General features: G+C 45.9%; 3 protein-coding genes across 6 annotated transcripts in view; all 3 read left to right on the top strand.

Annotated features, from left to right (window-relative positions):
- Positions 1-3,051: 3,051 nt before the first annotated feature.
- Positions 3,052-49,548, top strand: LOC309569446 (interferon-induced very large GTPase 1-like). Its single transcript, XM_082275280.1, has 3 exons — positions 3,052-3,178; positions 30,249-30,315; positions 42,148-49,548. Exons 1-3 carry the CDS (start codon positions 3,086-3,088, stop codon positions 49,458-49,460), a joined length of 7,473 nt encoding a protein of 2,490 aa, XP_082131406.1. The 5' UTR covers positions 3,052-3,085; the 3' UTR covers positions 49,461-49,548.
- A 35,082-nt stretch (positions 49,549-84,630) lies between these two features.
- STON2 (stonin 2) lies at positions 84,631-218,253 on the top strand. 4 transcript variants are annotated; one of them, XM_082275281.1, is made up of 7 exons: positions 84,631-84,724; positions 135,064-135,171; positions 136,132-136,338; positions 142,242-142,412; positions 208,191-210,008; positions 212,511-212,713; positions 217,611-218,253. In XM_082275281.1, the coding sequence occupies exons 2-7, from the start codon at positions 135,105-135,107 to the stop codon at positions 217,692-217,694; spliced, it is 2,550 nt and encodes an 849-aa protein (XP_082131407.1). In that variant the 5' UTR covers positions 84,631-84,724; positions 135,064-135,104; the 3' UTR covers positions 217,695-218,253. The 4 variants fall into 4 exon arrangements, with proteins under 4 accessions (XP_082131407.1, XP_082131408.1, XP_082131409.1 ...); XM_082275282.1 differs by lacking the exon at positions 84,631-84,724 and adding an exon at positions 90,454-90,590; XM_082275283.1 differs by lacking the exon at positions 84,631-84,724 and adding an exon at positions 113,740-113,839.
- A 37,001-nt stretch (positions 218,254-255,254) lies between these two features.
- Positions 255,255-288,358, top strand: part of GTF2A1 (general transcription factor IIA subunit 1) — a 61,302-nt gene continuing 28,198 nt past the window's right edge. Inside the window, exons 1-3 of the mRNA XM_082275292.1 lie at positions 255,255-255,390; positions 274,732-274,833; positions 287,008-287,197. Of these exons, the coding sequence (XP_082131418.1) occupies positions 255,361-255,390; positions 274,732-274,833; positions 287,008-287,197 (322 nt within the window). The 5' untranslated portion in view covers positions 255,255-255,360. The remainder of the gene's footprint in view (positions 255,391-274,731; positions 274,834-287,007; positions 287,198-288,358) is intronic.

The following is a 288,358-nucleotide window of genomic DNA, read 5'->3' as shown; positions in this document are numbered from 1 at the left end:
TTAGTACTTCTACTCAAGTCACTTTTTGATCGAGCACTTGTACTTTTACTCAAGTATGGGTTTTGAGTACTTTATACAACTCTGCCACTACTTCCATTCAATCATCCATTAATCCCTCTATCCAGCCATCCCTTCTTCCCTTTCTCCAACAATCTCCATAAAGCTGACCCAACACTAAAAAAAATCAGATTGGACATTCTCCTTTATATTTTCCAAAGCCATGTCATTGTAGCACTGCCCCCTTGAGGGCTGCTGGTTGATGGGTGTTCCTCAGCACTCCTGTTACCTTGTGAACTGTCCAACCCACCTGACACTCTAGGTTCCGACATTATATATATACCTTTAATAACACACTGGCACAAGATAAATTAGGTTTTGCTGTTTACTTAACCACTTCCCGTCCGTCATATAGCAAAATGACAGCCAGAAAGTGGTTGCTCCATCCTAACTGGCCGTCATATGATGTCCAGCAGGATAGGCCGCTCTGTAGAGCGGCGGTCGGTGGTGCGGTGTATCACTCTGACACACTGAATCTCCGATCCCGGTATAGAGCCTAATGAGGTAGGCTCTTTACCATATGACCAGCTGTGTCCAATCACACCTGGTCACACAGTAAATAGGAAGTGCCTTTGATCGGCTTTCCTCAGTTCGTGCCTGACAGTCGCGAGTAGAGGAGAGTCGATCAGCGGCTCTCCTGATGGGGGGGGGGGGGTGTCTGTGCTAGTAATCAGAGCATTTATTACCAGTGCAGACCCTTGGGGGATGCCACTAGAGTCACCAGGGATTGCCCACCCATCGCCACCAGGGATGCCAATCAGGGCTCAGGGACCCTTTCAGTGCCCTCCCCATCAGTGCTGCCCATCACTGCCATCTATCAGTGCCACCCACCAGTGCCCATTATTGCCCATCTGTGCTGCATATCAGTGCCCATCAGTGCCACCTATCAGTGCCCACCAATGCTGCATATCAGTGCTACCTATCAGTGCCACATATCAGTGCCCATCAGTGCTGCATATCAGTGCCGCCTATCAGTGCCCATCAGTGCTGCATATCAGTGCCGCCTATCAGTGCCCATCAGTGCTGCATATTAGTGCCTCATCATCAGTGCCACCCCATCAGTGCCTCCTTATCAGTGCCTGTCAGTGCGGCATCATCAGTGCAGGAAGAAATGTATCTATTTACAAAATTTTATAACCTAAACAAAACTTTTTTTTTTTTTTTAACTTTTTGGTATTTTTTTATTTGTGTGTAGCAAAAAAGAAAAAACCTTGCGGTGATCAAATGCCACCAAAAGAAAGCTCTATTTGTGGGGAAAAAAATGACATAAATATGGTTTAGGTACAGTGTTGCATGACCGTGCAATTGTCATTCAAAAATGCAACAGCGCTAAAAGGTGAAAATTGGCATGGTCAGGAAGGGGGTGAAAGTGCCCGGTATTGAAGTGGTTAAAGGATAAACAAGCATAACTCTATCAGTCAGCCAAATCCCACCTAAGCCAGCAGGGTTCAAGGAGACTCATATAAAGAAATGACAAATAAAGAATTACAATATCAATGAACAGTGGTAGAACAATAGTCTAAGTTTTGAAATAGTGACTGATGACCTTTATAATAATGCTGTGATTGTTAGCTTAAAGGAAAACTTAGAGCTATCTTAGTGCTATTAATGTTCTAATTGGCAATGCTGTAAACAAATCAAGTGTGTCCCCCTTATGATGTAGCAGGTGTCGAAACCCCTCCCCTAGCAAGGCCTTGCTAAATCTTCACCGGCAGTTGGAGCTCTTATCACTGTCCAAAGTGACAATTTGTAATCCCAAGGGAGGTGATGTGTATAATAGTGTCTGCGGTCAGTGTGTTGATGGGAAAGGTTATACTTGTGGTCAGGATTCCACACAGGCATCCTCTCTCTCTCTCTCGGATGTCCATTCATGAGGGTCCTATAAGACAGGCAATGCGCTCTCCCACGGTCCGGCATCTGGGAGTGAGTGATTCTCTGCTTCCTCAGGCTGTCCTGGTCCTGGTCTTCACTCGCTTCCTCTTCAGCTATACTGTGTCAGCATCCACAGTGTAGCTATTAGGATCTGCTCCGCTGAGGACGAGCTCTGCATGCGGGTTAAGCCTCAGCAACCACCAGTCCTGTACGCACACAGGCTGATCCGCACTCAATGGGTCCCAGAAGCAAGTCAGCATTCACACAGCGGAGCAGATAGGTTTATAGTCTATCTCATGATCCTTCGCTTCCCAGTTGCTCCTTGGGAGAACAGTTCCCCCAGCAATCCAGATAACAGTTTGCGCTCGATTCAGAACTATATCTCCCACAATCCAATTCTTCCACTTCCTGTGAGAGGCCGATTTCCGCTGAAAGCAGTCTTAAAGGGGCACGCAGACAACTCCAACAGTAACGATAAGCATATAAATGTATATATATTTTAGTAGTCCGATCCCGGCTACATCCCCCCCCCCCACTTGAAAGACTTTGGTCCCCAAAGACGGCCTGTTTTTAGTTTTTTTTTTAAATTTGTCGGATTTTTCTGTTTATAGCACAAAAACCGCAGTGGTGATCAAATATCACCAAAAGAAAGCTCTATTTGTGGGGGGAAAAAAGGACATCAATTGTATTTGGGTACTGCTTCGCACGGCCACGCAATTGTCCTTTAAAGTAACACAATGCCATATCGCAAAAAATGGCCTGGTCACGAAGGGGGGGGGGGTAAATCTTCCTTAGCTGAAGTGGTTATTTATGGCATTAAAGTGAACCTGTCATGAGAAAAATACAGGGGCTGCCATTGCTAACCTTCTAAATATATGCTAGTTGCCTGGCTGTTCTGTTGCAAAATTTGGAACACGTAGCTTGGAGCCTGGCACTGGCATACAATGGTCTCATAGTTTTTTTTACATTTCTGTCATTTTTGTTATGAATATAAATTCTGAGTGAGGTGTTTATGAAAACGCAATCAATGGCTGCTGGTCAGGAATGGGTTAATCATTAGCCTGACAGTCATACCGGGAAGTGTAGAAGATGGCGGTGGACAGTCAATGGGGAAATATTAGGTGCGGCCCCACTGTCAGCGCAAACTGGTGTGTGCATGGAAGAGAAAGTGAAAGAAATTTGTACAGAAACAATGCTGCAAGGGGGTACAGAAGAACAGGGAGACGGTCTGCAGGAACCTCTGACTAAGGTGGGTGCTCCCCCTTATTCCCTGCTGAAAAAGCTCTTCTTTCCATGCAGAGTATCTCTTTTCTCCATGCAGAATATCTCTCTTCCATGCAGAGTATCACTTCTTTCAATGCAAAGTATCTCTCGTCTCCATGCAGTGTATCTCTTTTTTCAAGGCAGAGTATCTCTTTTTCATACAGAATATCTCTCCTCTCCATGCAGAGTTTCTCTTTTCTCAATGCAGAGCATCTCTCCTATACATACAGAGTATCTCTCCTTTCCATGCAGAGTGTCTCTCCTCTCTTCTTCACACAAAGTATTTCTCTTCTCCACACAAAGTATCTCTCCTATCAATACAGAGTATTTCTCCTTTCCATGCAGAGTATCTCTAATTTTCATGAAGAATATCTCTCTTGTCCATGCAGAGTATCACTTCTTTCCATGCAAAGTATCTCTCCTCTCTATGCTGAGTATCCCTTTACTCAATGCATTGTATCTCTCTTTTCCATAGAGTTTCTCTCCTTTCCATGCAGAGTATCTCTCCTCAATGCAAAGTATTTCTCTTCTCAACACAAAGTATCTCTCCTATCCATACAGAGTATTTCTCCTTTCCATGCAGAGTATCTCTCATTTTCATGTAGAGTATCCCTTCTTTCCATGCAAAATATCTCTCCTCTCCATGCAGAGTATCTCTTTTCTCAATACAGAGTATCTCTCTTTTCCATACAAAGTATCTCTCCTTTCCATGCAGAGTATCTCTCCTCTCCATGCAGAGTATTTCTCTTCTCCACACAAAGTATCTCTCCTATCCATACAGAGTTTTTCTTCTTTCCATGCAGAGTATCTCTCTTTTACACGTAGAGTATCACTTCTTTCCATGCAAAATATCTTTCCTCTCCATACAGAGTATCTCTCATTTTCATGAAGAGTATAACTCCTCTCCATGCAGAGTATAACTCCTCTCCATGCAGAGTATCTCCCCTCTCCGTGCAGAGTATCTCTCATGTTTCTTTTATTACTTTCACCTACAGCGTTTCTCTCTCTCTCTCTCTCTCTCTCTCTCTCTGCAGACTATCACTTTCCCTCTGCAGAATATCTCTCCCCCCTGGCTCTGTTACACATGAGAAGTATTTTTCCTCTCTGTGTTGCGATTTCCTGAGCGCCATACTTCTACTATAAACCATGGCGGTAGTTTTTGGAGCGCTTTGGACTACAGCTGACCATAGATGGATGGAAATGTGTCTGGTCCCTGCTGAACTGGCGGAATTTCAATCCATTTCTGTCTGCTCCCACACTAAGGGTCCTTTCATACTGGTGGTCCCCTCTGCAGACTGCACTCTGCCCAGCGGGGGATCACTCTGCTGAGCAGGCGGATGACCGGTCCCTCTCCGCTCACTGTGCAGAATGGAGACGGACAGAGTCCTGCTCTCCCCTATGGGGAAATCAAGTGAAAGTGGACCGCCTGTACGTTTTCACCCGATCTTATCCGATCCACCAGACAGATGGAAAATAGTGTCACCATCCGTCCGGATTTGGCAGACAGGATCGGATCGGATAGCGGCAGTAGGGTTGCCACCTCATCCCTTTAATCCAGGACATACATTAATTACAGAGGTTCTGTGGCTGATTAAGGTGGTAATTAAACTCACTTGGTGCCTTATGTGCATTATATCAGCCTCAGAACCTGTGTAAATAATATGTGTCCTGGATTAAAGGGATTAAAATAGGATTGTAGTGTAGCGCTTACACCTGAAGGAGCCGCTGTTTCTTCAGGTCCCCATTAGAGATACTGTAGGCTCTTGTTTGAGTTTGGATGTGCCCGATCCCTTCAGGAAGCGGACACTACACTCAGTGGTGTATTTTGGTTTTGTGCTGCCCTAGGCAAGACTAAAAATCCTATGTAAATTTGCCCCACTCCTTTTTTAACGGATGTGGCTCCCTCCAAAATTGAAGGACTACAAGTCCCAGCATTAACCCCTGAGATCTCACGAGAGGGGGGGGGGGTGAGTGAGAGAGAGGGGGGATAAGAGAGAGAGAGAGGAGGGGTGAGAGTGAGAGAGAGAGAAAGAGGAGGGATGAGAGAGAGAGGGGGGGGGGATAAGAGAGAGAGAGAGGAGGTGTGAGAGTGAGAGAGAGAGAGAGAGAGAGAGAGGGGAGTGAGTGAGAGAGAGAGAGAGAGAGAGGGGGGGATAAGAGAGAGAGGGGGGAGTGAGTGAGAGAGAGGGGGGATAAGAGTGAGAGAGAGAGGAGGGGTGAGAGTGAGAGAGAGAGAGAGAGGAGGGGTGAGAGTGAGAGAGAAAGAGGAGGGGTGTGAGAGAGAGAGAGGGGGAGTGAGTGAGAGAGAGAGGGGGGATGAGCGAGAGAGAGGAGGGGTGAGTGAGAGAGAGAGAAAGAGGAGGGGTGAGAGAGAGCGAGAGAGGGTGGTGTGAGAGAGAAGGGGGATGAGAGCGAGAGAGAGGGGGGAATGAGAGAGGCGGCTCTAGCAACCAGTGGCCAGAGAGAGAGAGAGAGGGGGGTGAGAGAGATGAGGCTGAAAAAGAGAGAGAGGAGGGGTGAGAGAGAGAGAGGGGGGGTGAGAGAGAGGGTGGATGAGAGCAAGAGAGAGGGGGGTGAGAGAGAGGGGGGAATGAGAGAGGCGGCTCTAGCAACCAGTGGCCAGAGAGAGAGAGGGGGGTGAGAGAGAGAGAGGAGGGGTGAGAGAGAGAGAGGAGGCTGAAAGAGAGGGAGAGGAGGGGTGAGAGAGAGAGGGAGGATGAGAGCAAGAGAGAGGGGGTCGAGAGAGAGAGAGGGGAATGAGAGAGGCGGCTCTAGCAACCAGTGGCCAATAGAGTCTCAGGTGGAGAGGGGCGGCATTTTTGCTGCCCCACTGCAAAGTGCCGCCCTAGGCCTGGGCCTTGTTGGCCTAGGCCAAAATACAGCACTGACTGCACTCCGCTAATCACAGGCACTGAGACATTTCCCAATCTGTGCATCTGAGGATTAGGAAATCTCTTACTGCCTGTGCTTAGCGGAGTGCAGTGTCGGCTTCCTGGTGGGATCGGGCACGTCCATACTCAAACAAGAGCCCATGACTAGTCCCCATGACTCGGCAGGCAGCTCGGCGCTACTTGACACCCCCAGGCTGAAGAGGGGATGTTTTTTGTTACATTATATATATTGTGCCAGTACTATGCTTTGGCACAGTGTAAAGAGAGTTTATAACCCATAATTCTCATCCAGGCAGGTTGAAGGGCTCCATGGAGCTTGTGCCATTCAGAGGAAACTGGTTTCCCCATAGGGTTGGTAAAATCCGGTTTGGGACCTGGAGACCGGAGATTTTGTACAGATATGGGAGGGATGAAACCTCCAATCCTGGGGCTGTGCTTTGAGAATAACTGGCAAACTGATTGGGAAGATGTGTGCTTGGCATTCAGAGGAGATCTGACGGAGTCAGGAAGGCGCCACCTAGGAGAGAGGTGGGAGAACAAGCAGAAAGGGGCTGCAAGATTTGAGTTTGTGAGAAAATTATCTGGAGGACACAGGCAGACAAGGGACCAAAGGTTAAGGCCAGAGGAATAGTTCTGAATGTGTAAGCCAGTCATTTGTGTTTTTTTTTTTCTTTTTTTAATGGAAGCGCAATGCTAAAAAGCATAGTTCCCAACCCCCCCTGATTTGGAGGGACTGTCCCTGATTCCCTGCACACTGCCCTACATCCTACTGACCTCTGTACAATGCTCTACATCAGGGATATGCAAACTGTGGCCCTCCAGATGTTGCAGATCTACAAGTCCCATGAGCCATAGCAAGACTGAAAGCCACAAGCATGACACCCAGAGGCAGAAGCGTGATGGGACTTGTAGTTTTGCAACAGCTGGAGGGCCACAGTTTCCATATCCCTGCTCTACATATTGCTGAACCCTGTACACTGCTCTACATATTGCTGAACCCTGTACACTGCTCTACATACTACTGACCTCTGTACACTGCCCTACATACTACTGACATCTGTACACTGCTCTACATACTACTGACCTCTGTACACTGCCCTACATACTACTGACATCTGTACACTGCTCTACATACTACTGACCTCTGTACACTGCCCTACATACTACTGACCTCTGTACACTGCCCTACATACTACTGACATCTGTACACTGCTCTACATACTACTGACCTCTGTACACTGCTCTACATACTACTGACCTCTGTACACTGCCCTACATACTACTGACATCTGTACACTGCTCTACATACTACTGACCTCTGTACACTGCCCTACATACTACTGACCTCTGTACACTGCCCTACCTACTACTGACATCTGTACACTGCTCTACATACTCCTGACCTCTGTACACTGCTCTACATACTACTGACCTCTGTACACTGCTCTACATCCTTCTGACCTCTGTACACTGCTCTACATACTACTGACCTCTGTACACTGCTCTACATCCTTCTGACCTCTGTACACTGCTCTACATACTACTGACCTCTGTACACTGCTCTACATACTCCTGACCTCTGTACACTGCTCTACATACTACTGACCTCTGTACACTGCTCTACATACTCCTGACCTCTGTACACTGCTCTACATACTACTGACCTCTGTACACTGCTCTACATACTACTGACCTCTGTACACTGCTCTACATACTACTGACCTATGTACACTGCCCTACATACTACTGACCTCTGTACACTGCTCTACATATTACTGACCTCTGTACACTGCTCTACATACTCCTGACCTCTGTACACTGCTCTACATACACCTGACCTCTGTACACTGCCCTACATACACCTGACCTCTGTACACTGCCCTACATACACCTGACCTCTGTACACTGCCCTACATACACCTGACCTCTGTACACTGCCCTACATACTCCTGACCTCTGTACACTGCCCTACATACTACTGACCTCTGTACACTGCTCTACATACTACTGACCTCTGTACACTGCCCTACATACTCCTGACCTCTGTACACTGCCCTACATACACCTGACCTCTGTACACTGCCCTACATACTCCTGACCTCTGTACACTGCTCTACATACTCCTGACCTCTGTACACTGCTCTACATACTACTGACCTCTGTACACTGCTCTACATACTCCTGACCTCTGTAGACTGCCCTACATACTCCTGACCTCTGTACACCGCTCTACATACTCCTGACCTCTGTACACTGCTCTACATACTACTGACCTCTGTAAACTGCTCTACATACTCCTGACCTCTGTAGACTGCCCTACATACTCCTGACCTCTGTACACCGCTCTACATACTACTGACCTCTGTACACTGCTCTACATACTACTGACCTCTGCACACTGCCCTACATACTCCTGACCTCTGTACACTGCTCTACATACTCCTGACCTCTGTACACTGCCCTACATACTACTGACCTCTGTACACTTCTCTACACACTACTGACCTCTGTACACTGCCCTACATACTCCTGACCTCTGTACACTGCTCTACATACTACTGACCTCTGTACACTGCTCTACATACTCCTCACCTCTGTACACTGCTCTACATACTCCTCACCTCTGTACACTGCCCTACATACTACTGACCTCTGTACACTGCTCTACACACTACTGACCTCTATACACTGCCCTACATACTCCTGACCTCTGTACACTGCTCTACATACTCCTGACCTCTGTACACTGCTCTACATACTACTGACCTCTGTACACTGCTCTACATACTCCTCACCTCTGTACACTGCTCTACATACTCCTCACCTCTGTACACTGCTCTACATACTCCTGACCTCTGTACACTGCCCTACATACTACTGACCTCTGTACACTGCTCTACATCCTTCTGACCTCTGTACACTGCTCTACATACTACTGACCTCTGTACACTGCTCTACATACTACTGACCTCTGTACACTGCTCTACATACTCCTGACCTCTGTACACTGCCCTACATACTACTGACCTCTGTACACTGCCCTACATACTCTTGACCTCTGTACACTGCCCTACATACTACTGACCTCTGTACACTGCCCTACATACTACTGACCTCTGTACACTGCTCTACATACTACTGACCTCTGTACACTGCCCTACATACTCCTGACCTCTGTACACTGCTCTACATACTACTGACCTCTGTACACTGCTCTACATCCTTCTGACCTCTGTACACTGCTCTACATCCTTCTGACCCCTGTACACTGCCCTACATACTACTGACCTCTGTACACTGCCCTACATACTCCTGACCTCTGTACACTGCTCTACATACTACTGACCTCTGTACACTGCTCTACATACTACTGACCTCTGTACACTGCTCTACATCCTTCTGACCTCTGTACACTGCCCTACATACTCCTGACCTCTGTACACTGCCCTACATACTACTGACCTCTGTACACTGCTCTACACACTACTGACCTCTGTACACTGCCCTACATACTCCTGACCTCTGTACACTGCTCTACATACTACTGACCTCTGTACACTGCTCTACATACTCCTCACCTCTGTACACTGCTCTACATACTCCTCACCTCTGTACACTGCCCTACATACTACTGACCTCTGTACACTGCTCTACACACTACTGACCTCTGTACACTGCCCTACATACTCCTGACCTCTGTACACTGCTCTACATACTCCTGACCTCTGTACACTGCCCTACATACTACTGACCTCTGTACACTGCCCTACATACTACTGACCTCTGTACACTGCTCTACATCCTTCTGACCTCTGTACACTGCTCTACATACTACTGACCTCTGTACACTGCTCTACATACTACTGACCTCTGTACACTGCTCTACATACTCCTGACCTCTGTACACTGCCCTACATACTACTGACCTATGTACACTGCCCTACATACTCTTGACCTCTGTACACTGCTCTACATACTACTGACCTCTGTACACTGCTCTACATCCTTCTGACCTCTGTACACTGCTCTACATCCTTCTGACCCCTGTACACTGCCCTACATACTACTGACCTCTGTACACTGCCCTACATACACCTGACCTCTGTACACTGCCCTACATACTCCTGACCTCTGTACACTGCTCTACATACTACTGACCTCTGTACACTGCTCTACATACTACTGACCTCTGTACACTGCTCTACATACTACTGACCTATGTACACTGCCCTACATACTACTGACCTCTGTACACTGCTCTACATATTACTGACCTCTGTACACTGCTCTACATACTCCTGACCTCTGTACACTGCTCTACATACACCTGACCTCTGTACACTGCCCTACATACACCTGACCTCTGTACACTGCCCTACATACACCTGACCTCTGTACACTGCCCTACATACACCTGACCTCTGTACACTGCCCTACATACTCCTGACCTCTGTACACTGCCCTACATACTACTGACCTCTGTACACTGCTCTACATACTACTGACCTCTGTACACTGCCCTACATACTCCTGACCTCTGTACACTGCCCTACATACACCTGACCTCTGTACACTGCCCTACATACTCCTGACCTCTGTACACTGCTCTACATACTCCTGACCTCTGTACACTGCTCTACATACTACTGACCTCTGTACACTGCTCTACATACTCCTGACCTCTGTAGACTGCCCTACATACTCCTGACCTCTGTACACCGCTCTACATACTCCTGACCTCTGTACACTGCTCTACATACTACTGACCTCTGTAAACTGCTCTACATACTCCTGACCTCTGTAGACTGCCCTACATACTCCTGACCTCTGTACACCGCTCTACATACTCCTGACCTCTGTACACCGCTCTACATACTACTGACCTCTGTACACTGCTCTACATACTACTGACCTCTGCACACTGCCCTACATACTCCTGACCTCTGTACACTGCTCTACATACTCCTGACCTCTGTACACTGCCCTACATACTACTGACCTCTGTACACTTCTCTACACACTACTGACCTCTGTACACTGCCCTACATACTCCTGACCTCTGTACACTGCTCTACATACTACTGACCTCTGTACACTGCTCTACATACTCCTCACCTCTGTACACTGCTCTACATACTCCTCACCTCTGTACACTGCTCTACATACTCCTCACCTCTGTACACTGCCCTACATACTACTGACCTCTGTACACTGCTCTACACACTACTGACCTCTATACACTGCCCTACATACTCCTGACCTCTGTACACTGCTCTACATACTCCTGACCTCTGTACACTGCTCTACATACTACTGACCTCTGTACACTGCTCTACATACTCCTCACCTCTGTACACTGCTCTACATACTCCTCACCTCTGTACACTGCTCTACATACTCCTGACCTCTGTACACTGCCCTACATACTACTGACCTCTGTACACTGCTCTACATCCTTCTGACCTCTGTACACTGCTCTACATACTACTGACCTCTGTACACTGCTCTACATACTACTGACCTCTGTACACTGCTCTACATACTTTCTGACCTCTGTACACTGCCCTACATACTACTGACCTCTGTACACTGCCCTACATACTCTTGACCTCTGTACACTGCCCTACATACTACTGACCTCTGTACACTGCCCTACATACTACTGACCTCTGTACACTGCTCTACATACTACTGACCTCTGTACACTGCCCTACATACTCCTGACCTCTGTACACTGCTCTACATACTACTGACCTCTGTACACTGCTCTACATCCTTCTGACCTCTGTACACTGCTCTACATCCTTCTGACCCCTGTACACTGCCCTACATACTACTGACCTCTGTACACTGCCCTACATACTCCTGACCTCTGTACACTGCTCTACATACTACTGACCTCTGTACACTGCTCTACATACTACTGACCTCTGTACACTGCTCTACATCCTTCTGACCTCTGTACACTGCCCTACATACTCCTGACCTCTGTACACTGCCCTACATACTACTGACCTCTGTACACTGCTCTACACACTACTGACCTCTGTACACTGCCCTACATACTCCTGACCTCTGTACACTGCTCTACATACTACTGACCTCTGTACACTGCTCTACATACTCCTCACCTCTGTACACTGCTCTACATACTCCTCACCTCTGTACACTGCCCTACATACTACTGACCTCTGTACACTGCTCTACACACTACTGACCTCTGTACACTGCCCTACATACTCCTGACCTCTGTACACTGCTCTACATACTCCTGACCTCTGTACACTGCCCTACATACTACTGACCTCTGTACACTGCCCTACCTACTACTGACCTCTGTACACTGCTCTACATCCTTCTGACCTCTGTACACTGCTCTACATACTACTGACCTCTGTACACTGCTCTACATACTACTGACCTCTGTACACTGCTCTACATACTCCTGACCTCTGTACACTGCCCTACATACTACTGACCTATGTACACTGCCCTACATACTCTTGACCTCTGTACACTGCTCTACATACTACTGACCTCTGTACACTGCTCTACATCCTTCTGACCTCTGTACACTGCTCTACATCCTTCTGACCCCTGTACACTGCCCTACATACTACTGACCTCTGTACACTGCCCTACATACACCTGACCTCTGTACACTGCCCTACATACTACTGACCTCTGTACACTGCTCTACATACTACTGACCTCTGTACACTGCTCTACATACTACTGACCTCTGTACACTGCTCTACATACTACTGACCTCTGTACACTGCTCTACATCCTTCTGACCTCTGTACACTGCCCTACATACTACTGACCTCTGTACACTGCCCTACATACTCCTGACCTCGGTACGATCTAAAACTATTATGTTTAAAATAACCAAAAATACATTATTTTCACATTCTAGCAATTACGTCAAATTCTAAGTTACATTTTAAGCGGGTTATTTATGAAAATGGTTAGCCGAATAAAAGCCTTCATGGGCCTCTGCTCTGGGCAGGAAAGGGTTAAATAATAACCTGACAGCCATATAAGGAAGAGGATGGGGGAAAACACATCAGTGAAAAAAAATGTTTGGTGGAGTCTCAATGTCAGCCAACCTTTGTTTCTGCAAGAAATAGAAAGTGAAAGCGATTTGTACAGAAATACCGCCACGAAGAGGAACAGAAAAACAGGGAGACGGTCTGCAGGAATCTCTGACTAAGGTGGGGCTTCCCCTTATTATTCCCTGCTGAGGATCTCCCTACTTTCTCAACCAGGGTTCCTCCGGAGGTTGCTAGGGGTTCCTTGAGCGATGGGCAATTTCTGCCTCTCAGATAAGTTTCCAATGACACCATTGTTCCTTTTAGCTCTCTGTAAGGGGGTCATTCTTCCCAATGATGACAAGAGTAAGGAGCATTCTTCCCACTGACTGTCACACTAATGTATCATGAGTTGTAGATTTTTTAGCAGGGGTTCCCCGAGACCAGAAATATATTTCAAGGGTTCTTCCGCGTTGAAAAGGTTGGGAAAGGCTGGTCTAGAGTATCTCTCCTTTCTCTGCAGAGTATCTCTCCTTTCCCTGCAGAGTATCTCTCCTCTCCATGCAGAGTGTCTCTCCTTTCCCTGCAGAGTATCTCTCCTCTCTATGTAAAATATCTCTCCTGCCCATGCAAAGTGTCTCTCCTTTCCCCGCAGAGTGCCTCTCCTCTCCCCGCAGAGTGCCTCTCCTCTCCCCGCAGAGTGCCTCTCCTTTTCCCGCAGAGTGCCTCTCCTCTCCCCGCAGAGTGCCTCTCCTTTTCCCGCAGAGTGCCTCTCCTTTTCCCGCAGAGTGCCTCTCCTCTCCCCACAGAGTGCCTCTCCTCTCCCCGCAGAGTGCCTCTCCTTTTCCCGCAGAGTGCCTCTCCTCTCCCCGCAGAGTGCCTCTCCTTTTCCCGCAGAGTGCCTCTCCTTTTCCCGCAGAGTGGCTCTCCTCTCCCCGCAGAGTGCCTCTCCTTTTCCCGCAGAGTGCCTCTCCTTTCCCCGCAAAGTGCCTCTCCTTTTCCCGCAGAGTGCCTCTCCTTTTCCCGCAGAGTGTCTCTCCTTTCACCGCAGAGTGCCTCTCCTCTCCCCGCAGAGTGCCTCTCCTTTTCCCGCAGAGTGCCTCTCCTTTTCCCGCAGAGTGCCTCTCCTTTTCCCACAGAGTGTCTCTCCTTTCCCCGCAAAGTGCCTCTCCCCGCAGAGTGCCTCTCCTTTTCCCGCAGAGTGCCTCTCCTTTTCCCGCAGAGTGCCTCTCCTTTTCCCGCAGAGTGTCTCTCCTTTCCCCGCAAAGTGCCTCTCCCCGCAGAGTGCCTCTCCTTTTCCCGCAGAGTGCCTCTCCTTTTCCCGCAGAGTGTCTCTCCTTTCCTCGCAGAGTGCCTCTCCTTTCCCCGCAGAGTGTCTCTCCTCTCCCTGCAGGCAAATTGTCTTTCCTTTCTCCTTTCCCCGCAGAGTGTCTCTCCTTTCCTCGCAGAGTGCCTCTCCCTTTCCCGCAGAGTGTTTCTCCTTTCCCCGCAGAGTGCCTCTCCTTTTCCCGCAGAGTGTTTCTCCTTTCCCCACAGAGTGCCTCTCCTTTTCCCGCAGAGTGTTTCTCCTTTCCTCGCAGAGTGTCTCTCCTTTTCCCGCAGAGTGTTTCTCCTTTCCCCGCAGAGTGCCTCTCCTTTTCCCGCAGAGTGTTTCTCCTTTCCCGGCAGAGTGCCTCTCCTTTCCCCGCAGAGTGCCTCTCCTTTTCCCGCAGAGTGTTTCTCCTTTCCTCGCAGAGTGCCTCTCCCTTTCCCACAGAGTGTTTCTCCTTTCCCCGCAGAGTGCCTCTCCTTTCCCCGCAGAGTGCCTCTCCTCTCCCCCTCAGAGTGCCTCTCCTTTTCCCGCAGAGTGCCTCTCCTCTCCCCGCAGAGTGCCTCTCCTTTTCCCGCAGAGTGCCTCTCCTTTTCCCGCAGAGTGCCTCTCCTCTCCCCGCAGAGTGCCTCTCCTTTTCCCGCAGAGTGCCTCTCCTCTCCCCGCAGAGTGCCTCTCCTTTTCCCGCAGAGTGCCTCTCCTTTTCCCGCAGAGTGCCTCTCCTCTCCCCGCAGAGTGCCTCTCCTTTTCCCGCAGAGTGCCTCTCCTTTCCCCGCAAAGTGCCTCTCCTTTTCCCGCAGAGTGCCTCTCCTTTTCCCGCAGAGTGTCTCTCCTTTCACCGCAGAGTGCCTCTCCTCTCCCCGCAGAGTGCCTCTCCTTTTCCCGCAGAGTGCCTCTCCTTTTCCCGCAGAGTGCCTCTCCTTTTCCCACAGAGTGTCTCTCCTTTCCCCGCAAAGTGCCTCTCCCCGCAGAGTGCCTCTCCTTTTCCCGCAGAGTGCCTCTCCTTTTCCCGCAGAGTGCCTCTCCTTTTCCCGCAGAGTGTCTCTCCTTTCCCCGCAAAGTGCCTCTCCCCGCAGAGTGCCTCTCCTTTTCCCGCAGAGTGCCTCTCCTTTTCCCGCAGAGTGTCTCTCCTTTCCTCGCAGAGTGCCTCTCCTTTCCCCGCAGAGTGTCTCTCCTCTCCCTGCAGGCAAATTGTCTTTCCTTTCTCCTTTCCCTGCAGAGTGTCTCTCCTTTCCTCGCAGAGTGCCTCTCCCTTTCCCGCAGAGTGTTTCTCCTTTCACCGCAGAGTGCCTCTCCTTTTCCCGCAGAGTGTTTCTCCTTTCCCCACAGAGTGCCTCTCCTTTTCCCGCAGAGTGTTTCTCCTTTCCTCGCAGAGTGTCTCTCCTTTTCCCGCAGAGTGTTTCTCCTTTCCCCGCAGAGTGCCTCTCCTTTTCCCGCAGAGTGTTTCTCCTTTCCCGGCAGAGTGCCTCTCCTTTCCCCGCAGAGTGCCTCTCCTTTTCCCGCAGAGTGTTTCTCCTTTCCTCGCAGAGTGCCTCTCCCTTTCCCACAGAGTGTTTCTCCTTTCCCCGCAGAGTGCCTCTCCTTTCCCCGCAGAGTGCCTCTCCTCTCCCCCTCAGAGTGCCTCTCCTTTTCCCGCAGAGTGTCTCTCCTCTCCCCGCAGAGTGCCTCTCCTCTCCCCGCAGAGTGCCTCTCCTTTTCCCGCAGAGTGCCTCTCCTTTTCCCGCAGAGTGCCTCTCCTTTTCCCGCAGAGTGTCTCTCCTTTCCCTGCAGAGTGCCTCTCCTTTCCCCGCAGAGTGTCTCATCTCTCCCTGCAGGCAGATTGTCTTTCCTTTCTCCTTTCCCCGCAGAGTGTCTCTCCTTTCCTCGCAGAGTGCCTCTCCCTTTCCCGCAGAGTGTTTCTCCTTTCCCCGCAGAGTGCTTCTCCTTTTCCCGCAGAGTGTTTCTCCTTTCCCCGCAGAGTGCCTCTCCTTTTCCCGCAGAGTGTTTCTCCTTTCCTCGCAGAGTGTCTCTCCTTTTCCCGCAGAGTGTTTCTCCTTTCCCCGCAGAGTGCCTCTCCCTTTCCCGCAGAGTGTTTCTCCTTTCCCCGCAGAGTGCCTCTCCTTTTCCCGCAGAGTGTTTCTCCTTTCCTCGCAGAGTGTCTCTCCTTTCCCCGCAGAGTGTCTCTCCTTTCCCCGCAGAGTGGCTTTCCTTTCCCCACAGAGTGCCTCTCCTTTTCCCGCAGAGTGTCTCTCCTTTCCCCGCAGAGTGTCTCTCCTTTCCCCGCAGAGTGCTTCTCCTTTCCCCGCAGAGTGCCTCTCCTTTCCCCGCAGAGTGCCTGTCATTTCCCCGCAGAGTGTCTCTCCTTTCCCCGCAGAGTGCCTCTCCTTTCCCCGCAGAGTGTCTCTCCTTTCCTCGCAGAGTGCCTCTCCCTTTCCCGCAGAGTGTTTCTCCTTTCCCCGCAGAGTGCCTCTCCTTTTCCCGCAGAGTGTTTCTCCTTTCCCCGCAGAGTGCCTCTCCTTTTCCCACAGAGTGTTTCTCCTTTCCCCGCAGAGTGCCTCTCCTTTTCCCGCAGAGTGTTTCTCCTTTCCTCGCAGAGTGTCTCTCCTTTTCCCGCAGAGTGTTTCTCCATTCCCTGCAGAGTGCCTCTCCTTTTCCCACAGAGTGTTTCTCCTTTCCTCGCAGAGTGTCTCTCCTTTCCCAGCAGAGTGCCTCTCCTTTTCCCGCAGAGTGTCTCTCCTTTCCTCGCAGAGTGTCTCTCCTTTCCTCGCAGAGTGTCTCTCCTTTCCCAGCAGAGTGCCTCTCCTTTTCCCGCAGAGTGTTTCTCCTTTCCTCGCAGAGTGTCTCTCCTTTTCCCGCAGAGTGTTTCTCCATTCCCCGCAGAGTGCCTCTCCTTTTCCCGCAGAGTGTTTCTCCTTTCCTCGCAGAGTGTCTCTCCTTTCCCCACAGAGTGCCTCTCCATTTCCCGCAGAGTGTCTCTCCTTTCCCCGCAGAGTGTCTCTCCTCTCTCTGCAGGCAGATTGTCTTTCCTTTCTCCTTTCCCCGCAGAGTGTCTCTCCTTTCCCCGCAGAGTGTCTCTCCTTTCCCCGCAGAGTGCTACTCCTTTCCCCGCAGAGTGCCTCTCATTTCCCCGCAGAGTGTCTCTCCTTTCCCCGCAGAGTGCCTCTCCTTTCCCCGCAGAGTGCCTGTCATTTCCCCGCAGAGTGTCTCTCCTTTCCCCGCAGAGGGCCTCTCCTCTCCCCGCAGAGTGCCTCTCCTTTTCCCGCAGAGTGCCTCTCCTTTCCCCGCAAAGTGCCTCTCCTTTTCCCGCAGAGTGCCTCTCCTTTTCCCGCAGAGTGCCTCTCCTTTTCCCGCAGAGTGCCTCTCCTTTTCCCGCAGAGTGCCTCTCCTTTTCCTGCAGAGTGCCTCTCCTTTTCCCGCAGAGTGTCTCTCCTTTCCCCGCAAAGTGCCTCTCCCCGCAGAGTGCCTCTCCTTTTCCCGCAGAGTGCCTCTCCTTTTCCCGCAGAGTGTCTCTCCTTTCCCCGCAGAGTGTCTCTCCTTTCCCTGCAGAGTGCCTCTCCTCTCCCCGCAGAGTGTCTCTCCTCTCCCCGCAGAGTGTCTCTCCTTTCCCCGCAGAGTGTCTCTCCTTTCCCCGCAGAGTGCCTCTCCTTTCCGCGCAGAGTGCCTCTCCTTTCCCCTCAGAGTGCCTCTCCTTTCCGCGCAGAGTGTCTCTCCTTTCCCCTCAGAGTGCCTCTCCTTTCCCCTCAGAGTGCCTCTCCTTTCCTCGCAGAGTGCCTCTCCTTTCCCCTCAGAGTGCCTCTCCTTTCCTCGCAGAGTGCCTCTCCTTTCCCCTCAGAGTGCCTCTCCTTTCCCCGCAGAGTGCCTCTCCTTTCCGCGCAGAGTGTCTCTCCTTTCCGCGCAGAGTGTCTCTCCTTTCCCCGCAGAGTGCCTCTCCTCTCCCCGCAGAGTGTCTCTCCTTTTCCCGCAGAGTGCCTCTCCTCTCCCCGCAGAGTGCCTCTCCTCTCCCCGCAGAGTGTCTCTCCTTTTCCCGCAGAGTGCCTCTCACCAGCCAAAGACCTTGTGCACATGTGCCCCTGGCTTTATATACTACACCCCACAATGCACCGAGACCGCAGTCTTGTGCCAATCACTGGGACTGTATCAAAGCCTGTGTGCCCATTGGTCAGGTTTCCTCCACTGCAATGTGCTTCCCCATTGCACCAGTGGGGACACTCCCTCAAACCACATGAATCACACACTGAACACATTGAGCAGACCTAACTCACAGATCCTGCTCTCTGTTAAGCAGAGAGAACATAGAATTTCCCTGCTGCTCCTCTGATAGGCAGACAGAGACAAAAAACTATACTCACTCTCTAGCACCTACCTAGGAGGGTGCTACACGATTATGCAGTAAAAAAAGTTACAAGTTTATTGGACTCCATTAGACAAAAATCTTGATATTTAACCGGTTCTGGAATGCCCGCTGCATTTTCACTGCATTTTTACTGCGGCAGGCTGGCCCTCCTGCGTGAAACGACGTAGACCTATGCCGGTCGTGTGCCTGCAGCTAGGAGGCGAGCCCGCGCCGCCAGCGGCACGCTCCTGCCCCCACTCAGCAGCAGGGACTCCGATTGCCGTCTGCCACCCGCGATCGCTCCCCGCTGAGAGAGAAGAATGGTTAGCTGTTGTAAACACAGCCGACTGTTCTTCTCCGTGGAATGATCACAGAGCGCCTGTGATCCTTCTAATATAGGAACACAGGTCTCTATGGTCATTTCACAAGCCACGCCCCCCCCCCACAGTCACTCCCCTAGCCTCACATTTAACCCACAGTGTTAACCCCTTCCCTGCCAGTGTCATTATTACAGTGACAGTGCATATTTTTAGCACAGATTGCTGTAGTAATGTCACTGGTCCCCCCAAAAGTGTCAAAAATGTCAGTTAGGGTTCCGATCTGTCCGCCGCAATGTCGCAGTCCCGCTAAAAATCGCAGATCGCCGCCATAACTAGTAAAAAAAAAATAATAAAAATGACATAAATCTTTCCCACAGTTAGTAGGCGCGATAAGTTTTGTGCAAACCAATCAATATACACTTATTGTGATTTTTTTTTTTTTTTACCAAAAATATGTAGCAGAAAACAAATTGGCCTAAAACTTTAAAAAAATTTGATTTTTACTTTTTTTTTTTTGTTATATAGCAGAAAGTGAAAATATTATTTTTTTTTTTTTTTTCAGAATCTTTTTTTTTTGTTTGTTTATAGCGCAAAAAATTTAAATCGCAGAGGTGACCACAAGAAAGCTCTATTTGTTGGGGAAAAAAAGGACATCAATTTTTTTTTTTTGGGTACAGCGTCACACGACCGCGCAATTGTCCGTTAAAGTAACACAGTGCCGAATCGCAAAATATGACCTGGTCATTAAGGGGGCAAATCTTCCGATCCAGAAGTGGTTAAGTAGCAACCCTACACTAAATACCAACGTTGTTATTAAATTAAAATCACACACACAGAAGCACAAAAAAGCATGAATGAGTTGAAGCTGTGCACTGTACAACAGGGGAAGTGAGAGCTCATTGGAGCGATTGCAGAAATCACCATATGATAATTAATAATCTGTTACATCCCCTGTGCACTGTGACAGCCTCATGCACCCCAAGACACCATAGGGGAGATGGGGGATCCTGAGCAATGGATAAGCCTGAGATTCAGGGATACTATGCAAGATAAACAAGTGGGATCATGGTGATGAGACTGTAACCGGGAGAAATGCTGAACTGAGATGAAGACAGTCAGTGATGAGATGGAGTGGGTGCGGTAGGAGCTAATAGGCTGTATTCAGACTTCTACACAGAGTCGGGATAGCGGAGACAGTCCATGGTTGGTGTCCGTGTTGAATCTATGATACAAGCCACTAGTGATGTCCAGTTCATGAACGAATCGTTCTTTTGAATCGATTCTTTTCAGTGAACTGGATGACTCGGATCATCGGACTGAACTGACTCATATGAAACAGTTCACTATTGACTCTATAGGACAGACAGGTCTGGTAATATGGTCCTAGAGTTAGAGAGCTCCGCCCCTCCCTGTAACCAATCAGCCGGCTCACACAGCACACTGACATGCTGGAAACAACCTATCACAGTTCCGAGTCAATCGTCACATATGAGTCAGTCTCGGTTAGAACCGAGTACACTGAAAGAATCATTCACCACCAGTAGAACAATACACCAAAGCAATGATCAGGTAGCAGCAGTGATAAGGCACAGACAGCGAGGACACAGATATCGGGGACACAGACAGCGAGGACACAGACAGCGGGGACACAGACAGCGGGGACACAGACAGCGGGGACACAGACAGCGGGGACACAGACAGCGAGTACACAGACAGCGGGGACACAGACAGCGGGGACACAGACAGCGGGGACACAGACAGCGGGGACACAGACAGCGGGGACACAGACAGCGAGGACATAGACAGCGAGGACACAGACAGCGGGGACACAGACAGCGAGGACACAGACAGCGGGGACACAGACAGCGGGGACACAGACAGCGAGGACACAGACAGTGGGGGACACAGACAGCGAGGACACAGACAGTGGGGACACAGACAACGGGGACATAGACAGCTGGGACACAGATAGCGAGGACACAGACAGCAGGGACACAGACAGCAGGGACACAGACAGCGAGGACACAGACAGCGGGGACACAGACAGCGAGGACACAGATAGCAAGGACACAGACAGCGGGGACACAGACAGCAGGGACACAGCAAGGACACAGACAGCGAGGACACAGACAGCGAGGACACAGACAGCGGGGACACAGACAGCAGGGACACAGCAAGGACACAGACAGCGAGGACACAGACAGCGAGGACACAGACAGCGGGGACACAGACAGCTCTCTAATATACAGAGAGGATACAGTATATAGAGTGTTAGCTCTGCAGGACACACATCTCTCTATATACTGTATCTGTACCTGCTTTGTATATTAGAGTTTCAGCTCTGTGGGTTAGTTCTCTGTATATGGTATACAGGGGTTGCTGTATGAAGTAAGGTTGAGTCAGAGCTTGAGACATGGATGAGCGAGTTTGGGGCGGAGGGACATGACTGGCCTGCAAAGAGTCCTGACCTCAACTCGATAGAACACCTTTGGGAAGAATTAGAGAAGGGACTGTGAGCCAGGTCTTTTCGTCTAACATTAGTGCCTGACCTCACAAATGTGCTTCTGAAAGAATGGTCAAGCATTCCAAAAGACACACTCCTAAACCTTGTGGACAGCCTTCCCAGAAGAGTTGAACCTGTTATAGCTGCAGAGGGTGGGCCAACTCAATATTGAGGCTGGGATGCTCTTAACCGGTTGCCGACCGCCGCACGACTATATACTGCGGCGGTCAGCCCCGGCCAGGCAGAGTGACGTATCGGTACGTCACTCGCCTGTCACTGACTTGCGAGCCTATCGTGGGCGGGCGCGCGCCCGCCGAGGCGCGCGCCCGCCGCGGCTCGTTCACAGGCAAGTCAGTGCGTGTGACCGGCGGACTCGATGTCCGCCAGTCACACTGCGATCGCTCCTGTGAAGGGAGAAAGACAGAGCAGCTTGTGTAAACAAGCTGCCTGTCAGTTCTCCCTGTGTAAAAGTGAAGATCTGTCCGTTCTACTATGTAGAACGGTTGATCTTTGCTTTTACACCAATAGGAATGTCCCTACACAGTAGAAAGCACGCCCCTAGGACACACTTAACCCCTCCCTGTCCAATAAAGTTAACCCCTTCCCTGCCAGTGTCATTTTTGCAGTAACAGTGCATATGTATAGCACTGATTACTGCAGTAATGTCACTGGTAACCCCAAAAGTGTCAAAAATGTCAGTCAAGGGTCCGATCTGTCCGCCGCAATGTCGCAGTACCGAAAAAAAAATCGCAGATCGCCGCCATTACGCGTTAAAAAAAAAAACACCAAAAATGACAAAAATCTTTCTCTTTGTTAGTAAACGCGTTAACTTTTGCGCAAACCAATCAAAATACGCTTTTTGCGATTTTTTTTACCAAACATAGGTAGCATAAAACAAATTGGCCGAAAAATGTTAAAAAATTTTGATTTTTACTTTTTTTTTTGGGGAATTTCATATAAAAAAATGTGAAAAATATTGTTATTTTTGCAAAATTTACGCTCTTTTTTTGTTTATAGCACGTGATCAAAAAATCGCACAGGTGATCAAATACCACCAAAAGAAAGCTCTGTTTGTGGGAAAAAAAGGACGTCAAATTCGTTTAGGTACAGCGTCGCACGACCGCGCAATTGTCCGTTAAAGTCACGCAGTAAAAAATCGCAAAAAAACCCCTGGTCCTTTAGCAGCCAAATCCTCCGGGGCTTAAGTGGTTAAAGTACATGTGTGTGTAAAGGCAGGCGTCCCAATACTTTTGACAATATAGTGTATTGCAGCTTATTATGGTGACTGCATTTGTTTCCTTTTTTTTATATACTTTTTTCCATTTATTTTCACCTGATAATCTTGGCAGCAACACACTTCCTATTCTAGGGTGACTCCTAAACCTTGTGGACAGCCTTCCCAGAAGTGTTGAAGCTTTATGAGCACATTGCACTTTTGAAATATATATATATATATATATATATATATATATATATATATATATATATATATACTGTATATGGACTTGTGATATATTTATATATAAGATATGTTTTTGTTTTCATCAGTTGTTGAGGTCTACCATTTGTTTATGAATTTGCATTTATTTTCACTTTCTATGCCATTTTTTGGTAGCGGGGCTCCTTTTGATTGTACATATTGGGGTTTAAAGGGAAAGGAACATACTTATTGTCCATTTATGAAATCACCAACCCCGAGGTTTTCCTGTAATAAATAGGGGGTATAGAAATTAACTTAAGGACCCTTTCACACTTGTGCGACTTGTCCTGCGATTTGGGAATGCAAAGTCGCATGACAAGTCGTACTCCATGATTTCCAATGAATACCGTTCATATCTGTATGACTTCAAGTCACAACGACTTCAAAGTAGTCCCTGCACTACTTTGGGATGATTTTAATGCGTTTTGAGATCCAAAGACATAGGCATTGCTTCAAGTCCAGTCAAAATCATGGTAAAATTGCGGTAAAATCGTGTGACTTTTAGGTCATATAAGTGTGAAATGGGCTTAAAAGTATCACTCACTGGGCAGCGCCAGATCCACGTATATTGCAGTTGGTTATCAGCCCACCTGTGGACTGGGCTTTAAGTGGAGGCAGCAGCACTTTTTCTTTAAAGCGGAGTTCCAGGCAAAAGTTCCGCTTTAAGGATTTCACACCCCCATACATTCCACATTTAGCATGTCACTTTTTTTTTTGGGGGGGGGGGTGGTACTGTAGTATATTAACACAGACCAGGCTGTACAGGTTGCTTCTTTATTCACTGCACATCAGCATGCAACTAACTTCAGCCACACCCAGCTCCCAGACATATACATAATTGTAACATTTTGCAGACAGCAACTTAACCCGTTGCTTACCATACTACATTCCCTCCTCTCTTTGAATAAAACATAACATGCACAACGTATTAATAAGATTAACAAAATGCATGGATGAACAACTAAAAATTCAAACTATAAACTCCTGACTATACACATAGTCCTTAAGGTAGGCCGGTGGATTTGTTGCTCGTTTTTCTCTTGGCCATTCCGATGTGGATGGTTGTGGATTGAAGTCTGGATCACTGGCAGTATTATCACTACTCTTTGCCTGTTCGCCATCTTCCGATACTTGACCTTCTGACTCAATAAATTTCTTCACAAATGAGGAATTACGCACTTTTGTGTGTCCATCTAAATCCTCTAAAACCACTTGAGTACCTCTTTTCTCCTTTACAACATAAGGCTCAGGTTCAAAGGACGGAGCCAGTTTGTTAAACCGATCATTTTGAAGCAACACCTTATCACCCTGTTGAAGGCCACTAGGTTGACAATGGCAGCGGTGGTTTGCATACTGTTCAGCCCGGATCTTCCTTTCCTCATCAATATGCCGCGGCTGTCTCTCCCCCTCAGGCTGTACGTTCGTCCAGGGGGGGGGGAACCTTTGTTTTTCCTCCATCAAGACTCACCTGGGTACGGGGTTTATACCCCCAAACGGGATTTTCCAGACGGAAGCAGCGGGGATTCAGTGTCACTCACTGGATGGTATTCCACTAGTACGCCCGGGGTCTGCTTGGTGGTGAGGGAGGCTACCTCTCTGAATGCACCCTGACGGTACGGGACTCGGCACCTTTCCTGGGCTCCTCGAGTGAGAGGTTTTTAGGGTTGATTTACCCTGATACCCTCGCCCGGTTGTATCCCTCCTGCATGTGGCCCTGTATGGTCTATAGCGCAGCCAGTATCTCCGGTCTATTGTTCAAGCACTTTACAGCACAAGTACCTTGTTAACCAAGGATCAACAAACGGTCTTCGATAAAGCGCCATTCTATGTTTATATCTGGTTATAAACAATGTCAATTGTACTGTTTTTGTCTTTCTATCAAATTTCATGTGTGGAGTTGGCTCCATTTTTACATTTATGAGTGTTAATCATTACAATAAAGTTTACACTTTTATTACATTGCTTGCTCTATTGCTGTTCACAGCGGTTTTGATGCTCCAAACTAGCTGGTTGTGACAGTCTCCTTACCATCCCTTTCTTTTGTCTAGAGGTACAGTGGGGTTTTTTTTCCCCCTCATGGGGTGGAGTCCCACTGTCCCTTCTTACTTTTGTTCCAATATGCCGAAAAGGTTTCTGACTTGTAGGAGGACCCCCAATGTCTGGCAATTTTGTCCTGAATTTGCGACCACAAAGAAGTTCCGCAGGACTAACGCCAGTGACAGTATGCGGAGTTGTGTGATAAGCCAAAAGAAAACGCCACAGTTCCTTTTTCCAGTCTCTTCTCTCTAAATGAGCAATCCGCAAAGCTTTCAGCAAGGTTCGATTCTGGCGTTCCACTTCCCCGTTAGCCTGTGGCCAGTATGGAGTTGTACGATGATGTTCAATAGCATTTGATTTCAGATAATCCTGAAATTCCTGAGAAGTAAATTGGGCACCATTATCACTCACAATCCGTTTAGGCCAACCCATGAGATGCAAAAATGCTCTCCAACCCCTCAATTACAGTTGATGATGTAGCTTTAGTGAGAACTACCACCTCTTGCCACCTTGAATAATAGTCCACAACAACTAAAAGATGGTGTTCAGATGGAATGTCTTGCAGATCAATGGCTAAATCTTCCCATGGTCCCTCAGGTAGAACAGTGTGAGTTACTGGTTCTGGTTTAGGTTTGCTGCCCACCAACTGACATGCTCGACATGAAGAAACCAAACGTTCCACATCCTTGTCAATTCCTGGCCACCAGACTTTCTCACGTAATCTTTGTTTGGTGCGTACAATGCCTTGATGGCCCTCATGGGCTAAATGTAATGTACGTTTCCGTAAGTCTTTAGGCATCACAATACGATTGCCACGTAGAACTAGTTGTCCTGCAATACTCAGCTCTTGTTTGATTCTGTGATAGCTTGGGTCACAATCCACCCAAACCCCTTGTCTTACACATTTTCTCAACCAAGCAATTTCCGGATCCACAGATGACAATTCTTCAACCTCCCGCGGTGTCAATGCCTGAGGCATGGCGTTAGTAGCCACAAAACTAATGTACTCTTCTGCCAGGTTATGAACAGGTGCAGAAGACTGAGGCAATCTGGAAAGTGCATCTGCCGCATTAGTCGGTCCAGGTCTGTACCGCACTGTAAAGCGATATGGTAACAATCTGAGAACCCATCTCTCAATTCTGGCGGATGGTTTTGAGCGTGGCGAATATATCACTTCCAGAGGCTTGTGGTCTGTGATGATTTCAAAATCAAGGCCGTAGAGATAGGTGTGAAACCTTTCACATCCCCAAACAACAGCCAAAGCTTCTTTCTCGGTCTGAGAATAACGTCTCTCTACACCAGTGAGGGATCTGCTTGCATACTGAATAGGCCTGTAATCGCCTGTGCATTGTCTCTGAACCAAGATGGCGCCTAACCCCACAGGGCTAGCATCGACAATAACTTGGGTGTGTGCAGTAGGATTGAAATAAGCCAAAGTTGTGGCGCAAGTCAGCCGCCTCTTAAGTTCATCAAATGCACCTTGTTCCAAAAAGCCCCACTTCCAAGGGACTGCTTTGCGAGTCAACACTCTCAAAGGTTCACTGACAGTCGCCATATCTGGAATAAACTTGGCACAGTAATTCACTAGCCCAAGAAAACTGCGTACTTCTGCAGGGTTTTCAGGATTTCTGGCATCAGACACAGCTTTAATTTTACAGTCCTCCGGACCAATGCCCCTGTCAGACAGCACATGGCCCATAAAAGTCATTTTATTCATTTGAAATGTGCACTTCTTCTCATTTAATGTTAACCCTTTCTCCTTCAAGCGATTTAGCACTGCACAGAGACGTTCATCGTGCTCCTGTGTGTTTGTTCCCCACACAATTATATCATCAGAAATGTTATGCGTGCCTTCACAACCATGTAGCACTTGCTGAATCACATGTTGATAGGCCTCCGGTGCGGACGATACGCCAAACATCAACCTCTTGTATCTAAAAAGACCTTTATGGCTTGCAAATGTAGTGATGACTCTAGATGCTGGGGTCAATTCAATCTGATGATAACCCCATTTCAAATCCAGTTTACTGAAGACACTTGCCCCATTCATTGCATGTAGAACATCTTCAATAGTGGGAATTGGATGTCTCTCTCTCTGCACAGCTTGGTTAGCACATCTCATGTCCACACAAATCCGAATATCTGTGCCCTTTGGTACAACAACTAACGGCGATACCCACGGAGTGGGTCCTTCCACAGGTTCAATAATGTCAAGGTCTAGCAGCTCTGCCAGTTTGTGCTCAACAGGTGATCTCAGGCTATAAGGAAGTCTGCGTACTGGCTGTGCAATAGGCTTTACATGTGGATCAATGTGAAGCTCCAACTGAAAATCCTTTAATTTTCCAAACCCAGAGAAGCAATCTTTAAATTCCTCTTTCAATGCAGAAATAGCAGGAGACACCATATTCACTCTTGCGCTGCCTACATCACGGCCAATCTTTAACACCCCTAGTGCCATTGCGGTTTGACGACTAAGCAGAGGCGACCCTGTGCCATCTACAACATAGAATTCGGTCTGCAATGAAGGACCAGTCTCATGTGTTTGAACAGAGGTATAAAATTTGCCTTTAAGTTGCAGTGGTGTACTGGAGCCATAAGTATAAATCTGTTTAGTGGTGTTACACAATTTAAGGTGATTTTCTCTGCCATTAAGACTGTGCCAAGAAGCCAAGTCCATAACATTGCATGTAGCTCTAGAGTCAATCAGCACTGACACATCTGTATTTCCAATCTTAATGGTTAATGTCCCGGCTTGCAGAGAACACAGGGAGAATATAAATGCACAGTCAGGAGCACTCTCTTTATCCTCAGCTATAACATTTACTTGTGCAGATTGTCCTTTGGTTTCGTTATCTCTGGTTGTACTTCTACACACAGCTGCAAAATGACCTGTCTTTCCACAAGCATAGCACATTTTATTCTGTACCACAGTGCAGTCCTGACTTGTGTGTCCCTCCCTGCCACATTTACTGCAGGTGATATGTAAAGTCCTCTTTGGAAAACTCTCTTTCCTACTCCAGATATTCCTATTATTATAGGTAGGTTTGGAGACTGTATTGACAGATGCAGTGTTCTTGGTTTCAATATGCAGAGCCTGGAGCTCAGACAGTTCAATGGCTCTTGCAATCTCCTGCAGACTAGTAAGTGTGAGACTAGGTTCTCTCAATAATCTCCTCCTGAGGTGCACAGATGTGCATTTCTCTATGACCTGATCTCTGATTATCTCCTCAGTTACAGTCCCAAAATCACAAGACTTTGCCAGATATTTCAGCCTAGTCACATAACTGTCTGTGGTTTCTCCCAGTTCTTGCACAGCCTGTCTAAACTTATATCTTTCATAGGGAATATTTTCCTTTGGCTCAAAGTACTCACTCAGTCTATTCATGGCTGTCTCATAGTCTGAATCTTCCCCTGTTGCTCCCAGGGTTTCAAAAATGTCCTGAACTTGAGGTCCAGCTAGATGCAGCAGCATGGCTCTCTTCTGAGCAGGTGCAGTCACTCCTGTGGCTATAACATAGAGCTGAAATCCCTTCTTCCACTTGTCCCAGCGCTGTGAGAGACTAGTGTGGTCTCCAGACACATCAAACCGTCCGATAGCCGGTAAATCCAGAAAGCTAGCCATCCTCGTCGCCAAAATGTAGTGTATTAACACGGACCAGGCTGTACAGGTTGCTTCTTTATTCACTGCACATCAGCATGCAACTAACTTCAGCCACACCCAGCTCCCAGACATATACATAATTGTAACATTTTGCAGACAGCAACTTAACCCGTTGCTTACCATACTACATTCACCTAGTTTTGATAGATACCCGCTCCCACGTTTGCTCAGGCCGCCTAGGCATCATGAGGGAAAGTTCTCTCCCCGTCCCTCCCTACAATCTTCTGGGACACGTCACAGGTCCCAGAAGATCGCCCGGCCATCGAGGCGGCGAGGCGGGACTCACGCATGCCCAGTGCGCACCCTGCTATGAAGCCGCAAGCTGTCACAGCCGGGTGCCCAGACTAGTGATGCCGGCGCCGCCAACAGGAGAGGGAGAGGAGCGACGCTTAGGGCAGTCGCATCGCTGGATGGCGGGACAGGTGAATGTGTGTTTATTAAGTGGCGGTTCACATTATTGTGGCTGCGGAGATCGCATGTAACTCAGAGCGCACTGCTCCTTCATTACATGCGATCTCATGTGCGGATGCAAATTCAGCCATACACTTTGTATGGTTGATTTCGCACCCGCACCAAAGACGCACAGGAGGCATTTTTTTCAGCCGCATCAGGATCGGATCGCACAGTGGCTCCCCTTGTGCGATCCGATCCTGTGCGAACTGTCAGATCGCACTGCGATATGCGATCAAACTGGGGGTGTCATTAACATTTAATTGACACCCCCTGCTTATCGCATATGGCAGTGTGAACTGCCAGATGTGCGGATGCGATGCGGGAACAGGCTGCGAATTCGCAGCCTTCCTGCATCGCACAAGTGTGAACCAAGCCTAAAAGTCAACAGCTACACTTTTTATAGCTGCCGACTTTCAATAAACACAAAAATGACTGGAACTCCGCTTAAAACTGTTTTTTTCCATAGCGCAGATTCTTTTTTAATTTAATTGTTGGCAAGATGGCTCCAGCCAAGAATCCACCCAACCCCTAGACATTTCATACCGCTCCTAGACAACACAACAAGAACTCCATCAGGATTAAATCTAATTCAACCCAACCCAATCAACTACCACATTCACCTCCCTGACTTGCAGCAAGAGAGCACCTGTCCTGCACACCAGTGCCTGACACCATGCAAAATATGGTGTCAGTGCCCTTCCCATCCCATTCACTGCATTGGGATGATTGGCAGCACAGTCATTGTAGGAATAAGTGATGGGAGCACAACCTTTCTTTTCCCGCTTCAGACTTACCAAGCTATAACGCTAAGGAAGCGGTCCGACTCCACCCACAGGAACAAAAACGCAAATTTCTCTGTAATTCCTGATAGAATAGAGACCCTTTAAAAAAAAAAAAAAAAAAAAAATAGGTTTCTCTGACAATAAACAAGCTGTCTATGAAATGATGATTTAGGATTTTTGTAAAAATATGGGTTACTATAAGATTTTTTTATAGAAAAATCCAGGAGGTTGGACTTGTTGATAATAAATACTCATACTAACTTTTCTTCTGCAGATTAGGAGAACCGCCTCGGTTGAGGACATCGGAATGGCGGACGAAGGGATGGACATGGAAGCTCCAGGTAATGGGACAGTTGTGGGATGGAGATTGGGACGGGTGATAGAAACGGGGAATAGGCCGGTAATGGGATAGGGATTGTGATGGTAATGGGATGGGGAAAAGGACAGGGATTAGGATGATAATGGGATGTTGATGGGAATGGCAATAGGACAAGAATTGGTATAGTAATGGGATGGCAAATGGGAATGTAATGGGACAGAGATGGTAATTGCAAATGAACAGGGACTGAAATGGTATTAGGGCAGAGCACGGGGCCATGATGGGATGGGGAATAGGATGGTAATGAGACTTTAATGGGACAGAGAATGGGAAAGCAATGGAATGGGGATTGGGATCATAATTATGGGATGGTAATGGGACATGGTTTGGAATGGCAATAGGAAAAGGATTGGTATAGTAATGGGATGGTAATGGAATGAGGATTAGAATGGTAATAGGACACGGATTGGGATAGTAATTGGACAGTGATTGAGATAGCAATGTGACAAAGAATAGGACCGTAAAGGGATGGGGAATGGGATGGAATGGGATGGGTAATGGGATGGTTGTGGGACTGTAATGGGATGGGGAATGGGAAGGTAATGGAATGGGAACTAAAATTGCAATGGGACATGTATTGGGATGGTAATTGGGCAGGGACTGGGATGCTAATAGGCCAGGGATTGGGAAAGCGATTGGGTGGGGAATGGATGGGATAGTAATGGGTTGGGCAATGAGACATTGAGACACAGATTGGGATGGGATTGGGGATGGCAGTAGACCAGCAGACAAAGATTGGTCTAGTAATGGGATGGTAATGGGACAGGGATTGTAATAGAACATAAATAGGATTTGGTATGGTAACAAGACAGGGAATGGGAGCATAAAGTTACTGGGAATGCCATGGGGAATGGGACAATAATGGGACATTGATATCGTAATCGGACACAGATTGTGATTGTAATGGGGCAGGGATTGAGGTGGTAATAGGGAGGAGATTAGAGCAGTAATATTACAGACACTGGGATAGCAATATTACATAAATTGGGATGGCAATGGGGCAGGATTGAGATGTTGATGTTACAGGGATTGGGATGGTAGTTGGATAGGGATTAGAATGATAATGGGATGGGGGTTAGGCCAGGAATTGGCATGGATTTTAGGTGAGGGCTGTGAATACAAGAGGGAGAAGCAGCACAAGGAACCCATCGGTTGTACTGAGCACTCGTGCTAACAAGAGGCATACAGATAGGAGGAGAGAGCAGAGGGACAGAGATATGAGCTCATCAGTCTGCTATTTTTCCTCTCATTTTCCAATAATAGATTGAGGGGGGGAGGGGGGCAAGACCTGTAAGCATCAGAAGTTTGTACCTTTTCAGTTGAATAAATAATTGTATAGGCTTCAACATTTTTTTTTTCTTTACATTTGATTTTGTACAAACAGTTAGACCGTTCAAATCTTCAGACCTGTGTATGAAGTGGCTCTCCTACCTCCTGGCAAAGCGAACTGTTCCTTTTGTATGTTGTAGAATGACTTGTTCTTGCAGTCGTAGTGAATGTAACATTCCCTAACATCTGATCCTAGGAGAAAATAGCCTTGAAGTAGAACTATAGGCAAGGATAGAGCAAGGGAGGGTTATAACCCCTATCGTCATCTGTGTGCCATTGCAGACATTTCCCTTCACTTCCTGTCCCATAGCCAAACAGGAAGTGAGGGGAAATCCCTGCAAATTAAGGGAATCCCTTGAGACACCCACGTCAACAGAACTAGCCTCCCCAGTGGAATATCTCCCATCTATTACTTTTCTAGGGACAACCCAAAATTTGGGATTTTTTTTTTACTTTCCTGAAGAGGAAATAATATGGAGGAAACCTCAGTGCTGTGTACTGTCTATAAAGATTCCTGTGCAAATTATCTAAATAATGGGTGTTTGACCAAGCAAACCTCCAGCTACAGTGAGAAGTGAAACATTTAGCATTATTATTTTAGTTACTGCTAAATGTGGAAGCTTCCTGCTTAGGGTTCAGGAACCAGCACTGGCTGGCATTCTAACAACCAGTGACTCACGCCTGCCCATCACGTTCATCTGTTAGCTTGGGATTCCAGCTTAACAGGTGAATGTAGACAAAGGGGCAGGGATAGTGTAAAAGAAAAAAAAAATGTCATGGGTTACTCCTCAAAATTCATACCAGCCCCTTCAGGTCTGGATTTTATGGGAACACCCACAAAAAAAGGCATTGGGTCCCCCCCAAATTCCATATCAGAGCATTAAAGACAAAAACAAGAGGAAAAAAAGCATAGGGTTCCCACCAAAATCTATACCAGACCCTTTTCCAAGCATGCAGCCAGAAGGGTAATACAATGATTGTATGCCTGCCCACTTCCTAACTATTCCAGGCCACATGCTCTCACTATGGGGAGGGGGGGGGGGGGGGGTTACCTTGTTAATGAGGAAAAGGGCCTTTTTTTTCCACAACCATGGGCTGTGGTTGTGGGGGTCTGCGGGCAAGGGCGCTTATCAGAATCTGGAAGCCCCCCTTTAACAAGGGGTCCCCAGACCCTGCCCCCCCCTCCTGTGTGAATGAGTATGGGGTACATTGTACCCCTTCTCAACCACCAAAAAAAATCTCAAACACAGTTTTTTGACAATTCCTTTATTAAAAATGTAGAAATAATGTCCACCGATGTAGATCCATCATCAATCTTGCTGCCCACCAGACTGCGGGACCCAATAAAAAAAGCTCAGCATTCATCAAAGGCTAGCTGCCTGCTCTTCCATCTGACAGTTCTTAAATAGGTAAGGGGCTGGGCCACCCGATGTCACCTGGTGAACCCATCCCCTTGTGACATTACCGCCCCAGCATGCACTGATAAAAAGCCCCCTGCCACAGCCCAGTCTTGTGGGGAAGAGGCCCTTGTCCCCATAAACATGAGGACAAGGTGCTTTGGGGTGGGAGGGTAGAGCCCCCCCTGCGCCAAAGCATCCCATGTTGAGGGCATGCAGCCTGTGGTTCGGGAGGGGGGGGGCTTGCTCGTCCCCTCCCTTTGCTGACCTGCCGGGCTGCATGCTCGGATAAGGGTCTGGTGTTGTTTTGGGGGGGGACCCCACACCATTCTTTTTTTTTTAAACATTTCTAAGTGACACTTTTGTTGGTAAATGAGTAGGGGTACAATGTACTCCATACACATTCACATGGGGGGGTGTAATGTTCTGGTACCTTTGGTACCCTAATTCCACTTTTCCTAAGTGTATGCGCCCCACCATTCTCTTTTGGTAAGGTGCGCATACACCTTTAAGACCGATGCTGTCATCACTGAGCGCCGCTGGAGCGGCTATTTCAACCTCCGGCGGTCTCACTCACATGTTCGTTCAACGCCGCATAATCTGCCTTGAAGCTCTCATGCTTGCAAGCATACCTCGCTATCGGAACCACGCTGCTGATCCCTGTATCCCGTTACCGGATCATCCGCTCTTGCCGAACCTCTCCTCTACTACATTGCTACTAGTGAGAAGTACCCCACAGGGGAAACCTCTATAACCTTCATACTAAAGCTTACACTATCTAGCTCTGCATACTAAGGACTATTACTACATCTGCATTAACTAAGATTGCTAGCTCTTGAGCCTAATACCATCTGCTCTTGCACTGGGTTGGTCTATCCTGTATGTTCACCTGCTACTCTATCATCTGCTACCATGCATGATTGCTTAACCTATCTGCATCCCATCTGCTACTATCTTACTTTCAAGAACATTCCTTTCAAGTGTCTGTCATCTACCATCTCTACCCAACCTGTCTCTTCAGCCTATCATCACTATATTACTATACATATAAGTCACTCTAGGAACATCTTATTGAGTGTGTGTATCTACTTGCTGAATTGAGACTATCCACACATGATGAGTCTTGGGAGTTGGGATTGGTGTCTCAGCGTTTCTCTACATGACTACTGAAGTGGAATATTTCTGCAGCTGTAAATCCACATTATACATAAAACGCAGGAGCGTTACAGATTGAACGAACCTCAAATGGATTCAGCAGAAATAACCACTCAGGTGACACAATTAAAACAGCAAGTAACTGCGTTAATACACGCACTTGCTGAATTAAGAGAAGAAAATCAGGCTCTGACGCAGCAGGTAACCAGACTGACACAACTTACCACTGCTCAGTCCCCTGAACCCAAAATAAATCCTCCTTTGGTATTTACAGGCGATCGCAAAGAATTTCGCGAATTTAAAAACGCATGTGAGTTACTTTTCTTGCTAAAACCCCGTACCTACCTTACTGATCACATTAAGGTTTGTACTATTATTTCTTACCTAACAGGCGATCCTCGGGCCTGGGCAGACTCTCTTTATGAGAAAAACGATCAGCTTCTCAAATCCTATGCCTTATTTCTAGCAGAACTTACTAGCCTATATGATGATCCCAATAGGCAGAGTACTGCCGATCTTCAATTAAGGTCCTTGAAACAAGGTAGGAGACCTGTGGAAGACTTTGTCGCAGAATTCAAGAGATGGACCCTTGATTCAGAATGGAATGATGCATCTCTGAAAACTCAATTTAGGCTTAGCCTATCAGAGGCCGTTAAAGACGAGCTCGCCCGAGCGGATCTGCCAAAAACCCTGGATGCATTGATACAACTCAGTATCACCATAGATAGAAGACTACGAGAAAGAAAGGCTGAAAAAATGGGAATGCCATTATCCAGTTCTTCTCGGATTTCGGCCGATGACCCCACTCCTATGGAGGTAGGAACCATACGCCCACCTCTATCAACTATGGAAAGAGCCTGAAGACGATCTGGTAATCTCTGCTTGTACTGTGCATCCCCGGATCACAAGATAAACGTCTGTCCCCTAGTTTACAAAAAGAAGGGAGAGTGTTCACATGTCCTCCTAGGGGGATTGACAACTTCAATTACTAACCCTTACCTTTTTGTTTGCTTAACATTACAGTGGGACCAGAACAGGATTACTACTAAGGCCATGATTGACACAGGATCTTGTGGAAATTATATTGACATACGTTTTGCTGCTTTAAATAAAGTCCCTATTATTTCTAAACCTAAACCTGTCTCAGTGAGTCTTATTAACGGTGTTCCTCTATCCTCTGGTCCGATCACTGATCAGACACAGGCACTCCTAGTCACTACTAACGGGTCTCATATGGAGACCACTACCTTCGATCTAATACCTTCACCCCACTTTCCCATTGTTTTGGGACTTCCCTGGTTACACACACATCAACCAACCATAGATTGGAATTAACGGACCCTGGCCTTCCTCTCTTGCTATTGCGAGGGTACGTGTAACCTCCCGTCTTCCGGGAAGATCCTGTCTGTGGTGACAGATGAGATTGCACCACTATGTTATCAGGATCTCTCTGAGGTTTTTCTTGAGAAAAATGCTCAAGCACTACCTCCCCATCGAGACTATGATTGTAGTATTGATCTACTCCCAAATAGCAAATTGCCGTTCGGTCATGTTTATCCTCTTTCACAGGATGAACTTTCCCATCTCAAAGAATATTTGGATGAGAATTTGAAAAAAGGTTTTATTAGACCTTCCACTTCTTCCACAGCAGCAGGACTTTTTTTTGTCCGCAATAAGGACTCAAGTCTCAGGCCTATCATCGACTATAGGCAATTGAATGCTATTACAATAAAAGATCGCTATCCTCTACCGCTTATCCCTGAGCTCATTGAGCAGGTGCGTGGAGCTACCTATTTTTCAAAATTGGACCTGAAAGGGGCATACAATCTCATTCGAATCCGTGATGGACACGAGTGGAAGACTGCATTCAGAACCAGATACGGATTGTTCGAATATCTTGTAATGCCATTCGGGCTATGCAACGCCCCTGCAGCCTTTCAACGATTTATAAACGATATTTTCAGAGACTTACTAGATGTCTGTGTTGTGGTATATCTGGACGATATACTTATATATTCACGATCCTTGTCTGAACACATAAGACATGTAAGACTAGTATTATCGAGATTGCTTGCACACAACCTATACGTGAAACTGAAAAAATGCTTGTTTCATAAAGAAGAGGTACTGTTTCTAGGCTACATCATATCCAAAACAGGAATCAAGATGGACATGAGTAAGATATCCTGCATTCAGGATTGGCCTACACCAACCACCCGCAAGGCGCTACAGCGATTCCTTGGATTTTCTAATTTCTACAGGAAATTCATCAGGAACTTCTCTGCCATTGTGAGACCCCTCACACAGCTCACTAGCATTAAGAGACCATTCAAATGGTCAGATGAAGCAAATAAAGCTTTTCACCTGTTAAAGACAAGGTTTACTTCTGTTCCCATACTACGCCATCCAGACCCATCCCTCCAATACATTCTGGAAGTAGATGCGTCAAACATGGCAGTAGGAGCAATACTCTCCCAACGACCAACTAACACTTCACCACTCCATCCAGTCGCCTTCTTTTCTAAATCCTTAAGCAGTCCAGAGGTAAATTACCCCGTGGGTGAAAAGGAACTGCTTGCTATAAAATTGGCTCTGGAGAATTGGCGACATCTACTCGAAGGCACCCGATTACCAATACTTATATACACGGACCATAAAAATCTTCAATATCTTCAGACTAACAAAACTCTCTCTCACCGACAGGTACGATGGTCACTATTCTTTCTGAGGTTTAACTTCCTAGTGACCTACACACCTGCAGATAAGAACAAAAAGGCGGATGCACTATCACGACTAACTGAAGAAAACTACTTCGAAATCCCTTCCGTTCCTATAATACCTCACAAGCGTATTATTGGAGTTGTCCGTTCTTTGAAGGAAGAGGTTTTGCATGGTATAAGTTTGGATTCACCCCCACCACAACTAAATACCGATGCAGAAGGCTTCCTCTACTACAACGACAAACTTTACATACCACCTACCATGTGCACCAAGATCTTGGAATTATCGCATGATGTGCCTATGGCAGGACATATGGGTATGACAAAGACTCTTAATCTGATTACCAGACAATTCTGGTGGCCTGACATGAAAACATCTATACAAAAATTCGTCTCTTCATGCAATGTCTGTGCCAGGTCAAAAATTGACACTACGAGACCATCCGGTCTACTATGCAGTCTACCAATACCCCAAACTCCATGGGAAGTTGTGTCCTTGGACTTTATAGTAGAACTACCTCCTTCCAAAGGATTTAATACCATCTTGGTGTCAGTGGACCATCTGACAAGGATGGCACATTTCATTGCTATTCGCAAGCAAACGGCAGAACTCCTGATGAAACATGTCTTTAAGTTACATGGTATCCCAAAAACTCTTCTGTCTGACCGTGGATCACAATTTATTTCCAAGTTCTGGCAAGAACTATGTCACATACTACGAATTGAGCGGAAGCTCACTTCTCCTTACCATCCGCAGACCAACGGACAGACTGAAAGAGTCAACCAATGCATCAAGCAATATTTACGTTGTTACACTTCTTACCAACAGGATGATTGGGTGGATCTTCTCCCTCTGGCAGAATTTGCCTACAACAACGCAACCCACAGTACGACCAAGCAGAGTCCGTTCTACTTGAACTATGGGTTTCATCCCTTTATTCTTCCACCACGCATCCTTCCTTCAAATAACCCAGTAGCCTCAGACTATCTTACCCAAATAAAGGACTCTCTGGGTTTGCTTAATACTACCATTGCACACGCTCATAGTCAACAAAAGAAGTACTATGATCTTCGCAGAAGACCTTCTCCTCAGTATGCTATTGGGGACCTCGTTTGGCTCTCAACAAAAAATTTAAGACTGAAAATCCCTAGCAAAAAGCATGGACCTCTCTTCTTAGGACCTTTCCCAATCAAGAAACTTATTGGAAAAGCTGCAGTACAGCTTACATTGCCAATAGACCTCAAAATACATCCCATTTTCCATGTGTCGCTACTGAAGCCCCATGTTCCTGACCAAGGAATAAGGCCTACTATCCCACTTCCTCCTCCTGTACAAGTTGAAGGTGGAGAAGAATATGAGATAAAAGAGATTCTGGATTCTCGTATCCACAGAAGAAAACTTCAATACTTAGTTCGATGGAAGAACTATGGGCCCCAAGACGACACCTGGCTAAACACCTCTGACATACATGCCCCTAGATTAATCCGCAACTTTCATGCGAAGTACCCAGACAAACCAGCTCCAGAGGCCTTCAGGAGCCGGCCTTAAGGGGGGGGGGGTACTGTAATGTTCTGGTACCTTTGGTACCCTAATTCCACTTTTCCTAAGTGTATGCGCCCCACCATTCTCTTTTGGTAAGGTGCGCATACACCTTTAAGACCGATGCTGTCATCACTGAGCGCCGCTGGAGCGGCTATTTCAACCTCCGGCGGTCTCACTCACATGTTCGTTCAACGCCGCATAATCTGCCTTGAAGCTCTCATGCTTGCAAGCATACCTCGCTATCGGAACCACGCTGCTGATCCCTGTATCCTGTTACCGGATCATCCGCTCTTGCCGAACCTCTCCTCTACTACATTGCTACTAGTGAGAAGTACCCCACAGGGGAAACCTCTATAACCTTCATACTAAAGCTTACACTATCTAGCTCTGCATACTAAGGACTATTACTACATCTGCATTAACTAAGATTGCTAGCTCTTGAGCCTAATACCATCTGCTCTTGCACTGGGTTGGTCTATCCTGTATGTTCACCTGCTACTCTATCATCTGCTACCATACATGATTGCTAAACCTATCTGCATCCCATCTACTACTATCTTACTTTCAAGAACATTCCTTTCAAGTGTCTGTCATCTACCATCTCTACCCAACCTGTCTCTTCAGCCTATCATCACTATATTACTATACATATAAGTCACTCTAGGAACATCTTATTGAGTGTGTGTATTTACTTGCTGAATTGAGACTATCCACACATGATGAGTCTTGGGAGTTGGGATTGGTGTCTCAGCGTTTCTCTACATGACTACTGAAGTGCAATATTTCTGCAGCTGTAAATCCACATTATACATAAAACGCAGGAGCGTTACAGGGGGGGGGGGGGCTAGGATCTGGGGACCCCCTTGTTAAAGGGGGCTTCTAGATTCTGATAAGCTCTTTGCCTGCAGACCCCCACAACCACAGCCCAGGGTTGTAGGGAAGAGGCCCTTGTCCCCATCAACATGTTGAGGACATGTGGCCTGGTATGGTTCAGGAGGTGGATGCTCGCTTGTCCCCTCTTTCCTGACTTGTCGGGCTGCATGCTCGGATAAGAGCCTGTTATGTATTTTGGAGGGTTCCCTCGCTGTTTTTTTTTCACAAATTTTTTCGCTGCCAATTTTTTTTTTTTTACATTCAGCGGTCATCGGAGAACCTCGCTGACAGCTGATGACTCATCAGTTGATAAGGACGCGGCAGCCGGCTTCCCGGTCCACTCCTTAGCAACCAGCTATATACAATGTTTTTAAATGAAAAACACAAAATGCATAAAAACTGCATGCAAAACGCGGGTTTAAAAACGCAAAACGTGCCTGAAAAACTCATCAACCTCAACTGCATAGATGTGAACCTAGACTTAGTCAGCAACATCATAAAAATCCCTCTCAACAACCAGTTCACATTTAGCAGTGGTAGTAATACAGTGACTAAATGTCTCATTTCCTACTGCAGCTTTAGGTTCACTTAGCAAAACTCCAATTTGTCTAGCTGTTTGCTCACGATTCACTTCATTGGCACATATCGTTTGTATTCCTTGCTGAGGCTTCCCTCTTATTATATTATTTCCTCTTCTGGTCGAATATTTTTAGCCTATAGTGTTAGGCTTGTAGGCAGGTGCAGTCTACTTTCTCCAAAGCAGATGGCACTCATCCACAGCTGCCTTGTTGCTGAAGAGGAAGTCAAGAGGAACATAGTTCCTCTATGGTTTCCTGGATCACCGGGGAAGCAGTGGATTCTACTGTCCCATGTAACTTTGGCAGCCATCTTGGGTCGGCAGAGTCTATTCAAGGCCCTGGCTCTAAGATTTGGCACGCTTTGTGGGTAGTGAAATGAAAGGTACCCTCGTCTAATAGGGACAGAGCTAGTGGTGAGGAAAGGTTGGTTGATGAGGAGGCAAAGCATTGGGGCACAACTCCTCTGGACATCTTTCCACTTGGGCATGAAACAGCCAGGCCCCATTCTACGCTCTTAGCAGACACTGTCAGTCCTGCAGAAACCTGCTCTATTCATGTTGCTGAAAACCGTGAATGTACCCGGTTGGGCAGCCTTCCCACAGAGTTTATTGTGAACTGTTGCTGCATTACTTCAATACAAGTCTTCTATTGCAGCTGTGTGAATTATTGCTCTTGCACCACGCTGCACCCCACCTTCAGGCTTTTTTCTCCATTGGTCACATTTCTTTGAAGCCTCTGGTTATACAGTATGTTCTCAAGGCTATTTTTTCTTAGGGTTGGATGTCTGGGAATTTTACATTTGCCAAATGACAATAAAAAGAACCTGACGCTACACACATTACAAACTATACAGGTATTATTTGTGACTTTGTTGCTGAGATATTCACAAAGCAAAAAAATTATACATAGTCCCCTAAGCAGTGAAGCTTTGTAATAGAAGTCTTTGGCTGCTGAAGAAATGCTCAGAACTTGGTGGCATGGTGTAAAGCACTTCATACTAGCACTGGCACTGAGAAACTAAAGTTTGGATTGCAAGGTACTCCACTCTTATACATGACTAATGTTGGATGAATGTTCGAAGTTGTGAGAAACTAGACATTAAGCCCGTTAAATTAATGGGCGCTAGAACATATGTGGTCAGAGTCCCCTTTAATAGTGTGGTCAGAGTCCCCTTTAATAGTGTGGTCAGAGTCCCCTTTAATAGTGTGGTCAGAGTCCCCTTTAATAATGTGGTCAGAGTCCCCTTTAATAGTGTGGTCAGAGTCCCCTTTAATAGTGTGGTCAGAGTCCCCTTTAATAGTGTGGTCAGGACTTCCCAAACTGTAGCTCGCGACCCATTGGGTCGTGAGCCGAATGTAGATGGGTTGCCGGCAGTCACTGCTTGTTATGGGCTGGCAGCAGTGACTGCCGGCAACTCACTCAGATGCGGCTCGCGACCCACTGGGTTGTGAGCAACAGGTTGGGAAGTCCTGCCCTAACAGACTGAAGTAGGGCGGGGCAAAGCCTCTGCGTCCCAACGGCTGTCCATGGGGCACATGCGCAGTAGCGCAATCCCACGGACACAGGGAAAGTGGACGCAGAGACACTTGCATTTTATTAATATAGATTTCTTGTCTCTTGAACTTAAACATCCAGATCAGACTACAGATACCAATCTGTCGTACCTTCTGTAGATTTCTAATATCAAATATGGTAGTTAGTACAATCACAAAAATTCCACTTTCAAGGGTGTTAATTAAACTATCGTTCACTGTATTTATTATTGGGTTGCGTACATTATGCATTTTCAAAGAAACAACTTTTATCACTTGACTTTAAGGCAGGCCTAATACTATGACATTTTCTTTCCTTCGACCCTTGGTTGAAGGAAAGAAAATTGCTTGGTTACATTCAGTGTTGATGGAGGAATCCCTCCTGCAGCGCTATTGTATTCTGCTGGCAGGGAGTGCGGGGAGTCTTCCTCACTGGCAGAATAAAATCATCACTGCTGGCAGCTATATCCACCAGCAGTGATCACAAGAAAAAAAAAACAACAGGCTGGTTGTACTGAAGTTGATCAATCGACTTCAGAACAACCAGCCTGCCCATAGATGGATCGAAATTAATCCAGTTCCTGCTGAACTGGTTGAATTTTGATCTGTCTATGACGACCAGCTTAAGTCTCACAGAGTTTTAAAGCATATTGTCTTTGTTTTGTAGCCCTGTCTGAAGAGCCTCAAGAAGCAGCAAGAGATGATGAGACTCCTGCAAAGATGGAGCTTGGCAAACAAGAAAAAGGAGTTGGACCCAAACCAGCAGAAACAGAGCTTGGCAAGAAGCTTAAAAAATTTGCGCTCAAACCAGAAAAATGGGTGCTGCATTTCCAACAACTCCTGGGAATAGAAAACACAGAGGCCTTGCAATATCTGGGTACCGAGGATTACTATAAGCTTGAAAAGAACACAGAACACCCTTGGGAAAAACTAGCTCTACAGAAGCTTTTGAATATAGAAGATCCTCAGATTACCAAGAAGAAATTACTGGATGGACAGGCCGCAAAGATGAAAGAAAACAAAGACAAAGCCAAGAGAGAACAAGAAGAAAACCAAGACAAAGCCAAGAAAGGACTAGAGGAAATTAAAAAAATGCGTAAAGAAGCCAAAACTTTGACCGATAACACTGCAAAGTCAGAAGCCGAGAGCCTCAAGAAGCACAAAGATAAATCTGTAAAATCCTCCAAACCACTAGAAGAAATGATTGAAAAATTGCACAAAGAGCTGACTGTAACAGGGGGATCATCTCCCAATGCTGCTAACCTGTCCGATGCAGATGTTCTATACCAGGCATCAGGTGGCCTTGCTTTGGAAGGAATTTACATGACAAAGAGGCAGGAGGATGTTCTACTGAAACGGGAAAGACTTCTCGATGTTCCAAGGGGCATTGCTCTTGCTGGTCCTCTGCAGCAACCTGTGCTTAAGCAGAAAGAGTTCTCATCCTCTGATGAAGAATCAATGTTCCAACAATCAATGGAGAAGTTGGGTTTCAGTATCACTACTGCAGCTAAAGGTGGCTTCTGGGGGTTCCAAGCTGAGGCCAGTTTTGGCTACAGCTCAACCCATATGTCAGAGAAAAAGAGAGAATCTCACACAGAACATGCCTATATCTCTACAACAAAATACAGCTACATTCCACTAGCCTCCTGCTATATTCCCAAAGAGAAGCTCCATCTCTCTCCAGCAGCCCTAGAAGAACTAAAATCAATTGAGGAACTTTTGGATTATTGTGATGAGGTAGAAAAACCTTCTGTGAAGGAACGATATAAAAAGTTCTTCAGCTGTTTTGGCTCTCATGCTAATCAAGGGCCACTTCATTTTGGAGGAATATACTGGTGGACGGCTTCATCCCGGGGGTTTAAACAGGAGATGCTGGAAAAAGTAAAAGAGGAAACTACAATGGCTGTGAATGCTTCAGTGCATGTAAGTTATTCTGGTCTATTTTCAGCATCAGCTGGTATTGATGTCACAAAAACTGACACAAACCAATCCCTTTCCAAACATGAGACCAAAAAGCTTGAGAAAAACATTGAACTGTCTGTAACAAAAACTGGAGGACCCCCAACAGTGGACTCTCTAAATGACTGGAAATCAGGTCTTCAAGCCAACAATAAGACCTGGAGTGTGATTGATCGCGGTATCCATCTCATTCCAGTCTGGGATATAATACTGTCTAGCCACAAAGAGGATTTTAAAAATGTGTATCAAGTAGCAAAAGATCTAAAAAACACATATGCATCTGCTACTGGTCTACACCACAGTTTGCCAATTGGTGAAAATGTTTCTTCTGCCGTTCATAAAGCCAATTTATTTTTATCACAACTGCAATCTTGGGAGGTTCAGCCAACACAGCAGCAATTAAAGAGATTGATTGATTTTAGACAGTATCTCAATGAAAAGACTGGGAACTACAATGTTTGGTTAAATGTTTGCCTCCCTCATGAGGAATTAAGAGGTTACTTAGGAAGGGTTCAAGAATTTTACAATCAAAGTTCCAGAGAAGATGAATCTGCTATTTGTTGCATGCTGAAATGTCTTCTTCAAAACATTGCGTGTTCAAGTGTCAATGAAGATTCATATGCACCTCTAATTTATTGGATTTACCAGTCTAAGAAAGAGCAGCACCTTCTTGATGTCTCTGATTTTTCAGCTCTAATTGAACTGATGTCCCAGGCTAAAGAAGACCTACAAGTTAATCCAACTGATGATGGTGAAGAGGACATTCAAGAAGCAACAACTAAACTTTCAGTTATTATCAATTCTTATCTTCAATCCTTCTTGAAAACATTGAGACGCATGGAACAAAAAGAAGAGGAGCTTTTGATTGTTTGTGCTGCAAGTTGTGTGGGATACTCATTGCAGAATCATTATTTCCAGCAGGGTCTTGGGTGGCAAGAAGTCACCTTCTTGGTTGAAAAGATGCAGTATTTAATCAAGGAATATAGGAATCTCAAAGACATCGAAGCATACAGAGGGCAAGCCTTTATACTGGCAGCAGGATTAACACTGGGTGACGAGGACAGTAGGCCGAAGTCTCCTGCACAAAAAAAAGAATTTCTCAAATTCATGTTGGAGAACATAGGAAGTACCCTTGAACCAGAAATAATGTCTGTTCTACAAAAGCATAGTGAACCTTTTGATCTGCAGTATTTAATTGCTGACTTGAACCATTTACGCATGGGTAGTTCTAAAGCCATTGGCAATAATACTACAGAAAGCCTTGTAAACACATTAAAAACAATAATTGTATCAACTACTGAATCTCAAGACCAACCAACCATTACCACTGTAGAAACTACTACTGAGAATGAAAATGTTCACAGTCTCATGGAAACGTTGGGCCTTGGGCAGTATTACCCTAAAGGATTAAATAGAAGAAACTTTCATGTAGTTCACAAATCTCTTCAGATTCTTCCAGAAAAGGAGATTGAGCTCCCCCGGAGATTTATGCAGATGCTGATGGGTTTAGATTATCACTTTAGGTACCTTGTATGCAAGAGCACTGATGTTGTTAACAATTCTGAAAATGTACAGAACCCTGAAGATGACATTAGCATGTTTGACACAGTTGATGACCTATTTGATTTCTGTTCCAAAGAAGAGACACATGTGGTTCAAACTGAGACAAAGGTAATACACCCCATGGACCTGTTGTTGGCCATTTTCCACTGTGCAGATGACATGACGAGGCAGTATATTTTTACCAAAATGTCCATGTGCCAGTTTGCACTGCCACTTATAGTTCCAAGGCCTTATGATTCCATGATTGAAATACCTCTGTGGGCTTTCAGACAGGTCTACAAGAGTATTTTGGACACTGATGTATCAGGCGCTGTGAAGCATAAAGACAAAATGATCTGTCAAAGTGATTTTCCAGTTGTCTGTTTTACTCGGTTTGGAACAGCTCCATTTTCTAAATCCCAGATTTTAAACAATCTGCTGAGTAAGCACAAACACGATGTATTCTTTCACAGGAACTGTGAAGGCAGTGTGAAAAATCGCATTTTAGTTGATGGACTTGCTGAGATCTTCTGGTTTTGCCCAAGTGGGAAGGACACAGATCAGTTTAAAAAATTCTCTGCCTTTGTTAACCTTCATGGTGATGCCTTGACATATGCCAAACAAGCTTCAATTTTACAAGAGATTTCTTCAGTAAATGTAATTCTTTTCTCAAGATCTGATAAAAAAGAACAAGGTAGTGAATTGTTACAAAAACTAAAACAGAAACCACTGATCATTCTCTCCCCGGACAAAGAGTCTTCTATGAATGTGTACACAGAATGCAAACAGGTGATAATTGGCCTAAAAAACCAAAATGAAGCAAAAGTCTTGAAGGAACTAAATGATTCTCTTTGTCGTTTGTTGGCTTTGTATTCTAAGCCTTGCAGCCTTGAACGTTGTGCTGAAATAGGTCGACAGCATGGGTTCCTAGTGGATGAAGACAGCAAGGAATGCACAGAGGGCAGATCCCAAGCTCAGAAGATTATGTCTCTTTTAAAACAAAAAGATCTTCTGGAGGCCAAGAATGAATTTTTACCCCTTTCAGGTCAGCTCTGGCATTCCTGGTGCAAAAAAGACAAAGAGCTGACTCGACTACAGAACAAGATGAACCAAAGCATTGAGCAGCACTCCAGCAATATTGAGATGGAGAAACAGTTAATCAGGAAGAAACAGATAGAAAACGCAAGTCACAATGAATTCATGAAAACCTTCATCTCTCAGTTGAGATCTTCCAAAACAACCAAAGTGTTCTTCCTACAGTGGCTAAAAATCTACATTGATGACCTGTCCTGTGACCGTGTGATGGATCTACGGAATGAATACAACAAACTATGGAGTCAACTTCAATCAGAACAAGTAGAGACCAAAGATTTGAAGAATGCAGTACAGGAAGCCTTGGAGTCTCTCTCTGATCAGATGAATGCCTGTATGTTTGGTCTTGAGCACGTCCTTAGAGAAGTTGGACAGACTTATGAAGCTCTCTGTGACTTGCAATATAAAGATGACTGCTTTTATGAGCTGCCTAAAATTGCTGCTGACATGATGATTGCTGGATACCCTATTGAGCTGATGGATGGTGATGCTTGCTATGTGCCCTTGAAATGGATAAAAGCTGTTCTAGGAGAATTAAACAAAATCATAGGAGATAAGAAATTATTTGTACTATCTGTACTTGGGGTTCAGAGTTCGGGTAAATCAACCTTGCTCAACACCATGTTTGGTCTACAGTTTGCAGTCAGTGCTGGGAGATGTACCCGAGGAGCTTTCATGCAGCTTGTTGAAATTGCAGATGATCTCAGAAAAGACTTGGGCATTGATTACATCCTGGTTATTGATACTGAAGGCCTGAGAGCCATGGAACTATCCAGCAAAGTAACTTTAAATCATGACAATGAACTAGCAACATTTGTTATAGGCGTGGGCAACATGACGTTGATCAACGTCTATGGTGAAAATCCTTCTGAGATCAAAGATATTCTCCAAATTGCTGTCCAGGCATTTCTGAGAATGAAACGGGTAAAGCTCTCCTCAAGCTGCCTCTTTGTTCACCAAAATGTTGGAGACCTAACTGCTAGAGATAAAAACATGGAAGGACGTCATAACCTTCAGATGGAATTAGACAAAATGACGGCACTTGCAGCTGAACAAGAACAGTGCAATATTCAGCGATTCAGTGAGGTCATCAAATTTGATGCAAAAACACACATTTATTATTTTGCTCATTTGTGGGAAGGAAACCCTCCAATGGCTCCACCCAACCCGTGCTATAGCGAGGATGCTCAAAAAGTAAAAGATATTATACTGAGTAAGCAAAAAGATCCCCATAGCATTCTGAACATCTCAGAGCTCATTGTACGTATAGAGGACCTTTGGTCAGCTTTGAGAAATGAGAACTTTGTGTTTAGTTTTAAAAACACTTTGGAGATTTCTGCCTACAGCAAGGTAGAACACAGATACAGAAATCTAACATGGCAGCTGAGACGCAGTTTTCTTGAACTCCAAACAAAACTGAACAACAAAATTAAGAAGGGTGATATAACCGCTGTCAGCCAAACTGCTGTGGAGGAAGAGGTGACAAAAACGTTTGACCTAGTTAAAGAAAAATTGGAAATATTTTTTAGTGAAGATAAGGACAAAGAGATACTGATCCAGTGGAAAGCCAACACTGAAAACAGACTAAAGTGTCTATATACAGAGCTCGTAGAAGAAACCAAAAGACAATCAATGGAACACATTAGTCTGAAAAGGAGTCAAAGAAAAGTGGAGCAGAGGCAGACAGGATATGAAGAAGAATTATTTAGGAAAAGTAAACAACTGGCACTTGATATTAAAAATGAAGGCCTAGATGAATCTCAACTAAGTGACCACTTCAACATGCTGTGGCAAGAATGGGTTACTGAAATAAACGCCACTACCCCACATACAGAAAAACCTAACATGATTGCTGAAGCAGAGGATGTCCTGTTGGGGTATTTCAGGTATGAACGTAGTATGAATTATAAACTTAAAACTTTCAGTAGATGGACGTCATTCTGCATTGACTTGCCCAATCATGCTGTCGGTAAAAAAAAATGGAGGGTAATGCAACACACACCAGATGAATCTGATAAGAAACAGATCGTCATTCTGTTCAATAACCTTGTTGTAGACATTTGTGATTATCTGGAAAAAAAAAGGAAAGAGAGGGTGGATTATAATCAAGTATACTTCCATGAGATAATTAATAAAGTATCTGAATCTGTTAACAGCATAAATTCGGATGCATCAAGGAAATTTACATTGACCAACTTATTCAAGTTTGAGGTGTCCTTGCATCTCTTTGGCTTGGCAGTTCCCAAGCTTCAATCCATGCATGAGGCATTTCAGAGAGCCAACAATCCTGTTGTAACTCTTGAGAACAACCGTAAAGATTTTTTTAATTGTTTCAAAATTTCCTGCCAAGGTGCTGCCTCCATCAAAACCTTTTCTGACTCCCTGTGTATGAAGATTGTGGAAGCTATGCTTCCAGCATTGTATGATAGAACAACTCTGGCGATTGTTGATGAGATGACATGTAACTTTCCAGCCTTTAGCGGTAACCGCTCCAAACTGGAAAATTACATTTTAATAGACTTAGCTAAGCAGGAAGACTTTGAACAATACAGAGAATATATTCACTTCCCAAGGAGATTTTTTAAAAGCTTTATTGAGAAATGCGTCAATGATTACTGTCTGGGCAAGAATTCTCCAAGAATGAAGATTTTCTTGCAGATCAGTCTTGATTATTTCCGCAAAAAAATTCTCGAGAGCATCATTGAATGCACCAAATTTAAGAATAAAAGCAGTGATATGTCTAACTGGCTTGATGTCTTCTATGAACGAATTGAGGATCTTGTGATTTTTTCAAGAGCAGATCTGAAGAGCATTGAGCACCAGGAGATCCAGGACATCCAGTTCTTTCAGCAAGTCATGTGTACTGCTTGGGATACTGCCATTGACAATTTTCAAAAAGGATTAGCAACAATTAATTTTGACTCTTTTGAGAAGAAGCCTCATGAAATACTTATTGAACAGCTCTGTGGTTGCTGGGAACAGTGCCCATTCTGTAAAGCAATATGTACCAACACAATTCCTGGCCATGATGGAGATCATTCTGTGGCTTTCCACCGTTCCCAGGCAATTAATGGCATGCCATGGGTGGACTCGGATGAATTTGTCACAGAGATATGTTCAAGCCTTGTTAGCTCAGATTCCTGCCTGGTTGTAGACAGCGGAACTCAAATTCCTTACAAACATTACAGAAAAATTGGCCCTAATTATGCCAACTGGAGCATCACCCCGGACACATCTTCTCAGCTGTACTGGAAGTGGTATGTGTGCAAATTCCGTACAAATTTGCAAGATGACTATGGCTTGAAGTTTGAACACAGAGGAGAAATTCCATGTCAGTGGGAAAGTATTACTAAAGAAGATGTGATTGCCAGCTTGATGGACCTTTAAAGTGTATCTAAAGCCAAAATTGTTTTGGATGGAGCAGATTATAATCAGAACCCCTGTCAATGTTATCTTTTTGCTATGAGTGTGTCCTGTTTGGGATATCCAGGTGTTCAGGAACATAACAGGAAGCAAGAGAAAATCTATCATGTTTTGGGGTGTCCCCTGTTGGACACCAAAACATACATCCCCATTGTAAGATTTCCCCTCTACTATTCTGGAAACATTTATAATGTTTTGGATCTCCCATCATTTCCTTTTATGGTGACAGGGGTTCTAACTGTCCTCTACCAAAACTAAAAACAATTATAGATAGACTTTAAAGGCTACTGTACCCATAATATGGACACCTGGTAATGCACAGTAATTATCTTCCCCCTCATTCCAGTTATCTTGTGTGATGAACATTGTGGCCCCTTTCCTTCCTAAGGGGGAGACGTACTCATGGTGGCCACCAGGATGACTCTCCCGTTGGATTGAATGAGGTTGCAATGCACATGCCCACTAACAAGAATACCCAATGGGTACTTTTTCTGAGGTTCACATGCTCGGCTGGACCACATAAATGGGCTACACTCAGGCGAGTGGACAGATTTATTGAAAAGCACCTTGTACTAAAGGTACAGTTGAACTACACCGAATCTACCAAAAGCCTAACTAAACCTGAGTGGATTTAATCAATCTCCAGATGATGCAGCTGTTCTGAAATGGACTGAAAAAGTCTCACAATCATTATCTATGGTGGAACTCCTCTCGGATGTAGAAGAAGCATTAAAGGGACACTAGCATTCCAAACATTTCTATCCCAGAAAAAAACATCTTCACCATAAAAAATCGAGTATTAAAATTTTGTAGATAACGAGCAAGTTCAACAGATGTGTGTCTACCTCATCTCACTTTCCTCTATATTGACTTTCGTTTACTGACTTAGCCATGCTTGCTACAATGCCATATCCTTCCCCCAAGGATGCTGCCTATATATTATATGATGCTAGATCACACCCCAAGCTCTCATAGCTCTTAGTGATTACATGGGGAAGGAGAACTCTAAGAAGCCTGATCTTGCTGTGAAATATAAAGAAATGAGACAAAATATTGTATTCTGACCCATTTGTCTTGGAAGATATATGCATGCAAACAATCTTAATAAAGCTATGCTAAAGATAATTTCGTGAAAATGCATTTTTTCCCCTAAAGCTTTTTTTGTTGTATACATTTATTAGTAAACCTGTGTATAGACACATTGGGGTTGATTTACTAAAACTGGAGAATGCGAAATCTGGTGCAGCTGTGCATGTTAGCCAATCAGCTCCAAACTTCAGCTTGTTCAATTAAGCTTTGACAAAACAAAAATGGAAGCTGATTTCTATACAGAGCGGCACCAGATGTTGCACTCTCCAGTTTTAGTAAATCAACCCCATTGGGTGGTAAGAGTCGGTTGACACTTCGGGGGCGACTAGTGAAGTCGCCGTGCACCGCGACTTCCGCGTGACTTGCACGGACTTCACATAATGAAAGTCAATGCAAGTCGCTCCGACTTCGGTCAAAAGTAGTGCAGGAACCTTTTTCTAAGTCGGAGCGACTTGAGTGGCTCCTAATAGAACGGTTCCCATAGCACAGAATGGAGCATGACTTGTCAGGCGACCAAGTCGCCTGACAAGTCGCGGTAGTGTGAACCGGCAGTAATTGTGAAAATGTCTGAATTATGGAAACTTGCTTCATGAAAACTATCAGAGAATGTTCCATGGAAAGTTGCACATGTATTTTGAGGTTCTGATAAATGGTTAGGTTATCTTTAACAATAATGATAGATATATTACATGTCTAGGTACATATGGGTTGCAGTATATCCACCAACCTAAAGGTGGCACTGTGCTGTTTCTTCAGGCTGGCAGGAGACCATTGAGGACTAAATGTCCCTTGCTATGGGCTCCAGGCAGCAACCTTTGGGGGGACTGCAATCCTATTGGATACCAAAGTCCTGTGAGATGTGGGCAGCCATCTTGACTCAGAATTCCTTAAATAACAGATTCTGCATCATTCAGTGTGGAAGTAAGATGGAACACAGGCCTGCTTGTTAGGGAGAGAGTGGGAACAGTATTGAGGAGAGGTACTTGTTGGGAATGGAAAAGGTAGGTGTCCCTTTCCAGGGTGTCTATTCTGTCAGCTTTATGGAATAGTCTCCCTCTGGCAGATATATGTAGGGACATTTGGGGATTGCAGTGTGACCAAACTATATCATAGTCCCTTCCTAGAGTGCTCCTCTGTCATTCTGTGGTATGTAAATGTTTGAATAATCACTATTGAAAATTACCTTAGATAAACAGTGTCCTCTTTTGCACTGCTCACTGACACAGGGGAGCCAGAGGGTGACAACACTCTGTCCCTGTCTCTAAACTGTACCCCTCGTTATCACCCTGTCACATGGGTTTCCTTTGAAGAAAACAAGTGGCCATTTCAACACACATTACACAGGCATGGTCCACTGTTGCCATCATCAGGTAACGTGCCCTAAGAAATGCCATGCAGCCATTGCTTTGTAATCACCTGGTAATCTCAAACCATGCAAAGCCTATTACTAATGTTCATATAAAAGAACATCTGGGTAGCAGTGAGTCTAACATGATTTCATTTAATGTAAGCTGTAAGCAACAAGCACATACAGGAAATAAAAAAACACCTAACTTTAGCAGAGCAAATTCTCCAAGCATGAGGGCTGCTCTCCAAGACTTAGACTGAGAGAGAATATTAGCATTGATGACCACAGAACAGAAATCGGAATTCTTTAAAAAGACTGTATGTAAACTCACTGCAAAGTTAAAGCTATTAATAATAAGAAAAAGTCTTAAAAAAAATATAAAAATGAAGGAACACTATCATCGTTCAAATGTTACAAGGGACATAACTGAATATAAAATACAAAAACGTGATGCGCCAGAAGTGCACTAAATAATACTATAGTGGTGATATTAAATAAAGAGTCCATATAAGTAATCCACTGTGATCGTGTTCAACTCCAATAAAAGGTGTATGAATGATGAAATCAAAAGTTCCAATCTTGTGAGAAATATGCACCCGTAGTGAGATCCCTCCACCAGAAAGATTGGCCTCTCACCTCAGTAGGGACCCAAATGGGTCAGCATACGCCTATATGAGGGTATAAGACTCCTGGGATGACTCTCCAGCCTCTCACCTCCGGAGGTCCCGGGACATGTAGTAAGATAATAAAGGCAAATCTAGTGCTCTCTGTATATAAACTGTTATAGGCTTTATTAGATAAAACATAGGCAACTCACATGTTCAAGGCACTCAGCCGTGCCTGCTAGTAAAATGAGTGATAGCGTTATCCACTGGGAGAAGATCGTCGTCGGCCACGCAAGCTCCGCCCACCCTATACGCGTTACGTCAGAGCGTAAGGCTCCGTTGACTTCCTTCTACCGAGGAAGTCAACGGTATTTAATATCACCACTATAGTATTATTTAGTGCACTTCTGGCGCATCACGTTTTTGTATTTTATGATTATTGTGAGGTGTGAACACGATTGGTGTATGCTGCCGGATCCTTGATGCACATTTGTTGATTCTGTTTGGTTGTACGAATTTATGCACTATTTAGCACATATTTCATGCACAGTGATTTATTTGGGTTACAGTGTTTGTACACCACAGATTAGGTTTGCGCTGATAGCTTTTTTTGTTTTTACATAACTTAATATGTAAAAAGGAAATCAAGGCCGCAGAAATTCAAAATTAACGTCAGATTGCAAACTATAGTAGGACCAACCCCCCCAAAATTTCCTCAAATATATTATTAGTAAAAAGGTTAGGTCTGAGCATGTAGGCCCTTTACAAAATAATCTGGATTGGGTGACTGAGGGCAAAGAGAAGGCGTATTTATTAGTACCTTCCTCAGTTTTTTATACAAAGGAGCATGGGGGAGCTCGTTCACAATGGGGATGGTTTTGACACAGCCCCAAATGATCCACAATGGCTCAAAATTTGTATGGTCCAGGAAATATTTAGACAAAATAAAGAATAAAACACCTGGACCAGATAGCATACACCCACAGACCCACAGATCCTAAAAAAAAAAGCTCTGTCATTTCAAAGCCATTGTTTCTAATTTTTATGTACTTCTTTAATGACTGGAGTAGTACCACTGGATTGGTGTAGGGCAAGGACGTGCGGTGAGGTCAATGGCTGGTGAGGCACTGGCTAGCATCAGAGCCAGATACACACACAGGTTACATATTCATAAGGTACGTATTCAATTCTCACTATTTAGGCGATTGCAGTTTTACTAGTGTAGCACCCTAGTCCTAAACAGGACTGCTTAATATATTTAGCTGTGCTAGGTGGTAGCTAGCCTGGCTAATTGTAGTCTCTGTGATCATTGGATTTTCCTCCTAAGCCTGGTTTAGCTGTGGTTTGTCCCTTTTGTCAATAGGTGGCACTGTTACCTTTGGCATTAGTGTGATGAATTACAGTGAGTCTGGGTTAAGGATATGTATATGTAACGGCTACCCAGGTGGTGAGAGGGTATCAGCCGTTGGAGACGTCCTCTTTCCCGGCAAGCCCCTGTGTAGTAATGGAGTAGTATAATCCCAACCATAAGATCCAAGAGGAGAGTCAGGTTCAGCTGTTGAACGACCAGGTAATAATGCAGTAAAATCCCCCTCCAGGAATGAGACACGGCTACGTTTTGAAGGGTCAAGAAAAACAACCCTTTATTGAAACAAGAATATAGGCTTTTATACACCTGGGGCGGATATCAGACACTACTTAAACAATGGCCCGACATCCACCCAGACAAAAAGGTAAGGTCATTACCACACTTAACAAAAGCTGCCTCAGCCCAAATCAACATAATGTAGACAAAAGCGCATCGTTAATCAGCAGACATTCCGTCTCTAGGCTGGCCATACCTTGACTTCATAGAATGTCCATATAAGGAGTCACTTCCTGGGGCTCACAGTGCAAAGAGAGATATGATAGCAGGGAGTGTAAATAACCGAATGGTTGCTGGGAAATCCTTCACACACATGAACCAGGTAAGCACAAATATTCTCTGTCAAAGGTAAGGTTCTGTTACAGTATACTTTTCTCAGCCAATCATACTGGTCACTGAGCATGCTGGGAGAAGGTATTTACTTAGAGGAAGTCAGAGTATTCTTTGTTCTTTCCACCCAGACTCCTGTCTGGGTGGGTATGTGAGGAACAGCTGCTGTTAGGTAGGCTTAAAGCTTGAGGCCTAGCCATGTGCTCAAGGCTTTGCAAGGGAAATCCTGCTCACTACCTGGAGGCATGAAAGAAAGGATGGAGACCTGGGATGAAGTACCAGAGGTTACTCTTGCATGGACCAGGGATCCATGGAGAGCCTAGGAAAGCTTCAAGATGGAATCGTTAACATAGTTCCTTCACCTTCTGTGAGTTGAATATTGTTCCTATAGGAGACAGCTTATACTATAAAGTACAGATTGCTGGTTCCAGCTTAAAGGATCTTTAGCTGTACTGCTGGCTGCCTTATTTACATTTTTGTCTAAGGAGTCTGCCAATCTGCAAGTCTGCTGCTGTTTTTGACCAAGGGTGTCCTGTGACCTACCCCTCTCTCCCACATTTTTCCTGTTGTGAGAAATAAACTTCTCTTTGTTCAAGCATAAAAGTGACTGGCGTCCATCTTTCTACCTTATACACCACCCACCATGCCTAGTAACCTGCAGCCTGAGGAGGAATGTTAGCCCTCCCTGTCTCTGGAGGTTGGGGGGTGGCGCTACATTTTGGCGCCCACTGTAGGGCTTGACGTTTTTGTTGCTGTGGTCACCCCTAGCAACGGACTGCAACTACACAGGAATTTCGTTTGGCTCTGTGGGAAAGTGGCAAGTACTATCTTTGTGCCTCAATGACTGTGCTTTTGTCCTTTTGAACCATGTGGGGAAGAGCCAAATTGTCTTTTTTGCACTTGGGAGTGTATCAGCCTGGTCGTTTGTCACTTTACGGCAGTGCTGAAGGGGTTAAAGCAGACTCCAGAAGAGTGTTGGCGCACTGCTGGAGGAAAGAGGCAGGCGCTGAAGTTTCTGCAGAGCAACCAGACCAATCGCAGTCGTATGCACAGCCATTTCTGCGACACGTGCTGCAAAATGGTTCTAGAAAGAAAGAGATGCTACCTGTGGAGAAAATGTCTGAATTCGAATTCATCCATCCCGCCTCGGCTAAGTCTGATCCAAAGGTCATCGCCAGTCTTTTCGTGTCCACCACTGCTGCTGCAGTGGAAGTGTTAGTCCCCACTGCCATCGTTCACTGTGAGTCTTCTGTCTTCTACAGCCATCACTAGCCCTGGTCAGTTGGTGCCCACAGCACCAGTCGTCCCGGAGGAAATCAGAGTGCCTCCATCATTATCCATCAGGCTAGGCATGCCCGTTCATCCTATGGTCATGGGAAGAGTTGATCCCGTGTCTTGCCACACCGATGTCTGAAGCTGGTAAGCTAAACTGGGATAGAGAATGTGAAGAAAAAGTGATAATCGTATATGTATCTTCTGAGATGTGCATTTTTGTGAAGGTATCTAAGTTTGCTAAGGTTACTGCCATTGTCAAATAGTGATGGCCGTGACACTTATTGCCAGTGGGAATTGCTGGTCCTGTCTTGAATAAAGTACCTGCTGCAATTATTGTTGCTGTTCCAGAAAGAAGAAAAGTTATGCATACCATGTTCAATCTGTGCTCGCAGCCCATGGCAGGGACTGAGAAGCCTATGGTCGCTATTACTGGGAGTCAGTGCTGTTTTTACTCCAATCATACTGCATCAAGAATTACTTCCCAGGTATGCTGAAAGCACTTTAACATCCTGCAAAACTTGGGATCACAGCCATTCTTGTGTCATTATTGGAAAACCTATTCAACTACCTGATCCACGTTACTACTGGTGATGCCACAAGCTGCTGAATCTTGCTTCCGAGTCAGTGTAGAAAACACAGCTACAGTATCTCACAAAAGTGAGTACACCCCTCGTATTTTTAAAATATTTTATTATATCTTTTCATGTGATAACACTGAAGAAATGACACTTTGCTACAATGTAAAGTAGTGAGTGTACAGCTTGTATAACAGTGTAAATTTGCTGTCCCCTCAAAATAACTCAACACACAGCCATTAATGTCTAAACCACAGGAAACAAAAGTGAGTATACCCCTAAGAGGAAATGTCCAAATTGGGCCCAAAGTGTCAGAATTTTGTGTGGCCACCATTATTTCTCAGCACTGCCTTAACCCTTTTGGGCATGGAGTTCACCAAAGCTTCACAGGTTGCCACTGGATTCCTCTTCCACTTCTCAATGACGACATCACAGAGCTGGTGAATGTTAAAAACCTTGCGCTCCTCCATCCTCCGTTTGAGGATGCCTCACAGATGCTCAATAGGGTTTAGGTCTGGAGACATGCTTGGCCAGTCCATTACCTTTACCCTTAGCTTCTTTAGCAAGGCAGTGGTCGTCTTGGAGGTGTGTTTGGGGTCGTTATCGGGTTGGAATACTGCCCTGAGGCCCAGTCTCCGAAGGGAGAGGATCATGCTCTGCTTCAGTATATCCCAGTACATGTTGGCATTCATGGTTCCCTCAATGAACTGTAGCTCCCCATTGCTGGACCAAAACACTCCCACCACCATGCTTGACTGTAGGCAAGACACACTTGTCTTTGTACTCCTCACCTGGTTGCTGCCACACACGCTTGACACCATCTGAACCAAATAGGTTTATCTTGGTCTCATCAGACCACAAGACATGGTTCCAGTAATCCATGTCCTTAGTCTGCTTGTCTTCAGCAAACTGTTTTCGGGCTTTCTTGTGCATCATCTTTGATGCAGTGTGCGGCGCATGATCTGAGCACTGACAGGCTGACCCCCCACCCCTTCAACTTCTACAGTAATGCTGGCAGCACTCATACGTCTATTTCCCAAAGACAACCTCTGGATATGACGCTGAGCACATGCATTTAACTTCTTTGGTCGACCATGGCGAGGCCTGTTCTGAGTGGAACCTGTCCTGTTAAACCACTGTATGGACATTGACACTCAGCAGTGTACTCACTTTTGTTACCAACGGTTTAGACATTAATGGCTGTGTGTTATGTTATTTTAAGGGGACAGCAAATTTACACTGTTATACAAGCTGTACACTCACTACTTTACATTGTAGCAAAGTGTCATTTCTTCAGTGTTGTCACATGAAAAGATATAATAAAATATTTACAAAAATGTGAGGGGTGTACTCACTTTTGTGTGACGCTGTACATTGCTCAGTTTGGCTGTGTTAGTTCCACAGGAAGTTGTCATTCACCCGGAAGATGTTGTCAAGGGGACACACCTGCCTGTGCTATGTGCTGCTGGGTTGTGCTCCTGATACCAGGAAGTACCATGCTGGCCTGTTGCTCTCGATTGCAAGCATGCCTTGTCATCCATGAGTGAGGAAAATAGCCTCAGTCTCTGCAAACGCTGAGTCATGTTTCAGGTTCTATGTGTTGCCTGTTTGAAAGACTGCAACACTACCGTTCAAGTCTTTAGTCCCTGGAAACCCGTGACTAAAGAAAACATATTGTTGACCCCTATTCTACATTATATAGGAACTTTATGTGTTGACAAGAATAACAAACTGTAGTTAGGTTGATAATCTGCTGGACTTTGGTGTGACAGAGCTAGTAAAACCAAGGAAAGCGCCTGTTGGACTTTGGTTTGACAGAGCCAGTAAAACCAAGGAAAGCGCCTGTTGGACTTTGGTTTGACAGAACAAACAAGGTTTGTGCCTACTGAACTCAGGATACAGAGGCAGTATGAATCTTTGGTTAGCCCTCGTTGGTTGGTGCATTTGATATCCGGACAAGAAAATAAAACAAAAATTAGGTTTGTGCCCATTGGACTGTGGGGTTACAGAGACAATGTGATATTCTAGTTAGGTAGTCAGGTAGGCTGTGCTTTTGTGCCTTGGGGCAAGTTTACATCTGAAACCTATACTTCATGGACCACAAAATGTTTCATGCAACGTTCTCTATCTTGCTGTCACCAGATTGCCTGAGCGTGCCAATCTGAGTGAGCAGTAAGTTCTTTATTTCATCGTAATATGGTGAGGAATTTAATGCTTTAGGTATACTGTCGTACATATACTTTTTGGAAGATCGTGTCACTCTCTAGGGAGTGGGGCCTCCTTCATAATGTTGGTATTCCTATGTACAGTTATTTGCTAAAAGAGGGAAGTATATTAACCTTCCTAGCGGTATTCCCGAGTGTGGCTCGGGGTTAAATTTCAGTGCCAAAAGCGGGAAGGTACCGCTAGGAAGATCGCTGGATCCTGTAAGAGAGGGTACTCACCTTGTCTCCGGGATCCAGCGATGTATCCCGACGGTGTGCGGCGGCCGGATCTTCCTCCCGATACTCTGGGCCCTGGCTTCCGTCTCCTGCGACGTGACACTCGCAGGGGGGGTGGAACCGGCGGCAAATTCAAACAGTAAAACACACCAAACACACTGATATATTACAAAATAAAATAAATTCACATTAGTTTGCCCCCCAGTGCCCTTTCCTGCAGTTTTACTGTACTTTTTTTGTATATATATATATATATATATATATATACGTATATATGTATATATATATATATACGTGTATATATATATATATATATATGTATACGTGTATATATATATATATATATGTATATATACAATATATATATATATATATATATATATATATATATATATATATATATATATATATATATATATATATATATATATATATATATATATATATATATATTGTGACAGGAAGTCAGGTAAATCTGTGGATGTAGTCACAGACAGGAGATACATTCCCACCTGGTTTGGAAAGTTCACCAATTACTATAGGGTGTCGGCTGCAGAGCTAGCCAGCAGGATGTTGAACAGACTTCAGCTGTTCAGAATGAGGAAATGAAGGCCTCTATAATTTGTCCAAAGGAAGTCTAAGGATTGCTGCCTCTTGTCGCTGTGTGAGCTGGGAAGAGGAGGACAGACAGACGTGTGCCTCCCGACGCCGTGTGGGCATGGGAGAAGGACTGCTGCCTCCGGAAGCTGTCTGTTGAAGCCGTGTGGGCTGGGAGTGGAGGACAGTCAGATGTGTGCCTCCCGACAAGCTGTGTGAGCATGGGAGAAGACCCCCTGAAGTGATGTGCGCTAAGGAGGGTAACCAGTTGTGAAGACTTCTCAAGGTGAGAAAACAAACTGTTTCTATGTGGAAGAAATAAAGGAATGTTTGCCATGTGAAGAGACAAGCAAGGGGACATTCTCAATGTGAAGAGTAAAGGGACATGTTTCATGGACATTTGTTGTGGGAAGATAAAACATGGACTATTGAGTATCCGCTGTAGGATAAGAAAGTCTGCCCAACAGTAGGTTGGAGACAGACTCTTAGGTAGGTTCCAGTGTGAGAAGGTAGCCGCCCACAGAAACAAGGATTTATTTTGGTGTTTTATTTTATTTTGCTGTTTTTGACGCTTGCAGTCTGGTGAAGAAAATTGCATTAATAAACCAAACTGTTGTTTGCAACCACTTCTCGGAGATCTTCTTGTGAAAACGCACCCCCCAAGGGGTCATCCACGCCCGCCACAGAACTAATCACTCACAATAAATATATATATATATATATATATATATATATATATATATACATACAAACGTACTTTAACTTATTTATATATTTATAGTTATTTATTATATTATAATTTATGATTTTGTGTTTCAAACTTTATCATACCCGAGATGTTATAAAGAAGAATGCACAGTAAAAAAAATCATATGTAAATAGTTGGTTTGGGCTGCTCATTCTTAAGAATTACATGCAAAATAATTGTACCGCTTTCAGCACCTACAATCGGAAAGAATCATACCGCCAGGGAGGTTAAGATATGCTAGTGTGTATTTACCTTATACATTTTCGTCTTCCTCAGCTGAGAGTAGGCAATGTTCTAAATATATATATATATATATATATATATATATATATATATATATATAAATATATATATATATATACATATATATATATATATATATATATATATATATGTGTTTTTTTTGTGAGTGAAACAGATAGTGACAATAATTGTCTTATTTGGCTGAGGATAGACAACAAATAAAACATATATATATATAAATGTTTATTTTGCATAGATATTGCTTTAATAGTAGATTATACTATAGTGTGTTGAAATATTCTTATATAACGCGTCTTCCTTGGCTGAGGAGAGACAGTGTCTCAAACTGGTATAATAACATTGCTTTACACTACCTGAGAGTATAGTACTAGTTAGATAGATAGTTAAGGATATAATGTAATTTGTCTATTGCATTATTTATCTGCTTTTGTGTGGAATGCCACACGTATTTGTAACTCAAAGTTTCTCCTTTCCTTTTACCTTCCCTATCCACCTTTTGCCAGGACATCCGCTCCCAGGCCTAAGAGCATATGTTTTTCGCAGACTCAGAGGCCGTTGTCTCCTTGGCAGGGTGAGAATAGGGAAAAAAGGGGGAAGCCTTTTTAGCCCCCCCCCCCCTTTACCTCATAGGATTTCGGCGTCGCAATATTAACTTTTTTATAGTTCATTTTAATGGGGCTTATCTTAATTGGTCAGTTAGGGTCATGTGACAAGAAGATTCTGGAAGGTCAGTGAGGTCAAGTAGGGATTGGTCATATAGGGTCAGGTGACCTATCAGAACCTTCTGGAAGGTTTTTTGGCCTATTTAAGGAGCCATTCTGACATTGTCAGGGTACTACCAGCATCCTGGCCAATCAGCGAATTCGCGCATTGGCGCGAATGCGCATGCGTGCTCAAATCCGGACAAACACAGTCGGGAATGTGCGTGCGCCAATGTGCATGCGTGTACGCTGTGCGTAATGACGCTTGGCGCCAAACGGCCTATTTAAAGCCAGCAGCCACAGTTACTAGCTGCTGGATGATCAACAGCCTCCTGTGTTCCCTGTGCCTTGTAAACCTGCCGATTTTGAACTCCTGTTGCGAACCGGACTGCTTGACCCTGCTTCTCTTGTACATGGTACATGGATTGCAGGAAAAAACTTAACAGGAAAGGTTAAAGGACCTTAACATGTATAGCTTGGAAGAAAGAAGAGACAGAGGGGATATGATAGAAACTTTTAAATACATAAAGGGAATCAACTCGGTAAAGGAGGAGAGCATATTTAAAAGAAGAAAAACTACCACAAGAGGACACAGTTTTAAATTAGAGGGGCAAAGGTTTAAAAGTAATATGAGGAAGTATTACTTTACTGAGAGAGTAGTGGATGCATGGAATAACCTTCCTGCAGAAGTGGTAGCTGCAAATACAGTGAAGGAGTTTAAGCATGCATGGGATAGGCATAAGGCTATCCTTCATATAAGATAGGGCCAGGGACTATTCATAGGATTCAGATATATTGGGCAGACTAGATGGGCCAAATGGTTCTTATCTGCCGACACATTCTATGTTTCTATGTTTCTATGTTTCCTGGCTCCTGACCTCTTGGCGTGCTCTTGGACTCCCGTTGCCTTCTCCAATACTTGACCTCGGCTTGGCTCCTGACTTTGCTTTCCTGCACTTCAGTGTTTATCCAGCTTGTTCCTGTTTCCGCCTTGAGACTGCCTGGCTTGCCAAAGTGTTCCAGACCTGCTTGGGACTTCACAACCAGTTTGTTCCTGCTTCCATCTGGTCATCCCAACCGGCAACCCGTGCTACTTCGGGCACAGCACTCCCTGTTCCACTCCCACGGGTGCTCTGCGCCTAGTCGCAAGGGGGAGCCCTCTCTACTCTCCGGCTTCGGATCAGGTAAGTGACAGACATTTTTGCAAGTCGCCAGGGAAGAGACAGCACAAGGAGCTCAAGGCAGAAGGGCCATCTTACTGTCGGCTCTGGGGGCTATCTCTGGTGACATGAAGACACCAGTGAGACAGTTATCGGAGAAAGCAGAGGCAAGGAATGGATCCGGAGATGCCTGGCATTACCTGTGGGTCAAAATATTGAAGATGTGGAGCAGCCCGGTGTAGAATTGGTGTCGGCATCGCGGAGAAGCGGCGATGAGGGAGCACAGCAGCGGCCATGTCGAGCAGAAGAAGAGGAAGATTTTCCGGAGGTCAGCAGGCAGGAAAGCGTCATCGAGGGAGTAGTAGAGGGGCAGAGAATGAGCAAGAGGAGATGCCAGCTCCACCTGCAGAAGATGTCAGAGGAAGAGCAAGGTCGGCCTCGGCAGCAGAGAGTCAGCGCACATGCACGGCTGTGACGAACATGCAAAGAGGTGGGAGGAGCTTGTCAAGAACGTCACCAGCAGTTATAGCATCGCCTAGGCAAAGCGGAATGCCCATTAGTAATCCGGGAGAGAGTAGCTGGAGCAGCCAGGAACAGGTTTCACGCCACAGACTAGGGCAGAGCAAGCCCTATTCCTGTGCGGTGGGCTTCACCCATGCCTCCTCCTGTGGTCAGCAATAATCCAGTAGATTTTGGTGAGTTTAACACATTGTATAATGAATAGTGTAGCGCAGTCTGTTCACAGTTAATATAATGCAATCATTGGGTAAAACACTTTAAACCAATAATAAATAAGTATTAAAACATATCTAAAAGGAAAAGAGTTCATGTATGAGGCGATAATAATCGGTTGAGATAAGAAAGTCCACTTGTGATTGGTGAAAAAACAACAGGTGTGACTCAAGTGCTCCAAATCCCTCCACCAAGCAATATCTGCCTCTCACCTCCAAACTAAGACCCCACAGAGTCAGAAAGCATGAACAATCTCCACGGTGTCAACACGTATTTCTCCAATACCAGTAAGACACAGGCTCCAGCACTTGTCAGCACAAATAGGATAACGCTGCTGCAGGTATAACTCACACTCGATTCCAAGTAATTCCCAGGATATATAATAAAAGAAGGGGAAATCTAGTGCTCTCTGTTTATACACTGAAAAGCTTTATTCAATCAGGATGTATTGCACTTACTTTGTGTCCGATCGTAATAGGCATAGTGATTGCAGAGCCTGCAGCATGCTGGATGGTGCCTGGTTGCTTCCTGGATAGTAGCCGTAGGACCGATTGACCAATCCCCCGTACGCGTTACGTCTGATGGGCGTAGACTTCTTCAGCGGGGATGGTGATAGGTCGAAGGTCCGGCTATTTATATCGCTAAGCTCCGCCCACTTCATCACGTCCGGCGTTTCACCATCGCCATGGAGACAAAACGTCTCACAGGACAGAGAGGAAGAGGGGCGGGCTACAATTAATGATATTCATTCGGCCTCATTTGGAGTTTCAATTGTCATTCTAGAGACATACACATGTCTCGAAGACCGGCCGAAAAATCATTTATAACAGCAGGCTAATGATATATTTCCTTCTTTACAGACAGAACCATATAAAAGCTGCTCTGGGTTTTTTAATATTCTCAAAAAACAAACTTATAATCAATCATTGATTTTATGCTATTGGTCTTGTAGATCATACGGCTATATCAGCAACCGGACACCAGGTGGCAGCACTTTTGCTCATATACATAGGAAGCAATGTTAAATACAATAATTTACATAAAACATATTGCATAAAAACATAATGTAACTATATAAAAACATATAAAATCATATACAGACCCAATAAAATAGTATAAATTTACTCAAAAGGTATTTTAAAATTTTAAAATCATAAAAAGAACCAATGACCATAAAAACTATCTATCTGTAATAAAACAATTCAGATCAAAGTCGACATTTAATCCGAGGGGCGTTAAGACTTTAGCCTCGTAAATCCAAAAGGATTCACGACGGCTTAATTGTCTAATGAAGTTACCGCCCCTCCAGTGGTAACTTACTTTTTCAATCCCCCAGAATTTTAAGGTGCTAGGATTTTTTTGATGGTAGTGTTTAAAGTGCCTAGATACACTGTGAGTGACCAGCCCCTTTCGTATGTTGTTAACATGTTCTCCAACCCGTACATGTAAAGCCCGCGAGGTGCGTCCAATGTATTGTAATCCACAGTCACACTCTAACATGTAAACCACACCTTGCGTGGCACATGTTATTAGATTTTTGATCTTGTAACTTTTTTGTGTGACCGTGGATGTAAATTCCTTGCGTTTTTTAATATTTTTTCTGCAACTTTTACAAGTAGCACACTTCCCACAGGCATTAAAACCTGCCAGGAAAGGGAATATGCCATTGTTCTTCACCTGGGGTAGGTTAACTACTCCCGGGGCAACTTTGTCTCTGAGGGATGGGGCTTTCCTGTAGACAAATTTGGGCTGCTCTGATAAAACAGGGCCCAATACCCTATCCTCTCTCAGGATGGCCCAATGTTTACGGATGATTTTTTTCACTTTTTTATGTTGGATATTATAGTCTAATACTATTCTGAACTGTGTATCCATTTCTCTAGATTTGGAGTTGTCCAAAAGACGATCCCGACTGGTATTTTTGACCCACTCAAGTTCATTTTTCACATCCTTTTTATCATATCCCTTTTCTAAAAATCTTCCAGTTAAAACCTCTGACTGTGTAATAAAATCCTCCTCAGTGGTACAGTTACGCTTTAACCGTGTAAACTGTCCACGAGGGATATTGCACAGCCACTGTCTATGATGGCAACTGTCGAGAGGGATAAAAGAATTTCTGTCTGTGGGTTTAAAATAGTTACGAGTTTTAAAAACACCATCTGCTTTATACACTTCCAAGTCTAAAAAGATTATACTTTCATGTTGTAAATTCCATGTGAGGACAATGTTTTTTTCATTGTTGTTTAGTCTGTCCATAAAGGCTTCTAGACTCACCATGTCCCCTTGCCATACCATGAATAAATCATCGATATAGCGACGGTAACATATGAGTTGTGGGGGCAAGTCTGCAAACACTGTTTCTTCCTCCCAGTGGGCCATGAAAAGATTGGCCACACTGGGAGCAAACTTAGCCCCCATCGCAACTCCTTTGACTTGTAAGTAGAAACTATGGTTATACCAAAAATAATTCTTCTCTAGACAAAACTTTAAGCTCCTCTGAAGAAACCTAATTTGCTTTCTAGGTAGCTGTGACTGTGATAAACCCCATTTGACAGCCCTCAGTGCATCCGAGTGATCAATAATGGTGTATAATGATCCAACATCCGCTGTAATCATTATACATTCAGTGGAGCTTGGTAATGTATTAAGTATTTGTATAATATGTTTAGTGTCTTTAAGAAATGATTTGGTTTTTTGTACAACCGGTTGGAGGAAAAAATCTATGTATTGACCCAACCTGGCCGTGATGGAATCAATCCCATTCACTATGGGGCGGCCAGGTGGGTCTATCAGCTGTTTGTGTATTTTTGGCAGAAAATATATTATTGGCCTCCTGCAGAATAAGGGGTCCAAATACTGGGCTTCTTTGTGGGTGAGAACCCCACTCTGTTCACCTTTTGTAGTTAGACCATGTAGTTCTTCTTTGAACTCTAGCATGGGGTCTTTAGACAAGGTCTGATATGTGGAGTGATCACTAAGGAGTCTCAACATCTCCTTTTTGTAATAACTCCCACTGAGTACCACAAGACCCCCCCCCCCCCTTTGTCCGCCGGACGTATAACGATATCACTCCTATTTTCCAGCGATGCTATACCTCTTTTGATACACAAAGGGTCATATGCTTTTTTGTACTTCAATTTATCAAGGTCACTAGACACCATGTGTTTAAACACATCTAGGTGTTTAGTATCCTGTCCAGGTGGATTAAAGGTTGATTTGTTTCTTAGGGAGGAGTGGTGGTATGTAGAGGAGGTCGAGTTGCGGGTAACAGGATTAGACAAAAAATATTTCTTAATGCTTAATTGTCTAGTAAATTTCTGTATATTAACATAAGCTTGAAATTTATTTAAATTCCTGATAGGGGCAAATTTATACAAATACTTAATACATTACCAAGCTCCACTGAATGTATAATGATTACAGCGGATGTTGGATCATTATACACCATTATTGATCACTCGGATGCACTGAGGGCTGTTAAATGGGGTTTATCACAGTCACAGCTACCTAGAAAGCAAATTAGGTTTCTTCAGAGGAGCTTAAAGTTTTGTCTAGAGAAGAATTATTTTTGGTATAACCATAGTTTCTACTTACAAGTCAAAGGAGTTGCGATGGGGGCTAAGTTTGCTCCCAGTGTGGCCAATCTTTTCATGGCCCACTGGGAGGAAGAAACAGTGTTTGCAGACTTGCCCCCACAACTCATATGTTACCGTCGCTATATCGATGATTTATTCATGGTATGGCAAGGGGACATGGTGAGTCTAGAAGCCTTTATGGACAGACTAAACAACAATGAAAAAAACATTGTCCTCACATGGAATTTACAACATGAAAGTATAATCTTTTTAGACTTGGAAGTGTATAAAGCAGATGGTGTTTTTAAAACTCGTAACTATTTTAAACTCACAGACAGAAATTCTTTTATCCCTCTCGACAGTTGCCATCATAGACAGTGGCTGTGCAATATCCCTCGTGGACAGTTTACACGATTAAGGCGTAACTGTACCACTGAGGAGGATTTTATTACACAGTCAGAGGTTTTAACAGGAAGATTTTTAGAAAAGGGATATGATAAAAAGGATGTGAAAAATGAACTTGAGTGGGTCAAAAATACCAGTCGGGATCGTCTTTTGGACAACTCCAAATCTAGAGAAATGGATACACAGTTCAGAATAGTATTAGACTATAATATCCAACATAAAAAAGTGGAAAAAATCATCCGTAAACATTGGGCCATCCTGAGAGAGGATAGGGTATTGGGCCCTGTCTTATCAGAGCAGCCCAAATTTGTCTACAGGAAAGCCCCATCCCTCAGAGACAAAGTTGCCCCGGGAGTAGTTAACCCACCCCAGGTGAAGAACAATGGCATATTCCCTTTCCTGGCAGGTTTTAATGCCTGTGGGAAGTGTGCTACTTGTAAAAGTTGCAGAAAAAATATTAAAAAACGCAAGGAATTTACATCCACGGTCACACAAAAAAGTTACAAGATCAAAAATCTAATAACATGTGCCACGCAAGGTGTGGTTTACATGTTAGAGTGTGACTGTGGATTACAATACATTGGACGCACCTCGCGGGCTTTACATGTACGGGTTGGAGAACATGTTAACAACATATGAAAGGGGCTGGTCACTCACAGTGTATCTAGGCACTTTAAACACTACCATCAAAAAAATCCTAGCACCTTAAAATTCTGGGGGATTGAAAAAGTAAGTTACCACTGGAGGGGCGGTAACTTCATTAGACAATTAAGCCGTCGTGAATCCTTTTGGATTTACGAGGCTAAAGTCTTAACACCCCTCGGATTAAATGTCGACTTTGATCTGAATTGTTTTATTACAGATAGATAGTTTTTATGGTCATTGGTTCTTTTTATGATTTTAAAATTTTAAAATACCTTTTGAGTAAATTTATACTATTTTATTGGGTCTGTATATGTTTTTATATAGTTACATTATGTTTTTATGCAATATGTTTTATGTAAATTATTGTATTTAACATTGTTTCCTATGTATATGAGCAAAAGTGCTGCCACCTGGTGTCCGGTTGCTGATATAGCCGTATGATCTACAAGACCAATAGCATAAAATCAATGATTGATTATAAGTTTGTTTTTTGAGAATATTAAAAAACCCAGAGCAGCTTTTATATGGTTCTGTCTGTAAAGAAGGATATATATCATTAGCCTGCTGTTATAAATGATTTTTCGGCCGGTCTTCGAGACATGTGTATGTCTCTAGAATGACAATTGAAACTCCAAATGAGGCCGAATGAATATCATTAATTGTAGCCCGCCCCTCTTCCTCTCTGTCCTGTGAGACGTTTTGTCTCCATGGCGATGGTGAAACGCCGGACGTGATGAAGTGGGCGGAGCTTAGCGATATAAATAGCCGGACCTTCGACCTATCACCATCCCCGCTGAAGAAGTCTACGCCCATCAGACGTAACGCGTACGGGGGATTGGTCAATCGGTCCTACGGCTACTATCCAGGAAGCAACCATGGAACCATCCAGCACGCTGCAGGCTCTGCAATCACTATGCCTATTACGATCGGACACAAAGTAAGTGCAATACATCCTGATTGAATAAAGCTTTTCAGTGTATAAACAGAGAGCACTAGATTTCCCCTTCTTTTATTATATATCCTGGAAATTACTTGGAATCGAGTGTGAGTTATACCTGCAGCAGCGTTATCCTATTTGTGCTGACAAGTGCTGGAGCCTGTGTCTTACTGGTATTGGAGAAATACGTGTTGACACCGTGGAGATTGTTCATGCTTTCTGACTCTGTGGGGTCTTAGTTTGGAGGTGAGAGGCAGATATTGCTTGGTGGAGGGATTTGGAGCACTTGAGTCACACCTGTTGTTTTTTCACCAATCACAAGTGGACTTTCTTATCTCAACCGATTATTATCGCCTCATACATGAACTCTTTTCCTTTTAGATATGTTTTAATACTTATTTATTATTGGTTTAAAGTGTTTTACCCAATGATTGCATTATATTAACTGTGAACAGACTGCGCTACACTATTCATTATACAATTTACTAAAGGAGTTGGATTGCCCTTGAGTGTCAGCTGCTGGTCTCATTGTAGGTTCATTTATTCAGCGCTGAATCTTACACACACACAATATACGAGTTTAACACATTGTCAAAACTCTCTGCTTTATCCTCATCTTTGGAGCAGCTTATCTGTGCTATGGGTGAGCAATCTGCGGTAAAATATAGCTCTTAGGGTGGATTTGAGAATGGTGCTGCAGGAGTATGGTCAGCAGTTTTACCGGAGTCCTGCAGTTAGCTTTCAACCTTCAGAATCCATTCAAGTTATGAATGTTCAAGATAAGGGTGCTAGAGAATGCATGCCTTGCGTACTTTCTCCTCTTAGTTTTCATTTAAATTCTGTTTTGAAAGAGAAGATATGGAATGGAGATTAAATAGATTTCAGTTTGATAATTACTCCTGTTATGGAATTTTCTCACAAATATGACAAAAAAGATGATAAGGATGATGACCGGAAACCGGTGGTAAAATCCTTTTACAGCTGGTTGCAAGCATTTTGCATTTATGCAAGTATATTGTGTGAAAGATTTCCAGAGAAAAAATAATTTCAACACATTGATATAATCCTCGAAGCATACAGGAGTTTTAGTGGTATATGGTGGTTAGCGTATGATGAGGCTTTTCGCCAAAAATTGGCAGTTCAACCATCACTTCAATTGGGGTCCAAGGACGTAAGTCTTTGGTTGCATCAATTTTTACCACAGAAGCAGCCTTTTGTGAGGTAAACCACTATTCCTAATGAAAACGCTTCAGGAAATACATAAAAAAAGGTTTGTGTTTTGCGTTTAATGACCATTACCAAATTTAGCCAGTGTAAATGGATGAGCGCATGCAAATATAAGCATGAATGTGCTTTTTGTTCCAGAGCTCACCCTGATCTCGAAATGCTTTCTAAAGTTACAAGCGGTACAAAAGGACACTTTCAACAAAAGCAGCAACACCGGTGAATTTTCAAAAAAATTCTCCTGTGGTTGCGAATTTATCCAAACCAGCAGATGACTACCCTTCTAATTAAAGGTTTTAATTTACCATCTTTTGAAGGTTCAAGTTGGTAATTTTAAATTCAGTTAAAGTGGAGTTCCGGCCTATTTTGCAACTTTAGTGATTCCTGGAGTGCTCGCTATGCTGATGAACAATTGGGCATTTTTTATTTTTTTCGGGGGTCCCTTACCTTATTTTCAGGGCATTTTTGATTGTACTTCCTCCTTCTCCCCCCTCTTTGGCCACGGCCACCGACATCACTTCCGTCTTTGCATTGCATCCTGGGAGCTGTTTGTCATCACTCCCAGGAGGCTGGAATCAGGAAGAACTCCCAGAACACTCCCTGGAATCAGGAAGAAGGACACAGCAGATTACACTGCGGCTTCAGATGCCCACATCCAAGATGGCCACGCCCAGACAGCGTTTTTAAAAGTAAGATTTTGACTAAAATACAATACTGTACACCTTGTAAGTATGAGAATAGCGGTTCTGTAAAGGGCGATGGATTAGTATTATAGGGGTATTTTCAGTTATAAAAGGTATTTGAGGCCAGAACTCCGCTTTAAGGAAATCCCAATTGTAGTAAGAGGGAAATTGCTTAAGGAAGTAGAGGCAGGTAGAATGGAGGGACAGTTTGATTTCCCTCTCCCTTTTGAGAATTTTAGAATTTCCCTGTTAGGTTTAGTTCCCAAAAAAGAACCGAACAAATTCTGTATCATTCACCACCTGTCGTTTGCCTTTGGCAATTCCTTGAATGATCAAATTGATCCAAATTTATCTACGGTGACATATGCTTCATTTGAGTCAGCAAGAAGAAAATTGGGTTTGTTAGGTCCGAATGCGGTATTAGCGAAGGCGGATATAATATTAGCTTTCCGGCTCCTTCCATTCAATCAAAAATGTTTTAATTTTTTAGGTATAATTTTTGATAATAAGTTCTATTTTGATAAATACCTGCCAATGTGATGCTGAGTTTCTTGCTTTTATTTTGAAGCATTCGCAACCTTCATAGAATGGGTAGTAAGTAAATTTGCTGACTCAATTTTTGATCCATTATATGGATGTTTTTTTTATTTATGGGTTCATCTGAATCTAACGATTGTCTTTATTTACTACGTTCGTTTTTTCTGGTTTGCAATTATTTTGGGATTCCTTTGGCGGAAGAGAAAACGGTTTTCCTGTCCACATTCATTGAATTTCTGGGGATAACGCTGGACACAGTCGCTGTGGAGGTTCGCCTGCCTAGTGATAAAATATAATGACTTATGCAGTTGTCATTATCATTTATCAGAAAGAGAAAGGTAACTTTAACCGCTTGCCGACCGCCGCACGACTATTTACGGCGGCAGTCAGCCCCCTACAGGCAAAACGTAGGGTTACGTCGCTCGCCCCGAGCCTCTAGGGGGCGAGCGCGCGCCGCCAGAGGCGAGCGCGCGCCGCCAGAGGCGAGCGCGCGCCGCCAGAGGCGCGCTCCCGCCCCCGCTCGTTCCGCTCGTTCCCGCTGGAGAGGGAGAAAGGCAGGCGGCTGATGTAAACAAAGCCGCCTGTCATTCTCCCTGGTGTAACAGCAGAGATCATACAATCCTGCTATGTAGGATCGTATGTCTCTGTGGTTACATAAAAAGCCACGCCCCTTTACAGTTAGAAGAACGCCCCTAGGAAAACACTTAACCCCTTGATCTCTAATAAAGTTAACCCCTTCCCTGCCAGTGTAATTTTTACAGTAACAGTGCATATTTATAGCACTGATTACTGTAGTAATGTCACTGGTACCCCCAAAAGTGTCAAAAATGTCAGTCAAGGGTCCGATCTGTCCGCCGCAATGCCGCAGTCTCGCAAAAAAATTTGCGGATCCCCGACTTACTAAAACAATAAAAATGACATAAATCTGTCCTGTAGTTAGTAGACGCAATAACTTTTGCCCAAACCAATCAAAATATGCTTATTGCGATTTTTTTTTACCAAACATATGTAGCAGAAAACAAATTGGCCTTAAATGTAAAAAAATTTAGATTTTTACATTTTTTTGGGGGGAATTTCATATAAAAAAATGTAAAAAATATTGTTATTTTTTCAAAATTTTCACTCTTTTTTTTTTTAGCGCAAAAAGTGAAAATCTCACAGGTGATCAAATACCACCAAAAGAAAGCTCTGTTTGTGGGGAAAAAAAGGACATCAATTTCATTTGGGTACAGAGTCGCACGATCGCGCAATTGTCCGGTCACGCAGTGCCGAATCGCAAAATAGGCCCTGGTCTTTGAGCAGCCAAATCCTCCGGGGCTTAAGTGGTTAAAAGAGATGCAATCTCTTTTAGGCCAATTAGCATTTGCATCTAGAGTGCTTCCGATGGGAAGAGTTTTCTCAAAGAGGCTGTATGTGTCAATTTTGGGTCTTAAGAATCCATTGGCGCACATTAGGATTACATCAGAAATTAGGGATGATCTGTAGGTTTGGTTCAATTTTTAGAGCATTTTGATGGTAAAATTTTATGGCAGCAGGACTTTGTGACAGATAGCAAATTCTGCCTGGCAACAGATGCACCTGGCTCGGTTGGATTTGGTTCAATTTGGAAAAATCATTGGTGCGCATCAACCTGGCCTTCAGGGTGGATCACCAGTGGTTTTTGTAAGAATAATATACTGTTGGAGCTGTGCCCTGTTATTGTTTCAATGGAGATATGGGGTTTTTATTTTTCTAATAGGAGATTATTAATTAGTACAGACAATAAAGGTGTGACATTTGCAGACAATTGTCTTTCATCCAAGTCTCCTCAGGTGGTTTCTTATTTACGTCATTTGGTTTTTCTTTGTCTGAAGTGGGATACCTGGATAAAGGCTAAGTATATCCCAGCTAAGAATAACATATTAGCTGATGCTCTCTCTCGCCTGCAGATGGACCGTTTTTTTCTCACTAATGCCAGATGCGGATCTAGTGGGGGCGCCTTGCCCTTCCCATATATGGGATCTGATCTAATTGCTAGGAACATTAAGCAATCAGGGGCAGAATCTACGTGGAGAAATTACACTTATGCATGGTTATTGTGGTCAACCTTTCTGTCTGCTTCTCAAACTGATGTTTCTTCATATTCAGAGCAATTTTTTTCTTCATTATTTAATGGAAAGGAAAAATTCATGGTCACATATCAGTAAAATTCTATCGGGTGTTTCTTTTTTCTTACGCCTTTATAGCCTGCCTGCATGTCAAAGTTTTTTCTCAGTAAGATAGGCTCTAAAGGCTTATAGAAAGCTCAACTTAAGGAAAGATAATAGGTCACCTATTACCCCTACCATTTTGGCGCAACTCTGTGTTGCAACATCTCTGATGTGCTCATCTAATTATGAAGCCATCCTTTTTAATGCCATTTTTAAATTTTTTTTTTTTTGGCGGCTTTTAGAATTTCAGAAATGTTGCCGCCATCAAAGTTCAAGCACATCAGGTATTCTATTATCGGATGTTATATTATGTGAAGAGGGTTTGAGGATTTTTCTGAAATCTAGCAAAACTGATGCTTTGGGTATAGGATTCTGGATAACATTGAGAAGGTGTCAGGATGAGAGTATTTGCCCAGTCAAAGCTTTGCAGACCTTTATTTGCATAAGACCAGATATGTCAAATTTGTTATTTATTCATAGTGAGGGTTCTCCATTGACTATTTATCAATTTTCTGTGCTGTTAAAGAAATGTATGGTGCATTTAAATCTGGGTCATTTAAAGATAACATCACAATATTTTCGAATCGGAGCAGCCACATAGGCTGCTAGAACTGGTTTAGAAGCTAGTTCAATTAAAAAGATAGGTAGATGGAGTTCTAATTCGTTTAAACAATATATTTGTCCTTATTAATTCAGTTTCAGGTTATCATCGTACAGTTTGGATATTGGGCCACTCTTATATTTTTTGGGCACAGAAAAGAGCAGCCGCTTGAATTTATTCTGAGAATTTGGGCATGGATCTCTCTTATTTTCGCATTCATTGGGATGGACGTAAGGGTATGGTTTTGGAAGACTTCATTTTTGAGTTGGGTAGGCTCTATGGCAGTTTTCCTGCACCGGTTATACTTATAGTTCACCTGGGAGGGAATGATATTGGTAGAGTGAAGACGTTTGAATTGATTACACTTATGAAAGATACTTTTAAGTTCTTAAAAATAGCTTCTCCAAATACAGTTTTAGTGTTTTCAGAGATTACAGTATACCTTGTTTAAAATGGTTAAAGTCTGTTATATTCAAGCCGTTTGAGAAGGTCGGTAAAAGGATAAATAGGGCGTTAGAAAAATTTCTGGTTCCAGATTTGGGAATTTAATTTCGCCATTACGAGCTTGAGGGCGGATTGCAAGGTTTGTAGAGACATGATGGAGTACACCTATCAGATGTAGGATTGGATATTTTTAACTTGGACATGCAAACATGCATAGAGACGGCCGCAGTTTGGTGGGTGTTGACAAGAGGGTTGTTGACCGTAGATCCATGGAGAGCCTGGGAAAGCATCAAGATGGAATCATCCAGAGAGTTATTGCACCTTCTGCGAGTTGAATATTGTTGCTATAGGAGACAGCTCATGCTACAAAGTACAGATTGCTGGTTCCAGCTCAAAGGCTCTTTATCTGTACTGCTGTCTATCTTTTCTACATTTTTGTCTAAGAAGTCTACCAATCTGAAAGTCTGTTGCTGTTTTTTGACTAAGGGTGTCCTGTTCCCTACCCCTCTCTCCCACATTTTTCCTGTTGCGAGAAATAAACTTCTCTTTGTTCAAGCATAAAAGTGACTGGCACCCATCTTTCTGCTTTGTAAACCACCCACCATGCCTAGTAACCTGCACCCTGAGTAGGAATGTCAGCCCTCCCTGTCTCTGGGGGTCACCACCAGGCCTCTTGGGGGGTCCTACACTAGTTATACTCATTTAACAAAAATATTTACAAACGCCGTCCCTTTAGGCTAAGTTCACATGTAGGCGTTTTGGGGAGTTTTTCTGCTCTAGGATCAGCTCAAAAAACGCCCAACAAGACAAATCCTATTCATTTCAATGGCCCCTGTTCACATCTGAGCGTTTTGACGTTTTAAGCAAAACGCCCAACGCTCAAAAAAGTACATGAGCTTCTTTTTGGGCAGATTACAGAAAAACGCCTGTAAAAATGCCTGTAAAATGCCTGAAAAAACACCTAAAAAACGCCTGTAAATAGCAACGTCAAGATGTGAACCTAGCCTTAAGATGTTTTTCACTCACCCTTTTTGTTGATGTTCGAAATGTAACCTAAAATAAATTTTAAAGGGTCGCCTATGGAAATTTTTAAGGACTAAAGTTTGGTGCCATTCCACAAGTGTGCGCATTTTTAAAGCGTGACATGATAGGTATCTATTTACTCGGCATAACATTATCTTTCACATTATACAAAAAATCGGGTAACTTTACTGTTTTTTTTAATAATGAAATAATTTTTTCCAAGAAAAACGCGTTTGAAAAATTGCTCCCATGTAATGTGCCCTGCTCCCATGTAATATGCACTGCTTTCATGTAATGTGCCCGGCTCCCATGTAAGGTGCCCTGCTCTCATTTAATGTACCCTGCTCTCATCTTATTTGTCCTGCTCCCATGTAAGGTGCACCCTGCTTCCATGTAATGTGCCCTGCTCCCATATAATGTGCCCTGCTCCCATGTAAGATGCCCTGCTCTCATCTAATTTGCCCTGCTCTCATCTAATTTGCCCTGCTCCCATGTAATGTGCCCTGCTCCCATGTAATGTGCACTGCTTTCATGTAATGTGCCCGGCTCCCTTGTAATGTGCCTGGCTCCCTTGTAATGTGCCCTGCTCTCATGTAATGTGCCCTGCTCTCATGTAATGTACCCTGCTCTCATGTAATGTACCCTGCTCCCATGTAATGTGCCCTGCTCCCATTTAATGTACCCTGCTCCCATGTAATGTGCACTGCTCCCATGAAATGTGCACTGCTCTCATTTAATGTACCCTGCTCTCATCTTATTTGCCCTGCTCCCTTGTAATGTGCACCCTACTCCCATGTAATGTGCCCTGCTCCCATGTAATGTGCCCTGCTCCCATGTAATGTGCACTACTCTCATGAAATGTACCCTGCTGTCATCTAATTTGCCCTGCTCCCATGTAATGTGCACCCTACTCCCATGTAATGTGCCATGTTCCCATGTAATGTACCCTGTTCCCATGTAATGTGCACTGCTCCCATGAAATGTGCACTGCTCTCATTTAATGTACCCTGCTCTCATCTTATTTGCCCTGCTCCCATGTAATGTGCCCTGCTCCCATGTAATGTGCACTACTCTCATGAAATGTACCCTGCTTTCATCTAATTTGCCCTGCTCCCATGTAATGTGCCCCCTACTCCCATGTAATGTGCCCTGCTCTCATTTAATGTACCCTGCTCTCATCTTATTTGTCCTGCTCCCATGTAATGTGCACCCTACTTCCATGTAATGTGCCCTGCTCTCATCTAATTTGCCCTGCTCCCGTGTAATGTGCACTGCTCCCATGTAATGTGCCCTGCTCCCATGTAATGTGCACTGCTCCCATGTAATGTGCCCTGCTCCCATGTAATGTGCACTACTCTCATGAAATGTACCCTGCTGTCATCTAATTTGCCCTGCTCCCATGTAATGTGCCCCCTACTCCCATGTAATGTGCCCTGCTCTCATTTAATGTACCCTGCTCTCATCTTATTTGTCCTGCTCCCATGTAATGTGCACCCTACTTCCATGTAATGTGCCCTGCTCCCATGTAAGATGGCCTGCTCCCATGTAATGTACCCTGCTCTCATCTAATTTGCCCTGCTCCCGTGTAATGTGCACTGCTCCCATGTAATGTGCCCTGCTCCCATGTAATGTGCACTGCTCCCATGTAATGTGCCCTGCTCTCATGTAATGTGCCCTGCTCCCATGTAATGTGCACTGCTCCCATGTAATGTGCCCTGCTCTCATGTAATGTGCCCTGCTCCCATGTAATGTGCACTGCTCTCATGTAATGTGCCCTGCTCTCATGTAATGTGCCCTGCTCCCATGTAATGTGCACTGCTCTCATGTAATGTGCCCTGCTCCCATGTAATGTGCACTGCTCCCATGTAATGTGCACTGCTCTCATGTAATGTGCACTGCTTCCATGTAATGTGCACTGCTTTCATGTAATGTGCCCGGCTCCCATATAATGTACACTGCTCTCATCTAAATTGCCCTGCTCCCATGTAATGTGCCCTTCTTCCATGTAATGTGCACCCTGCTCCCATGTAATGTGCCCTGTTCTCATCTAATTTGCCCTGCTCCCGTGTAATGTGCACTGCTCCCATGTAATGTGCCCTGCTCCCATGTAATGTGCCCTGCTCCCATGTAATGTGCCCTGCTCCCATGTAATGTGCCCTGCTCTCTTGTAATGTGCACTGCTCTCATGTAATGTGCCCTGCTCCCATGTAATGTGCACTGCTCCCATGTAATGTGCCCTGCTCTCATGTAATGTGCCCTGCTCCCATGTAATGTGCATTGCTCTCATCTAATTTGCCCTGCTCCCATGTAATGTGCCCTTCTCCCATGCAATGTGCACCCTGCTCCCATGTAATGTGCCCTGTTCTCATCTAATTTGCCCTGCTACCATGTAATGTGCCCTGCTCCCATGTAATGTGCCCTAGTTATGTAAACCTATATCCCCCCCCCCCCCAAAAAAAAACCAAACTGTTGCTGTACCCCGCTTAAAAAGTGTCAGCTGGAGTTCAGCTTTATTTGTAGGTCAAGCCCATCTAAATTTACTGGTCAATCTAAAGGCCCATACACACGATTAGAAAATCGGAAGTAAAATTTCATCCGACGAACGATCTGCCGACTCTCGGATCGTTCGTATAGTGCTTTCCAGAGCCGATTATGGATTTTCATATGACAACAACTGGATGTGCAGGCTATAAAATTTTTATCGTATGTGAACACAGCATCCAATTTTTGTTTAATTAGTACAGTTTTTGTCTGAAAAAAATCATAAGAGCAAGACTAGGCATGTTCAGAAACGAAAGAATACATACAAAACAATTCAACAAATGACATCACTTCTGAAGTTGAATTGTGTCGTATAAGAATTTTTGTATGAAAGTAACCTCTTCACTTTCCATATGAGACTAGCATGCAACAAAAAACTAAAGAAAATTTGTCTGATAATCTGATCGTCTGTACGAGGCTTAACACTACTCTCTCCACAGGCTGATAATGCAGCCGTCCAAAGGTAGTTATGTTGCTGTACCAAAGAGTGGAGCCATCCTAGAATAGGAAGTGTGTTACTGCCAAGATTATCAGTTGAAAATAAATGGAAAAAAGTATATATATAAAAAAAAAAGGAAACAAATGCAGTCACCATAATAAGCTGTAATACACTATATTGTCAAAAGTATTGGGACACCTGCCTTTACACGCACATGAATTTTAATGGCGTCCCAGCCTCAATACTGAGTTGGCCCACCCTTTGCAGCAATAACAGCTTCAACTCTTCTGGGGAGGCCGTCCACAAGGTTTAGGAGTGTGTCTATGGGAATGTTTGATCATTCTTCCAGAAGCGCATTTGTGAGGTCAGGCACTGAAGTTGGACGAGAAGACCTGGCTTGCTGTCTGCGCTCTAATGCATCCCAAAGGTGTTCTATCAGGTTGAGGTCAGGACTCTATGCAAACCAGTGAAGTTCCTCCTCCCCAAACTTGCTCATCCATGTATTTATGGACTTTGCTTTGTGCATTGGTCCAAATCATTTGGTGGAGGGAGGATTATGGTGTGGAGTTGTTTTTCTGCGGGTTGGGCTTGGCCTCTTAGTTCCAGTGAAGGGAATTCTTAAGGTGTCAGCATACCAAGGCATTTTGGACAATTTCATGCTTCTAATTTTGTGGGAACAGTTTGGGGATGGCCCCTTCCTGTTCCAACATGACTGCACACCAGTGCACAAAGAAAGGTCCATAAAGATATGGATGAGCACCTGGCTTGCATTCTCTGCTCTAATTCACCCCAAAGGTGTTCTATCGGGTTGAGGTCAGGACTCTGTGCAGGCCAGTCAAGTTCCTTCACCCCAAACTCCCTCATCTATATCTTTATGGACCTTGCTTTGTACACTGGTGCGCAGTCATGTTGGAACAGTAAGGGTCCATCCCCAAACTGTTCCCACAAAGTTGGGAGCATGAAATTGCCCACAATGTCTTGGTATGCAATGCCTTAAGAGTTCCCTTCACTGGAACTAAGGGGCCAAACCCAAGCCTTGAAAAACAACCCCACACCATAATCCCCCCTCCACAGTGCACAAAGCAAGATCCATAAAGACATGGATGAGCAAGTTTGGGGTGGAGGAACCTGACTGGTCTGCACAGAGTCCTGGCCTCCACCTGACAGAACACCTTTGGGGTGACTTACAGCACAGACTGCGAGCCAGGCCTTCTCATCCCACATTAGTGCCTGACCTTACAAATGCGCTTCTGTAAGAATGATCATACCATAGATACACTCATAAACCTTGTGGACAGCGTTCCCAGAAGAGCTGAAGCTGTTATAGCTGCAAAGGGTGGGCCAACTCAATATTGAACCCTACGGACTAAGACTGGAATGCCATTAAAGTTCATGGGCGAGTAAAGGCAGGTGTCCCAATACTTTTGACAATATAGTGTATATTGTTTTGTTACAGTTTAGAAATCTACCACTAGATGGCGGCATGTCACAGCACAAATTACTGCAGAAGTTGCAGATTTTAGTTTGAGTTCATTTTATGGCTTTTATCAGAGAAAGAGGAGATTGAAGATTGCAACACAATGGCAACCACAATGACTCCTCACACAGACACATAGACACTCTACAATGGGAAGTATTCCTCCCTCTATGATGTGACCTCCAGAGAAGGGCAGTGGGACCCCGGGGGACAGGGGGGGGGGGGGGGGGGTGATGTCTTACAGAAATGCAAAAAGGTGTCTGGTCTGAGTATTTCAAAAACTGCTGATCTACTGGGATATTCACACACAACCATCTCTCGGGATTACAGAGAATGGTGGGAAAAAGAGAAAATATCCAGTGAGCGGCAGTTGTGTGGAGGAAAATGCCTTGTGGATGTCAGAGGTCAGAGGAGAACAGGCAGACTGGTTCCAGATAATAGAAAGGCAACAGTAACTCAAATAACCACTCCTTACATCCAAGTAGAGCTGCATGATTCTGGATAAAATGAAAAATTACAATTTGTTTGCTTAGAATAAAGATCACAATTCTGAAGAACTTTCCCATTTTTACAACCATGGAACATTAAGTTATCAAACAAGATGGCAATAAAATAAGACATAATATTCTTTGCTTCCTTCACATTTAAAGAAATGTAATGAAAAATTGTGTAATGTGTAAAGAATAAAAAAATAACCATTAAATCAATTTTATTTATTTTTTTATTTTTTTAGTACTTACTGATACCTACCACAACTTTTATGTTTACTCTTTAGCTGTCAGCAATGTTACAAAGCATTGAAAAGTTACTTTACAATTAAAATACATTTATTTTTTACAATTTTGCACTTTTTTTTTTAATGTGAAACGTGTAAATATATGTTAAAGGTGTAAAAATATTAATGAGCAAAGCAAACAAAAAAAATGTTTTAATTATTAAAAGTTTATAAAGTAGAAGTAAATAAAAAAAATAAAAAATCAGCAGGAAAATATTTAAATGGAGACAGAGAATAGGGAGTTAATAAGGCTGATTAGAGAAAATGAAGGGTTAATAAGGGGTTAAACAGAGGAATTATTTAATAAAAACCAAAAAAAAAACAAAAAACATAATAAAATTTTTTTACTTGAAAAGGTTGCTTTACACTGACTTCATTCGCAGACCAAAGTTCATCCCTTTGATCTGTAAATGAATAAACAGGACAGATAAGAAGATACAATGTTTCTTTTTATCCTGTCTCTTTCAGCACTGAGCAATGTTGTTGATAAACATTGCTGGCTGATTTTTTTTGACAGCTGTGAGCCGAGGAACTGCTCTGCTTCCTTTAAGAGGAGGGTGTTTTATAAATAGCTTAAACCAGAAAGTTACTTTTTTCAGATTAAGCTATCATTTTTGTTTTTATTGAGTGATTTTATTGGCTCTGATTCCAGGGATTGTCCCCAACGTGTTTGTGGTTCTCCTGCTATAAGTTTATGGTGGTAGGAAGAATCTTTTGGGTTTGAAATTGGTCATTTGTTGAATACATTTAATGTGATGATCTTAGAACATTGACCGGCTATAACTAAGACTGGGTGAGGTGGGCAGTGAGTTGTTTTTTTATTGAGTAGCGAACTGTCATCTCCTTTTCTATGAGGTAGAAACTACCATTCTCCTGACCTTCTCGCTACCTTTCTGTTTAAGCCTATATCCCATCTTTCAATGTGACCCTGCATAAGGTAGACAAATCTCTTCTCCTGACCTCTCTACCTTTCTGATTACACTCCCCAGGGGAGGACTGGGCCAGGGGGCAGGGGGGAAATTGCCCCCTGGGCCACTCTGATGCCCTGTAAAAAGGCTGCACCACTTCTGCCACAGACATGCCTAAAGTTTTCTGGTGAGTTAAAAATCCCTGCCGCTGACCTATTGAGTGTGGGTTGAAGACAAGGACAGAGCGCAGGACTCCCCCTCCCCAGCATGGATGGTGTAAACTGTGTCTGAGCAGAGGCCGGTTCCATGCCCCACTGGAGACTCTCCTCCAGCCCCAACCGAGCTGTCCCAGCTCCCCGCAACCACCCCCTGCTGGCCAGGTCGGGAACCCGGATTCAGCCGCTGAGTAGAGAGTACTTGGAGCAGAGATTCAGCCTGGAATGGGGGTCAGGAGGAGGACAGGAAGAGGGAGAATAGAAGGGGGGCCGAATCCCTGCACCATGGGCCTCTAGTTTGTACTTCTCCCCTGGGCTGAAAGTTACCAGTCAGCCCCTGACACTCACCAATGGAATGTCACATCTCCAACATAAGTTTCCATATGATAGAAACAACTCTGATCCTGACCTTCTCTCTACCTTTCTGATTATGCTTACCACCAGGATTTCACACCTCCCACATGACCCATCATAAGGTAGAAAATATTCTCCTCCTGACCTTCTCTCTACCTTTTTGATTACGCCCCCCACCGGAATATCACATTTCCATCATGACCCTCCGTAAGGTAGAAACTACTCAACTCCTGTTCTTCTTCTCTAATTCTTTGACTACACCCACTATGGGGATACCATCCTCCAACATGACCCTTCATAAGTTAGAAAATATTCTGCTCCTGACCTCTCTTTCTTTTTGATTATGCCCACCACCAGGATATCACACCCTCCAACATGATCCTTCATAAGGTAGAAAACAGTCTGCTCATGACCTTCTCTCTACCTTCCTGATTACTCCCCCCCCCCCCCCCCCACCAGAAAAATTACATTTCCATCATGGCCTTGAAACTACTCAACTCCTGACCATCTCTCTATACCTTTCTGATTACGCCCATCACTGGGAAATCACACCACCAGCATGACCCTCCTTAAGGTAGAAAATTCTCTTCTCTTGACCTTCTCTCTACCTTTCTGATTATGCCCACCAATGGCACATCACACCTCCAACATGACCCCCCTATAACAGTGGTTTTCAACTCCGGTCCTCAGGACCCACTAACAGGCCAGATTTTAAGTATCACCTTGGGGAGATGCAAAATAGAATACTGCAATCACCGAGCAGCAAAATATATCACCTGTGATGTATTTCAGTTATCTTGCAAACCTGGCCTGTTAGTGGGTCCTCCTGAGGCCCGGAGTTGAGAACCACTGACCTATAAGGTAGAATATACTCTTCTACCTTTGTGTTGTCTTACACCATCCAGTGATGTAAGATATAGAGTGACTCTGCAGAGGATATTACATCTGGTGTTGGCCGGAGAGGTTGTAGAAAGAGATATTGTATAATATCAGATATTGCACATATTGATGGCAGAAGAGGAAACTTTATACAAAGTTGCATCGCTCCCAGCTCACACACAGCCAGTCAAGAGTTAACTGCAGTCCAGATGTTGTAGAGCAACCAATCAGGAGGCAGTCTGGGGCAGTGGGTGGGTCTTTCATTTTCCCATCTCACTCAGAAGCCAGCTGTCCCTGGATCTGCAGTTCTGATCTTCTGAGCTTCATCCACCTTGTGATCACTGACTGCCCTGTGACCCCCTGATCACTGGATATCCTGCACCCTCTGATCACTGGAATCCCTGCACCCCCTGATCACTGGATTCCCTGTACCCCCTGATCACTGGAACCCACTGCACCCCATGATCACTGGACTCCCTGCACCCCATGATCACTGGACTCCCTGCACTCCTGATCACTGGACCCCCTGCACCCCCTGATCACTGGATATCATGCACCCCCTGATCAGTGGACTCCCTGCACCCCCTGATCATTGGATCCCCTGCACCCCCTGATCACTTGAACCCACTGCACCCCCTGATCACTGGACTCCCTGCACTCCTGATCACTGGATCCCCTGCACCCCCTGATCACTGAATCTCCTGCACTCCTGATCACTGGACTCCCTGCACTCCTGATCACTGGATTCACTGCAACCTTGATCCCTGGATCCCTTTCACTTCTGGTCAATGTATCCCTCCCACCCCCTGATCTCTTCATCCTCTGCACCCCATGATCACTAGTTTTCCTTCACCTCCTGATCTCTGCATCTCCTGAACCCCTCTCACTCCTGCTTCATACCACCCTAAACACTGGCTGTCCTGCACAATCTCACCAGTGGATCTTCTGTCACCCTGTGATCCTCACCTCTCCTGAACCCCTGAAAACTGATTCTAGTTTCCTGTATTACAGGGTTCTTGCTGCCTTCCTCTGCTTGATGCAACTCTGGCCACCTGCTGCCTACACCCCCCAACTACTGTTGCCTTTCTTTCTCATTGCTGATCCCTGGTCTCCAGCACCCCAAATATCTGCCTTCTCTGCACCCCCTCATTACTTTACCCTCTTCTGATCTTTATCTGCCCTTGCACCTTCCTGAACTCTATCACCCCTACACCCCCTGATTGCTATCTCCCCAACATCACTGAACTCTGTCTCCCCTGCACACTTGACACCCCTCAATATAAACCCTGCACCCTCTAGTAACTGTCTCCCTGTACCTTCTGATCTCTGGTCTGCACCACCTGATCTCTCCCCCTTGCCTCCCTTGAATTATCTCTCTTGCGCCACTTGATCTCTCTCTCTTGCACCCTTTGATCTCTTTCTCTTGCCCCCTCCCAAATTATCTCACCTCTGTACCCCCTGATCTCTCTCCCCTGCACCCCCTGCACCCCCTGTTCTCTGTCTCCTGTGCCCCTTGATCTCTTTCTCCTACTCCCCTTAATCTCTTTCCCTTGCCCCCCCTCCCAAATTATCTCTCCTCTGCACCCCCTGATCGCTCTCCTCAGCACCCCCTAATCTCGCTCCCCTGCACCCCCGATCTCTCTTTTCTGCATCCCCTGATCTCTCTCTCCTGCACCCTCTGATCCCTCTCTCCTGCCTTCCCTCATCTCTTCCATTCCCTAGTCCCCCTGAAATATCTCTGCTTCACCCCCTGATCTCTCTTCTCCCCTGTACCCCCTGATCTCTTTCCCCTATACGCCTCGATTTCTAACTCCCCTGCACCCTTCATCTCTGTCCACAGTTGGTACTGTGAGAAATACCAGAGCAGGTAGGTCACCAGTATACATTGTACCAGACATATTTATCTCTGATTTCATTGTTGCTGTATGTTGTGTAATGCAGGGCTGTCGCTGCTCCCACTGGAACCCCCAGAGACTGCAGAATTCCAGATTAACTTGTCGCACTCCAAAATGTTCTGCTATCATTTCAAATAAGTCCAAAATGTTCTGATCTTAGGGGACCTTTTCTAAGGGCCACCAGTGGGGTCACCCAGGGCACCATCCTGCGGGGGGCGCTACAAATGGCTTTAGTAAAATGTACACAATGGTCATGCTAGGAAGGCTTTGATTTTTAGCTGGGGCATTTGAACCTTTACCCCATCACGTCCTTGCGGTCCCAATTAATGTCCCGAAGCAGTCCTTATAGTACAGTTTAAGTCCCTAATACCTAGTTTCCACTGAGCGGATCGGTTCGGGTCGGTTCGGTACGGTACGCTATTTTGAGGGCGGCCCATACAACCGAACCAAACTGCACCATTCCTGGTCCTCCTTCAGATGTAGGGCTATAGGCTATAGGCTGAATTGCCCAGCACAAAGGTAATCCAGATCATCTGATCACTTGGTCCTGGGAGTGGTGCTTCCAAGGGCCTGGTCAAACCTTGGCCATCTTCTGCACAATTGGCATTGTAAGTCCAAGAACCCACACATGCACCAATCAGTCTACAGCCTTTGAAGAAGCCAGACCTCCATTGGGTTCTGTAGAAGCTCCCACAGAGCTCAAAATTCTCCCCTTTAACATTTCTTCAATGGCTTTTCATTCCAGAAGGACAGTCCCATCTTTGCTCTGGCATCATCCCTGGTCACCATCTGCTTCCTAGATTGAAATACCAGCCTGTGCGGTTCTTGGCTGTGTTCACCAACGAAGCTTCTCACCTTGTGACTTGCTACAAAGTAACATTGTTGCAGTCTGATCACTTGATAACTGGGGCAGGGGGGACTGAGGAAATGCTTCTTATCACTTGCAGAAAACTGATGACATCATCTCAGCCTAGGCCAATGATGGCGAACCTTTGCACCCCAGATGTTTCGGAACTACATTTCCCATGATGCTCATAGTCAGTGATGGCAAACCTTGGCACCCCAGATGTTTTGGAACTACATTTCCCATGATGCTCAAAGGTGAGCATCATGGGAAATGTAGTTCCAAAACATCTGGGGTGCCAAGGTTCACCATCACTGGCCTAAGCAAAGTTACTGATTATAGCTGGAAGGCGGTTTTTACCTGTTCCGGTTCACACTGGTGCGATGCGGGAACCCTGCGAATCCACTGCGGGTTCCCGCATTGCCCCCAACTCGCAGGCAGTTCACACTGACATATGCAAATCGCTAGGGGTGTCAATACAAAGTTAACGACACCCCCAGATCAGTTCGCATATTGCAGTGCGAACTGTCAGTTTGGACATGAATCAGATTGCATAGGAGTGAACACCCATGCGATCCGATTCTGGTGCGGACCAAAAAAAAGGGTCCTGCGCGACTTTGGTCCGAATGTGATGCAAATTCAGCCATGCAATCTGTATGGCTGAATTTGCATCGCACAGACATCGCATGTGATTTGCAGAGCATAGCGGTGCAAATCCCATGCAATGTCTCACATCGCATATGTGTGAACCGCCACTTACTGTGTATAAGGATATGTCAGGAGTTACTTCATATGACAGGTCCACTGTCTCGAGGGGCACCAAACGTTAGATGTAAGATGTCGGTCTAATGCTGGCCATTCACGTATAGATTTTCGTTCGGAAATTTTCGTTTTAAGAAAATTTGTTTGGTTTTCAAATCGTTATTGGGGTCAAATCGATGTCGGTTTTCGACTGCAGTGACGGGAAAATTTGAAGGGGCAGGAAGGAAAACTTTTCTCAATCAACAAATTTTTGGGCAGTGTATGTGGTTATCGCTCAGAAATTACATTAATTTTAAAAATTAATGTTAAAAGCAAAAGACAATTTTCGAACGACATCTGTCCATTCATCGAATGTTCAAAGAATTTTCGTATGACTGTTCAACGTACATTCTTGTCCAAAAATCTATACGTGTATGGCAGCATAACTCAGGGAACAACCACTCAGGCACCAGGATTTATGGTTGGGTCTGTACCCTGTATCCTGTTTTTATCAACAAAGGGTGCAATAAATAAAACTTTTTAACATTGTCACAATTGTTGTTTATAAATATAATAATATATTTTTTATGACACTGCTGTAGGGTGTGATCTTGTAGAAGTGTGTTGTGCCAGTCTTGTGCCCACCAGCAGGCATACTATTTCCCTGCACCCCTGCAGACACGTTCCGGAATATTGTCATTTTCAGTGGCGGCTGGTGCTTCATCAGTTGGGGGGGGGGTGGGCGTTTGACGGACACGGACCCCCCTCAATCACTCCAGCCCGCATCACCATACCCCCCCCCCCCCAGTTTGCTTACCTTGCTCCGCAGGACTGACAGGCAGTGGCAGCGGTGGTGGCGGCTTCCCCCTCAGTCTCCATGTTCCCTCTCGGCGGCCGCCTCCTCTCTCCTTCTTGGCCAATAGGATGCCTTCTCCTTTCAGCCAATCGGGAAACAGGTCTCAGGACCCGCTTCCTGATTGGCCGGGAGGAGAATGAGTGCGGCAATAGCGAATATTCATTTGCTATTGTCACACAACTGGGTGGGCTTAGGGCGCAATGCTCTGCGCCCCGAGCCCACACTTTTTTGAAGCCTATTAGAGCCTCTGGCTCTAATCACGTGCTTCAAAAAAAAAAAACCCCATTGGAATCCATGTGTCCGGTGCCCTGCATGTAGATTAGGGGGCCGGATGGATGGATAGGGGGGGGCGGCGTCCCTGCGCCCCCAATGGACAGGCCGCCACTGGTCATTTTTAATATATGTTACACTGTATGTCAACCCCAAACATGAACACGTTTGCTCCCTTTTGGTCGGTTAAATATACCATTGAAAGTGTTTTCTTATATCTCTTTTATCCTGCCAGAAAAAGTTTGAGCCGATAACTCCCTGAGCTCTCAACCTGTGCTGTACTCGTATCAGTGACATTGTTCCCAGCTATCTCTGAGGACTAAAGAACACTCCCACCCATGTTAGGGTGAATAGTTGGGGGTATTCTATAGTAGTTCTAACACACTTCCTCTGCTCTCTGCCTGTACTGCACTCTTATCAGGTACATTGTTCCCAGTTATGTCTGAGGACTACAAAACACATCCCTCCACGATATGGAGAAGAGTAGCTAGGGCAGGGGTCTCAAGCTGGTGGCCACCCAGCTGTTGCAGAACTACAATTGGTACTAACATTTATAGGTAAAGTTGATCCAGGGAATATCCGATTGCCTCTTGGGAGATCAGGAAGGAATTTTTTCCCCTGCTGTAGCAAATTGGATCATGCTTTGCTGGGTTTTTTGCCTTCTTCTGGATCAACTATAGGATTGTATATGGGATTGTATGGTTGTGTTTTGTTTTTTTTGTTTGTTTTTTATTGTTTGAGCCAGATGTCTTTTTTTAACCTGACTAATTATGTAACTATCTACAATTCCCATGAGGCATTGCAAGGCTGACAGTTACAAGCATGACTCTCATAGGCAGAGGTATGATGGGACTTGTAGTTCCGCAACAGCTGGAGGGCCACTAGTTTGAGACCCCTGAGATAGGGGCTGTAACGGACCATCAAGATACAGCTTCCTCCAGTCAGGAACCAGGTATTATAGCTGAGAATTGCACCCAAGAACTAGACTTAGGTGCAAAATGGAACTCTCAACAGAAATGCAGGTTTTTACACACTTCAAAATTATCGGCAGTCCCCACATAACAATAAAAACAAATATTACACATTGGGATAAACACCCCACACTGATTAGGTAATGAGGTAAAGTTATCACAAGATTAATCATATCATGTACGAACCTCCAGAAGGACTATCCAACAGACAGAAACAATAGGTGACTCAATTACTCTATTAACAATAGGACAAAGACACAACAGTAAACATATAACACCTTAATAAACAGAATATAGCAGGAGACCCCAGCATCAGGCTGTTTTGAGCTGATTATATTAACATCTGATCTGTGTCTATGAGGGGGTTGAAGCAGTCAATGCTGATTTGGGAATAGAGGCCCCAAATCTGTACCTAGCAGTGGTCTCTGTATGATCTGTAAAATACGCACAGTATGGTGGTCTCTGTATGATCTGTATAATATGCACAGTACGGTGGTCTCTATATTATCTGTATAATACGCACAGTACGGTGGTCTCTGTATGTTCTGTATAATACGCACAGTACGGTGGTCTCTGTATGTTCTGTATAATACGCACAGTACGGTGGTCTCTGTATGGTCTGTATAATATGTACAGTACGGTGGTCTCTGTACGATCGGTATAATACGCACAGTACGGTGGTCTCTGTATGGTCTGTATAATACACACAGTACGGTGGTCTCTGTGTGATCTGTATAATATGCACAGTACAGAGGTCTCTGTGTGATCTGTATAATATGCACAGTACGGTGGGCTCTGTATGATGGGTATAATAGGCACAGTACGGTGGGCTCTGTATGATGGGTATAATACGCACAGTACGGTGGACTCTGTATAATACGCACAGTACGGTGGGCTCTGTATAATACGCACAGTATGGTGGTCTCTGTATAATACGCACAGTACAGTGGGCTCTGTATAATACGCACAGTAGGGTGGGCTCTGTATAATACGCACAGTACAGTGGGCTCTGTAAAATACACACAGTACGGTGGGCTCTGTATAATACGCACAGTACAGTGGGCTCTGTATAATATGCACAGTACGGTGGGCTCTGTATGATACGCACAGTACAGTGGGCTCTGTATAATACGCACAGTACAGTGGGCTCTGTATAATACGAACAGTACGGTGGGCTCTGTATAATATGCACAGTACGGTGGGCTCTGTATAATACGCACAGTACAGTGGGCTCTGTAGAATACGCACAGTAAGGTGGGCTCTGTATAATACGCACAGTACGGCAGGCTCTGTAGAATACGCACAGTAAGGTGGGCTCTGTATAATACGCACAGTACGGCGGGCTCTGTATAATACGCACAGTACAGTGGGCTCTGTATAATACGCACAGTACAGTGGGCTCTGTATAATACACACAGTACGGTGGGCTCTGTATAATACGCACAGTACGGTGGGCTCTGTATAATACGCACAGTATGGTGGTCTCTGTATAATACGTACAGTACGGTGGGCTCTGTATAATATGCACAGTACGGTGGGCTCTGTATAATACGCACAGTATGGTGGTCTCTGTATAATACGCACAGTACGGTGGGCTCTGTATAATACGCACAGTATGGTAGTCTCTGTATAATACGTACAGTAGGGTGGGCTCTGTATAGTACGCACAGTAGGGTGGGCTCTGTATAATACGCACAGTATGGTGGGCTCTGTATAATATGCACAGTACGGTGGGCTCTGTAGAATACGCACAGTATGGTGGGCTCTGTATAATACGCACAGTACGGTGGGCTCTGTATAATACGCACAGTACGGTGGGCTCTGTATAGTACGCACAGTAGGGTGGGCTCTGTATAATACGCACAGTAGGGTGGGCTCTGTATAATATGCACAGTATGGTGGTCTCTCTATAATACACACAGTATGGCGGCTCTGTATGTGGGAGATCCTCAGTTTTTATCACCGAGCTCAGATGCTAAAATTAGATTGTGAGCTGTGAGGACTTTGTACCGTCTGCTGTTTTTATGGCGTGGAATGGCGGAGAGGTGAGAATAGCACACCCGGCGTCCGATAATCCGAGCTTGGATTGCCTGAGCACCTTTGACTTCCTGTGCACTACAAGCCCCAGCATGCCCAGATCACCAGCTGTATGTAAGGTGGGTCTTCTGTTCTTTAGACTGAACTGTGAAGGGGAAATGTGTTTTTTAAGGTGTAAAACAAACCAGCTTTATATATACTGTAGATTTTTGTATATATATATATATATATATATATATATATATATACACACACACAGTATCTCATAAAAGTGAGTACACCCCTCACATTTTTGTAAATATTTTATTATATCTTTTCATGTGACAACACTGAAGAAATGACACTTTGCTACAATGTAAAGTAGTGAGTGTACAGCTTGTATAACAGTGTAAATTTGCTGTCCCCTCAAAATAACTCGGCACTCAGCCATTAATGTCTAAACCGCTGGCAACAAAAGTGAGTACACCCCTAAGTGAAAATGTCCAAATTGGGCCCAAAGTGTCAATATTTTGTGTGGCCACCATTATTTTCCAGCACTGCCTTAACCCTCTTGGTCATGGAGTTCACCAGAGCTTCAGAGGTTGCCACTGGAGTCCTCTTCCACTCCTCCATGATGACATCACTGAGCTGGTGGATGTTAGAGACTTTCCGTTTGAGGATGCCCCACAGATGCTCAATAGGGTTTAGGTCTAGAGACATGCTTGGCCAGTCCATCACCTTTACCCTCAGCTTCTTTATCAAGGCAGTGGTCGTCTTGGAGGTGTGTTTGGGGTCGTTATTATGTAGGAATACTGCCCTGCGGCCCAGTCTCTGAAGGGAGGGGATCGTGCTCTGCTTCAGTATGTCACAGTACATGTTGGCATTCATGGTTCCCTCAATGAACTGTAGCTCCCCTTATGCAGCCCCAGATCATGGCACTCCCACCACCATGATTGACTGTAGGGAAGACACACTTGTCTTTGTACTCCTCACCTGGTTGCCGCCACACACGCTTGACACCATCTGAACCAAATAAGTTTATCTTGGTCTCATCAGACCACAGGACATGGTCCCAGTAATACATGTCCTTAGTCTGCTTGTCTTCAGCAAACTGTTTGTGGGCTTTCTTGTGCATCATCTTAAGAAGAGGCTTCCTTCTGGGACGACAGCCATGCAGACTAATTTGATGCAGTGTGCGGCGTATGGTCTGAGCACTGACAGGCTGACCCCCCACCCCTTCAACCTTTGCAGCAATGCTGGCAGCACTCATACGTCTATTTCCCAAAGACAGCCTCTGGATATGACGCTGAGCACGTGCACTCAACTTCTTTGGCTGACCATGGCAAGGCCTGTTATGGATGGAATCTGTCCTGTTAAACTGCTGTAAGGTCTTGGCCACAATGCTGCAGCTCAATTTCAGGGTCTTGGCAATCTTCTTCTAGCCTAGGCCATCTTTATGTAGAGCAACAATTCTTTTTTTCAGATCCTCAGAGAGTTCTTTGCCATGAGGTGCCATGTTGAACTTCCATTGACCAGTATGAGAGAGTGAGAGCGATAACACCAAATTTAACACACCTGCTCCCAAATCACACCTGAGACCTTGTAACACTAACGAGTCAAATGACACCCGGGGAGGAAAATGGCTAATTGGGCCCAATTTGGACATTGTCACTTAGGGGTGTACTCACTTTTGTTGCCAGCGGTTTAGACATTAATGGCTGTGTGTTAAGTTATTTTGAGGGGACAGCAAATTTACACTGTTATACAAGCTGTACACTCACTACTTTACATTGTAGCAAAGTGTCATTTCTTCAGTGTTGTCACATGAAAAAATAGAATAAAATATTTACAAAAATGTGAGGGGTGTACTCACTTTGTGAGATACTGTATATATAATGTATATACTCTCTCTCTCGCTCTATATATATGTGTGTATGTGTGTGTACATGGGCCGCATCGCTGGATCCTGGGACAGGTGAGTGTGTGTTTATTAAACGTCTGCAGATACACTTTTTGTAGCTGCTGACTTTTAGACCCCGTTCACACTGGGGCGACGCTACTTACCGGGGCGACCTCACAGGTCGCGGTGCGCAGCTCGCACCGCGACCTCGGAGTGGCCGGCACGGACTTCATGTCATTGAAGTCAATGCAGGTCGCTCCAGGTCGCCCCAAAGAAGCTCCGGACCCTTTTTCTAAGTCAGAGCGACTTGTGTCGCTCCTATTAGAACGGGTCCACAGCTTCTCTATGGCAGGCGACCAACGGCGACCTGTCAGGCGACCAGGTCGCCTGACAGGTCGCCCCAGTGTGAACCGGGTCTAAGGCTCTGGAGCAGCTGCACTTGTGGAGTGCACAGTCTCGGATTGATTTACTAAAGGTAAATAGACTCTGCACTCTACAAGTGCAGTTGCTCTCTAGAGCTTAGTAAATGAGGTAAGGTTAAAGCGGTTGTAAACCTAAAAAAAAAAAAAAACACCAGACCAAGGCATAATGAGATATTATGCATCCCATACTAGCTCATTATGAAACACTTACCTTAGAACGAAGCCCCGACACGGACCCCCAGACACCGCTGTGGGAGCTGACATGATCCCTCTGCGTCTCTTCCGGGTTCGGCGGCTCCGGCGCTGTGATTGGCCGGAGCCGCGATGACATCACTCCCGCACATTCGCGCGGGAGTCATTTTCCGGCAAGCTCCCGGACCTTCAGAACGCATGCGCCGCTCGGTTTAGGAGATATTAATTGTACCTACAGGTAAGCCTTATTATAGGCTTACCTGTAGTTAAAAGTGGAAAAAAGCGGGATACTACTGCTTTAAGCTTTGCAAAGAATACCCAATCACGAGCAAAGTAAAAAAAAAAAACAGCATTTTTGCTTGCACATGATTGGATGATGGAAGTCAGCATAGCTTCTGCTCATTTACTAAGCTCTGGAGCAACTGCACTTTGCAAAATGCAGAGTCTATTTGCCTTTAGTAAATCAACCCCAACAAGCCAGATGATCCACTGAGAATAATGCAATTCTTGAGTAGTAAGTTGATATCTCAGGCCAACAATGGACGGTGTGATATTATTTCTTGCATCCACAGGTACTCCCATCAACACTGACAATGCTGACAGGGGAATCGATCCCGCTGAGCCATTGTATTTTCCCAGCAAGGGGGAGCCGTCCCAGTGACAGACAGTGATTATTGGTAGCTGTTTCAACAGCTGCTAGCGATAATCGCAAGTAAAATCCGGCAGGCTGGTTGCACCCAACTTGATCAATCATACATACCTATACATTGTTTGATTCTCAGCTGGTTCAGCAGGAAGATTCAAACCGTCTATGGACGGCTCTACTTTAAATATCCATTCACAACATCCATGACTTTGCTTGGTGTGCGTCGCGGTGCAGGCAGAGCTGATGCACCAATCCCTGAGCATTACAATATTTTTTATTTTTTTTTAACAAACTTTATTGAACCGTCATACTTTTTTTTTTTTTAACAAACTTTTCTGAAATGTCACACGAAACATCGGACACAAGGTATTCTGTCTTGTCTTTGTTATTCGTTCATTTAGGCCAATATGTATTCTGCTACATACTTTTAGAGCCGGTTCACATAGGTGCGACCCGACTTGCCGGGGCGACCTGTGAAGTCGCGGTGCGCAGCTCGCACCGCGAACTCGGAGCGGCATGCACGGACTTCATATCATTGAAGTCAATGCAGGTCGCTCCAGGTCGCCCCAAAGTAGCTCAGGCCCCTTTTTCTAAGTCGAAGCGACTTGTGTCGCTCCTATTAGAACGGGTCCTGTGCTAATCTATGGCAGGCGACCCGCGACCAGGTCGCCTGACAAGTCGCCCCAGTGTGAACCGGCTCTTAGTAAAACAAATCCATGCTGGAACTGGAGAGAGTCCAGAGAAGGGCAACAAAAATATTTAGGGGAATGGAGGGCATCGGCTATGAGGAAAGACTACAAGCACTGAACTTATTCTCTCTGGAGAAGAGACGATTGAGGGGGGATATGATATCAATGTACAAATACTGTACTGACGACCCTAGCATAAGGAACAAACTATTCAGAGAAAGGGAATACAATAAGACACGTGGCCACTCACTAAAACTAGAGGAAAGGCAGTTTAACCTTAAAATATGTAGGGGGTTCTTCACTGTCAGAGCAGTAAGGATGTGGAATTCTCTTCCACAAGCAGTGGTATCAGCAGGGAGCATTGATAGTTTCAAAAAACGATTAGATGGGCACCTTAAAGACCACAACATACAGGGGTATACAATGTACAACATACAGGGGTATACAATGTACAACATACAGGGGTATACAATGTACAACATACAGGGGTATACAATGTACGGTTAACAACAAACACAGACACATCATAGGTTGAACTGGATGGACTGATGTATTTTTTTCGACCTCACTAAATATGTAACTATGTAATAAGCGCATATTGATTGGTTTTCACAAAAGTTATTGCATCTACAAACTATGGGATAGATTTATGGAATTGTTTTTTTTTTGTTTACTAGTAATGGTGGCAATTAGCAATTTTTAGCGAGACTGCGATATTGCGGCAGACAAATCTGACACTCATGCCTCGTACACACGCAACGATTGTTGGCCGTGAATTTTCGGCCAACGTCCGATCGGCCGATTTTCGGCTTGTTAGTATGATGCTTCCGACAACCGACTGCGACTTTTCGGCCGAACAAAATCTGGTGTGCATGCTATAAAATTTTTGTTGGCCATCACCACAACGGCCGATTTTTCTTCAGTCAGTACAGATTTCGGCAGACAAAAATCAGATGAGCAAGACTGGGCATGTTTAGAGAAGAAAAAACACACGGAAAGTTAACCAGCACATGACATCACTTCTGAAGTTGGTTGTTGTTGGCCGAGAAAATTTGTGTGCAGTCTAGAGCAAATTTCTACCAACACAACAACACTGGACAAAAGACGGCCGATCGGTCGGCCAACAATCGTTGCATGTGTACGAGGCATAAGTGACACTTTTTGGGAAGCAGTGGCACCAATTCAGTGATCAATGCTAAAAAAAAATGCACTATCCCTGTACTAATGATACTGACAGGGAAGGGGTTAACAACAGGGGCGATCAAAGGGTTAAATATGCTCCTAGGGAGTGCTTGCTAACTATGTGCGGGATGGCCTAACTGGAGGAAGACAAAGACCTGTGTTCTTGCTTAGCAGTAACACAAGATCTCCATCTTCCTCTCTGACAGAACGGCAGTCTGTCTTGTTTATATAAGCAGACTTCAGTTCTGCCTCTCCTGCGAACGATCGGCGGGTCCCAGTGTAAATTGTGCCTGCCGGACACGCTGATTGGCTCCCGCTGTGTCCAATCACAGTGGGAGCGGGTCACCGGCGGCGCGCGTGTGTACCTCAGAGCACGAGCCCACGTACAGGTTCACGGCAATATATATATGTGTGGGGTAGTTTCTAAAGCAGAGTTCCGGCCTCAAAATCGACTTTGGGCCACCCGCTTGCTCTGTGTCACCTGTAAAAGAAGTGGATAGCCACCTTTTTTTTTTTTTTTTTTTGTTTACTTACCTTGATATTGAAGAAAATATACTCATCTTTCTTCCTCCTTATGCGGCCCGCCCCATCGCTTCCTTCTTGCATTGATTCCTGGGAGCTGAACATCATCGCTCCCAGGAATCAATGCGCCTGCACCGGCCCCGCTCGTCACTTCCGGTGCAGGCGAGTCGTTCCCTGTTAAACAGCTTCTGGGCATGCCCAGAAGCTGTGCAGGAATGACGTGCCTGCCCTGGAACTGATGAGCGGGGCTGGTGCAGTGCATTGTGGGACCGAAGAGGACACGGAAGAGGACACAGAAGAGGACGCGCTGGCTTTATCTGCCCACACCTGAGATGGCAGCGCTGGAGAAGAAATTTTCAAGGTAAGTATTTCTTCTAAAAGGTAAGTGCGATCCGGGACAGTTCAGAGGCTATCCACTATGGAATGCACTAGCCCTGACTGTCCCGGGGGTATATTTATTGAAAGGGAAAGGAACAAGGGGAAAGAAAAGGAAGAAAGGGGAGAAGGCAAGGTGAGAAAGTAGAAGGAGAAACAAGAAGAGGGCTGGTGGGATTTTAAATGGTACTGTAGCTATTAGAACATGAAACACATATGTATAGATAAAATAGTCAAAATGTATTTATTGGTACATCATTAAAAAATATTAAAAAGATTCACATATATAGAAGAGTATACAAATACAGTTACATGCAGATATATCATAAAGGCACAAAATTGTGTACAATATATCCAGTGAAATGACACCGGATATCAACCCAACATGTTTCGCGGTCTTGAATGATCCGCTTCTTCAGGGGTATACAATGTATCATAACAAAAATGGATGTATAGATATAAGCTCTTCAGAAAATGCCTACAGATTACTATCAGGCTGCCATGGTATCGCCGGCGTTAGTCCCTGTCATTAGGCAGGAAAGATCCCAAGAAGAGAGGGGGAGGGAGAGAGTACATTTCTGTAAGTATTCCAGGAACATCAGATAGAAATCATAGCTTAAAGCAAGTCTGGTAATATATTGGTGTAACTAAAGCCCCTGTCCTCAGGGATCAAGAGATGCAGCGTCGTGCGATGTAACCAATGGCGAGTATGCCGGCATTATGATGTCATCAGTCTGCTGCAGGCAGGAGGAAGCTTTTTCTCAGTCTCCTCTTCCCCAGTGATCAAATGGTAACATTGTAACTTTGTAGCAAGTTACAATATAAGTGCTGAGGGTGTACCTATCAGATTCTGCAACCGGAAGTAACAGTGTTTTTAGCTCAGTCAGGGAAACAGTCCAGAAGCTTTGGTTTTTTGTGTTTTTTTTGGGAACTTGGATGGGAGAAGGGAATGAGTGGAATACTCCAGCTTGTATAACTATCCACAATTAGCTGGGACGACTGATTAATGCTCATTAACACTGAGTAACACTGAGTAGCACTGTATAACGCTAGTCACAGCTAGGCCGTGGTTCACCTTGTCATAAGCAGTGAAATAGAATTGAGTGAACTTCCTGAGGTAAACTGGACTGTACTGCAGAACACTCTTCAGGGCCCTTCCTGGCACCCCCTTTGTCCCTATTCTTCAGGGTTAACTACATGGCACCCCCTTTGTTCCTATTCTTCAGGGTTAACTACACGGCACCCCCTTTGTCCCTATTCTTCAGGGTTAACTACATGGCACCCCCTTTGTTCCTATTCTTCAGGGTTAACTACAAGGCACCCCCTTTGTCCCTATTCTTCAGGGTTAACTACATGGCACCCCCTTTGTTCCTATTCTTCAGGGTTAACTACAAGGCACCCCCTTTGTCCCTATTCTTCAGGGTTAACTACACGGCACCCCCTTTGTCCCTATTCTTCAGGGTTAACTACACGGCACCCCCTTTGTCCCTATTCTTCAGGGTTAACTACATGGCACCCCCTTTGTTCCTATTCTTCAGGGTTAACTACAAGGCACCCCCTTTGTCCCTATTCTTCAGGGTTAACTACATGGCACCCCCTTTGTTCCTATTCTTCAGGGTTAACTACAAGGCACCCCCTTTGTCCCTATTCTTCAGGGTTAACTACACGGCACCCCCTTTGTCCCTATTCTTCAGGGTTAACTACACGGCACCCCCTTTGTCCCTATTCTTCAGGGTTAACTACATGGCACCCCCTTTGTCCCTATTCTTCAGGGTTAACTACACGGCACCCCCTTTGTCCCTATTCTTCAGGGTTAACTACACGGCACCCCCTTTGTCTCTATTCTTCAGGGTTAACTACACGGCACCCCCTTTGTCCCTATTCTTCAGGGTTAACTACACGGCACCCCCTTTGTCCCTATTCTTCAGGGTTAACTACACGGCACCCCCTTTGTCCCTATTCTTCAGGGTTAACTACACGGCACCCCCTTTGTCCCTATTCTTCAGGGTTTTCTATACGGCACCCCCTGTACTCTTAAACTTCCTGTGTGAGCTAGCTCCTTGATCCCCTGACTTCTCTGGAGTGGTCCCTTCTCCTAGGCAGACCCTGTGGCAAATACCCGACACTATTTTTCCTGAGAGACTCTGCCAGCAGCTCCACTGGTCAGCACTCTGGATCCTCTGCAGCTCAGGTTCACTAGGCCGACTGCCTGAACCACCTTCCTCACACTCTGCAGGAGGAGAGACAGCCGTCCACCTCCTCCTGGGACTTTGCTCCCGCCAAAAGACACCCTGTCACATGTCCTCTCCGTATTTATGGTCAATCCCAGGATGCATTGCAAGAATGCCCCTCCACGAGGACTGCCATAAAACATGATGTGCCACTGGCTGGGTTTCCTCCACTGTCCAACAAGCTCCCTCATTGGATCTCCCTCAGAACCAGTGAATCACACCTGGAAACATGTGACAGGCAAACTAATAGATCAGGCTCCCCTGATAAGCAGCAGGAGCAACAGATGCTTTTACCTAGCACCTACCTAGGAGGGTGCTACATTAGTAAATGAGGAAAAGCTTCACTTTGCAAAGAGTATCCAATCGCATGCAAGGAGGAAGAAAAAAAACAAAAACAAAACAGCATTTAAGGTTGCACATGATTGGATGATGGAAGTCAGCAGAGTTTCTGCTCATTTATTAAGCTCTGGAGCAACTGCACTTTGCAAAGTGCACAGTTTATTTGCCCTTAGTAAATCAACTCTATTAGGTTGGTTTACTAAAAGCAAATATACTGTGCTCTACAAGTGCACTTGAAATTGCAGCTGCTCTGGATCTGAAGGGAAGCTCTGAAATGAGGGGAAGCTCTGCTGATATTTATCATCCAATCATGTGCAAGCAAAAATGCTGTTTTTTTTATTATTTTCCTTGCATGTTACCCTCAAATCTAGAGCAACTGCACTTGTAGTGCACAGACTATTTGCCTTTAGTAAATCAATCCCTAAATGTTCCGTTTTTGGCGCTTTCCTCTTTGCTCACCCATATCTTATGTGAGGACAATGCTGGTGCCACGCGCGTCTCTTCTCAGACTCTCATATAATCCTCTATTGTTCCCTGTCTGTGGCTAATTGAAGGGTTAATATGTAGATCATGTATGTACATGTCAGATCCCATAGACGTGTATGTGTGCTGAGTCAGGGTGTAAAACTTTTCTTTAATAAGTGGTTACGGGATGGGGTGAGTCACAGTGAAAACCGCGGCGCCCGGGATCGATGCGCCCGTACATGACTTCACTCCTGCAGAACGAAAAACCGTCCCTAATATTACCATCTATGGTCTACCTGTATTCCTCATACATGGCTTCTACACCTCTGATAGCTGGAGGGTGGTTGGCAGTCAGTTCTGTTACTCTCTGCAGGCCATGTTCTGATACGTTTGCTTATTCACATCTAAACCCAGTGTGATTTTGGATTAATGGCGACCTTTCTGTGAAATGATAGTCTGTCTAGGGGCTCCTTGTGGCTCCTGAGATCCATGTATACCCATGTGCTTTAGGTATATAAAATTTCATGTAAACTGCATGGGTTTCCACTAGGGATCGACCGATTATTGGCAAGGCCGATATATCGAGGGCCGATCTGCACTTTCCCTGATATATCGGAATCGGCCCCTGAGGTTACTGATATTACCGATATTTCGGGAAAGTGCTGTACCGGAGTGATGGCTGCGGCTAGAGGCATCACCCTGGTACCGGCGTCCATAGCCGACGGTCGGCTGTCTTGTAATGACAACTGATGCGGCTGAGAAGCCACTCGGCTGCCATTGCAAGGAGCAAGAGGGGACGTCACCCCCCCCCCTCCCGCCGCCTTCCGCGGCTCGCCCGGGTCTCCCATCCCACCGGGAGACCCGGGCAACCATCCTGCATGGCTGCCGGAGAGAAGACCCAATCAAAGCCGCATTCGGCTCTGATCGGGTCTCCATGTAAAAACCTGGAAGTGATGTCATGACTCGGCACCAAATTTAAAAAAATGGCAGCATTTTAAAGCATTCAAAACGCCAAGTTTGGCTGTTTTGAATGCTTTTAAATGTAGAGGAGGGGTTTGGGGTCTTTTACACCCCCCAGATCCCTCCACAAGAGTACCTGACAAAAAAAATAAAAATTAAAACATTTTTTTTTTAATGTACGAAAATATCGGCCGATACCGATATGCGATGACCAAAATATCGGTATCGGCAATAAAAAAACTATAGTGGTCGATCACTAGTTTCCACACTTCCTATGTGGCTTCTATAATGCATTTTAGAGGCTCCTGCTTACTTTCTTTGATATGACAGAGGCTACCTATGGGCTCCTTGTGGCTTCTGGGGCTCAGTTTTAGGCATCTAAAACTGCACATAAACCACAAGGGTTTCCACAGTACTTATATGACTCCTAGGCAGAGATGTATAGTAACGAAGTAGAACTACTTAAGTACTGTACTTAAGTACCGAAATGCGGTATCTGTACTTTCCTAGAGTAGAATTTTTTTCTCCTACTTCTACTTTTACTTCACTACATTTTTTCGATGATTTCAATACTTCTACTCAAGTATTTTTTTTTGTGCTGCATAGTTACTCGTTACTTTTAAAAAAATTACCACTGCCAGAACAGTAGATGGCAGGTTGCATAAAGCTCAAAAAAATGTGTATAATGTCATTTGTAAATCAGCGCATACGAAAATAAAGGCTGTGTATAATAAAAGCTGCTATACCAAATCTTTCCAATAAAAAGAAAATATGAAACAAACAAATAAATGGTGCTACAGCGCTTAAAGTGCATCAAGAAACTACTAACAAACACCGGTTAATCATTTGAATAAATCATTTGAAATAATAAAAAACAATATGATGTTCAAACTTTTGACTTCTTTCTTTAATAACTACATAACACAGTACTTGTACTTCTACTTTCAGTACTTGAGTAGAAATTTTTTTTCAAAACTACTGGTACTTTTTACTTTTAGTACTTAAGTAGCAAATTTTTTGAAAAAACTACTTGCAATACTTAAGTAAAAAAAATGTTGAATACTTTAGTACTTCTACTTAAGTAACTTTTTCTGCGAGCACTTCCACTTCTACTCAAGTCACTTTTTGATTGAGCACTTGTACTTTTACTCAAGTAGAAATTTCGAGTACTTTATACAAGTCTGCTCCTAGGGTGCATTTCTTGCTTTCTGTATAACAGAGGCTACCCGTGGGCATTTTATGACTCTTGGAGCCATGTACACCCCTGCATTTTAGCCATCTAAAATTGTACGGGTTTCCACAGGACCCTATGGGGTTTATTTACTAAAGGCAAACCCCATAGGTTCAGTCAGGGCCGGGACAAGGGGTGGGCAGGAGGGTCGGCTGCCCTGGGTGCAATGGGTTATTGCAGGGATGGGGGACCCCCTTACCCTAACTCTAAGGTAAGGGGGGGCGCAGTTTGGCATATTTACCTTAGGCGCTGGATGATCTTGTCCCGGCCCTGGGTTCAGTGTTGGGACCCTTACTTTTTAATATCTTTATAAATGATATAGTGTCAGGGATTAAAAGTACCATTTCAGCCTTTGCAGATGACACCAAGCTTTGCAGTGGAATAACTTCCTTACAGGATTTCTCCAACTTACAAGCTGACCTCAATGCACTGTTTCATTGGGCAACTATGTGGCAAATGAGGTTTCTTGTATTAGGAGAGGCATGGACTCCAGAGAGAGAGATATAATTTTGCCCCTGTACAAATCATTAGTAAGACCTCATCTGGAATATGCAGTTCAGTTTTGGGCTCCAGTTCTTAAAAAGGATATCGGGGAACTGGAGAAAGTGCAGAGAAGGGCAACCAAACTGATAAGAGGCATGGAGGAGCTCAGCTATGAGGAGAGATTGGAGGAACTGAATTTATTCTCTCTTGAGAAGAGGAGATTAAGGGGGGGGGGATATGATCACCATGTATAAATACATAAGGGGGGATATGATCACCATGTATAAATACATAAGGGGGGATATGATCACCATGTATAAATACATAAGGGGGGATATGATTACCATGTATAAATATATAAGGGGGGATATGATCACCATGTATAAATACATAAAGGGTCCATATAGTAAACTTGGTGTTGAGTTTTTCACTTTAAGGTCATCACAGAGGACAAGGGGACACTCTTTACATCTAGAGGAAAACAGATTTCGTCTCCAAATATGGAAAGGTTTCTTCACTGTAAGAGCTGTGAAAATGTGGAATAGACTCCCTTCAGAGGTGGTTCCAGAGGTGGTTTTGGCCAGCTCAGTAGATTGCTTTAAAAAAGGCCTGGATTCTTTCCTAGGTGTACATAATATAAATGGGTACTAATATTTATAGGTAAAGTTGATCCAGGGAACATCTGATTGCCTCTCGGGGGATCAGGAAGGAATTTTTTTCCCCGGCTGTAGTAAATTGGATGATGCTTTGCTGGGGTTTTTTGCCTTCCTTTGGATCAACTGCGGGTATAAGATTGTGTATATGGGATTGGATGGTTGGGTTTTCTTTACTGTTTTTTGTTTTTTATTGGTTGAGCCAGATGGACTTGTGTCTTTTTTCAACCTGACTAACTATGTAACTATGCAAATAGGCTGTGCACATTGCACTGACCTGACAAATGAATACCCAATCACGTGCAAGGAACATTTTTAAAAAAAAGGCTTTTTTACTTGCACATGATTGGATGATGGAAGTCAGCAGAGCTTCATTTACTAAGCTCTGGCGCAATTGTTCTTGCAGAGTGCAACTGCAATTTGCAAAGTGCACAGTCAATTTGTCTTTAGTAAATCAACCCCTATGTGTCTTTTATGGTGGGGGTGGACTTACTAAAGGAAAATAGACTGTGCACTTAGCAAGTTGCTCCAGATCTTAGTAAATGTGACGAAGCTTCACTTTGCAAAGAATACCCAATCACATGCAAAGAAAATAAAAAAAAAAGGCATTTTTGCTTGCACATGATTGCATGATGGAAGTCAGCAGAGCTTCCATTTATTTACTAAGCTCTGGAGCAACTGCAGTTGCAAAGTGCAACTACACTTTCAAAGTGCACAGTCTATTTGCCTTTAGTAAATCCACCCTCATGCACTTTAAAGGGCTCCTGCCTGCAGCATTTCCCCTGCACATTCCAAAAAATGCATCTTAAAGGAGTTGTAAAGTCAGAAGGTTTTTTATCTTAATGCATTCTATGCATTAAGATAAAAAGCCTTCTGTGTGTAGCAGCCCTCCCCAGCACCCCCTAATACTTACCTGAACCCCATGTCTGTCCAGCGATGGCCATGAGTCCCTCTGCTGTCTGGGACTCTCTCTCCTGATTGGCTGAGACACAGCCGCTGCACTATAGGCCGGATCCTGTGGCTGTCAATCAAAGTCAGTTGGCCTAAAATGTTAAAAAATTTTGATTTTTTTTTTTTTGAGAATGTTATATAACAGAATGTGAAAAATGTTGTTTTTTTTTTTTCAAAATTGTAGCTCTTTTTTGGTTTATAGCTTAAAAAAATAAAAATCGCAGAGGTGATCAAATACCACCAAAAGAAAGCTCTATTTGTGGGGAAAAAAAGGCCGTCAATTTTATTTAGGTACAGCGTCGCATGACCACGCAATTGTCCGTTAAAGTAACGCAGTGCCAAATCGCAAAATAGGGCCTGGTCATTAAGGGGGCGAATCCTTCCGGTCTTGAAGTGGTTAAGCAAATCCTCCCCGGTGTGTTTTAGAGGCTCCTGCTTGCAGCATTTCAACTGCATTTTTCAGAAAGTGCATCTTTGATAAGTATGAGTGGTGCCATATGTAAAATGTTTTGTTGTTTTTTAGTGAGATAATACATATTGCTATTTTTTAAAAAGCAGATTTTGTAGAAATTTTAGAAGGTTATGTATGTTTTTTTTTTTTTATTCATTCTTTTCTAGGTGGATGCAGCATCGGTCCCCTGATGCCTCTAACACTGAGAACCCAGCAATCAAACACCACTGATCTCTCTGTTCTGACAGCTCCCGGAGCAGAGAGCTGCTGACTGTCAGTCACCGCTCTCTGCTCTGCCTCCTCCTCGCTCACTGGAGCGCCGGGCTGTGGAGGGGGCGGGGGTGCGGCTGGCTCAGGATTTCAGCAGGTCGCCGGGCCCCGGCCCAGGCAGATCCTTACTCCATGGTCGTGATGATGGCCAAGCCTGGATTGACTCTGTGACGTCAGCAGAGGACAGATTTCAGACCGCTCTCTGCTAAAAACAGGTCACGGGAGTGCAGAACAAACTACACTCCTGTGATCCATAGGAGAAGTACAGCCACATGAGCTGTCCCCATACTTCTCCTTTAACTACTTCTCTGTAGCTGTACGTCGGCTTGAAGAAGTGGTTGTACCGGGATAATATGCAGTTACAGGCATCACCCCGGTACCGTTTTTTAGAGCTGGCAGTCGGCTTTCAGGAGATAACAACCGATGTGGCTCAGTAGCCACTCAGCCGTTATCCCAGTGAGTGGCAGGGTACGTCTCCTCCCCCCCCTCCCGCCACCATCTGCAGCTCTACCTGGGTCTCCCGTCCCACCGGCCGGCTGGTTGGAGTTCCGAACGATGCCGGATTCAGCTTCGATCCAATCATGTAACCCAGAAACGGCATCACAACATCACTTCCGGTTTACTCGGCTACCAACAGCGACGATTTAGGAAAAGTGACAGTATTCAAAAATGCAGATTTCGGCATTTTGAATACTTTGAAGTGCAGTGGAGGGGTCTGGGGTCTTTTAGACCCCAGGTCCCTCCATAAAGAGTACCTGTCACTGCCTATTACTGTCACAAGGGATGTGTATATTCCTTGTGACAGCAATAAAAGTGATAATATTTTTTTTTTTTTTTTTTAACGAACAGTGTTAAAATAAATAAATTTGAAAAAAAAGTGTCTGATCCCCATGAGCTTGCACACCAAAGAAAACGCATACGTAAGTCGTGCCCACAAATGAAAACTGTGTTCAAACCAGGTGAGGTATCGCCGCAATCATCAGAGCGAAAGCAATAATTCTAGCAAAAGACCTCCTCTGTAGCTCTAAACTGGTAACCGTTAAAAATGTTTAAAGCCTCGCATATGGAGGTTCAGTACTATAGTTTGTTGCCATTCCACGAGTGTGCGCAATTTTAAACTGTAATATGTTAGGTATTTATTTACTCGGCGTGACATCATCTTTCACAATATACAAAAAGAAGTTGCGTTTGAAAGACTGCTGCAAGCATACGTTTGATGTCGTCAGGGGTGTCACACCCCTGATGACGTCAAACATATGACGAAACATGTTGGGTGGTACCAGACGCAACGTCACCACGCTCCACGGCTGTTCCCCTTTCCTTTTGGATTCTATGATTACCACTGCAGCACATATTATGTTATGCTTGATTTTACTTCAATCGTGTAAGTGCACTTGCCATTTTTACTAAACATATACAAACAGTATTACGCTATGTGTTTTCCATATTTGCGTGAATCCATCCATCCATCCTTCGAGAGTAACTGCATAACCAGAGGAACGCGACGTGCAGCATCCAGCATGGTTGTTTGGGATTTATATCCCTGAGGTCTTTTTTGGCTTTTCCATTGATTTGGAGGCCAATGCGTTCTGCTAAGCAGCCATTCTCTCATTGGTGTTGATCCACGGAATACTCTTGGAAAGCTGGATTTCTTTTTTATTTGCATGTCCTCATGGACTCCTTTTATAATTCATTTTTTATTTTTAATACTCACTTTTGGGACATTTATTATTTATTCATTATTTCACTATCAGTATTTCTACACATTTTTCCTTGGATTTTTTGCTCTTATTTGTCTTTCAACAACTGTCATTTGTTTAACATTTTGGATATATTATTAGGAGAATATTAGTAGTCAGTTACATTAGTGTTGCCCACTGAGAAGCCATCCGCAGTGGATTTCCTTTCTGAGGGCAATATGTTGCCTCCTCGCCACCTGTTTGAACCCCTAAAAGTCTGCAGGTTGTGGCACAACCCCTATTCACTTCAATGGCTGGCATTTAGTGGGTATTACTGCAATTCTTGCCATGCCGCGAAGCAAAGCATTGTGGCTGCGGCAAGTTGTCAGATACCTGGTAGAAGAGCCTGACACGATGAGGAAGGCCTCTCTTACACCTCTGACTCGGGGCCCCTGATAGAGCAGACAGGAGGCGCAAGAGTACAGAGTGGCATGAGTACAGAGTGGCATGAGCACAGAGTGGCATAAGCGCTCTGTCCTTGTCTTCAACCTGCACACAGTAGGTCAGTGGCAGGGACTTTTTACTTCTCTTCACCAGGAATCCTTTAGGCATGTCTTTAGCAGAAGCAGTGCAGCCTTTTAACAAGACATCAGGGTGGCCCAGGGGGCAATTGCCCCCCTGCCCCCTGGCCCAGTCCTCCCCTGCTGGATTGGGAACGTTTCCAAGCGCAGGAGATATTGTGTTTGGGTCAGTAACAGTAGCCAGATTCAGAGTAACAGGTTGCAGGTATGCGGGGAGCACTGAAGCATACATAACACAGACTCAGTTTACCGGGCACTTTCACCCCCTTCCTGCCCAGGCCAATTTTCAGCTTTCAGTGCTGTTGCATTTTGTATGACAATTACACAGTCATGCAACACTGTACCCAAGTACATTTTTCTCTTTCCAGAGAGAAGAACGCTCAGCTGTGTTTACAACAAGCTGACCGTTCTTCTCTCTCAGCAGGGAGCGATCGCTGGTGTCAGGCGGCAATCGGAGCCAACTTCCCTGTGCATCGGAGTCCCCGCTGCCGAGTTAGGGCGGGAGCGCGCTAGCTAGCCCTAGCTGCAGGCGCGCGACGGACGTAGGTCTATGTCGGTTTGCGCAGGAGGGCCGCACTGCTGCAGTAAATCGACGACGGGCGGTCGGTCGGAAACGGGTTAACTAACACCAATAGAAAGCTCTATCTGTCTAAAAAAAATGATGGAAATTTCATTTGGGTACAGTGTTGCATGACCACGCAACTGTCATTCAAAGTGTGACATGGTTAAAAGTTGAAACTTGGCCTGGGCAGGAAGGGGGGGGGAAATGCCCGGTAGGCAAGTGGTTAAGCCAACAACTAGATCACATTGAAATACAATGTTGACAATTCTTATAAAAAGTGACAATTGAATTGAATCCCTTCTCCCCCCATCCCGCCCATGGGTCCCATTGGGTAGCAGATGGGTCATTGTTGGCGGGTACGGTACACTCTCTGCTGATCCTCGCTCTCTTCAGACAAAGCGTTTTCTCAGTTAGCGGCCCCCGGTTCAGTGAAAAGCAGTTACCATGGAGCCCGAGAAATCCGCCAACCTTCACAAATCCAAACATCTTTCATCCCGGCTCTAATTGGAAAGTTTACTGAGCCGCGGGGCGGGTGGTGAGGTGCCATCATTAACCTTCTCTCTGCTGGAGGAAACACGGCGTAATGAGGCTCCTGACCCTCCTAAAGTGCAGACATTATCCATACAATAGAAACTGTCTGTGTCCAGAGACCCTTGTATGAACGTTTATATGCCAACAGCAGTGCCGGCCGTTGAGTCGATTGGGGTACGAATTTGGCTGCGGCTGTGCGCATACAAAGTGTGCATGGGGCTGGTTTTTCGGCTGCCCGCCTGAATGAGCCCCAAACACTTAAGCTGAACTCAGGGAGGAAAAATATATTTAAGATAACCTCTTAGCTAAGTAGGGCTAGGTTTACACTTATAGTTGTGGAGTGATAAAAACAAGCGGTTGAGCCACATTTGTACCGCCCCCATGCACCCCCTCTTAAACTGCAAAGTCAACTGGACAAGGTTCTATACTTGTGTCAGGAAGGGCATACCAGCAGACAAGATGGCTCTTCTGGATGGCGTCCTGTGCGTGGGCACAGACTAATTAATTTTACTAGGTATTGTACATGTGCTCATGCATGCGCGCACGTGCATATTCGTGCGCATGCGCGCACATCTGTTGCCAACACACATGCATATGTTGCCCACATTTGCGCCAAGCAGGCTACTGAACCTACCTGGTTAGGAAACCCTGTTATAATGTGTACAGAGGTTCTGATGACAGCTGTCTAAAAAGGAATTTCCCTCACTTTGGGGAATTTCCTCCCACTTCCTGTTGTGTCTCCAGGACAGGAAGTGAAGGGGAAACCTCCCCATTAGGACACATAGTGATTAAAGCAGCTCCTCCTAGTGGCTGGGAATATGGCTACACCAGTGGTTCCCAACTTCAAGTACCCAGAACAGAACATTTCCCCTAGAAAAACAATAACTGTTATGAATACCGAGCCATTGACATTGATTTAAAGCACCTGTGCAAGGTGAAGGAAATCCAGAAAACATGACCCCTTGGGGGTTCTTCAGGACTGAGGTTGGCAACCACTGGATTACACCAGCATGTTAGTGCCATGGATGGAGGGTTCACCTATACTCATATATACGAAGATAAATTGTGGACATGTGGGGACCTCTAGTGGCACTTGGGAGCACAGCAGCATAATTCTCTTGAAGAATTACAATGGGGTCCTAACACCTTGCTACACACAGACATCAATAAAAAATAATCAATTCAGCCATGCGCTCACTCCGAAGGGGAAGACCGGCGTGCTGCTCTCCTCAGGCGGGGAACTCCAACTAAGATACATATAGGAAAGAGAAGGAGGCGCAACACCTAGTGCATTACCCGTGGTCATTGTATTAAAATGTTTTATTAAAATGCCAAGTGCATACTCACAGACAAGAAGAATGTAAAATCACATTAAAAGATTCCACCACACATGGAATGGAACACGTCCTGTGAATGAGACCGCTAACGCGTTTCGGGAGTCAAGCTCCCTTCATCAGAGCATGATGAAGGGTTTAATAAGACATTTTATACGGTGACCATGGGTAATGCACTAGGTGTTGCGCCTCCTTCTCTTTCCTATATCAATAAAATATAACATCAGGAGAACTCGCCATTCCTTACTCTAACTGGAACCAAAGTTTACACTTTAGAGCAGGGGTCTTCAAACTATGACCCTACAGTTGTTCGGGAACTACAATTCCAATCATGCCTAGTCATGTCTGTGAATGTCAGAGTTTTACAAAGCCTCATGGGATGTGTAGTTCTGCAACAGCTGGAGGGCCGTATTTGAGGATCCCTGCTTTAGAGGTTAAGTGTTGGGGAAGGTTAAGGGTTAATTATAGGGTTCAGGTCTTGCAAGGGTCATCCTGGGATCGGTGTGAGGGCTTTTTTAGACTTGTTTTTAGCACTAAATTTTCTTTTTGTGACCATATCTACTTGAAAGCCTTGAAACGGATACATTGTACCCACACAGCATTCTTCCCATATAAAATCTCAAGGTTGCTCCACTTTTGTACTTCACACAGCTAGGTGGATCACACATTGAAGTAGATGCTGCATTCAACATTTTTACACTTTAAGCCCCCCTTCACAAGAGGGCGATTTGTCATGCGTTTTGCCAGTTCCAAATCGCATTACAAGTTGCACCCAGTGCTGTATTTTAGCCTAGGCCAACAAGGCCCAGGCCTAGGGCGGCACTTTACAGGGGGGCAGCAAAAAAGTTGCCCCCCCCTCCACCTGAGACTTTATTGGCCACTGGTTGCTAGAGCCACCTCTCTCATCCCCCTCTCTCTCACCCCCTCTCTCTCTCACTCACCCCCCTCTCTCTCTCTCTCTCTCACACCCCTCCTGTCTCTCACCCTCTCTCTCTCTCTCTCTCTCTCTCATCCCCCCTCTCTCTCTCTCTCATCCCCCTCTCTCTCTCTCACCCCCCCTCTCTCTCTCTCTCTCACCCCCCTCTCTCTCTCTCTCACCCCCCCTCTCTCTCTCTCTCATCCCCCCTCTCTCTCTCTCTCTCTCACATCCCCCCTCTCTCTATCATCCCCCCTCTCTCCCATCCCCCCCCTCTCTCTCTCATCCCCCTCTCTCTCTCTCTCATCCCCTCTCTCTCTCTCTCTCTCATCCCCTCTCTCTCTCTCTCATCCCCCCTCTCTCTCTCTCTCATCCCCTCTCTCTCTCTCTCTCTCATCCCCCCTCTCTCTCTCTCTCTCTCATCCCCCCTCTCTCTCTCTCATCCCCCCTCTCTCTCTCTCTCTCACATCCCCCCTCTCTCTATCATCCCCCCTCTCTCCCATCCCCCCCCCTCTCTCTCTCATCCCCCTCTCTCTCTCTCTCTCTCTCTCTCTCTCATCCCCTCTCTCTCTCTCTCTCTCACTCTCTCATCCCCCCTCTCTCTCTCTCTCTCACATCCCCCCTCTCTCTATCATCCCCCCTCTCTCCCATCCCCCCTCTCTCTCATCCCCCTCTCTCTCTCATCCCTCCTCTCTCACCCCCCTCTCTCGCTCTCTCTCTCTCTCATCCATCCCTCTCTCTCTCTCATCCCCTCTCTCTCGTCCTCTCTCTCACTCTTTGACCCCTCCCTTTCTTTCATCCCTCCTCTCTCTCTCTCTCTCTCTCTCACCCCCCTCTTTCATCCCCCTTCTCTCTCTCCCTCACCCCCCTCTCATCCCCCCTCTCTCTCCCTCCATCACCCACCCCCTCTCACCCCGCCCCCCCTCTTGTGAGATCTCAGGGGTTCATGCTGAGACTTGTAGTCCTTCAATTTTGGAAGGAGTCACATCCGTTAAAAAAGGAGTGGGGCAAATTTACAAAGGAGGGGGGCGCCTAATTTTAGTTTTGCCTAGGGCAGCACAAAACCAAAATACACCACTGGTTGCACCCCATTGTTGCTAATGGAACTGTTACAATTGCCGCGACTCATGCCGCAGCAACTTTGAAAAAAGTTCCATTACTACCTTTTGCCAATTTATTTGCATAGACTTCTGTTGCATGAAGTCGCAAGAGCCGCAATTAAATCGGCAGTGCAAATTGCATTGATGTGCGGCTTTGAAATCGCACTGAAGTAGTGCGATTTCAAAGCCATGAATGGGGGCTAAAGCGGTATTAAACCCAGGAGCAAACATTTATTATATTGCAGCTTACCAATTCTTAGCTGTGATGGCTGCATTCGTTACTTTCTTTCTTCTATTTCGGTCTGGTGGTTAAGCCAGCAAAGCTGTTTTTCACAAGCAAATAAAAAATTTAATATAAAATATCCCACTATAAAGTACATTTTGTGGGTGGGTTTTTATTTTCACAAATTATTCATATCAATCCTCAAAGGAGCTTGCAATCTAATGTCCCTGCAGGCAATAGAGGAAGGGAGGCAGTAAAGGCTAGCAGGTACATTATTGGGTTATAGGAAAGGCCACCTAAACACAGGGAGGATATACTCTGTATTACCAAAAGTATTGGGACGCCGGCCTTTACACACACATGACCTTTACTGGCATCCCAGTCTTCATCCGTAGGGTTCAATATTGAGTTGGCCCACCCTTTGCAGCTATTACAACTTCAACTCTTCTGGGAAGGCTGTCTACAAGGTTTAGGAGTGTGTCTATGGGAATGTTTGACCATTCTTCCAGAAGAACATTTGTGAGGTCAGGCACTGATGTTGGACGAGAAGTCCTGGGTTGCAGCCCCCACTCTAATTCATCCCAAAGGTCTTCTCTTGGATTGAGGTCAGGACTCTGTGCAGGTCAGTCAAGTTCCTCCACCCCAAACTCGCTCATCCATGTCTTTATGGACCTTGCTTTGTGCACTGGTGCAAATCATTTGGTGGAGGGGGGGATTATGGTGTGGGGTTGTTTTTTTTTCAGGGGTTGGGCTTGGCCCCTTAGTTCCAGTGAAGGAAACTCTTAAGGTGTCAGCATACCAAAATATTTTGGACAATTTCATGCTTTGTGGGAACAGTTTGGGGATGGCTCCTTCCTGTTCCAACAAGACTGCCCACCAGTGCATAAAGCAAGGTCCATATAGACATGGATGAGCGAGTTTGGGGTGGAGGAACTTGACTGGCCTGTACAGAGACCTGACCTCCACCCGACAGAACACCTTTAGGATGAATTAGAGCGGAGACTGCAAGCCAGGCCTTCTCATCTAACATCAGTGCCTGACCTCACAAATGTGCTTCTGGAAGATTGGTCCAACATTCCTATAGACACACTCCTAAACCTTGTGGACAGCCTGCGTCCCAGTGCACAAAGCAAGGTCCATAAAGACATGGATGAGCGAGTTTGTGCAGGCCAGTTAAGTTCCTTTACCCCGAACTCACTTATCCATGACTTTATGGACCTTGCTTTGTGCACTGGTGTGCAGGCTGTCCACAAGGTTTAGGAGTGTGTCTATGGGAATGTTGGACCATTCTTCCAGAAGTGCATTTGTAAGGTCAGGCACTGATGTTAGACGAGAAGGCCTGGCTCGCAGTCTCCACTGTAATTCATCCCAAAGGTGTTCTATCGGGTTGAGGTCAGGACTCTGTGCAGGTCAGTCATGTTCCTCCACCCCAGAGTCCTGACCTCAACCTGATAGAACACCTCTGGGGTGAATTAGAGTAGAGACATTGAGTCAGGCCTTCTCGTCTAACATCAGTGCCTGACCTCACAAATGCACTTCTGGAAGAATGGTCAAACATTCCCATAGACTAAACCGAGTGGACAGCCTGCGTACCAGAGCACAAAGCAAGGTCCATAAAGACATGGATGAGTGAGTTTGGGGTGGAGGAACGTGATTGGCCTGCACAGAGTCCTGACCTCAACCCGATACTTTTGGTAATATAGTGTATAAATTCCCTACAGCACAGGTGTCAAACACAAGGCCCGCGGGCCGAATCTGGCCCTCCAGGCCATTTTATGTGGCCCTCGTACCTCTTCTGTAGCTGCAGGAAAGCTCCAGTCCTCCTCCAGACCTTATACTTTCTGCTTTCCAGCAATGCCTCCAGCTTCTTCCCAGCAGCACCACAAGTTAAGGGGGGTGCACTGTGATGTAAGGGAGGGTGGGGGAATCAACTTTTGATGGTGGAGAGGCTCTTGACGTCTTATGTAAGTGTAGGGGATGCTCTTGACATCTAGTCTTACAGAGACAACCGGCCCTTTTGAGGGCAATCATAATGCTGATGCGGCCCGCGATTAAATTGAGTTTGACACCCCTGCCCTACAGGTAGTGACCCCGGTGGAACATGAACCCACTACCCCGGCGCTGCAAGACCAGAGCGCTGATTGTATAGTCTTTGTGCATTGGTGAGCCCACTTTCCAGTGCCTTGTTGCCCCAGGGGAACAGCCCAGGGGGGAAGGGTTCCTTACTGGTGGTGTTGCTGAGACTTGTGGTTCCACAGCAGATGGTCAGAAGGCTCTATTGTTAGAGTTGAATTGTTTCGGCGTTATTTTTCAGCATGCAGTAACAGGAGCTGTATGTGAGGGGGATCGGGGAGATTGGAATAGAGAATATTCTTCTATCTGTCATCCGCCCACACACATCAAATTCCCCCATCTCACCCTCCACCCTCCCGGATTCACTGACAGATGTGAACCTGCGAATCACCTCCCTCCGCAGATCCATCCAGCAGCATTGTGCTAAGGTGAGAGGGGCCTAAACCTGCCCTGGGGGGAGGGGGGGGGGTAGAGGGGGCAACAAGACTGCCCACTGCTCACCTACCATCTCCAGAGGGGCAGATGGGAAGTCTTATGTAAGGGAAAGGATCTGCTGAGCAAATTGTTACATTCAACCTACATCTCTGCTAATAATTTATAGATTATTCCATGACTGGCTGCCTAGAGATCTGCAGAACATTGCTCTGTCCTATTTCCCCCATGACGGATACATACTGATATATTCTGCAGATTATTCAATTACTGGCCACTCTAGTGATCTGCAGAACATTGCTCTGTCCCACCTGTACCCTGACTATTACATATGGATATGTTCTGCAGATTATTCCATCTCTGACCCCTTTAGAGATCTACAGAGCATTGTTCCCCCTTATCTACCCCTCATAGATGCATATCCAAATGTTCTGCAGATTATTGCATCGCTGACCACACTAGAGAGACCTGCATTGCTCTGTCCCACCTGTACCCTGACTAATACAGATTGATATATTCTGCAGATTATTCCATCTCTGACCCCATTAGAGATCTGCAGAGCATTGCTCCCCCTTATCTGCCCCTCATAGATGCACCTCAAAATGTTCTGCAGAATATTCCATCGCTGACCACACTAGAGAGACCTGCATTGCTCTGTCCCACCTGTACCCTGACTTATTCATATTAATATATTCTGCAGATTGTTCCATTACCAACTTTCTATAGATCTGCAGAACATTGCTCCATCCCACCTTCCCCCTAACAGATACATATAAATATATTCTGCAGTTTATTCCATCTCTTACATCTCTATAGATCTGCAGAACATTACTCCATCCCACCTCCCCCCTAACAGATATATATTGATATATTCTGCAGAATATTCCATCTCTGACCCCTTTAGAGATCTGCAGAACATTGCTCCTCCTTATCTGCCCCCCTCATAGATGCATATTGATATGTTCTGCAGATTATTCCACCTCTGACCCCTTTAGAGGCCTGCAGAACATTGCTCCTGCTTATCTGCCCCTCATAGATGCATATTGATATGTTCTGCAGATTATTCCATCACTGACCACACTAGAGACCTGCAGAACATTGCTCCTCTTTATCTGCCCCCCCCCCCCCCATAGATGCATATTGATATGTTCTGCAGATTATTCCATCACTGACCACACTAGAGACCTACAGAACATTACTCTGTCCCATCCCCCCTGACAGGTTCATAGTGGTTAATTCTGCGGATTGTTATATTACCAACTTTCTATAGATCTGCAGAACATTGCTCCATCCCACCTTCCCCCTGACAGATACAAATACATATAATCTGCAGTTTATTTCATCTTTTACCTTTTTATAGATCTGCAGAACATTGCTCTGTCCCATCTCCCTACTGACAGATGCATATTGATATATTCTGCAGATTGTTCCATTGCCAACTTTCTAGAGATTTGCAGAGCATTGCTTCATCCCACCTTCCCCCTGACAGATACATACTGATAAATTCCATCTGTTACCTTTCTATAGATCTGCAGAACATTGCTTGGTCCCATCTTCCCCCTGACTGAAACATATCACTATATTCTGCAGATTATTCCATCACTGACACCTTTAGAGATCTGCAGAACATTGCTCCTCCTTATCTGCCCCCTCATAGATGCATATTGATATGTTCTGCGGATTATTCCATCACTGACCTCACTAGAGACCTGCAGATCATTGCTCTGTCCCATCTCCTTACTGACAGGTGCATATTGGTTGATTCTGCAATTGTTAAATTACCAACTTTCTATAGATCTGCAGAACATTGCTCCATCCCACCTCCCCCCTGACAGATACAAATAAATATAATCTGCAGTTTATTCCATCTTTTACCTTTTTATAGATCTGCAGAACATTGCTCTGTCCCATCTCCCTACTGACAAATGCATATTGATATATTCTGCAGATTGTTCCATTGCCAACTTTCTAGAGATCTGCAGAACATTGCTCCATCCTATCTTCCCCTGACAGATACATAGCAATATATTCTGCAGATTATTCCATCACTGACTTCTATAGAGATCTGCAGAACATCGCTCAATCCTATCTTTCCCTGACAGATACATAGCAATATATTCTGCAGATTATTCCATCACTGACTTCTATAGAGATCTGCAGAACATCGCTCCATCCTATCTTTCCCTGACAGATACATAGCGATATATTCTGCAGATTATTCCATCACTGACTTCTATAGAGATCTGCAGAACATCGCTCCATCCTATCTTCTCCTGACAGATACATAGCACTATATTCTGCAGATTTTTCCATCACTGACTTCTATAGAGATCTCCTTGATATATTGATATTTTCTGCAGATTATTTAATCACTGACCACTGCAGAACATTGCTCTCTCCTATTTTGCCATGACATATTTATATTGAAATAGTACGCAGATTATCCCATCACTGTCCTCTTTAGAGTTCTGCAGAACATTGCTCTGTCCCTGACAGATACATCCATATCTATGTGCTGTGTCCAGGGCGCAGAGTTCAGGACTGTGTCATATGTGGGGAATGATGCTCTTTAGCTGATGATGTAAAGACGGGGGTTAGAGACACTAAAGGAATCTTAGAATAAGAGAGTCTTTAATTAAATGTTCATGATGGCGCCCCCAGCTTTGTTCCCAGTGCTGCCATCTTGTGTGATTTCTGATGCATCTGAATAAATTGTTACTCTTCTATAGATATTTCCAGGTGTTATGTTAAAGCTGAACTCCAAGCAGATATAAAAGACTCAAATTAATGCAACTCTTGTAGTCCATATACAGCAAGGCTGGAGTGCGAGAGGAAGAGGCAGCACACGGAGCCAATAGGTTCATGTGCTGCCAAGAAACTCACTGATAGGAGGAGAGATCAAAGTGACAGAGGTGCTGCTTCTCCTTTCACTGTCCAGTCACAGGTTGGGGGCTCGTCCGGGATGAAGTGGGGTTGACTGATGCTGGCTGTCAGACTGAGGACATCTAGTGGCAGAAAAATGTACTTCAGGTGAAATTTCTGGATTGAAGGTGAATATTTTGGCTAAGGCTATTCTTATTTCATTGGCTATTTTTATTGATCTTCTTTTGTTGACTGAAGCTCTGCTTTAAAGTGCATGTCAAGCCAAATTCTAGTTTTCAGTGTGTTTTTAATCTGTTGCAAAATTTCCTACCTGGAGATCCTATAAGTAGCAGCACTTCTTATTGCAGTTTGACAACACTAAGGGGTCTTTATATAAAAATTTTGGTGTGCAGACGTCTTAGAGTTGTTATCTTTTTTTTTTTTTTTTTTAATAGAGTAAGGGTGGGTTAAACTCTGTCAGGATTTTTTTTCTGGCCATCTTTGTCCCATTAGGGAGGTTTCCTTTTACTTCCTGTTTCAAAGGCAGGAAATGAGAGGAAATCCCTCCAAATTGAGGAAATCCCTGGTTGTCACCACAACTTTGAACATTGGAAGATTGTCCCTATATTCTATAACCCAAAATGTGTGATTTTCTTTCACTTTTGGTGATAACGGTAAACATGACAAATAAAGAGGATGAATATCTCAAATGGTGATACAGACAGCAATAAAAACCTAACTGATATTGTAATCCCTCTCCACTGTATCCAAAACTAAAAAAACATGTCGGGGGAACGGCTTCCAACTAACTGTAGGCAGAGGCTGCCTTGGAGCCTCTGTCAATGATAGACAGCACATTGGTGACGTCTATCATAGGAGCCGGTCCAGGAGGCAGGGCTTCATATGACATCGGTCGCCGGATAAGCGGGAGATCCCTGCTCTGTGTAATCCAGTGGCTCTCCTCTCTCTTTATTGCAGATTGCATTGGATGGGCATGCACTGGTGAGGCTCCATTGGATGGGCACTGATCAGGCTGCATTGGATGGGCACGCACTGGTGAGGCTACATTGGATGGGCACTGATCAGGCTGCATTGGATGGGCATGCACTTGTGAGGCTACATTGGATGGGCACTGATCAGGCTGCATTGGATGGGCATGCACTGGTAAAGCTACATTGGATGGGCACTGATCAGGCTGCATTGGATGGGCACGCACTGGTGAGGCTACATTGGATGGACACTGATCAGGCTGCATTGGATGGGCATGCACTTGTGAGGCTACATTGGATGGGCACTGATCAGGCTGCATTGGATGGGCACGCACTGGTGAGGCTACATTGGATGGGCACTGATCAGGCTGCATTGGATGGGCACGCACTGGTGAGGCTACATTGGATGGACATTGATCAGGCTGCATTGGATGGGCATGCACTTGTGAGGCTGCATTGGATGGGCACTGATCAGGCTGCATTGGATGGGCATGCACTGGTGAGGCTGCATTGGACAGGCATGCACTGGTGAGGCAACATTGGATGGGCACTGGTGAGGCTGCATTTGATGGGCACTGTTTAGGCTGCATTGGATGGGCATGCACTGGTGGGGCTGCATTGGATGGGTACTGATCAGGCTACATTGGATGGGCACACACTGGTGAGGCGGAGCGGGAAGGGCGCGGCGGCGTTTTATTACTTATATACCTTAACTATAGTATATATTTTATATGTGGCCCGAGAAAATTTCTCTACACTCAATGTGGCCCAGAGAAGCCAAAAGGTTGGACACCCATGCTTTAACCAGTCACAAAAGCAAAACACATTTTTTGGCATATTATTAGTAATGTGATTGTCTCCCATTATTGTTAGCTCCATCTGATGGTCATAAAGTGGTATTTTCCTGAAATACTCAAATCAAAAACATAATTCTGCATTATGGCCACTAGATGGAGCCAACGATGATAGGATATAATCATATTACAAACAATACAGCAAACGATCATGGTGTCCATGTGAATGGGTAAGACCGCAAATGTTTTATACATAAACCTCCCAGCCTCTGCAGCAGCACCATTAGCCTCGTTGTGCACTCCTTCAGTTAGGCTGCGTATTTGATAGACCCAGGGCCATCTTTAATATTGATTGGACCCCAGGCAAACATTTTCTTGGGCCCTTCCGAATCCACTTGTCAACTTTTTGTGGGCAGTGCAGGCTCAAGGGGGAGCTGCTTTGGGCCCCACAGCAATGACTGGGCCTGGGGCAGCTGCCCCTTTTGTCCTGTGTTAAAGAAGGCCCTGGATAGACCTGATACGCAGCCCATCAGCCAACTGAAGCAGTGCAAATGGCAGGCTGACAATGCTGCTGATAATTGCGAGACAGTGGCAAATGTGTCGTTGTATAAAACATTTGCTGTGCAGTTGCCTTAACCATTCACATGGGCAACAATCATGTTTTCTGTATTATTTGTAATATGTTTATCTCTTATCGACATCAGCTCCATCTAGTGGCCTTAAAGGAGAAGTACAGTCAAAGCTCGTTTGGCTGTACTTCTCCTATGGATCAATTAGTTTTGCACTCCTGTGACCCATTTTCAGCAGAGAGCGTGCTGAAGTCCGCTCTCTGCTGACGTCACAGATGTCGGTCAAGGCACCGCGTCATCGCGACAATGGAGTCTGGATCCACCAGGTGCCTAGACCGACACCCAGCTCAGCCTCCCAGTGGGCCGCTGAGAGCCAGAGCTGCCCACTCCCCACCCCTCCACAGCTCAGCGCTTCATCGAACAAGGCGGAAGCAGAGAGCGGTGACTGACAGTCAGCAGCTCTTTGCTCGCAGAGCTGTGAGAACTGAGCGGTCGCCAGTGTTCCATCGCTCAATTCTCAGTGTAGAGACGCTGGGGGGACAGATGCAGCATTGGACCGAAGCTGCATCCACCTAGGGAATTATTAATCTAAAAAATACCCCAAACCTATACTTCTCTTTTAATTCAGTATTTTTTTTAATTGAAATATTTCAGGAAAATGCCAAATTATGGGCACTAGATGGCGCTGACGATCATAGGAAAAAAAGTACATACATTCGTGGTGCTCATGTGGATGGTTAAGACACCTGCACAACAAATGTTTTATATATAGACATTATACATAGACCTGTTAGTATTGTCTGCCTGCAGCAGGAAGTGCAGCTACTGGTAGGACCTCCAGGTATGAAACTTTGTAGCTCCGATGAAGGGAGCTAGACTCCCGAAACGCGTTAGAGGTCCTATCTACAAGGACATGTTTCATTCCATGTGTGGTGGATTCTTGTAACACAATTTTAATACTCTTCTTGTCTGTGAGTGTGCATTTGGCATTTTATTAATTTTTTTATAAACAGTGACCACGGGTAATGCACTAGGTGTTTGTGCGTCCTTTTTCTTTTCTTTCAATAAACTTTGTAACTCTATGGAAACGCATTGTACATGTATGGAAAAGGCATAGAAAAAGGTTATTGTCATACTCTGATTCATGGCTTCTGGGAAATGATGTTGTTTGCTGGAGGCAGAACTGAGGAGAGGCACCGCCATGCCGGGGGCATCCATTGTGTGTGTATGAGAGTACTTAGTACCTACCTTCTGCAAACAGAAACGTGTGTACCTAACCTTAGTAATATCCACAAGTGGAAGGAAAACACTCCACCCAGACTGCACCCGGCTTCCCAGATTCAGGAGTGTGACGGAAGATCGCCCACACCACACTCACCAGGAAAGACTCGTGGATTCACATGACCAGCATGGAGCAAAGAGGAGAAACAACCGACATGAGAGAAGTACAGGAGGCCACCAATGAGGACCTACTTCTGAAAATGCAGTCTGCCTGGCTGACTCTGACTTTGGTGCTTTCGGATTTCCTCGCTTGCAACAAGCGTGCAGCCAGAAAACTCCACACTCCTGATCTGCAACCTTGTTCAGTTCATGAGAATGTACGAAGCTGCAGGATCAGCAGGACAGATAGCTAGGATATTTCTGAAGTGGTTGACAATGACAAGCAGCATATTTCTCTGATGACAGATGTTCTTTAACCATGTATATAGGATTCTAAAGTGAAATGTATTCCAAAGTAAGATGATCCATACACTGCCCCCTGTCCATAAACTGCCCCCTGTCCATAAACTGCCCCCTGTCCATACACTGCCCCCTGTCTATACACTGCTCCCTGTCCATAAACTGCCCCCTGTCCATACACTGCTCCCTGTCCATACACTGCCCCCCTGTCCATACACTGCCCCCCTGTCCATACACTGCCCCCTGTCCATACACTGCCCTCTGTCCATACACTGCCCCCCTGTCCATACACTGCCCCCCTGTCCATACACTGCCCCCTGTCCATACACTGCCCCCTGTCCATACACTGCCCCCCTGTCCATACACTGCCCCCCTGTCCATATACTGAACCCCTGTCCATACACTGCCCTCTGTCCATACACTGCCCCCTGTCCATAAACTGCACCCTGTCCATACACTGCCCCCTGTCTATACACTGCTCCCTGTCCATAAACTGCCCCCTGTCCATACACTGCTCCCTGTCCATACACTGCCCCCTGTCCATACACTGCCCCCTGTCCATACACTGCCCCCTGTCCATACACTGCCCCCTGTCCATACACTGCCCCCTGTCCATACACTGCCCCCCTGTCCATACACTGCCCCCCTGTCCATACACTGCCCCCTGTCCATACACTGCCCCCTGTCCATACACTGCCCCCTGTCCATACACTGCCCCCCTGTCCATACACTGCACCCCTGTCCATACACTGCCCCCTGTCCATACACTGCCCCCCTGTCCATACACTGCCCCCTGTCCAAACACTGCCCCCTGTCCATACACTGCCCCCACCCCCCATCCATCCACCCCCTACACTGCAGGTGCAGTGTTTCCTATTAGAATATTGGCAGAGGTCATGCGTTTAGGAAAAAGGTAGGACCTCCCCCTCAGCACTTCTTCTAAAAGATTTCCACACTTGGATGAACAGAACAGAAGTGAACACGAATCACCAATACATCAGCTGAGGGCCTTATAATACTAAAACCCTGTTGAAGCCACAGCAGCTGTATTGGGAGTCTAATATGACTGTGCGGTCCATTAGGCACCAGCGTTAGACCCAGTTCATTTAGAATCAGTTCTCAGTGAAAGGCTTGCTTACTGTATTTCCCTCTATAATACAAGTCTGTGTGGCCACACATGAGATGAGGGGTGTGGCTGATACCATTATTTGTTCTGCCCCACTTTCATATATTTTGTATGCCTGGTGTTTGAACTGCTTGAGGTTATCATTTTTCTGTATTATGTTGACATCTAGTGGTAGTTTTGGACCACTACAACTTGTTTACAATGTGATTTTGGTATCTTCCTCTATAAACCCCTCCTGTTTAGGTCTAGTTAGGTCAGTCCTAGCTAGTTCCTTCCCCACTTCTTCCATTTTCCTTCAGTCAGTGTTAGTCATTCACAGAGACAGGGCTTAGGAGAGTTATTGCCTTCCTACACTTCAAAACTTCCTCTGTATGGCAAAAGTAAAATGTCTCTGGATCCATCTGTGGCTTATTGAAGAGTTAAACTGCCTGTGGATGGTGCCAAGTCAACAGGTAACCATATTGTTCAGAATGGGTCTATACTTGCCAACTGTCCCTTTTTTCCTGGGACAGTCCCTGCAAATAGGAGCCTGCCCCCGGTAATTTACATTGTCCCTGGAAGCGCCTGTTAATCATGATGCCCATAAATGTTGTGCAGAAGTAGTGCAGCTGAATGGGAGCTTTATTCCAAATCTGCTACTATGGCCTTACGATTGAAATTCCCTTTTTTAATTTCCTGTAATTCTCTCTATATTGGAGTAGACTCTATAATCTGATAAGTAGGCGAGATTAATTATGCAGAGTGGGCGGAGCTTCAGGGAAGTGGGTGTGGTAATTGATAGCTGTGCTGCAAAGTGTCCCTGGAAACATTTTTTTAACCACTTAAGCCCCGGAAGATTTTACCCCCTTCCTGACCAGGAGGTTTTTTGCAATTTTTTTACTGCATGACTTTAACTGACAATTGCGCGGTCATGCGATGCTGTACCTAAACTAATTTGACGTCCTTTTTTCCCACAAACAGAGCTTTCTTTTGGTGGTATTTGATCACCTGTGCAATTTTTTGATCACGCGCTATAAACAAAAAAAGAGCGACAATTTTGCAAAAATAACAATATTTTTCACATTTTTTAATATGAAATTCCCCAAAAAAATGTAAAAATCAAAATTTTTTAACATATTCGGCCAATTTGTTTAATGCTACATATGTTTGGTAAAAAAAATCGCAAAAAGCGTATTTTGATTGGTTTGCGCAAAAGTTATCACGTTTACTAACAAAGGGAAAGATTTTTGTCATTTTTGGTGTTTTTTTTTAACGCGTAATGGCGGCGATCTGCGATTTTTTTTGCGGGACTGTGACATTGCGGCAGACAGATCGGACCCTTGACTGACATTTTTGACACTTTTGGGGTTACCAGTGACATTACTGCAGTAATCAGTGCTATACATATGCAAAAATGACACTGGCAGGGAAGGGGTTAACTGTATTGGAGAGGGAGGGGTTAAGTGTGTCCTAGGGGTGTGTTTCTAACTGTGATGGGACATGGCTACTAGTGTAAAAACAGAGATCAATGGTCCTACATAGTAGAACCGTCTGATCTCCATTTTTACACAGGGGAGAATGACAGGCGGCTTGTTTACATTAGCCGCCTGCCTTTCTCCCTTCCCGGCGAACGATCGCGAGTGACCGGCGGACATCGGGTCCGCCGGTCACACGCACTGACCTTTTAGGGAACGAGCCGAGGTGGGCGCGTGCCTCAGCGGGCGCGCGCTCGCCCGCTATTGGCTCACAAGCTGGTGACAGGCTAGTGACGTACCGGTACGTCACTTTGCCTGGCCGGGGCTGACCGCCGCAGTATATGTACTTGCGGCAGTTGGCAAGTGGTTAAATGTTGGCAACTATGCTGGTATGTGAATGCATAAAGCGTCATTTGAAACAGAACATTGTTTGTCACAAAGGTTTTGTCCACCCCGGTGGGGGCCGGATACACGTGCCTTATCCCTTTCAATTTACTGATCTCATGCCATGGAAAAAGGATTCAGAATTTGAATCTTCCTTTTTCATCTGCAGCTGGTAATACAATGTATCAGAATTTATTAATAATATTTTAACAACAAAAAAAGAGTATTTATTGATCTATGTCCCCGTGAGCTGCACCAATTCCGTATTTTTAGAGGTTTGGCCAGATAATGTTATTCTCTTTGTTTGACAGCCAGAGGTGTAACTACAATCCGCCCAGCGCCGTGCGAAATGTGAGCACCGTTCTCAAGGGCCGATCGCTGACCTTTAACCAACCCGATGAGTGTTTCCGCATTTTTTTTAAATCCAGATGGATAAAACAATATCTGGGCGTCCAAACACAATCCTTGTATCCATAGTATTCATAATATACAAGACTGAAGGGAGCTGCCTTATTCTGGGAGGTAAGGGGGGGGGGGGGGGGGCAAAGCCACTGTGCTTGGGCCAGTGGTGTATTTTGGCTTTGTGCTGCCCTAGGCAAGAATAAAATTGGGCGCCACCCCCCCCCCCCATGTAAATTTTCCCCACTCCTTATTTAACGGATTTGACTCCCTCCATAATTGAAGGACTACAAGTCCCATCATGAACCCCTGAGAGCTCACGAGAGGGGGTGAGAGAGAGAGAGAGGGGGTGGGTGAGAGAGAGAGGGGGATGAGGGAGGGCTTGGAGAGAGAGGGGGGGGAATGAAAGAGAGGGGGGTTGAGAGAGAGAGAGAGAGGGGGGGATGAGAGAGAGAGAGGGGGGTGAGAGAGGGGGGGTGAAAGAGAGGGGGATAAGAGAGAGGGCGGATGAGAGAGAAAGAGCGAAGGGGGATGAGAGAAAGAGAGGGGGATGACAGAGAAATAGAGAAGGGGTAAGAGTGAGAGAGGGGGGTGACTGGGTGAGAGAGGGGGGGGGGGTGAGAGAGAGGGGTGAGTGAGAAAGAGAGGGGGATGAGAGAGGTGGCTCTAGCAACCAGTGGCCAATAGAGTCTCAGGTGGAGGGGGGTCTTTTTTGCTGCCCCCTGCAATCTGCCGCCCTAGGCCTGGGCCTTGTTGGCCTAGGCCAAAATACAACACTGCTTGGGGCCCCTCTCACCTCAAGGGCCCATGAGCAGCTGCACTTATATATGTAGCACTGCCCCCGCAGGGACTGCTGGATATTAACTCTGCGGGCTCCCCTGGTTACCAACACATGGTTATAAGTAAATAGAGTAGATGAGGACTCCTGTCTGACGATGCAGCCAGGCTGCTGATTCACCTTGCCATTTAGATGAATTTAGGATTAAGCCTCTAGGTAGATGTCTTGTTAGGATGAATTATCTTCAGGATACACACCTAGGACCCCCTTTTACTCCTGTTGACACCCGTCCTATGACTATTCTACACTGGGGTTGCCCCCCTCAGGTCAGGCCCCTAGATACGATCCTCTGTACTCACAATACTGTTTTTTGAGGGTCTCCAGTGTCTCTACCCCTCCAGTCAGCTCTTATGGACCTCTGGGTTTGCTTCTGGTCCCTAGGTCTGTAACCTGCGTGCCACAGCTACAGAGGAGGAGGCAGCCGCCACCCTCCCGCCGTGATTCTGCTCACCAGCCAAAGACCCCGCAGCACATGTGCTCCTGGCTTTTATACCACACCCCACAATGCACTGAGACAATCAGTCTGTGCCAATCACTGGGGTTGTATCAAAGCCTGTGTACCGATTGGTCAGATTTCCTCCACTGTCCAATATGCCTCCCTATTGGACCAGTGTGAAACACTCCGTAGACCAGATGAATCACACACTGAGCACCATGAGCAGACCTAACTCACTGATCCTGCTCTCTGGTAAGCAGAAAGCAATATAGATTTGCCTGCTGCTCCTCTGATAGGCAGACAGAGCCAAAACTATTCTCACTCACTAGCACCTACCTAGGAGGGTGCTACATGTAGATAGGGTTTAGTCGCTTGCCCTCCTTACTCTCTGAGAAGACAATTTGGTGATTGATATCTTATCCTCAGGACACTCTCACTAGCACGGTTGTGGGCAATTTTAAACCGTAACATGTTGGGTATATATTTACTCGGCGTGACATCATCTTTCAGAATATAGAAAAAAATGGGCTAACTTTACTGTTTAGTTTTTTTTAAATGCAGTGAAATGTGATTTTTCGTAATTTTTCAAAACAAATGTCGTTTTAACCACTTAAGCCCCGGAAGATTTTACCCCCTTCCTGACCAGGGCCTTTTTTGTGATTCGGCACTGCGTGACATTAACGGACAATTGCACGGTCGTGCGACGCTGTACCTAAACGAATTTGACGTCCTTTTTTTTCCCCACAAACAGAGCTTTCTTTTGGTGGTATTTGATAACCTGTGCGATTTTTACTTTTTGTGCTATAAACAAAAAAAGAGCATCAATTTTGCAAAAATAACCATATTTTTCAAATTTTTATATATGAAATTCCCCAAAAAAATGTAAAAATCAAAATTTTTTAACATTTTTGGCCAATTTGTTTTCTGCTACTTATGTTTGGTAAAAAAAAAAAAAATCGGTTTGCGCAAAAGTTATTGCGTTTACTAACTAAGGGAAAGATTTCTGTCATTTTTGGTGTTTTTTTTTAACGCGTAATGGCGGCGATCTGCGATTTTTTTGCAGTACTGCGACATTGCGGCGGACAGATCGGACCCTTGACTGACATTTTTGGGGTTACCAGTGACATTACTACAGTAATCAGTGCTATAAATATGCACTGTTACTGCAAAATGACACTGGCAGGGAAGGGGTTAACTTTATTGGGAAAGGAGGGGTTAAGTGTGTCCCTAGGGGCCTGCTTCTTACTGTGATTGGACATGGCTACTGGTGTAGGAACAGTGATCAACGGTCCTACATAGTAAAACCGTATGATCACCATTCCTACACAGGGGAGAATGACAGGCGGCTTGTTTACATTAGCCGCCTGCCTTTCTCCCTTCACGGAGGACGATCGCGAGTGACCGGCGGACCCGACACACACGCACGGACTTCCCAGGGAACAAGCCGTCGCGGGCGCGCTATTGGCTCACAACTAAATGACAGGCTAGTGACGTATATATACGTCACTTTGCCTGGCCGGGGCTGACCGCCACAGTATATGTACTTGAGGCGGTCGGCAACCGGATAAAGACCGCTGCGCAAATACCGCGTGACAAAAAATATTGCAATGATCGCCATTTTATTCTGCAGAGTCTTTGCTAAAAAAAAATATATATATATATATATATAATGTTTGGGGGTTCTAAGTAGTTTTCTAGGAAACAATACTGATTTTAACTTGTAAACAAAAAGTGTCAGAAATAGGCCTGGGGCTTAAGTGGTTAAAAAAAAAACAAAAAAAGTGTGAATCTTGGGTGAAAACATTGACACACAGAGATGCAGATTCTGTAGATGATGGGAAGTTCTGGAAGGAAAGGTGTGATGTCATGTTCTCTCAGTGTGTCAGTGGAGGAAAGTCTGGGCTGGGTGTCTCAGGAGGGAGGGAGGGGGTGAAGGAGTTGCTTGGCCGCACATGACCTCCGAGCGTTCGCACTGAAGAGCGGAGAATTAAAGAAGCAAGATTGTGAGGAAGAGAATTCACCATCTCCTCACCCCTAAGCAAGGAATTAGAACCATCTCCAGGGATCTGATGGTCCCAACATTCCCAGAGCCCAAATCTCCGCTCTGCATACTGAGCATTACTACTTCCATTGCTGCTTATTACGTAATATGGTGCACAGTACTACTTCTCACACTTGGTATATAGAAGCACGAGAAGGAGCGTGCTACTACTTCTATCGGTATATACAGTATCTCACAAAAAATAAATAAATAAATCGTAAAAATCTAATTTTTTCATCATTTTAGGCCAATTTGTATCCTGCTACATACAGTATCTCACAAAAGTAAAGTGAGTACACCCCTCACATTTTTGTAAATATTTTATTCTATCTTTTCATGTGACAACACTGAAGAAATGACACTTTGCTACAATGTAAAGTAGTGAGTGTACAGCTTGTATAACAGTGTAAATTTACTGTCCCCTCAAAATAACTCAACACACAGCCATTAATGTCTAAACCGCTGGCAACAAAAGTGAGTACACCCCTAAGTGGAAATGTCCAAATCAGGCCCACCATTGTGTGGCCACCATTATTTTCCAGCACTGCCTTAACCCTCTTGGTCATGGAGTTCACCAGAGCTTCACAGGTTGCCACTGGAATCCTCTTCTACTCCTCCATGATGACATCAAAGAGCTGGTGGATGTTAGAGACCTTGCGCTCCTCCACCTTCCATTTGAGGATGCCCCACAGATGCTCAATAGGGTTTAGGTCTGGAGACATGATTGGCCAGTCCATCACCTTTACCCTCAGCTTCTTTAGCAAGGCAGTGGTCATCTTGGAGGTGTGTTTGGGATCGTTATGTTGGAATACTGTCCTGCTGCCCAGTCTCCGAAGGGAGGGGATCATGCTCTGCTTCAGTACATGTTAGCATCACAGTACATGTTGGCATTCATGGTTCCCTTAATGAACTGTAGCTACCCAGTGCCAGCAGCGCTCATGCAGCCCCAGACCACGACACTCCCACCACCATGCTTGACTGTAGGCAAGACACACTTGTCTTTGTACTCCTCACCTGGTTGCCGCCACAAACGCTTGACACCATCTGAACCAAATAAGTTTATCTTGGTCTCATCAGACCACAGGGCATGGTTCCAGTAATCCATGTCTTTTTCTTGTCTTCCTCAAACTGCGGGCTTTCTTCTTGTGCATCATCTTTAGAAGAGACTTCATTCTGGAACAACAGCCATGCAGACCAATTTGATGCAGTGTGCGGCGTATGGTCTGAGCCAGTGGTATATTTAGGTTTTGTGTTGCCCTAGGCCGGACTAAACTCGTACACCCCCTTTAACTACGGCCCACCCCTTCCTGTCAAGGCCACACTCCTTCCTGTTTCAGGCCCCGCCATGTCATCTGTAAACCACACCTCTTCCTCTTTGGGCTCCACCTCTTCCTCTCTGTACATTAAAAGTGGGTACAAAGAGCCTACTTGAATATTTTGTTGTTTTGTATGTGTACGTCGGTTCATGGGAGCGCTCCTGGGGACGGGCGTGTGCTCCTGGGGGACCCCACCAGGCAGCGGGGATGCCAATCCACGGGGTCAGCAGCCGCAATTGCCACCGGGCACCCGCAATCGTTCCCTGCTGAGAGAGAACGACGGTCTGCTGTTGTAAACACAGCTGACCGTTGTTCTCTCTGAAATGATCGGAGAGTGCCTGTGATCCTCCTATTTAGAATCACAGGTCTCTGTGTTCATTTCACAAACCCCTCCCCCCTACAGTTAGAAAACACCCCCTAGGCTCACACTTAACCCTTTGATCACCCCCGGGTTAACCCCTTCCCTGCCAGTGTCATTATTACAGTAACAGTGCATATTTGTAGCACTGATTACTGTAGTAATGTCACTGGTAGCCCCAAAAGTGTCACAAATGTCAGTTAGGGGTTCAATCTATCCGCTGCAATGTCGCGTTCCTGCTAAAAATCGCAGATCGCCACTATTACTAGTAAAAAAATATGTAGCAGAATACAAATTGGCACAAAAGGATGAAAATTTTTCATTTTTAATTTTTTTGGGGAATGTTATATATCAGAATGTGAAAAACAATATTATTTTTCCCCGAATTGTTGCTCTTTTTTTGTTTATAGCGCAATAAATAAAAATCGCACATGTGATTATATACCACCAAAAAAAGTTCTATTTGTAGGGAAAAAAGGACATTAATTTTTTAAGGGTACAGTGTTGCACAACCGCGCAATTGTCCTTTAAAATAATTAAATTAAATTAAATAATAATACAGGAGAGGCAGTGCTGCAGGCATGGTACAGGAGATGCAGGGCTGTGGGCAGCATGGTACAGGAGATGCAGGGCTGTGGGCATGGTACAGGAGATGCAGTGCTGCGGGCATGGTACAGGAGAATCTCCTGTACCATGCCTGTACCATGCCTGCCCGGGAATAGCCGAATGTGTACGGGCTTTCCCGAGCAGTGACAGTGCATGCGCAGTGCGCACGTCGGGCCGGCCGCGGCCATTTTTTTTTCAAGTCAGTGCCAGTGCAACGGATCTAGGGAGGTTCTTTTATGCGGGGGGGGCGGATTTTTTGCCACCCCCCCCCCGCCCCCGCAAAGTGCCGCCCTAGGCCTTGTCGGCCTAGCCCTAAATACAGCAGTGGTCTGAGCACTGACAGGCTGACCACCACCCCTTGAACCTCTGCAGCAATGCTGGCAGCACTCATACGTCTATTTCTGAAAGACAACCTCTGGATATGACGCTGAGCATGTGCACTCAACTGCTTTGGTCAACCATCGCGAGGCCTGTTCTGAGTGGAACCTGCCCTGTTAAACCGTTGTATGGTCTTGGCCACCGTGCTGCAGCTCAGTTTCAGAGCCTTGGCAATCTTCTTATAGCCTAGGCCATCTTTATGTAGAGCAACAATTCTTTTTTTCAGATCCTCAGAGAGTTCTTTGCCATGAGGTGCTATGTTGAACTTCCAGTGACCAGTATGAGAGAGTGAGAGCGATAACACCAAATTACCTGCTCCCCATTAACCTCCAGAGAGGAGTGCGGTACTACTTCTATCGCTCAGTATAAAGGAGTATAGAGAGGAGTGCGCACTACTTCTATCACTCAGTATACAGGAGTATGGAGAGAAGCGCTGATCTCCAAAACCGCATGCAGACTATTTTGTTGTTGGTGCTCCACCATCTCCATCACTGCATCTCCATGACTGGTGCATGAGACAGCAGAAAGAAATCCTCTATTGGGAGTAGAACTTTCATCCTCCCGATCCTACAACATGCTGAGAAGAAGCCTCACACAGCTTCTATCGTCTCTCACTATTGCTGTCTCTGCAAGTGTTGGCTGGATTTTGACTTTATTTAGCTTGTACAGACTAGAATTTATTAGTCACTAATGGAAAATCCATCTAAATCTCCTAATCTATCCAACACCACCCGCTCCACTGATTGACAATGTTGCTGTCCAAAGTTGGCTTTGTTGTGCCTCCATAGATACAGCGGAGGAGTGAATGTAGCCACCCTAATATGGGAGGTGTGTTACTAACCAATCACCAGATGAAACGACAACTAACATACACATATTTGGCCTTTGATAATGTCCTAATTGGGACGAAACCCGTCAGTCATGCCCGCACGTCGGCACGCTGACCATGGCTTCCCAAATATTCCATGCGCATTCATATGGTTGGATATGTGAGTTGCCATTTTATCTGCCTTTTTTATATTTATTAAAAAAGTATACTATGCCATTGGAGTTTCCTCTTTATTTTGAGGTTTATGGTGCACTAAGGCTGACTATTGAGTGGAGTTTTTGAATCGCTACCTGCATTGATTATTGATTGCATACTGGAGATCTGCCTATTCCAGGGGAAACCTTTGGATACCTTTGGATATACGCCTATTTTGACCTACCCTAACCGGTGGTCAATTTGATCCGGTAAGCTGACACCCCTTTCATTTGATGCACGTGGTGACTTCTTTCCACCTACCTTGATCCCATCTCCTGGTGTTGGACTTCTTGGTTCTCAACCTTTGGGTTGTATTATCTACATCTGTGGGACTTTTCATTGAACTGGATTTTCTCAGCACTTGTGTTTAATATATGTTGGCGCTGTACTCTTATTATTATTATTTTTGACATATTTGGCATTGCTGCGATCGTCAGGAGCAGGAGAATTGATTTTGGGTTCTTTGATGGAAGGTAATGCAGCCACCACATCCAATGATTAGTAAGATCCAAAATATATTACATTTTAATGTTCTGAGTTTAATACCGCTTTCAACTACGCTAGGCGCAAGAAGAAAAGCTCAAGAGTAACAACTCAATGCAGACAATCTGAATCCTTGTGTTGGGTTTCTATTTAGTTTTCCGCAGTCTTCTCTTTGCACGGTTTTATTCTCTGCAGACGTAGCGCAACTCATCAGCGGGCGGTCGGCGTGAGTCAGATCGGCGTTGACACGAGTGAATATTTACAGTATATATGTACACAGACCTGTGCGCACCAAGGACGGCACGTAACATACTGTATAAGTCAGGAGATTCTGCGCTCTGCGGTAAATATTTATTCTCTCGCTTTCCGTGCGCTCAGCAGTGTTGGCATTTACAGTCAATATCCGCTGTGTCAATACGAGGCGGCCGAGCGCAGAGCTGAGGCCTAACTGGCATTACAACGGACCCTGGGGTCTCCATCTCCACCTCCGCATACATTGATTGGAGCGCTAGCAGGAAAGGTTAGAAGCTCCCTGGGGCGGTGCTGGTGTGGAGGAATGGTGTCCATCCCTGGGGGAGCGTCTGCCCAAATCAGTATGAAACTTAAAGTGTTACTAAACCCACAACAGTAAAATCAGTGTGTATATACAGTAAAGCATGCTTGTTATACTCACTGAGGAACCTAACGGGTTAATCCTCGGCATTGTGTAAAAAGGCTGTCTTCTCTGATCCTCCCCTTTTTCCACTGTCCCCAATCCATCTCCTGATAAGTCAGAGCTTTAGGAGTCACTCTGCACATGCTCAGTTTGGTGCGAATTGCTAGAGATTTTTTTTTCTTGGAAGAGGCACAGGGCCAATCAGCACTGTCCAAACAGAGGGTCAGGGGTCCTCTGCCTCATAGGCCAGTCAGAGGAGAATGAAAACTCCTCCTACAAGCTTTAACCAGACACTGATAGAAGTCACAAGACTGCTATATACTGCTGATGAGAAAAGGCATTCAGCAGTTTATATTTACTAAAATAATTGCATTTCCATGTTCTGTGTACTGTGGGAGACCAGATGTAGTGAATGCAGGCTCCTGGGGAGACCAGATATAGGGAATGCAGGCTCCTGGGGAGACCAGATATAGTGACTGCAGGCTCCTGGGGAGACCAGATATAGTGAGTACTGGCTCCTGGGGAGACCAGATATAGTGAATGCTGGCTCCTGGGGAGACCAGATATAGTGAATGCAGGCTCCTGGGGAGACCAGATATAGTGATTGCAGGTTCCTGGGGAGACCAGATATAGTGAATGCAGGCTCCTGGGGAGACCAGATATAGTGAATGCAGGCTCCTGGGGAGACCAGATATAGTGAATGCAGGCTCCTGGGGAGACCAGATATAGTGAATGCAGGTTCCTGGGGAGACCAGATATAGTGACTGCAGACTCTCCTGTTATTCCCAGTGCTCCAGGTTGTGGCTGAGCCCTCACTCTTTTCATGGCCTGCATTGTACTTGATGACCCTAGTGTTCTTCAGCCAAAAATAAACGGCTTCTATGGGCAGGGGGAGGGGGAGGTTGCAGGACATGGAGGAAGCTTGCTAGAGCAAGGGATAAGGTAAACATTGCAACGTATTCCTCCACCCCTAGACATAACCAGCAATGAACCCTTGCAGTGTGGGATAGGAGGAGGGCAATTCATTTTTTCTGCCTAGGGGGAGGCTTTAATAAATAGTAAATACGTTTTAATGCAAGCCCTTACTGACCTCTGTAGCTGTAGGCACTGTGAAGCAATTCATCCATAAATGTGTTAGCAGAAGCACTGAAGTTGTTTAAAGCGCATCTATGGTCAATATGTAAAATCACACAATCCTTTCCACATCGCATTTCAATTATTTCTAGCCATCTCCTAACAATCTGAATCATCTTTCTTTGTAAGGCCCCTTGCACACTTGTACGACCTAAAAGTCACGCGATTTTTCCGCGATTTTACCGCAATTTTTTTCCCATGATTTTGACGCAATGTTGCCGCGATTTTGCCTGGACTTGATGCAATGCATATGTCTATGGACCTCAAAACGCATCAAAATCGGACCAAAGTAGTGCAGGGACTACTTTGCAGTCGTTGCAACTTGAAGGCACACAGATATGAACAGTACTCATTGGAAATCATGGAGTATGACTTTTCATGCGACTTTGCAGTCCCAAGTCGCAGGAAAAGTCGCACAAGTGTGAAAGGGGCCTAAACTTACTTTGTGAGTTCCCCACATGTTTACTGCCTAGAATTCTATGACACGTGGTCACACTGCCCTGCAAGAAGGCTCTGTTGTTTCACATGTTTCAAAGAGCCTGCCTTGTGAACTACAGAGGTGCTGGGAGGAGTTTCAGGAGGCGGAGTCAGTACAGGAATCACTGCTTGCAAGTAGCAAGGCACCATGGGATATGTAGTCCTTAGAAATTGAGAAGGAGCTGAAAAGCATGCAGGGAGTCCAGGAAGATGTGGAAAGAGACTGGTCAGCAATCAGGCAGAAATAACAGTATGAAATGAGAGTTTTCATGTAAGCTTATATTGGATTCTAAAATATAACAATTGTGTGTATTACATTACTGATGTTATAAATGATGTGTAAGCTTTAACCATAGATCCCCTTTTTTGTTTCCTCCAGCAGTTTGGCTGGCCCTGCTCCCCTATCCCAGCAGTGACTGAGCAGCCCAACTCACACTGTACACTCCTAACAGCAGTGACTCAGCACCTTGACTCCCCATACTCCCCTCTTCTCAGCAGTGACTCGGCACCTTGACTCTTTATACTCCCCTCTTCTCAGAAATAAATCAGAAGCTCAGCTTCCCCCTTCTCAGCAGTGACTTAATAGCTCAGCTAAACTTGCTCCCCATCCCAGCAGTGATTCGGCAGCTCAGCTCACCCTGCTTTCACCTCCCAGAAGAGAATAGGATCCCCTTTTTCCCTCTACCTAATCTCACCATACTCCCCTCTAACTACTCAGCTCCTCTTCCCAGCATTGACTCAGCAGATCAGTTCCCCCTGCCAGCAGTGACTCAGCAGATCAGCTCCCTCTCCCAACAGTGACTCAGCAGATCGGTCTCCCTCCCAGCAGTGACTCAGCAGATCAGTTCCCCCTCCCAGCAGTGACTCCGTAGATCAGTTCCCCCTCCCAGCAGTGACTCAGTAGATCAGTTCTCGCTGCCAGCAGTGACTCAGCTGCTCAGCTTCCCCTCCCAGTAGTGACTCAGCATATCAGTTCCCCCTGCCAGCAGCCATACAGCAGATCAGCTCCCCCTACAACAGTGCTAACATACCTTTTTACTACCCTATAATGGTGCCCACCTACCTGTGTTATCCAACAAAGCCAAACTTTTGCAGCACCAAGGTCCAGCTTGTAGCTTGGCAGCCAGTCAATAGGGAGCCTCTCAGTTTGTTACAATATTACTGTTGTTATTCATATATTTGCTACATCTGAGATATCCATCCTTCCATTCCTCCAGCTTTCTCCCTCTCACAATGACTGAGCCTGCAAGATGACACAATGACCGAAGTTGTTGCCACTCAGAAGTCGCAGTGGGTGTCCTTTAATGAAGACACCATATTACAAGGTAAGGAGATTCCAGCAGTTCATATCACCATGATGATCCCTGACATGGTAATCACATGGCTTTGTCCCCAATGGGACAATTGAAGGCACATTTTGACAAAATTTTGGAGAACCTGGATGTTGTAAATTAGCTGCTTAGTTGAGTTTAAAGGCCCATACACACGATAAGAAAATCTGAAGGGAAATTTCGTCCGATGACCAATCTGCCAATTTTCAGATTGTTAGTATGGTGCTTTCGACAGCCAACTCCGACTTTTCGGCTGACAAAATCCTGATGTGCAGGCTATAAAAATTTTGTCGTCTGTAAAACAACATCCGATTTTCATCTCATTAGTACAGATTTTGACGTAAAAAAATCTTAAGAGCAAGACTAGGCATGCTCAGAACGAAAGAACACATACAAAGCAATCCAACACATGACATCACTTCTGAAGTAGAATTCTGTCCTACGGGAAAATTCGTATGAAAATAACCTCTTCACTTTCCACATCAGACTAGCATGCAACAAAAAACGGACGACAGATCATTCGATAATCTGATCGTCTGTACGGGGCTTTAGGAAATCATCTGGCACCACTATAATAGGCATCTTGGAGGACTCCAGTTACCGATGACCTAAAGTCTACAAGTAAGTAATGTACAATCTTCCGAGGGGCCCAAAAGCTAAATTGTAACAAATTGAGCAAAAAAAGTTATAACTTTTACAGATATACAAAATATAAATGAGATCCCGTCACTTCCTCGGGCGAGCAACACAGGCAGCTTATGGCCGTCAGGTAATCTACCCAGCCAAGTCATATCTTCTCGGGACCCAAAAGGTGGATCGTCCCCTGAGGTTTGGTATGAACACCAGCCAGGATAAAAAGGCTCAGATGTATAAGTTTAGTGTTCCGGTGGCAAGTTCTTCACCATCTTCTCTAGACGTGGACCTGTGAGGTGGATATTTTTTCTTGTTTTGTAGATGACGATAAGGAAAGCCAACCAAGCCTCCAGTCAACGGAGCAGGAGAAAGTTGCAGAGAAGCAAAGCGGAGCCGGGGCTGGTTACTCCCTCCTTGACCAATCTGATGGTGCAGGCGGAACTCCAAAGCCCGTGAGGACTGATGTCTCATCCTGGGTTCACTTTGAGGAGACGCACCATCCCTCTTCCCCAGTGACAAGTAAGGCAGGTAAGAAGTCCAGCTAGACGTTGGTATTTCCAGTAGGTCTTCGGGTGTGATGGAGTTTCTTATGAAGAATTTACTTTATTTTAAAACAGAATTCTATGAGATGGAATAAAGCCAACAGAGAGGATTGTTGTCTTACAAGGGCTTCTATCCCGTAGGGGCTAAATGGGCCCATAATCCAGGTTGCCCACCATTATTATGGCTGCTTCTATCCTTGGTGATTGAGGTGCTGGGTTCAGGAGGTCAGAAAAGGCGTGTTTTTTGATTTGTTGGAGGTCCAAAGGTTTGTAACAACCTGTAGCGGAATGGACACTGAGAGTGTGGTTTGTGTTGAGAGAGTGAGAACTCTTTCACTTGGGACTATCATATTTCTGAGCAGTGTCCCTCAGGAGATGTGTGGGGATGTATTGCAGATGGCTACAAAATGGTAGAAGTGTTTCATAGACCCATGCCAGTGGGGTGGGGTTTGTTATTGTGAATACCTGCATTCCATTGTCCTATTGTTCCTGTCTGCCTTGTAAGCTTATTATGGGATGTGTGTTTGTGTGGGGGATGGCTCAAAGAGGGAGGGGTTTTCGCAGAGTGTAGATCTCTTGTGTTTTCAATAAACGAGCAGTTCAAGTTGACTCCCAGCCTATGTGTCGTCTAGTTCTTGGGAGGGAAGGATGGTATAACGCTACCTGGATTGTTGAATGCTGTACCTGCCTATTTGGATTATTACCTGTTTTCCTGTCTACCAGCGGAGACCCTGTAGATTAAACTACTTCTCCGCTACACAACCAGATTTACCTGGCCATTGATGTCTGACTGTTGGCTAGTGGTGAATTGTTGTACACATTGGACTACCAATGTATGAAATAGGTCCATGCTTTTCCTGTCCTAAGCACTGTACAGAGAGAGGGATAAAGGCCTCCTCCACCCTCCTCCTGATTTGCCATAGGGAAACAGACCTCAGGTTCCGGCTCTGCTCAGCATGCCTGATAGTTACAGCCTCCTGCTATAGTGTACTCTTGCCCTTACACAAGTCAAGCCTCCCTGTTTTGAATAACCGAAGTACATACTTCTGCATTGGCAATTCTCTTTGGCCAACCTGAACCATGTTTGAGGACATGAGAACATTCAACAAAATACACCAGAGCTCTGGGCATGCTGGGCAGAGTGTGAAACCCAAATCCTGTATTTTAGTTATAAGTAGAATCTGATAAAAACATTTGCTCTGCTGGCTTTCTCCCAGAACCAAACTACAAGCATTCAAGGTAGACCTTTAAGGCGTTAGCAGCCTGGAAGTGCCACCTCTTTCTAGTCCATGTCGTGTGATTTGCTGAATGTAATGCGGTATATTCCCAATTCTCACTCTTTATATCAGGGGTCTCAAAACTTTCTAAACAGGGGGCCAATTTACTATCCCTCAGACTTTAGGGGGGCCAGACTGTGGCCATTGGAAGAAGAAAGGGTTCCAACATCAGTGGGGAAAAATAATGCCCCATCATTATTGTCAGTGGGAGGATATGTGCCCCAACTTTGATGTCATTGGGAGGAATTGTGCACCATCGTAGGTGTCGTTGGGAAGAATTGTGCCCCATCGTTGGTGTCAGTGGGAAGAATTGTGCCCCATCATTGGTGTCAGTGGAAGGAATTGTGTCCGATCATTGGTGTCAGTGGGGGGGGGGGGGAATTGTGCTCCATCCTTGGTGTTAGTGGGAGAAATTGATCCCCCATTGTTGGTGTCAGTGGGTGGTATTAGGCCCCATAATTGGTGTCAGTGGGAGGAATTGTGCCTGATTGTTGGTGTCAGTGTGATGAATTGTGCCCCATTGTTGGTGTCAATGGGAAGAATTGTATCCCATCATTGGTATCAGTGGGAGGCATTGTATTCCATCGTGGTGTCAGTGGGAGGAATTGTGCCCCATTGTTGGTGTCTTTGGGCCCAATTGTTGGTGTCATTGGGAGAAACTGTGTCCCTTCATGGGTGTCAGTAGGAGGAGTTGTGTCCCTTTGAAAGTGTCAGTGGGAGGAATTGTACCCCATTGTTGGTGTCATTGGGAGGAATTGTGCCCCATCATTGGTGTCATTGGGAGAAATTGTGCCCCATCATTGGTGTCATTGGGAGGAATTGTGCCCCATCGTTGGTGTCAGTGGGAGGAGTTGTGCCCCATCGTTGGTGTCAGTGGGAGGAGTTGTGCCCCATCGTTGGTATCATTGGGAGGAATTGTGCCCCATCATTGGTGTCAGTGGGAGGAGTTATGCCCCATCGTTGGTGTCAGTGGAAGGAATTGTTTCCCTTCAATAGTCTCAGTGGGGGGGGGGGGAATTATGCCCCATTGTTGGTATCAGTGGATGAAATCGTGCCCCAGGGGCCGGATAAAAGCAAGGAAAGGGCCGCAGTTTAGAGACCACTGATTTATATGAAGAAAATATCCTAGTAACTTTTGATTTTGCTGGCATTCGTACAGAACGTAGTACATAGAGTACATGCAGTTCCGTAGGATGAATAGCTCTACAAATCTATTATAAATACTCCCCCCAGTATGTTGGTCAAAGAAGATCAATGCAGGTTTGATGCACAGACAAAGCAAATACAACTGCTGTCTGTAAGGCCAGCTGACACCAAAGCTTTGCGTTGGGGTGCGCTAAGGAAAATGTAAGCATGCTGCATTTATTAGCAGCACAACGCACAGACGCACCACAAAGCAGGTCAAGGTGTTGCAACACGCTGCTACACTACAGAAATAATATAAAAAGGGAAAATAACAAGCGGTGCAATGCAATTAACAACGCACATGTGTTGCGCTCACAATAATGTGCAATGTGTGGTGTGAATCTTCATAAAGTGTTCTGGAAATTCTCCAACTCCAGACTGAGCAAAAAGAGGTTAAATATTGAGTTTTCCCTTGGAAAGATTATTGCGGTTTTTTTTTTTTTTGCGATCTCATTATCATGGCCGCCCGCGCCATCCGAGACTCCGCCAGGAAATTACATTGTAGATAAAAACGTTGCTGTAGTTATAGGACCGCGTGTGCCGATGGCAGACAGATAGAAACATATAAATATCCTGTGCAGTCATTTTGCAGCCTGTTATCACCTTCTGCCAAATGAACTAGCCGCCTGGAACTTCATAAATCCGCGCCGCGCCGCGCTCACACCCCCTCCCTTATTGGTCACAAAATATTATTACCAGTTCTGCCGGGAAGATAAAATGGGAACTCCAGGCAAAACAACTGAATACACCTTTAAAATACATGTATGGGTTCTGCTTTATCTGCCCAAGATTTGTATTCCTGAACCACCGATGACACTGCAATCCCCCCACTGACTGCCAATAATGACAAATAATTTTGGGCGTGGTTTAGAAGATCATCTAATTAACATTTTAATAGTGAGGGTGGGGTAAAGACACTGTGGCCCCACCCATTGACTGCCAATCACCTTACAAATAATTCTGGGTGTGCTTTAGGAGATCAGCTAATCAGCATATTAATAGTGAGGGTGGGGTAAATACACTGTAGCCCCTCCCAATGACTGCCAATGGCCTTACAAATAATTCTGGATGTGGTTTAAAAAGGTCCCTGATTTTACATGGTAATAGTGGGGGTTGAGCAAAGACGCCAAAGCCCCCTACTGACTACCAATGGCCCTACAAATGATTATGGGTGTGGTTTGGGGGTTAAGCTAATTAACATTAATAGTGAGGGTGGGGTAAGACACTGTAGCCCCTCCCACTGACTGCCAATGGCCTTACAAATATTTCTGGGTGTGCTTGGGGAGATAAGCTAATTAGCATATTATTAGTGAGGGTGGGGTAAAGGCACTGTAGCCCCACCCATTGACTGTCAGTCACCCTACAAATAATTCTGGGTGTGCTTTAGGAGATCAGCTAATTAGCAATTTATTAGTGAGGTTGGGGTAAAGATACAATAGCCCCACCCACTGACTGCCAATGGCCTTACAAATAATTCTGGATGTGGTTTAGAAGGTCCCTGGTTTTACATGTTAATAGTGGGAGTGGAGCAAAGACACCAAAGCCCCCTACTGACTACCAATGGCCCTACAAATGATTATGGGTGTGGTTTAGGGGTTAGGCTAATTAATATTAATAGTGAGGGTGGGGTAAGACACTGTAGCCCCACTCACTGACCACCAATGGCCTTACAAATAATTCTGGGTATGATTTAGGTCTGCGATTTAACATGTTAATAGTGGCGGTGGAGCAAAGACCGCACAGCTCCATACTGACTGCCAATACCTTTACAAATAATTATAAGTGTGGATTAGGAAATTGGCTAAATAACTTATTAATAGTGGGGGTGAGGCAAAAACATTACTGCCCCCTACTGCCAATGGCTTTACAAATAATTCTTGGTGTGGTTTAGGAGATAAGCTAATTAACATATTAATAGTGAGGGTGGGGTAAAGACACTGTAACCCCACCCACTGACTGTCACTGGCCTTACATATTATTCTAGGTTTGGTTTACAAGGTCTGCCATTTAACATGTAATAGCAGGGGTGGAGCAAAGACCCAACAGCCTCATACTGACTGCCAATAGCCTTACAAAATAATTATAGGTATGAATTAGGATAATCGGCTAATTAATCAGCTAATTAACTTATTAATAGTGGGGCAGAGCAAAGACATTACTGCCCTTACTGTCTGCCAATGGCATTACAAATAATTTTAGGTGTGGCTAAGATTAGCTAATTAATAAATTAATAGTGAGGGTGTGGTAAAGACACTGTAACCCCACCCACTGACTGTCACTGCCTTACATGTAATTCTAGGTGTGGTTTAGAAGGTCTGCGATTTAACATGTAATAGTGGGGGTGGAACAAAGACCCAACAGCCCCAATCTGACTGCCAATAGCCTTACAAAAAAATTATAGGTATGGATTTGGATAATCGGCTAATTAATCAGCTAATTAACTTATTAATAGTGGGGCAGAGCAAAGACATTACTGCCCCCTACTGTCTGCCAATGGCATTACAAATAATTTTTGGTGTGATTTAGGAGATCGGCTAATTAACATATTAATAGTGAGGGTGGGGTAAAGACACTGTAACCCCACCCACTGACTGCCACTGGCCTTACATATAATTCTAGGTGTGGTTTACAAGGTCTGCCATGTAACATGTAATTGCGGGGGTGGAGCCACTGGCCTTACATATAATTCTAGGTGTGGTTTACAAGGTCTGCCATGTAACATGTAATAGCGGGGGTGGAGCCAATGGCCTTACATATAATTTTGGATGAAGTTTAGAAGGATAATAGAGGGGGCATAGAAAAGACACCACAGCCCCATACTGACTGCCAATAACTTTACAAATAATTAAAGGCGTGGTTTAGGAAATTGGCTAAATAACTTAATTAATAGTAGAGACAGAGAAAAGGCACCATTGCCCCCTACTGACTGTCGATGGCCTTTCAAATAATTCTGGGTGTGGTTTAGGAGTTCAGCTCATTAACATAATATTGGGAGGCGGGATGAAGACACTACAGCTCCCCCACTTACATCTAATGGCCCTAACAATAACTCTGGGTGTGGTTTAGGGGATCAGCTAAATAACATAATAATAGTAGGGGTGGGGTAAAGACCCCATAGCCCCCACCCACTGACCACCAATAGCCTTACAATCAACTCTGTGTGATTTAAGTAGAACAAATCACCATATCACGCTTCATTTACCTTTTCATTTTATGCTTTTTAATCACTTTGATGCTTTAAGTCTTAGAATTTAGTTGCAGTTGTTATGGCAGAAAATGACTTCTCAATGTTCAGAGTGTCTCCTGAGGCTGCTGTCAGCTGCGCTGTGCACAACAGGCAGTTGCTCTTTAATAAAGAAGATTTTAGCAAGTTATTTATTTGAAAGGATTTTAAAATGCATTTCTCTGTGATATTTCTGTACGTCAGGCTCCCCTTCGAGAGCGTCGGAATGGCGTTCCCCCGGTCGCAGCCCATACAGACGCCCTGCATTGCCATCACAGAGCAGCTCCGAGGCCAATTATGAAGACAGCGGTACGAGTATGGGGCCCCCGTACACAGACATTGCCAGCGAGGATGCTTCAGGGACGGGTTCTGCAGGTAAGGGACCAACCACATTGTACCTGCACTGGAGATCCAGAAACAGACACCGGTAGCTGAAAGCCAGGGGATTCCCTGATGGCTTGGAAACTACAAGTCCCAGCATGCTCCATCTATCCTAACTGGGATTGTATAGCTGAGCATACAATCATAACATGGAAACAATGTTTCATTTTATAGACAAGCGATATAGAAAATCTATATAATACCTCTGATGGTGGCAAATAGGTGTAATGATCTGATCAAATGATTCTTCACAGAATTGGACAATTTCATGAAATCTCCAATCAATAAAAAGACACATGGAGGAGATTTAGGCCCCTTTCACACAGGCGGATCTGAACGGTCCCCCCATGCATTCCTATGGGGCATCGGATGGCAGCGGAGACATGTCCGCTGACATCCGATCCGATCCGTCAAATCTGGACGGACGGAAACCCTATTTTCCATCCGTCCAGCGGATCGGATCAGATGAGAACGGACAGACGATCCGTTCCCATCCGATTTCCCCCATAGAGATGCATGGGGAACTGACAGCTGTGTCTCCGCACACAGCGCGGAGATACAGCCCTCCTCCTGCTGCTCAGCGGGGAATCGGTGGCTCGATCCGCTGAGAAAAACGGAATCCGTCCGACGGACGGATAGTGTGAAAGGGGCCTTACTAAAACTGGAACACACAGAATCTGGTGCAGCTGTGCATGGTAGCCAATCAGCTTCTAACTTCACCTTGTTCAATCAGGCTTTGTACAATAAGGCCCCTTTCACACATTTCGGTCCGTCGGCGGACTCCGTTTATCTCAGCGGGGGATCGATCCGCCGACCCCCCACTGAGCAAGCGGATGGCAGCTGTGTCTCCACTCTGTGTGCGGAGACAGAGCGTTCAGGTCCCACTGTTCTCTATGGGAGAATCGGATGGGAACGGACCGCCTGTCCGTTCTCATCCGATCCCATCCGATCCGCTGGACGGATGGAAAATAGGATTTCCATCTGTCCAGATTTGATGGATCGGATGTCAGAGGACATGTCTCCGCTGACATCCGATGCCCCCATAGAGATGCATGGGGGGACCGTTCAGATCCGCCAAAAAAACGGAACGGTCCGCCTGTGTGAAAAGGGCCTAAGTGCCGGTTCACATTAGTGCGATCACAGGGATCACATGTAATTCGGAGTGCGCTGCTCCTAAAATTACATGCGATGTCTGTGCAGTGCAAATTCAGCCATATAGTTTGTATGGCTGAATTCGCAACGCAACTCGCACAGGAACCTTTTTTTGGTCCGCAGCAGAATCGGATCGCATGGCGGTTCACACTAGTGCGATCCGATTCTTTGCGAACTTTCAGATCGCACTGCGATATGCGATCTGATCTGGGGGTGTCGTTAACTTGTATTTGACACCCCCTGCGTATCGCATATGGCAGTGTGAACTGCCAGGGGTGCGGATGCGATGCGGGAACACGCCGTATATTCGTAGCGTTCCCGCATCGCACAAATGTGAACCGGCACTAAAACCTGGAAGCTTATTGGTTACTATGCAGAGCTGCACCAGATTTTGTGTAGCACCAGTTGTACTAAAACTATTTATAAAGAAATCCTCAGCAATTCACCCAGTAAAATTGCATTCACCTCTTACAGTCCCATGGGTAGACTCTTTCAAACTCCTAAGCTGTTATTACACAACGTATGGTTTCTTTCTATCTATATCCTCAATCTAAATAAATGTCTTCTGCCCGCTATGACTATTATACAGGAAAGTCTATTTGAATCTATATCTCAGTTATTGGTAATGCTAATGTTTTCTTTACTATGTCTGTATTTGTTTAAAACTCCAATAAAAATATATATATAAAAAAAAAAAATTGCATTTACATTTGTTCTCTGCTAAAAAAAAAAAAAAAAACATAAAAAATAATGTTATTGAGCTATCTCTTGTGCTGGTCGAATGTTTTCCATTGGGTTAAAACTGAAAATACTGCATTTGGCCACTGGATGGTGCTAAGTATTATAGGAGAGTTCCATTATATTTGGTATTGACCAAATGCTTTATTTTTTCCTTTTAAATAAATGAAAACATTTCAAGAATACAGGAAATAGCTTAATAACATTTGTATTGGCACAGAACAAATGTACATGCGCTTTCATTGGCCGAATTTCTGTCCTTTTTTTTTTTTTTTATTTATAGATAGACTCCATACGCTGTCACTGATCGCTTTTTGTGGCAGAACATCTGATCGTAGAAAAGTCGATAGATCGATGAGTGTATGGTGACTCTAGTGCTGTACCTTGGCCTAGGCCAACAAGGCCCAGGCCTAGGGCGGCACTTTGCAGGGGGGGGGGGGGCAGCAAAATGCTGCACCCTGCACGAAAAAAAAAAAAAAACAGCATCTTCCCGGCATGAAAAGGGTCCCCACCGGCTTGCGCTACACTTTTTGTATAGTTCCAGTCTTATGTGGTGAATTGGGCCGGAGGACAGTGTCCAGGAGGCAAATCAGTCTGGTACCCCCATAAAAGCATTCACACTGCTGCCTACCAGTATGATAACACCGGCCAGTCAGGACATTCGGACAGACTGCAGACCGCCCACCACACTTAATACAACTGGCACAACGGCCGCCAATGCTAATAAGTGTAGCACTGCAGCCAAATGCTCCGCCTACTCTCCTCTGCCCCCAGGCACTGATGGGAACTCATATGCTGCACTGATGGGCGCTAATAGGCTGTACTAATGGGCACTATTATGCTGCTCTGATGGCCACTGATGAGGTGGCAATGGTGGGTACTGATAAACTGCACTGATGGGCACTAATGAGGCTGCACTGATAAGGCAGCACTCATATGTTGCACTGATGGGCGCAAATAGGCTGTACTAATGGGCACTATTATGCTGCTCTGATGGCCACTGATGAGGTGGCAATGGTGGGTACTGATAAACTGCACTGATGGGCACTAACGAGGCTGCACTGATAAGGCAGCACTGATATGCTGCACTGATGGGCACTGATGAGGCTGAACTTATGGGAACTGAGGAGGCTGCACTGATAGACTGTGGTTGTGGTCTGTGGTTTACAGATGACAGGGCGGGTCATAAACAGGAAGGGTGTGGCCTTTACAGGAAGGGGTGGGTCATATTTAAATTAGGGGGTGCACAAGTTTAGTCAGGCCTAGGGCAGCACAAAACCCAAATACATCACTTTGTGACTCAAACAATCTATTCGATCTTCTGGTCATATTTTCTTCCTGGAAAGTAAATTAATCAACAATACGATCATTTCTAGAAAATCATTCCGTGTGTGGCCATCATAAACCCCAGTCACACCAAGCTAGTTTCACATCCATGTATTTTTGCACATCCTTTGCATTTTTAATGCTTGTTCATGCATGTTTTAATGCGTTTACATGTGTTTTTCATGTTGGCCAAAAAAAGACTTGTTACCAGGGGCTGAAAACACATTCAAAATGCATCATACGTGCATTCTCATGGACTACCTCTGACTCGAAACGCATGTAAGCAGACAAAACAACGATCCTGAGCAGTTTAAAAAAAAAAAAATCCCCTGCGCTCGGGTGGTGTGTAATGAAGGATAAATACTTTTATGTATGGTCTTGGTATGCACCGCTCAAGGTCTTGCTGCCCCTTCTGGACCAATGGTATCCAAAGTACACTAAAAGACAACAACAAAAGAAGGGCGCACCGACCTCGTGCATTACCACTAAAAAAGGTTTATTAACCGCTTTAAGACCGGAAGATTTTGCTGCTTAAAGACCAGGCCCTATTTTGCGATTCGGCACTTTAAAGGACAATTGCGCCGGTCGTGCAACGCTGTACCCCAACGAAATTTACGTCCTTTTTTTTCCCCACAAATAGAGCTTTCTTTTGTTGGTATTTGATAACCTGTGCAATTTTTATTTTTTTGTTCTAAAAACAAAAAAAAAGAGCGACAATTTTAAAAAAAAATAAAAAATATATATATATATATATTTCCCTTTCTGTTATAAAACATATCCAATAAAATTGCGGTAAAATCACGCGACTTATAGGTCACACAAGTGTTAAAGGGGCCTTAACTGACAATTGCGCGGTTGTGCGATGCTGTACCCAAATAAAAATTGATGTCCTTTTTTTCCCACAAATAGAGCTTTCTTTTGGTGGTATTTGATCTCTTCTGTGATTTTTTATTTTTTGCGCTATAAATAAAAAAAAGAGCGACAATTCTGAAAAAAAAACAATATTTTTCACATTCTGCTATATGACATTGCCAAAAGAAAAAAAATCTAAAAATCAAAATTTCTTTAGGCCAATTTGTTTTCTGCTACATATTTTTGGTAAAAAAAAAAAAAATCGCAATAAGCGTATTTTGATTGTTTTGCGCAAAACTTATTGCGTTTACTAACTACAGGAAAGATTTGTCATTTTTATTGTTTTTTTTTTTTTTTACTAGTAATGGCGGCGATCTGTGATTTGTAGCGGGACTGCGACATTGCGGCGGACAGATCGGACCCCTAACTGACATTTTTTACACTTTTGGGGGGACCGGTGACATTACTACAGTAATCAATGCTAAATATATGCACTGTTACTGTAATAATGACACTGGCAGGGAAGGGGTTAACGCGGTGGGTGACCAAGGGGTTAAATGGGTAGCTAGGGGCGTGATTCTAACTGTAGGGGGGCAGGGCTTGTGAAATGACCATAGAGACCTGTGATCCTATATAGAAGGATCACATGGGCTCTGTGATCATTGCAGGGAGAAGAACGGTCAGCTGTGTTTACAACAGCCGGCCGTTCTTCTCTCTCAGCGGGGAGCGATCGCGGGTGTCAGGCGGCAATCGGAGCCGCCTGCCCCGTGCATCGGAGTCCCTGCTGACGAGTGGGGGCAGGAGCCGCGCGCTCGCCCCCTAGCTGCTGGCGCGCGACCGACGTATACCTACGGCGGTTTGCGCAGCAGCAGTATAACTGCGGCGGACGGTTGTTAAGCGGGTAATTAGAGAAAACATTTACAGTGCGCCCCCTGCTGTTTGTCATTATATCTCTGAGACCCCCCCAACCTGTTGACATGGATGGTCTGCGCTCCATAGGGGGGTGTCTCCACTTTACAAACAATGCTCCGTGTTTTTAAAAAACAATTGAAAAGGAACGAAATATAAAGAAAAAGATGGGGCTTTGTGTGGGCAATTGGAGAGAGGATGAAAAGGAAGAACAATGTTTCTCTTTTGTTAGTTTGTTTTGTTTCTCTTTTGCTACTTTGTTATCTTTTTTGTATTTAGTAAACAGAGATTGAATCAGCAGCTCCTGCGGTGAACAGGTGACCCCAATGGAAGCTGAAATTCTATGGTGGTTGTTGCATTGCCCGGGGACTCTCTGTGTATTGGTTGGGCTGACAGTGCCCCCCCTCCCCTCCCGGGCCCCTGGAGTTGGTGAGGCATGGTGTGGCACGGAGCGGTGGGGAGGGGACAGTTTCCCGGGTGACGTCCCCCTGTCCCACCAACAATGTGTTATGTCAGGGACTCCAGCCGCTACGCTGGGTGAGCCCCAACCGAGCAGAGCATGCTGGGAGATCCGCGCCACACGGTCACTTTGTCACGATTTATTAGGGAAGAAGCGTTAACCGTCTCTGATGGTGGAAAATCACATTCGACTGAAATACGCCACCGCATGAGACTATACGGGGCCGCTTAGTAACGCAAGATTAACCCCTTTGATGACAGGCGCAAGACGGCAACCGTGCGATGTACAGAGCGGCTCAAATAAGGGTTGGCTGGACATACACCAGTAGAAGTTTGTTGGGATATTCTGCAAAATCGATCATCAGAACCTTCAATATAGAAATGTCCTATTATATGTAAGGCTCCTTTCACACGGCGATCCGATCCGATCAGTTTTTCAGGTGGACCTGATCGGATGCTCCATGCAGCGGGCAGCGGATGTGAGCGGAGATGTGACCTGGTCCGTGAAATCCGGATGGATGGAAAACCCTTTTTCCATTCGTCTAGAGGATCGGATCGGATGAGAATGGACAGGCGGTCCATTCTCATCCCATTCCCCCATAGAGAACAGCGGGGATCTGACAGCTCCATCTCTGCACACATAGCAGAGACGGAGCTGTCATCTGCCTGCTCAGCGGGGATTGATCCGCCAATCGAATCGAATCGAATGGACTCCGTCGGGCACACAGCCGGTGTGAAAGGGGCCTAATTCGGATGCTACACTCATGTTTCAGGTTCGAGTTGAGGATACACATTACAATATGCATACATTTTTCCTGAACACCACAGTCACACTTGTGCGACTTGCCATACGACTTTGTTTTCCAATGATAACCATTCATATATGTGCGACTGTCCCAGTTCACACATATGTGATATCAGACATTGCATGTGATTCGCAGCACACTGCTCTGCAAATCACATGCGATGTCTGTGCGTTGCGAATTCAGCCTTACAGATTGTATGGCTGATTTTGCATCGCATTCGGACCAAAGTCGCACAGGACCCTTTTTTTTTGTGTCCGCACCGGAATCGGATTGCATGGCTGTTCAGTCGTTAAAAGTCGTAACTGAATGTTTGACATGCAACAGTCCTAGAAGTGCGAATGGAGCCTTAGTCCCGGTTCACACTATAGCGATGTCAGACATGGCATGTAATTTGGAGCGCACTGCTCTGCAAATCACATGCAATGTCTGTGCAATGCGAATTCAGCCATACAGATTGCATGGCTGAATTTGCATCGGATTCGGACTGAACACGCACAGGACCATTTTTTGGGTCTGCACCAGAATTTGATCGCAGGGGTGTTCACACCTATGCGATCCGATTCATGTCCAAACTGCGATATGCGAACTGATCTGGGGGTGTCGTTAACTTCGTATTGACACCTCCCAGCGATTCGCATATGGAAGTGTGAACTGCCTGTGAGTTGAGTGTGATGCGGGATCCCGCAACAGATTCGCAGGGTTCCCGCATCACCTATGTTTGAACCGGCACTTAAAGTCGCACCGACTTCAAAGTAGTTCATGCACTACTTTGGTCCGACTTTCATGCAACTTGAAGGCCATAGACTTCAATGTTGACCCTCAAAAGTTGCATGAAATGCAACAATGGCTCTGGCAACGAAAGGGTTCAAGTGAAACATTAAATTTGTGCCATTCCTTTGAATACCATGCCTGGGGGATGCACTAAGGGCCGGTTCACATTACTGTGAGTGCGGCGAGCGCATGTAATTCGGAGCGCACTGCTCCTTCATTACATGCGATCTCCTGTGCGGATGCGAATTCAGTCATACACTTTGTATGGCTGAATTCGCACTGTATCCGCACCAAACACGCACAGGACCCTTTTTTCCAGCCACATCAGGATCGGATCGCATAGCGGTTCACACTTGTGCGATCCGATCCTGTGCGAACTGTCAGATCGCACTGTGATATGCGATCAAACTGGGGGTGTTGTTAACATTTAATTGACACCCCCTGCGTATCGCATATGGCAGTGTGAACTGCCAGATGTGCGTTTGTGATGCGGGAACAGGCTGCAGCCTTCCCGCATCGCACAATTGTGAACCGCATCGCACACGCACCCCCGGCAGTTCACACTGCCATATGCGATACGCTGGGGGTGTCGATGTAATCTTAACGACACCCCCAGTTTGATCGCATATCGCAGTGCGATCGTGCAAATGCGCACAGGATCGGATCGCACAAGTGTGAACCGCTGTGCGATCCGATCCTGATGCGGCTTCCAAAAAGGGTCCCTGTGCGTGTTTGGTGCGGCTGCGGTGCGAATTTAGCCATACAAACTGTATGGCTAAACTCGCACCGCACAGCCAATCGCATGTAATGTCGGAGCAGTGCGCTCCGACATTACATGCGAACCCCGCACACGCACAAGTGTGAACCGGGGCTAAACCTGCCTGTGAAGTGGCCCACCTGAACAATGTACTACAGCAAAAGCCACTTATAAGGGAAAGAAATAGCCGGCTGATCATATATGGCTTTGTTAGGAAATAATGAATTTTGAAGAAGCTTCACCTGCAAAATGAATTGCTGTAAGAACCCCCCCCAGCCACCCCCTGTAAGAACCCTCCAGCCATCCCCTGTAAGAACCCTCCAGCCACCCCCTGTAAGAACCCTCCAGCCATCCCCTGTAAGAACCCTCCAGCCATCCCCAGTAAGAACCCTCCAGCCACCCCCTGTAAGAACCCTCCATTCATCCGCTGTAAGAACCCCCCAGCCATCCCCAGTAAGAACCCTCCAGCCATCCCCAGTAAGAACCCTCCAGCCACCCCCTGTAAGAACCCTCCAGCCACCCCCTGTAAGAACCCTCCAGCCATCCCCTGTAAGAACCCTCCAGCCACCCCCTGTAAGAACCCTCCAGCCACCCCCTGTAAGAACCCTCCAGCCACCCCCTGTAAGAACCCTCCAGCCATCCCCTGTAAGAACCCTCCAGCCACCCCCTGTAAGAACCCTCCAGCCACCCCCTGTAAGAACCCTCCAGCCACCCCCTGTAAGAACCCTCCAGCCATCCCCTGTAAGAACCCTCCAGCCACCCCCTGTAAGAACCCTCCAGCCATCCCCTGTAAGAACCCTCCAGCCATCCCCAGTAAGAACCCTCCAGCCATCCCCTGTAAGAACCCTCCAGCCACCCCCTGTAAGAACCCTCCAGCCATCCCCTGTAAGAACCCTCCAGCCATCCCCAGTAAGAACCCTCCAGCCATCCCCAGTAAGAACCCTCCAGCCATCCCCTGTAAGAATCCTCCACCCATCCCCTGTAAGAACCCTCCAGCCATCCCCTGTAAGAACCCCCCAAACATCCCCTGTAAGAACCCTCCAGCCACCCCCTGTAAGAACCCTCCAGCCATCCCCTGTAAGAACCCTCCAGCCACCCCCTGTAAGAACCCTCCAGCCACCCCCTGTAAGAACCCTCCAGCCACCCCCTGTAAGAACCCTCCAGCCATCCCCTGTAAGAACCCTCCAGCCATCCCCTGTAAGAACCCTCCAACCACCCCCTGTAAGAACCCTCCAGCCACCCCCTGTAAGAACCCTCCAGCCATCCCCTGTAAGAACCCTCCAGCCATCCCCTGTAAGAACCCTTCAGCCATCCCCTGTAAGAGCCCTCCATCCATCCCCTGTAAGAACCCTCCAGCCATCCCCAGTAAGAACCTTCCAGCCATCCCCAGTAAGAACCCTCCAGCCATCCCCAGTAAGAACCCTCCATCCATCCCCTGTAAGAACCCTCCAGCCATCCCCTGTAAGAACCCTCCAGCCATCCCCAGTAAGAACCTTCCAGCCATCCCCAGTAAGAACCCTCCAGCCATCCCCAGTAAGAACCCTCCATCCATCCCCTGTAAGAACCCTCCAGCCACCCCCTGTAAGAACCCTCCAGCCACCCCCTGTAAGAACCCTCCAGCCATCCCCTGTAAGAACCTTCCAGCCATCCCCTGTAAGAACCCTCCATCCATCCCCTGTAAGAACCCTCCATCCATCCCCTGTAAGAACCCTCCAGCCATCCCCTGTAAGAACCCTCCAGCCACCCCCTGTAAGAACCCTCCAGCCATCCCCTGTAAGAACCCTCCAGCCATCCCCAGTAAGAACCTTCCAGCCATCCCCAGTAAGAACCCTCCAGCCATCCCCAGTAAGAACCCTCCATCCATCCCCTGTAAGAACCCTCCAGCCACCCCCTGTAAGAACCCTCCAGCCACCCCCTGTAAGAACCCTCCAGCCATCCCCTGTAAGAACCTTCCAGCCATCCCCTGTAAGAACCCTCCATCCATCCCCTGTAAGAACCCTCCATCCATCCCCTGTAAGAACCCTCCAGCCATCCCCTGTAAGAACCCTCCAGCCACCCCCTGTAAGAACCCTCCAGCCACCCCCTGTAAGAACCCTCCAGCCACCCCCTGTAAGAACCCTCCAGCCATCCCCTGTAAGAACCCTCCAGCCATCCCCTGTAAGAACCCTCCAACCACCCCCTGTAAGAACCCTCCAGCCACCCCCTGTAAGAACCCTCCAGCCATCCCCTGTAAGAACCCTCCAGCCATCCCCTGTAAGAACCCTCCAGCCATCCCCTGTAAGAGCCCTCCATCCATCCCCTGTAAGAACCCTCCAGCCATCCCCAGTAAGAACCTTCCAGCCATCCCCAGTAAGAACCCTCCAGCCATCCCCAGTAAGAACCCTCCATCCATCCCCTGTAAGAACCCTCCAGCCATCCCCTGTAAGAACCCTCCAGCCATCCCCAGTAAGAACCTTCCAGCCATCCCCAGTAAGAACCCTCCAGCCATCCCCAGTAAGAACCCTCCATCCATCCCCTGTAAGAACCCTCCAGCCACCCCCTGTAAGAACCCTCCAGCCATCCCCTGTAAGAACCTTCCAGCCATCCCCTGTAAGAACCCTCCATCCATCCCCTGTAAGAACCCTCCAGCCACCCCCTGTAAGAACCCTCCAGCCATCTCCAGTAAGAACCCTTCAGCCATCCCCTGTAAGAACCCTCCAGCCATCCCCAGTAAGAACCCTCCAGCCACCCCCTGTAAGAACCCTCCATCCATCCCCTGTAAGAACCCTCCAGCCATCCCCAGAGCCGAGGCTCCGGGCAGTAAGGAGTTTTGGAAAGTTGTTATTTGCAGAGGTCTCCCTGGGTGGGATGCTGGGAAGGAGAACAATGGAGAACAATGGAGACTGATGTTATGCAGATGACACCTGCTTAGCTACTTCATTCAGTCCAGGGGAATTTGTGGGATCCAATTTATATATAAAATTAAAGTGATTACATTTGTGGCTGGCAGAGGTGACCCATGGCTAAGATGTCCCACCAGGTTGGGGTCTCATTGTGCTGTATGTGATAAGTAATAACCCAGCTGTGTGCATTGTGCAGGGGGGGTGAGGGGTCTGGGGTGGGGGTGGGTCTCCTGCGGGTGAGGGGTCAGAGCCCTCTATAGTACTGTACATAGAGGGTGGAGAGGGGGAGGAGGAGGTCTCGGGGGTCTGGAGCCAAGTGACCACTTTGTGGACTTTCACTCTACAGATATCTACAGAGCAGAGAGAAGCCATGAGATTCCGACCAGGTAATACAATGTATCATTATCACATCCTAGGCTGGGATCGATGTACTGGGGGTGAAGCTATGGGGCTTATTTACTAACACTGTCTATGGGAATCAATAACAACCAGATAGTGCTTTGACCAAAGCTGGCCATACACTGGTAGGGTTTCATTCTTTGATGGTATATTCTACACCTGTGACATCACTTCTCATTATACAGGAGATCTTTCCTCCTTTCCCCATAAATCTCACTGATTGATGATCTTGGCTCGCACGGTGTACATACATGTGAATGCGTGTTCTAATCACATATCATACTATGAATCGGGTGGTAATTATGTATCCTCCGGCTGGATTCGGCAGACATTGTCTGGGTTTTCTCGGTGGGGTGTGATGGGTTGGCAGTGAGCTCAGAGAAGACTGACAGTAAAGTGTTAGGATGATGTTGTGTACAGAGTACATAGAGTGCTGAGTATACTGGGGACACCAGCGTCCAGTGTATGATATGGGACTTTGCCATGTGGGCTTGGTGGGGTGATGTGGCCACTATGGGGCGATGTGTCCTCAGTGGGGTGATGTGTCCTCAGTGGAGTGATGTGTCCTCTATGGGGCGATGTGTTCTCTATGGGGCGATATGTCCTCAGTGGAGTGATGTGTCCTCTATGGGGCGATGTGTTCTCTATGGGGCGATATGTCCTCAGTGGAGTGATGTGTCCTCAGTAGAGTGGTGTGGCCCCAGGGGGATTGATGTGTCCTCAGTGCAGTGATGTGGCCACTATGGGGTAATGTGCCCTGAGTGGGGTAATGTGTCCTCGGTGGGGTGATGTGTCGTTAGTGGGGTGATGTGGTCACTATGGGGTGATGTGTGCTCAGTGGGTTGATGTGTCCTCAGTGGTTGTGATGTGACCTTAGTGGGGTGATAATGCTTCTGTGGGGTAATGTGGCATTGGTGGGTTGATGTGTCCTCAGAGGGGTGATCTGGCCTTGGTAGGTTGATGTGTCCTCAGTGGGTTGATGTGGCCTCAGTGGGGTGATCTGGCCTTGGTAGGTTGATGTGTCCTCAGTGGGGTGATGTGGCCTCAGTCGGGTGATGTGACCTTAGTGGGGTGATAATGCCTCTGTGGGGTAATGTGGCATCTGTGGGTTGATGTGTCCTCAGGGGGATGATGTGTCATTGGTGGAGTGTTTTTTGTCTTCAGTAAAGTGATGACTCCCCAGTGGGGTGATATGACCTTAGTGGGGTGATATGACCTTAGTGGGGTGATGTATTCTCTGTGGGGTGATGTGGGTTTCCAGTGGTGCTACACTGTGATTGTACTCTACTGCTCCTCTCTCTGGCCAGGCTGATTGCGGAAAATTTAAAGTGCAGACATGTGGCACAGGTAGTTAGTATTGAGATTAGTAGGTACTTAGTGGTAAGGTTATTGGGTAGTTAGTGGTAAGTTGTAAGGTAAGTAGGTAGTTAATGGTAAGGTTAGTAAAGAGTTAGTGGTAAGATTTGTAGGTAGTTAGTGGTAATGTTAGTAGGTTCTTAGTGGTAAGTTTATTTGACAGGTAGTAGTTAGTTAGTGGTATGTTTAGTAGAAAGTTAGTGGTGAGGTCAGTAGGTAGCTGTAATGTTAGGGGGTATTTAGTAGTAATGTTAGCAGATAGCTAATGTAGGGTTATTAGGTAGTTAGTGGTAATGTTAGTAAGTAGTTAGTGTATGGTTAGTAGATAATTATTGCTAATGTAAGTAGGTAGTTAGTAGTAAGGTTAGCAGGTAGTTAGTGGTAAGTTGAGAAGGTAGTTGATGGTATGGTTAGTAGTGAGGTCAGTTGGTAGTTAGTTGTAAGGTTAGTAGGTATTTGTGGTAATGTTAGTAGGTAGTTAGTGGTAGTTCAGTAGGTAGTTGGTGGTATAGTTATTAGAGAGTTAGTAGTGAGGTCAGTAGGTAGTTAGTTTGTAAGGTTAGTAGGTATTAGTGGTAATGTTAGTAGGTAGTTAGTGATAAGATTAGTGGGTTCTTAGGGGTGAGGTTAGTAGGTAGTTAGTGGTATGGTTAGTAGAGAGGTAGTAGTGAGGTCAGTAGGTAGTTAGTTGTAGGGTCAGTAGGTAGTTAGTGGCAATGTTAGTAGGTAGTTAGTGGCAATGTTAGTAGGTAGTTAGTGGTATGGTTAGTAGAGAGGTAGTAGTGAGGTCAGTAGGTAGTTAGTTGTAGGGTCAGTAGGTAGTTAGTGGCAATGTTAGTAGGTAGTTAGTGGTAAGTTTAGTAGTTGTCCTGTCTGACTTACTTACTGTATATGGATGATCTACAATCCTGTCACTCCCAGCTCCCTTCTTTGAACATGGCTGGACCTCAGAGCTCACACTCCAAGCACACTGTTGATGTTGATTCAGCTGTTTTTCCCATATAGAGCAGACAGAATCGTGTATTAGCCTGAGTTGACAGGAGGAGGCGGAGCTTGGTGTTTACCACCTGCCACGCACAGGTGTCACCTTGGGGCGGAGCTGCCCCCTCCAGTGACCTTCGCCCTCTCGGGTGTGAACTCTGCAGAATTCATCTGATTACTCTTCCAGCAGGAATCCAGGGACGGACATTGTGAGAGAGGCATGGAGCCCCTATCTCCCACCATTTTAGGCTAAAAGAGGCACTGAAACGGCCAGTGGTCACAAATCTATCCATCGTGCTGGAAAACTTCTGCTTCTCACAGCCAGATCACCCATCATTATCATTATCAGCTACAGGTGGAGTCACCTGCCACAGTCTTATCCGTCCTGGCACTTCTATTTCACCACTGCAGTCCTTGGCTGTCTTCCCGTCCACCTTCAGGTGCTAATTACTTACCTTATATTAGACCTAATGACATCATTACTGGGTCTCTATGCTTCTCTATGCAATGCAGGCAGATCATGGCTGGTGGGAGAGGCCGGCGGGGTGCTGTACATAACTTCCTGAACACATCACGGCACCCTGCCTCAGTACTCCCCTCCATAGCCCTCGGGTACCTGATCTGACACTTCTGTGTAGGGAGCACACGCCGCCGGCAACCCAGCTGGGATGTGATTAAACACAGCAGATCTCAATCAGCGGATGCCGGCCAATAGATTACCACCGGCACCCGGCCATTGTCATGAATTTACACAGGACAGGACTTTGCCTATGTAAACAAGTCAGAGCTCTGTCCTATCAGCAGGGGAAGTAATAGATTTTCTTTCCCCGCAAAGCAGGGAATAAAATCCATCAAAAGCAACACACACAGTGCACCAAAACACCGGCTAGGCACACATTTAACCCTTTGATCGCCCTAAATGTTTAACCCCTTCCCAGCCAGTGTCATTAGTACAGTGACAGTGCATATTTTTAGCACTGATTACTGTATTAGTGTCACTGGTTCCCACAAAGTGTCAGTTAGTGTCAGAATATCCACCGAAATATCGCAGTCCCGCTATAAGTCACTGATCACCGCCATTACTAGTAAAAAAAAAAAAAATTTGCAGTATATATCGCATAGTTTGTAGCCAAGATAACTTTCGCGCAAACCAATAAACCCCTTTTGGATTTTCTATACCAAAAATATGTAGCAGAATACAGATTGGCCTAAATTGATGAAGAAATTAGGTTTTTTTTACATTTTTTTATTGGATGTGTCATATAGCAGAAAGTAAAAAATATTGATTTTTTTTTTTCAAAATTGTCGCTCTTTTTTTGTTTATAGCGCAAAAAAATAAAAATCGCAGAGGTGATCAAATATCACCATAAGAAAGCTCTGTTTGTGGGGAAAAAAAGGACATCAATTTTATTTTGGTACAGCGTCGCACGACTGCATAATTGTCAGTTAAATTAATGTAGGACTGCATCGCTACAAGTGGCCTGGTCATGAAGTGGGGTACACCTTCCAGGGCTGATGTGGTTAGTCCAGTGACAGTGCATATTTTTAGCACTGATCACTGTATTAGGGTCACTGGTTCCCAAAAAAGTCTCAGAACATCCACCGCATTATCGCAGTCCTGCTATAGGTCCCTGATCGCCACCATTAGTATTAAAAAAAAAATTCCGAAAATATATCCCATAGATTGTAGATGCTATAATTTTTGGGAAAACTAATCAGTATACACTTATTGGGGTTTTTTTTTAATAAATATGTAGCAGAATTCATATTGGCCTAAATTTATGAAGAAATTCAATTTTTTTTTTTACATTTTTTTATTGGATATGTTTTATAGCAAAAAGTAAACATATATATATATATATATATTTTTTTTTTTTTCAAAACTGTCAGTGTTTTTTTGTTTATAACGCAAAAAATAAAAAACGCAGAGGGATCAAAAACCATATTGTTTTTTTTTTTTTTTAAATTGTTGCCACAAAGTGTCTGCAAAAGTTAATGTCAGAACATCCACCGCAATATCGCAGTCCCGCTATAAGTCGCTGATCGCTGCCATTACTAGTATAAAAAATAAGTAAATAAAAAATTCCAGTATATCCCATAGTTTGTAGACACGACAACTTTTGTGCAAAACGCTTATTGGGATTTTCTTTTACGAAAAACATGTAGCAGAATACATATTGGCTTAAATTGATGAAGAAATTCGATTGTTTCACATTTTTTTTATTGGATGTGTTTTATAGCAGAAAGTAAAAAAAATATATATTTTTTTTTTTCAAAACTGTCAGTGTTTTTTTGTTTATAGCGCAAAAAATTAAAAACCGCAGAGGGGATCAAAAACCACCAAAAGAAAGCTCTATTTGTGGGAAAAAATGACTTAAATTTTATTTGGGTACAGCGTCACACGACTGCGCAATTCTCAGTTACAGTACCGCAGTGCTGAATTGCAAAAAAATGGCCTGATCATGAAGTGGGGGTAAATCTTCCAGAGCTGAAATGTTTAAAGTGGTTAGTACAGTGCATATTTTTAGCATTGATCACTGTATTAGTGTCAGTGTCAGAACATCCGCCGCAGTATCGCAGTCCTGCTATAAATCGCTGATTGCCACCATTACTAGTAAAAAAATAATAAAATAAAAATTCCAGTATATATCCCATAGTTTGTAGGCGCTATAACCTTTGCGCAAACCAATCAGTATACGCTTATTGGGATTTCCTCTAATGAAAAACATGTAGCAGAATACATATTGGCTTAAATTGATGAAGAAATTCGATTTTTTTACATTTTTTTATTGGATATGTTTTGAAACAGAAAGTAAAAAATATTATTTTTTTTTTTTTTTAGCGCAAAAAAATAAAAAACGCAGAGGTTTAAATACCACCAAAAGAAAGCTCTATTTGTGGGGAAAAAAAGTGACTTATGAAAAAAATATTTTTTTTTTTTTTTAATTTACGCTTTTTTTTTTTGTTTTTAGTGACTTAAATTTTATTTGGGTACAGCGTCGCACGACCGCCCAATCGTTAGTTAAAGTGCTGTATTGCAAATAAATGGCCTGGTCATGAAGCGGGGGTAAATCTTCCAGAGTTTAAGTGTTTAAAGTGGTTAGTACAGTGACAGTGCATATTTTTAGCACTAATCACTGTATTAGTGTCAGAACATCTGCCGCAATATCTCAGTCCCGCTATAAGTCGCTGATCGCCGCCATTACTAGTATAAAAAAAATAGATAAATATAAATTCCAGTACATGTCCCATAGTTTGTAGACACCATAACTTTTGCGCAAAACACTAATTGTGATTTTCTCCTATGAATAACATGTACCAGAATACATATTGGCCTAAATTGATGAAACAATTCGATTTTTTACATTTTATTTATTGGATATGTTTTATAACATATTTTTTTTGTTGTTTTTTTTTTTTTTTTTTGTAAATTGTCGCTCTTTTTTTTGTTTTTAGCGCAAATTTATTTTTTTTTTTAAATTGTCGTTTTTTTTTTTGTTTTTAGCGCAAAAAAAAAAAAATGCAGAGGTAATCAAATACCACCAAAAGAAAGCTCTATTTGTGGGAAATCAGAACATCCACTGCAATATCGCAGTCCTGTTATAAGTCGCTGATCGCCACCATTACTAGTAAAAAAATAAATAAATAAAAAACTTCAGTATGTATCCCATAGTTTGTAGACGCTATAACATTTGTGCAAAACGCTTATTGGGATTTTCTCTTATGAAAAACTTGTAGCAGAATACATATTGGGCTAAATTGAAGAAATTTTATTTTTTACATTTTTTATTGAATATGTTTTATACCAGAAAGTAAAAAATATTGTTGTTTTTTTTTTTTTTTTTTTTTTTTTTTTTTTTAGAGCAAAAAAAAAAAAAAAAACCCCAGAGGTGATTGAATAGCACCAAAAGAAAGCTCTATTTGTGGGAAAAAGTGACTTAAATTTTATTTGGGTACAGCATTGCACGACCACGCAATTGTCAGTTAAAGTAACGCAGTGCCGTATTGCAAAAAAAATGGTCTAATCATGAAGGGGGGGGGGGTAAATCTTCCGGAGGTCAAGTGGTTAACAAGGACATGCAGTACAAATATTTTTAGGACGGGGTTGGGAGGATTGCAGCCCTTCTGGACAGATGAGGCTGCTGAGGGATCTGCTGGCCGGAGTGGGCCCAAGAGCTTGCAATCTATGCAGCAGCAGCGTCTTGGCGGAGCGACGTGGGTTCTCCCTGTTTAATTATTCAGTTCTGCTCCTTCCCACACACACATGAAAGGCAGAGTCCTCCCCTGACTGACAGGCTTCTTGCAGAGGCACGCACAATGCATACTTCTCCCCGCTCACACACAGCCCGGGGTGGCTGCGTCCGTCTCTCCGTCCCTCTCCTCCGTCCACGCTAGACGCAGCTTCTCCCCCTCCGTGTCCCCGCTCTGGGCTCGGCGCCGGATGTCGGGGGGGCCTGGACTTGGGAGAACTTGTGACTCAGGTGAGTGTTAACTTTTCTCGACATTGTGCAATGAGGCACGAGGTGCCTGTGCCAAAAAGAAGGGGGGGGGGAGTCTCCGGCTGCTTTGTGTTTTTTTTTTTTTTACAAATCTCGTTAAAATTTCGCCCACTTTGTGGCTTATTTCATGCAAGCAAAGTGCAGCGACGGGCGATTCGCCGCCAGTTTGGCTTCCGTCCATCACTGATTTGCTAGAACCATCCTGGATTTCCTTCACATGTCCCTGGAAGCGCCGGTGTGCGGGTACATTCCCCCCCCCCCCCCCCGCGTCACATGAAGGGCAGCCCGTTTCTTTTCACTGGCTCCCCCATATGTGAGGAATGCCCAGAAGAAGCACCAGAGGCCCCGTTTACATTATCGCATAGAAGGAATAAGCGTTTCTGCTACACCATTTGAATAGCGTGGTTTTGGCGCGATTCTGCATGTCGCATAGGGCCGGCTCTTTGCGCGTTTGTCACCCGAAAAGAAGCTCCTGCTCCTTTTTGGGTGACAACCTTCATGCGATTTTGAGAAGCGCAATTGCTGTGTGTCATTCTTGTTAGAATCGCATTGTGTCAGGAGAAGCGATTTTGCATGTCGCATAGGGCTAGCCCACTGGACTTATACACATTTGTTCCCCGAAAAGAAGCTCCTGCTCTTTGTTTGGGCGACAAGCTTCACACAATTTTGAGAGGCGCGATTGCCATGCGTCATCTGCAGTAGAATTGAATTGTGTCGGAAGCAGCGATTCTGCATGTCGCATAGGGCTAGCCCTTTCACTTAAATGGGCTGGCCCTATGCACGTTTGTTGCCCCCAAAAGAAGCTCTTGTCCTCAAATCCTGTTGCACAACAGTCGCAGCAGAACTGCATTGCATTTTGGGGTGCCATGGAAGGGTTTATGGCACCCAAACACGCGCCACGCGTTGTGCTGCGATTGTCACGTGACTTGGAATCACAGGCAGAATCGCGACGGCTCTGCCCGCTTTTCCAATTCGCGAAGGTGTGAATGAAACTTGCACCAAACCGCATGGTTTTGCATGCACGAAAATGTGGGGGTGCCATTAAAAATTAATGGCGCCGCCGCACGTCTACTGAAGTGTTGGGAAAGTGCGCGGTTTTGCGCAGGTCCCAGCTCTGCCCTTTTTTCCAATTCGCGAGGTGTGAATGAAGACTGGACCTTTTCCAAAAACGCACCAAACTGCGTAGTGCTGCGGCACCGCACGGTTTTGCATGCATGAAAACGCATGAATTTGCAATTAACAAACAATGGCACCGCCGCGCCTCTACTAAAGTGTTAGGAAAGTGCGCGATCTTGCTCAGGTTCCCGACAGACAAAGGTCTGAATTGCGGCGATTCTGCCCCCGATTCTAATTCGCAAAGTGTGAATGGAGCCTGGATCTTTAAAAAAAAAAAAAAACACCAACCTGCATAGTGCAGGAGTTTGCACATGCATAGGGGATGCCATTAATAAGTAATGGCGTTGCTATGCTTCTGTTAAAGTGCAGCACGTTTCATTGCATGTTGCGCACGTTCCTGGGGTCTGTAGCAAGAACCCGATAAGCTATCGGTGGCGCAGAGTGAGAAATTGCGACAGAAAACGATGTGCGAAGCTGTCGCAAACAAAATTGCGAATCATTACAAAATTATACTTTATATTGCAGTGACCGTAGCTGATAAGGAGTCCCGCGACCCCTCCTGCTGGACGCACCACTGTGCTTATTCTTTGTGTTCAAAATATGCGCAAAATATTCCATTATACGTCATGCAAATTGCAACATTTCTGTGACATGTCGCAAATAGGGAATTTCCTATTTCTGACGCACCTGTTGCATTTGACAAGAACATGCATTGCAATTCATCGTTTATTAGGCGTTCTAGTAAAATGACGCAATCTGCGCTATTTTAATGTCGGGCGGCTGATCGTTTGTCAGGTTCATTGTAGAGATTTTTGACAAAATGTCACAAATACTGATTTTGCTATTTTTAGCGCACATCCCGAATTCCACAGAAACATACTTTGCGAATGATCATTTATCTATCACTCTGCTGAAAAACGTTGCAGTCGGCGCTATTTTATGGTTGCGTTTTTTTGGGCCCATTGTAGAAATTTTGGTAAAAGGTCGCAAAGGGGGATTATACGGTTTCTGACGCACCTGTCGAATTCCACAGAAACATACATTTTGAATTATCAAAAATTTGCAATATGCGCTATTTTATGGACGCGGCACTGATAGGTTTTTGGGCCAATTGTAGAAATTTTGGCAAATTGTTGCAAATAGAAATTTTACCGTTTTTGAAGCACCTGTCGAATTCCACGGGAACATACATTGTAACTCATTATTTATTTGGCACACTACTAAAAAGTTCGCAGTCGGCACAATTTTATTGCCATGTCTCTGATAGTTTATTGGGCCGATTGTAAAAATTTTGGCAAATTTTTGCAAACAGACATTTTACAGTTTTAGAAGCACCTGTCGAATTCCACAGGAACATACATTGTAAATCATTATTTATTTCGGACACTACTAAAAATTTTGCAGTTGGCACAATTTTATTGCCGTGTCTCTGATAGTTTATTGAGCCAATTGCAGAAATTTTGGCAAATTGTTGAAAATAGAATTTTTACAGTTTTTGAAGCACCTGTTGAATTCCACAGAACCATGCTTTGTAATTCATTATTTATTTCGCACACTACTAAAAATGTCGCATTCGGCGCTATTTTATGGCTGCATCACTGATAGTTTATTGGGCCAATTGTAGAAATTTTGGCAAATTGTCGCAGTCAGCGCTATTTTATGCTCGTGTATCTGATAGTTTTTTTGGCCAATTGTAGAAATTTTAGCAAATTTTGCAAATAGACATTTTGCAGTTTTTGAAGCACCTGTCGAATTCCACAGGACCATACATTGTAAATCATTATTTATTTTGCACACTACAAAAAATTTCGCAGTCAGCGCAATTTTATGGCCGCGTCTCTGATAGTTTATTGGGCCAATTGTAGAAATTTTGGCAAATGTTTGCAAAAAGACATTTTACAGTTTTTGAAGCACCTGTCGAATTCTAGCATCGCAGATCATTTATATTGCCCAATGACACCTTATTGCGGCCAATCATAGAAATGTTGTCAAAATACCACACATAGGGATTTTCTCCTTTCCAACGCAGGTTGCATTTGACTTTTATTTGCCGCAGTAGTAAAAATATCGCCGTCTGCGTTATTGTAATGTCACAGCGCTATTATCTTATCGGTCCTATTATAAAAAATGTCATCAAAGTGTCGCAAATAGGGATTTTCCTATTTCTGCTGTACGTGTCGCATTCTGCAGGAACGTGCATTGCGATTCATCATTTATAATTAAGTTACAATAGTAAAAATATCGCCATCTGCGCTTTTTTATAATGTCACACCACTGATAGTTTATCAAGTCCTCTTTATCACTTCTTGCCTTTTGCTTTTGACTTGAGGCTCCTTTCACACCAGCTGCGCTGACATGCGTCAATCAATGCACGTCATATGCATTGTCATTAGCATTTCACATTGTGTGTTGCGCTGATGTGCGCTGCCCTGCGCTGACAACAACGTAGAAGAGGCCCTACTTTTGTAGAACAACACAATGCATGTAAACGCACTGCAACACGCATGATGGCAACAGTCCTTTGAAGTTTCCTTTAAAAGAGGAGCTTACTGGTGTAAAAAAAAAGGATTGCAGCGCATGTGAAAACGCAATGCAGCATGCCAACATCAAAGCACGAGTGTACCTGTGTGCAACACACAGATTGCAGTTTGAATGGACCCTTAGCCCCATTCAAATTGAATCTGACTTTTAAATTGTGTGACTTCACTTGAAATTGCACGATTTCAAAGCAGCAGGTCAGTGCGATTTCAGCTGCAACTTGGCTGACATCTATGCAAATTCATGCACAATGTCTATGCAAGTCGCACCTGAAACTGCAAAAAATAGTGCAGGAACTTCTTTTTCAAATCGGTGCTGCACCGCAAAGTCTGCATCGCACTGATTTGAACAGTTCCATTGCTGACAATAGGGTGCGACTCGTCGAGCGATTTGGACCTGTCAAATCGCATGACAAGTCACACCAGTGTGAACAGAGGCTTAGGATCCTCTCACACCATAAGCCCCTATTCACACTGAATCCAACTTTGAAATCCTGCAACTTCACTTGAAATCTCACAATTTCAAAGGCGCAGGTCGGTGTGACTTCAGGTGCGACTTGGCTGACATCTGTGCGACTTGAGTGCAGGAACCTTTTTTTTCGAATCAGCACGGCACCGCAAAGTCAATGCCGCCTCGATTTGAAGATTTACATTGCTGACAACAGGGTGCTACTTACAATGCGATTTGGACCTGTCAAATCGCATGACAAGTCACACCGGTGTGAATGGGGGCTAATGCGCATAAAAACCAACTGCAACGCATTAAAACTGCAGATTCGCTGATGTGCATCTAACTGATTTTTTTTGAATGCGCGTTGGCATGTGTTTTTTCCTGAAGCAACAGATCCCTGAAAAGATTAAAATAACCAAAAATAATTTTTTTATATCAATATCTTTCAGTCAGAGTTTACATGCAGTCATGTGTGTTGCGTCATTTATCAAACATTGCCATTTAATGTAAAGACGCTGCCAACTACACTTTATACCAGCGGCGTACGCCCTCAGCGCAAAGGCAGACGATTGCTGGTCGGTCGCTGACCTTTACACGGGAAGTTCATTGCGGTGCGGCAAATCTTCGGCTTTTGTTGGGAGGGAATTTCATCTCCTCTCTGTTCAGACGAAGTGCTCCGAATTTGGCGACATATGTTCGCACAGCGTATATAAAAATACATCAACGGTGCGAGCCATCTGGCGCCCGAAATGTTGTCATCGTTTGCGCATCACGTGTGGGGCGCCGGCAACTCGCTGCAGTAAAAGCAAGCGGCGGGGGGACTACTTTTACCAGCGTTAAATGAGATTTGGATTTATGGAGCATAGAAAGGTGGCAGAACGTTTACTCCATGTAGTTCCCTGAGGGGGCACGCTGGGACTTGTAGTTCCCTGAAGGGGCACGCCGGGACTTGTAGTTCCCTGAAGGGGCACGCTGGGACTTGTAGTTCCCTGAAGGGGCACGCCGGGACTTGTAGTTCCCTGAAGGGGCACGCTGGGACTTGTAGTTCCCTGAAGGGGCACGCCGGGACTTGTAGTTCCCTGAGGGGGCACACCAGGACTTGCAGTTCCCTAAGGGGGCTGAGACTTGTTGTTCCCGGAGGGGGATATGCTGGGGCTTGTAGTTCCCTAAGGGGGAACACTGGGACTTGTAGTTCCCTAAAGGGGCACCCCAGGGCTTGTAGTTCCCTAAGGGGGCACCCGGGGCTTGTAGTCCCCTGAGGGGACACGCTGGGACTTGTAGTCCCCTGAGGGGGCACGCTGGGACTTGCAGTTCCCTGAGAGGGCACGCTGGGACTTGCAGTTCCCTGAGAGGGCACGCTGGGACTTGCAGTTCCCTGAGAGGGCACGCTGAGACTTGCAGTTCCCTAAGGGGGCACGCTGGGACTTGTAGTTCCCTGAGGGGGCACACTGGGACTTGCAGTTCCCTGAGGGGGCACACTGGGACTTGCAGTGCCCTGAGGGGACACACTGGGACTTGCAGTTCCCTGAGGGGGCACACTGGGACTTGCAGTTCCCTGAGGGGGCACACTGGGACTTGTAGTTCCCTGAGGGGACACACTGGGACTTGCAGTTCCCTGAGGGGGCACACTGGGACTTGCAGTTCCCTGAGGGGGCACACTGGGACTTGCAGTTCCCTGAGGGGGCACACTGGGACTTGTAGTTCCCTGAGGGGACACACTGGGACTTGCAGTTCCCTGAGGGGGCACACTGGGACTTGCAGTTCCCTGAGGGGGCACACTGGGACTTGCAGTTCCCTGAGGGGACACGCTGGGACTTGCAGTTCCCTGAGGGGACACGCTGGGACTTGCAGTTCCCTGAGGGGACACATTGTGACTTGCAGTTCCCTGAGGGGGCACGCCAGGGCTTGCAGTTACCCGAAAATTAAAGTGTCTACATAGATGGCGTTTGATTGCGTCTGCGCCGTATAACGCTATTCCAATACACTTGTCGCAATTGGCAGTATTTGTTGGTATTTGTTGCAGTCGGTATTTATCTGGCGGCTCGGGTCGGAGGTGAATTCATCTATTGTTGGAGATTTGAGTCCTGAGCCTGGATGTGCATTCACCTCTCAGAGGAAAAACCTGTTCTGTCTGTTTAATCTGCACTGAGAGATCCTTAAAGGACACGCACCCCCCGGAGTAGTCAGTGCTAAGGCATGACGCATTGTGTTTGCTGAAGGTGCAGCTGAGCGAGCGGCCAGGAAAGTGATGCAGATCACAGGTTACCGAATGCAGAAGCAGGCTTTAAATTCCATTCCTCTCCGCTGGCTGGCAGATGGGGGTGGGGCAGAATTGTCCTCAGGGTGTCTGGGCCACTCCCACCTCCAACTTTGATCCTGCTCACCTTTGTTATGAATGGAGGAAAAACTCTGATCTGCTGTTTTTGAAGGTGGAAACGTTAAAGACATCAGTTTACCGTAAGCCGTTGATATCCTTCACTTTTAGGGCCCATTTACTTTACGGTGCGTTGTGTTGTGCGTTATGCCAAGAAGGCCAATCAGAAGGAATGGGCTGCCAACGCACCCTAATGTGCTAAATGCCAACCGCAACCCTTCATATCTAATGCAACGTATTACCAGGTGGCATGCCACAACACAGGTCTATTTTCTTTGCGGTGTATTGGGGTGCGCATGTTACTTTACCGCAACACGGGCATGTAAATCTGGCTTCGGCCCCGTTTGCACGCAAAAATCACTGCAAAACACGCAATGCGCATTTGAGGCCCCTCTTGTGGCCTTCTTGGGTTCTCCTTTCCCCAGCAGGTTATCTTTACCATAGCAAGGTTTGGCCACTTCAGTTTCTCCTTATCCCAGCAGGTTGTGGCCCCCTCAGGTTCTCTTTTTGAAAGCAGGTTGTGGCCCCCTCAGCTAGCTTCTGTTTATAATAGCAGGTTGTGGCCCCCTCAGGTTCTCTTTTTGAAAGCAGGTTGTGGCTCTTTACAGGTTCTCCTTACCCTCAGCAGGTAGTGGCCCTTTTCAGGTTCTCCTTACCCTAGTAGAATGTGGCCCCTTCAGGTTGTCTTTACCCTTAACGAGTTGTTTCCCCATCAGGTCCTTTATCCCCTCTTTATCCCAGCATGTTGTTACACCCTTAGGTTCCTGTTACCCAAGAAGGTTTTGCCCCCGCAGGTTCTTTTTACCTCAGTAGGTTGTGGCCCTTTCAGGTTCTCCTTACCCTCAGCAGGTAGTGGCCCTTTTCAGGTTCTCCTTACCCTAGCAGGATGTGGCCCCTTCAGGTTGTCTTTACCCTTAACGAGTCGTTTCCCGCATCAGGTCCTTTATCCCCTCTTTATCCCAGCATGTTGTTACACCCTTAGGTTCCTGTTACCCAAGAAGGTTTTGCCCCTTCAGGTTCTTTTTACCTCAGTAGGTTGTGGCCCTTTCAGGATCATCTTACTTTAGCAGATTGTGGCCCCCTCAGGCTCTCTTTATAATAATAGGTTTTGACACCTTCTTTTTACCTCAGCAAGTTGTGGCCCCTTTGGGTTTACCTTACTCCAGCAGGTTGTGGCCCTCTCGGGTTCTCCTTACGTTTGCAGGTTTGGCCACTTCAGTTTCTCCTTACCCTAGCAGGTTGTGGCTCCTTCGGCCTTTTATTCCAGCAGACTGTGGCCCCTTCAAGTTCTCTTTATCCCAGCAAGTTGTGGCCCACTTAGGGTCTCCTTACCCTAGCAGGTTTTGACCCCTTCAGGTTCTCTTTACTTCAGCAGGTTGTGGCCCCTAGGCTCTCTGTTCCCTAGCAGGTTTTGGCTCGTTTGGGTTTACCTTACCTCAGCAGGTTGCGGCCCCCTCAGGTTCTCTCTATGATAGCAGGTTGTGGCCCCCTCAGCTTCTGTTTATGATAGCAGGTTGTGGCCCCCTCAGCTTCTGTTTATGATAGCAGGTTGTGGACCACTCTGGTTCTTTTTACTATAGCAGGTTGTGGCCCCTAGGCCCTCTGTTCCCTTGCAGATTGTGGCCCCTAGGCTCTCTGTTTCCCTGCAGGTTGTGGCCCCTAAACTCTTTGTTTCTTTGCAGATTGTGGCCCCTTCGGTTCACCTCACCCCAGCAGGTTGTGGTCCTTTCAGGTTCTCCTTACCCTAGTAGGATGTGGCCCCTTCAGATTGTCTTTACCCTTAACCAGTTTCCCCATCAGGTCCTTTTTATTCCAACAGGTTGTGGCCCCTTCAAGTTCTCTTTATCCCAGCATGTTGTTACACCCTTAGGTTCTTGTTACCCCAGAAGGTTTTGCCCCTTCCGGTTCTTTTTACCTCAGTAGGCTTTGGCCCCTTCAGGTTCACCTTACTTTAGCAGATTATGACCCCCTCAGGCTCTCCTTATAATAATAGGTTTTGACCCCTTCAAGTTATTTTTACCTCAGCAGGTTGTGGCCCCCTCAGGTTCTGTTTATGATAGCAGGTTGTGGACCCCTCAGGTTCTGTTTATAATAGCAGATTGTGGCCCCCCTCAGGCTCTCTTTATAATAATAGGTTTTGACCCCTTCAAGTTATTTTTACCTCAGCAGTTTGTCACCCCTTTTTGTTTACCTTACCCCAGCAGGTTGTGGCACACTCAGGTTCTCTTTATGATAGTAGGCTGTGGCCCCTTCGGGTCCTTTATATTCCAGCAGACTATGGACCTTCAAGTTCTTTTTATCCCAGCAATTTGTGGCCCCCTTAGGGTCTCCTTCCTTACCCCAGCAGGTTTTGACCCCTTCAGGTTTTCTTTACCTCAGCAGTTTGTGGCCCCTGGGCTCTCTGTTCCCCAGCAGGTTGTGGCCCCTTTGGGTTTACCTTACCCAAGCAGGTTGTGGCCCCCTCAGGTTCTCTTTATGATAACAGGTTGTAGCCCCCTCGGGTTCTCTTTATGATAGCAGGTTGTGGCCCCCTTGAGTTTACATTACCCCAGCAGGTTGTGGCCCCCTCAGGTTCTCTTTATGATAGCAGGTTGTGACCTTTTGGGTTGTGGCCCCTAGGCTCTGTTTCCCAGCAGGTTGTGGCCCCCTACAATCTCTGTTACCTAGCAGGTTGTGGCCCCTAGGCTCTCTGTTCCCCAGCATGTTGTGGCCCCTGGGCTCTCTGTTCTCCAGCAGGTTGTGGCCCCTGGGAGCAGGCTGTGGCCCCTTGGCTCTCTGTTCTCCAGCAGGTTTTGGCCCCTGGGCTCTCTGTTCCCCAGCAGTTTGTGGCCCCTTTGCGCTCTGTTCTCCAGCAGGTTGTGGCCCCTGGGCTCTCTGGTCTCCAGCAGGTTGTGGCCCCTGGGCTCTCTGTTCCCCAGCAGGTTGTGGCCCCCTAGGCTCTCTGTTCCCCAGCAGGTTGTGGCCCCTAGGCTCTCTGTTCCCCAGCAGGTTGTGGCCCCTGAGTCCTCTGTTCCCCAGCAGGCTGTGGCTGCTAGGTTCTCTGTTCCCCAGCAGGCTGTGGCCCCTGGGCTCTCTGTTCTCCAGCAGGTTGTGGCCCCCAGGCATTGTACCCAGCTACAGACCAGACAGTTTATTGTTTGTGAAGTGCTGAGTCTGCAGGAAATGTTTTTACTTTGTATGAAGTCTGCGATGTGCTTTATAAATGATAAGAGTGCAGTAGAGGGCATGCAGGGGCAGCTATATACAGAGGGGCACACAGCTATATACAGAGGGGCACACAGCTATATACAGAGGGGCACACAGAGCTCCATCCTGGGATCTTCATGGCAATGAATTCCGTTTTTGCTTTATTCCTTTACTATCACTAGCTGGAATGTGATTGGCAGTTGTAGTGGAATTCTTAGGTGTCCTAATATTTGTCTGGGGGGAATGGTGACACTTGTCTTAGTGGGGGGAGGGGTAGTCGGCGGTCAGGGACAATAGGCGCTGTCTGCGGTCATCATGCTGATAAAGGCCTTTGAGAAGTCAGCGTCCCTCCCATTTCCCACACTCCTTCCTCTAGCTGTTCCTCTTTATCTTCCTCCTATGACCTGTCACTGGGGAGACCTGTGCTCTATTTTTTTCTGGCTGGGAGCACTTTCCGGGGGGGGGGGGGGGCCCTACATGGGTGTAAGAAGAGGGGGGGCCCTTTATGGGTGTGAGAAGAGGGGGCCCCTCCATGGGTGTGAAAAGAGGGTGTGATAAGAGGGGCCCCACATGGGTGTGAGAAGAGGAGGGCCCCTTCATGGGTGTGAGAAGAGGGGCCCCTCCCTGGGTGTGAGAAGAGGGGCCCATCCCTGGGTTTGAGAAGAGGGCCCCTATATTGGTGTGAGAAGAGGGGGCCCCTCCACGGGTGTGAAAAGAGGGGGGCCCCTCTATGGGTGTGAAAAGAGGGGCCCCTCTATAGCTGCAACAAGAGGGGGCCCCTCCATGGTTGTAAGAAGAGAGGGCCCCTCCATGGTTGTGAGAAGAGGGGCCCCTCCATGGTTGTGAGAAGAGGGGCCCCTCCATGGTTGTGAGAAGAGGGGCCCCTCCATGGTTGTAAGAAGAGGGGCTCCTCCATGGGTGTGAGAAAAGGGGGCCCCTCCATGGGTGTAAGAAGAGGGGCCCCTATATGGATTTGAGAAGAGGGGGTCCCTCCATGGGTGTGAGAAGAGGGAGCCCCTCCATGGGTGTGAGAAGAGGGAGCCCCTCCATGGGTGTGAGAAGAGGGAGCCCCTCCATGGGTGTGAGAAGAGGGGCCCCTCTATGGGTGTGAGAAGAGGGGCAGATTTGCCGCGGTTTCAAAGCTCCGAGGTGTGCATGACCAATCGCAGAACACGAATTTGAAATGCCCTTCATTTGCATGGCAGCTAAAATCGGGGTGCGGTTCTACTGCGATTGTCGTGCGATAAATCCCGCTGCATTCGCTGCAACCTGCATCGTGTGAAGCATGTCACCCAAAAGTAGCTTCAGAGCTTTTTTGGGCAACAAGCTTCACGCGATGCAGGTTGCCGCAATTGCAGCTCGACAATCATGGCAGAACTGCACCACGATTTTAGGTGGCATTAAAATGAATGGCATCACAAATGTGCATTCTGCGATTTGTCGTTCACACCTCAACGCTTTGAAATTGCGGCAGAATCGCAGCTAATCTGCCCGCGATTCAATAAGCCGAGGTGGGAATGCAGTCTTAGGCTTCATTCACACCTATGCTATGAAATGCTTTTGAGCATTTCTGCTGCGCTTTTTGCGGGTTTTTTTACCGTGATTTGCGTTTTGTGTTTTTATGCTTTTTCTGCGCAAATTTGTTGTAGAGCAGATTAAAAAACACAAATCGCGGCAAAATCGTGGTAAAAATGCTTTTCTGCAGCTTCTCCAATCAGTAATTCGAACCAAAAACGCAAAAAAAGCTGAATTTTGCATTTTAAAAAGTCGAAAACACAAAAATGCTCCATAGGAAGCCATATTAGAAAAAGTCCTGCGTTTCTGCAAAAAGCATGAAAAAAATGCATTGGTGCGAATGGAGTGATAATAGCACCAAAACATGTGTCGCGCATTTGTGTAGTGATCACCACGCGATTTGGGATCTCTTTGATTTTGCCCGCGATCCCAAATCCTGAGATGTCAACAGGCCCCATTGGCCAACAAGATATCTGAAAACAATTCTGTAACTGGAATAAAATGAAAAAATCGCCAGTCGCGCCAGAGTGCGGCGGCCCAATTCACAAGCGAACGGCGATTAAATATAATTGCGTAAGTTTTCCTTTTATTTTTCCTGACAACGCTGTTTGAGGATCTGGGCGAGGAGTCACAGGAAGTCGGGACAGATAACGCGGATATTGACCCCGGCATCCGTTTGGCGCACTACCGGCTTGGCGTAGGCCGTGGAAGACCTGGCCGGGGTAGCGGGATAAATGGCCCTCACAAGCTGCTTCCTGATCCCTGGTTCTGCTTTCGTAATGTGAATTGTTTGCATTCCTCGTGTGTGTGACTCTAACAGGCAATGTGCGCAGTTTCAGTGCCTGTTGTTGTGTCTGCGCTCCTCCATGTCCAGGCTTGTCTCTCCTCCTGCACCCCCCCCCCCCCCCCCGGGGAATACAGGCCTGACGGGTGGCATCTGTATTCAATCCAGGTGTCTGCGCTGCTAAAAATCCTCCTTACGTCGGCTTTACTGTGAAATAATTGCGGGTCAGCGCAGGTGAAATTTAACCTGAGATTAGAATTTATCGCTAAACTCCATTGCGAAGCCTTAAAATCCATATTTGTCCGGGTGACCACAGCCCTGGGACTGAGCGTCTAAAATGTTTGCGTTGTCACCGAAACAGGAAGAGAGGTGAAATCTTCCAATGGGGACACCTGGTAAAGTTTGACTTAAGGCAAAACTTCTTTTATTTAGTTTTAGATAAGAGTGGAGAAGGATTAGAAGACCTGGCAAGGCCTCATTGCTCCCGCTAGGGAGATTCATGCTTCAGGTGACCGTTATCACCAAAAGGGACAGAAAACCCCACATTTTGGGTTGTCACCAGAACAAAAACAGAGGAGAAATCTTCTAATGGGGAAACTATTTGTGTGACACCAAGGATTCCCTCACTTTGGAGGGATTTCCTCTCACTTCCTGTTGGCCATTGGACTGGAAAATCAAGCAAAATCCCCCCAATGGGACACAGAAGGCACAGAAATGGGATTACAACCCTCCCTTACTCTATCAAATATTTTTTAAAAAAGTTTTTTGCTTTTAGTTGTACTTTAAGGTGATAAGTGGCTAGGAGGGAATTTCCATCACAGAGATTTCTCTCACTTCCTGTTGTGTCCAAACTTTTTTTTTTTCTCCAATGACCCCTGTTACTCTTGGATACTCCTGTGTCTCAAGTGCACCTCTGTGTGCCAACATGACTCCAGTGCGCCCCTATGGCTCCAATTGTGCATCTGTGTGCCAACATGACTCCAGTGTGCCCATATGCATTCCTGTGTCTCTAGGGTACCCCCTGTGTCCCCCCATGTCTCCAAGTGTGCTCCTGTGTGCCAACATGACTTCAGTGGGCCCATGTGCACCCTTGTGTCTCCAGGGTACCCACTGTGTCCCCCCATGTCTCCAAGTGTACCCCTGTGTGCCAACGTGACTCCAGTGTGCTTATGTGCACCCTTGTGTCTCCAGGGTACCCTCTGTGTCCCCCCAATGTCTCCAAGTGTTCCCCTGTGTGCCAACATGACTCCAGTGTGCCCATGTGCACCCTTGTGTCTCCAGAGTACCCTCTGTGTCGCCCTCCATGTCTCCAAGTGTTCACCTGTGTGCCAACGTGACTCCAATGTCCCCACGTGCACCCTTGTGTCTCCAGTGTCCCCCCATGTCTCCCAAGTGTGCCAACGTGACTCCCATGTGCCCATGTGTACCCTTGGTACCCTCAGTGTCCCCCCCCACTTGTCTCCAAGTGTACTCTTGTGCACCAATGTGACTCCAGTGAACCCAAGCGCACCCTTGTGTCTCCAGGGTACCCTGCGCCCCCATGTCTCCAAGTGTGCCCCTGTGTGCCAATGTTACTCCAATGTGCCCATGTGCACCCTTGTGTCTCTAAGGTACCCTCCTAGTCCCCCCCCCATGTCTCCAAGTGTTCCCCTGTGTGCCAACGCTTCTCCAATGTGCCCATGTGCACCCTTGTGTCTCCAGGGTACCCTCTGTGTTGCCCCATGTCTCCAAGTGTTCCCCTGTGTGCCAACTTGACTCCAATGTACCCACGTGCACCCTTGTGTCTCCAGGGTACCCTCTGTGTCCCCCTATGTCTCCAAGTGTGCCAACGTGACTCCAATGTGCCACACCCTTGTGTCTCCAGGGTACTCTCTGTGTCTCCCCCCACCCCAATGTCTCCAAGTGTACTCTTGTGCACCAATGTGACTCCAGTGAACCCAAGCGCACCCTTGTGTCTCCAGGGTACCCTGCGCCCCTATGTCTCCAAGTGTGCCCCTGTGTGCCAACGTTACTCCAATGTGCCCACGTGCACCCTTGTGTCTCCAGGGTACCCTCCTAGTCCCCCCCCCCCATGTCTCCAAGTGTGCTCCTGTGTGCCAACGAGACTCTAATGTGCCCATGTGCACCCTTGTGTCTCAAGGGATTGCCCTGTGTGCCCCATGTCTTCAAGTGTGCCCCTGTGTGCCAACTTGACTCCAATGTACCCACGTGCACCCTTGTGTCTCCAGGGTACCCTCTGTGTCCCCCTATGTCTCCAAGTGTGCCAACGTGACTCCAATGTGCCGCACCCTTGTGTCTCCAGGGTACTCTCTGTGTCTCCCCCCACCCCAATGTCTCCAAGTGTACTCTTGTGCACCAATGTGACTCCAGTGAACCCAAGCGCACCCTTGTGTCTCCAGGGTACCCTGCGCCCCTATGTCTCCAAGTGTGCCCCTGTGTGCCAACGTTACTCCAATGTGCCCATGTGCACCCTTGTGTCTCCAGGGTACCCTCTGTGTTGCCCCATGTCTCCAAGTGTTCCCCTGTGTGCCAACTTGACTCCAATGTACCCACGTGCACCCTTGTGTCTCCAGGGTACCCTCTGTGTCCCCCTATGTCTCCAAGTGTGCCAACGTGACTCCAATGTGCCACACCCTTGTGTCTCCAGGGTACTCTCTGTGTCTCCCCCCACCCCAATGTCTCCAAGTGTACTCTTGTGCACCAATGTGACTCCAGTGAACCCAAGCGCACCCTTGTGTCTCCAGGGTACCCTGCGCCCCTATGTCTCCAAGTGTGCCCCTGTGTGCCAACGTTACTCCAATGTGCCCACGTGCACCCTTGTGTCTCCAGGGTACCCTCCTAGTCCCCCCCCCCATGTCTCCAAGTGTGCTCCTGTGTGCCAACGAGACTCTAATGTGCCCATGTGCACCCTTGTGTCTCAAGGGATTGCCCTGTGTGCCCCATGTCTTCAAGTGTGCCCCTGTGTGCCAACTTGACTCCAATGTACCCACGTGCACCCTTGTGTCTCCAGGGTACCCTCTGTGTCCCCCTATGTCTCCAAGTGTGCCAACGTGACTCCAATGTGCCGCACCCTTGTGTCTCCAGGGTACTCTCTGTGTCTCCCCCCACCCCAATGTCTCCAAGTGTACTCTTGTGCACCAATGTGACTCCAGTGAACCCAAGCGCACCCTTGTGTCTCCAGGGTACCCTGCGCCCCTATGTCTCCAAGTGTGCCCCTGTGTGCCAACGTTACTCCAATGTGCCCACGTGCACCCTTGTGTCTCCAGGGTACCCTTTGTGTCCTCCCATGTCTCCAAGTGTGCTCCTGTGTGCCAACGAGACTCTAATGTGCCCATGTGCACCCTTGTGTCTCAAGGGATTGCCCTGTGTGCCCCATGTCTTCAAGTGTGCCCCTGTCCACCATTGTGACTCCAGTGAGCTCAAGCGCACCCTTGTGTCTCCAGGGTACCCTGCGCCCCTATGTCTCCAAGTGTGCCCCTGTGTGCCAACCTTACTCCAATGTGCCCACGTGCACCCTTGTGTCTCCAGGGTACCCTATGTGTCCCCCCATGTCTCCAAGTGTGCTCCTGTGTGCCAATGTGACTTCAATGTGCACATATGCACCCTTGTGTCTCCAGGATATGCCCTGTGTGCCCCATGTCTCCAAGTGTGCCCCTGTTCACCAATGTGACTCCAGTGAGCCCAAGCACACCTTCAAAGTGCTCCCCTTTGTACCCCAATGACTCCAGTACATCCCTGTGTCTCCACTCTCCACACCCCGCAGTTGTCTGGAATAGCTACACTGCACGGTCAGTACCCTCTACTGCTGTTGCACTTGCAGGTTCTGTGGTTAGTACAGATGTTGCTGTGTCAGTAGATGGACTCCCTAGTCCCTACAATAATAGCCTGTGTACATTCTGTATCAGATTCTCCGTTCCTTCATATAACAGAGTGTGCATCCTTCTATGATAATTTCTCACATATACCCTGAATCTGGCAATGGTCACACATGGGTCATTATTCCCTGCAGTCATCTACTTGGCAGGCTGGGCGATGATGACGTCATAGCTCGTGTGGTGATGTCACCTGTTGGGAAGGGGTGTAATCACAGCTGTGTTTCCTGCTTTGGGGACTGTTCAATGTACGCTGCGCCCAGACCCAGAGGTGGAGGCCTCCCATTAACCCACTCACTGCCAAAATCTCCAGAATCATAGAATAGAACTCCTTGGAAATAGAGATTCTCTTTCACCTCTGTAAGGGCCATGGATTTTGTGCAGCACCCAGGTGGGGGTCGTCATCTTCTAAAAGGTGGTGATCTTATGTGTCCAAGCGTCTAGAATAACTTGACATTTTTTTTTTGTTCTGTTCCACAGTGAAGACTTTAAGTCCCATCATGCTCCAGGCATAATGGCCAGTTGTGCCAATTTCCAGAGAACGACCTGGAGCGTGTGGGGATTAGTCCCTGGAAAAGTCCTGGATCTTGGATTCATCTTCTGAACAAATCTGAGATTTCTAGAAAATCATGGATGGGTCTCAGATTGGAAAAAGGGAGCAACACCTTGAAACACCTTGGGAAGATCACCTTGATTTCCCTCTGGTGAGGGGAAGTTCTCTGTTACATGGGGTATCCTTGAATGTTTGAGCCCATTATGAAAAATTAGAGCACCACAAGATTCTAATAAGTTCAGTAGAAGTCATGCAGGGGAGAACAAAGGGGTTTGGGGAGTTGAAGAGGGACAGTATTTTATTTGAAGGGAAAAGGACAAATTTATTTGGGGAACTGAAGAGGGACAGTCACAGAGGGAAGTGGGAGAAAGAGAATTGGGCAACTCAGGAGGGACAGAGTGGTTTGGGGAACTGAAGAGGGAGAGTCATGAAAGAGCAAGGTAGAGGGGGGTTTGGGGAACTCAAATGGGACAATTGTGGATGAAAGAGGGACAGTCATGGAGAGGAGAGAGGGGTTTGGGGAACTAAAGAGGGACAGTTTTGGAGGAGCTTAGGGAACTGAAGAGGGACAGTCAAGTAGGGGAAAGGGAAAAAGTGTTTGGGGTAACAGAAAAGGAACAGTCATGGGAGGGGGGGGGGTTGTGGGTAACTGAAGAGGGACAATCTTTGAGGGAAGAGGGGCAAAGGAGTTTGGAGAACTGAAGAGGAACAGTCATAAAAAGACGAGGTAGAGAGGGGTTTGGGGAACTTAAAAGGGATAATCATTGAGAAAGAGGGACAGTCATGGAGGGGTTTAGGGAACTGAAGAGGGACAGTCATGGAGGGGTTTAGGGAACTGAAGAGGGACAGTCATGGAGGGGTTTAGGGAACTGAAGAGGGACAGTCATGGAGGGGTTTAGGGAACTGAAGAGGGACAGTCAAGTAGGGGAGAGAGACAAAAGGGTTTGGATAACAGAAGAGGGACAGTCATTGAGGGGTTTGGGTAACTAAAAAGGGACATTCTTTGAGTAAAAAGGGACAGAGGGGTTTGGGGAACTGAAGAGTGACAGTCAAGGAGGAATTTCGGGAACTGAAGAGGGAAAAACATGGAGGGGTTTGGGAAACTGAAGAGAGCCAGTCATAGAGGGTAGAGGGACAGAAGAGTTTGGGGAACTGAAGGACAGTCATAGAGGGGTTTAGGAAACTGAAGAGGGACAGTCATGGAGGGGTTTAGGAAACTAAAGAGGGACAGTCATGAAGGGGATGGACAGAGGAGATTGGGGAACTGAGGAGGGAAAGTCAAGGAGGAGAGAAGGACTGGGGGTTTAGGGAACTGAAGAGGGACAGTCATGAAGGCGTTTAGAGAACTGAAGAGGGACAGGATTGAGGGGAGCGGGACAGAGGAGTATGGGTAACTAAAGAGGGACAGTCATGGAGGGAAGAGGGACAAAGGAGTTTGAGGAATAGAAGAGAGACAACCAAGGAGGGGTTTAGGGAACTGAAGAGGGACAGTCATGAAGGGGATGGACAGAGGAGATTGGGGAACTGAGGAGGGAAAGTCAAGGAGGAGAGAAGGACTCGGGGTTTTGGAAACTGAAGAGGGACAGTCATGGAGGGAAGAGGGACAAAGGAGTTTGAGGAATAGAAGAGAGACAACCAAGGAGGGGTTTAGAGAACTGAAGAGGGACAGGCATGGAAGGGTTTAGGGAACTGAAGAGGGACAGGCAAGGAGGCCAGAGGGACAGAGGAGTTTGGGGTCTTGAAGAGGGACAGCTGGGCATTCTCCGTGTCCCTATATTCGCCTCCGGCTAGATCTGGTGGGGTCTGCCAGTCTCCCGCATAGCTTGGATTTGGTCCCTGTGCTGCTATGGTAACTGGTGGTATTATTCTTAACTCTTTGTATCTGTGTATTGTGAATATGGGGGAGGGAGGAGAGCTGGGTACAATGAATTGGGGGATACATCAGCACAGAGCACCCCCTCCTCTGGGGAGATCAGAAGAGACCCCCTCTCTTTGCCCATCCAGCCTCACACAACTTTTAGGCTGCATGTCACCAGAGGACACAAAGTGCACAGCCTTTGCGTGAACCTTCCCTGAACAGCTTGTGATGGTGCGACACAATGTACAAAGTCGCCAGCTGGGCTTTTAAGGGATCATCCCAGTTGCCGTCCTGGTTATAAACATAAATCATCCCTTATTCTTTTTTTTTTTTTTTTTTTTTTTTTTGCTTTGAAAGATTCATTTAACTTTTATCCATGATTTTATGACTTATTTGGCTGCTACTTTTAAAGATGAGATTTAGGGGGATATATACAGAGCAGTATATTGTAACTGTAATTGTAAAATGAATGTAAACAATGACCTTGAACTTCTGCATTCGCCACCATTTACCACTAAAAGTGTTTTATTATATCTCAGAGATCCTCAAACTACGGCCCTCCAGCTGTTGCAGAACTACACGTCCCATGAGGCATTGTAAAACTCTGACATTCACAGACATGACTAGGCATCATGGGAATTGTAGTTCCTGAACAACTGGAGGGCCATAGTTTGAAGACCCCTGTTATATCTGTTTGATAAATGAAACAAATAAATAAATGTTGATCCTGCCAGAAATCTTGTGAGCTGATAACTTCCTGTGCTCTCTGCCTGGAGTGACAGTTATCATTTATATTGTTCACAGGACTGTCTGCATTTATTTGGCCAGCTTAAACGTTTTGCAATGTATGTGAACCAAAAATTCCTACTTTTATGCAAAACTTTGCTAGAAATATTTTAGGGTGTAAAGCAATGTGAAAAGGGTTCATTCAGAATTTTCAGCATTAAAGAGTTTGTAAAGTAAAATGAAAAAAAAAACAAACACAAAACAATAACAAACATATTTTATTTACCTGCTCTGTGTAATGGTTTTGCACAGATCAGCCCCTTCCCCCCTGTTCTCGGGTCCCCCAGCTGGCACTCCTGGCTCCTCCCTCTTGCTAAGTGTCCTCATAGCTCCTGCCCCCTAAAGTCTGAAAGACAATAAACCAGCCTTTTGCTAAGAAAGTTTGGAGGCCCTGATCTATTGTATTGAGAAGAGGGGGAGGTGTTCTGTAGTCCTGTCCTAGTTTAACCAAGCTGCGCCTCCAAAGAGACAGTACGGTGAATGAGCGTTTTCACTGTAGGACAGGAACTGTGTTACTGGCAGGATCAGCATGTGGAATTAAAGTAAAGCCAGAAAAAAAAGAAAACAAATGCGGCCAACACATAAGGGACAGCCTAGGGCTGTGTATAACTCCGCAGCGCACTATATATTATCATAGAATGGAATATTACTCTGTACGGGAGTATATAGGGCATTGTGTTGTATATTGTTCTGTATAGCAGTATATGGTATCATAGGGCATTATTCTATAAAGCAGTATATGGTATCAAAAGGCATTATGGCATTCTGTATAGCAGTATGTGGTATCATAGGGTATTATAGCATTCTTTATAGCAGTATATGGTATTAGGGCGTTATGGCATTCTGTATAGCAGTATGTGGTATTAGGGCATTATGGCATTCTATATAGCAGATATCATTGGGCATTATGGTGTTCTGTACAGCAGTATATGGTATTGTAGGGCATTATGGCATTCTATATAACGTTATATGGCATCAATCGGCATTATGGCATTCTATATACCAGTATATGGTATCACAGGTCATTATGACATTCTATATAGCAGTGTATAGTATCCTAGGGCATTATGACATTCTATATAATAGTATATTGTATCATAGGGCATTATGACATTCTATATAATAGTATATGGTATCATAGGGCATTATGGCATTTTTTATAGCAGTATATGGTATCACTGGGTATTATGGCATTCTATATACCAGTATATGGTATCTATTGGGCATTGGGGATTCTTTATAGCAGTATATGGTATCATAGGCATTATGGCATTCTGTATAGCAGTATACGATATCATAGGGCATTATGGCATTCTATATACCAGTATATGGTATCATAGGTCATTATGGCATTCTATATACCAGTATATGGTATCATAGGTCATTATGGCATTCTATATACCAGTATATGGTATCATAGGTCATTATGGCATTCTATATAATAGTATATGGTATCATAGGGCATTAGGGCATTTTTTATAGCAGTATATGGTATCACTGGGTATTATGGCATTCTATATACCAGTATCTATTGGGCATTGCGGCATTCTTTATAGCAGTATATGGTATCATAGGGCATTATGGCATTCTATATAGCAGTGTATAGTATCATAGGGCATTATGGCATTTTATGTAACAGTATATGGTATCATAGGGCATTATGGCATTCTATATACCAGTATATGGTATCATAGGTCATTATGGCATTCTATATACCAGTATATGGTATCATAGGTCATTATGGCATTCTATATAATAGTATATGGTATCATAGGGCATTAGGGCATTTTTTATAGCAGTATATGGTATCACTGGGTATTATGGCATTCTATATACCAGTATCTATTGGGCATTGCGGCATTCTTTATAGCAGTATATGGTATCATAGGGCATTATGGCATTCTATATAGCAGTGTATAGTATCATAGGGCATTATGGCATTCTATATAGCAGTATATGGTATCATAGGGCATTATGGCATTCTATATAACAGTATATGGTATCATTACAGTATAGTCCCTGGCACAGTGTATATGTTGAGTTTTAATCACAATTCTATCTGATAAAAGCCTTTAGTCTGGAATATAGACTGCCCATCCTCCCTTGTGTGGATGTTTCTGGGCTCGGCTCTGAAAGGCTTTGCTGGCTTTGGTTGGGTGATTTTAGCATTCTGTATTTAGAAAGTCACAGCACTAAGTCATCCTGAAGCTTAGAATGAGGAGAAAATGACTGTAAGCCCCTGTTCACACTGATGCAACTTGCCATGCAATTTGACAGTCACACCCCATTGCCGGCAATGGAACCATACATATCGGCATGACTCATATCGCATCGATTATAAAAAAGGTTCCTGCACTACTTTTGGATTTACTGACGATCTCATTGCGACTTGCATAGACATCTGTTAAATGAAGAAGCGTGAAGAAGCCTCACCGGTGTGAACCAGGGCTAATTAAACAATGTATAACTTCATATATAACTGGAGTAAGAAGTGAGATTATCACGAATCAGGACTCTGCAATCCCCCACTTAACATCACATATGACCCTAAAGTAAGTGACAGGGCCTCTTTATTGCCTGTGGGGTTACGGATAAACTATGGCCCACCCAAAACATCAGGCCAAGCCTAGAAGGCTCTACGGGCCCCACCTTCCAGCAAAAGAATCGCCAGATCTGAGCCGTGCCACTGGGATTTGGAACAACCGGGCTGCCCTCCCCACCCAATCGTTCCAACAGCCGTTCCACCCAATCTGTCAAGGAGATATTTGTGCCCCTGAATTTTGGGATAAGGTCTAAAGCTTCATAAGGCACCCTGGCCATCCCTCTAGGCACTCCAATCATTGTGCATAATGAATGGTTCTGACGTCCTGCCAACTACGCTAAATGTGGGAGCAGAAAAATAAACAAAATAACAGCTGCGGAGACTCTGCTGTTCCTAAAGATTAAAAGAAAAAAAAAGATGAATTGTATCCTGACTGCTGTGCAAATCTCATCTGATGTCTGAATTAGCATCGCATTCGGACCATAGTCGCACAGGACCCTTTTTTGGGTCCGCACCAGAATCGGATCGCATGGGTGTTTACACCTATGCGATCCAATTCCTGTCTGAACTGACAGTTCACACTGCGATATGCAAACTAATTTGGGGGTGTCATTAACTTTGTATGGACACTCCCAGCAGTTCGCATATGACAGTGTGGACGGCCTGGGAGTCGGGTGCGATGGGGGAACCCGCAGTGGATTCGCAGGGTTCCCTGCATTGCACCAATGTGAACCGGCATTTAGGTGTTGAAACTTTTATTACAGACAGTTACACATTGCCATATAAGTACAGAGAAACATTGTAAATATAGTGTAGCGACCCATAATGACCCCCGCTGAGCCTACAATTAGACCCCGTTCAGACTGCGGCGACACGACTTGGTGGGGCGACCTGTGAAGTCCTCGGCGCGACTTGCATGGACTTCATATAATTGAAGTCAATGCAAGTCGCTTCCAGGTCGCCCCAAAGTAGTACAGGGCGCTTTTTCTAAGTCGGAGCGACTTGTGTTGCTCCTATTAGAACGGGTCCTGTACTATTCAATGGCGAGCGACCCACCGCGACTTGTCAGGCGACCAAGTCGCCTGACAAGTCGCGCTAGTGTGAATGGACCCTTACACTACAGATAACATTTCTTACTTCGCTCCTGTATCTGTCTCTTCTAGTAGATTGAATACACTGGATATGGGTACGACTTTATTCCTAGTGTATGCTGTGCTTCTATTAATGTTGTATCCAGTGGTGGCTGGTGCTCCATGGGCCGGGGAGGGGGGCGTCAGACGGACCACACCAGCTCCAGCCCGCACACCATAGTCCTGTAGGACGTAACACGTAGGGGTAGGAGGAGCCACATTTTATGACGTTACCCGCTGCTATCTGAAACAAACTGAATGTACTTGTAGCAAGGTTTCCAGGCCTGTGGCCAGAGATGGGTCTGCCATTGATACCGGTTACCTCTCCAGCCCATGTGAGCTGCGGCCCTGGGTGTGAGAACTGACACATTGACAACTCCGGCATCTTGGTTTGGTTGTTTTATTGTAGTTTTAGGGGATGGGAGAAGGGAATGAGTGGGATACTTCTTTAGGCTCGACTAAGTACAACTTGGGACTTTCTCAGGAAAATGTCTGTTAACGCTGTCTCGACGCCAGCCGACCCAAGCCAACGCTCACGGACGCTCAGAACACACTGTAACTTGAATGAAGTGCTAGATCCTCGACCTTGAGTCTAGAAGATCCAGGACTGTAGAGCAATGAGCTACGGACACTGCTGTACCACAAAGTCACTAACTTCCTCCCCAGCCTTGCACTGGCTTGAGGTAGACTGTTGTGAAATCCTGTATGGCTGCAACTCTCAACTAAGACTCTGCACACTGTCTCTTCAGGGCCCAAACTGCAGGTGCCCCCTTTGTCTCTTCAGGGTCCCCTGACTATGTACCCCCTCTGTCACTTCAGGGTCCCCTGACTAGGTACCCCCTTTACCGCTAGCTGACACTTGGATCCTAGAACCTTCCCCGGAGTGGTCCCCACTGACTCTAGGCAGACCCCCAGGGGAATCCTCAGTACTCACGACCTGTGTAGGCTTTCCTGGGACTGGACCCCTCTCGCTCTCCGCTGGTTCTCGGCACACCGGATCCCCCTCAGCTCAACTCAGCACTCTCTGGATTCTCTGGCAGCACCCAAGACATCCTCTTCCTCTGACAGGAGGAGAGACAGCCGTCCTCTCCCTCCTGGGACTCTGCTTCCCACCAAAGACAATGAGTCATGCTCTCCCTCAAACTTATACCCACTCCCAGAATCCTTTGCAGCAGAATCTGCCTTCTGGGGTAGTTACAAGCCTGAATGTATCCCTGATTGGGTTTCCTCCGCTGCCCTATGAGAAGCCTCTCACAGAGCCAGTGGGGAGACTCCCCTTTCAGCAGATACACCTGGAAACCATGACGCCCTACTAAAAGAAATCATGGCCCTGCTGTTTGGCAGACAAAGCCCACTATACATTTACCTAGCACCTACCTGTAGGGTGCAACATACAGAATAGGCATTCGGCATTGAAACTGTAGCTGAAATTTTATGCTTGTAACAAGAGGAGGATACGTTTTTACATAAAAATAAAAATAAAGTGTGTTTTTTAATATCATACAGAGAGCACTTCGATTTTTTTCATTTTTCTCGTATGTGCTTGGTTATTTGTGTGACCATTGGACCAGGACCTATTTGCACCTGTCATCCCTCATCCCCGGGTAGTGGGAACCTGTGATTCTGACCTTCCTGTTGGCTCAGGGGTCATGTATTTGAGGTGAGAGAGCAATCTGTGTGCTGGTGGTGGGCTTTATCACTCATGGGATCAGTGTTCTTGAATTCCTCACTGAAGGAAGCTTCTCCTTTCAAGGTATTTTCTTATTTGGGCTTTGGACTGTCATATTCTAAATGGTTATTATTTAACATATATTATAAGTTGTGCTGCACTTTTTACATGATATAAAGCCTTACAGGCTTACCTGTAGTTCAAAAGTGGACGGTACTTCCACCTTAAACCCAACTCTGGAAAAATGGAAAATATTCCTTGTAATGGGGCTGCATCTGCATTGCAAAAGTTGATTACTTATTTAGTCTAGGGGAGGGAGAAGGCATATTTACTTACTGATTCAGCCACTGCGATTAATTTAGGTTATATCTGGAAATTATATAGAGTGATGATAACTACATATCAGTGGTCTCCAAACTACGGCCGAGGCCAGATGCTTGTTTTTTCCAGCCCTCTGGCCATTAATCCTTCCCCTTTAGCAACAGTGGGGCATAGTTCCTGCCACTGACATCGACAACGGGGCCCTATTCCTGCCACTGATGCCAATGATCTGGCACTATTCCTCCTACTGACACCAATGATGGGACACTATAACTCCCACTGACGACAAAGGTAGTGAACTATTCTTCTCACTGATACCAATGATGGGGCACTATTCCTCCCACTGACACCAGTGATGGGGCACCATTCCTCCCACTGGCACCAATGGTAGTGCACTATTCTTCTCACTGATACCAATGATGGGGCACTATTCCTCCCACTGACACCATGATGGGGCACTATTCCTCCCACTGACACCAGTGATGGGGCACTATTCCTCCCACTGACACCAGTAATGGGACACCATTCCTTCCACTGACACCAATGATGGGGCACTACTCTTCCCACTGATACCAATGATGGGGCACTATTCCTCCCACTGACACCATGATGGGGCACTATTCCTCCCACTGACACCAGTAATGGGACACCATTCCTTCCACTGACACCAATGATGGGGCACTATTCCTCCCACTGACACCAATGATGGGGCACTATTCCTCCCACTGACACTCCTCCCACTGGGACCAGTGATGGGACACCATTCCTTCCACTTACACCGATGATGGAGCCCTATTTCTCCCACTGATACCAATGATGGGGCACTATTCCTCCTACTGGCACCAGTGATGGGGCACTATTTCTCCCACTGGCACCAAAAATGGGGCACTATTCCTCCCATTGGCACCAATGACAGGGCACAATTCCTCCCACTGTCACCAGTGATGCTACATCATTCCTTCCACTTACACCAATAATGGGACACTATTCCTCCCACTGATACCAATGATGGGGCACTATTCCTCCAACTGTCACCAGTGATCCTACATCATTCCTTCCACTTAAACCAATGATGGGGTACTATTCCTCCCACTGATACCAATGATGGGGCACTTTTCGTCCCACTGATACTAATGATGGGGAACTATTCTTCCCCCTAAAAGCAAATAAGGCACACTGTTTATTTTCCGTGACACCATGACATGTTCTACTCCCGCCGGCCACAGTCCAGCCCTTCTAAAACTTGAAGCACAATAAACTGGCCTTTTGTTTAGAAGGTTTGGAGACCCAGTCCAAATCATTTGATGGAGGGATTATAGTGTGGGGTTGTTTTTCAGGAGTTGGGCTTGGCTCCTTAGTTCCAGTGAAGGGAACTGTTAAGGCGTGAGCATACCAAAACATTTTTGACAGTTTCATGCTCCCAACTTTGTGGAAAAAGTTTGGGGATGGCCCCTTCCTGTTCCAACATGACTGTGCACCAGTGCACAAAGCAAGGTCCATAAAGACATGGATGAGCAAGTTTGGGGTGGAGGGACTTGACTGGCCTGCACAGAGTCCTGACCTCCACCAGATAGAACACATTTGGAATGAATTAGTGTGGAGACTGTGAGCCAGGACTTCTCTCCAACATCAATCCCTGACCTCACAAATGCGTTTCTGGAAGAATGTTCAAACATTCCCATAGACACACTCCTAAACCTTGTGGACAGCCTTCCCAGAAGAGTTGAAGCTGTTATAGCTGCAAAGGGTGGGCCAACTCAATATTGAACCCTACGGACTAAGACTGGGATGCCATTAAAGTTCATGTGCATGTAAAGGCAGGCGTCCCAATACTTTTAGTAATATAGTGTATTTATGATAATATTTATAATTCCCTGTTATAATAATCTAATCAGGATCATATGTATTTTTCTCTCTGTGATAATATTGATCCATGATAATATTTGAACTTGTATATCTGTAACAAGCTTGATCAGCACAATGGCTTATATCAGCCTTTCTCAACCTTTTCAACACAGAGGAACCCTTGAAATAATTTTCAGGTCTCAGGGAACCCCTGCTAAAAATGACTATATTTACAACTCATGACACATTAGTGTGGTGGTCAGTGGGATGAATGCTCCTTACACTTGCGGAGGCTGGGAAGAATTATCTTCTTCCAGATAACTAAAAAGATCAATGGTGTCAGTGGGAACGTATCTGAGAGCCAGAAATTGCCCATTGCTCAAGGAACCCCAAGCAACCTCCTGAGGAACCCTGGTTGAGAAACACTGGCTTAATAATTAGCCCAAACAACAGTATCTATCCTGCGCTCGAGTGGTGTGCGGGAAGGTAAATGTTCTGGGTCGTTGTTTTGCACAAATGGAACGGTCTTGCTGCCCTCCTCAGGACCAAGGGTATCCAAAAAGTACTACAAGAAAACGACAAGAGAAGGGCGCACCGACCTTGTGCATTACCACTAAAAAAATGTACTAAAATCAAAGAAAGGTAGCGTACAATATACTCACAAACATATGATATGTACATGCATGTAGCAAATGGGAACCGCTCACTTCCAGAACACTTCTCTACTGCTGGATAGCGTTATGGCATCCTCAAACCCTGGTATGGCTTACGCGTTTCGAGGGAGGACCCTCTTCCTCAGGGCCAAACTTGCCACTCACTGAGTTCACTCCTATGTTTGTGAGTATGTTGTACGCTACCCTTCTTTGATTTTATAAACTTTTTTAGTGGTAATGCACAAGGTCGGTGCGCCCTTCTCTTGTCGTTTTAATGGTTAGCCCCCCTGCCTTGCAGCACTGGCATCCTTGTTTCAAATCCCAACCAAGACACTATTTGCATTGAGTTTGCATGTGCTTTGTACTCCAAAGACATGTTGGTAGGTTAAGTGCCTCGATTGAGTGCGCCCATGATGGTGCCCTCCTAAGTGCTTTGAGTCCCCAGGGGAAAAAGCACTATAGAAATACTAATAAATCTGTGTTGATAATATTTAGGTACCATTCACACTGCACCTTCTCAATGCACTTGTTTTTCCAATGTGTTGCGCTGCCGAAAATATTCCATGCACCTTCCATGCATTTGGCAGCCCATTCAAATGAATGGGCTGCCTTAACGCCACGAGTGCCTGTTAGAAAACGCTAATTGGCTAATGCGCATGCACGAATTAGCACCTGGCTAATACGCATTAGCCAATGCGCATGCGCATTCGCTAACGTGCATGACCCCACGCACATTATGTGTTCTCACATTCGCACGCGTTGACCCGGACGTTTTGGCGCCAAAGAAGGCCTATTTAAAGGCAGCTGGTGCATTTGCACTTTGCTGTTTTGTCTTCAGCTCTCCTGTGTTCCCGAACCTGCTTCCTGTTGATTCCTGTCTGATTCCTGTTGACCTATGGCTCGTCCCTGACCTCACTTGTTTGCTGCCCGTCCTGACCCCGACTCATTTTGACTACTCTTCTGGATCCTCCTTGTCGGTTCATCCATCTTCGGATCTTGACCGGTTACCCTCTGGTGGGGCGAGCCTGGGGATCGCGACCTGGTATCCACCTGCAGCCAAATCCATCCTCACCATCAGAGGCTCTGGTGAAGACCAGTGGATGCTTAGACCCCGCACCTCAGGCTAGCCTGTGCTACTCACCTCAGGCTAGCCTGTACTACTCACCTCAGAGGTTTCCATCCAAGCTCCGCCCACAGGCAATGGTAAGCCTTCTCTGCACGGCAGGCTTCCACCAGCCTTATAACAGTGCCATAACATGTGTGCATTAATGCACCGTGATCCCAGCTCTATATTTCCCTATATTGGATAATATTTGTATTTTCCTAGCTGTGATAATATCTCTGTGTGACATTGTTGGATGGATGCGAGTGGGCTCTGGTCCCCAGTCCTCTCCCATCTGTTCCTCTCTCATACATCACGCCATTCCTGAGTGCAGCGGCCTGTCCCTCCGTCCTGTCTCTCTGGAGATCCAACAACAGGAGCAGTGTGTGCTCAGCCTCCTCTCTGTATACAGACAGTGACCCTCTGTGTGCTCAGCCTCCTCTCTCTATACAGACAGTGACCCTCTGTGCTGCAGGAGAGTCTGCAGGGAGGTGTGACGGCCTTCTCTGGTCTCCTTATTCTACAAAGGGCTCAGCCTGTCCCAGAGAGAAAAAAACATCACTTTACAAAAACTTGTTTTGATTTCAAGGGGATTTTATTTAAAGGGCATCCAAAGCTGATATACAGTAAGGGGAGGACTGGGCCAGGGGGCAGAAGGGCAATTGCCCCCCGGGCTGCTCTGATGTCCCGTAAAAAGGCTGCACTCCTTCTGCCACAGACATGCCTATAGGATTCCTGGTGAAGAGAAGTAAAAAGTCCCCACCGCTGACCTACTAAGTGCGGGATGAAGACAAGGAAAAAGTGCAGGCCTCCCCCCTCCCCGAGCATGGATGGTGTAAACTGTATCTGAGCAGGTTCCATGTCCCACCGGAGACTCTCCTCCCCCAGCCGGCCCTGACTGAGCTGTCCCAGCTCCCCCCCCCCATCTACCCCCTGCTGGCCAGGTGGGGAACCTGAATTCGATCAGTAGAAAATACCTGGAATGGAGCTTCAGCCTGGAATGAAGGTCAGGAGGAGGCCAGGAAAAGGGAGAGTGGGAGGGGGGTCGAGTCGCTGCACCATGGGCTTCTGGTTTGTACTTTCCCCCTGGGCCAAAAGTTGCCAGTCAGCCCCTGTATACAGAGTATATATACACTCACAGGCCTCTTTATTAGGTACACCTGTTCAATTGCTTGGTAACACAAATTTCTGGTAAGCCAATCACATGGCAGCAACTCAATGCATTTAGGCATCTAGACATGGTGAAGCCGACTTGGTGAAGTTCAAACCGAGCATCAGAATGGGGAAGAAAGAGGATTTAGGCCTGGTTCACACTGGTGCGATGCGGGAAACCCTGTGATTCAGTGTCGGTTCCCGCATCGCACCAGAATCGCACAGTGGTTCACACTGAGATCTGTGAATCAATGTAAAGTTAATGACACCCCCAGATTGGTTCGCAAATCGCAGTGCGGACTGTGAAATGGGGCAGGAATCGGATCGCATAGGTGTTAACACCCAGCTATACAGTTTGCAGTTTGTATGGCTGAAACTGCATCACACAAATATCACATGCAAATCACGTGATGTCTGGCATTGCACTAGTGTGAACCGGCCCTTATGTGACTTTGAACGTGGCATGGCTGTTGGTGCCAAACGGGCTGGTCTGAGTATTTCAAAAACTGCTGATCCACTGGGATTTTCACACACAACCATCTCTCAGGTTTACAGAGAATGGTCCAAAAAAGAGAAAATATCCAGTGAGCTGAAGTTGTGTGGAGGAAAATGCCTTGTTGATGTCAGAGGTCAGAGGAGAATGGGCAAACTGGTTTGAGATGATAGAAAGGCAACAGTAACTCAAATAACCACTCGTTACAACCAAGGTATGCAGAATACCATCTCTGAACGCATAACACATGGAACCTTGAAGCAGATAGGCTACAACAGAAGAAGACAACACCACATGCCCGTCAGCTAAGAACAGGAAACTGAGGCTACAATTTGCACAGGCTCCCCATTATTGGACAATAGAAGACTCAGAAAAAGGTTGTCTCGTCTGATGGGTCTCCATGGTAGGGTCAGAATTTGGCTAAACAACATGAAAGCAAGGAACTATCCTGCCTTGTATCAATGGTTCAGGCTTGTGGTGGTGTAATGGTGTGGGGGATAATTTCTTGGCACACTCTGGGCCTCTTAGTACCAATTGAGCATTGTTTAAATGCCATGGCCTACCTGAGTATTGTTGCTGACCATGTCCATCCCTTTATGACTACAGTGTCCCCATCTTCTGATGGCTCCTTCCAGCAGGATAATGCCAAATGTCACAAAGCTCCAATCATCTCACCACTGGTTTGTTGAACATGTACTCACTGTACTCTATTGGCCTCCACAGTCACCAGATCTCAATCCAATAGAGCACCTTTGGGATGTGGTGCTATCTTTGGCCCACTAGAGATTTCCATTCTCTTCTTGTCCTGTGCATACACTTTTTAAATTATAGAAGTGATGTTCTTTTTCACAAATTTCTAAGGGAGATGACCATTTTAACTTGGCTCTCCCAACCACATATCCATAATTTGATCTTCTGGTGAGCGGTTCCTCCATCGTGATCATAGAGGCAGCATCCTAAGAGCAGACCCAGTACTGAATATCCAACAATTGAGCCCTCACAATCCTGTGATATTGAAGTCAGTAATATAGAAGATTTCTTCTAGTGTCATCCTAGAAGCAGCTCCTGCATGGGTTCCATGGGTAATGCATGGACCTTGTTGCCCTGTTCAGATTGGGGGGATCCTTAAACATAATGGCTAAAGCAAGAACAGAAGGGAGGACGCACCAACCTCATGCATTACCTTAAAAACTTTTTATCTAAAAAGAAAATAATTCCAATACACAGTACTTAGTAAACGTATGTATAATCAGGCACATCAATGAAATCCAGTAACCAATCTAATAGTAATATTCAAGTGATGCCCAGCAACTGGGAGTGAGGCTTACGTGTTTCAAGGGTAGAACCCTCTTCATTAGATCTCAGGGCTCTGGTGAGGAGGGTTCTGCCCTTGAAATGCTTAAGCCTCACTCTCAGTTGATGGGCATCACTTGTATAAACCTTGCTGCCCGTTTCAAATTGGGGAAATCCTTAAACGCAATGGCTAAAACAACAGAAGAGAGGGCGCGCCAGCCTCGTGCTTTACCAAAATAATTCCAATATACTCACAGAAGTAAGTATAATCAGACATATCAATGAAAACCAGTAACCGAACCAATAGCAATACTCAATTGATGCCCATCAACTTGGAGTGAGGTTTATGCATTTCAAGGGCAGGGCCCAGGGCTCTGATCAAGAGGGTTCTGCCCTTGAAATGCATAAGCCTCATTCCCAGTTGATGGACATCACTTGAGTATTGGAAACAATGTATCAAACTCAACACAATAGGAAAAAACTGGAAAGTCCAATACATGAGCAGCGCTGCTCATGTATTGGACTTTCCAGTTTTTTCCTATTGTGTTGAGTTTGATACATTGTTTCCATTTAAGATATCTATTGAGTAGCAGCTACCAAATTCCATTGATTATCTCCTCAGCGCGGGGTGATTGGGATATTAATTTGTTTTGTTTGATTTTGTTATCTAAGTCCTTTGACTTATCATCACTTGAGTATTGCTACTGGATCGGTTACTGGATTTCATTGATATGTCTGATTAAACTTACCGTTGTGACTATATTTGTTATTCTTTTCATTTTAAATAAATAATTTTTATGTTATTGCACGAGGCTGGCGTGCCCTCTCTTGTATTCTTGTTTTAGCCATTAAGAGCAGAACCAGGTCTACACACACCATACTTTCACAATGGGTTCACCTCCTTCAAGAAGAAAACCCCATTGGATTCACACTAAAACCAATTCTTATTCTATTTGTCCAGCTCTACTACATATCTACCAATTCCTATAGACACTTGAGGATATCTCTCCAGTTGAGGAAAATCTCTTAGTGTCCATTCACACTACCGCGACTTGTCAGGCGACTGGTCAGCCGGACATGTCACGGTCCATGCAGTGCTACGGGAACCTTTCTAATAGGAGCGACTCATAGTTCCTGTACTACTTCGGGGCGACATTGGAGTGACTTGCATTGACATTCATTATATGAAGTCCGTGCAAGTCGCGCCGAAGTCGCGGTGCACGCGACTTCACAGTTCGCCCCCCAAGTCGTGCCGCGGTAGTGTGAACTGGCACTTATTGTTCCAAATTTTCATAGGAACATTGGCATTGAAGAATTTTCACTCTATTCTTGTTCAGCTGACAACTCAAACATTTTGGATCTCCTATCACTTTCTGTACCCGTATAACTGTTGCCAGGACAGTCGGCAAAAAAAAATCTTTGGCTTAATGTAACAAAAATGGAAATTAAAGTGCCATACCATTGAGTTTATGCCAATGAAAGTCAAAGCGGCACGTTTCAAAGTGTGTCGGCTACTTTTTGGATTGTCCCCCTGACTTTTATTGGAATAAAGTGGTATCTGGACCTACAAACCAAGGAGGCAGTGGAAATATTCTGTGTTGTTGATGCCACCTGCCCGGGAACCAGATCGTAATATCAACATCAATACTTAAAATGGCAATACCAGAGAGATAACCTTATGTGTCCAGCCCTATTTTTTATTTTTCCTCGACTACCAAAAAAAATCCAGAGGGGTTCTAACCGCTCAGCTACCCCATCCAAAACCAAACGTTGGCCTCTGCAATGCCTCTACAGGTGAGTGAGGCTTGTGCTGGGGGACAGTAAAGTCCGGAGCTCCAACATCCCGACAGGAACCTTCCATTTGCACATTGATGCCACAAAGCGTCCATCAATTACAAGCGATGCAAAGTGTATATCTTGGAGAATGAGAAGTCACATGCTTGAAGCTGGTTGGAGAGATTTTCCAGCATGCTGAGAAGATTCCTGCGACTGTTTGATCCATAAGAAAATTAACAGGAATGTGCGGTGATCTCCTCACCAAACTTTTAGTTGGAGGCCCAGTTAACCCTTCCCTGTGTGTATTTTGAGGGTAGATTAACCCGTCATTATAATGCAGGGGGAAGATAAAACCTTCCATGTCAATAGAGGGACAATTAACCCTTCCCTCCCCTGTCGAGGCAGAGTGGATTAAATCTTCCCTGTCTTTGAAGGGCAGAGTAAGTCCTCCAAGTCCAGATTGACCTTTCTCTGTCCATGAAGAGTGGATTGACCATACCCTGTCCATTGGGGGCAGATTAACCCTTCCCTGTCCATTAAGGGCAGAGTAACTCTTCCCTGTTCATGGGGACGGGGCAGATTAGCCCTTCCCTGTCAATAGAAGCAGATTGACCCTTCCCAGTCCATGGAGGGCAGATTGATACTCCTCTGTCCACAGAGAGCATATTGACCCTTCCCTGTGCAAGGAGAGCTGATTAACCCTCCACTGCTAACGATGGGCAGAATAACCCTTCCCCATCAATGGAAAGCATATTAACCCTCCTTAGTCTATGGGGGGCAGATTGATCATCATCTGTCCAAAGAGAGCAGATTGATTCTTCCCTATGCATAGAGAGCTAACCCTTCGATGTCCATGGAAGCAAAATAATCCTTTCCTGTCCTTGGAGGGCAGGTTAACCCTTCCTTGTACATGGAGGGCAGAATAACCCTTCACAGGGCAGTTCTGAGTAATTTAGTATGCTTAGCCTCTTATAGGAAAGTGAATATTGGAGGGCCATTAGGAACCATTGTGTGTTGACCCTCCAGGCCTAAGAAGAACTTGGAGCTTCAATAGAAGCTTTAATTTCCCCTGCCTCACTGCCTCATGGATTTAATGCTCTGTATCCCACATTCATCTTCTTCTGGAGGGATTCATCCCACCATTGTACTGAAGGCGGCTCTATTCACCAGGTCCTGCTTTGTCTGGGTTACAGCCAAGACCCTACAAGGAGATCCTCCACCTTTCAGACACAGACTGCCTGGAGGGGCACTTATACCGCTCTATATCCCAGGACAATGGCCTGAGTTGGATGTAATGGCAGTGCTTTCTCCAGGGGGTCATGGCTTAGTCCTTGTCGTTCCTTGCGGGCCACATGTACGTCTCAGGTTGACATGCATTGCCTGATATCACTAAATGACTGTGCTTATCATGCTTAGGGCCCCATTTGCTACAATTGGTTGTGGTGGAGGAACCCAACTGCATCCAAAATTTGTGTTCAAGTGTTCAATTTTCTATCAAGCTTGTACCCCATTGGAAAGACTTTGCCTCAAGAAACGGCCATCACTGACCTCTCCCTCCAGAAATGCCATTTCCCTGGCTGTCAAGTTCTTCCAGCAGAACTTCAGGCAGATAAAGATTCCATATGCCTAGTCCATAATGTGCATGCATGCCCGTTCTAACAGAGCTTCTGCTGGTCCTTTCTCCAAAACCTTAATTTGGGAGAATCAGTTTGGGGGGCATCAATTTTGTAGCAGGATTGTGCTTCAAAGACAAAGGGCCAGGGCAAGGGGTGGGCAGGAGGGGAGGCTGCCCTGGGGACTGTGGTATCTAGTGAGGTGGGGGACACCACAAGGAGATCAGTGGGGGGAATTGTGTTGAAAAGGTGAATTTGGGGGGGGGGGTGGCAGAATTGTTCTAGGAGGGCACATTTAGGGAGGTGTACCAGAAGTGGTGATTTGGGGGAGATTTATGCTGGGAGGGGGTATGGAGGAAGAGGATTTGGAGGGGGGTTTGGAGGGGTTTGTGCTGTAAAAGTAAAAATGGTAGAGGGTAAATATTTTTTTTCCGGGGGTATTTTCTCTAGTAGGGATGACTGGGTGGTATTTGTGCTAGGAGGGGAAATCTGTGGGGGAGAATGTGTGCTATGTTGGGGGATTGGGGTAGGGGAATTTATTCTGGAAGATAGGATTTGTATTGGGGGGGGGGAGAGGATTTGTGCTTGGAGTGGAATTTTTTTTTTGGGGGGGCGGAGGTTATTTGTGCTGAGGGCATATGGGGAGAGAAAGGATTTGAGCTGGGGGGGAGCAGAGATTTTGGCTGGGATTAGGGATTCGGAGTGGGGAGATGAGGATTTGTGCTTAGAGGGGAAATTTTGAGGGGTAAAGGATTTGTGCTAGGAGGGGAAAATTGTTTTTTGGAGGGGGGGGGGGGTTAAACTGGAGGCATATGGGTGGGGTAGAATTTGAGCTGGGGGGGGTGGTGGGCAGAGATTTGTGCTGGGAGGGGGGATTTCAGCAGGGGAGCGGATTCGTATTGGGAGGAGGGGGAATGTATACTTAGGGGGTTAGCATGTAGATTAGTGCTCGATTTTTTTTTTTTTTTTGAGAGGGGATTTTCACTGACGCATAACGACCATACATCTTGGGGGGGGGGGACACACAATATGGCATGTTCACCCTGGGCTCTAGATGACCTTGTCCCGGCACTGCAAAGGGCACATCAACAACAGAAGTACCTGAGGTGAGGGATGGTGCTATGGATATAACTTGTTAACGAGGGTTTGATAATACTTTAACGTCTATGCAAACTTTTAGATCTGGCCCACAGAGGACACAAAAAAATCACAATTATCCCGAAAGATCGTTACGTAAATCACTGCTCCGAGTTAGGATTCGGCTGGCTGCCTTTGAACAAGAGCAAAGGCAGCAAAGAATTCTGGGAAAGGGGGTAATTGTTCATATTGTGACACCGCAAGTTTCTGGAGTCACAACTGTCACACTCAATTATTTCCTGGCCACCGTCCATGCTGACATCTGCTGGGAGCGGGGGGGCTGACGTGTCACCTCTTTGTATCAGCGAGGTTAAACGATCGGATGTTGTCCCAGCTACCGACAATACGCACCGATATGAGAAATCTGGAGGAGAGGCAGTCAGATGTGTCACCTATGATGTGTCATTTATAGTAATATATCCAATTCTCCTATAATAAGTCCTCCGCCTCCTAATTATTCTGCTTCCTACTTGGGGAACGCACTGCGGCGGGAAGCCATAAGAAAGTGTTCCATCTGGCCGCCATTCCTGACACGTCGCAGTGACACTGGGAGATGAAATCTCTGCTGATAACCACAGAACGTTCCGCTCAGCGATCTCCTCCAAGACCCCCATTGTGTTTTCCATTAATTCTCCCATCCAAATGACAGTAAAATGTGCAGAATCTTCACCATACAATGGCAGTGTGAGGGGGGTCATCATATATTGTCCCCTCATGTATGAACTAGACTGGAGGACTTACCTGGGATGAGTATTAGAAGATGATATATTGATCTTAAAGAGTCACTCCACCCAAAACTGATCTTTCACTGTTTGGTAGGTGTTGAAGAATTAGGTTTTATTGGTCTTTCAGGGACTGTATTGGTGAGATCCCTGTGCTGGGTTCCAGGGTGTTCACACTTACAGTGGCTATTATACGTGGTTCCCACCTTCCCTGCATGGAGTTCCCGGGTCTGTACACCTGCTGTGCCCATTATAAGGGGTTCCCACCATCCCTGTGCTGAGTTCCTGGGCCTGTACACCTGCTGTGCCCATTATGAGGGGCTCCTACCATCCCTGTGTTGAGTTCCTGGGTCTGTACACCTGCTGTGCTCATTATGAGGGGTTCCCACCATCCCTGTGTTGAGTTCCTGGGTCTGTACACCTGCTGTATCCATTATGAGGGGTTCCCACCATCCCTGTGCTAAGTTCCTGGGTCTGTACACCTGCTGTGCCCATTATGAGGGGTTCCCACCTTACCTGCAAGGAGTTCTTGGGTCTGTACACCTGCTGTACCCATTATGAAGGGCTCCTACCATCCCTACACAACTACTGTGCCCATCATGAGGGGTTCCCACCATCCCTGTGCTGAGTTCTTGGGTCTGTACACCTGCTGTGCCCATCATGAGGGGCCCACTATTCCTGTGCTGAGTACCTGGGTTTGCACACCTGCTGTGCCCGTTATGAGGGGTTCCCAGCATCCATGTGCTGAGTTCCTGGGTCTATACACCTGCTGTGCCCATTATGAGGGGTTCACACCATCCCTGGGTTGTGTTTCCTGGGTCTGTACACCTGCTGGGCTCATTAGGAGGGGTTCCCACCATCCCTGTGTTTAGTTCCTGAGTCTGTACACCTGCTGTGCCCATTATGAGGGGGTCCCACCATCCCTGTGCTAAGTTCTCGGGTCTCTGCACCTGCTGTGCCCATTATGAGGGGCCCACTATTCCTGTGCAGAGTACCTGGGTTTGAACACCTGCTGTGCCCATTATGATGGGTTTCCAGCATCCCTGTGATGAGATCCTGGGTCTGCACACCTGCTGCGCCCATTATAAGGGGGGTCCCACTGTCCCTGTGTTGAGCATGTAGGAACACACACCATTGTGAGGAGTTCCCAGCATCCATGTGCTGAGTTCCTGGGTCTATACACCTGCTGTGCCCATTATGAGGGGTTTACACCATCCCTGTGCTGAGTTCCTGGGTCTGCACGCCTGCTGGGCCCATTAGGAGGGGTTCACAACAACCCTGGGCTGCGTCCCCTGGTCTGTACACCTGTTGTGCCCATTATGTGGGGTTCCCAACATCTCTGTGCTGAGTTCTCGGGTCTGTGCACCTGCTGTGCCCATTATGAGGGGCCCACTATTCCAGTGCTGAGTACCTGGGTTTGAACACCTGCTGTGCCCGTTATGAGGGGTTCCCAACATCCCTGTGCTGAGTTTCTGGGTCTTCACATCTTCTGTGCCCATTATGTGGAGTTCCCACTATGCCTGTGTGTGTCGAGTTCCTGGGTCTGCACAACTTCTATGCCCATTATGCGGGGTTCCCACCATCGCTGTGCTGAGTTCCTGAGTCTGTACACTGCTGTGCCCATTATGTGGGGTTCCCACCATCACTGTGCTGAGTTCCTGAGTCTGTACACTGCTGTGCCCATTATGAGGGGTCCCCACTATCCCTGTGCTGAGTTCCTAAATCTGCACACCTGTTGTGCCCATTATGATGGGTTTCCAGCATCCCTGTGATGATATCCTGGGTCTATACACCTGCTGCGCCCATTATAAGGGGGTCCCACTGTCCCTGTGTTGAGCATGTAGGAACACACACAGGTGGGCGAGGACACCCCACAGTGGGTGGTAGCACACAAAATTCTGAGCTGTGCAGAAACATGGGGGGGGTTGGTGTATCCAGGAAATATAAGAAGTAAGGGCCGACTCAGCACAGTATGTTGTACCATTATATGCCACTTTTGGCTGGACTGACTCTTTAGCCCACCTGGTTGTAGAGATTTTCCAGTATGTCTACAGGGAAGGAACAGTGATCAAGCAAAACAAGTCTAACTGCATTTTTGGGCAACAAAGAAGGCTTCACTGAGCAGTGGATGTTGCAAGGCTGGCCATACATGCAAAGCTGGGACAAGGGGTGGGCAGGAGGGACGGCTGCCATGGGCGTAATGGTTTATTGAAGGGATGTGGGCGGTCTGATCCCAACCCTAAGGTAAGGGGGGGGGGGCACAGTTTTGGCATCTTTGCCCTGGGCGCTGAAACCTTGTCCAGGCACTGCATACACATGAGCCAATCCCCCCCATCTACACATTTGATGAGAATACCCCCTCCTGCATCATTGTATTCTGATAGCAGGACTCCCCCACCTCCAGAATACACTGATTAACACCGCAGCTGATTGGCTACATGTGGTGATCAAAAGAAAAGTTTTCAGCAGGACCGTTCATAAGAAGTGGATTGATAGATGGATCGAAACTCGTCTGGTTCCTGCTGAACTGGCTGAATTTTTTGATCCATCTGTGACCAGGAAGTAGCTAAAGAAATGTAAAAAAAAACAAACAAACAAGCAAATATAATATATAATATACCTTCCTATCTATTTACTGTACTAATATTAGCAGCATAAGGATTAAAAATGGACAATGTTGATTGAGAGAGTGAGGTTTCTCTTTAAGAGCTTTCAGCCCCGAAGCAAGCAGTAAAATGAGCTATGGGTAAGGCCCAGGGCAGCTGAAACGCGTCGGCGAATCTGTTGCATTTTAGCAATTTAAGCATTTAGCATTTTAGTAGTTTAACTTCTTTTGGACCAGAAGGATGACCAGGCCATATTTTGCGACAATTGCGACAATGGACAATTGCGCGGTCGCTAAATAAAATTGATGTCCTTTTTTTCCCACAAAAAGAACTTTCTTTTGGTGGTATTTCATCACCTGTGCGATTTTTATTTTTTGCGCTATAGACAAAAAAAGATTAACAATTCTGAAAAAAAACAATCTTTCACATTCTGCTATATGACATACCCAAAAAAAAAATTAAAAATCTAATTTTTTTTAACATTTTAGGCCAATTTGTTTACTGCTACAGAAAAAAAAAAATCACAATAAGCGTATTTTGATTGGTTATCGCAAACATTATCGCGTCTACAAGATTTATGTCATTTTTTATTGTTTTTTTTTTTTTTCTACTGCGATTTTTTTTGCAGGACTGCGACATTGCGGTGGACAGATCGGACCCTTAACTGCCATTTTTGACACTTTTGGGGGGACCAGTGACATTACTACAGTAATCAGTGCTAAAAATATGCACTGTTACTGTAATAATGGCACTGGCAGGGAAGGGGTTAACACTGTGGGTGATCAAAGGGTTAAATGTGTACCTAGGGGCATGTTTCTAACTGTGGGGGGGCGTGGCTTGTGAAATGATCTTAGAGACCTGTGATCCTATATAGAAGGATCACAGGAGCTCTGTGATCATTCCAGGGAGAAGAATGGTCAGCTGTGTTTACAACAGCCGACCGTTCTTCTCTCTCAGCGAGGAACGATCGCGGGTGTCAGGCGGCAATCGGAGCCACCTGCCCTGTGCATCAGGTTCCCCGCTGACGAGCGGTGGGGGAACACGCCGCGGGGGGCGGGAGAGCGCCGCCGGCGGCGGGCGGGAGCCCCCTAGCTGCAGGCGCGTGACCGACATATACCTACGGCGGTTGGCGCAGGAGCGGCTGCCTGCCGCAGTATAACTGCAGCGGGCGGTTGGTAAGCAGTTAAAGGATACCAATAGAGTGCCAGTAAAATGCCATAATGGGTGGAGGTGAGTCCGGAGGAGCTGAATATGCATGCAGACCACCCTAGGCCACGCCCACATGTGATGCTGAGCCTCCATGATTGAAAGAACTGAAATCCAATGAATGAAAGGGGCGGGCCAGGGATAATCAGGTTGGGGAGAGGAAATGCAGCAATCTCCATCTGACTTGCTGCAGTTTCAAATGCACATTGTGAGAAGCTCGCAGTGTGCAGTGAAATCAGAGAAGAGTCGGTACAAATGTGAAAGACTGAAGGGAAAAAAGTCAGATTTGATACATTGTTTATTTTTTCGTTATACAAAGTTACAATCGATCGAACTGATTAACAATCCCCTCTGAGTCTTATATCTCCCGTGTGACGGTAGGGAGGTCCCTGTCTGTAATCCTGGAAGCTGACAATCTATTTATACTGAAAATTGGATCTGATCCACAGTCGGGCTTCTAAACAGGAGCAGCTGTCTCTGATCTCAGTCATCGCTCAGCTTTTCATGTCCCATCTGTAAACAGACGTGAAAACCGGGAGTCACGCCTCCTCCGCCACCAACGCTGCTGTCACCAATTCTGCTGTCCCCCATCACTCCCGGGTGTCCTCTGATAAAGTGAGAACAGGAAGGATGTCATTGTATCTGTGATCCCCAACAAGGAGCGTCCTTCAGCACTGTGACATCCGGAGCCGGTAGCATTTTTATTCGGAGTCGCTGTACACACGCACATTACACTCTCATTGTACCGTCTTCATTACATCCACCTACTAATATGCAGTACAAAGGCCTAAAGCCGGGGGCTCCAAACTTTCCATTACGAGAATCACATCAAATAGTGTAATGATATTTGTGGGCTGAAAAAATATTAGGTTTATTTATGAATGAGTTTCCTCTTGCCTCGAGTTTTCCATCAGGGTTCCCCTTACATTGGGTGTCCCCATCAGAGTCCCCCCTTACATCAGGGTCCCCCTTACTATAAAACCCTCCCCTTACATCAGGTGACCCCATCAGATTCCCCCCTTACATCTGGTGAGCCCATCAGAATCCCCCTTTACATCAGGGTCCCCCTTACATCAAAACCCTCCCCTTACATCAGGTGGCCCCATCAGAGTCCCTCCTTACATATGGTGAGCCCATCAGAGTCCCCCCTTACATCTGGTGTCCCTATCAGAGTCCCCCCTTACATCAGGTGTTTCCATCAGACTCCCCTGTTGCATCAGGTGTTCCCCATCACACTCCCCCTTACATCTAGTGTCCCTATCAGAGCCCCCCCATACATCTGGTGCGCTCAACAAAATCCCCCTTTACATCAGGGTCCCCCTTACATCAAAACCCTCCCCTTACATCAGGTGGCCCTATCAGAGTCCCCCCTTACATCTGGTGAGCCCATCAGAATCTCCCTTTACATCAGGGTCCCCCTTACATCAGAGCCCTCCCCTTACATCAGGTGTCCCCATCAGAGTCCCTCCTTACATATGGGTGAGCCCATCAGAGTCCCCCCTTACATCTGGTGTCCCTATCAGAGTCCCCCCTTACATCAGGTGTTCCCATCAGACTCCCCTCATACATCAGGTGCTCCCATCAGAGTCCCCCTTACTTTAGGTGTCCCCCTCAGAGTTCCCCTTTTAACAGGTGTCCCCATCAGAGTCCCCTCTTACATATGGTGAGACCATCAGAATCCCCCCTTACATCAGGTGTTCCCATCAGACTCCCCTGTTGCATCAGGTGTTCTCATCACACTCCCTCTTACATCTGGTGAGCCCATGAGAGTCCCCCCTTACATGTGGTGTCCCTATCAGACTCCCCTCATACATCAGGTGCTCCCATCAGAGTCCCCCTTACTTTAGGTGTCCCCCTCAGAGTTCCCCTTTCATCAGGTGGTCCCCATCAGAGTCCCCCCTTACATCAGGTGTTTCCATCAGACTCCCCTGTTGCATCAGGTGTTCTCATCACACTCCCTCTTACATCTGGTGAGCCCATGAGAGTCCCCCCTTACATCTGGTGTCCCTATCAGAGTCCCCCCTTACATCAGGTGTCCCCCTCAGAGTTCCCCTTTCATCAGGTGTCCCCATCAGAGTCCCCCCATACATCTGGTGAGCTCAACAAAATCCCCCTTTACATCAGGGTCCCCCTTACATCAAAACCCTCCCCTTACATCAGGTGGCCCTATCAGAGTCCCCCCTCACATCTGGTGAGCCCATCAGACTCCCCTCATACATCAGGTGCTCCCATCAGAGTCCCCCTTACTTTAGGTGTCCCCCTCAGAGTTCCCCTTTTAACAGGTGTCCCCATCAGAGTCCCCTCTTACATATGGTGAGACCATCAGAATCCCCCCTTATATCAGGTGTCCCCATCAGAGTCCCCCCTTACATCAAGTGTTCCCATCGGAGGCCCCCCCCCCTCTTCCATAAGGTGTCCCTATCAGAGTCCCCCCTTACATCAAGTGCTCCTATCAGAGTCCTCCCTTACATCAGGTGCCTCAATCAGAGTCCCCCATTACATCAGAGTCTCCATCAGATTCTTCTTTAAATTGGGTATCCCCCTAAGAGTTCCCCCTTTCATCAGGTGTCCCCATGAGAGTTTCTCCTTAACTCAGGTCCCCCAATCAGAGTCCCCCACTATATCAGCATCCCCATTAGAGTATTCATTAAATCAGAGTCCCCTTTACATCAAATGCCTCATCAGAGTCCCCCATTACTTTAGAGTTCCCATAAGAGTCTCCCCTTACATCAGCTGTCCTCCCTTACATCAGTTTTCCCATCAGAATTTCATTTCCCTTACATCAGGCCCCCCCCCCCCCCACAACAGGTTTCCCCATCAGTGTCCCCCCCCCCCTCCCCAGATCAGGTTTCCCATCCAAGCTTCCCCCTACATCAGGGTCCCCATAAAAGCCCCTTACATCAGAGCCCACCCCCCTTACAACTGGTGTCCCCATAAGAGTCCCCTATTATATCTAGGTCCCCTTCAAAGCCCCCTTACATGAGAGTCAACCAGAGGGAGGGGGGAAGGAGAACTTCCGCTCAGATGGACTAGGCATTCCGAGCAGAAACCTGCTACCCGCTCCCCCACCTAAAATAAAAAATGTGTAAAATGTCAAAGAGGAGCAAAGGAGGCGGAGGCCTGACAGCGGAATTTCCGCTTTTGGGTGAAGTTTTCCTGGGCTGGTTGAATGGATTTCATCAATTTATAATAGAAAATACATCATGTGGCCACTAGATGGCGCTAAGAATCATAGATACTTCGTTTGACTCTTAGTGCATGAGCTGCGCATTGTAAATGGTCCCACAGTCTTCTAGAACGTGTGACGTGTCCCAGAAGACTGTGGAGAGGGAGAGGGGGAAGGAGAAAATTCCACTCAGATGGACTAGGCATTCCGAGCAGAAACCTGCTTCCCGCTCCCCCACCTCAAAAAAAATAAGTGTAAAATGTCAAAGAGGAGCAAAGGAGGGGGAGGTCTTACAGAGGATTTTCCCCTTTTGGGTGAAGTTTTCCTGTGCTGGTTGAATGGATTTCATCAATTTAAAATAGAGAATACATCATGTGGCCACTAGATGGCGCTAAGTATCATAGATACTTTGTTTGACTCTTCGTGCATGAGCATTGTAAATGGTCCCACAGTCTTCTAGAACACGTGACGTGTCCCAGAAGACTGCGAAGAGGGAGGGGGGAAGGAGAACTTCCGATCAGATGGACTAGTCCACAGGTGTCAAACACAAGGCCCGCGGGCCGAATGCGGCCCCCCAGGCCATTTCATGTGGCCCTCGCACCTCTCCTGCAGCTGCGGCACCCCCCTTGTCTCTGCCCCCACTTTGTCTCTGTAGTCAACAGCAGAGAGGACAGAACTCCTTTGCCAGATCCTGCACTCCTCTGTGCAGCTGTAGAAAGGCTCGCCTTTGCCTCCCCAGGACATGGGGTGCTCTGGACATCTAATCCTACAGATATAACCGGCCCTTTGAGGGCAACCATAGTTACATAGTTAGTGAGGCTGAAAAAAGACACAAGTCCATCCAGTTCAACCTATGTGTGTGTGTTTGCTTTTAACCGTACATTGTATACCCCTGTATGTTGTGGTCTTTAAGGTGTCCATCCAATAGTTTTTTGAAACTATCAATGCTCCCCGCTGATACGACTGCTTGCGGAAGAGAATTCCACATCCTTACCGCTCTTACAGTGAAGAACCCCTTACGCACTTTAAGGTTAAACCGCCTTTCCTCTAGTTTTAGTGAGTGGCCACGTGTCTTATTGTATTCCCTTACTCTAAATAGTTTGTTCCTTATGCCAGGGTCGCCAGTACAGTATTTGTACATTGATATCATATCCCCCCTCAAGCGTCTCTTCTCCAGAGAGAATAAGTTCAGTGCTTGTAGTCTTTCCTCATAGCCGATGTCCTCCATTCCCCTAATTATTTTTGTTGCCCTTCTCTGGACTTTCTCCAGTTCCAGCACATCCTTCCTGAGGACCGGTGCCCAGAACTGGACAGCATACTCCAGATGTGACCGGACCAGAGTCTTGTAGAGTGGAAGAATAATCTCTTTATTTCTGGAGTGAATCCCCTTTTTTATACAACCCAGTATTCTGTTGGCTTTGCTTGCAGCGGCTTGGCATTGCATGCCACTTCCAAGCCTGTTGTCTACCAGTACCCCCAGGTCCCTTTCCATCCTAGACTCACCCAGAGGTTCCCCCCCTAGTGAGTAGTTTGCTTTCTGGTTTCTGGCCCCCAAGTGCATTACTTTACATTTTTCTACATTAAATCTCATCTGCCATGTAGTTGCCCACCCCGTTATTTTGTTCAGGTCTGCTTGCAAGATTTCCACATCCTGCATAGAAGATATTGGCATGCCTAATTTAGTATCATCTGCAAATACTGAGATTGTACTCGATATCCCCTCCTCTAGATCATTTATGAATAAATTAAACAGGATTGGTCCCAGGACAGAACCCTGGGGGACCCCACTTTCCACACCCGCCCAATCCGAGTACTCCCCATTAATCACCACCCTCTGTACTCTCCCCTGGAGCCAGTTCTCTATCCAGGTACTCACCTTATGGTCCATACCTACCTTCCTTAGTTTGTACAGTAAGCGTTTGTGGGGAACGGTGTCAAAGGCCTTTGCAAAGTCCAGATACACCACATCCACAGGCTTACCTTTATCTAAGTGGCAGCTCACTTCATGGTAGAAGGTTAATAGATTGGTTTGGCATGAACGATTTTTCATGAATCCATGCTGATTACTACTTATAATACCGTTTTCATTACTAAAGTCTTGTATGTGGTCCCTTATCATCCCCTCCAAAATTTTGCAGACTACAGATGTTAGGCTGACCGGCCTATAGTTACCCGGGATATATCTCGGCCCCTTTTTAAATATTGGTACCACGTTGGCTTTTTTCCAATCAGCTGGCACCATACCTGTCTGTAAACTATCCTTAAAGATCAAGAATAATGGTCTGGCAATCACCTGACTGAGCTCATTTAGAACCCTTGGGTGCAAGCCATCCGGTCCCGGGGATTTATTTATGTTAAGTTTCTCTAGTTTAGCTCTAAGTCTATCCTCTGTTAGCCATGGCGGCACTTCCTGGGGTGTATTATTTAGTTCGGCCTTACAATTCGTGTAGCCCCCCGATTCCTTTGTGAAGACTGAAGAAAAGAAATTATTTAACACTTCCGCCTTTTCTCTGTCCTCAGTGGCCATTTTTCCTTTATCATCTTTTATGGGGCCAATGTGTTCTGGCCTCGCTTTCTTACTGTTTATATACTTAAAGACCATAATGCTGATGCGGCCCACGATGAAATGGAGTTTGACACCCCTGGACTAGGCATTACAAGCAGAAACCTGCTACCTGCTCCCACCACCTCAAAAAAAAAAAGTGTAAAATGTCAGAGGGCTTAGGATACAGGGGGAACCCCATAACCAGGGAGAACTCCCCCTTTATTTCTTCTGGCCACTTTTTTCCCTCCCCCCCCCTGGGTCTCCCTTCCCCCCCCCCCTCCTTTTCTCTCCCCCCCCCCCTTTTTTTTTTTGCCCTGTTTTGTTTTTATTTAGTGTTCAGTGTTTAGTCTTGTTGTTTCCTCATGGTCTCTGAGTATTAAAAGAGAGGTCAGAGGGTTAGGTACACAAACAGACCAGCAAATTGGGGGAATACGTAAGATGCGATTACTTCTCATTGTTTTGTTTTCCCTTTCTTTTGTACCCTCCCCATAGTGGGAAAGTTATTGAAGCTATAAATCTTAACCTCTGTTATAATGTGAATAATACATGAAACCATGAATGTATAAGAAATGTATGTGAAAAATTATAAATAAATAAAATTTAGTAAAAAAAAAATGTCAAAGAGGAGCAAAGGAGGGGGAGGCCTTACAGCAGAATTTCCCCTTTTAGGTGAAGTTTTCCTGTGCTGGTTGAATGGATTTCATCAATTTAAAATAGAGAATACATCATGTGGCCACTAGATGGCGCTAAGAATCATAGATATTTCGTATGACTTTTAAGCTGGATACACACTATACAATTTTTGTTGTTAGATTTCCTTTAGATTTACCTTCAACTATGTAGTGCAAGGGCCAGACTGATTGCATACAAATTGAAAGTGTTTAGATTTGACCTCATATTATATGGTTTTGGTAAATCTAAAGGAAAAAATCTAAGGACAATTGTATAGTGCGTATGGCCCATTAGTGTCATCTAGTGGCAAAGTAAAAAAAAAAAGAAAAAAGTATGAAAAGAATTCAACCAGCACAGGAAATACCCTAATATTCTTTTTTCTTTTTGGCTCCATTTTAAAGGAAAGAATTGCTTTTTAGAAGGGCGGCAAGATCTGCCGCAAGGGTGTACAAGCCCTTACTATACTATCCCATCACAACAACCTCTCCCTCCCTTTGCTGGCTTTTTGGAAATGGTGGTTTTTTGAATTTGCACAAGGGACCTGACACGTGATTGGATTTGATTCATCTGGTTATATTATTATAACTTATATATATTGATTATAAGAGTGTTTTATGTGCACTTACTGGTGTACTGTTCTGTTTTATCTCTATGCCGGTGGTTTAGTCTAAAGGGTTAAGGGAGTTTGGTGTAAGTGTCAGGGGTTCTTCCTGCAGCTGAGGGTTGTGTGACTCTTATCTCAGCCTTTTCCTGGTTCCGGACGTTGTGCAGTCAGCGCCAATGCTGATTCTCAGCCCCAGAGTTTCTGGGAAGCAGCATGCAAAAAAACACAGGCGTCCTGTTTATATAGTACGCAGCCTGCAGGACGTCAAAGAACTCATTAAAAAGTAAGACGTTTGTAAAGGCCGTTGCCATCACTATATTTAACCGTTTTGATTTGCGATGGGAGTACAGCCAATCTAGAAGTCTTGGGAATGACACCTTTAAGTGTCTCTTTTAATATCCCCACTGCATCATGGGAGCTGCTCAGCTTTGACATGCTCAGGAAGAGGAATGGAAATTACCTGCATCAAACATTCCTGGCTGGAGTTCCGTATTAACTTTATCTACTTTTTAATTCCTATAAAGTTTATTAGTAGACATTTTTTGACACTATACTCTCATGTTTGTTGCCTCGTGTTACATCTTTAATATTTTTTTCATCTTTCAGATAACTCTTCTCTCCAAGATGATGATGAGCTAGACATGGAGACCGTTGGTTGGCCATCCAACACTTGTCCAGTTAACGGTCACACCGAAACCAATTCTCGTTTTCCCAGTTGGGTCACTTTTGAAGATGAAATTGCTCCACCTTCCCCAAAGGACGCTCCTCGAAAACCACCAGAGAGCCCAAAATCTCCTTCAACACCAGACTTTGTCTCTAAACCCGCTGGAGCCTTAAAAAAAAGGGAAAGGCCCAAGAGCTCACTGGTTGACCTAAACAGGACGCAGAGGCTTGACTTTTCATCTTTGCACAGGCAACTATCGTTAAATTCCACCCCCACAAAGGCTCCCAACCCATTTTTAGATGAGGCCTTGAAAGATGTCCAGCCATCGCCAATCAACCCGTTCAGCACATGGTTTGAGGAGCAAGAACGGCGTTCTCAACACTCTTCGGTATCCAGTGGCCCAGACTCAAGCCAAAGAAATTCCATCTCCCTTCTTGCTGAAGAACTCGATACTGATCAGTTTGAGGATTACCGAAAGAAGGCTTTGCAAGCTGATGCTGTAGAACATCTCAAACAGATTCAGATTGAAGACCCAGATTCCCCTGGTAGTCCCACTCTGCCAGACGACCCTCTGAAATACGATGAACCCCTTGGCCCTTGTCTGACTTTTACCAAGCCCCAGCCAAAAGATGGCTGGCCAATGATGCTTAGGATTCCGGAGAAAAAGAACATTATGTCCTCTAGGCACTGGGGTCCTATCTACGTCAAAGTCACCGAAGCTGGGTTTATGCAGCTCTTTTACGAAAAGGGTTTGGAAAAGCCTTTTCGAGAATTTAAATTAGAGGTCAACCATGAGATTGCAGATCCTAAACTCCAAAACTATGATGAAAACGGCAGGATTCACACTGTCCGTATCGACCGGGTGCTGTACAAAGAGAAACGCAAGTACCAGCCAATGCCTCTGGTCAGTCACACAGGGGAGAGAGAGCAAGTGGTCAAGCTGGGGACAACGGACTATTCAGACTTCATAAGCATGACCGCCTCTGTCCAGGATGTCCTCTTCCGCCTTCCGGCCACAGTAGACCTTAGCACTGTGCACCAAAACTACATAGAGGAGGAGATCACTGTGGATGTGAAAGATGAATTCCGTGGAATCCTCGGTAAGGGGGAAGGCCAGCTCCTCGAACACTCTGTGGTCACATGCGTCAATGTTCTTAGCTTTATCTCAGGTATGGCGGACTGCAGCCTAGGGCTTAACGACATCCTCATTAAAGGCAATGAAGTTGTCTCCAGACATGACATTATGCCAACCACTACCACCAAGTGGGTGAGACTCCACGATTGCCAATTCCACTCGTCTGCAGACGAAGACGTATTTCACAGCACCAGAATGGTGGTGTTCACCCCGTTGGATGCCTGTAGGTTTGAACTAATGAGGGTAAGGACAATATTTTCTGAAAAGACTTTGCCTTTCACGCTCAGGACCATGGCTTGCATTCGCGGAGCCGAGGTCGAGCTCCAGAGTTGGTTGGTTATGTCTTCAGGCTTCTCCTCCAACAGGGACAGTCTGTCACAGGTCCCTTGTGAGAACATCACTATTCGGCACCCAGTACCGCCAGAGTGGGTAAACTATTTCCGGAGAGACAGTGTATTGGGCGAGAAGTCCTTGAAGGCCAAAGTCAACAGGGAGGCCAGCTTCGGTTCTCCCAGCTTATCTGGGACAGAGCCAGCCATGAGAGTAACACTGGGAACAGCTAAGTATGAACATGCCTATAGCGCCATCGTGTGGAGGATAAACAGACTGCCAGATAAAAACTCAGGTGAGAAACATTGTTCTGAGATTCCTGCCAACACTTTTCTACTTTGACTTTATTACAGGTAATTTCTGTTATGAAAATTTCCTGAGACTTTTATGTATTTAGACTAAAGCCTCGTACACACGCAACGATTGTTGGCCATGAATTTTCGGCCAACGTCCGATCGGCCGATTGTCGGCTTGTTAGTATGATGCTTCCGACAACCGACTGCGACTTTTCGGCCGAACAAAATCTGGTGTGCATGCTATAAAATTTTTGTTGGCCGTCAACAGAACTGCCGATTGTTCTTCAGTCAGTACAGATTTCGGCAGACAAAAATGTGATGAGCAAGACTGGGCATGCTCAGAGAAGAAAAAACAAACAAAAAGTAAACCAGAACATGACATCACTTCTGAAGTTGGTTTTTGTTGGCCGATAAAATTTGTGTGCAGTCTAGAGCACATTTCAACCAACACAACAAAAGACGGCCGATCGGTCGGCCAACAATCGTTGCGTGTGTACGAGGCTTTAAAGCAGTGTTAATTTCGTCGACTAAAGTCGACTAAAACCGACTAAAACGTTTTCGTCGACTAAAACTAAAACAATTCAGATGACTAAAATACGACTAAAACTAAAATGGCATTTTAGACTTAAGACTAAAATACGACTAAAACTAAAATGGCATTTTAGTCAAAAGACTATAACTAAAACTAAATCAAAATTTGCTGCCAAAATTAACACTGGTGCATGCTCAAAGCTTAATACCATAAATAATAACATATTAGATTTTTCACTCCAGGACCAGCAGTAGTATATAATGAGTTTGGAAATTGTAGAGAAATGCTTAAATAATGCATTACAAATTACAATTGAACTACACCCATTCCATTATAGATGACTAAAATGAGTTTTAGTCAACTAAAATGTAGGACTTTTTAGTCAACTAAAATGTACTGGAGTTTTAGTCGACTAAATACGACTAAAACTAAAACACTTGCAGAAGACTAAAATGGGACTAAAACTAAAATGCCAAGACTAAGACTAAGACTAAAACTAAATTGAAATTTGCTGCCAAAATTAACACTGCTTTAAAGCCAGACTCTGAGCTCCAGGGTTCAACTTACTTTGGGTCTGACTCTTCAACCTGAGAGTCAGCAGTCAGAGGTTATCTAATGTTAGACGATTGCTGCACTGTCAACACACCATCCACCAGCTCCTGAGTGTGCATAATAGCTGTTTACATTCTCACCTGTAGATTTTATTTGAAACTGTAAATCACTCTCAAAAGACAGTAGGCAGTTAACAGGCCATTAATTGTCATAGTGTAGATGACCAAGGACTGTGAGGCTCAGACAAAGTAAGCAAAGTTATACAAGGCAGGCAAAGAATAAATCCTTCACGAGGGAGCCTGCATGGGTTGCTTGTTCATATTCTGGCATACACCCAATAAAATGCAAGTCTCCCTCTAGTGGCCATCTATATATCAGACAGTATATTCCTTATCCCTGCAGATTGACTGCTGAAATAACAGGATCAGTCCCATAGTCTATTGCTTTAAATCTCATGCAACTTGTGGGCTTTCATCCACTGAAAGGAACAGTAAAGCACAGTTACTAAAAAGAAAGGAGAATTTGTTTGACGAGCCAACATGATTATCCCCAATATACATATAAATTATGTCAGGGTTTTTTTTGCTCAGAGAATAGGTGCAAGAACCCCCCTTGTGAGTCACCCCTTGTCTCTGTCCCCTACCCACCTCCAAGCACCGTCCCTTGGTTCTACCACCTCCCAGTACCGTCCAGAACCAAGGATCACTTTGTGGTGCTAAATAATTTGTATGGAGTTTGTTAGTTATAACAAGAATAGCAGTGTAATAGATCCCCTGCAGCCAGCAACAATAGACCCTTAGCAGCAATAGATCCCCCACGCAACAGTTAACCCCCCAGCAACAACGAAGCCCCCTGCAACAAAATACCACCCCAGCAACAATAGACCCCCAGCAGCAGCAACAGATCTCCCAGCAGCCAGTATCAATAGACCCATACCTCAACAGTAGATCCCTCTCAGCACTAACTGATCCCCCACCAACATGAGAACCCCCCAAGCAACAATAGGCATCCTCAGCAACAATAGACCCCCATACAAAAATAGAACCCCACCAGTGTTGATAGACCCTCCAGCAATCAGGAACAATAGACCCCTTCCTCAGCAGTAGATCCTTAGCAACAATCGACCCCCAGCAACAAAAGGCACCCCCTCCAACAACAGTAGGCCTCTTCAGTAACAAAAGACCCCCATGCAAAAAAAGATTCCCACCAGTGGCAATAGATCCTCCAGCATTCCTTGCCATTACATACACAGTGTTAGAGATGCCAGATCTTTGTTCCCACTGAAAATAAAGCCCTTAAATAGGCTAATAATGTGCTGATTATTTACAGATCCCATTCTTGTTCATATAAAAGAAAAAAAAAAGAACTTCCATCAGCCTTTGTGCAGACTGTCACTGACTTCTGTTGTCCCTTTAAGGATCGGGTCACCCCCACTGCTTCTATTGCCGCCTGGAGCTCGGATCAGACCGGGAAGTGCCACAGACCTTTGCAAAACACGTGGAGGTAGAATACCATATGCCAGCCGCCTCTGCGTCAAAGATTGCCGTGCGTTCCATCTCAGTGGAGGACAGGACAGAAATCAAAAAATGGGTGAACTATTCTGCCCATTATCACTACAAGGTGAGATCTGATCAGATTTATTTCCAGTGTCAATTTCTGTGTGAAAAATATATTATAAAGGAGGCAACATTCACATCAGTCTGTTCAGAGGAGCTTACACTCTAATGTCTAACCACAGTCACACACTATTATTATTGTACATTTATTTAGCTCTGACATATTCTATAATACCGTACAGAGAACACTGAGCCAGTCACATCAGTCTCTGCACTAGAGGAGCTTACACTTTAATTTTTTACCCCAGTCACACACTATTATTATAATTAATTTATATAGCACCGACCTATTCTGCAGTGCTGCACAGAGAACACTGAGCCAGTCACATGTGTCTATGTACCAGAGGAGCTTACACTCTAATGTCTAATTTCTTGCTTCAGTGCCCCTTCAATATAGAAGTCTATAAGCGGGTGGGTGGGGCTCTGGGTAGCTCTTTCCTTTCCCGCTTAAGTTATGCGGAGTGGTCGTAGGGGTCTTTTAAGTCGCATCAGGATTTTGATTTTGAGACACTTTTTTTTAGTTAGCTTAGTAGTCCGTTACTTCACGTGGAATGCACAGTGTCAGGTTTCCACTTGGAAAAAAGTCCTTCCTGTTGAGCTGGTGGTTCACATCTTTCTGGGTGAGGTTGGAAAGATTTAGGGTCTTGAGAAGGACAAGTGGTGGCGAAGGAGGTGGTCTCAGTGATGGAGCAGTATGCTGAGGCATCCGGCTCAAAGATTAATCAGGATAAGAGTGAAGTTTTCTGAATGGGAGAGGAAGACGATAGCTTCGAGCTTCCAGGACGCCTCCCCAGAGCCCCGGCAGGAAATGAAAGTTTGAGGCATCAAATTTGGTCCTGGCAATTACGGCCTTGCAAATAAGGAAAGCAGGCTACAAGATGCCGATGCCGAGGTTGCCAGCTGGAAGAAATGAAAACTCTCTTACAGGGAACGGATTGACCTGATTAAAACTGAGCTGATCCTAGTATTTCTGTATGGCAGCTTTGTCTGTGTTTTGCCAGTGTCTCTCTATGCAAAGATCTACACCTGTTTCTTCCAGCTGTTATGGGGGAACAAACTGAACCTCATTAAGAGGTCTGTAACCTACCTTCCCAGGCGGATGGGTGGCCTAGGTATGGTCAACCCAGGGGTATTTTTTTCTCTGATGTTTTTGAAACATAATTTTGGTAACATGCTGGCAGAGGAACTGCCTGGGTGAGTTGGTATTTTTCAGTCCTGGTTTAGGCCTTTTCTGCGACGCTGGGAGAATGGTGGGCCAGTGAAAAGCCTGAGGGTCCGACATGGTAAGCTCCCACCTTACGTTGCCCCGTGCCTGAAAATGCTTTGGCAGTGGCGAATGACAGTGGAGGAAATTAAGTATTTTCCTAGGAAGGCCCTTGAGAGGAGGGTTGTTGAATCTGCCTTTAACGAATCACTGGCCTTGAGGGATTGCCCAGGCCCATTATGAGGGAGGGTCTGCATTTGATTATTCTAGAAAGAATCCCTTTAAAGTTTCAGGATTTGGCCTGGCTCTCATTCCATTGCAGACTCTATGTGAAGGGCAACTTGAAGCATCGCGCTGTGGAGAACCGTGGAGGTCCAAGAGTGGAGTGTGGAGGAGACGATGGACCATTTCTTGCTTCTGTGTACCTTCAATATAGAAGTCTATAAGCGGGTGGGTGGGGCTCTGGGTATCCCTTTCCTTTCCCGCTTGAGTTATGCGGAGTGGTCGTACAGGTAGTTTGAGACGCATCTGGTTTTTGCTTGAGTTACGCGGAGTGGTCGTACTACAGGTAGTTTGAGACGCATCTGGATTTTGCTTGAGTTATGCGGAGTGGTCGTACAGGTAGTTTGGGACGCATCTGGATTTTGCTTGAGTTATGCGGAGTGGTCGTACAGGTAGTTTGAGACGCATCTGGATTTTGCTTGAGTTATATGGAGTGGTCGTACAGGTAGTTTGAGACGCATCTGGATTTTGCTTGAGTTATGCGGAGTGGTCGTACAGGTAGTTTGAGACGCATCTGGATTTTGCTTGAGTTATGCGAAGTGGTCGTACAGGTAGTTTGAGACGCATCTGGATTTTGCTTGAGTTATGCGGAGTGGTCGTACAGGTAGTTTGAGACGCATCTGGATTTTGCTTGAGTTATGCGGAGTGGTCGTACAGGTAGTTTGAGACGCATCGGGATTTTGAGACACTTTTTCTAGTTATCTTAGTAGTCCTTTACTTCACGTGGAATGCACGGTGTCAGGTTTCCACTCTGAAAAAAGTCCTTCCTGACGAGGTGGTGGTGCACCACATTCTGGGTGAGGTTGGGAAGATTTGGGGTCTTGAGAAGGACTGGTGGCAGCCAGGAGCCTGGACAAAGGCGTGGAGGAATGTCAGGTCCCCGTAGCTGCTGTCTGTCAGTCTCTGGGTGTGCGGCTTTTCTTTCGGTCCTTTCACGTCCCATAGATTTTTTATAGGATTGGATTTTTGGAAAAAGGCTGCATGCATGGGATAAATGTGTAATGGTTTCTTAGCCTGAGGGGGTGTTTTAGTGGAGGTTAGGGCTTTGTTGAGTTGAATCGTGCTAATAATAATAATAATATGAAAATGTGTCTTGGATGGTATATTTAGTTTTCTTTATGTTTTTTTTTTCTGGCAAAAAAGCAATTTTCTGTTTTTATGCTGATGTAAGCTTTATTTGTTTATATATATTTTTATTTATTTTGTATATATGTAAAAATGTTTTTATTATGTTTGTAGGAATTTTAATAAACAACAACATACACTCTAATATCCCGCCACAGTAACACACTATTGTTATTATACATTTATATAGCTCTGACATATACTGCAGTGCTGTACAGGGAACACTGAGCCAGTCACATCAATCTCTGCACCAGAAGAGCTTACACTCTAACATTGTACCACAGTTACACGCTGCTGTTATTAAACATTTATATAGTGCTGACATATTCTGTAGTGCTGTACAGAGAACACTGAGCCAGTCACATCAGTGCCTTTGCAGCAGAGGAGCTTACACTCTAATGACCCCCCACAGTCACACGCTATTATTATTATGCATTTATATGTCACACATATTCCATGGTGCTGTCCAGAGAACACTGAGACAGTCACATCACTCTGCAGCAGAGGAGCTTACACTCTAATGACCCCCCACAGTCACACGCTATTATTATTATGCATTTATATGTCACACATATTCCATGGTGCTGTCCAGAGAACACTGAGACAGTCACATCACTCTGCAGCAGAGGAGCTTACACTCTTAACCACTTGCCGACCGGTCACGTTGACCGTACTGCGGCAAAGTGGCTCGATATCGTCCAGCAGCGTAGACCTACGTCGCTGGACTCCTCCCCTTGTGGGCAGCGCGCGTGCGCCGCCGGAGGCTCGCTCCCGCTGTTTTCAGTCACAGCGGGAGTCGGGCCAGGGGAGGAGCGGCGGCGATCGAGTGTGGAGATCCGCCCGCTTTGTTTACACAAGCTAAGTGACAGGCAGGGTCAGATTGCAGGATTCAGCATAGCTGAACCTGCGATCTGTCCCCGTGTCACTTAGCCCCCTCCCCCCACACACGTTAGTAAGCACCAGGCATACATTAACCCCTTGATCACCAATAAAAGTTAACCCTTCCCTGCCAGTGTCATATTTATAGCACTGATTACTGTAGTAATGTCACTGGTACCCCCAAAAGTGTAAAAAATGTCAGCCAAGGGTCTGATCTGTCCGCCGCAATGTCGCAGTCCCACAAAAAAAATCGCAGATCGCCGCCATTACTAGTTAAAAAAAAAATGACATAAATTTGCCATAGTTGTTAGCTGCGATAGCTTTTGTGCAAACCAAGCTTATTGTGATTTTTTTTATACCAAAAATATGTAGCAGAAAACAAATTGGCCTAAAATGTTAAAAAATTTTGATTTTTACATTTTTTGGGGGGAATTTCATATAAAAAAAAATGTAAAAAATATTGTTATTTTTTCAAAATTGTCGCTCTTTTTTTGTTTATAGCGCAAAAAGTAAAAATCGCACAGGTGATCAAATACCACCAAAAGAAAACTCTATTTGTGGGGGAAAAAAGGACAGAAATTTAATTTGGATACAGCGTCGCACGACCGCGCAATTGTCCATTAAAGTAACGCAGTGCCGAATCGCAAAATATAGCCTGGTCAGGAATAGGGGAAAATCTTCCGGTCTTAAAGCGGTTAAAAATACGCTCATTGAGAATTTTTTTGTCAAAGACATGTAGCTAAATACATTTTGGCCTAAATATATGACAAAAATTGAATATATTGGATATTTTTTAACTGTCAAAGTAGAAAAATATTGTTATTTTTTCAAAATTGTCGCCATTTTTTTATTAATATCGCAAAAAATGAAAATCGCACAGGTGATCAAATACCACCAAAAGAAAGCTCTGTTTGTGGGAAAAAAAGGACGTAAATTTCGTTCGGGTACGGCGTTGCATGACCGCACAATTGTTAGTTAAAGTCGCACAGTGCCCGAATCGCAAAAAGTGGCCCAGACGTAAGACAGCAAAATCCTCCGGTGGTAAAGTGGTTAATTTCCCACCATAGTTGCACACTATTATTATACATTTATATAGCACTGACATATTCCACAGTGCTGTACAGAGAACACTGAGCCAGTCACATCAACATCACTCTAAACCAGAAGAGCTTACACTCTAACAATGTACCACTGTTGCACGCTACAGTTATTAAACATTTATATAGCTGTGACATATTGTGTGGCGCTGTACAGAGAACCCTGAACAATTAGCGGTGGAACAGAGTCATCCCAGTTGGATTTGTTTGTTGTTTTCCTATAAATTCACATGGTTTATGACAATCACTGCATCTGCACTTGTATGACTTGATATATCAGGCGTCAGTAATCACCATCTTTCTCTTCTGGCCAGGTGGAGATTGAGCAGAAGAAGACGTTGAACCCGGACATGGACAGTGAAATGGTGGACAACCCTCTGGAATGTGTCACTCAGTAAATTTTCTGGGAACTAATAAACAGAGGATGAACTTGGGCCTCATGACTTCCAACCACTCAGACCAGACCTGCCAGGCAGTGATGGAACAAATACTTCCCATATCTGGATATACAAATATGGTGACATTTTGTCGGTGGTATTTTCTCTGGACTTCTACCCCAGGGTCATTGTGGATGGAACATTAGAAGTCTAATTTTTGGGACTCTACATGGTGGTCAGTGGACCTTACCTCGATTCTACCACCACAGACCGTGGTCTGGATTCTCCATGGATGGTCCTGCAGTGCCGGTTGGCTGATATGAAGTCAGTCTTCGAGAACCTATTTTACCATTTCCAAATCCAGACCATTTCACAACCCGTTCTCGGCACAGCACGAACATTTCATCTGTGAATGCACAGAAAACAAACCTTCAAGGACAATTTAATGACATCCTGCGTCGGAAAACACAGGGAAAGATTCTTTTTTCATGTAGAAACAATTTGCACAGAAGTTTTTTCATATTTTTTAGGGAATATTTAGGGATTTTCAGTAAAGGGCTGAATCATCTCTTGATTTACACATCAGATTACTTCTTGGTGAGACTGTAGCACCATCATCCGCATCCCAGTAACAAGATTTTATTGGCTGAGGTTTGTTACATTGTACTGAGTGACTTCACTCTGGAATATCATTTGACCTTTATCAAGGGCTGTTCTGTGCACCGACACCCACTTGGGCAGCATCATGGCCCAGCTGTGAATGGATCAGTGTTTGTTATGTGTCTAGCATCATCTGTTCCACAAACACTGGATATTAATGCAGTCCATTCCTCTCCGGACCCTCCTCATCAGAGCAACTCAGCTGTGAGTTGGGTACGGCCATGGGCACGGCTCCCTTGTCCGCCCTGCTGCACAGCTATCAAATGGACTGTTGTTTACTGCTGTCTAGGCTCAATTCACAAAGTTTACACATCAGGATACTTAGTTTTTTTTTTTAAAGTGACAGTTCTTTTCAGTTGAATCAAATAAAATTTGAAAAAATATAGTCACATGGCTGAAAAAAGAGTGCCTTGGGTCAAAGCTTTGTGAATTAAGCCAGGTGTGTGCTATCACTGCAAGAGCATCGTCGCCTATAGTCATTCTAAACCCTCCAACCCCTCACATTACGGTGATGTCCTCCACTCTCACTACCACCAGGCAGGGGCATATTTTCATGATTTCCATCACCTTGCTCAGATAATTGCAATCATTTTTCTTTTAGGGGCTTATTTAAAAATCTGCTAGGCAAATGCTACAACTATTCACCCAGCCATCACAAATAACCACGGCAATTCGTCTAGTATTTTTATTTCTTATGATTGTCAACTCTATTGGCTAATCTGGTATTTTCCTGATCGTGGTATTCCAGGAAAATACCACATTATGACCACTAGATGGTACTGACGATCAGAATACAGAGATAGTTCATGGTGGCTGGGTGGTTCCTTGTAACATTCGCCCAACAAATGTTTCTTTTAAACAGACCCCTTAGGGCAGGGGTCTTCAAACTATGGCCCTCCAGTTGTTCAAGAACTACAATTCCCATCATGCCTAGTCATGTCTGTGAATGTCAGAGTTTTACAATGCCTTATGGGATGTGTAGTTCTGCAACAGCTGGAGGGCCGTAGTTTGAGGATCCCTGCCTTAGGGCATGTGTTCTCAACCTGTGGTCCTTCAGCTGTTGCGGAACTACAAGTCCCATGATGCATTGCAAGGCTGAAAGTTCCAAGCATGACTCCCAAAGGCAGAGGCATGATGGGAGAGCTGGAGGGCCACAGGTTGTGCATCCATGCCATAGGGTTTATTCACAGCTCAAAACATGGATGTGTGTTGCCAGCATCTACAGTGCACTGCAACACAGCAGTGTTTTAATGCACTGCACAGATGCATATGCTCTGTTTCTCTGCGTGGCAGAAAAAACGCACAGGGACAATTTTTTTTTATGCATTGAGTTGAGTTGGCAGCCAAACTATTTTAAATGCATGCAGCACACTGAGTTTTGGTGTGAATAGGCCTTCAGGCATGTAAACGCATGTTGTGTTAAGGCAACTCATTTACTTTAAAGTGTCTTTTACAAGCCTTAACATATGAAAAAAAATCCTGCCCTATTTTTTTTTAGCAATGTAGCACTTCACAACTTACATTGCATTACCTTCTGCATTATGGTGCTCACAAGGGCAAAATAATTTTTTTATGCTGTGTATGCTTAGTTGGGGTGGACATGCACATATACCATGAATTGTGGTGCGTGTGCGTTCATGTACGTGTGAATTTGTAGATGTGAATCCCGCCATCAATGTCATTCTCATCACATTGTAACAAGCACAAAAAATCCTGTACTCTGCTGTCAACTTTTACAAGTAAATGTCCTGCCTAAGAACAGACGCTGTAGAATGCCTGCTTTTATCTTTAAAGTGTAACTCCACTTTTGTTGAGAAAAAACATTCCCCCGTGGGTGATAAATGCCCATTGCAGGGATTTTAACAAACCTTGTTGCAGATTCCTACCAGTTTTTTTACTCTGAAGAAAAATCTGGTAAACCATGTCATTTGCTGACTGATTCCTGAGTGGAAGGGGTCTGATTCCTGAATGGAAGGGGTCTGATTCCTGAATGGAAGGGGTCTGATTCCTGAATGGGAGGGGTCTGATTCCTGAAAGAGAGAGTCTGATTCCTGAATGGGAGGGGTCTGATTCCTGAATGGGAGGGGTCTGATTCCTGAATGGGAGGGGTCTGATTCCTGAATGGGAGGGGTCTGATTCCTGAAAGAGAGGGTCTGATTCCTGAATTGGAGGGGTCTGATTCCTGAATGGGAGGGGTCTGATTCCTGAATGGGAGGGGTCTGATTCCTGAATGGGAGGGGTCTGATTCCTGAATGGAAGGGGTCTGATTCCTGAATGGGAGGGGTCTGATTCCTGAATGGGAGGGGTCTGGTATCTGAAAGAGAGGGTCTGATTCCTAAATGGGAGGGGTCTGATTCCTCAGTGGGAGAGGTCTGACTCCCAAAAGGGAGGGGTCTCACACCTAAATGGGAAGGGTTTGATTCCTCAGTGGGGGAGGTCTTATTCCTGAATGGGAAAGATCTGATTCCTGAATGGGAGGGGTTTGACTACTGAATGGGATGGTCTGATTCCTCAGTGGGAGAGGTCTGATTACTGAATGAGAGGGGTCTGATTCCTGAATGGGAGAGGTCTGATTGCTGAATGGGAAGGGTTTGATTCCTTAATGGGAGTCATGTGATTCCCCAATGAGAGGGGTCTGATTCCTGAATGAGTGGGGTCTGATTCCTCAATGGGAGGGGTATGATTCCTCAGTGGGAGAGGTCTGATTCCTGAAAGAGAGGGTCTGATTCCCCGGGGGGGGGGGAGAGTCTGATTCCTGAATGAGAGAGGTCTGATTCCTCAATGGGAGAGTTCTGATTCCTGAATGGGAGGGGTCTGATTTCTCAGTTGGAGGGGTCTGATTCCATTAGTGGGAGGGGGTCTGATTCCTCAGTGGGAGAGATCTGATTCCTAAAAAGGTCTGATTCCTCAGTGGGAGGGGTCTGATTCCTAAAAGGGTCTGATTCCTCAGTGGGACGGGGTCTAATTCCTCAGTGGGAGAGGTCTGACTCCTAAAAGGGAAGGTTCTGATTTTGAATTGGAGGGGTCTGATTCCTCAATGGGAGGGGTCTTATTCCTCAATTGGAGGCATCTGATCCCTCAATGGGAGACGTCTGATTCCTCAATAGACAAGTCTAGTTCATTGTTATCCTCTGGTGCACGCCAGCTAGTGGCAAAAAACTGGTATAGTTTTCTGAACTAACTCAATGAGAAAATATACCACATTTTGGCCACTAGATGGAGTAATTAATCAATAAAAAAAAATACTAGAACATTTCGTTCAGACTCTACAAATGTGCATGACATTCATCCAACGATAGTTTTATAAACTGACCCCTAAGTGTTCTGATGAGGAAAGCTGCAGTGTCTTCATCCCTATAAAAGTAGGTAAACCTAGGCAGTATATTACCAAAAAATGAAGTTCCTATTGCAAGGAATGCCTAAAACTTTACTCTGTGGGGATTATTTACTAAAACCGAGAGTGCAAAATCTGGTACAGCTCTGCATAGAAACCAATCAGCTTTCAGGTTTTATTGCCAAAGCTTAATTGAACAAGTTGAAGTTAGAAGCTGATTGGCTACCATGCACAGCTACCCCAGATTCTGACTGCATCAGTTTTAGTAAATCTACCCCAGTGTCTTAGAGCAGATGTCTGAGGAAATCAGTGAGCCAATCACACAAACAGGAAATGATATTTGTGGGGGCGTTCAGTATACCATCTGTGTACAGAACGTCTCCAGGTTGCCATATTGTCATTTTTTTATTTTTTTATTTTTAGAAAATTTCAGCGACATGGGATTGAAATAGAAAAGTCATTTTGATTTAACATCAAATTACAAAATGGTTTGTGTACTCTATATTATTTTTTTGAACGAAGGTGAAGTTGTTCTTTAAACACACAATAAAGAGGACAAAGGGACGGATAAACTATTGTCAGCAAATATCTGGCACACAGAAATCTACACAATAAGAGGATGATGGTGCAAGACAGTTACATATTCTGCTATGTGCCCAGGGAGGACTGGGCCAGGGGGTGGGGCAATTGCCCCCCAAGCCGCTCTGATGCTCCGTAAAAAGGCTGCACCGCTTCAGCCACAGACCTGCCTAAAGAATTCCTGGTGAAGAGAAGTAAAAAGTCTCCACTGCTGACCTACTGAGTGCGGGATGAAGACAAGGACAGAGCGCAGCCCTCCCCCAGCATGGATGGTGTAAACTGTGTCTGAGCTGAGGCCGGTTCCATGCCCCACTGGAGACTCTCCTCCCATGGCCAGCCCCGATTGAGCTGTCCCAGCTACACCCCCCTGGTGGCCAGGTCAGGAACTTGGATTCGGCCAGTGAGTAGAGAGTACCTGGAGCGGAACTTCAGCCTGGAATGGGGGTCAGGAAGAGGGGGAGTGGCAAGAGGCATCATGGACCTCTGGTTTGTACTTGCCCCCTGGGCCCGAAAGTTACCAGTCAGCCCCTGTATGTGCCAAATATATTATATGCATTGCAACAAAAGCCTGGCTGTAAATGGAGCAAATTTCTTTCCTGCAACCACAGGAAGAAGACACCAGACAGTGTTGACAGGGGAGTCCCTCCCGCCAAACCACTGTGTTCTCCTGGCGGTACAAGCCTTCCCCGACGGGAGAAGACAGCAGCTGGCAATAATCGCATGTAAAATCTGGCTGGCTGATTGTACCCAAGATGATCAATCAATCAACTTGGATACATTCAGCCTGAACCATACATGGACCGTACCTTCTGAACCAGCTGAGATTTGAATCGTCTATTGTTTATTTGCACCAAATTGACATGTGCGACATTTTACATTCTTTAACAACCTTCAATCTTCCATTTATCTGGCTTTGTGTGTACCCGTTCAACGGGAAGGTGGAAAAATATCTCCAGAGTGCGGACACCAAGTTACTAAGGGGTATATTTAAAAATAAATTGCGTAGCTGTTTGTCTAATGAAGCTGCATTTCAATTTATTCTGTGTGAATGAGGCAAAAATCAAATGTTGCCAGGCTGTTTTCTCTGGGGGTTGAATGTTATCCATTCGAAAAAAAAAAAAACGGCGTAAATTGGGAAAATGCTGAATTATGGCCACTGGATGGCGCTGAGTATCATAGGAAATACGGATGCTTTTTAGCTCCATCTAATTGTCAACATGCAGTATTTACTTTATTAAAACTGTTTTGCTTTTCCATGAATAAGAATTAATTGCCATAGATTATAGCCTAAGAACATTCAATTTTGCCCAATCATGGAAAGGAAGAACATACAATTATTTTTATAAATACACCCTTAAGTATATTACTAAACAACCAAGCATGCACATACAGTGAGGAAAAAAGTATTGGATCCACTGCTGATTTTGTACATTTGCCCACTGACAAAGAAATGACCAGTCTATAATTTTAATGGTCGGTTTATTTTAACAGTGAGAGACAGAATAACAACAAAAATATCCAGAAAAACGCATTTCAAAAAAGTTATGAATTGATTTGCATTTTAATGAGCGAAAAAAGTATTTGACCCCTTCGCAAAACATGACTTAGTACTTGGTGGCAAAACCCTTATTGGCAATCACAGAGGTCAGACGTTTCTTGCAGTTGGCCACCAGGTTTGCACACATCTCAGGAGGGATTTTGTTCCACTCCTCGTTGCAGATCCTCTCCAAGTCATTAAGGTTTTGAGGCTGATGTTTGGTAACTTGAACCTTCAGTTGCCTCCACATATTTTCTATGGGATTAAGGTCTGGAGAATGGCAAGCCCACTCCAGGACCTTAATGTGCTTCTTCTTGAGTCACTGCTTTGTTGCCTTGGCCGTGTGTTTTGGGTCATTGTCATACTCGAAGACCCTTCCACGACCCATTTTCAATGACCTGGCTGAGGGTAGGAGGTTCCCACCCAAGATTTGATGATACATGGCCCCATCCATCGTCCCATTGATGCGGTAAAGTTGTTCTGTCCCCTTAGCAGAAAAACACCCCCAAAGCATAATGTTTCCACCTCCATGTTTGACGGTGGGGATGGTGTTCTTGGGGTCAGCAAGTGGAGTTGATGCCAAAGAACATCTGACCACAACACTCTCAACCAGTTCTCCTCTGAAACATTCAGATGTTCATTAGCAAACTTCAGACGGGCCTGTACATGTGCTTTCTTGAGCAGGGGGACCTTGCGGGCACTCCAGGATTTCAGTCCTTCACGGCGTAGTGTGTAACCAAATGTTTTCTTGGTGACTATTGTCACAGACTTAGAAGGCTTTTGGAGGGGACTCCAGGCTAGCCTTTTGGCCACTGACTATGGACCCTGGCCTTCAAGGGAACACTACTCTTTTGGGGGTCGGGTTCTGGGGAACCCTTGGTGTGGTCTTTTTTCTGATTCAGGTCCATGTCTCCCCACAACACACAGACTCTGGGAGTCTAGGCCTGGCATCCATTTTAAAAGCCTAGATGGCACATGAGTGCTCAACACTGGAAAACTCATAGCAGATGGTAATCTCATCAGCTCAAACCACCTGTCTTTCACACATTGTTTATTGTGCTAATTAACACACCTATTGTCTTCTAGCAAACTATTGGGGGATAGGTTTACACTTGTAATAATGTGTATTGTACTTTGTGAGCTTGATGCGACAAGTCTGTTCTGGAATGAGACCTCTGATTGTCCAGGTGGTTGGTTTTTCAATCAACTTGACTCACTCTTAAGGATCCTCTATGAGGGGATTAGCCATGAGTCAGCTGTACCTCGTTATATAAACCATTGTGTGATGTTTTGGGTAAATATTTGGGTTATTGTTCATGTGGTCACTGACCTACTTCTCAAGTGTATAAAAAGCATGTATTCTTGTTCAATAAACAGTTCTTATTCTGGTTTGCTCCAAAACTGGTATTGCCTAGTTCTTGGGGTAACTATAGCCAGATTCACTGGTCACATGTTCCCGAGCCTGGGAAGCAGTTTATAGGCAGAGATACCCCCGTCAGGGTGTCCGGAGTCCATCACAACGATGGTCCCAGCTGCCTTGAGATCATTGACAAGATTCTCCCGTGTTGTTCTGATTGCTTACCCTTCTCATGATCATTGAAACTCCACGAGGTGAGATCTTGCATGGAGCCCCAGACTGAGGGAGATTGACAGTTATTTTTGTGTTTTTTCCATTTGCAAATAATCACACCAACTGTTGTCACTCTCTCACCAAGCTGCTTGCTGATGGTCTTGTAGCCCATTCCAGCCTTGTGTAGGTCTACAATCTTGTCTCTGACATCCTTGGACAGCTCTTTGGTCTTGGCCATGGTGGAGAGATTGGAATCTGATTGAGTTCTTCTCTGGACAGTTGTCTTTTATACAGGTAACAAGCTGAGTTTAAGAGAACTCCCTTTAGGGGAGTGCTCCTAATCTCAGCTTGTTACCTTTGTAGAAGACACCTTGGAGCCAGAAATCCTGCTGATTGATAGGGGATAAAATACTTATTTCACTTAATAAAATGCAAATCAATTTATAACTTTTTTCGAAATGCGTTTTTCTGGATATTTTTGTTGTTATTCTGCCTCTCACTGTTAATATAAACATTAAAATTATAGACTGATCATTTCTTTGTCAGTGGGCAAACATACAAAATCAGCAGGGGATCAAATACTTTTTTCCCCTCACTGTATGTAACTCTTTCAGGCCGTCTCTACATACATCCTTAAAATATTGTCTGCGACATCAGCCAGGGTCTTAAAGAGGAACTTAATCCCCCCCCCCCCAAAAGCATACCCACAAGCTTGGCTAACTAGCAGTGTTGATAATGCAGGAGTAGGAAATAGTGTTGATGATGACCCACTCACCCAGCGCTAAAAAAGATGAATAAAATTACAAATGGGTAGCAGCTACTATAAATAAAATCAGAATAAAATAAGGTGTGAGAGGGGACTCTGGGGCACCCAGTCCATACACACTAGCAGCGCTCACTTCCAAATATTGTCAATGTAAGTAGTGTAAAAAACCACCTAAAAACATGAAAAAAGACTATATCTTTTGATACCACCTCCACTCTAGTTATGCACAAAAGTACATAAACAGTTAATAATTATAAACAGTTCTTAAAAAGTTCATAATAGTTCATGAGATCTTGAAATGAATCACTCTATCCCACGGTGTTGAAATGACTACTTCTGGGCCACCATCACCACACCTCCACAAAGTGTCCACCTTGGCAGTGAACACTCACCAGAACCTGGACTTATATAAGCCTTGTAATAGATGATGAACTATCCGTTCCGGGGTTAGGGATAATCTGTGTGTCTATGGATCAAATCGACCAAGATATCCAAAAGTAGATCTCTTAAACTTGAGCCTCAATGGTATGTGTAACACACAGGTGGAATTTGTAACATGTGGAGCAAAAGAAAGGGACCAATAGTGTGATACTGCAAACAACAACAAAACTTTATTGGTTTCCCAATCCCCATACAGTTGAATAAAATCAGCATATATAATACAACGCTTGGACGTCTGAAGCTTCTACGGACTTCTACGGAGGGCGCCCTCCGTAGAAGTCCGGTGTGACGAAACATGTAAGGGTGCGAGCACGCAACCATCTGCTATTGTAACGGAGGTCTGAGTTCGTGTCCCCGCAAGCGCAGAGGGAGCGGTGAGTCAACGAAGCTTCAGACGTCCAAGCGTTGTATTATATATGCTGATTTTATCTTTACATTGTGAGTGCAACTGTATGGGGATTGGGGAACCAATAAAGTTTTGTTGTTGTTTGCGGTATCACACTATTGGTCCCTTTCTTTTGCTCCACATGTTACAAATTCCACCTGTGTGTTACACATACCACTGAGGCTCAAGTTTAAGAGATCTGCTTTTGGATATCTTGGTCGATTTGATCCATAGACACACAGATTATCCCTAACCCCGGAACGGATAGTTCATCATCTATTACAAGGCTTATATAAGTCCAGGTTCTGGTGAGTGTTCACTACCAAGGGGGACACTTTGTGGAGGTGTGGTGATGGTGGCCCAGAAGTAGTCATTTCAACACCGTGGGATAGAGTGATTCATTTCAAGATCTCATGAACTATTATGAACTTTTTAAGAACTGTTTATAATTATTAACTGTTTATGTACTTTTGTGCATAACTAGAGTGGAGGTGGTATCAAAAGATATAGTCTTTTCTCATGTTTTTAGGTGGTTTTTTACACTACTTACATTGACAATATTTGGATCATCCAAGTGAGCGCTGCTAGTGTGTATGGACTGGGTGCCCCAGAGTCCCCTCTCACACCTTATTTTATTTAACTAGCAGTGTTCCCTAAGGATCCACCTCTTTGCCACAGCACACCTGGGCCCAGCAATTTCATCTTTAGGGGGGCGGCTATTACACCATTAATAGACAGCCAGCCCCCCCTGATGGCATGGGCTGTACAGTATCCAATAGCCTTGTGGAACCTGTGACTTTGGTATCCCAGGAGACTGCAGGCACAGTAGACGTCATCGTGGCCTAGGCCAGAAATAAGGAAATGTGGGAAGGGGTTCCCCAAAAAAAAGTTATCCCTCCCCCGAAAAATCCAATTCTGCTGGAGGAGGGGGCAGGAGGATAAGCACATAAAGTCAGTGGGGAGAGTAAAGTTCTGCTTTAAATAAAAGTTTTTTAGTCTCCCTGCTGCCACCTTACACAATTAAAGAGGTATTAAACCCAAAAGCAAAAGTGTAATATACAGTGCTTTCAGAAAGAATTCACAGCACTTCACTTCTTCCACACTTTCTTATGTTACAGCCTTATTCCAAAATTAATTTCATTATTTTGCTCAAAATTTCTACAAACAATACCCCATATAATGACAACGTGAAAGAAGTTTGTTTGAAATCTATGCAATTTTGTTAAAACTAAAAAATTGAAAAATCCCATATACAGAAGTATCACAGTCTTTGCTCAATACTTTGGTGAAGCCCCTTTGGCACCAATTACAGCCTCAAGTCTTTTTGAGTATGATGCTACAAGCTTGGCACACCTATTTTTGGGCATTTTCTCCCATTCTTCCTTGCAGGACCTCTCAAGCTCCATCAGGTTAGATGGGGGCGTCGGTGCACAGCCATTTTCAGATCTCTCCAGAGATGTTCAATTGGGTTCAAGTCTGGGCTCTGGCTGGGCCGCTCAAGGACATTCACAGAGTTGTCCCGTAGCCACTTCTTTGTTATCTTGGCTGTGTACTCTGGGTCATAGTCCTGTTGGAAGATAAACCTTCGTCCCAGTCTGAGGTCCAGAGCGCTCTGGAGAAGGTTTTCATCAAGGATGTCTCTGTGCATTGCTACATTCATCTTTCCCTCGATCCTGACCAGTCTCCCAGTTCCTGCCACTGAAAAACATCCCCACAGCATAATGCTGCCACCACCACCATGCTTCACTGTAGGGATGGTATTGGCCAGGTGATGAGCGGTGCCTGGTTTCCTCCAAGCATGAGGCTTGTCTGACCAAAGAGTTCAATATTTGTTTCATCAGACCAGAGAATTTTGTTTTTTAATGGTCTGAGAGTCCTTCGGGTTCCTTTTGGCAAACTCCAGGCGGGCTATCATGTGCCTTTTCCTGAGGAGTGGCTTCCGTCTGGCCACTCTACCATACAGGCCTGATTGGTGGAGTGCTGCAGAGATGGTTGTTCTTCTGGAAGGTTCTCCTCTCTCCTCAGAGAAACACTGGAGCTCTGTCAGAGTGACCATCAGGTTTTTGGTCACCTCCCCGACTAAGGCCCTTCTCCTCCGATCCCTCAGTTTGCCCGGGTGGCCCACTCTAGGAAGAGTCCTGGTGTTTCCAAACTTCTTCCATTTACAGATGATGGAGGCCACTGTGCTCATTGGGACCTTCAATGCTGCAGATTTTTTTCTGTACCCTCCCCAGATCTGTGCCTCCATACAATCCTGTCTTGAAGGTCTACAGACAATTATTTTAACTTCATGGCTTGGTTTGTGCTCTGACATGCACTGGTAACTGTGGGCTCTTATATAGACAGGTGTGCGCCTTTCCAAACCATGTCCAATCAACTGAATTTACCACAGGTGGACTCCAATCAAGTTGTAGAAACATCTCAAAGAACATAAGTGGAAACAGGATGCACATAAGTTCAATTTTGAGTGTCATGGCAAAGACTGTGAATACTTGTGTACATGGGATTTTTTTTTATTTTTAATAAATTTGCAAAGATTTCGAACAATCTTCTTGTCATTATGGGGTATTATTATAATATGTATGGCTGCCAATGGAACTGGTTCTCTTGTATTTATTGATGATGTGACTGCTGACAAAAGCAGCAGGATGAATTCTGAAGTGTTTTATCTGCTCCTTGTAAATGGGATAATGAGGGAATAACACACACCTGGCCATGGAACAGCTGAGCAGCCAATTGTCCCATTACCTTCGGTCCCTTAAAAAGTGGGAGGCACATATACAAACTGTTGTAATTCCTACACCTTTCACCTGATTTGGATGTAAATACCCTCAAATTAAAGCTGTAAGTCTGCAGTTAAAGCACATCATGTTTGTTTCATTTCAAATCCATTATAGAGCCAAAAAGATTAGAATTGTGTCAATGTCCCAATATTTATGGACCTGACTGTATCGGCTTTGCTGATAATCGGTCGATCCCTAGTTTAAATGATGCTCAATTGGTACTAAGGGGCCAAAAGTGTTCCAAAAAAATATCCCCCCACACCATTACACCACCACCACCAGCATGAACCATTGATACAAGGCAGGATGGATCCATGCTTTCATGTTATTTACACCAAATTCTGACCCTACCACCGGAATGTCGCAGCTGAAATCCAGACTCATCAGACCAGGCAACGTTTTTCCAATCTTCTATTGTCCAGTTTTGGTAATCCTGTGCCAAATGTAGCCTCAGTTTCCTGTTCTTAGCTGACAGGAGGACAACCCGGTGTGGTCTTCTGCTGCTGTAGCCCATGTGCTTAAGGTTCCATGTGTTGTGCGTTCAGAGATGGTATTCTGCATACCTTGGATGTAACGAGTGGTTATTTGAGTTACTGTTGCCTTTCTATCATCTGGAACCAGTCTGCCCATTCTCCTCTGACCTCTGACATCAACAAGGCATTTTCCTCCACACAACTGCCGCTCACTGGATATTTTCTCTTTTCCCCACCATTCTTTGTAAACCCGAGAGATGGTTGTGTGTGAAAATCCCAGTAGATCAGCAATTTTTAAAATACTAAGTATTGGTTCACATCACTGCTCTGCAAATCACATGCGATGTCTGTGCGATGCGGATTCAGCCATACAGATTGATTGTATGGCTGAATTTGCATCGCATTTGGACACAACACGCACAGGACTCTTTTTTGGGTTCGGAGCAGAATCGGATCGCATAGTGGTTCACACCTATACAATCTAATTCATGTCCAAACTGACGGTTCGCACTGCGATATGCGAACTGATCTGGGGGTGTCGTTAACTTTGTATTGACACCCCCAGTGATTCGCATATGGAAGTGTGAACTGCCTGTGGTTTGAATGCGATGCGGCAACCCACAGTGGATTCGCAGGGTTCCCGCATGGCATATGTATGAACCGGGACTCAGGCCAACCTGTCTGGCACCAACAGCCATGCCACCTTCAAAGTCACCTAAATCCCCTTTCTTCCCCATTCTGATGCTCGATTTGAACCTCAGCAAGTCGTCTTCACCACGTCTAGATGCCGAAATGCATTGAGCTGCTGCCATGTGATTGGCTGAGTAGCAATTTGTGTTACCAAGCAATTGAACAGGTGTACCTAATACATTTTATGATGATTTTTAATTATTTGTGTATTTATTTTACATTTATTTATTCATTTATTAGTACTATTTTTATTTCTTTTTCATTTTTGGATTTGAGCCGAAAAACGAATGAAAGCACTCAGAAACGAGCAAATCGCCACTTTACATCAATTTCTAAGTCTTGGAACTCGCACTAGTGTCTGCTCTGGAGATCAGTTTTAGGGTGGAGGGGTTCAGACCCGGGGAATGGTTTCTATTCATCACTATGTACTAAGTGACAGCATTGTGTGTCTTATCTGAGGCTTTCCTCCATCTTTAACTGCTTGAATTGTGTGTACATAGCATTCTCAGATCTCCCGGAGGTGGGGAGAGGGCTCTGACCACACCACAGAACAAACATGACTACTTACATAGTGTTGGTCCAACTGAAAGTGATATTTCAGAACTAAGTGGAGTCTATTAGGTTACCTACTGGTAAACCCTCTTTGGGATGATGAAGCCCCCATATAACAGGCACAACAGGTGTGCTGACCCGGGACCTCAGTATTGGGATGGAGGGAACCCCTCATAATGGGCACAGCGGGTGTACAGACCCGGGAACTCAACACAGGGATGGTGGGAGCCCCTCATAATGGCCACAGCAGGTGGACAGACCCGGGAACTCAACACAGGGATGGTGGGAACCCCTCATAATGGGCACAGCAGGTGTGCAGACCCAGGAACTCAGCACGGGGATGGTGGGAACCCCTCATAATGGGCACAGCAAGTGTACACACCCAGGAACTCAGTACAGGAATGGTGGGGAACCCTTATAATGGGCAGAGAAGGTGTACAGACCCAGGAACTCAGCACAGGAATGGTGGGGAACCCTTATAATGGGCAGAGAAGGTGTACAGACCCAGGAACTCAGCACAGGAATGGTGGGGAACCCTTATAATGGGCAGAGAAGGTGTACAGACCCAGGAACTCAGCACAGGGATGGTGGGATACAATCATAATGGGCACAGCAGGTGGACAGACACGGGAACTTAACACAAGGATGGTGGGAATCCCTCATAATGGGTACATCAGATGTACAGACCTGGGAGCTCAACACAAGGATGGTGGGAACCCCTCATAATGGGCACAGCAGGTGTGCAGACCCAGGAACTCAGCACAGGGATGATGGGAACCCCGCATAATGGGCACAGTAGGTATGCAGACCCACAAACTCAGTGCAGAGATGGTGAAAACCCCTCATAATGGGCAAAGCAAATGTACAGACCTAGGAACCTTAGCACAAGGCTGGTGTGAACCCCTCATAATGGGCACAGCAGGTGTACAGACCCAGAAACTCAGCACGGGGATGGTGGGAACCCCTCATAATGGGCACAGCAGGTATTCAGACACAGGAACTTATTACTGGGATGGTGCGAAACCCTCATAATGGGCACAGCAGGTGTACAGACCCAGATACTCAGCACAGGGATGGTGGGATACCCTCATAATGGGCAAAGCAGGTGTACAGACCCAGGAACTCAGCACAGAGATGGTGGGAGCCCCTCATAATGGGCACAGCGGGTGTACAGACCTGGGAACTCAGCACAGGGATGGCGGGAACCCCTCATAATGGGCACAGTGGGTGTACAGACCTGGGAACTCAGCACATGGATGGAGGGAACCCCTCATAATGGGCACAGTGGGTGTACAGACCTGGGAACTCAGCACAGGGATGGTGGGAGCCCCTCATAATGGGCACAGCAGGTGTACAGACCCAGATACTCAGCACAGGGATGGTGGGAGCCCCTCATAATGGGCACAGCAGATGTACAGACCTGGGAATAGTAGAGAGTGTAAGGTAGTTTGTCTCTACAGCATACACCGAGCACTGAAATATCAGTTTTCTGTGGAGTGACTTCTATATGTAATCCCTTTTGTGGGGCTTTTAACACCATGTAGGGATCTGTCTCCGGGAGTGTGTGCGGCGTATTTTCTTTCATTTGTTTTTATAAATATTTTATCTTAGAAGGCTCCGTATGCTGCCCAATAAATATATAATCACATATAAATCCCAGCAGGACGCTCACCACTCAGCAATAATAGAGAATACAGCTCAGCGCCTTAATTCTCAGTATAGTGAGAGATAAGCCTGGTGGAGTCATCTGTCCTGAAGATACAGGAAGCAGCTCTGCCCCTTGGTGGTGATCTCTGGCATTGCACAGCACCATGCTAATAATAGGGACTGCACCACCTGGTGGTGATTTCAAGCATTGCACACCACCCTCCTGACTCTTGGAAGTAAGTCCAAATTAGCAGTTTTCACTTCCTCAAACATTTTGTTCAGCCGTCCCAAGGGCACGTTCTTTGGCGCATTTTTTCACCGCAGCGCGATTATTTGTGTATTGCTCAACATTTTTTAATGATAGGGATGGGTGGTCCCCTGGTGGTGATCTTTGGCTTTGCACCCCATTGTCCTGACTATGGGAACTTAGTCCAGCTGGGCAGTTTTCACTTCCTCAAACACTTTGTGCAGCCACGCCCTAGGCACATGCATGAGCGCCTTTTGGTACCGCCACGTTGTCTAATTTAAAGAATTTTCTAACGATACAACATAAAATACAATTTCGGTTTCTGATCCCTTATACTAGTTCCTCTTCAGATCAGCTACACACAACCTTTACCACTTCTGGAGCGGAAGATTTTCCCCCTTAATGACCAGACCATTTTTTGAGATTCGGCACTGCGTTACTTTAACGGACAATTGTGGGGTGATGCGACGCTGTACCCAAATAAAATTTGAGGTGCTTTTTTTCCCAGAAATAGAGCTTTCTTTTGGTGGTATTTGATCACCTGACAACACTGAAGAAATGACACTTTGCTACAATGTAAAGTAGTGAGTGTACAGCTTGTATAACAGTGTAAATTTGCTGTCCCTTCGAAATAACTCAACACACAGCCATTAATGTCTAAACTGCTGGCAACAAAAGTGAGTACACCCCTAAGTGAAAATGTCCAAATTGGGCCTAATTAGCCATTTTCCCTCCCTGGTGTCATGTGACTCGTTAGTATTACAAGGTCTCGGGTGTGAATGGGGAGCAGGTGTGTTAAATTTGGTGTTATCGCTCTCACTCTCTCATACTGGTCACTGGAAGTTCAACATGGCACCTCATGGCAAAAAACTCTCTGAGGATCTGAAAAAAAAAAAATTGTTGCTCTACATAAAGATGGCCTAGGCTATAAGAAGATTGCCAAGACCCTGAAACTGAGCTGCAGCACGGTGGCCAAGACCATACAGCGGTTTAACAGGACAGGTTCCACTCAGAACAGGCCTCTCCATGGTCGATCAAAGAAGTTGAGTGCACGTGCTCAGCGTCATATTCAGAGATTGTCCTTGGGAAATAGACATATGAGTGCTGCCAGCTTTGCTGCAGAGGTTGAAGGGGTGGGGGGGTCAGCCTGTCAGTGCTCAGACCATACGCCATACACTGCATCAAAATGGTCTACATAGCTGTCGTCCCAGAAGGAAGCCTCTTCTAAAGATGATGCACAAGAAAGCCTGCAAACAGTTTGCTGAAGACAAGCAGACTAAGGGCATGTCCTGTGCTCTCATGAGACCAAGATAAACTTTTTTGGTTCAGATGTTGTAGGGTTTTTCTATTTCGCGGAATTTCACTTTTCGCGGCTGGGTCCGGAACGTAACCCCCGCAATGGAGGGGGGTTTACTGTATGTACATTTTTGCATTGTTTTAATGCACGTGCATTATTGTCCAATATGTTACACTTTAATGTGCAATGCGTTAAGGCAGCCCATTGAAATCAATGGGCTACCAAGGCATCAAAACATCCTAAAAATTGGACAAAATTTGTAAAGCAATTCTCCAAAATGCACTTTTCTGGTGCCTTCATGGCAGCATACACGTGTAGGCGGAGCAACCATGTGAATGCTGCCATGGATAGGCACCAGGAAAGGAAAGTTACAGAAAGGGAAGTATTCAATTTTCCATTATGGTGTGTTGCCTTGCAGGGGTCTCCAAACTTTCTAAGCAAAGGGCCAGTTTACTGCTCTTCAGACTTTAGGAGGGCCGGACTGTGGCCATTGAAAGTAGAAAAGGTCCCGACGTCTATGGGAAAAAACAGTGCCCCATCTTTCGTGTCTCTGGAAGGAATTATGTCTCATCATTGGTATCATTGGGCCCCATTGTTGGTGTCATTGGGAGAAATTGTGCCCCATCATCAGTAGAAATTGGGCCCCATCATTGGTATTAGTGGGAGGAGTTTTGCCCCATCATTGGTATCATTGGGAGAAATTGTGCCCCGTCGTTGGGAGAAGTTGTGCCCCATCATTGGTGTCATTGGGAGGAATTGTGCCCCATCATTGGTGTCTTTGGGAGGAATTGTGCCCCGTCATTGGGAGAAGTCGTGCCCCATCATTGGTGTCTTTGGGAGGAATTGTGGCCCATCATTGGTGTCATTGGGAGGAATTGTGCCCCATCATTGGTATCATTGGGAGAGATTGTGCCCCGTCATTGGGAGAAGTTGTGCCCCATCATTGGCGTCATTGGGAGAAGTTGTGCCCCATCATTGGTGTCATTGGGAGGAATTGTGCCCTATCATTGGTGTCATTGGGAGGAATTGTGCCCTATCATTGGTGTCATTGAGAGGAATTGTGGCCCATCATTGGTGTCTTTGGGAGGAATTGTGCCCCATCTTTGGTATCATTGGGAGAAGTTGTGCCCCATCATTGGTGTCTTTGGGAGGAATTGTGCCCCATCATTGGTGTCTTTGGGAGGAATTGTGCCCCATCATTAATATCATTAGGAGAAATGCTGTTCCATCATTGGTGTCATTGGGAGAAATTTTGCCCGATCATTGGGAGAAATTGTGCCCCATCGTTGGTGCCACTGGGAGGAATTGTGTTAGACTATAGGAATATAGTTGTAATATTAGGAAAATAGTTGTATATATAAAATGCACTTTTTATCTTTCAAAAAGTGTTTCCCAGTACAAAATATTTCATCCAATTTTAAAATTGCTGCATTTATAAATTTCAAAAGCCAATATAAAGGAATAGCAGTAGTAACAAAAAAGCACTTGTGGATTTAACTAATCATGTTTTTTTTTTTTTTTATAATTCTCCTTTAAGGGGGCGTGTCCCATGCCTACATACTTTTGCTAATAAGTGTTCTACATTCACATCTCAAAAAGTTGGGAGTTATGGGGTAGCTGAATTAAGTGCCCAGACAGGAGCGGCCTGAAAATAGAAAAGTATATACATCTTTCTTTCACAGCTTAGTTATCATAGGTGTTGGGAGGGGACAGTTTTAAGGCTAGTTAGGTGTAAGCTGGAATTTCACTTTGTTTCCTGCGAAGACTGGAAGTTCAGGGGAGCAGCACTGAGAGAGCAGGAGCCACCAGCATTGAAAGTTCCAAGTGCTGAGAGTAAGAATAGTTTTGTTGGAATACCTTGTTTATGTATTTTTGTTACAACAACTACAGATATATTCTTCAACCAGTAGATGGCAGTGTTTACAAGTTTGTAGCTACATCTATGGTAATACTCTATGTCTTTTCTCCGATAATAAAGTTCCTGTTTCCTGTCTGCAGTTAAGCAGCAAAGCCCATGTGGACTGTGAACTGTCTGTTCTGTAGGGCTATGTACAGAATTTCTACCAAGTTTCCTGGGGAATGTTTTTTTTTTTATTGTACTCAATGCATTAAGCTAAAAAAAAAGGGAAAAAAAAAAACACTGAGATTTAATACTGTTTAAGTTTGCAAAAATTCTATATGACTTTAAAGGTATCAATAATCCATCATATATAGACCAACGAGAGATAATTTATGACTAATGCATCCTTATATTTAGTATTTAAATCTACACTCACCACTTTATGAGGTACACCTGTTCAATTGCTTGGTAACACAAATTGCTAATCAGCCAATCACATGGCAGCAACTCAATGCATTTAGGCAACTAGACGTGGTGAAGACGACTTGCTGAAGTTCAAATTGAGCATCAGAATGGGAAAGAAAGGGGATTTAGGTGGCTTTGAACGTTGCATGGTTGTTGGTGCCAGACGGTTGGTCTGAGTATTTCAAAAACTGCTGATCTACTGGGATATTCACAGACAACCATCTCTCGGGTTTACAGAGAATGGTGGGAAAAAGAGAAAATATCCAGTTGTGTGGAGGAAAATGCCTTGTTGATGTCAGAGATCAGAGGAGAATGGGCAAACTGTTTCCAGATGAAAGAAATGCAACAGTAACTCAAATAACCACTCGTTACATCCAAGGTATGCAGAATACCATCTCTGAATGCACAACACATCGAACCTTGAAGCAGATGGGCTACAGCAGCAAAAGACCACACCAGGTGCCACTCCTGTCAGCTAAGAACAGGAAACTAAGGCTACAATTTGCATAGGCTCACCAAAATTTGACAATAGAAGATTGGAAAAACTTAGCCTGGTCTGATAAGTCTAGATTTCAGCTGTGACATTCAGATGGTGGGGTCAGAATTTGCTGTAAGCAACATGAAAGCATGGATCCATCCGGCCTTGTATCACCGGTTCAGGCTGGTGATGGTGGTGTGATGGTGTGGGGGATATTTTCTTGGCACACTTTGGACCCCTTAGTACCAACTGAGCATCGTTCAAATGCCACGGCCTACCTGAGTATTGTTGCTGACCATGTCCATCCCTTTATGACTACAGTGTCCCCATCTTCTGATGGCTCCTTCCAGCAGGATAATGCACCATGTCACAAAGCTCCAATCATCTCACCACTGGTTTCTTCACCATGACAATGAGGTCACCAATGGCAGCTGGTGCTCCATGGGCTGGGGGGGGGGGGGCGGCAGACAGACCGCACCATACCCCCCCCAGACCACACCAGGCCACACACCATAAACACCCCCCCCCCCCCACCAGTTCACTCACCCTGCCTGGATATGCGGAGGGAGGGCAGGCAGCAGCAGCAAACAGTGACGGCGGCGGCTTCGGCTTCTTCCCCCATAGTCTTCTGCATCTCCTCCCTCCTCCTCCATGGCCAATGGCATGGCTTCTCCTTTCGGCCAATCGGGAAATGGGTCTCAGAGGTTCTGAGGAAGAGGCTAAGCCTCGAAACGCGTTAGCCATTACGAATTCATGGGACAACTTACCCTCGGATCACACAACTGAGGACTGCGCTCTTTATGTAATATGCTTTTAACCAAGAACTCGTTTGTGAGTATTTTTAATCTGTTTTCTTTTAAATAAACCAATCAAAGGATAATGCACTAGGCCCGTGCACCCCTGTGTTTGTTTGTTGTTTGCAGTATTTCCAGACTTCCCTGGTCGTATAAAGGGCAGCAAGGTCGCAGCATTTATCCTGGGTTGTCGAGTCCACAGCTCTAGAAATAGTGGAAAGATCCTTACAAGGAGGACTGGAAACTACACCTCTCTGAGCGCAGGGAACTGGTGCCTTGCACCAAACAACTCTTTTTGCAATAAAGCTTGAACACGCTTATGGGGCAGTCCATGGGGGGTATACCCCCACTTCCTGCTACAGGTATTCCGTTTTTTTCTGCCTAGTCAGGAGTAAGGACCTCGTTCCTTGCTGGGATCTCTGGTCCTTGAATTTGTTTTCTTTTTACAACAAGCCTAGTCTAGGGTCTCTGGGTCTGACTCTGGACTTGCCCTCAGCCAGAGTGTTTCTTCCTCAGGAGAAACTTCAAAAGTTGCAGGAGGCAATTCGGCTTTTGCTGACCAGCAGACGGTTGTCTCTTCAGACTTGCGGAGGCCTGTTCTGAGTGGAACCAGTCCTGGTGAACCGCTGTATGGTCTTGGCCACCGTGCTGCAGCTCAGTTTCAGGGTCTTGGCAATCTTCTTATAGCCTAGGGCAGTGATGGTGAACCTTGGCACCCCAGATGTTTTGGAACTACATTTCCCATGATGCTCATGCACTTTGCAGTGTAGTTGGGCATCATGGGAAATGTAGTTCCAAAACATCTGGGGCACCAAGGTTTGCCATCACAGGCCTAGGCCATCTTTATGTAGAGCAGGCATGTCCAACCTGCGGCCCGAGGGCCGCATGTGGCCCGGAACCACAGGCAATGCGGCCCACTGCTCCCTGACAATTTTTTATTTTTTTTGCTGGGGACGAAGGAAGTCGAGTCGGGGGCACGGCCACAAAGGCTGCCTCGGAGGAGATCATCCACTAGTTGTGTTAAATTAGTACTGGGGGGGGGCATCAGCACGGGAAGGGTGCGGCGGCGTTTTATTACTTATATACCTTAACTATAGTATATATTTATATGTGGCCCTGAGAAGCCAAAAGGTTGGACACCCATGGTGTAGAGCAGGGGTGTCAACCTCAATTTAATCGCGGGCTGCATCAGCATTATTATTGTCCTCAAAAGGGCCGGTAAGGCTAGATGTCAAGAGCCACCCCACCATCAGAAATTGAGTCACCCACCCTCCCTTACATCACAGTGCACCCCCTTATCTTGTGCTGCTGTTAAGAAGAAGCTGTAGGCATTGCTGAAAAGCAAAAAGTACAGGGTCTGGAGGAGGACCAGAAGAGGGCTGGAACTCTCCTGCAGCTGCAGGAGAGGTGCAAGGGCCACATGAAATGGTCTTGAGGGCCTGATTCGACCCGCGGGCCTTGTGTTTGACACCTGTGGTGTAGAGCAACAATTCTTTTTTTCAGATCCTCAGAGAGTTCTTTGCCATGAGGTGCCATGAGGAACTTCCAGTGACCAGTATGAGAGAGTGAGAGCGATAACATTAAATTTAACACACCTGCTCCCCATTCACACCTGAGACCTTGTAACACTAACAAGCACACTTGTATAAATTACTCGAAACCCATACTTGAGTAAAAGTACAAGTGCTCGATCAAAAAGTGACTTGAGTAGAAGTACTAAAGTATTCAACATTTTTTGTACTTAAGTATTGCAAGTAGTTTTTTTTTTTACATTTTGCTACTCAAGTACTGAAAGTAAAAGTACAAGTACTGTGTTATGTAGTTATTAAAGAAAGAAGTCAAAAGTTTGAACATTATATTGTTTTATATTATTTCAAATGATTAACCTAAAGGACAATCACAATTCCTTTGGCTGTAACTTTTTGTAAACAAAAACATATAAAGTATGTTCCTCCCTTCCCCGTTTAAAGCATCCCTCCTTCTCTTCCCTGCATGTTTTTTTTTCTCCACAGCTTATTGGTGCGCAAAATCATATATAAACCAATGTGATATACAATATATTCCAATAATGAAATAAAGGAAGAGTGTATGAAAGCAAAGTCAATAAAAAGTCCATATATATAATGCCATAATGCCATATATATGTGACAAAACAAGATGAATATATTTTCAAAGGTGCAGGAATCAAACAGGTGCTATTCCAAATAATAGGTGCAGACTCCTCCCACCACCTTGAGGATTTCCCCCTTACCCGGCGGATGAAGGTAAGTGCAAAATAATATCCAAATAGACTCTTCCAGTGAAACAAAACTGCAAAACCTGTGCTCTCAACTTCCAGTGAAAAAAGCAAAATCAGCCTCTTACCGGAAAAAAGGTCTATGTACGCTTGTGACTCTCCTTGGTTGGGGGAGGTTCTCTTTCCCCTTAACAGCAGAAATGTAGACCATTTTATTTATACATACAGTAGCATTTATTTTCGTATGCGCTGATAATACACACGTTTTGAGCTTCATGAAACCTGCCATCTACTGTTCTGGCAGTGGTAATTTTTATAATTGTAACGAGTAACTATGCAGCACAAAAAAAAAATATCGGAGTAGAAGTATTGAAATCATCGAAAAAATGTAGTGAAGTAAAAGTGGAAGTAGGAGAAAAAAATTCTACTCTAGGAAAGTACAGATGCCGCCTTTCGTTACTTAAGTATAGTAGTGAAGTAGTTCTACTTAGTTACTATACATCTCCACTAACGAGTCACATGACACCGAGGAGGGAAAATGGCTAATTGGGACCAATTTGGACATTTTCACTTAGGGGTGTACTCACTTTTGTTGCCAGCAGTTTAGACATTAATGGCTGTGTGTTGAGTTATTTTGAGGGGGACAGAAAATTTACACTGTTATACAAGCTGTACACTCACTACTTTACATTGTAGCAAAGTGTCATTTCTTCAGTGTTGTCACATGAAAAGGTATAATAAAACTGATGTAACTTCAGCTCTCCGCCCCCTGCTTTTCGAAGCTGAGAGATTCTGTGAGCTCTCACTTACACTGTGTAAATTCTGCCCTTTGAATGGATGTGGAGAAAAATAATCCTGCAGATAAACAGGTACAACTTAAAAAAAAGAAGGACAGCCTTCCAAGAAGGATTGAAGGTGTTATAGCTGCAAAGGGTGGGCCAATTCAATATTGAACCCTACGGACTAAGACTAAGAACCTCTTAACCAGTTCTGGACCAGAAGGATTTGCCCCCTTAATGGGCAGACCATTTTTTGCGATTTGGCACTGCGTTATTTTAACAGAAAATTGCGCGGTCGTGCAACGCTGCATCCAAATAAAATTGATGTCCTTTTTCCCCCCACAAATAGAGCTTTTTTTTTGGTGGTATTTGATCACCTGTGCGATTTTATATTTTTTGCGCTATAATTAAAAAAAAAAGCGACAATTCTGAAAAAATAATATATTTTTCACATTCTGCTATATAACATTCCCAAAAAAAAATTAAAAATCTAAAATTTTCATCCTTTTAGGCCAATTTGTGTTCTGCTACATATTTTTGGTAAAAAAGAAAATCGCAATAAGCGTATTTTGATTGGTTTGCGCAAAAGTTATCGCGTCTACAAGCTGTACACACTACTTTACATTGTAGCAAAGTGTCATTTCTTCAGTGTTGTCACAAGAAAAGATAGAATAAAATATTTACAAAAATGTGGGGGGTGTACTTACTTTTGTGAGATACTATACATAGACCCCCTCAATGTATTTTCCCAATGTAAGTAACTGTAATCTGACCTGGCAAAAGCCCAATACATATCCTGTACAGCAGAGATCAGAGTGGGAAAGGGAGAAGCAGCACAAGCAGCCAAACAGATATGTCACAGATCAAGGAGCATGCTGATAGGAGGAGGGATCAGAGTGACAGATGAGCTAGCTCATCAGTGTGTGCTGCTTCCCCTCACTGGCCAGTCACAGGGTGTAAGTAAAAGTGAAACTGCAGCAGGACAAAAAAAGCCCCCGTGACAGACATGGCTGTGCAAATCTGAGGAGTGGATGAACAGGAATATAAACTCCCTATTGGCAGGTAAAACTACAGTTGAGTTTCATCTGTTTGCCTGGAGTTTGGCTTTAACTTTTTCAAACATCCTCCTTTCTTTTCCTTGCAGGCACGGAGCAGCACTCAGATTGTAATTCTGCCGAATTTTGGTCTCTCTAAATTAGAGAAGAAAATGTCATATATTGCAGATTACCGGTTCTTGGATGTGGCGGCTGCATTTCTTTTCTTTTTTTTTTTTTTAGGGCTAAGAATATTTCCAGGAAGTACAGAACATACACATTGATCCTGCCAGAAATCCATGTCGCTTCCTACCCGCTGCACTGAAACGACTAACCTTCCCATCCCCCATGTAAGCAGATGAAAAGAGTAAGCCTGTGTGACGACGCCGCCCCTCCATAGATCCAGGGCAGTGAGCGTTGTCACCCTAGGACAGGAAGTGCATTACTGGCGGGATCACCAGGTGAAAATAAAGAGAAAAAAGAAAATGAATGCAGCCAACTTGTCTAAAGACAGTTGGGCTGAATATATTTTTGATTTTAAAAACAGGCTGTATGGAAAATGGCATCCCCGGCAGCATCCTGAGCTTCCCCTGTGTACGGAGATGCCAGGGGTGCAGATATCACAGCACTGGGCACAGTACAGTAAAGGTGTGATCTCTCAAAAGTATTGGGACGCAGTGGCAGCTGGTGCTCCATGGGCTAGGGGGGCGTCAGACGGACCACACCATAACCACCCCCCCCCCCCCCCCCGGACCACACCAGCTCCAGCCAGCACACCATACCGCCCCACCCCTGGTCGCCGGCTCATTCACCCTGGACTGACATGTTGAGTGCAGGCAGCGGCGGTGGGGGCTTTCCCCTCAGTCTTCTCTGTGGGTCGGGCTTCCCCTGCGTCTCCTCCTCCTTGGCCGATAGCATGGCTTCTCCTTTCGGCCAATCGGGAAGCGGGTCACAGGACCCGCCTCCTGATTGACCAGGAGGAGAATCCGTGTGACAATAGGGAATATTCATTCGGTATTGTCACGCAACTGGGTGGGCTCAGGGCGCACTGCTCTGCCCCCCAAGCCCACCCTTTTTTTAAGCCTATTAGAGCCTCTGGCTCTAATCACGTGCTTCAAAAAAAAAAACCCCATTGGAATCCATGCGTCCGGTGCCCTGCATGTAGATTAAGGGGCCGGACGCATAGATAGGGGGGGCGGCGCCCCTGCACTCCCAATGGACGGGCCGCCACTGTTGGGGCACCTGCCTTTACACGCACACAGGGCCGTCTTTTCCATTGGGCACGCCCGGCACTTGCCCGGGGGCCCCACTTGCCAAGGGGCCCCACACACAGGGTGGCAATTACACTGTCTCCCGTAGGCCAGTCTCCAGATTAGTTAACCTGGTGGTCTAGGCCCCCCCCCCCCCCCGTTGTCCGCCGGGCCCCCCCGCTGTCCGCCGGTGGCTCGGAGTCTCACTGCACACTGGTTGCTAGGAAGGCCAGCCGATTGGCATCTAGCAACCAGTGACGTTCTGAGAGGACCCATCATGCACAGCGGAGGAGGATCCTCCTCGTCGGCTTGTCCTCCTCTCTCCGCGCCTAGAAGATGGGCTCCACCCACCTCCTCCCTTCATGTGCTGTGCAGCCATTGTGGAAGGTAAGCAGACTGCTGCAGCTGCTTGATTTCTTTTTTCTCACTCTCTCTCCATCGACTGTGTGTGCCATCCTATTCTCTCTCTCTCTCTCTCTCTCTCTCTCTCTCCCCCTCTCCATCTCTCTCTCTCTCCCCCCCCCCCTCTCTCTCTCCCTCTCTCCCCCCCTCTCTCCCCCCCTCTCTCTCTCCCTCTCTCTCCCTTCTCTCTCCCTTTCTCCCCCCCTCTCTCTCTCCCTCTCTCTCTCCATCTCCCTCTCTCTCCCCCCCCCTCTCTCTCCCTCTCCGTCTCCCTCTCTCCCCCCCCTCTCTCTCTCCCTTCTCTCTCCCCCCCTCTCTCTCTCCCTCTCTCTCTCCCTCTCCATCTCCCTCTCTCTCTCCCTCTCTCCCCCCCTCTCTCTCTCCCTCTCTCTCTCCCTCTCTCCCCCCCCTCTCTCTCTCCCTCTCTCTCTCCCTCTCTCTCTCCCTCTCTCTCGGGGCCCCAGTGCACTGCATTGCTCGGGGGCCTATAAGGCTCTTAAGATGGCACGGCACGCACATGAACTTTAACCACTTGCCGACCGCCTGACACAGTTTTACTGCGGCAGGCTGGCTCGGCTGCACTAAATGACGTAGCCCACTAGGCAGCGGGGATGCAGATGCATGGGACCGGCAGCCCTGATCGCCACCGGGCACCCAAGATCGCTGCCCGCTGAGAGAGAAGGACGGTCGTCTGTTTTAAACACAGCTGACCGTTCTTCTCCCTGGAATGATCACAGAGTGCCTTTGATCCTTCTATATAGGATCACATGTCTCTATGGTCATTTCACAAGCCCATCCCCCATACAGTTAGAAAACACTCCCCTAGGCTCACACTTACATAGTTACATAGTAGGTGAGGTTGAATAAAGACAATAGTCCATCCAGTTCAACCTGTGTAGGTGTGTGTGGCCGTAATCATCTCACATACCCCTGAATGTTCTGATCCTTGAGATGTACGTCTAAGAGTCTTTTGAAAGCCACCATACTTCCCGCAGAAACCACCTCTTGTGGTAGAGAATTCCACAATCTTGTAGCCCTAACAGTAAAGAATCCCCTGCGTTGCCTGAGGTTAAAACACTTCTCCTCTAATTGCATTGTATGCCCTCGAGTCCTCATGCAATCCTTGTGACTGAATAGCTTTTTTTCTATGCCGAGATCACCATTGAGATATTTATAAATTGCTATCATGTCCCCTCTCAGGCGTCTCTTCTCCAGGGAGAATAAATCAAGCGATTGCAGACGCTCTTCATAATTAAGGTCCTCCAATACCCTAAATTAGTTTAGTTGCCCTTCTCTGGACTCTCTCCAGCTCCAACACATCCCTCCTGAGGACTGGCCACCAGAACTGGACAGAATACTCCAGATGTGGTCAGACCAATGGCGGTCTGTGCATAGGGGGCACCAGGGCGCCGCCCCCCCCAAAAAAAGGAAAAAAAAAAAAGATTACAAAAAGAACAATAAAGTTTTAAAAAAAAATTGCGTTCGCCGGCCTATGTGGTGGCTATGGGGGGGGGGGGGGTTTACGACCCAGAAAAGGCGCCGATTGGCTGCCTTCTGGGACGTAACCTGGGTGCAGGTCGGTCATAGCGCTAGGACACCCCCACTTTCGTGATATCCTGGCTGTGATTGGTCCAGTCTCCAGCCTGGACCAATCATCATCCAGGACATCAGATTGCTGACCCCGCTGACGTCGCAATGGGGGCAGTGCCGATGCGTGCGTCAGTCACGCACCGTCACCGCCCAATCTCCTTCCTGCCGCCCGGACCGATCAGAAGACCAGAAGACTGAAGAGGACGAGACGAGCAGCGCCGTGGACGGTTCCCAGAATCCCGCCGCCGTCAGAAGAAGAAGACTCGAGGAGAGGAGCAGCACCGTGGATGTCTCGCAGGCAGCCCAGGAGGAGAGCAGGTAAGTGATTGAAGCCGACCTGTGACCTCACCTGTGCCATGCCTATACCATCACCTGTGCCATGCCTATACCATCACCTGTGCCATGCCTGTACCATCTTCTGTGCCATGCCTGTACCATCTTCTGTGCCATGCCTATACCATCACCTGTGCCATGCCTATACCATCACCTGTGCCATGCCTATACCATCACCTGTGCCATGCCTGTACCATCTTCTATGCCATGCCTATACCATCACCTGTGCCATGCCTATACCATCACCTGTGCCATGCCTATACCATCACCTGTGCCATGCCTGTACCATCACCTGTGCCATGCCTGTACCATGACCTCAAAGTCAGGCAATTTTTTTACTGTGTTTTTTGCCGCGAAGCAATACCTATTACATTTTTCTTTTTGCGCCCCCCCAAAAAAATTTTGAGCACCAGCCGCCACTGGGTCAGACCAGAGTTTTATAAAGTGGAAGGATTATAGTCTTATCTCTGGAATACATCCCTTTCTTTATGCATTCTAATATTCTGCCGGCTTTGGCAGCTGCCGCTTGACATTGCATGCTATTGCCTAGTCTGTCATCTACCAAGACTCCCAGATCTTTCTCCATTTTTGATTCCCTCAAGGGTTCCCCTCTTAACGTGTATTGTGCTTTTATGTTTTTAGTCCCCAAACGCAAAACCTTACACTTCTCCACGTTAAACCTCATTTGCCATGTCGTTGCCCACTCTGTTATTTTCTCCAGGTCATTCTGTAGGATATCTGCTTCATGCTGTGCTGTTATTGCCCTGCCCAATTTTGTGTCATCTGCAAAAACTGATATAGAACTACTGATCCCGTCCTCAATGCTGTTTATGAATAAATTGAACAAGGTTGGTCCCAGGACTGAGCCTTGGGGGACCCCACTTACCCACCACTTAACCCTTTGATCACCCCTTGGTTAACCCCTTCCTTGCCAGTGTCATTATTACAGTAACAGTGCATATGTATAGCACTGATTACTATAGTAATGTCACTGGTAACCCCAAAAGTGTCAAAAATGTCAGTTAGGGATCCGATCTGTCCGCCGCAATGTCGCAGTCCCGCAAAATAAATCGCAGATCACCGCCATTACTCGTTAAAAAAAAAAATGACAAAAATCTTTCCCTTAGTTAGTAAATGCAATAACTTTTGCGCAAACCAATCAAAATACACTTATTGTGATTTTTTTTTACCAAACATATGTAGCAGAAAACAAATTGGCCAAAAATGTTAAAAAATTTTGATTTTTACATTTTTTTTTGGGGGGGGGGGGGGAATTTCATATAAAAAAAATTTAAAAAATATTGTTATTTTTGCAAAATTGACGCTCTTTTTTTTGTTTATAGCGCATGATCAAAAATCACACAGGTGATCAAATACCACCAAAAGAAAGCTCTGTTTGTGGGAAAAAAAGGACGTCAAATTCGTTTAGGTACAGCGTAGGCCCTGGTCAGGAAGGGGGTAAAATCTTCCGGGGCTTAAGTGGTTAATGCTGTGCAGTTATTGCCTTGTCCAATTTTGTGTCATCTGCAAAAACTGATATAGAACTACTGATCCCGTCCTCAATGCTGTTTATGAATAAATTGAACAAGGTTGGTCCCAGGACTGAGCCTTGGGGGACCCCACTTACCCACCACTTAACCCTTCGATCACCCCTTGGTTAACCCCTTCCCTGCCAGTGTCATTATTACAGTAACAGTGCATATTTTTAGCACTGATTACTGTAGTAATGTCACTGGTCCCCCCCAAAAGTGTCAGAAAATGTCAGTTAGGGGTCCGATCTGTCCTCCGCAATGTCGCAGTCCCGCTAAAAATCGCAGATCGCCACCATTACTAGTAAAAAACAAATAAAAATTACATAAATCTTTCCCGTATTTTGTAGACGCGATAACTTTTGCGCAAACCAATCAAAATACGCTTATTGCGATTTTCTTTTTTACCAAAAATATGTAGCAGAACACAAATTGGCCTAAAAGGATGAAAATTTTAGATTTTTAATTTTTTTTTGGGAATGTTATATAGCAGAATGTGAAAAATATATATTTTTTTCAGAATTGTCGCTTTTTTTTTAATTATAGCGCAAAAAATATAAAATCGCACAGAAGATCAAATACCACCAAAAAAAAGCTCTATTTGTGGGGGGAAAAAGGACATCAGTTTTATTTGGATGCAGCGTTGCACGACCGCGCAATTTTCTGTTAAAATAACGCAGTGCCAAATCGCAAAAAATGGTCTGCCCATTAAGGGGGCAAATCCTTCTGGTCCAGAACTGGTTAAGAGGTTCCTAGTCTTATGCCCCGTACACACGTGCCGATTGTCGGCCGAAAAGATTCGGCTGACGACCGATCGGCCGATTTTCGGCTTGTTAGTATGATGCTTCCGACAGCCGACAGCGCACTTTCGGCCGAAAAGAATCTGTCGTGCAGGCATTAAAATTTTTGTATGCCGACACCAGAGCGGCCGATTGTTCACCAGTCAATACAGAATTCGGCCGACAGACAGCAGATTTGCAAGACTGGGCATGCTCAGAAAAGAAAAAACGCAAGGAAAGTTAACCATCACATGACATCACTTCTTCAGTCGGCTGTAGTCGGCGGACAAAATTCTTGTGCAGTCTTTTGCACTTTTCAACAGACACGACAGCCCGGGGACAAAAGACGGCTGATCGTTTGGCCGACGATCTGCACGTGTGTACGAGGCATTAGTCTGTAGGGTTCAATATTGAATTGGCCCACCCTTTGCAGCTATAACACCTTCAATCCTTCTTGGAAGGCTGTCCTTTTTTTAAGTTGTACCTGTTTATCTGCAGGATTATTTTTCTCTACATCCATTCAAAGGGCAGAATTTACACAGTGTAAGTGAGAGCTCACAGAATCTCTCAGCTTCGAAAAGCAGGGGGCGGAGAGCTGAAGTTACATCAGTTTTATTATATGTTTTCATGTGACAACACTGAAGAAATGACACTTTGCTACAATGTAAAGTAGTGAGTGTACAGCTTGTATAACAGTGTAAATTTGCTGTCCCCTCAAAATAACTCAACACACAGCCATTAATGTCTAAACCGCTGGCAACAAAAGTGAGTACACCCCTAAGTGAAAATGTCCAAATTGGGCCCAAAGTGTCAATAGTTTGTGTGGCCACCATTATTTTCCAGCACTGCCTTAACCCTCTTGGGCATGGAACTGTTGTGGAATTTTTCCTCAGGTACAAAATACCTGTTACCTGTTAGTCAGTGATACCAAATCAGACAATATATAGCTATATATATAATGAGATCAGACAAGACTCAAGATGGCTGAATCATAGTGACTTGATTTATTACAGCGTGCTGGAGTTTAAATATACTCAAAAATGGGTTTGTCATTACAATCTGACGTACAAGAAATGGGTTGTTATTAACATCTTTTGTCCAATCAAAGTTAACAACTAATTATAGTAAGCATTGGGTTAATCTATATTGTGATTGTATGTCATCAGGGAATTTTCGGTGATGGTCATGAAGAAGTTTCCAAAGGGACTTTTATTAGAAGTTATTATTATTGGCTCTGCGGTCAAGCTGTCCAGACAGAGTTGATATTCTGAGAGATAGGGAATTTCCACTGTTTCGGTCATCTGATATATTCTTAGCCTTTGCAAGCTCAATGACACATGTAAAGAAATCAAAGTGAAATGAGATTAATTAACTCAAAGACATTTTGTTTAAGATAACCATTTTAAATGCCAGTCAAGGCATCCTGTATATCCAGCAAGGTATCCTGTATATGCCACGTCAGAGTTCACCAGAGCTTCACAGGTTGCCACTGGAGTCCTCTTCCACTCCTCCATGACGACATCACGGAGCTGGTGGATGTTAGAGACCTTGCGCTCCTCCACCTTCCATTTGAGGATGCCCCACAGATGCTCATTAGGGTTTAGGTCTGGAGACATGCTTGGCCAGTCCATCCCCTTTACCCTCAGCTTCTTTAGTAAGGCAGTGGTCGTCTTGGAGGTGTGTTTGGGGTCATTATCATGTTGGAATACGGCCCTGCAGCCCAGTCTCTGAAGGGAGGGGATCATGCTCTGCTTCAGTATGTCACAGTACATGTTGGAATTCATGGTTCCCTCAATGAACTGTAGCTCCCCAGTGCCGGCAGCACTCATGCAGCCCCAGACCATGACAATCCCACCAACATGCTTGACTGTAGGCAAGACACACTTGTCTTTGTACTCCTCACCTGGTTGCCGCCACACACGCTTGATACCATCTGAACCAAATAAGTTTATCTTGGTCTCATCAGACCACAGGACATGGTTCCAGTAATCCATGTCCTTAGTCTACTTGTCTTCAGCAAACTGTTTGTGGGCTTTCTTGTGCATCATCTTTAGAAGAGGCTTCCTTCTGGGATGACAGCCATGCAGACCAATTTGATGCAGTGTGCGGCGTATGGTCTGAGCACTGACAGGCTGACCTCCCACCCCTTCAACCTCTGCAGCAATGCTGGTGTCGTGTCGAAAAATGCCCTCCGTCGGATAATGCCCGGGTCGGACTGCGCTTGCTCCGTAAGTGACGTCACTCCAGCTGATTTTACCGATCAGCTGGGGTTGGCGCGTGCGCGAGTTAGAATCTGACATTAGATTCTTCCCGCTCTGTCTCTCGTCGAGAAATGCCCCCAACGGACTGCGCACGCGCTACAGAGCGAGTCAGAATCTGACATTAGATTCTTCCCCGCTCTGTCTCTCGTCGGATTGTGCCCCCGACGGACTGCGCACGTGCCAACCCCAGCTGATCGGTAAAATCAGCTGGAGTGACGTCACTTACGGAGCATGCGCAGTCTGACCCGGGCATTATCCGACGGAGGGCATTTTTCGACACGACACCGGCAGCACTCATACTTCTATTTCCCAAAGACAACCTCTGGATATGATGCTGAGTATGTGCACTCAACTTCTTTGGCCAACCATGGCGAGGCCTGTTCTGAGTGGAACCTGTCCTGTTAAACGGCTGTATGGTCTTGGCCACTGTGCTGCAGCTCAGTTTCAGGGTCCTGGCAATCTTCTTATAGCCTAGGCGATCTTTATGTAGAGCAACAATTCTTTTTTCAGATCCTCAGAGAGTTCTTTGCCATGATGTGCCATGTTGAACTTCCAGTGAGCGGTATGAGAGAGTGAGAGCGATAACACCAGATTTAACACACCTGCTCCCCATTCACACCTGAGACCTTGTAACACTAACGAGTCACATGACACCGGGGAGGGAAAATGGCTAATTGGGCCCAATTTGGACATTGTCACTTAGGGGTGTCCTCACTTTTGTTGCCAGCGGTTTAGACATTAATGGCTGTGTGTTGAGTTATTTTGAGGGGACAGAAAATTTACACTGTTATACAAGCTGTACACTCACTACTTTACATTGTAGCAAAGTGTCATTTCTTCAGTGTTGTCACATGAAAAGTTAAAATAAAACATTTACAAAAATGTGAGGGGTGTACTTATTTTTGTGAGATACTGTGGCATGGAGGAGGAGCACTGGGACATGTAGTCCTCTGTATGGGGGAGGGGTGGTTTCCTATATGAGGGAGGAGGAGGGATGCTGGGACATGTAATCCTCTGTATAGGGGGAGGGTTAGTTTCCCATATAAGGGAGGGATGCTGGGACATGTAGTCCTCTGTATGGGGGGGAGAGGTCGCTTCCTATATGAGGGAGAGGGGAGGGATGCTGGGACATGTAGTACTCTGTATGGCTGTATGGGGGGGGAGGGGAGGGTAAATTTTCTATATGGGGAAAGGAGATCGGGATGCTGGGACTTGAAGTCCTCTTAATTGGGGGGGGGGGGGGGGTAGTTTCCTATAAGAGGAAGGGGGAGGGATGCCAGGATTTGTAGTCCTCTGTATGGGGGGGGGGGGTAGATTCCTACATGGGGGAAGGGTGAGCGTTTCTTGAAAAATGTGGTCCTCTGTATGGGGGGAGGGCTGGTTTCCTATATAAAGAAAGGGAGAGGGATGCTGGGACATGTAGTCCTCTGTATGGGGGAAGGGTGAGGGTTGCTGGGACATGTAGTGCTGTGTGTATGGGGGAGGGGTTGTTCCCTCTGTATGGGGGGAAGGTTGAGGGTTGCTGGGACATGTAGTCCTCTGTGTTGGGGAGAGGTGAGGGTTGCTGGGACATGTAGTGCTCTGTATGGGGGAGGGGTGAGGGTTGTTGGGACATGTAGTGCTCTGTATGGGGGAGGGGTTGTTCCCTCTCTATGGGGGAGGGGGGAGGGTTGCTGGGACATGTAGTCCTCTGTGTTGGGGAGAGGTGAGGGTTGCTGGGACATGTAGTGCTCTGTATGGGGGAGGGGTGAGGGTTGTTGGGACATGTAGTGCTCTGTATGGGGGAGGGGTTGTTCCCTCTCTATGGGGGAGGGGGGAGGGTTGCTGGGACATGTAGTCCTCTGTGTTGGGGAGAGGTGAGGGTTGCTGGGACATGTAGTGCTCTGTATGGGGGAGGGGTGAGGGTTGCTGGGACATGTAGTCCTCTGTATGGGGGAGGGTTGCTGGGACATGTAGTCCTCTGTATGGGGGAAGGGTGAGGGTTGCTGGGACTTGTAGTCCTCTGTATGGGGGAGGGTTGCTGGGACATGTAGTGTTCTGTATGGGGGAGGGGTGAGGGTTGCTGGGACATGTAGTCCTCTGTATGGGGGAGGGGTGAGGGTTGCTGGGACATGTAGTGTTCTGTATGGAGGAGGGGTGAGGGTTGCTGGGACATGTAGTCCTCTGTATGGGGGAGGGGTGAGGGTTGCTGGGACATGTAGTCCTCTGTATGGGGGAGGGGTGAGGGTTGCTGGGACATGTAGTGTTCTGTATGGAGGAGGGGTGAGGGTTGCTGGGACATGTAGTCCTCTGTATGGAGGAGGGGTGAGGGTTGCTGGGACATGTAGTCCTCTGTATGGGGGAGGGGTGAGGGTTGCTGGGACATGTAGTGTTCTGTATGGAGGAGGGGTGAGGGTTGCTGGGACATGTAGTCCTCTGTATGGGGGAGGGGTGAGGGTTGCTGGGACATGTAGTGTTCTGTATGGAGGAGGGGTGAGGGTTGCTGGGACATGTAGTCCTCTGTATGGGGGAGGGGTGAGGGTTGCTGGGACATGTAGTCCTCTGTATGGGGGAGGGGTGAGGGTTGCTGGGACATGTAGTGTTCTGTATGGAGGAGGGGTGAGGGTTGCTGGGACATGTAGTCCTCTGTATGGAGGAGGGGTGAGGGTTGCTGGGACATGTAGTCCTCTGTATGGGGGAGGGGTGAGGGTTGCTGGGACATGTAGTGCTCTGTATGGGGGAGGGGTGAGGGTTGCTGGGACATGTAGTGCTCTGTATGGGGGAGGGGTGAGGGTTGCTGGGACATGTAGTCCTCTGTATGGGGGAGGGTTGCTGGGACATGTAGTCCTCTGTATGGGGGAAGGGTGAGGGTTGCTGGGACTTGTAGTCCTCTGTATGGGGGAGGGTTGCTGGGACATGTAGTGTTCTGTATGGGGGAGGGGTGAGGGTTGCTGGGACATGTAGTCCTCTGTATGGGGAGGGGTGAGGGTTGCTGGGACATGTAGTCCTCTGTATGGGGGAGGGGTGAGGGTTGCTGGGACATGTAGTGCTCTGTATGGGGGAAGGGTGAAGGTTGCTGGGACATGTAGTCCTCTGTATGGGGAAGGGTGAGGGTTGCTGGGACATGTAGTCCTCTGTATGGGGGAGGGGTGAGGGTTGCTGGGACATGTAGTGCTCTGTATGGGGGAAGGGTGAAGGTTGCTGGGACATGTAGTCCTCTGTATGGGGGAGGGGTGAGGGTTGCTTGGACATGTAGTCCTCTGTATGGGGGAGGGGTGAGGGTTGCTGGGACATGTAGTGTTCTGTATGGGGGAAGGGTGAAGGTTGCTGGGACATGTAGTCCTCTGTATGGGGGAGGGGTGAGGGTTGCTGGGACATGTAGTGCTCTGTATGGAGGAGGGGCGAGGGTTGCTGGGACATGTAGTGTACTGTATGGGGGAGGGGTGAGGGTTGCTGGGACATGTAGTGTTCTGTATGGGGGAAGGGTGAAGGTTGCTGGGACATGTAGTCCTCTGTATGGGGGAGGGGTGAGGGTTGCTGGGACATGTAGTCCTCTGTGTGTGGGGGGAGGGGTTGTTGCCTCTGTATGGGGGAAGGGTGAGGGTTGCTGGGACATGTAGTGCTCTGTATGGGGGAGGGGTGAGGGTTGCTGGGACATGTAGTCCTCTGTATGGGGGAGGGGTGAGGGTTGCTGGGACATGTAGTCCTCTGTATGGGGAGGGGTGAGGGTTGCTGGGACATGTAGTGCTCTGTATGGGGGAGGGGTGAGGGTTGCTGGGACATGTAGTCCTCTGTATGGGGAAGGGTGAGGGTTGCTGGGACATGTAGTCCTCTGTATGGGGGAGGGGTGAGGGTTGCTGGGACATGTAGTGCTCTGTATGGGGGAGGGGTGAGGGTTGCTGGGACATGTAGTCCTCTGTATGGGGGAGGGGTGAGGGTTGCTGGGACATGTAGTGTTCTGTATGGGGGAGGGGTGAGGGTTGCTGGGACATGTAGTCCTCTGTATGGGGGAGGGGTGAGGGTTGCTGGGACATGTAGTGTTCTGTATGGGGGAGGGGTGAGGGTTGCTGGGACATGTAGTGTTCTGTATGGGGGAGGGGTGAGGGTTGCTGGGACATGTAGTGTACTGTATGGGGGAAGGGTGAAGGTTGCTGGGACATGTAGTCCTCTGTATGGGGGAGGGGTGAGGGTTGCTGGGACATGTAGTCCTCTGTATGGGGGAGGGGTGAGGGTTGCTGGGACATGTAGTGCTCTGTATGGGGGAGGGGTGAGGGTTGCTGGGACATGTAGTCCTCTGTGTGTGGGGGGAGGGGTTGTTGCCTCTGTATGGGGGAAGGGTGAGGGTTGCTGGGACATGTAGTGTTCTGTATGGGGAAGGGTGAGGGTTGCTGGGACATGTAGTCCTCTGTGTGTGTGGGGGGAGGGGTTGTTCCCTCTGTATGGGGGAGGGTTGCTGGGGGGAGGAGCTCCCACTGTGGGGGGGGGAGGGGTGAGAACATGCAGCCCCTCTCCCGTTGCTCTCCTCTGTCCGGTGTTCTGCTGAAAACTCCAACTTGCAGCGAGTCCAAGCGGTGGGAATCTCCCATTATTCGCGGTGTGCACTCACTCACCGGTCACCGGACTCACCGGAAGTAACGTCTTTGGAGAATTCGGCAAGTTGGAGTTCTCGGCAGAACACCGGTGTAGCTCGCGCACAGTCAGGTGATCTCCCTCTGGGGGGCGGGGTTTGTTTGAGCTGGCTAGAGTGGGGCAGGGAGAGGGGCGGGGCTGCACACATAAGCAGGGCGGGGAGGTGGTGTCGTGTAAGGGGCGTGGTCCGCTCCTTAGCAGCCGTTGTCCAGCTCTCCTCACTCATCTAGGCCCCACCCCCGGAGGCGGAGTTCTCGCGAGAGCCTAGTCATCCCGCGGCTGATCTGGGCGGCCGGATCGGTATATAAAGGAGAGCGGAGAGTCGGAGCTCCGGGCTCACTGCGGGACATGGCGACCCCCGCCAACGCCAACCCCGTGGTAAGGAGCCCGGGAAAGTCGGAGGGTGGGAGAGAAGCCGAGGGGCCCCTGGATGGGCTTTTGGCTCCTTTAGTGGACATAGAGGGGCCCCTGGACCGTGTGGTGGGGGAATCCAGGGGCTCTCCGAAGCCGAGTGATCCATACAATGGTGGGGGGGATGTTGTAGCCCAACAGATGGGTCCCAGGAGACATGTAAGCTGGGGCCCCTGGAAAGTTAGTGTGATAACTGGGGCCCCTGGAGGTCAGAAATCAGCAGATACAAAGCAAGACCCCATAGTATGGCAAATGGACACCGGGAGCCATATAGACAGGGGCCCCTGAGATAACACTGAGCATTCTGGGGGCCCCAGAGATAATACTGAGCATTCTGGGGCCCCAGAGATAATACTGAGCATTCTGGGGCCCCAGAGATAACACTGAGCATTCTGGGGGCCCCAGAGATAATACTGAGCATTCTGGGGCCCCAGAGATAACACTGAGCATTCTGGGGCCCCTGAGATAACACTGAGCATTCTGGGGCCCCTGAGATAACACTGAGCATTCTGGGGGCCCCAGAGATAATACTGAGCATTCTGGGGGCCCCAGAGATAACACTGAGCAGTCTGCGGGCCCCAGAGATAACACTGAGCATTCTGGGGGCCCCAGAGATAACACTGAGCAGTCTGGGGGCCCCAGAGATAATACTGAGCATTCTGGGGGCCCCAGAGATAACACTGAGCATTCTGGGGGCCCCAGAGATAACACTGAGCATTCTGGGGGCCCCAGAGATAACACTGAGCATTCTGGGGGCCCCAGAGATAACACTGAGCAGTCTGGGGGCCCCAGAGATAATACTGAGCATTCTGGGGGCCCCAGAGATAACACTGAGCAGTCTGGGGGCCCCAGAGATAACACTGAGCAGTCTGGGGGCCCCAGAGATAACACTGAGCAGTCTGGGGGCCCCAGAGATAACACTGAGCAGTCTGGGGGCCCCAGAGATAACACTGAGCAGTCTGGGGGCCCCAGAGATAACACTGAGCATTCTGGGGCCCCAGAGATAATACTGAGCATTCTGGGGGCCCCCGAGATAATACTGAGCATTCTGGGGCCCCTGGGCTTGCAGAGTGTTAAAAGGTGGTTGAGGATAAGTGGGGCTCCTGAATGTCCATATCTAGGGGCCCCTGGCAGGTATAGGTTGGTATATGGGGCCCCAGACTGTAGATCCCCCATTGGTGGGGCTTAGGGTGGTAGTGGGCCCGGTAATATGGGGCCCCTGGCAGGTATAAGTCAGTATATGGGGCCCCAGACTGTAGATCCTCTCCCCCCCCATTGGTGGGCCCAGCAGTATGGGGCCCCTGGCAGGTAGAAGTCAGTATATGGGGCCCCAGACTGTAGATCCTCTCTCCCCCCCCCCCCCATTGGTGGGCCCAGCAGTATGGGGCCCCTGGCAGGTAGAAGTCAGTATATGGGGCCCCAGACTGTGGATCCCCCATTGGTGGGCCCAGTAGTATGGGTCCCCTGGCAACTCAATACTAGTGGGCCCCAGACTGTATATCCCCCATTGGTGGGCCCCAGACTGTATATCCCCCATTGGTGGGCCCCAGACTGTATATCCCCCATTGGTGGGCCCCAGACTGTATATCCCCCATTGGTGGGCCAAGTAATATGGGGCCCCAGGCAGGTATAAGTCAGTATATGGGGCCCTGGATTGTAGATTCCCCCCCCCCCCCCCATTGGTGGGCCCAGAAGTATGGGGCCCCAGACTGTATATCTCCCATTGGTGGGCAAAGTAGTATGGGTCCCCTGGCAGGTACATGTCAGTATATGGACTCTGAACTGTAGATCCCCCAGTGGTGGGGCCCCCAGGGTGATATTGGGCCCACCAGTATTGGGTTCTCCTGCTGATGCTCATAGTGAAGTTTTCTGTTGGGGGCCCTCAGTAGTTGTCCATGTTGGGGCCCTTTGATTTGCCATAGGAAGGCCCCCAGTAATGAGAGTGTATGGGGAACCCCCATTACCTGCATCTGGGATTTATGGGGAACCCTCATCTTCTGTGTCGCCTGTGTGTGGGGTACAAGGACCCCCCATCATCTGTGTCAAGCATAGAAGGACCCTCCAATATCACCGGTGTCTCTGGTGCATAGGGAACCCCCCTCCTACCTGTGTGTTGGTGTTGAAGGACCCCCTTTGACTTGTATCTGTGACCCCCCCCCCCCTCCATCTTTTGTGTCTGGGAATGTACTAAACCCCCCCTCCTCTTTGTCTAGGATATATGGGGACCCCTATCATCTGTGTCCAGGGTGTACGAAGACCCTAGACCCCTCCCCCGGTTCCTGTGCCTGGTTGCTCTGTATGGATAGAGCTGCTATGAGCAGACGTATGATTACAATGTATCAGTGCAGGAAGCAGTGCTCCCTGTGTATACAACATATTGCCTCTACATTGCATGAGTGCACACAGGGTATGGATGTAAGGATTGTACACACAGTATATAAATGCAGGGGTTGTGCGCACACAGGGTAGGGATGCAGGGGTTGTGCGCACACAGGGTATGGATGCAGGGGTTGTGCGCACACAAGGTATGGATGCAGGGGTTGTGCGCACACAAGGTATGGATGCAGGGGTTGTGCGCACACAGGTTATGGATGCAGGGGTTGTGCGCACACAGGGTATGGATGCGGGGGTTGAGCACACACAAGGAAGTGGATGCAGGGGTTGTGTGCTCACAGGGAGTTGATGCATGGGTTGTGCGCACACAGGGTATGGATGCGGTGGTTGTGTGCTCACAGGGTATGGATGTGGGGGTTGAGCGCACACAAGGAAGTGGATGCAGGGGTTGTGCGCACACAGGGTATGGATGCAGCGGTTGTGCGGGGACAGGGTATGGATGCAGCAGGGATTGTGCGCACACAGGGTATGGATGCAGGGGTTGTGTGCACACAGGGTATGGATGCGGGGGTTGTGTGCACACAGGGTATGGATGCAGGGATTGTGTGCACACAGGGTATGGATGCAGGGATTGTGCGCACACAGGGTATGGATGCAGGGGTTGTGTGCACACAGGGTATGGATGCGGGGGTTGTGTGCACACAGGGTATGGATGCAGGGATTGTGCGCACACAGGGTAGGGATGCTGGGGTTGTGTGCACACAGGGTATGGATGCTGGGGTTGTGTGCACACAGGGTATGGATGCTGGGGTTGTGTGCACACAGGGTATGGATGCTGGGGTTGTGTGCACACAGGGTATGGATGCTGGGGTTGTGTGCACACAGGGTATGGATGCTGGGGTTGTGTGCACACAGGGTATGGATGCGGGGGTTGTGCGCACACAGGGTAGGGATGCAGGGGTTGTGCGCACACAGTGTAGGGATGCAGGGGTTGTGCGCACACAGGGTATGGATGCAGGGGTTGTGCACACAGGGTATAAATGCAGGGATTGTGCACACAGGGTATGGATGCTGGGGTTGTGCGCACACAGTGTATGGATGCGGGGGTTGTGTGCACATAGGGTAGGGATGCAGGGGTTGTGCGCACACAGGGTATGGATGCAGGGGTTGTGCGCACACAGGGTAGGGATGCAGGGGTTGTGCGCACACAGGGTAGGGATGCAGGGGTTGTGCGCACACAGGGTAGGGATGCAGGGGTTGTGCGCACACAGGGTATGGATGTGGGGGTTGTGTGCACACACGGTAGGGATGCAGGGGTTGTGCGCACACAGGGTAGGGATGCAGGGGTTGTGCACACAGGGTATAAATGCAGGGATTGTGCACACAGGGTATAAATGCAGGGATTGTGCACACAGGGTATGGATGCAGGGATTGTGCGCACACAGGGTATGGATGCAGGGGTTGTGCACACAGGGTATGGATGCAGGGATTGTGCACACAGGGTATGGATGCAGGGATTGTGCGCACACAGGGTAGGGATGCAGGGGTTGTGCACACAGGGTATGGATGCAGGGATTGTGCACACAGGGTATGGATGCAGGGATTGTGCACACAGGGTATGGATGCAGGGATTGTGCACACAGGGTATGGATGCAGGGATTGTGCACACGGTATAAATGCAGGCATTGTGCGCACACAGGGTGATCAGTGTATGTAGTACACAGCCCTGCGCTCCCAGCCTCCTCCTGCCTGCACACAGCCATAACAGCTCTCTATATACAGGCGGTGAGGAGGGGGGAGTCTGGGCTGCTGATGTCAGCGCCCCATCCCCCCACCGGCTTTGCTGGCTTTATATAGCAGTGACAGTTGGGAGGGAGCAGTCTGTGTTCGCTGTGCTTGCAGTCGCCTCCCCTGTGTTCTGTGCAGCCTGCTGACTGGTGGTGGGGGAGGGGGGTGGTGAGAGGAGAGAGATCGGTGTACAGGCAATGGCGCACAGTGCTGTATTGTATTGCAGAGCGTTCCCATTATTATGGCCGCTCAGATTGCTGTGTGGAGGCGGCTGCAATGTTTATGTGCTGCTGGGGGGGGGGGGCGGGGGCAGGGATAAGGTACCTGCACTGAAGGGTGGAAATCCCTGGCAGATTTTGTTATATGGGTTTGTAGTACGGCTTGTGCCACGTTGCTGTCCGCGGTCTGCTAGCCCAAAGATCTCACTCTGCCTGCTGTGTTCCCCACCATGGCCCCATCTCTTTGGCTGTAGAATCTAGAGCGTGCTCAGACATTCAATGGCAGCCATGATTGCGCTCAGGGTGGAAGCCCTCTATAAACCAGCATGCTCCAGTGTGCCGTGACAACAGTTGTGTGAATGGAGAGTTTTGGGAGATGTTGCCAGAACTGGCATAGTTATTACATAGTTACATAGTTAGTGAGGTTGGAAAAAAGACATCAGTCCATCCAGTTCAACCTATGATGTGTTTGCTGCTAACCGTACATTGTATACCCCTGTGTGTCGCACATTGTATACCCCTGCGTGTCGCACATTGTATACCCCTGCGTGTCGCACATTGTATACCCCTGTGTGTCGCACATTGTATACCCCTGTGTGTCGCACATTGTATACCCCTGTGTGTCGCACATTGTATACCCCTGTGTGTCGCACATTGTATACCCCTGTGTGTCGCACATTGTATACCCCTGTGTGTCGCACATTGTATACCCCTGTGTGTCGCACATTGTATACCCCTGTGTGTCGCACATTGTATACCCCTGTGTGTCGCACATTGTATACCCCTGCGTGTTGTACATTGCATACCCCTGTATGTCGTACATTGCATACCCCTGTATGTCGTACATTGCATACCCCTGTATGTCGTACATTGCATACCCCTGTATGTCGTACATTGCATACCCCTGTATGTCGTACAATGCATACCCCTGTATGTTGTACATTGCATACCCCTGTACGTTGTATACCCCTGCGTGTTGTATATTGCATACCCCTGCGTGTTGTACGTTGTATAGCCCTCTATGTTGTGGTCTTTAAGGTGCCCATCTAATCGTTTTTTGAAACCATCGATGCTCCCTGCTGATACCACTGCTTGTGGAAGAGAATTCCACATCCTTACTGCTCTGACAGTAAAGAACCCCTTACATTTTTTAAGGTTAAACCGCCTTTCCTCTAGTTTTAGTGAGTGGCCATTGTATTCCCTTTCTCTAAAAAGTTTGTTCCCTATGATAGGGTCGTCGCCAGTACAGTATTTGTACATTGATATCATATCCCCCCTCAATCCTCTCTTCTCCAGAGAGAATAGGTTCAGTGCTTGTAGTCTTTCCTCATAGCTGATGTCCTCCATTCCCCTAATGATTTTTGTTGCCCTTCTCTGGACTCTTTCCAGTTCCAGCACATCCTTCCTGAGGACCGGTGCCCAGAACTGGACGGAATACTCCAGATGTGGCCGGACCAGAGTCTTGTAGAGCGGGAGAATAATCTCTTTATTTCTGGAGTGAATCCCCTTTTTTATACATCCCAGTATTCTGTTGGCTTTGCTTGCGGCGGCTTGGCATTGCATGCCACTGCCAAGCCTGTTGTCTACCAGTACCCCCAGGTCCTTTTCCATCCTAGACTCACCCAGAGGTTCCCCCCCTAGTGAGTAGCTTGCTTTCTGGTTTCTGGCCCCCAAGTGCATTACTTTACATTTTTCAACATTAAATCTCATCTGCCATGTAGTTGCCCACCCCGTTATTTTGTTCAGGTCCGCTTGCAAGATTTCCACATCCTGCCCAGAAGATATTGGCATGCTTAGTTTAGTATCATCTGCAAATACTGAGATTGTACTAGATATCCCCTCCTCTAAATCATTTATGAATAAATTAAACAGGATTGGTCCAAGGACAGAACCCTGGGGGACCCCGCTTTCCACACCCGCCCAATCCGAGTACTCCCCATTAATCACCACCCTCTGGACTCTCCCCTGGAGCCAGTTCTCTATCCAGGTACTCACCTTATGATCCATACCTACCTTCCTTAGTTTGTACAGTAAGCGTTTGTGGGAAACGGTGTCAAAGGCCTTTGCAAAGTCCAGATACACCACATCCACAGGCTTTCCTTTATCTAGGTGGCAGCTCACTTCATCGTAGAAGGTTAATAGATTGGTTTGGCAAGAATGATTTTTCATGAATCCATGCTGATTACTACTAATAATATCATTTTCATTACTAAAGTCTTGTTGGGGGCTGTAGTAGCACATCGGGCTCACCAGTTTGATGGCTTGTGTCTGCAGTGTAGGTGATCACCTCTAGCAGGGGCTTAGCTAGATGGAATCCCCATCTCAAATCTGGGTACCTGTTGCCCTCGTGGGGGGCAGAAATTTTAGAATGAAGATGTTGCCAGAACTGGCATGTTTTGGGCTGCAGTAGCCAGTCAGTCTTGCTGGGTCAGTGGCTTGTGCCTACAGTGAAGGTGACCACCCATAGTGGGGGATCCACTAGATAACCCCCCCCAGTATCTCATCTTTGGGTACCCCTGCAGTCCCTCTCTGCCAGTGTGAAGAGGGGGGGGGGTATGAATGGTGGATTTTTGGTGAAGACATTGCCAGAACTGGCATGTGGGTTGCAGTATCACCAGCCCAGGGCATGTGCTTGTGGTGCGGTTGACTTCCCATAGCAAGGGATCCAATAGGTGGTCCCTCCCAATATCCCGTATCTGGGTACCTGTAGTCCCCCTCTACCTGGGGGGAGGGGAGGAATAGTGAGTTTTTGTGAGGGTATTGCCAGAACTGGCATGTGGAGGGTTGCAGTAGCCCATAATTCTTGCCTATTCGATGGGTTAGGACCACTTATGGCATCCACTAAAGGGGACTCCCACCATCCCGTATCTGCATACCTGCCTGGGGGAAGAATGGAGAGTTTTGGGTGAAGATGCTGGTAGAATCGGCCTTTGGGGGTTAGAGTAGTCCACCGGTGTCACCGGTGCGGTGGCTTGTAACCACTCATAGCAGGGACTCGGCTAGATGAAATCCCTGGCATCTTTTATCTGACTACATTTAGCAATATCCATCCAGAGGGGAGGAGACTGGAGAGATTTGGATGAAGATGTTGCCAGAACTGGCGTGTTGGGGCTACTGTATCCCATCAGTGTCGCTGGTCAGGTTGTGACCACCCCTGGCCAAGGCTCTGCTAGATGGGATCCCTGGCATCTTGTATCTGGGTACCTGAAGTCCTTCTCTACCCAGAGAGTGGGAAGAGTGAAAAGTTATTTTTTTTTTGGGTGAAGACATTGCCAGAACTGGCATGTGGATTGCAGTAGCCGATCAGTATCACCAGCCCAAGGCATGTGCTCGTGATGTGGTTGACCTCCCAGAGCAAGGTATCCAATAGGTGGACCCTCCCAATATCCCGTATCTGGGTACCTGTAGTCCCTCTCTATCTGGGGGGAAGGGAAGAATGGTGAGTTTTTGGTGAGAGTATTGCCAGAACTGGAATGTGGAGGGTTGCAGTGGGCCATCAGTCTCGCCTGTTTGATGGGTTGGGACCACCTGTGGCACCCACTTAATGGGACTCCCACCATCTCGTATCTGCATACCTGCCTGGGGGAAGAATGGAGAGATTTGGATGAAGATGTTGCCAGAACTGGCGTGTTGGGACTACTGTATCCCATCAGTGTCGGTGGTCAGGTTGTGACCACCCCTGGCCAAGGCTCTGCTAGATGGGATCCCTGGCATCTCGTATCTGGGTACCTGAAGTCCTTCTCTACCCAGAGAGTGGGAAGAGTGGAGAGTTTTTTTTTTGGGTGAAGACATTGCCAGAACTGGCATGTGGATTGCAGTAGCCAATCAGTATCACCAACCCAAGGCATGTGCTTGTTTTGCGCTTGACCACCCATATCAGCTGATCCTATAGGTGGACCATCCCAATATCCCATATATGGGGTACCTGTAGTCCCTCTTTGCCTGGGAGAAGGGAAGAATGGTGAGTTTTTGGTGAGAGTATTGCCAGAACTGGCATGTGGAGGGTTGCAGTGGGCCATCAGTCTCGCCTGTTTGATGGGTTGGGACCACCGGTGGCATCCGCTTAATGGGACTCCCACCATCTCGTATCTGCATACCTCTCTGCCTGTGGGTGAGAAAACAAAGAGGTTTGTGGTAAATATGTTGCCAGAACCAGTATGTCGAGGGCTGCAGTAACTCATCAGTCTCTGGACTGCCTTGGGACCACCCATAGCAGAGGATCCCATAGATGGGACCCCAGCCATCTCCTATCTGTTTATCTATAGTTCCTTTCTGACCTGGAAGGAAGAGGAATGCTGAAAGAATGGAGAACTTTGGATGAAGACTGGTCTGTCCATGCTACACGTTTCCCTTTGTGTAACTCAACATGCATCTAAACCCTCCTAATCGGCAATCAGCCAGACAATGCAATCTTGAAGCTTTATTGACAAAAACAGGGTGGGGTGAAACTATGCGGAAAAACAGATACGTACATACAATCGATTTATGAAACATACAATAAAGTAACTGGGCTGCAGATAAGTTCATGCTCCCCAGCGATGCTGCCTGTAGGGAATATAGATTTAGTCCACCAGCATGTGCTGCAGGGGTGATGGCTGGTTTACTCTATATCATTTTTAAGCCCTCGTTCACATTGGAGGGACTTGTCATGTGATTTGACGGGTCAAGTCGCGCCTTATTGTTGGCAATAGCCATATTCTTATCGATGCGACGCCGACTTTCCGGTGCTGCATCGATTTAAAAAAGTTCCTGCACTGCTTTTGCAGATTTCGGGTGCAACTTGCATAGACATCTGTGCATGTAGCCGCACAGATCAGTGCCATCTTAAAGAGCATTAAAGGGCCCCAGGCAATGCAGCGCACTGGGGCCCCGCCTACACAATCACCCACAAGAATATAAATGAAAACTATGGATAAGGCGATATTAATGGGGTACATCAGTGCCAGGCTAATGACAGCTTCCAAGTTGGGTGGCTGGGTCCAGTGAACACACACACAGACAGGAGTCAGACTCAACTGTCCTGTGTGTTCCTGTTCCCATAGAGGTGGACAGGCATTCCTGAAGTTGTGGGCTCCCCCTCCACGGACCAAGTGGCCTGAAAGCAGTGCAGGGCCGACAGGCGCTTTGACACCTGCTAGTTTGGTGGGATACACACAGGAATCAGGACTAATGCTTGGCTGGGTTGCTGGGCAGGTGAAACCCCCCCCCCCCCCGGGCAACTGCCCAGCGTGCCCATTCAGTAAGATGGCCCTGGCACAGATGTCTTCAAAGACGCACTGATTACTTTGAAATTGTGCGATTTCAGATGAAGTCACACGATTTCAAAGCCACATTCAATGTGAATAAGGGGTTAGGATGAAGTCTGAGCTCCCAGGATGCACCTGTTTCCTTTTTCTCAGAATGAGGGATGATGGGAGCTCTTAGCAAAGTGAAACAATCGCTAGCTTCTGTAAGGGAAAACCCAACATTATGAATTGCCCTGCTGAAGACAGAACGAAGACATTGCCAGAACTGGCATGCCAGGGGCCACAGTAGCCCATCAGTCTCACAAGTTCAATGGCTTCAGGCCATTGTAGTAGGGGATCTGGTAAATGTGATCTGGAGGGTGGTTGTGAGGGATCTGGAGGATGATTGTGAGGGGCAGGGTGACCACTTACTGCATGGATCCACTAGATAGTCACAGGCATCTTGTCTGTGTACCTTTTAGTCCCTCTACCTGGAGGATGGTTGGTAGGGGGGTCTGATTGGAATTGAGGGTTTCGGATAAAGACTTTGCCAGAACTGGCATGTTGGGGGCTGCACTAGCCTATCCGTCTCACCGGTCAGATGGCTTGTGCCTGCAATGTAGGTGACCACCCTTGCATACCCAGCTTCTCCTGTTTGGGTACCTGTGTTCTTTCCCCCGCCTGGGGGGGGGGGGGGAAGGCTTATTTAGAAAGGTAGGCCATGCAATACTCTGAGGAAATGGCGATACCTGCATTGGGACCCCGGAACCGGTACACGGCAGCAAAGTGAAACAATCGCTAGCTTCTGTAAGGGAAAACCCAACTTCATGAATTTCCCCCGCTGAAGGCAGAACAAAGCCGTTGCCAGAACTGGCATGTCAGGGGGCCACAGTAGCCCATCAGTCTCACAAGTTCAATGGATTCAGACCATTGTAGTAGGGGATCTGCTAGATGTGATCTGGAGGATGGTTGTGAGGGATCTGGATGATGGTTGTGAGGGGTAGGGTGACCACTTATTGCATGGATCCACTAGTTAGTCACAGGCATCTTGTCTGTGTACCTTTAGTCCCTCTACCTGGAGGATGGTTGGGAAGGAGGCGGTGGGTCTGATTGGAATTGAGGGTTTCGGATAAAGACTTTGCCAGAACTGGCATGTTGGGGGCTGCACTAGCCTATCCGTCTCACCGGTCAGATGGCTTGTGCCTGCATTGTAGGTGACCACCCTTAACAGGGGATCCACTTAATAAGACCTCCAGCTTCTCCAGTTTGGGTACCTGTGGTCTTTCCCCCGCCTCGGGGGAGGAAATGGTGATACCTGCATTGGGGGCCCCAGAACCGGTACACGGCGTTGGCATCTCAACAGCTTGACCCGGCTTGTCTCCAGTAAAGCAATCCGTTGTACCAACGACCAGAATGCCACATACCAAGATGAAAAATCATATTCTTCTTTGATTAAAATAGCCAGCAGAAACAAATATAAACATTACAAAACATGTTTCACAATGTAAATTGTCATCGCAACATTTGCAACGGAACATGTAGTGTGCTACATTAATTTAAATGTAGCGATTAATAAAAAATTTGATACATGCAAGAATTGCAATGTCACAGCACGCCCTCTAGTGGCAGAACTGATAACATGCAGCCTGCTACAGTAAATATTGTTAAACAAAATGCTTCTACCTACCTGTTGAAATGAATATAAATGCAAAAAATAAATAAATGAGCCCCATGGAACGTTGTGTCTGGAAAAACTCCATATAAACAAGATCTGAAGAAGCACTTATTTGAATATAACATAAACATGTTTTTCTCAATACATATTCCATCCCCAGCTGTGCTGGCGGAAGTAATCTCCTCCATTGTAAAGAGTTACATCCTATTCTAAATTCATACCAGCTGGAACCCTATGTGTTATAATTAATAAAATATTTGAGGAATGATGTATTCTGTGATACAGACACACTCAGCGGCCACTTTATTAGGTACACCTTGCTAGTACCGGGTTGGACCCCCTGTTGCCTTCATTCTTTGTGGAATAGATACAAGAAGGTGTTGGAAACATTCCTCAGAGATTTTGCTCCATAGTGACATGATAGCATCACGCAGTTGCTGCAGATTTGTCGGCTGCACATCCATGATGCCAATAAAGGTGCTCTATTGGATGAGATGTGGTGACTGTGGAGGCCATTGGAGTACAGTGACCTCATTGTCATGGTGAAGAAACCAGTGGTGAGATGATTGGAGCTTTGTGACATGGTGCATTATCCTGCTGGAAGGAGCCATCAGAAGATGGGGACACTGTAGTCATAAAGGGATGGACATGGTCAGCAACAATACTCAGGTTGGCCGTGGCATTTAAACGATGCTCAATTGGTACTAAGGGGCCCAAAGTGTGCCAAGAAAATATCCCCCACACCATTACACCACCACCAGCCTGGTGGCAGAAATATGCTTTCATGTTTTCTGCCAAATTCTGACCCGACCATCCGAATGTCGTAGCTGAAATCTAGGCGCTGCATGCAGGTGTCTATTAGGTGGCAGCTGTTGGCCTTAATATGACAGGGTGAGCGCGGTCCTGAATGCAGACAGTGTGTGCACGGGTCCATTCACAGTGTTATTTAGTGCACAGTTTTTTAATCACTATCAGCAGCTGATTTAATCACTTACTGAGTATGCAGCTTCTTTATCTTTTAATCCTTGTCAATGATTCAGTTTAAGCTGCTGCCATGACCACTGCTCCAGGTTTCCTGTTTTAAGGTGGCTCCTTTCTCTTAGAACGTTCTATGGAGCCACCTTTGCATGCAGGGACTACAGTCATGTCTCTACACTGTGTTCATGAAAAAAAAAAATTCAGCCCCATAGCCAAGGATGGCAACGGTCTCCACACCTTCTCAAAGCTAACAGACTGGAGACTGCACTGTCCACTGTTAATCTTTTTATGGCAAAGACTGGAGGTTCAGGGATGCAACACGGAGAACAGCATTTGAAGAAAAAAAATTGCAGAATGTACAGGATTCCATTATAATACAGGCAAACACATTTGTATACCTTTTATACACTGCTTCTAAAAAATTAAAGGAACACTTTGAAAACACAGCAGATCCTAAATATCACACTGGACATCTATACTGATATAAACTGGAATATATATATATATATATATATATATATATATATACACACTGCTCCAAAAAATTAAAGGAACACTTTAAAAGCACATCAGATCTCAATGGGGAAAGATCTCATGCTGGATATCTATACTGGTATGGACTGGGTAATGTGTTAGGAGGGAAAGGATGACACAATGTTTGATGGAAATGAAAATTATCACCCTACAGAGGGCTGAATTCAAAGACACCCCAAATATCAAAATTAAAAAATGATGCAGCAGGCTAGTCCATTTTGCTGAAATTTCATTTCAGCAACTTAAAATGGTACTCAGTAGTTAGTATGGCCCTCACGTGCTTTTATGCATGCCTGACAATGTCGGGGCATGCTCCTAATGAGATGACGGATGGTGTCCTGGGGAATTTCCTCTCCGGATCTGGACCAGGGCATCACTGAGCTCCTGAACAGACTGAGGTGCAACCTGGCGGCATCGGATGGACCGAAACGTCCCAGAGGAGTTCTATTGGATTTAGGTCAGGCGAGCGTGGGGGCCATTCAATTGTATCAATTCCTTCATCCTCCAGGAACTGGCTGCATACTCTTTCCACATGTGGCCGTGCATGGTCGTGCACCAGGAGGAACCCAGGACCCACTGCACCAGTGTAGGATCTGACAATGGGTCCAAGGATTTCATCCCGATACCTAATGGCAGTCAGGGTGCCATTGTCTAGCCTGTAGAGGTCTGTGCATCCCTCCATGGATATGCCTCCCCAGACCATCACTGACCCACCACCAAACCAGTCATGCTGAATGATGTTACAGGCAGCATAATGTTCTCCACTGCTTCTCCAGACCGTTTCACGTCTGTCATATGCTCAGGGTGTAGCTGCTCCAGAAGCGGACCTGCCAATTCTGGTGTTTAATGGGAAATGCCAATCAAGCTCCACGGTATCGTTCATTGAGCACAGGGCCCACTATAGGATGTTGGGCCCTCAGGCCACTCTCATGAAGTCTGTTTCTGATTGTTTGGTCAGAGATATTTACACTGGGAGCCTGCTGGAGGTCATTTTGTAGGGCTCTGGCAGTGCTCATCCTGTTCCTCCTTGCACGAAGAGCAGATACCGGGACTGCTGATGGGTTAAGGACCTTCTATGGCCCCGTCCAGCTCTCCTAGAGTAACTGCCTGTCTCCTGGAATCTCCTCCATGCTCTTGAGACTGCTGGGAGACACAGCAATGACACATATTGATGTGCCATCCTAGAGGAGTTGGACTGCCTGTGCAACCTCAATAGAGTCCCGGTATCCCCTCATGCTGACTCCTTCCAAATGCATAACTAGTGATAATCAGAAAAGATGAGTAGGGAAAAAAGTCGGTGGCCTCTACCTGTAAAACTATTGCTGTTTTGGAGATTGTCCAATTGTTGCCCATCTAGTGCACCTGTTTTTAATTTCATTGAAACCAAAGCAGCTGAAACTGATTAACAACCCCATCTGGTACTTAACTGACTGGATCAATATCCCAGGAGTTTAATTGACTTGATGCTATACTCTGATCAAAAAGTGTTCCTTTCATTTTTTTGAGCAGTGCATTTTAAACATCAAGATTTTATTCAGTAACACGAGTTGCCTGGTACTTTGTTCTATTTATCTTTGGTTTCTCTGTCACCATTTCATGTCTATCCTTCTTAGGAGCAATGCTGAAGGCTCTATTCAAAATATCATACATATAACCATGTTTCATTAACATCGTCATAATTCATCTGCAACCCCTTCGTAATCCTTCATAGAACTACAAATCTGGCATAGCCGAATAGACTGTAACTCCTGCTGGTGATACAGAAAAGCCGCCTCCTTGGGGGATCGGTGTTGGGAAAAGGCTGCCTCCTTTGGGGATTGGTGGTGGGGGAAGAGTCGTCTCCTTGGGGGATCGGTGGTGGGGAAGAGTCGCCTCCTCGGGGGGGGGGTAACTTTTTGAAACGGGGGGGGGGGTCTGTTTTTACTTTCTTGTAATGCTGTGGGGGTTTTTTTTGGGGGGGGGGGGGTATGTTTTTGCTGCCTTGTATTGCTGTGTGTTGTTTGGATCAAGAGCCATAGAGGTCTGTTTTGTTGCCTTGTATAGCTGTCGTTGTTTTTTTTTTTTTTTTTTGGGTCAAGGGGTTCGTTTTGTTGCCTTGTATTGTAGTGTCTTTGGATCAGAGTGTCTGTTTTGTTGCCTTGTATTGTAGTGTCTTTTTGGATCAGGGGGTCTGTTTTGTTACTCGTATTGTAGTATCTTTTTGGATTGGGGTCTTTTTGTTGCCTCTTATTGCAGTGTGTTTTTGGATCGGGGTCTGTTTTGTTGCCTCATATTGTAGTGTCTTTGGATCAGGGAGTCTGTTTTGTTGCCTCGTATTTTAGTGTCTTTTTGTATCAGGGTCTGTTTTGTTGCCTCGTATTGTAGTGTCTTTTTGGATTGGGGTCTGTTTTGTTGCCTCGTATTGCAGTGTCTTTTTGGATCGAGGTCGGTTTTGTTACCTCATATTGCAGTGCCTTTTTTGGAATATTGCAGTGCCTTTTTTGGAATGGGGGTTTGTTTTGTTGCCTCGTATTGTAGTGCCTTTTTTGGAATGGGGGTTTGTTTTGTTGCCTCGTATTGTAGTGTCTTTTTGGAATGGGGGTTTGTTTTGTTGCCTCGTATTGTAGTGCCTTTTTTGGAATGGGGGTTTGTTTTGTTGCCTCGTATTGTAGTGTCTTTTTGGATAGGGGGGTTGTTTTGCTGCTCGGTATTGATGTTTCTTTTCGGGTCAGGAGTTTACAATACAGGTTGTGTCTCCAAGCTAGAATGTGACAAACGTGTGACTCATTGCCAGTAGACTAACTGCTGCCTCAGATTTTTCCCAGGCACGTGACTCCATGGAGAGCTCATGGTGAGATGTCAGTGCCGCAGTAACACTTCACAGTGGCATTTTACACTTTGAGAATGATGGGAGCCTCTACACTCCATCTTAAATCTAACACACCAGAATAGGGATAGTTTTCAGTTACATTCAGCCAATGAAATTTGACAATTACAGCCACATGGCTAAAGAAAACGCTATATCTATGTGTTTAAACTTGGTGCATTCAGGGTTCTGTCAGGTCCCATGTTTCCCAGTGGCTGCTATGCCCACTCCTGCCACGGGACACTAGTGTGTAGTTCTTTATTTACCAGCCACCAAATAATGCCACATTGGCCGCAGTGGAGGACCTTGGGTCCCACCCACTAACACGTCTAATTTTCATAGGAGACTCCTGGTCTCTCCAATGCACCATGACATAAAACTCTTGATACGTGCAGGACTCCTTCTCTGTTGTGCCCATTTTTGGTTGGCAAGCTGTGTGAATGAGTTCTAATGGCTACAAACCCCATTGCATGGTGGGAATTTGTAGGTTTTTCCAGTGGTGATTTCTTGCATGGAGTAATGTATTCAAAACAACTTTGAATCTTTTTCCTGAGCAGCAAGAGTAAATCGCTCTGTAGGATGGAAAGACTTGGCTGAAAAGCACAGAAGGAAGCCAGCAATAGAGTACAGTCTATACCAATGACTTATGGAAATATTCATTCCACTTGTGCATTTTTAGATTGTGTTCGGCATATATTACAGTTGAAAATCAAAGGAATAAATTGCTTTATATGCCAACAGAGTTGTCGTTCTGTTCAGTCACTGTCGAGGTTCACTCACCCCTTCCATATAGCACAGCCAGGTCACTGACCTCATTTTTTATCCCTTGCACCTAAATCAAAAGGTCCTTCAACAGCCTGCGATTGGATAGTGAAGGAGCAGCCGTGTAGTGATTGGGTCATCCCTGTGTGCTTTCCTATCAGTCAGTTATATTGGCAGCACTGAGCAATGCAGGAGAACATGGTTGGCTCCTAGTCCTTACCTGAGTTCATGGATTTTGTTGAATTTCTTATACTACCCTTACCTGAACTCACCTGCCCCCTAACTCCCTTTTTTAATCTTTTTTTCCCAAGCTCACTTAACTCTGCGACTCCCTTATTACTTTCCTTTCCCAAACGAGTCCACCTATACTACCCTTACCTGAGCTCACCCATCTCTGACTGACCTATAGATCTTTCCTGGACTCTTCAATCTATACTTCCTTTACTAAGCTCATGCACTTCCTGAATCCATTCTACCTCCTTTACCACGGCTCACATTCCAATAGTTCTCTCGCCCAAGTTCACCCACTCCACAACTCCTTCATACTTCCCGTTCCCATGCTTGCCCAATCCACAACTCCTTTATACTTTACTCTTCCACCTATACTTCTCTTATTTGAGCTCACCCATCCCCAACTCTTATACTGCTTTTCCCAAACTCATCCATTGAAACTTTCCTTACCCAAGCTCACCCATTCCTCAACTCCCTTATACTCTTTTCCTGAGCCCACCCACCTGTACTTCCTTACCTGAGCTCACTCTCCTGCTAATTCCCTTATACTTTCATTTCCTGAACTCGCCCACCAATACTCCTCTTACCTGAGCTCACTCACCCCCTGACTCTCTTATACTTCCCTTTCCCAAACTCGTCCACCTATACTACCTTTTACCTGAGCTCACCCACCCCCCCAACTCCCTACTGGCGCTTTTCCATTGCATGGAATCGAACGGTTCGGCTCGCTTTTGTGCTTTTCCACTGCATGGTACGGTGTAGAAACGGTTCGGTACGGTACGGCGGCGCTTTTCCACTACATGAAACCGAACCGTACGGCTCGCTTAAACAGTACCACCTCGGTTGTGGTTCCAAGAGGGCCGTACCGGTACCATATCCCACAATCCTTTGCATGCAGCCTTGACTGTTTGTCACTACTAGCCACTGATTGGTCAGAGAATCGTTGTTATCCCACCCACTTACTTTAGTACTACTTTAGTGGAAAAGCAAACCAATACCAAACCGTACCGAACCGTTCCAACACCGTACATGCAGTACCATGCAGTGGAAAACCAAACCAGGCCAAGCAGGGCTGAGTAGAGCCGAGCCGGTACTTGCAGTGGAAAAGTGCCATTATAGATTCTTTCCTGGACTTGCCAACAAGCTCATGCACTTCCTGAATCTATTATACCTCCCTTAACTGAGCTCACTCTCCTATAGTTCCCTTACCCAAGCTCTCCCACCCCACAACTCCTTTATACTTCCCTTTACCATGCTTACCCTCTCCACAGCTCCTTTATACTTCCCTTTACCATGCTTACCCTCTCCACAGCTCCTTTATACTTCCCTTTACCATGCTTACCCTCTCCACAGCTCCTTTATACTTCCCTTTACCATGCTTACCCTCTCCACAGCTCCTTTATACTTCCCTTTACCATGCTTACCCTCTCCACAGCTCCTTTATACTTCCCTTTCTCAAGCTCATCCACCTATACTTCCTTTACCCAAGCTCGGCCACCCCCCCTCGATTCCCTTACACTCCCTTTTCCTGAGCCCACTCACCTGTACTTCCTTACCTGAGCTCACTCACCTCCCAATTCCCTTATACTTCCATTTCCTAAACACACCCACCTGTACTTTCCTTTAACTGAGCTCAGCCACCCGACTTCCTTATACTTTCTTTTCCCAAACTCATCCAACTATACTACCCTTACCTGAGCTCCTCCACTCCCCAACTCGCTTATAGATCCTTTCCTGGTCTCACCAACCTAAACTTCCTTTACCAAGCTCATGCACTTTCTGAATCCATTATACCTCCCTTACCTGAGCTGACTCACCTTTTAGTGCCCTTACCCAAGCTCACCCACTCCACAACTCCTTTATACTTTCCTTTCCCAAGCTCACTTACCTATACTTCCCTTACCCAAGCTTACCCATCCCCTGACTCCTTTATATACTCCCTTTCACTGAGCCCACTCACCTGTACTTCCTGAGCTCATTCTCCTCTCAATTCCCTTATACTTGATTTTCCAAACGTAGCCACCTGTACGTTCCCTTAACTGAGCTCACCCATTACCCAGCTCACTTATACAGACCTTCTTTTTCCCAACTCACCTTCCCCACGACTCTCTTATACTTTCCTTGCTCCACTGCTGCTCTAGTGCTCCCAGGGTTCAAATCTGTGTAACCTGCTTATCAGCGTTTAGAAAGGGTAGATGATATTGTTGGTTTACTTGGGTGAGTAGGGGAGGGGCTAGTAAGGAACTGGCAGTTTAGTAGGGTGTGTAGGGGAGGGGCTAATAAGGAACTGGCAGTTTAGTAGGGTGTGTAGGGGAGGGGCTAGTAAGGAACTGGCAGTTTAGTAGGGTGTGTAGGGGAGGGGCTAGTAAGGAACTGGCAGTTTAGTAGGGGAGGGGCTAGTAAGGAACTGGCAGTGTAGTAAGGTATCTCTTTAATATTCAGAACCCTATCCAAAGGTCCATAAAAAAAATGTGACAAATTTTCTCTTTATCCCAACTGTGCAGAGGACAATGAGACTTCACCTTTATATGGAAGACAGGACCGTTACTAGCAGTCTAGGGAAGGGTGTCTTTGCAGTAAGTGTGCCAAATCAATAATCAAATTGATCATTTGGGAATTAATCTTGGAGCCTCTGGGGTTGTGGTTCTTCAGTTTTGTCTGTACAATGGCCTCTGCAAGGGGTTTTAGTAATATTCATTGCCGCCTTTCTTCTTACAGCCTAAACTGTACAGATCGGTGATTGAGGATGTGATAAATGATGTGCGGGAGCTCTTCCTGGATGAGGGAGTGGATGAACAGGTTCTGATGGAGCTTAAGACGGTGAGTGTACACAATGGGATTTTGTTAAATGGCCGATCCACCCAAAAGTGATTTTTATTTATTTTTGGTGTCACTTTATCTCTTAAGGGGCACCTCTACTATTATCCTATTTTTTCTTATGGTTCCCACAGTATTCATTTTGGCCTTTTTTACCTTTTACAACTCAGGTTGCTTTAATTGCTCTCTTCTGCAAATGGAAGCTCATCCCTTTTGATCTGCAGACGAATGAAACTGAGTAGATAAAAAAGTAACAATGTTACCTGCTACATTTCAGAACAACAATGTTAATAAACAATGTTACTTTGTATCTCTGTCTGATCAATGTTTGTTTATAAACATTGTTAATTTGTATCTCTCTATCTCCCATCTGATCAAGGTTTATAAACAATGTTGCCTTGTATCTCTGTCACCTATTAGAACAATACAAAGTAACTTTGTTCAATCTCCAGTCTGATCGATGTTTATAAACAAAGGTACTTTGTATCTCTCTATCTCCCATCTGAACAATGTTACTTTGTGTTTCTATATTCAGTCTTATCAATGTTTATAAACAATGTTACTTTGCCTCGATCTCATGTATGAACAGTGTGGTCTGTTTTCTTGATCGTACATCACGGGACAGAGAGCCGGTAATAATGACTATCTGGGTTATTTGCTACCTTTAAGTGATTGGACACTGGCAACCAATAGACAGGAAGCTCCTCCCATATAAGCCCTCCCATACAGGAAGAACCTCCTCCAGTTTTTTTCTTTTTTGCCACCAGTGTCTTGAAGGGTGGTGGTCATGGCTGTTATAGCTCTTCAATCTTAAATAATGTACCAGTAAGCGGGCATTTTGATCGGATCCATTCGGATGGCTAAGCGCTAAGTGGATGGTACCCGAGCCTCGGCTGAGAAGACCCGAGGTTTTGCCTGTAATGTGACCCATCTGGGAGCTGGACCCTGATAAATGGAACCCTGGTTATTTATTATCCCAAGGGGTTTGCCAGCAGGGGGCTCTACAAGTCCAAGGGTGTGGACCCCATGAAAAAGGGGGACCCGGTCCTTGAAGGTCTGATTGACAAAGCCCCCCGTGATGGGTGAAGTTTGGGTCCTGTATAGCAGTGGTCCTCAACCCTGGCCTACAGGGCCCACTAACAGGCCAGATTTGCAAGATAACTGAAATACATCCCAGGTGATATCATTTGCTGCTCAGTGATTGCAGTACTCTAGTCTGCATCTCCCCAAGGTAATACTTAAAATCTGGCCTGTTAGTGGGTGCTGAGGACCGGAGTTGAGGACCACTGCTGTATAGGACTCTGTGGTGGGATTGGTAAGTCTGTTCTTTTTCTCCCGCTCTTTTATAAAAAAAAAAACATTTTGCAGGGAAGGAATTGCACATTTCCTCTCCTGGGCTCTAGTACCAAGTTTTGGCCACTAGATGTCGCTGTTCCACAGCAATGTATTGTGCCTGTGTACCTTCTGTGTCTGGACTCTCCGGTCAGCTTGGCTCTGTTCTCCATATATCTCTATGGGTGCGCACGTATGACGTAACGGGCGTGCACATGGATCGCCTCTCACTCTTCTAAACGGTGCTGCCAGCTGCATGTGACTGTTTCTCTGCTAAGCTGAGCTGCTGACCGGGACCAATGGGACACAGAGCAGGGTGCAGTTTCTGTTTGGGCATGTGAATTTGGAGGCCTTGGCACAGCTATACAGTAGGAGAAGGGTAGTTGTTCTGTGACAGCTGTACAGTGCTGGATCACAGTTTTTGTCTACCTTTAGTGCAACAGGTTGTTACCTTCTGGGTCTTAATTTATGTAAAGCAATTTCTTCCAGAATAAGAAGTGTGGGGGGGGGGGGCGTGTAACGCAGCAGGGAAGGGGACAAGTGCATCAAGATTAAATAGTCCTAGTTTGGCTCCAGCTGTGCTATCTTCCCCTGAGAGGCCTGAAGAAACTGGTCAATCTGAGCCATTCGCTTATCAGGTATTGTTGCTACCTCCAATGCCTCAGTTTCTACCTATTAGAGCTGCACGATTCTGGCCAAAATGAGAATCACGATTTTTTTGCTTGGAATAAAGATCACGATTCTCTGTGTAACATCTTTTACATTATAAAAAAAATTGGGATAACTTTAAGGTTTTGTTTTATTTTTTTTTTATTCATTAAAGTGTATTAATTGCGTTTGAAAGACTGCTGCACAAATACAGTGTGACATAAAAATTTACAACAATCACCATTTTATTCTGCAGGGTCTCTGCTAAAAAAATATATATATATATAAATGATTGCTAAAAAAATATATATATAAATGATTGGGGGTTCTAACTACTTTTCTAGGAAAAATAAACTGATTTATCTTGCAAGCAACAAGTGTAGGAAAAAGGTTTAGTCTTTAAGAGGTTAAACTTCCTTCCTCCGGCAGAGGGAAAGAAAAGATACAATGTAATCATTTGTGTTTACAGTTCAGTGGGAGACTAATGCTGATAGGCTTTTGCGGGAGGCTCTTTTTTTTTTTTTTTTTTTGACAGCTGCTCCCTCACAGCTATGTAAAGAATCGAGCAAGTGTCATGTTAAGATCGTCAGGGGGGAGTGAATCGCGATCTCATCTCGATTCTGTTACGATTAATCGTGCAGCTCTACTACCTATGTTACTAAAGATGGCCTGGCATCTGCATTGGCTAGCCTTGAAGGTAAAATAGCCAGAATGTCTGCTTCTGTTTCACGAGCGGGAGAAAATGGGTTACATCCCCCTCTCCTGTACCTGGGCCCAGCAGAGATGCAGCAGAGCTCCTAGGCTCTCAAGGTCTTGCAGGGGCTTCTGGTTTAGAGCCAGATTGGGCAGAAGATGTTGAAAGAGGTGGCTTTAATGATTTGGAAGAGGGGCATTCTGAAGATGGTTCTTTTTCTGAGGGCTCAGATTCTGAGGAACCATTTTCAGCATCTCACTCTGAGGCTACTGATTCAGTCCCTCACCAAAATGGTTCGGACAGGGTTTAAATTACCTCCTCTGGAAATGTCAGAAGCCTACTGTCCTCCTTTGGGTTCTTTGTGCCCTCAGCTGAATTCCCAGGCTTTTCCTTTACATCCCCTGCTGGAACAGCTGGTGTATGAGGTTTGGGATCATCCTGACAGGTTGTTCATGCCTCCAAAGAAATTTTCTTTGCTTTATCCTATGGAGGAGAAATTCAAGAGGAAATTCGGTAGACGCTGCTATTTCTTCTGTGAACAAGAATATTGACCTGTCCAGTTGATAATGCCAAGGTTTTTAAGATTCCAGCAGATTAAAAGTTAGAATCCTTACTTAAAGCTTCCTTTGCCGTCGCTGGCTCTGCTTTCCAACCAGCTGTAGCGGCTATAGGAGTTTGCCAATCCTTAAAGGATCGTTTTAAAAGGGTGACTAGAAGTCTGCCTGTTCAAGGGGAGTCTTCTGAAGATTTGGTAGAGCTTCTCTGAGCCTTGTGTTTTACGGTAGATTCCCTTAGAGATTCTATCCAACAGAGTTGCTCTTCTCTCTGTTCATATGTGCAGAGTACTATAACTTAAGAATTGGTCGCCAGAATTACCTTGTAAGAAACTGACAGCTTTTCCTTTCCATATGGAACGTCTCTTTGGTGAGGATCTGAATAAATACATCCAGAAGATTTCAGGTGGAAAAAGTACATTGTTGCTAGTTAAACATCCATCTTTTAAAAAGTCCAAGTATTACGGTACCTCCAAACACGTCAGCTTCTAAGCAGTTCTGATGGCCTGAGCCGTCAGGATTTAGAAGATCTCAAAATCGAGGTTCGAAAAAACCCTGGGTCCAAAGGCCTGTTAAATCATGTTCCAAATCCGCTTTATGAAGGGGCGCCCCCACTTGTTCGTGTGGGGGGAAGGCCCCTACAGTTCTCAGAAACTTGGGAAGGACAGGTGGGTCTCTTGTCCACATTGGCACGGGGCTACATGATAGAGTTCCGAGAGTTTCCTCCTCCTCCTCAGTTTCTGGGCTCACATGTCCCTGTTTGCCCAGTAAAAAAGTCCTTGTTCCAGGCCCTGGAACATTTGCGGGTGCAGGGCGTAATTGTTGAGGTTCCAACCAACGAAAGGTTCATGGATTTTTACTCAAATCTTTTTACAGTGCCAAAACCAAATGGCTAGGTAAGACCCATTCTAGATCTCAAAGCTCTGAACCAGTTTGACTATTCTGACTTTTCACATGGAATCAATCGGCTGAGGTAGCCTCTCTAGGAAGAGGAGATTTTCTGGCTTCCACAGATATCAAGGATGCTTACCTCCATGTACAAATTTTTAGGCTCCATCAGAGATTTTTGCGTTTTGCATTAGGGCAGTCCCATTTTCAGTTTGTGGCTCTGACGTTCGGTCTGGCCACCGCTCCCCGGGTGTTTACAAAAGTCTTGGCCCCGGTGTTGGCTCTTCTAAGGTCTCAGGGCATCTCAGTAATGGATTACCTAGACGAGCTGCTGATCAAGATGTTTCCCGGACCGTCCAGTTCTTACAAAATCTGGGTTGGGTTGTAAACTTGGAAAAGTCATCCTTAATGACTGTTCAAATTCTGGAATATTTTGGTCTGATTGTCAATACTGCTCAGGCAAAGATTTTCCTGCCATCAAAAAAGGTTCTGGCCATGAAGTGTCTGGTGCAGTTGGTAAGAGGGAAAAATGTTCCCTCTATGTGGCTGTGCATCAGACTGCTAGGCAAGATGGTGTCCTCATTCAAAGCAGTCCTTTATGCGCAATTCCACTCCAGACTTTTCCGGAACAGTATTCTGTCCGCTTGGAACAAAAAACTCAGAGCTCTGGATTCCCCAGTGTTTCTTTCCCCAAGGGTAAGACCGGATCTGACCTGGTGGCTGGTCCTCAGCAACCTAAGCAAGGGTAAATCTTTTCTGCCTGTGACCTGGAAGGTAGTAACCACAGACGCCAGCCTTGTGGGCTGTGGAGTGGTCCTGGAGGAAATCTCTATCCAGGGAAGGTAGTCTTGGGTAGAAAAGGTTTTACCCATCAACTTCTTAGAGGTCCGGGCAGCCCGTTTGGCGCTGGTTTCTTGGACGACTAGACTGCGGGGGTGTCCTGTCAGGAATCAGTCTGACAACGCGACTCTGGTGGCTTATATCAACCATCAGGGGGGAACCAGAAGCCAATCGGTGCCAAAGGAGGTGAACTACATTCTGTCTTGGGCAGAGAGACATGTTTCATCATCAGGGGTGGAAAGCTGGCAGGCAGACTTTCTAAGTCGCCAGCAGTCGTTTCCAGGGGAGTGGTTCCCTGCACCTCGAGGTCTTTCAACTGATCTGCCAACGTTGGGGTACTCCTGACGTAGATCTATTAGCGTCCAGGTTCAACAACTAGCTCAACAGGTTTGTTTTCAGAACTAGGGATCCGATCGGGACGTATGACTTAGTGATTCCTTGGTTTCGGTTCAACCTGATCTATGCGTTCCATCCAGTCCAGCTTTTTCCACGTCTGTTGAGCAGAATTCAGCTGGAGGGGAAGTCGGTGGTCCTAGTGACTCCGGCCTGGCCCAGGAGACCTTGGTTCGTGGAAATCGTGAAATTAACCGTGGGGGAGCCATGGTTGCTTCCATGTCGTCTAGGCCTGCTTTCCCAAGGTCCCATATTCCACCCTACTTTACAGTCGCTGAATTTGATGGTTTGGCTATTGAGACCAGAATCTTAGAGATCGTGGGGTCTCTGGTCCAGCTCTGGCTACATTGATAAATGCCAGAAAACTTGTTTGTAGGAGAATCTATTATAGGATCTGGAGATCCTACATTTCTTGGTGTGAATCCAAGAGATGGCATCCTCGTAAGTATGTCATTGTAAGGATTCTTTATTTTCTTCAAATAGGAGTGGACTTGAAGCTGGCATTAGGAACCATTAAGGGGCAGATTTCCATATTGTCTATTTTCTTTCAGAAACCATAGGCAACGAACTCCTTGGTGCAGGCTTTTTTGAAAGGTGTGTTTCGCACGGTTCCTCCAGTCAAGCCACCCTATGTCCTTGGGACTTAAATCTTGTGCTCTCTGTGCTACAAAAGCAGCCCTTTGAGCCTATCGGGCATATTCCCTTGGTTCTGTAGATCAGGAAATTGGTCTTTTTGGTTGACATAACCTCGGCCAGAAGGGTGTCGGAATTGGTGGCACTTTCCTGCAAAGAGCCATTTTTGATCCTTCATCAGGACAGGGTCGTCTTACATCCTTATCTGGCCTTTTTGCTTAAGGTAGTTTCCGGTTTTCATCTAAACCAAGATATTGTTCTACCTTCCTTTTTTCCGAGTCCTCAGACTACAGAGGAGAAACTGTTGCATTCTCTTGATGTAGTACGAGCATTCAGTCTATTTAAAAATGTCAGCACTAATTCGTAGTACTGATGCTTTCTTTATCCTGCCAGAAGGGCCTAAGAAAGGCCAAGCGACAACTAGTTCCACTATTTCCAAGTTGATTTGTCAAGTCATTGCTCAGGCATATGGCTTTAAGAATAAAGTTCCACCCTTTAGGTTAAAAACTCACTCTACCGAGAAAGGAGTTAATCAGGTGAGAGGGGGAGGAGCCTGGATGGCATGCACGTGAGGGCGGGGTGAACATGGGGAGCGGAGAGGCCGTTTATGGACGCTGCGATGGCGGAGCTCTGTGCCGTGGCAGTCGGAGTCTATCGCCCTCATCTCCCAGACGCCTTCATCCCCCCCCCCCACGGATGCTTGGGTGGACTGGACTATATTATGATAGATCATAGACTGATAGAAGCGGTAGCCAGTACGAATTATAACCATATCCGATCATGCTCCATCAATATTAGAAATAAAAACTCCTGGATCCCAACAAAAATATAAACACTTGGAGATTAAATGAAGACCTGATCCTAGATGAGAAAGTAGATGGCAAGATAAAAAAAGAACTAGACCAGTATTTTCTAGATAATTAGTCCCCGGATATCTCTGATGCCACAGTTTGGGAAGCCCATGAAACGTATATTATGGGGATACTAATATCAATAGCTTCCGGAAAGGACTAGACAAATAGGATGATTCACAACGGAGATTTAGGAGCTAGAACAGAAACGTAAAGAAATGGCTAGGGAGATGAAAGAAAATTTGAAAAGGGATAAATGAAAGATCTACTGGAAAAAGAGACCAGGCGTAGCTTCAATAGAGTCGCCAGGTATAGGTATAAATTTGGAAATAAGCCAGGAATGCTCTTAGCAAGAATACCAACGAAGAAAAAAAATCTCAAAACTATATAGATAGAATGAAAAACAGCAGGGGAGAAATGGTACATTCAACAACGGAAATAGCTAGGGCCTTTCAAAGCTTTTAAAATTCCCTATATAATGTTCGTCAGAGAGAAACAATAGGTAGAACAAGTAAGATACAAAAATACAAAAATTTATTAAAGAAGTGAGACTGCCTAAAGTAGCTGCAAACAAACTGGCACCAGTCTCCCAACTGGAAATCTGGGGGGCATTAAAAAACACACTAAATGGGAAAAGTCCAGGGCCTGATGGATATAAGATAAGTTACTATAAAAGATTTGGAGAAATATTAGTCCCAAAGATATGTAGTTGCATGATTGGGATAAAAGGACAAATGAGGGGAGAATCTTTACAAGCATACGTGAGAGTAATACCGAAGGAAGGGAAAGACCCAACCTTATGCTCCGGTTATAGGCCAATAGCCTTATTAAATATAGACCCAAAATGATATGCAAAAGTATTGGCAACGAGATTTAAAAAAACTGTTGGATGACTGGATCCATGTAGATCAAACAGGCTTTGTCCTGGGGAGAGAAGAAAGGGATAATGCCATTAGAACCTTAATGTTATTACATAGAACTAAAGATTCTAGAGTCTTGGCCCTCCTGTTGTCCATCGACGCTGGGAAAGCCTTCGACAGGGTGGATTGGGATTTTGTGATCGAGACCATAAAAGATCTCGGAATGGGACCAAAGATTATACAGCAGATAGACACACTATATAAAAATCCCACCGCAACTGTTAAGGTAAATGGGTGATTTTCATCAAAGTTCGAAATGAGGCAGGGATGCCTCCTCTCGCCCATGTTGTTCGTTTTAGCGTTAGAACCATTATTAGCAAAAATAAGGCAAAATAATGACAGGGGGAGTAAAAGTGGGACAAAAAGAGCAGAAGATTGCAGCATATGCTGATGTCGTTTTTTTTTTTTATTATTATTATTACGAATCCCAATTATTATTCTTCAAAATAACCTAAAAGAGCTAAAAGCATATGGTGAGTTATCGAACTTTTTAAGATTAACCCAATAAAATCAGAAATCTTGAATATAAGGTTAAACAATGGAGGAAGAACAAGCGTTGAAAAGTCATTTCCCATTTACCTGGGCAAGATCAAAATGAAAGGATCTTAAATAAAATAATTATACCAAGCTAACTATATACCCTTATTAAATGAGATAAAAATGGATATTAGAAAAGGTTTTAATCACCAAATATCATGGGTGGGGAGGATAAACATGGTCAAGATGATCTTGCTGCCCAAGATTTTGTATTAAGTTTCAAATGTTACCAATCGATATCCCACCTGCATTCTTAGAACCGGTTCACACTACCGTAACCAGAAAGTCGCCCCATGAAGGAGCGACTGTAGCGCGACTTTGAAGAGACTTAAATGATAGGCGACTTTGTCTGTGGGGAATGCCTGGGTAATCTTTTTCTTCTTCCTGGAAAGTCTGATCACAGTCGCTTGAAAATGGATAAGGATCCGACTTAAGAGACGACTCCCATTGAAGTCTATGTGCACAAGTCGGATAGAGGTCGCCTTGAAGTAGTACAGGAACCTTTTCTGAAGTCGGAGCGACTTCTTCAGTAGTGCATAGTAAGACGGCTCTCATTCATTTACATTGAATTTGTAATGACAAGCGACTTGAGGTCACACATGTCTCGTCCCAAGTCGGAGTAGTGTGAACCAGGTCCTAAGGATTATAAAAACAATGCTACTAAATTTTATCTGGCAAAAGAAGAAGTCTAGGGTGCAGTATGCGGTCCTCACTAGGGATAAGTCACAAGGAGGGTGATCAGCACCAGACATGGAAAAGTATTATAAAGCAGTGATAATCTCACAAATAATGGAATGGACAAAGGGAAAAGATGGGTGGAAATCGAATTTACACAAAACACTCAATTAAATAAAACTATATGGATTCCACCAAAATTTAGGGAAACCCAACAAGAAGCACCTGCAATGACAAAAGTGGTGTATAAGATTTAGGACAGGGTTAATAAATGGTTTAATAAGGAGTATAATTCCCCTTTGATACCACTGGAAGGCACGAATTACCTTGCACCTGGAAATGAAAGCAATCAATAATTGGATAGGAAACACACAATTAAGCCCCGTACACACGCACAGATTGTTGGCCGTAAATTGTCGGCCAACGGCCGATCCGGCGATTGTAGGCTTGTTAGTATGATGCTTCCAACAACCAACTGCGAATTTTCGGCCGAAAAAAATCTGGTGTGCATGCTATAAAATTTTTGTTGGCCAACAAAGAACGGCCGATTTGTTCCTCAGTCAGTACAGATTTCGGCAGACAAAAATCAGATGAGCAAGACTGGGCATGCTCAGAGAAGAAAAAACACAGGGAAAGTAAACCAGCACATGACATCACTTCTGAAGTTGGTTTTTGTTGGCCAACAAAAGTCCAGTGCAAGTCTAGAGCACGTTTCAACCAACAAACACTGGACAAAAGACGGCCGATCGGTTGGCCAACAATCTGTGCGTGTGTATGGGGCTTTAAAATAGATTATTCACAATAGCCGACACCAGGACATACCAAGAGTTATGTTTAAGCAAAAATTATATGAAACTAAATGAATGGAGGTATCTCCAGCTGAAGCATTTTGTGAGGTTTTTACCGCAGCCAATTGGATCGGAGAAAGCGCTAAATATGGTGGAAAAAAGATGCAACTCGGCTGATAAGCCAAACATAGTATAGCTCAAATCTACAAGATGCTAACAGAGGGGACGTGTCCGGAAAAACCTCCATTCATGATAAAATGGGAAAGGGAGATAGGGTCACAATTGTCAAATCCCGAAAAACAAATGTATTGAGGGCCGCACACCGCTCCGCTATAGACATAGGCACCATTGAACTAAACTATAAATGTTTGTCCAGATGGTAGATTACACCAGTAAACGCACATAAATCTCAGATCTCAGAGAGATCAGGTCAATGTTGGAGAGGATGTGGGGGTCTAGGAACGATGTTCCATATTTGGTGAGACTGTCCCAAGATCCGAGACTACTGGTCGAAAGTCCGTCAAATTATTAAGGAGGTCACCGGGGTGACTGTCCCAGATGATCCATGGTTGTGCTTGTTCCATAGAACACCACCACCACTAAAGCAATCTAGGATTACAATGGTTCCAACCCTACTGAATGCAGCAAAGGGAGTAATACCGAAAAAATGGTTGGAAGCGGAGTCTCCAATCCTTAAGGAATGGTGCAGTAGAATTGACCATGTTTACAGCATGGAGTATACTGGTAGTAGGGAACAGGAACAATTAAGCTCGTTGGGGAAAATTGGCAGATTTAAAAAAATCCAGTAAATACGTTAAAATTTGGACAGCAGCTCTTTCATAGAAATAGGATTACCAGTTAAACTAGAGGAAAGACAGAGCGTAACATCAAATTGGATATCGAATAATGTTAGAAGGGGGTTGGGGGTGGAGAGGGAGGGATGGGGGTGTAGGGATTATTGAAATTATGGATAATGCTTTATGAAATTTTTTTTCTCCTTTTTTCATTTTTACTGTAAACAGCATTTGAAACCAATAAAATTTGTATAAAAAAAAAAGCTCACTCTACCAGAAGGATAAGTACTTCATGAACAGTGCATCATCAGGTGTCTATGGCTCAGATTTGCAAAGCTGCTACCTGGTCTTCAGTTCATACATTCACAAAGTTTTACCAAGTGTTTTTAAGGACCCGAGAAGGGGGTCAATTTGGAAGTAGCATACTTCAGGCAGCAGTATAAGCTTTCTTCAAGAAAACAACAAGAGAAGGGCGCACCGACCTTGTGCATTACCACTTAAAAGTTTATTAAAATCAAAGAAGTGTAGCATACAATATACTCACAAACGTAGCATATGAACAAGCATATAGGAAATGGGCACCGCTCGCTTCCAGGACACTTCTCTACTGCTGGATAGCGTGATGGCGTCCTCAAAACCTGATGTGGCTTACGCGTTTCGAGGGAGGACCCTCTTCCTCAGAGCCAAAATCGCCACTCAAGCTCTTTCTTCCCCAGGGGGAATTTTAGGGTTACTGTGTCCCCTCCCTTCATGGGTATTGCTTTAGGACATCCCAGATAGTCAGCCATTATTACCGGCTCTGTGTCCGGTAAAGTACGATAAAGAAAAGAGGATTTTTCCTTCAACTTACCTGTAAAATCTTTTTTTGGAGTACATCATGGGACACAAAGGTCCCTCCCCTCTTTTCTGGGATCTTCATTGCTTGCTTCAAAAACTGAGATTCTTCCTGCATGGGAGGGTTTTTATGGGAGGAACTTCCTGTCTATTGGTTGCCAGTGTCCAATCACCTAAAGGTAGTGTATAACCCTGATAGTCGTCATTAGCGGCTCTGTGTCCCGTGATATACTCCAAGAAAAGGATTTTACAGAGAAGTTGAAGAAAAAAAATCACATTTTTTTCGGAGCTGCAGCATCTACATCTGCTTTGTTTTCAAAGCAACTCCTGGCTGTAATTTTGACAGTCTGGAATTGACGGCAAGGGTGTTGAACAGCAGGACGAAACGTGTTCTACACATGTCCTATGTACTTTGGTGAACTGCTTAGATGTAAATTCCTAACCGTCCAGAATTTTAATAAATGCATTAAACTGATCTAAAAAAAAAATTCTGTACGGGAATGGGGGGACTTTTGTTTGTAAAGCCCCAACATATTTGGCGCTGTACCGGTATACAGTCCGGCACACAGCAGTCGGATTTATAAAGGCATGCATAGCAGGATGAAGTGAGGAAGTACTGGGTTTACTCCCTAGCCTGCACCAAAACTGACATTTACAGTATTTTGGATGTGTCTTTAATATTTGCCCATCTCCCAAGAAAATTGCAGTTGCAGCCCACAAGCTGGCATTGAACAGGGCATGCTGGGACTTGTAGTTCTGTAATCGGTCATTCTGAATGGCTTTGTGTTTTTTCCAGCTCTGGGAGAATAAATTGATGCAGTCGAAGGCAGTGGACGGGTTTCATTCAGAAGAGCAACAGCTTCTACTGCAGTCTCAGCAACAGCAGCATCAGCAACAGCAGCACCACGTCCATGCCCACCAACAGCAACAGCAAACGGCACACCAAACTCAAACACAGCAAGTCCTCATCCCCGCCACACACCAAGGTCAGTACATAGGCTGCAATCGGATTGTACTCATTATAGAGCATAGCTCGGCTTTGTATGTACATTGTGAGATGAGGGTGCTCATGGGGTCAGTCATTAGGACTAAATGTAGGAGAATGACAATAAAGCACCTTTCATAGAATTGTTCTACATCCGGTGATCGGTGGGTTGTAGAATCAATCTGTGTGTGCGGAAATCTTGCAATTGCTTGCCTGCAAATTTCAGATTATATCCTTTTCCTGATGGGTGGCAGTGTTCTCCATGTACAGTCTAACCCCAGAGAAGTGTAACTGAGATAAAACTCAATGTGTGGCCAGTTTAAAGTATAACTAAAGACAAAACTTTTTTTTTTTTTTTTGTTTTGGATAGAGTGGAGAGGGATTAGAACTAGGGATCAACCGATATCGGCAAAGCTGATATATCGAGGGCCGATATGCACTTTCCCCGATATATCGGAATCGGCCCCTGAGGTTACCGATATTGCCAATATTTCGGGAAAGTGCTGTACCGGAGTGATGCCTGCAGCTAGAGGCATCACCCTGGTGCCGGCGTCCATAGCCGACGGTCGGCTGTCTTGTAATGACAACCGATGCGGCTGAGAAGCCGCTCGGCTGTCATTACAAGGAGCAGTAGGGGACATTCCCGGGTGACCCAGGCAACCAGCCTGCAGGGCCACCGAAGAGAAGACCCAATCAAAGCTGCATTCGGGTCTGATTGGGTCTCCATGTAAAAACCCGGAAGTGATGCCATGACATCACTTCCGTGTACTCGGCGCCAAATTAAAAAAAATGACAGCATTCAAAACAGCCAAACTTGGCATTTTGAATGTTAAGTGCAGAGGACAGGTTTGGGGTTTGGACCCCCAGATCCCTCCACAAGAGTACCTTTCAAATAAAAAAAATAAAAAAATTTTTTTTTTTAAATGTACGAAAATATCGGCCGATACCGATATGCGATGACCAAAATATCGGCAATAAAAAAAACTATATTGGTCGATCACTTATTAGAACCCCTGTCGGTTTTTGTTTTGTCTGTGTCCCCTTAGGGCGATTCATCTGCTCTATTTGTCCTGTTTAACGTTATTATTAAAAGTGAAAGAAAAACCCAAATGTTGGGCTGTCCCCAAAAAAATAATAAAGAGGAAATCTTCCAATGGGGACT

This window comes from Pelophylax lessonae, assembly GCF_965119305.1.
Source record: "Pelophylax lessonae genome assembly, chromosome: 13".
Classification (NCBI taxonomy): Eukaryota; Metazoa; Chordata; class Amphibia; order Anura; family Ranidae; genus Pelophylax; species Pelophylax lessonae.
This window is presented reverse-complemented; position numbering and strand designations above follow the sequence as displayed.

Bases quoted from the DNA above. Each gene is read 5' to 3' on its own strand.
- STON2 (XM_082275281.1), top strand. From the start codon at position 135,105: ATGACCGAAGTTGTTGCCACTCAGAAGTCGCAGTGGGTGTCCTTTAAT. The intron at 135,172-136,131 runs GTAAGGAGATTC...CTTGTTTTGTAG, and splicing joins TGAAGACACCATATTACAAG to ATGACGATAAGGAAAGCCAA. The intron at 136,339-142,241 runs GTAAGAAGTCCA...TCTGTACGTCAG, and splicing joins CCCAGTGACAAGTAAGGCAG to GCTCCCCTTCGAGAGCGTCG.
- LOC309569446 (XM_082275280.1), top strand. From the start codon at position 3,086: ATGGAAGAGAAAGTGAAAGAAATTTGTACAGAAACAATGCTGCAAGGG. The intron at 3,179-30,248 runs GTGGGTGCTCCC...TTTCTTCTGCAG, and splicing joins TGCAGGAACCTCTGACTAAG to ATTAGGAGAACCGCCTCGGT. The intron at 30,316-42,147 runs GTAATGGGACAG...TTTGTTTTGTAG, and splicing joins GATGGACATGGAAGCTCCAG to CCCTGTCTGAAGAGCCTCAA.